Genomic DNA, 211634 nt, shown 5'->3' with positions numbered 1-211634 from the left:
ATTGTCTGGAAGGAACTGTGTCAAAATTGAGTTCATTTCTGACAAACAGCTCCACCCAATGGAGGCTACTAGGCAGTGATAAAGAAAAAGAACATATTCAAGAGGTTACTCCTGTTTCTATTTCTTATGGTCTAAAAACAAGTTGTTCACTGCTCTGAATTAGGCTTGGGTACACCCTGGATGGCAGAGGAACACCAGAGAGATTTGACTGGTGTTAAGTCCAAAGTATCTCCTAGATGCCAGTTATGGTGTCTCTTCCAGGATACATTTTGCATGCTGTGCTGCCAATCCTTGTAGCTGCTGTGAATTACAAAGGTGCAATAAAATGAACATGGCAAGGACCATGAGAGCATGCAGCTTCCCATCTAAGTGTGCCACTTAGCCTGGAAAAGTGATCTGGAACTGGGCGAAAGCAAGCAGCAGGACTGAGGCCCTGGCCCCCAGCTTCACACCAAGAATCAGGGGTAGGACATTAGCCCAACTCCAATCCTAACAAAAAAAGGTAAAAATCTTGTAGAACAGCAAACTTTAAAATTCCTATGCTATGCCGAAATATATCTTCTCCATTACTTGAAAAATGGGCATTCTAAACTTTGCAAGTGATCCAAATAAGTTGTTCTATTTTAATCTGATATCCACACCTGTGACAAGAGCATATGAGCATATAAATTTTCTACACAGACCATGACGTTCTACAAATTATTTGTGGCCAAGTACTTCACACTTACAAATGCATCTTGTTCCCTGAAATTTACAGCAATAAATTTGCATCTATTGAACAATGAAAAGAAAAATACCAAACACTTGGTTGGGATAGGGCAGGAAAAATAATGCAAAACAGCAGAATATATAATCTCTAAGGTAATAAAATGAACTAAATGGCAAGGGTGAATGGGGCTCTTAGTGCAATATATACTAGCATTTTAAGTCTTGACGTTATATGCAATATATTGGGCTGAATCAATCTGAATTTGGCCTGCCAAACACAGTTACCTGGATATGGAGGTCCACAAAAGCTATCTGGGAGCACTTGAACACTTGCAGTTTCCCTCAGATCCAGTAGCGATAGCCAGCTCAATTAGGCACATTATCATCTTGTGTTTCTGATATTATAGCAGCAAGTTCTATACTGTATATAAATATTGATGTAGAAATTAAGTGTAATAAAACTCTAATGATAATATTAACAAAATAAAGCATATAGGTGAATGTTCTTTAACTACTTTATTGCAAAACACACAAGCAGCATTTTCATTGTGTAAAGGAATTTGTTGCCTGAAATACTTGTGTTTCCTGTACACAGTCACCTCAGCAGAACATACAGCTAAATAAATTTATCATTCAGTTTTTGCTGGGTAAAAAGGAATTAAACAATTTGAAAATCAATAAGTATTGTAATGAGAGAAGTTTCATCAGGAAGATAGTATCATATTCGTTTACACAAAGCAACAATACAATTAACTACAAATAACAGTGACAAGCACATAAATTATAAGTTTGTAATCAACACAGTTCTTTTCCTAGACCAGCTAGAATTATTTAGGAGAATAATCCCAAATTATCTTTTACAATTGGTTAAAGATATTGATATAAATAGTTTCCTCATTTCTGAGATCTGTGTAATAATTTCTTATTAAAAAAACTGCCTTTCACATAACTTGTACACATTCAGGGTAATGGAAATAGTTCCCTCTGTAATGAATATAATAATAATTCAGGAAAATATTTATTACACAATGAAGTTTTAAAATGTATTTGAAATACAATATATAACAGTTCATATTAAAAAATACATTATTGCTCTATTTTGATATCTTATACTGAAAAACTATTTTGTCTTGCATATTTAAATTTCACTATTTATATAATTAAATGTTTGTGTCTAGTGCATGTCCATAGCATTAGCTCTTTGAACACAACAACATATTTATACAGTGCCTTTAAAGTATTAGAAGATCCCAAAGTGCTGTGCAGGAATATCATCATCAAAATTTGAAGCTCAGCTAAATTAGGAAATCGGAATCATTGGAACTGATGACCACAGGCTTGATGAAATTGTTAGGTTTTAACAAGTATCTTATATGAGAAAAGTTGAAAGGTGGAAAGAAGCAGAGGTTTAGGGAGGGAAATCCAAAGCTTAAGGCAACTGAAGTTGAATATATGGTTACTAAGGGTGGAGCAAAAATAGTCAGGAATAATCAAGATTTGCTTAAGGGCAGATATTTTGGAAGGGTTTAGAAATGTAGGTTGCAGTGAAAGCAAGAGACTTGAAAGTCAGATTTAGAATTTTGAAATTGAGGCATTGTATACCCATGAACCAGTGAAGGGCAACAAGTACAGGGATGATGGGTGAACAGGGCTTGGTGTGAGCTGGGACAGAGGCATTCAGGTTGTGAAGGGTAGAAGGTAGGAGGCTTTTAAGAAGTGTAGTGGAATAGTTATAATGGCATGGGTGAAGGTTTCAGCAGTAGATGAACTGTGGAAGGGGCTAAGTTAGACGAGGTTGTTTTAGTGATCATGCAGATTTGTGATCCTTATGGGTAATTATGTGGAAATAGGAAGAGAAGCCATTGCAAGTGATACTCTAGCTACAGCTGGATAGACAAGACTGGAAACCAGCTTGGGCAGTCCACCCAGTTACATAACGCTGGGGTGGTGACTTAGGAAGGTAGTATGGTCAACCACATTGAAGGCTGCAGAGATACTATACCATGGCCAAGTTAACATAAGATGTCATGGCACTGTGATAGGGGCAAAACCTGACTGGAGGGGTTCAAACATGAAATACTGGGAAAGATGAGCACAGATTTCAGTGGTGACAGCACAACCTAGGACCTCAGGAAAAAAATGTAAGTTAGGTTTGTAAAGTAATTTGCAATGATATAAGGGTCAAAGGTAGGTCTTTTGGAGGAGAGAAAAGGATGGCAGTTTTAGGGGAAAGTACCTGAGGAGAAAACAATTAATCTCAGCTAACAAGTGTTTAGAGGGAGAAAGGTCAAGGGAGCAAGCTGGGGTCACATGGATGGGGTGAGATCAGAGAGGCCCTGCTCAGAAGTAGGAGGAAAGACCAGAGAAGGTCAAGCTTATAAAAATTTTTGCCTATTGAAAACAGACAACTGATCAAAAGGTATCAATCTTTGTGAGAAGTCCAACGCTATTGAAGGTGAGATGGAAGACACAAAGGAGAAGTCTAAGATGGATTACAGAGGAAAAAAATAGCCAGGGGTCAAAGGTTTCAGAAATGGAAGTGTGGTCTAAGAGGCATTACACTTCTAAGCATCACACATATTTAAGGAATAAATGTAATTGGGTCAAATAATCACTCATCTTATAAATTACTAATCAAGTAAATGTGAATAAATCAAAAATAATACAATACACCACTGGAAAATGAATAGGCAGGAAAAAATGAGGAATAACATTTTTCTTTTTTTTGCGCGAAACTACGATCTTTGAACCGAGTATCACTGTAAGCAGAACAATGATATCACTGAAACAAAGATGAGTCAATTCCTTCATCAGCTACATAGTTGCCTGAATCACAAAGTAAAAAATCTTGAAAATACAACTTATACTCTAAGTATGTTAAAATGGAAAAACACACAAAAAATCTGTCAGCTTTTTCATAACATCATTTATCTCCTGTTGCAAATCTGTGCAGTACCTTTTGCTCAAAGCTCTGATCATTTTCTTACTTCCTGCCTCAAAACAGCTGCATTCTCCTGGGCTTAAGAGCATGATTCCAATTTTCTGGCTTTTAGGAGGCCATATAAAGCCACTTTTTGTGTGTGCTCCGATCTGAATTCTCAAATTTCAGTTTTATATATTTATGACATTTATTAGGTTAATCTCGATTGTGCATGCACCACCAAGTCAATTACCAGCATTGTTTCCATACAAAACAACATCAAATATTCACTCAAATTACGGCTTTAGACTGTCCACATTATTCCAAAGATCATTCCAAAACAGTTGTATTCGCAGCCGATACTGCAATGAATGCACACACCCCCGCCCATCGGCCTCAACCTATATCCTATTTTCTTAAATTCAAAATAACTCTGACATAACACACAATCCCTGTCTCCTGTTCCAGCTACATGACTCAATCCGTGTTTTCCGATATAAGAACAAACATGGGAAATAGGAGGAACGGACCATAAAACCCTCCAACTTGCTTTATCATTCAATAATGTCATGGTTGAACTCCTGAGCTCTCCCACAAGGTCATTGGCAGATATATTTCTCTATGATTGGCCTGTAATGTTTTGACATGTCTGGCTTTTAAAGCAGGAGCCTTTGAAACAACATATTGATCCTCTTAATTTGAAAGAAAGCTAAAATGTATCAGACAGATTCAGATGCTCACACATTTCACTAATATCGTATCCCATCTCCCCACAACTACTACCTGGTCTCTATCTGCACACCACAATCCTATCTTCATTATCTCCCACCACCCACCTGTTAAATTAGCGTTCCCACTCTCTTTCATATCTCACAGCAAGTCATAATATGTGAGGAAAATGTCCTATATAATGACTTGACTTCTTTTTATAGGCCAGGCATCAAAATTTCCTACTAATGGCAAAATGTAAGATTACCACTGCATCCAAGCAAATGAGGCATCCCAGTGACACAAATGTAATGATTAAGCTTCACAATTGAAACACAATAAATAATCCACCACCTTTTTCACCATTAAACTCTTTGTTAGACAATTAGCAATTTGCGTTTATTCATATTTGCATACTTAAAGTTGTTCTTTTTAAAGCAAGAAAGAAGCATTATTCTCAGTGAAGAAGATACCAGAATGCTTTATCATGTTCTCAAAACAAGTTTATGAATGAAATCTTCAATAAATTTCTTAATCCCTTTATAAAACTAATTAAAAATAGCTACATACAGCGTGCACCTATTCATCACTTTTGATGTAGAAAAAAATCCCAAGGTGCTGCACAGAGGCACAAGGGAAAACATAGTGCAAATGGGTTGTGAGAGAGTGAGGGAAAAGGGAGGTGCAAGCATTGAAAGAGAAGGAGGGGTGGGAGGAGTAGAGAGTTAAGCAGGAAAGTATACAATTCGGAATCAAGGTGGCTAAACATGCAACTGTCAATCAATCTTGAAAAGGAATAAATATTTGAAAACTGTTACTACATTAGCTAGACAGAAGTACCTTTGAAACTGCTACTTAATGCTTCAGAAAACTGGAAGAAACACTCTGATTTTTTTGCTGGTAAAGGAACTTGAACAATGCTTGTTGGAGATGTTCTTCCAAGAGACTGGGATGAGGAAGAAATGGAACTTTCACTAGAACTACTCCGAGTCTCTGTACTTGCACTACTTTTCTTCATCTTTCGCCTTTTTGCCAAATGAGCATTTTCAACACTTTGAAGGAAAAAACCTTCCCTCTTGCTCTTATTAAAGGCCTAAATAAGAAAATAACATACAAAATTATTAGGGCATACTGTCAATACAAGAAGTGTAACATACCAGAAGATAATTTTGAACAGGTTGAGTACTTAAAAACTGTTCAGTAATGATGTTATTTTATTAATTGTACTAATTGATAACAATGCAGAAAATGTTCTCATGTCTAACACTGATAGCGTTGTCAAGAACAGACATGATCAGACTGTAGGTCAAAATAGTTCTGCCATTTATGTTTTGTTGAAAACAGGTTCCAATTACAAATTCTTCCTAGATACAAACTTCTCTATAGCTGCATCCCAGTTCTAGAATGACATAGCTGTGAGCCAACAGACCAACTGGGTACATTTTCTTTCATTGCCAGTAAGGCCAGCATTTAAATACCATCCATAATTGCCCCAGGGAAGAGAACTGTTAGCCACCTATTTTATCATCTGTAGTTCATCTGGTGAAGATGTTTGGTATGAATTTTCAGAATTTAGGTCCAGCAGTGATAAAGATACAATATATTTCTGAGTTAGGATAACATGTATCTATGGCAGTGATGTTCTCATACATATCCCTCTTAGTGGCAGAGACTATAAATTTAGAAGGTGCTGTCAAAACAGCTTTGCTGAGTAAATACAATACATTTTGCAGATAGTAGACACTGCAGGCAAGGTGCAGTAGTGGTGAAATGAGCATTGAGGGTTGTGGATAGGGTACCAACCGAGGAAGTTGCTTTTAGGAAGAAGGAGGTGAGTCACTCACCACAGTCTTTTAGCCACAGTATTTATGTGGCAGGTAATTGAGTTTCTGATCAGTGATGATCCCATGATGTTGATTTGTCTGGCATTGTCTGGCATTAGTGGGGCATAAATGGTACTTGCTTATTATTAACCAAAATCTGAATATTATCTGAATATTATGCATACAAATAAAGACTGATGATTTGAAAATGGAATTGAACATTGTGCAACAAAAGCAAACTACTGCAGAAATGATGGAGAGAAGATCACTGATGAACCCACTGAAGATGGTTGGGTCCAGATCACTGCCTTTAGAATCCTTTGGTAATGTCCTGACCTGAGATGGTTGACTTCAACAAACACAATTAACTTCCTTTGTGTGAGGTACAGCTCCAGCCAATATAGCATCCATTTGATCCCCATTGATTTCAGTTTTACTAGGGCCCATTCAAATGCTGTCTTAGTGTCAAGGGCTGCAGGTAAAATGCCATAAGCAATATTTTGCTGTCTCCTAAAGATCTTAAACTGTGCTGGGGTACAGCAAAAGGCATCCTTCTGTTCCTCGTCCAAGTGGCTATTGTTCATGGACACATCTGGATAATAGATATTACTGGTTTATTCAGAGCCAAATCCAATTTGTTTGTACACACATACGTTCCTAACAGACCAATCTTCCTCAACAAAACCAAATTGGCATATTTTCTGTTATCTTAATTAACTGCCACCTCAGTACAGTTTCAGGATAAAATCTTAGGCTTTTCTGAAATCTACTCACTGGATAAATGTGCTGGACATTTATGGTACCTGGTCACATTCTGATATGTGTAGAAAAGATAGAACTGATGTTTAAGGGAGTGGAAATAAAGTTTCTGGTTAATCCTAACATGTGGGTAGGTTTATTACTGTGATGTTTATACTTACTTCACAAACATTAGCATTTGAAATCTTAAGTATTTTCTTTAGAGAGCTTTGCTTTTGACTAAATTGTTAATCTAATGCCTATACATTACTGTAATATAATAACTCAATTAATCTTACAGGTATTTCTGATTTAAGATTCAAGATCCTATCATAAAACTCACCTTGAAATAGCTGTTGGAAGAACATTCAAGAATATTTGGAGATGTCAAAGGATTGGTGGACCAGCAGTAGCTTTTTTGAAACCAGTTGTTGAAACTGGAGCTATTTAACTTCAGACGAGAATCTGGATCAACAGTCAATAAGCCTGCAGAATTTGGGAGTTAAACTTAGCACCATTCTAATGTTTTCTCAAAGCTTTCAAATAAACACATTAAAAATTGTTCATTGGTCTACGTTTATAAGTAAATAATGAATGAACTACTTACAGTTAAAATATGATAATCTGCTATCTGCTATCTGGCCATTCAGAAATCCCAGTAATTTGGCATCTAGCTCCCCAGGCAAGGTTTCCCACACTCCCTTTAAACTTACCAGAGCCCTGTTTCCCACAATCCCTTTAAACCCACCAGGGCCCCATTTCCTGCGCTCTCTCTAAACACCCGGGGCCCTGTTTCCTATGATCCCATTAAACTCACCAGGGCCCTGTTTCTCACATTCTCTTTAAATATACCAGGTTGACTGGAAAATACATTACAGTATTGTGCAACATCTGAAAGTTTATTGGGTATAAATAGGAATAACGTACAATAGTTTGGAAAGTCAGCCAGTCCAGCATCACCATAGGGTACTGTAGGGTACCCTATAATTGTAATTATTAGCAATTTTGAGTAACAATTTATTTGTCCTGAAGAGTAAAATTTCAAGACACATTACCTTGTATGAGTTCCTTAGCTTCTTGTGAGACACTGCTCCAGGTTTCTCCCGTGAGTGTAAAGTGCCTTGTGATTTCATCAATATTTACTGGTTTTGTGATTTCATCAGTACTTAATGTTCTCTGCATACTTAGGAATGGATTCTGTCCTGATAGCATTGTATACTAGAATACAACAAAATATATGTGCACATAAAGAACTATATTTCAAATAGCGGAATGTATATTGAAATAAATCTTGGTGATATAGGTAGAAAGATCAATATTATAGACAGCATTTTAATCAGATCCAGAAGTTATTTTTGACTCCAGCTACCATCAAACAAGTTTTGTTAATGGCTAAAACACAAGCTGGAGGAACTCAGCGGGTCAAGCTGTCTCTGTGGAGGCAAAGGATTAGTCAACCTATCGGACCGAGATCCTGCATCAGTTTTGCTAATACCTGATCTGACTACAGTACCCTATAATAATTTAACTCACAACTTAAAATAGTTTGTCTGACAATTCTTTTCCTTTTTCTGCTTGTAAGCATTCCAGCAAAAAATTAATCCAGATGGCCATGCAATGCAAATTAGCCAATGTGATCACAGTAATCAAAACTCTATTCACCCAAGTTGTGGCAGACTAATCTGCAAGAGTGGATCACTGCCCACTTGTAAGGAGTTGCCTTGTTAAGGTGAGAACGGAAATTGGATTGGGGCAGTTGAAGGAAGGAACATGAGAGAAACATTTAAAAGATATTTGGACAGGTACATGGATAAGAAAGGTTGAGAGGGATATGGGCCAAATGAGGGCAAACGGGACTAGCTCAGATGGGCACCTTGGTCTGCATGGATGGGGTGGGAGAAGGGCCTGTTCCCGTGCTGTATTACTCTATGACTCTATGTTGTTTGCCTTCATCATTCTGTATATGGATTTTATTAGCCAATCACAACTCTGACTACTGAATTTTGCAGCAGTGAGTCCATGAAGAAACTGGCCAATGGCACACTGCTGATGCTAAGTACGCAACCTTTAGGATCCACTGTGTTTCTGGGTCACTGTTGTTTAACTAACTATGTAACTGTCAGATTGTTGTAAAAACTCAAATAGTTCTGTCAAATTCTTTAGGAAAGAACATTCATGTGCTTACCCACTACTGCCTAATTTGACTCCAGATCACATTCACATGGTCTCTTAACCTATCTTCTGTAGTTATCCAGCAAGTCATAATTCTTTGTCAAATATGAAAATCAAGTCCTGAGAATTAATGTAAAGAAGGCACAGACAATGAAGAATGATTTATGCTGGAAAAATGAACAAAAGAAGGAATCTGGGAAATAGTTATATATTAGGATGAAGTATTATGTAAAACCCCTGGATCAACCTCTTCTAAAAGTTCACTGCAATGCATCAGTAAGCTGGCATTAACGTTAATTGAATAAATTGGTTTATCCCATGCTTCTTGATGGAAGGCACACGTAAAATCAGAGCTTCAGTTGGAGATATGGGTACAATATTCAAATGATGCTTCATGTTTTTCACTGTGCTGCATTTGATCACTGTTTCCCATTGGAAGCACGAAGTTGGTGAATTTACCCATTTATCTGTTGGAAATTAAATATAAACTAACTAAATAAGAAAAAATACACTATATTGCTTCACTTGTCATATCATTGTGCCTTTCCAAATATAAACTTGCCATCATGCCTGAAGGAAACTGAAGGAATGCCTCAGGAAACTGGCATCGTGGATATGGAAGGAAGGGAAACAAGCACTAGTGTCATGGAACATATAGAGATTAAAAAGGAGGAGGTACTTGATGCTTTACAGCGAATAAAGGTAGATAAATCCCCAGGGCCTGACAAGATATTTCCTCGGACCTTGAGAGAGACTAGTGTAGAAATTGCAGGGGCCCTGGCAGATATATTTAAAATGTCCTTAGCCACGGGTGCAGTGCCAGAGGACTGGAGGATAGCTCATGTTGTTCCATTGTTTAAGAAAGGCTCGAAGAGTAAACCGGGTAATTACAGGCTAGTGAGCCTGACATCAGTAGTGGGTAAATTATTGGAAGGTGTTGTGAAAGATAGGACATATAGTTATTTGGACAGCCAAGGGTTGATTAAGGATAGTCAGCATGGCTTTGTGCGTGGTAGGTCGTGTTTAACGAATCTTGAGGAGTTTTTTGAGGAGGTCACTAAGAAAGTAGATGAAGGTAAGGCTGTGGATGTTGTCTACATGGACTTTAGTAAGGCCTTTGACAAGGTCCCACATGGGAGATTAGTTCAGAAGGTTCAGTCAATGGGTAGCCATGGAAAGGTTGTAAACTGGATTCGAAATTGGCTGAGTGGGACAAGACAGAGAGTGGTTGTGGATGGTTATTTCTCAAATTGGAGGCCTGTGACCAGTGGTGTGCCTCAGGGATCTGTGTTGGGGCCATTGTTGTTTGTTGTAAATATCAACGATCTAGACGATAATGTGGTAAATTGGATTAGTAAGTTTGCGGATGACACTAAGATTGGAGGTGTAGTGGACAGTGAGGAAGGCTTTCAAAGCTTGCAGAGGGATCTGGAGCAAATGGAAAAAATGATCCAGAAAATGGCAGATGGAATTTAATGCAGACAAGTGTGAGGTGTTGCATTTTGGAAGGACAAATCAAGGGAGGACATACACAGTAAATGGTAGGGCACTGAGGAGTGCAGAGGAACAAAGGGATCTGGGAGTTCAGATACATAATTCCTTGAAAGTAGAGTCACAGGTAGACAGGGTTGTAAAAAAGGCTTTTGGAATCCTGGCATTTATAAATCAAAGTATTGAGTATAGGAGTTGGAATGTTTTGGTGAGGTTGTATAAGTCATTGGTGAGACCAAATTTAGAATATTGTGTGCAGTTCTGGTTGCCGAACTACAGGAAGGATGTCAGTAAGATTGAAAGAGTGCAGAGGAGATTTACAAGAATGTTGCCGGGTCTTCAGGATTTGAGTTATAAGGAAAGATTGAGCATGTTAGGACTTTATTCCTTGGAGCGGAGAAGAATGAGGGGAGATATGATAGTGGTTTATAAAATGATGAGGGGCATAGACAGGGTTAATGCAAGTAGGCTCTCTCCACCTAGATTAGGAGAGATATGTCCTCTCGTACTTAGGGTGAAAGGGGAAAGGTTTAGGGGGAACATTAGAGGGAACTTCTTCACTCAAAGAGTGGTGGCAGTGTGGAATGGGCTGCCATCTGACGTGGTAAATGCGGGCTCGCTCTTAACTTTTAAGAGTAAATCGGATAGATACATGGACGAGAGAGGTCTGGAGGGGTATGGGCTGGGGGCAGGTAAATGGGACTAGCCGAATAATGTTTCGGCACAGACTAGAAGGGCCGAATGGCCTGTTTTCTGTGCTGTAGTTTTTCTATGGTTCTATGGTTCTATAATAAAATATCATTTGCCATGTTCCACTGAACAAATTTCTGTTTATTAGTGTGAGGAAATGAGCACATTTTCCCATTTGTTAATGAGTAAACAATTAGCCAAAAATGGTGCATGGTTCTATCTACCCTTCACTGGCTTGGTTCCTTAACTTTACTTCATAATGCTAGAATAATTTTGACCAATTAGCCATTCTTCATGCAAAACCACAGTTTTGTGTTAATACTTAAAATGGAATTATACCTGGTATAATGAAATGACAATTTCTAAAAACAGTTTACTAAGCACCTTTCTAAGCAAGGAACAGTGAACATTGAATTTCTGTTGCACTCAGAGTGATAAAATCCAAATCCCATATGGTAAAGGACAATCCTTGGACATACTACCATACCAACAGTACTGCAGTGTTTAATTTATACAGAGCTGAGTCCTGATCCCAAAATGTCACCTATCCCTTTGCCTCCACAGATGCTGCTCAACCCGCTGATTTCCTCCAGCTGTTTTTTGTGACATGATTTGTTGCTGTTTTATGAACTTACAAGTATTACTCCTAGGCTCCATAGGTCGCAAGACTCATCATATCCATTTTGCTTGAAAATCTCAGGTGCTGCATATTGTAAAGTGAAGCATGGTGTCCTCAATGGCTGGTTGTCACAAGGCTTAACTCTTGCAAACCCAAAGTCTACTATCTTGATTGGTGCATCAACATTCTGGTCAGCAAACAAAATATTCTGTTTACAAAAGAAAAAAAAAGATGTTATTAATATGTCAATCTTTTAAACATAAGTATGAAAATAAAAGTATAAATATCTTAACCAAAATTCTGAAGCATATCTGATACACTAACATGGATTCGTTTGTCTAATCAGTTATGAATTTTAGCTTCCTTACATTACATTCAAAATATAGTCAAAATATAATCAAAAGAAGTCATATATTGTATGCATTCACATTATATCTAAACTCCTTATGTTAAGGTACTTGGGCAATTAAATTAGATTTTTAAAAATTATTTTAAATGTACAGAAATAAAACTGATGAATCCTTTAATAATTTAGATTTGGACAAAAAAGTAGGTGGGTTAATTAGTACGTTTGCAGATGAGACAAAAATTGGCAGAGATGTGGATAGTGAGGAAGGTTGTCAAAGGATACAGCAGGATATAGACCAGTTGGAAATGTGGGTGGAGAAATTGCAGCTGCGGTTTAATCTGACCAAGTGTGAGATGTTGCGCTTTGGGAGGTCAAATGAAAGAGGAAAGTTCTTAGTAACTGGCAGGACCCTCAGGAGCATTGATGTACAGAGGGATCTTAGGATGCAAGCCTGATTCCTGAAAGTGGCAAAACTGGAAGATAGATGAAATAAGAAAAAGGCTTGTGTGGAAGACAAACAGCAAGATGGCAGAGTGACCTGTCCCTATGCTGCATTGTTACGTAGCATGCCTTTATATCCTTTATTGCAGTAAAAGAGATGTGAACTGTACATAATATACCAAATCAAGTTTCCATGTAAATTTAGCAAAACTTACTTGGGTTTGCATTCTATTGCATTAGAAATAACTCCTGAATCTTGCTTCCTTTCTTAATTGCCTTTCTAGCCCATTTTACTGCTTTTAATAATGCTTCAATCCAAATATTTCATAGCTCCTCTGTCCCATTTTCCAAGCACTCTACTGTGCAAAGCAAACTTGTTTGAAACATTTTACCTATAATTACAAGTTAATTGCCATATAGTTTATTTGGTGAAAACCCTCCACTAATTCCATTTTTCCTCTCACTGGGAAGAATATCCATCAGCAACTCTGAACTTCTGCACATAGTTTTTAATTGCTTAGATCATTTAGAAATCAATTAATTTCTCCGGTTTGTATCAAATGGTAAAGCAAAACTTGGATTGATACTAGTTTCCAAAATTACAACTAGGCAACAGAATTATTTGAATTTTTTTCAAGACTATACATATACCTCTGGTTTTAAATCTCTGTGCACAATTCCACAGTGATGCATAAAACGAACTGCAGACACGAGCATGCTCATAATTCTGCTGGCTTCAGATTCACTAAAGTGCTTCCCTTTTTTAATGCGTTCCAATAGCTCACCTCCTTTCAACAACTCCATAACCAAGTATGTGTGCAACTGGGGGAAGAGCAAAACTGAATCGTCATAAAGTCAGAGATCAAAAATGACATCATCATATATAGTAAACATAAAGGCTTCATATTTAAGTTTTTACTTCTATTATCACTATGGAGTATTTAAACATAGAATTTGCAAAAACAGGAAGTTGATAAGAGTTTGTATCATTTCATACTGGAAAACTTTAAATGTTCATATCAATATGATGAATTGCATACAGCAGAAGAAGTAATGACCACAATTGAAGTCTAAGGCAAAGGTAGTTGACCAATTCGCATATAATTGGCAACATTTACTTCAACCATAAGACCATAATATAGGGGCAGAATTAGGCCATTCGGCCCATCGAGTCTCCTCCACCATTCAATCATGGCTGATTTTTTTTCAACCCCATTCTCCCGCCTTCTCCCCATAACCCTTATCCCTTTTACCAATCAAGAACATATCAATCTCTGCCTAAAATACACCAAATGATTTGGCCTGCACTGCCCTCTGTGGAAACAAATTCCACAGATTCACCACCCTCTGGCTGAAGAAATTCCTCCTCATCTCAGTTTTAAAGGGACATCCCTTTATTCTGAGGCTGTGCCCTCAGATCCTAGGCTCTCCTACTAATGGAAATATCCTCTCCATATCTACTCTATCCAGACCTTTCAGTATTCAGTAAGTTTCAATGAGATCCCCCCTCATCCTTCTGAATTCCAACGAGTACAGGTCCAGAGACATCAAACACTTCTCATACGATATGCTTTTCATTCCTGGGATCATCCTTGTATTGGTATTGGTATTGGTTTTGGTACTGGACCCTCTCCAGGGCCGGCACATCTTTCCTTCAATATGTGGCTCAAAATTGCTCACAATATTCCAAATGCAGTCTGACCAACGCCTTATAAAGCCTCAGCAGTACATCCAATGCTAACATTGCATTTGCCTTTTTTACTACCAACTCTTCCCTTAATTTTAAAAAGCACTTCATTGGAAATTTGTGGCTTGCAAATCAAATTTTCCTGTGTAAATGTTTGTAATTTTGCACATTCAAGTTGGGCAGTTAGCTACTGTTATTTTTTATCAACAGATTTTCTATGACAATCATACTTTAAAAACAGGTCAAAGCATTTTTATTGGAAGCACTATCATGAGAATACATCACGATAACATGGTAGACCAGAAATTTGGAAGAAAATAAATTGCCAGGGGAATCAATGCCAAACCCAAAAAGAGCATAAAACAGGTCATAACCTTGAAAAATAATTTAAGTTTTTAAATATTCAATAAAATGTTAATTGTTAGATTTTGGGGTTTTAGGTTTACTTATAACTGTTCTGTTTTTACTATACCTGGTCATGGTAAACTTCATACAGTTTAACAATGTTGGGATGGGCTCCCAAGTGCTTCAATGCTGCAGTCTCCCTTTGTGTACAGAGTTCCATTCTAAGTGAAACGTGAGATTGTTAGGATTCATATTTTAAAACCATTACAGCCATAATGGACACAAAAACAGTATCACCACAGAATGACAAATCACAGTTGGATTATAAAAGTGTTGTGACTCTTTAACCACAAAGAATTATGAAAAGCTATTGCTATCTCTAATCAACTGAGCAGACGTGTTGCCTTTGGATATCAATCTAAAACTGTAAAAACATAGAAAAATTTGTGCTACTAAACTCCTGGTATGTTGTTCATGTGAACTTTTCTCCTTTTTGTGCTTTTCTCACCTGCTCTTCTTTACTACAGGTATAGAGTCCTTGTCCCAAGTGTTGACTACACAGTTCTGCACATGCTCATCACCTGATTAAACTATTTATCTATGAACTTCAATATTGCATGCCTGGCTTCATAAGGTGAATGGCTTTCAACAGGGGTGAACTAGACAGTAACCTATCCAATGCTTCCTCTCGGATTGAGCCTGCTGAGGCCATTTGATAGGTTGTGTCCACTTCACTACTATGGATGATTCTGGGTAATCTATAGAGTAGGGATCAGTTCTGGAATTGTCCTCAGTTATTCCCAATATATAAACAATGAGCCATCAGATTAGCTTGTTCTGTCACTTTATCTTACTTGTTTTCTAAAAATAAAACATTCTCAAAAAGTTAAAATCATATATGACAATTTAAATTATTTAATTATTGTGAATTATTGTAAACAAAATTTTCTTTTTTTAAATAAACCTATTATTACCGTCTGCTGATGATCTTCACACAGTATTCCTGTCCAGTCCTCTTATGCCGGCATTTCCTACAAACAGAATAGCTTCCTTCACCAAGTGGTTTCTCTTTCAGGTTCATTTCATAGTTTTGGTAAAACATAGAATCCTATGGAAATAGAAAATAAGATTCAATTTTGTCCATGGCTAAAAGGCTTCAGAATGAAACTATGAACTCTTCACTCAGTTAAGATGGTGATCCTAAAAAATCATGCTAATGTTTTTGCAAATAACAATTTCAGAACTCTTCCTATTTTATCAATTCTTTAACCTCTTGTAACACATCTGTTCAAATTGTAATTATTATCAAAGTTGTGTGTTCTATTCCTATACAGAACAGAATATCCTGGAGTAATTGTAAGCACTCCAACCTTTGTCATAGCACTGAGTGCAACCGTACTGTCGCCTGGCCTTTCTGTATTCATCTGTAGATCGTAGATGCAGGTATTATTCATTATAGCATTCCGATTAAAGAGTATTGAAGGTGCCACAAATGAGTAACCCTGCATACAAGAGAAGGAGCAGTAACATGAATATGATATTAATGTATGCTATTCTTTAAGTTTCATTAATAAAACAAGAATCTTAATAAACATTTAAAAATTCCAAGCTTAGAAATGTTTTCCTACTTCCAGCCCCTTCAGAATACAAATCCTTGATTTTGTTTTCCTCTGTGGGACTTCTCTCCAGCAGATACTGGAGTGTGTGGTAAATTATTCAGAGAGCTCTTCCAATACAGTTGTCTGCCCAATGTTATTCCCTGTTAGACTAAACAAAATCATAGATTTGTGTGTAATATGTAAATGGCAAAGTGTTCCTCAAAAACAAATACACCCAGACTGCCTTGAAGGATAAGGAATAAAACAAAACCTCTATTTTAATACCACTGAAATCAGGATTATTTAAAAATAGTAGTTATTTTTGGACTTTTATTTTCAAGATCAATTTTTTTCGCCAAACTAGCTAACAACTTTGAATTAAGTAAGGTGTTGGATGAAGTTTGCAAATAATATTAAACAGGAGAGTTTGGACCTGAGACAGAATACTGAAAGGTCAGAATCAACATCACCTTGTACAAAGCTCTCCCTATCCTCAGCAATTTCATAATTTAATGCTAGCTGAGATCAGCTCACAGCAACCTCAGGAGACTCAGGTGATGAGATTCATGAACTAAGTAAACAGAAACTGAAGACTATCAGCAAGCATCAGTTACTAAAGCTATCCCAAAGTTTGTCACTCAGTTTCAGTTTATTTGAGTCCCAAGCATTCCTCTTCTGTACTAATCACAGTTGCGTGGTGAAAGCACTTCACAATATCGCTCATGGGATCCAGATGCAGAGCTCATTATTGATTACAGCTGAAGTTTCAACATGATATTCTTGGAAGTATGAATAAGTTGTACTTTCATTAGAATACAAATTTCAGGATATTTTAATTATCCATAATGGTACACATGTTCATATCTTTGTTTTGTATGGCGATTGAACATGTTTCTGAAAACATTGCAGTTATAGAACCATAGCATTATAGAGCCACAGGTGAGGTTTCGAACAATTCAATTAAATTGATGAAGGAGAAAACCTCATAGCCAAGTATCCCAGTGCCAGAAGAGTTACTTGTTCCTTGTTCCATTTCCCACTAACACTTCTATTAGCAAAAAAATGTGCAAAACACCAGAGACTTACAGAAAAGACTCACTTCATCGAGATAGTACATCATGTTCCACACTTTTTGGAAGAAGGAATAAACAGGCAGATTATTATCTAGATGGGGAGAAAATTCAAAGTACAGAAGTGCAAAGGGACTTGGGGCTCCTCGTGCAGGATACCCTAAAGGTTAACCACCAGGTTGGATCGGTGGTAAGAAAAGCGAATGCTATGTTGGCATTCATTTCGAGAGGTATAATGTATAAAAATAAGGACGTGTTGATGAGGCTCTGTGGGGCACTGGTGAGACCTCATTTGGAATACTGTGTGCAGTTTTGGGCCCCTTATCTTAGGAAGGATGTACTGATGTTGGAGAGGGTTCAGAGAAGATTTACGAGGATGATTCCCGGAATGAAAGGGCTTACATACAATGAGCGATTGTCGGCTCTTGGACTGTACTCATTGGAGTACAGAAGAATGAGAGGGGACCTCATAGAAACGTTTCGAATGTTAAAAGGAATGGACAGAGTAGATGTGGCTATGTTGTTTCCCTTGGTGGGTGAGTCCAGGACTAGAGGGCACAGTCTTAGAATTAGAGGGTACCCATTTAGAACAGAAATGAGAAGAAATTTCTTTAGCCAGAGGGTCGTAGATTTATGGAATTCGTTGCCCCATACAGCTGTGGAGGCCCGATCATTGGGGGTGTTTAAGGAGGAGATTGATAGGTATCTAATTAGTCAAGGTATCAAGGGATATGGGGAAAAGGCCGGGTATTGGGGCTAGATGGGAATAATTTAGCTCATGGTGAGGTAGCGGAGCAGACTCGATGAGCCAAATAGCCTACTTCTGCTCCTTTGTCTTGTGATCTTGTGACTTGAATAACACAAATCAAGTTAATGAATGACATCATTTTAGGGATCACATTACTAACACTTCCTAAAGTTTACTGATGAGTAATGGCAAAAATGATTTTTATATCATCTGATCCATCTCAAGTTAATATTAGAGTCACGTTATTTTGCAGAATTCACGTTAAACATGAATTCTGCAATTTTAATGCTATTTTTCTGACATTTTGTTTTATTCTGAAATGCTGGGGAGATTTCTATCACGGGCTTCCTCAAAATTAGGATCACTCTGAAATTTCTGCTTCTGATCCATTTTGCTGGAATCCTGAGACATGCAAATTTTATTGATGGTTGCCTGAGGGATACCAGCACTGGTTTAATTTTTGATAACTTAGTCTGTACCTTTTGCTCACAGAAGTGATAATTTTGTACTTGCAGCTTATCTTCAGATCTATAAGCTTGTTTAATTGATTCCATTTTCACTAAAACAGCAGCCACCAAGGGAGATAAACTTATCACTTAAAAATAATCACTCCTCATAAGAAACTCACTCTTCTAAACACATAGAGCAATTAAGAGCAGACAATCATTCAATCAAAATTTGCATTCACAGAATATTTTGAAATGGAGATATACTACACAGTGTTGAGTTACAGAGGAAACTGGGTGTTCTTGTTCATGAAATACAGAAAGTTAGCAGACAGGTCTAGAAAATAATATGGAAGACAATGTGAAGGGGAGTATTAAAGTCCAGTTGCAGCATTGATAAGAACACACATGGAGTGCTGTGTACAGTTTCAGTCACCTTATTTTAAGAGAAATACAAACATACATATGAATATTTAAACTAAGTTGTAGGACTAGGGCACTCAGCTCCTCAAGCATTTCAACTATCCAATAAGATCACGGTTGATCTGACTGTAACCTTAACTTCACATTCCAGTCTACCTGTGGTAACCTTTTACCCCTTGCAATTCAAGATTCTAACAACCTTGACTTGAAAATATTCAAAGAGTTTACTTTGCCTGCCCTTTGGGGAAGGAAGTTCCAAATAGTCTCCATCCTCTGAGAGAAAGAATGTTGTCTCCTCTCTGTCTTAAATGGATGACCACTTATTATTACATCATTCTGCCATAAGAAGAAACAGCTTCTCCACATCCACCTTGTCAAAACCATTTAGAATCTTACGTGTCAATCAAGTACTCTATCATTTTTCTAAACAATGAATGCAAGCCTAGCCTGACCAGCTTTTCCTCATACGATAACCTGCCCATTAGTCCAGTAACTCGTCTCTGAACTGCTACCAAATGCTTCTTTACATGAGATCAATGCTGTACACCAGATGTGATTTCACTTAAAACCAAAGCATAACCTTCCGACCTTTGTATTCAATTCCACCAACTATAAATTATAACATTCCACTAGTCTTCCTAATTACTTACCTAATTATTTGCTATACCTGCGTACTATCCTTCAGCAAATAACATATGAGGGCACTAAGATCATTCTGTGCCTCTGAGCTCTGCAATCTCTCACAAATGAGGTAATATGCATTTTTGTTTTACTTTTCCCACATTATACTCGGCCAGATCGCTGTCTACTCACTTAAACTTTCTGCTCTCCTCAAGTCCTCGTCACAGTTTATTTTCCTACCTTTCTATCTTTGTGTCAGCAGATTTAGCATCCATGGAGAGAGTTCAGAGAATGTTTACTTGGTGGTTTCTGGGATGCAGGGATTGATTTACAAGAAAAAAGTTGAGCATGTTAGGCCTATAATCACTGAAATTTAGAAGAGTGAGAAGTGACCTTATTGAAACATGAAAGATTCTTGACATGGTGGACAGAGTAGGTACCAAAAGAATGTCTTCCCTTTTGAGGGAATATAGAACTAGGGAGCACAGTTCCAGGATAAGAGGTCGTCCATTTAAAATGGAAAAGAGGAGCGATTTCTCCTTTCAGAGGGTTTGTTAATCCTTGGAATTCTCTTTCCCTGAGAGCAGTGAAGATGGAATCACTAAATATATTCAAGGCTGAGGACAGACATATTTGGATAATAGAGGAATCAAGTGTTATGTAGATCAGACAGAAAGTTGATCTTACAGAATGGCAGTGCAAGCTCAAGGAGCCAGGTGGCCTAATCCTACTCCTATTTCTTATGTTTTTAATATGTGGTGAGTTTGCTATTCCAGTGAAGTTCTGCCCTGTAAGTTGACTTAGACATGTAATTTTTGAATACTGTGTGCAACGTTATTAATCCACCTGCTATGATCCTCCTTACAATCTCTCTCTTCCAAATTCCAATATGCAAGTTGTTACTGGCATTTATATTATAATGGTATTCAATAGTGAATCTATCATAAGGAGGAACATTAGACAAATATACTTATGATTTGCTTATGGTAATATCCCTAAGTAAACTCAAGTGTGTAAAAACATACAATCCCACTTGCACATTGGAAAACTTAAAAGCTTTATTGCACAGGGAGGCAAAATCTTCTTGGCATACCTTAAAGAGATCAGTATGTTGAGGAATGGCAGCAGGAGAATAGGCTGGATCCATTCTCGTAAACTCCTCCGCAAAGTTGCTAACATCAAGTTCATTTTGAATGATTGGTTTGATTGGAGGTTTGATTGCCTTGGTTGCTAAATCTGTCCAGTTTAACCCCTGAAGATAAATATGGAAACATTGATTAAAGTATAAAGATAAACATTGTTGGGCACTCTTGGAACAACTAGGTCTAATAATGCAGTGATAGGTTGGGACCCTTGTGTCTTCAGTCCCACACTTAACTCCACACTCCTTTCACTCCAAACAGGGCTCCAATTCCCTCCACATACCTGTTCTTGTTCTGAGCGTCTGCCATTCTGAGGCCTGTTCCCAGACTCTGTGATGTTATTGTGAAATCCCCAAGGCACAGGCCCACATTGGAGTCCTCAACCTACAATTCTCCGCCTCCTCTACTGTGTCTGGTTTCTTGCAAATCCCCTTCTCTGTTCTGAATTTTCTTGCAAACTCACATGTCAGGTTCCAGACCTTTCTCTTCTCCTAACTACCAACCTTGCTTGCTTAGACATCCCCAGGTTCTGATCTACCAGGTCTCTCTCCACCCCCAACTTCATGACCCAACCACTGCCACAACAGTCACTACTGAGCAGCAGGCACAAGACGGAAGCAATTATTTAGCTATGGGACACTATCAAACATTTGAGTGCAGCAGAATTTCTAGGCCACAGTATGTAACATAAAATGTGAAAGATAAATTGGCTTTTAGCAAGTAATATTCATAAATATGGTTTTACAGAACTATATTGAAAACTGTAGTAGTTAATTATTCAAGTTATTTTGGTAGTTTATATAATTACATAGAAACATAGAAAACCTACAGCACAATACAGGCCCTCCAGCCCACAAAGTTGTGCCGAACATGTCCCTACCCTAGAAATTACTAGGCTTACCCATAGCCCTCTATTTTTCTAAGCTTCATGTACCTATCCAAAAGTCTCTTAAAAGACCCTATCATATCCGCCTCCACCACCATTGCCAGCAGCCCATTCCACACACTCACCACTCTGAGTAAAAAATTTACCCCTGACATCTCCTCTATACCTCCTCCCCAGTACCTTAAACCTGTGTCCTCTTGTGGTAGCCATTTCAGCCCTCGGAAAAAGCCTCTTACTATCCACACAATCAATGCCTCTCATCATCTTATACACCTCTATTAGGTTACCTCTCATCCTGCATCGCTCCAAGGAGAAAAGGCCGCGTTCGCTCAACCTGTTTTCATAAGGCATGCTACCCAATCCAAGCAACATCCTTGTAAATCTCCTCTGCACCCTTTCTATAGATTCCACATTCTTCCTGTAGTGAGGCGACCAGAACTGAGCAAAGATTGTGTACTAATCTCTTGATAGGAAATGGAAAGGGGAGCATGTACCCAGCCATATCTTCCAATTGGACATCTACCCATGACTCACAGATGGTTTGATGCTGCAGGCTGGGAATCTGGTGATCGATGTGCATGTCACAAATCACTGGTGTTTTGGCAGGAGGCTGTGTGACAAGCCAACAAATCCATGTGTTACATTTGGTCCTCCCTGGCAACTGTTCTTTTTTGAAGCATCATGTCCACCCATCCCAATTAAGACTACAGATGAAAAACATCACCAAGAAAAATGCAGACTGCTTCTTGTCTTTTAAAGGGCATTAGTATGACCACCATCATTACATGACCAAAGCTCAGTACTGTATTCTTTCCTCGATCCTTGCAGACTCCCTCCCAGATGCCTCACCAAAACATGGACATAAACTTCCCACCTCAATCTCCTCCCACCACAGAGCCAGAGACCAATTCCTTCCTGGGATCTCACTCAGTCAAAGGCCTCTTGCTACTTAGCAATCAAGGTGCACCAAAAGAGGAGGCCATTCAATGACACACAGGCTAGGAGATTCAGCCCCCAATGGCATAGCAAGGGACAAGAGAGCATCAGGGAGCCCACTTGCTTGTAACTTCTGGTTCTTGAGTTGATGACCATTAACACAATGAGAATTTCACTGTTACCTATTCCACAGTTTCTGTGCTGCCTTACACATAAACAACAATGTCAAAATGGAAGGTAGATATGTTCACAATTTACATTAGTGCTAATGCTTCCACACTGTTTGAGAGATAGCTTGCAAGCAAGTAGATAGAATGTTTAATTGTTCATGGCCAGTTACACATTTTTTTTGTAAACGTCATATACTTCATAAAAAAGTTTATTTGTTATCTGCTAAAACATTCCACAGAAACACTGCAAGAGAGAATGATCCCCACTGGATAACAGAAATGAGTGGCTAACAGATCATGCAAATTTTAGTTTATAGGACAGTAATCTTTTAACATAGATGAGAATAACGAAAATAAAAACTTGTAGCTTTTTCATCAAAAAGGATATAAATTTCAAAAAGGAGTTTTGCAATTAAGCCAATGTCTTGCTCAAAGCTTTGTCCTTCAAAAATGTTGGGATGTAACAGTATGTTGACAAAGACATTCTATTTTATTCAACATGTTTCCTTTTTCAGAAACAATTCAACTAATTAACTTAATATGAGGTAAAAGCAAAATTTACTTTGTAAAACAACCAACTATTAGAACTTATGATGTCCATAACTAGCAAATTACGAAGTACCGTACAAACTCAAACATTCCTGGGCACGAACTTCTGATCAGTTACTGCCATAACTGCAGATATTTAGCTGCATTTTGAGTTTGGGGAGGGGGCAGTGTGGTGGAGATACGTGCTGATTGCCAAATTTTCAATACCATTTGCCATTGAAGCCAGACCCTCTCTACACTATTGGGAGTTTAGAATCTCCTGACCTTTGAATAGCAGCCTCCACTAGTAACAATTCTGGAATCTGCTAAGATCTTTCAGTGCATTTGGACTGCTGAATGTTGGGAAGGCTCCAGCTGAGTGAAATTCTCAATAGGAATGGGGCCTTCAGCTTAGACTGGGATCCAGGAGGTGTTAGAGAAATGGTGGAGATGGGTGCGGTGGTAAGGAAGAGAACCATATCACAAGGCTGTTTCGAAAGGGAGAAGAATTTAGTTAGCTTACTTATTCAATATGATCAGATTTACAATTTTTACTGCTTCTGCCTTTATAATTATAGTTTAATTTCCTTTACAATTAAAATTGTAGTAATTGGAGTTTTGATAATTGAAGCACATTGAAGAGATCTGTACTGTGCTGGATTGGCCAGTGGATTGTACTGCAGAACTTCATCTGGGTCAGTAAGGGATTGAAGACTGCTTGTAACTCTAAGGTGAAAGAGTGGTGGGTTGGATTATCCAATTCCATGCTAAATTACCGAACACCTTTCTGGAAGCTAGTCAAAAATAAAACATTACCTTATGTAAAGAAAACATTAGTGAAGTAGAAAGGAAGTCCACATTTAGTTACATGTTTTAAGGTTCAGTTTCACCATTTCATACAATGTGGTTATTTAACAACTGTATGTGTTGAAATGTCCGAAGGAAATGCTTACACAAGAGGGTTCATGTTAAGCAAATGAGATGACAAAATTGCTCTGCACTGTTCTTCTGGATTTGGGCACATCTACTTCTTTGGCATCACCTCAGCAGAAATACCTCTGCCTCAGTCAATAGTTGGTTAAGCCCCACGATTTAGATTGCATACTCATAGAAGAGGATGCCTTGAGAAGCTTTTAGTCAATTCAATTTAGAAGATTTTGTGTGATCTAATCTATTATGACTGTTTTCCTTGATTGGTTCTTACTAAAACAAAGCTTCAGCTTACAAATGCTGTAATTTCACTGTGATACAGCACCTGGAAAAAGGCATGCGATTTTATCTCTTCCGCTCCTGTTACCCCTGAACCAAGCCTTTGTTTGGGATCTTTCACCAGAAGTTTCTGTATTAAATTCTTGGCAGTGGGCCCAATCTCTACAGAGAATGCTGGATCGTTTTTTAAGATTCGCCTAAGAAGGAATACATTCATTATTTATTTTCAAGATCAATAATGAGCATGAACAGAACAATACTTAGAAGTGAAATTTATAGCAAATTTGTAAACTGATTAAAATTAAGCCATTTATATTTAAACATTACCAAAAAAAATACAATATTTTAAGTAAAACTCATGACTGTTGTTCATGAATGCAGACAGTTCCTTCAAGTTTTCTTTCAACTATTTTAGAACTATAAATTGTACAGCACAGAAACAGGCCCTTCGGCCCACCATGTCCATGACAACCCTTTTGCCCACTTACACTAATCCCATCTGCCCACATTAAGTCCACATCCTTCTATGCCTTGTCTATTTAAGTGCCTGTCTTAATGTCTCTTAAATGCAGCAACTGTATATGACTCCCCACTCTCAGTGAGTTCTAGGTATCAACCACTCTGTGTAAAACACTTCACCCCCAAATCCCCGGTATAACTCCTTCCTCTTACATTAAACCTATGTTCTCTTGTTTTTGATACTCCTACCATGAGAAAAAGATTCTAACTATCTACCTTATCTATTCCTCTTATAATACTATCAATGTCTATCAGGTCATCCCCTCAACCTCCTCCACTCCAGGGAAAACAAACCCAGCCTATCCAATCTCTCTCCAATTCAAGAAACATGTCGATGAATCTTCTCTACACTGTCTCCAGTGCAACCATATCCTTCCTCTAGTTTCGTGACCAGACTGCACACAGGTCTCCAAGTGTGGTCCAACAGATATTCTGTAAAGTAGCAACATAACATTCCAACTTTTATATTCTAAGCCAACTTCATCCATAAAGGAAGTCGGGTGGGCCAGTTAGTCACAAGCATTTACAATTAGTTCTTTGAGCCAATATGAGTGATATGAGCACTGCCCAATGACCATAATTTCCAGTGAATTTTTTCCATCTGCTTGACAGTGGGAAGATGCCAGGGCTCTATTCACTACCTCCATATAGAAACTTAAACTAGGAGCCAAAGAAGTGGAGAAAATTGGGGTACCATATAATTTTGCAGCACACATGACTATTTTTAAAAAGAATATTTATTTCATCTAGAAAAAATGAACACAATGTAAATTCAATATTTTTTCTGGTCCTTAGTGATTGACTTATTATAGCTTTTTTAAAGCACAAGTAATTGGTATAATGCAATTCTGAATTTATTTATATACAAGAATAAAGAAAGAATTTGTTATTATTTTGTGTTGTACCCACAATGAATATCTCAATACAAAACTCTACAGAAATATATTCCGGTAAAAAAAAGGATCTTTTTAAATATAGCAAGTAGTGTGCAGTTACATTGGTGGGAATAATTTGATGCTGGAAAATTGCATAATCTCTGAATAGGTTTCAGTAGTTTCCTTGTGCAAAGTTAATGTTCACTGTTTTTTTCTTTTACATACTATTCTGACTTAAATTGCAATTTTTTTCAATATGAAAGCTTGAAATAAATCACTGTTCTTTATTCAGATGTGTACAATCCTGTACAGTCTACTGAGATGTGTACCACAGCAGCAAAGTGGCTTCAGCCAGATTTTGCTTATGAGAAGAGAAGAAATTGCAGATGAAATACTGTAGCGCATTATCATTGCTGCAAACTCAAGCCCTGAGGAAATAAGCACATCCTTTTTCAATCTAATTGCAGCAATCTCACATCATGTGTGAGTAAACCAATCTGCCACATGCTCACATTTTATTTAATAGCTGTTAGCAATAAGGTGTGAAAGGAATCATCTCTGTTTATGGGACACTAGATTTCTGTTGTAGATGTTCACAAGAGTCGTACCCCTAAAGTGATGAATCTGATGTGACTATAATTATCTCTACAAGAATTCTAAAAAATTGTTAGCTAAAATAGTCTGACTTTAAGCAATATAATCATCATCAAATGCTCACCAGATCCTCAACTCCAAATAACAAATGATTTCTTTTAAAATAGAGCATTAGAACCCTGGACTCAAATGCAGAGGAATAGTTTGAAATGCAAACTCAATGACTGGTCTAACTTGATTGTATCTGATTTTTAAGACCTCTGGTTTTTAATGCGGTAGCAACACTCCTGTCTGGCACCTATGGGACCAGCAGAATTTTCAGATTATTAGATGTTATTCCCATTAATACCTATACACACTTCTCTTTCACTTTTTTTACATATTACACAGTGGTATAAAGTTTTCCAGTGAACCTGGTGAACTTAAAGGGAGCAGGAAATATATAAGCACACTGGACCCTGGCTCCAGCATAAACCTAGTCATGTTCCTGACTTCTGGTTTTCCAGACGCCGACCCTGGTTGCACATCTAGCTCACAGTCTAGACCCCAGCTACAGCCACAGCCCAGATTCCTGACTAAGGCTGCACACCTTGTTTGCACTCTGGGCCCCCAACTCACGTTCCAGACTAATGAGTGAGCCAGATGCAAAACCATCTGGATTTCCAAACAATCAGATGCTGGATTATAAGAGTTTATTGTGGTACCAGAACTCGAATTATTACATTAAAAATATTTTGTTAACGTACCAATGAAAGGGGCCATTTAAAGTTATGTAGCTCAGATTGCCCTTTCTTCTCAAATGAATGAAGCTTAAATGTGAAAATTTGGAAAATAGGAACATAACATTAGATGGAGGGATTCATTGCAAACATTCTATAAACAGTACTTTTGTTCTTTATTCTAACTACATCCAACATTACAATTTTTGTAGAAAAGTAAAATGCTGTTAGAATCACCTTGAGATTTCCGATTGAGAATTTTTTGCGCCATCCACAGTGAAAGGAGATGCTCCAGTTAATAGTTCATACACAAGGACTCCAAGACTCCACCAATCAACTGCCTGTTGAGAACCAATGACATAAATTGTGTCAATAGCAGCTCAGTGGTTGCATTGTCACCTCAGGTTCAAGTCCCACTCCAGAGGTGTCTGTACATAAAACCTAAACTCAGCTTCCATTTATTTTATAATTTGCCCATATTATACTGCAATAATTCATACAAAAGAAATTAAGATCACAACACACATATCAAATACAGTTGTACTAATCATTAGTAATATATGTCACATTTAAACCTTAAGGAGATGAGCAGAAGAAACAAATACCACATCATCGTTCCTTAAATTCTTCATAACATCTTCATAAAATTATAGATGAAGTAATGTATCATTATATATGGTACAAAAATAGAGAGAGTGGCTTTTGAGAACTAAATTATCCTGCTCAAGCAAGTCACTATTTGTACAAAATACAAATATATTTTATTTGGGACAATTCATAAATGTACTAATGCATTCATCCTGTAAAATAAATATGGCATCACACTACTTATTAAAGAGCACAATTGAAACTCAGACAAGTTTACTGAAAATACATTTATTTTTTATATATAAAAGTAACCTTTGTAGCTTCCTGACAAATAAACTGGGGAAAGGCTCCCATTTTTACATGACAAAAATACTACCTTTTAATTATATTGATTGTTGGTGATTTTAAAACGCAGTGCACAAATTATTTTTGAACATGGCCCAGAATGGTATGCCCTATTACACATTTCCCTCACTTCTCAGCTCAAATTTTTGTTCCCTTGTGAGTTGCTGGAGACTTCAGAAGATAAACCTATAGTGAGATCACAGAGCATCTAGGTCCTCAAAGACAGGACCAAAGGAAAGAGGGGAATCATAATGATAGAGAATCCAGCTGTCCAGAATAAATTGTGGAGTCCCTAGAATAGAACATAGAACATAGAACACTACAGCACAGTACAGGCCCTTCGGCCCACAATGTTGTGCCAACATTTTGTCCTGCTCTAAGATCCATCTAACGCTTCCCTCCCACATAGCGCTCCATTTCTCTATCATTCATGTGGCTATCTAAGAGTCTCTTAAATGTCCCTAATATATCTGCCTCCACCCTAGCTCACTCAACCTGTCCTCATAAGACATGCTCTCCAATCCAGGCAACATCCTGGTAAATCTCCTCTGCACCCTCTCTAAAGCTACCACATCCTTCCTTTAATGAAGGGACCAGAACTGAACACAATACTCCAACTGTGGTCTGACCAGAGTTCTATAGAGCTGCAACATTACCTCACAGCTCTTGAACTCAATACCCCAACTAATGAAGGCCAACACACCATACACCTCCTTAACAAACCTATGGACCTGCACAGCAACCTTGAGGGATCAATGGACATGGACCTCAAGATCCCTCTGTTCCTCCACACTCTAAGAGCCCTGCCATTAACCTTATATTCTGCCTTCAAATTTGATCTTCCAAAGTGTATCACTTCACACTTTTCCAGGTTGAACTCCATCTGTCACTTCTCAACCCAGCTCTGCATCCTAGCAATGTCCTGTTGTAATCTACAGCAACCCTCTACACTATCCACAACACCACCAACCTTCGTGTCATCAGCAAACTTACAAACCCACCCTTCCACATCCTCATCCAAGTCATTTATAAAAATCACAAAGAGCAGGGGTCCCGGAACAGATCCCTGCGGAACACCACTAGTCACCGACCTCCAGGCAGAATACGCTCCATCTTCCACCACATTTTGTCTTCTATGGGTGATCTGATTCTGAATCCACACAGCCAGGTTTCCCTAGATCCCATGTCTCCTGACTTTCTGAATGGGCCTTCCATGAGGAACCTTATCAAAAGCCTTACTAAAATCCATGTACACCACATCCACTGCTCTACCTTCATCAATATGCTTTGTCACATCCTCAAAGAATTCAGTCAGGCTCATGAGGCACAACCTGCTCCTCACAAAACCATACTGACTGTATCTAATCAGCCTATGCTTCTCCAAATGCTCATAAATCCTGTCTCTAAGAATCTTTTCCAGTAATTTGCCCACCACTGAAGTAAGACTCACTGGTCTGTAATTCCCAGGGTTATCCCTACTCCCTTTAATGAACAAAGGAACAACAGTTGCCACCCTCCAATCATCTGGTACTACTCCTGTGGCCAGTGAGGATGCAAAGATCATTGCCAAAGGTACAGCAATCTCTTCCCTTGCTTCCCGTAATACCCTTGGATCTATCCCATCTGGCCCTGGTGACTTATCTATACTAATGTTTTCAAAAGTTCCAGCACATCCTCTTTCCTCACGTTGACATGCCCTATCATATCAGCCTACTGTACACCATCTTCACAAACATCAAGGTCTCTCTCACTGGTGAATACTGAAGCAAAGTATTCATTAAGGACCTCCCCTACCTCTTCTGATTCTAGGCATGTTTCCTCTTTTATCCCTGATCGGTCCTACCCTCACTCTTAGTCATTCTCCTATTCTTCACATACGTATAGAACACCTTGGGGTTTTCCTCAATCCTACTCGCCAAGGCCTTCTCATGCCCCCTTCTAGCTCTCCTAAGTCCATTCTTAAGCTCCCTCCTGGCTACATCGTAACTCTCCAGAGCCCTGTCTGATCTAGATGGAGCAAGATGCTTAGAAGTTTTTAGAAGACTTTGCTAAGTATTTTTGAGTATTTTAACTTTGTTTTGAATTTGAGTTCTTAAAGATTATTAACATTATACTGGTTTTTTAAACTTTTTAAATATCTGAGAGTATTTCTGAAAGAATCAGAAACATTGACTGTTTTAATGTTTGACAGTTGTAGCTAAGTCATGGGATATGATAAAGCTAGCAGCCAAAGTTTTGATCTCCTTTTTGTGGGCAAGGCCTCACCACTCAGGGTTCCTCACTGCAGTCTCTCCCAGTTCAACCAGCAATGCTCACAGCACATTAAACTCACTGTTATTTTGATCACAAATTCTGGTAAACAGGTGAAAAGAACTTGATCATATTAAAATAAAACAAAGGAATCAGAGAATCCAGTCTACAGGAAAATGTCCAGTGTTTATATTCCACATGAGCCTTCTAATTAACTGTTCTCAGCCTGTTGTCACATACTTTTATTCCCTGTGACTGAATATATGCATGAAACTATTCCTTAAATAAATAAATCAATGCTATCTATTCTAATTATAGCAGGGTTCCAGATTCACACCATTCTGGATAAAAAAATTCCTCAACTTAATGATTCAATCCGTTATTCACAACCATATAGTTATACCTGCTTATTCTACACTTAACCTAGTGTGAAACCAGATGCTCCATATCCACCATTTCAAATTCATATTCATAATTTTCAATTCTTCAATCTGATCTTAATTTTCCATTCTGCTTGAATCTTACTTAAAGTTCCATCTTCTCACTTTTGGTAATAAACTTGTTGATATTTTCTGCAATTTCCTTTCTATAGAACAGAATCCAAATCTGAGCACACTACCGTATGTGTGATCTTACCAAGCTAGCACATGAATTTAACATTCCCTTCCCAACTTATTGGTCATCCCATCTAGAAATAAAACCAAGTATTTTGTTCACACTATTTATAGAATTACCAACTTGTGCTACTATTTTTGTATGTGTTCCAGATCTCAATTCTCTTCTACCCCACAAATGCTTAGAAATTCAATTGTGTAACACTACCTCTTTTCACATTCAAAGCTGAAAACTGACTTTTTCCAGAGTGAAACTACTGCTATTTTTGAGTAATTTCAGATCATTCCTGAAATCCAACTTGCCACTTCCCAGAGTGATTCACCCTTGTGCCTTTGACACACCCTCGTTTGTTGTAGAATTTTCCGGCCAGCACTCTTATTGGAGAATTCTGGTGATACTTAGACTGTTCTCCTGGAAGTGACCATCCCTGGGCATTCTAGGGACCCTTCAATTTATTCAGGACAGCTGGATTCTGACCCCTGTGAGTCAATCTCATCTGTTGATCCCTTGGGCATTCACTCCAGTCCTGCCACATTATGTCATCTCAATCTTCTCGATCCCTTGACTTTCAAACTCCTAAATGGTCCCATCTCTCTCAAAATGAAGCTCAGACCCAACCCTCTGATACCCTGAAGCTACAAGCCATGTACATCCTGAATATCTGATCAATCCAGGTCTCCGATCCAGTGGTTCCACAATTGATGCTCCAATTTCCACCTCTGTCCAATTCAGTCAGCTAACTGATTGCCAGCCCTGAACCTAAGCCTCAATACTTCTTACAGGACCTCATGGCTCTCTCCTGGCAACCTACCTTGATAACTAATGCAACCCTTGGTCACAATTCCCAGTGACTAACTCACAGCCTCTCTTCTCACTGAACTTGTTAACTTTCTTACTTTCCCGTCTGTCCTTTATACGTGCAATGCTTTTTGACAAAAATATATCTGTGTTAAGGTTTATTTTCAATGAAGATCCCAATCTATAACAAATTTGAAGTTAAAACTGTTAAAAAATTAGTTTTATTATCCCATTGCCAATTTTTAAAATGATAACCATCATGGAAACTGATAAAATATGAAAATATGTAGAAATTGGCCAGGATAAATCAGGTATGCTATAGTTTGAACTGAGTACTGTAACAGTATAGCTATCCATACCTTGACTACTTCAATTCTCCTTGTTCTACCTCAGTGATTTTTCACCAAATTAATGTGTCTGCAGTCTTTTCCCTTATCCACCTAAAATTTATGTTAAACTAAAATCAACTTAAAGTGTTTTTATTTGAACCCTACATCTACTTCAATAACACTATTGTGAAATATTCTATTTGATCAGTCTCTATGTCACACAGATCAGGAATTACAAATTGTATATTGGTCTGTGCACACCAGGGCTACACCACAATAAGCTTCAATGCTCATGAGCAAGAAAATTTCCACTTCCCATCATTAAGAGATTTTCAAAGGAAATGAAAGCATGCGAAGATCAGAGTCAACCTCATTGCTAACTGCTGTTTAGTCTGTTGATGAATTGGCCAAGAATGTATTGTATTAATGACATGTGGAAATTAGAAATAGGTAAGGGAAAAATGTCTAAATCAGAGGTTTGATATGTGGTTAACTCCAAAATTATGTTATAACAAAAATATAAAGTCTGTTCATTCAATGGTGTAACAATAATGTTACTAGTCATTTACCTTGTCATGTCCACAACTTCCTCCTTGAATAATCTCTGGTGCCATGTATTCAATGGTACCACAGAATGAATATGCCTTTTCATTCTAAATAAAAAGGAAATGTATATATTTACATTACAAATAAATTTAAAAAATCTACACATAAATGTATTAAGGTTAGAAAACTTATGATCACTACTGGTTCCAATGGACAGAAAATTTAATATCCATACAAAATCTAAGCTTGTTAATCAACCAGCAAAAATTACCTTATCCATGGCAAATTCCTTGCTGAGTCCAAAGTCTGTTAAAACAATATGACCATCACCATCCAATAAAATGTTTTCAAGCTTGATATCTCGATATATGATGCCAAGCTGTCAACAAAAAGGTATTAATGAATTACTTTAGGCAAATATAGAGGAAGAATGTGATTGCACTGGAAAGAGTACAGAGGAGATTCACCAGAATGTTGCCAGGGATAATCATTGAAGCTATGATGAGAGACTGGATCATCCGAGTTTGTTTACTTTTGAGAGAAAGCACAAGAACACAGGAAAATAGGAAAGGGTGTAGGTCACTTAGCTCCTCCAGCCTAGCTAGCCACTCAATATGATCACAGTTGATCTGCCCTAGGCCTCAACCCCTCTTCTGTACCAGTTCCACAAGCCCTCAATTTCCTGATCTTTCAAAAATTGATCTACCTCTTTAAATACCTCAAGTGAGGCAACCTTCACAATCCTCCAGGGAAGAAAATTCCAGAGAGGGTGGACCTATTCAAAATTATGAGGGGCACAAAGAGGGTCAAGTAATTCTCCCCGTTAGCAGAGATGCCTATAACCAGAGGGGTTAATTTTAAAGTTAGAGATGGGACATTCAAAGGGGACAAGGAAGAATTTTTTTTCTTCCAGAGGCTGTTGAAACCTGGAATACACTGCCTGAGGGATTGGTGGAGACAAGTGCTCATCATGATGATCACTTGATGAGCACTTGAAACTTCATGGCATTGAAAGAAATGGGCTGAGTACTGGAAACTGGGCTTGTAAATGATAGACACTTGATGACCAGCATGGATACAATGGGCCAAAGGCCTATTTCCATGTTGTATGACTTTAAAACTCTAATAAATTGATGAACAGGCTAATTATGTCCAACATGGATTTCTACAATATTCAGAGAAAATATATTACTGCATCCTGGACAGAATAATTGGCATTTCACTTTTGCTCTGTATGACTGAAATATTTATGACTTTTACCTTATGGAGGTGCTCCAGAGCTAATACAATCTCCCCTGTATAAATTTGAACCTCCTCTTCTGTAAAGTGCTCTCGTTGGTAAAGATGTGTAAACAATTCACCACCATTCACATAGTCTACAGAAGGAATTCAAACAACAAATAGCTTCAATGTAGGAAAGTGTCCCATGATTCTATAATTCTAAGGTGCCGCTCAGATGGCATAACCAAATGAAATGCAACACTGAGCAACATATGGAGCTGTTACGGTAGATAAATCAAAAGCTTGATCAAAGCCATAGCTTTTCATATACATTTTAAAGGAGGACAATAATGTAGAAGGATGGAGAGTTTAAGGAAGGAATTTCAAGTCTTGGGTCCTTGGCAATTGAAGACAGAGCTACCAGTGGTAGAACAAGTAAAACTGGTGCTACTAAGCCAGAATTAGAAATGTCTCAAGAGGCTTGTAGAAATAGAGACTATATTCTTAAGTAGTGGTATGACCATGGAGAATGAGAATTTATTGGAGAAACAATGAGAATTTAACAATCGACAACCTGCTTAATGTTGACATCAAGCAGAGATACTTTGGATGCTTTGAGCTTGGATATGGGAAACAGGGCTTTAGTAGACATGTACAGAGAAGGAGGCTAGCTAGGAGCCTCTTGAAATTGTCAACTCCAGAGATGGCAAATGCATGGATGAGAAATTCAGCGCTAGGTTATGTGGTCACAATTCAATTCATGATCAGTTTAGATTATTCAGCCATGAAAATCTGAACAAGCAAAGTAACACATCAAACATTTACATGTGTCTAATCAAGACCAAAATCATGTTATCCTTTACTAAACAACTTGTGCATTAACTTGGTACCTGCCTTTGGTATGTCTTTGGTTTCCCTAGTACAGTATTTCTACACAATGCTCCCTCAGAGTCTGCAGCCAAGTCAGTATTTGGTAGCTCAACTTGATGCCATTTGGAGATTTTGAAACTGCTTCCAGAGTCCAAATAGTTAATGTAAAGAGAGGCTTAAGTTACAATCTCAGTATGACAACACCTTCTATCTTCTAAAAGTGTCAGTAGCTCCTTATTTCTATTTTCTACTTTGTAGCCAGTGTGTTTGGGCCAACCTGTGGTGAATGTTTGGAATAACTATAAACATATCACATGCACAAATCTTTGAAGATGTCAGAACAAGTCAACAACACTGTTAAAAGTCAGATGGTATCCTGGGTTTATAAAAATACACGGAGTAAAAAAAAGTTATGACAAACCTTTATAAATCACTGGCTTGCACTCAGCTATAGCAGTGCTCAATTTTGGGCACCTTATTTTAGGAAGGACATTAAGGCCTTTAAAAAGGTTTGTAGGATACTTTACTAGTTATGTGCAAAGAAACTGAGATTGTTCTTAAAGCAAAGAAAGTTAACAGGAAATTTAATCAAGGTATTAAAGATTACAATGGGTTTAAGATAGAATAAATAACAGGAAGCTATTTCGACTGACTTCAGTAACTTCAGAATATAACTTTAAGATAATTATCAAAAGAACTCAATTTTTTTAATACACCGCAAGTTGTTACGATTGGAAATATATTACCTAGGTGGGAAAAGAAATTTAATTGTGGTTTTCAAAAGCAATTCAATAGTAAATTTCAAATGGGAAAAATAGTAATGGGGAAAGAACAACAGTTGGACGAGTGGATATTTATTGTACCGACCCACTACAAGTGGAATGGATTGAATGTATTCCTTTGGTTCTATCCATTTCAGCTTATGGAAGAGAATTCTCCATTCTAACTATAAATTACATTGTAATTTTTAATACTTTGTGTGATTATAGTATTTTTGTGTTCTTATTGCTCACCAGTGGAAATGATTTATATTATACCCTGTAATAATCCTTCCGTACAACCAACATAATATTATAATATTATCCTTTCTTACTCTCAGCTCCTGTGAAACAGACCTTAACGAGATCAATATTGAAAGCTAGTTTGGTTTGGTCTTGGTTCTGGAACAAAAGAATGTTTGTGGCAGTATATACTGGATGACTAATGTATCACTAACAAACAGATCAATCCATACTACTGTGCCACTTCAAAGAGAAATAAACATTGAACTGTTCAAAATGAAAAATTTTGGAATGCCTTAAAAAGAACAGTAACTGTTAAAAGCATTACCTAGAATAAGATGAAGCTTGGTATCCGTCTGGAAGGCATAGTGCAATGTGACCAGAAAAGGAGACTGACGGATGTGTTCTAACACCTGCCGTTCTGTCTTGATGTGTTCAGTGGTTTTAGCTTTTTGTACAATTGAAGCCTTCTTGAGTACCTTCATTGCATAGAGCTTGTTTGTATCATGGCCGCTAATTTTCCTGACGAGGAAAACTTTCCCATATGCTGCATTGGCGAATTACGAAAAAGAAAGAATAATTCATTAATAAAATATCACAGTGCACTCTTAGTCAACTATAATGAATGGCATTGTTTATATTATAGCAGGGTAATAGGTATATATTATTATCTCATAAGTCTCAAAATGGCATGGTGTAGCGGCTAGCAATACACTACAAAATGAAGACACAGAGTCACTGGTTCGAAATCAGAAGTCGAATGAATGACAGGGGCGCGGTGCGCCTTTAATATCCCAAAACTTCCCGCGCTACAGTTCCCGCGCTGACGTCACGCGTGGGTCACCTGACCTTCCCGCGCGCGGGCTTTCCTAGCCTGATGACGGGGAAGAAGAAGGGACCCGTGCCATCTTGGATCGGGGCCTCCGATGACGTTCACGATGTCGGGAGCCAGTTCGGTGCTGGTGCAGTGAGTCGCTACATAACCCACCCACCCCCAGAACCGGCAATACCGTCGTGAAAACCAGAATTAAATAAACTATGACTTGGGTGGCCTGCCCCTGTGCCGCGCTCACTGGACCACCACGGGTTGGTCCAAGTCTAAATGAGCCGGCTTCAGCCGGTCAATCGTAAACACCACCTCGCGCCCCCCAATGTCCAGCACAAACGTAGACCCATTGTTCCTGACCACCCGGAATGGCCCTTCGTACGGCCGTTGCAGCTGTGATCGGTGCGTGCCCCTCCTGACGAAGACAAAATCTTGGAGTGAAGTCAGCATACAGGTCGGGGCCTGTCCGTGTTGTGAGGTGGGAATCGGGGCCGGGTTTCCAAGCCGCTCGCGCAGCCAGTCGAGCGCCGCGGCAGGTTCTTCCTCTGACCCCTGAGGGGCTGGTAGGAACTCGCCTGGGATGACTAAGGGCGTTCTGTAGACCATCTCCGCGGATGAGGCACGCAGGTCCTCTTTTGGTGCAGTGCATATCCCCAGCAGGACCCAGGGAAGTTCGTCTACCCAGTTGGGCCCCTTAAGGCAGGCCATGAGTGCCAACTTCAGGTGGCGATGGAACCGCTCCACCAGCCCATTGGATTGCGGGTGACAGGCGGTGGTGAGGTGGATCCGGGAACCCCACAAGTCGGTGATGGCAGACCAGAGGCCGGAGGTGAATTGAGCTCTCCTGCCTGAGGTGATATGTGCCGGGACACTGAAACGGGCCACCCAAGGTGACAAAAGGGCCCGTGCGCAGGACTGGGTGGAAGTGTCTGCGAGGGGAATGGCTTCAGGCCAGCGGGTAAAACGGTCAACAATCGTGAGGAGGTACCGCGCTCCTCAGGAGACTGGGAGGGGGCCGACCAGGTCGACATGGATGTGATTGAACCTCCGGCGGGTAGGTTGAAAATCCTGCAGGGGGGCCTTGACATGCTGCTGTACTTTCGAGGTCTGGCAGTGAGTGCAGGACCAGGCCCATTCGCAAACCTGTTTACGCAGGCCATGCCAGACGAACTTGTCTGACACCATCCGGACAGTAGTCCAGATGGATGGGTGTGCAAGGCCATGGATGGCATCAAACACCCGTTGGCGCCAGGCAGCAGGGACGATGGGGTGGGGTCTACTTGTGGCGATATCGCAGAGCAGGGTGCGCTCACGGGGCCTACCAGAAGGTCTTGCAGTTGCAGGCCCGAGACTGCGGTGTGATAGCTGGGCACCTCCATGTCCGTTCTCTGTGCCTCCACCAAGGCGCCGAAATCCACCCCCGGGACAAAACTTGGATGGTGAGCCATGACAGTGCATCCACGACCACGTTCTCTTTCCCAGACAGATGGCGGACGTCAGTGGTGAACTCAGAGATGTACGACAAGTGCCGCTGCTGCCGTGTTGACCAGGGATTTGAGACCTTGTTGAAGGCGAAGGTCAACGGCTTGTGGTCGGTGAAAACTGTAAACGGCCTGCCCTCCAAGAAGTATCGGAAGTGTCTGATGGCCAGGTACAACGCCAACAGCTCGCGGTCGAAGGCGCTATATTTGAGCTCTGGTGGTCGAAGGTGCCTGCTGAAGAATGCCAGCGGTTGCCAACGCCCTTCGATAAGCTGTTCTAGAACACCTCCGACCGCTGTGCTGGAGGCGTCGACCGTGAGGGCAGTCGGGACGTCCGTGCAAGGATGCACCAATATGACCGTGTCCGCCAAGGCCTGCTTGGTTTCGATGAAAGTGGTGTGAGCCTCTTCTGACCAAACAATGTCCTTGCTTCCGCCTGACAGGAGAGCAAACAACGGGCGCATGATACAGGCCGCGGATGGTATGAACTGGTGATAAAAGTTTACCATACCGAGGAATTCCTGCAGGCCCTTGATGGAGGTGGGTCTGGTGAAATGGCGGATGGCGTCGACCTTCGCAGGCAGGGGCGTGGCGCCGTGTTTGTCGATCCGATGGCCCAGGAAATCGATCGTCTCCAGCCCGAATTGGCATTTGGCTGGGTTGACAGTCAGGCCGAAATCCCTCAGGCGAGAAAAGAGTTGGCGGAGGTGCGTGAAATGTTCCTGGCGGCTGTTGCTGGCGATCAAGATGTTGTTGAGGTATATGAAGGCGAAGTCAAGGTCGCGCCCGACCGCATCCATCAGTCGTTGGAAGGACTGAGCAGCGTTCTTGAGACCAAAGGGCATCCGGACAAATTCAAAGAGGCCGAAAGGTGTGATCAGCGCCGTCTTCGGAATGCTGTCCGAATGCACCGGGATCTGGTGATACCCGTGGACGAGGTCGACCTTGGAAAAAATGGACCGCCCGTGCAGGTTGGCAGCAAAGTCCTTAATGTGCGGCACGGGGTACCGGTCCGGGGTAGTAATGTTATTGAGGCGTCAGTAATCGCCACAGGGCCGCCAGCCTCCAGCTGCCTTGGGGACCATGTGTAGCGGAGAGGCCCGTGGGCTGTCCGACCTGCTCCTCCATTTTTTTGAATTCCTCTTTCGTGAGGCGGAGCTTGTCTGGGGGTAGCCGCCGGGCGCGGGCGTGGAGGGGAGGGCCCTGGGTGGGGATGTGATGCTAGAGACCGTGCTTGGGCAAGGTGGTGGAGAACTGGGGCGTTAGTACGGACGGGAACTCTGCCAGGACCCTGGCAAACTCATTGGTCGACGTGGTGATGGAGTCGAGGTGTGGGGCCGGTAGCTTGGCCTCACCCAACGTGAATGTTTGGAAGGTCCTGGCATGTACCCAACGCTTACCCCGCAGGTCAACCAGCAGACTGTTGGCGTAAAGGAAGTCTGCCCCGAGGAGTGGTTGTGTGACGGCGCCAGGATGAACCTTCCAAGTCAAGTTGTGGGTGCCGAACTGGAGGTGTACCAAACGGGTGCCAGAGGTCCGAATGGCACTGCCGTTGGCAGCTCTGAGGGCGGGTCCTGGTGTGCAGTTGCGGGTCTCGCGGCTGTTGGGAGGCATGATGCTGACTTTAGCTCTGGTGTCCACTAGGAACCGACGTCCGGAACGCCTGTCCCACACATGCAAGAGGCTATCCAGGTGGCCAGCCGCCGTAGCCATCAGCGGCGGCTGGCTCTGGCGTTTCCCGGACCTGCATGGTGACCAGCATCTGCCGGCACCATTGGTCGGTCGGTGTCTCAGACCTGGTGGCGGGTGGGGTGTGTTTGATTGCCGGGTCTGGCCTGCTGTGCCGCTGGGTACGTGGCATGGCAACGCGCTCGACGGATGCCCTGCTCTCCTTCTTTGCCCGCCAAAGGACATCCGCCCGGGTGGCCACCTTCCGGGGTTCGCTGAAATCGGCATCCGCCAGGAGCAGGTGGATGTCATCGGGTAACTGCTCCAGGAAGATCTGCTCAAACAGCAGGCAGGGTTTATGCCCGTCTGCCAGGGCCAACATCTCATTCATGAGCGCGGAGGGGGGTCTGTCGCCCAACCTATCGAGGCGGAGTAGGCGGGAGGCCCGTTCGCGTCAGGAAAGGCCGAAAGTCTCAAGAAGGAGGGTTTTGAACTTATCGTACTTCTCCTCCTCTAGGGGTGCCTGGATGAAGTCCTCGACCTGGGCTGCGGTGTCTTGGTCGAGGGCACTCACCACATAATAGTACTTGGTGTCGTCCCTGGTGATCTGGAGAATCTGGAACTGGGCCTCGGCCTGGTCGAACCAGACATGGGGCCGGAGGGTCCAGAAGGTGGGCAGTTTAAGGGCTACTGCCTGTACCTCTTGCTGTGCAGACATCGTGGGTCCAAAAACGTTTGGGCCCGTCGGGGTCACAAATGTAGCAGCTAGCTACACACTACAAAATGAAGACACAGAGTTGCTGGTTCGAAATCAGAAGTCGAATGAACGACAGGGGCGCGGTGCACCTTTAATATCCCAAAACTTCCAGCGCTACAGTTCCCGAGCTGACATCACGCGCGGGTCACCTGACCTTCCCACGCGTGGGCTTTCCTAGCCTGACGATGGGGAAGAAGGAGGGCCCCGCGCCATCTTGGATCGGGGCCTCCGATAACGTTCATGATGTCGGGAGCTGGTTCGATGCCAGTGCGGTGAGTCACTACAATGGCATATTTTCAATATGCTACATGCTCATTTGAATTATCTGCAAGGAAGTGTGTGTGTGAGCAACGATTTTCATTTATAGCTATTTTTGAAAAGAACATTCACCACCCGTACTTTTCTTGTTTCAGTGTTGAGATTAGCAACACAGAGACTAGCAAACTCCTACAATGAATCCATGCCCACATGTATTCCATGACACAGTTGTCTAGCAATTGGCACCACATAACCCCAGTGGCCTTGGCAGCCTGAAGAGAAATAAGTCACTGACAGAATTCTGGTCCTGAACCTCAACTAGAAATGCATGTATTGGGACATGATGTGGCTTTTCTGTCATACAGTGGTCAACCAACCTGCAGACATCCACAGATGAATAATGACCAGTTGGGAAAATTATTAGAGGGTTTCTGACCAATGGGAAAACGTTATACCTTTAAGATCTTTTTTCTGAGGCTTCATTTTGAAGTTCTTGTAAAAACAAGTTTTGTCACACCGTTATGGTTGTTATTTGCTGGTTAAGCTGAATTTTGCAGCAGCGCCATGAGGTGCAAGGCGTCCAAAGAAAGTAAGTAAGTACAGGTCACATAGTTGGGGAGGGGATAACATGGGAGAGGAAATTCTCTGGGAGGTGGTCAGGGCATTCATTTTTCAGCAGTGTATGAGAATCTCAGAGGTTGGGTCAGGTCACTGACAGGTTTTGCAATTGCTACTTAGGGGCAGGGTAAGGCTCGGGCAAAAGAGTGATAGAAGACTGTCAGATAGCAGACTGATGGTTAGCTAAAGTGGTAGATAATTATTATACGAGATATATGTTCTGTGAATTATTTAGTTGGATACTGTTTTGCATTAATTGCCATTTGACGACTCAGGAAAGTGACCCCTGCAACACTATGCATTTTCCCTTTTAAAGCAGAAAACCATCACATGTTTTTTTTTAACTGAATGACCAAGAGTTTTGATATGTGCCAAAAATATCTGAATGATCAGTTTAACTTAACCAGCAATGGGTTCAAAACGATCTATCTTATGTTGTGATCATCTCAACAAAAAAAGAGTTTTATTTCATCAGTTTGGGTTGGAAGTGAATCCAGGTTCTACAGGTAAAATGGTAAATTCTTGCCATCCCTTGAATCCCATCTGTTTGAACTTGGAAGGTTGGTTGTACTATTCAAAAGTACACACATATGGGCACACAAATAAAGTTACATGAATAATTTTATATGTAATATAGAATTAATCTTTCATGAATGGATGATGGAATAAGACTCACTATTCAAAAGAACCAATTCTCTTTTTTTTACGTCAATAATTTTCTTTCCAGGTCTTCTCTCCCAAAGATCTTTTGTAAAACTAGAATTCTACAGGCATTGACCTACCTAAGTCAATCCAAGTAGCAAAAACTTTCACTGCAAATTATATGGTCATAGACAAGTCAAATCCAATCTTCATTCATCAATACATACAGTTTCAAAAAGAATCATTGGGAACAGAATGCGCCCATGCAGAACAAGGGTCAACTCAGGCCAGTTAGCTCAGCATAAAACATCGGCTGAATTTTGAATTTTTTGACCTATCTGGTTTAACCAGCTAGGTGTACTGAGTCATTTGTAATGTTTAAAATCTAGTCCCTATCAGAATGGCCAAAAGATCAAAGACTGACACAAAAGTAGTTCTACCAAAAACTCACCTCCTGTTCCCAGAACCTTCAGTAGCTCAAAGTTTTCTAATCCCACTCTTTCTCTGTGTCCAGTGAGGTTAGCTGCCAATTAAAAGTACAAGACAGTAACTTAATGTGCAACAAATGCAATCATTTACCAAAAAAGTTCAGAAACTCAACAGTGTTTAAAACAGAAATTAGTGGAAGCATTTTGCAGGCCATTCAGTGCCTGTGGAGAGAGAGACAAAGTAATATTTCATTTTGATTATGTTTCATGGAAATTGGGAAAGGAAGAAATCCAACAGGATTTATGTAGATGTAGAAGAAGAATAGAAGACAGGAGGAAAAGTCTGTGATATTGTGGAAATCAGGAAAGATTATATGACAAAAGGGGTGATGATGCAAGGCAAAGCTAATGGTGTTAGGACAAGTAAGTAAAGAAAAGATGGATCTGGAGGATTGAGAGTAAATGAAAACTGGAGTGTCATTATCCACAAAGCAAATATGTGTCATTATTGAATTCAGTGTTGAGTCTGGAAGACTGCAAAATGTCTAATAGAAATTGGATAGACACTTTGTACAGGGATGCCAAAATGTGGAACTCCTAAATTCTGGAAGTAAAGAATAATTGTGTGTGGGGAAGGAAGAGAAAACAATTTCAGATATTTTTCTTCATAATCCAAGTACTGATGTTCATTTTTATAAATTCTAACTACATTTAAAGACTTCTAAAATATTTTCATTTCAGGTTACGAATGCTAGAATGTTGAAAAATATCTTAGTTCACTGAAATCTCAGCAGATGGGAAGAAAGGAGAAATAGGGAGGGAGAGAGAGAGAGATTTGAACAAACAAACAACAAAGCAGGAAATAACTGACAGATGGCCAGGAAGGGCATGCCCAATAAATAACATTACAAAATGAGATGTAGCATAGTAGGATCAACTTTGATTATACAGTGGTCAGGAGCTTCCACTGTGTCACAAGAGTTTCCGCTACAGTGCAATCCATCTTCCAGGTGCAAGCTGTGCCCATTTTGAAGTGTATTTATTTCCTTGAGTTTTTGCTCCAACTCATTTGCTTATCAATAAAGCACTCAAATATATTAGGAAATATTTCTGAAGTAACTTTTTTAAAAGAAATTATATTTAAAAACATTACCTTATTTTGTTCAACGGCAAACTTTGTGGTAACTTTATATTTTATGCATGGAATATCGGAATCACTGGAAAAGCCTTCATTTATTGTCTATCCCTAATTGCCCTAGAAATGAACAATACATGATCTCCTTGCCAGCAGCACCAGATCGCCCCTCCAAAAATAAAGAAACTCAAAATTTTCCATGGAGTAACACAATCTGAGAGAGAGAGAAGAGTGCTACTAACTAAGCCTCAGCTGACACCTTTGAGGTACGGAAGGTATACTTGCTGACAGGCCATCCCTGGGTTAAGAAGGCCTGACTGATGGACACCCCCTACTTATGAACAAGCTCCAAAGTATTATTAAATTCAAATGCCCAGCATATGTACATACTTTCATTCCTAGTTTCCTCTCTCCCTCCTCACTTTTAGTTATTGTTCTGTCTTATCAGTCTTGTGTGCTTTTGATGTAATTCATTACAATACTGTGGAGGTATGGTTTTTTTAAGAGATAAGATATCTTTATTAGTCACATGTACATCAAAACACATCTTTTTGCGGAGAGTGTTCTGGGGGCAGCCCACAAGTGTTGCCACTCTTCCGGCGCCAATATAGCATGCCCACAACTTCCTAACCCATACGTCTTTGAAACGTGGGAGGAGACCAGAGCACCCGGAGGAAACCCACACAGACACAGGGAGAACGTACAAACTCCTTACAGACAGTGGCCGGATTTGAATCCGGGTCGCTGGTGCTGTAAAGTGTTACGGTAACCGCTACACTACCATGCCATATCGAGTGACTTTTGTCCATAAGCTGGAAGATACACAAAATCAATTTATGGACGTCTGTAAAAATTGTACTTGTTTGTTACCTAGGGACAGCCTGCTGTAACAAAATAATGGAAGTGCGGGAGATTGATTACTGAATTGAAAGAAGTGTCCTGAGAGGAAAGATGGAGTAGCTTGGGTCTATATTCTCTGGAGTTAAGAAGAATCTGAGGTGAGCTCATTGAAATGCACAAAATTCCGATAAGGTACGATAGGGACCATGCTGAGAAGCTGTTTTTCTTTGCTGGCATGTCTAGAACATGGGGACATTTTCTCCACTTTCTCAGCATAAGGAGTTGATCATGTAGTACTGAGATAAATAGAGGTTTCTTCACTCAGTGACTGTGAATCTTTTGATTTTCAGTGACTTACTACAGTTAAGGATGAAATTGATAAACCACTGGATTCTGGGAAGGTTCAAGCAGAAAGTGGAGATTGTTGATCAGTTATGATCTTATTAATTGGTAAACCAAGCTCAGGGAGCCACATGGCCTAATCTAAGTTATATTTCTCATCCTTTGGTTTTCTGACAGAGCCTGTTTGAAATAGATTGGGGAAGCAACCAAAGAGTAGATTGAAGATATGGCTTTTTGGAAGTGCAGAGGTAGAAGGCCACAGAATACAACAATATTCAAAGACCATCCCAAGGGAGGTTGTGGTGGACTCAATGAGAAGTTTAAAGGCAATAGCCGAGAAATTGTTCTACTAACTTTTAATGGCATTGACACAAACTCTGACATTATTTAGGAAAATTTCACGAAAGTCAAGACTTTCAATTGCAAAATTCACAGGTTTCCTCTGTAACCCTGCTGTATGGGTAAGTTCCAACATGGAGTACTGTATTAAACTGCACCAAGTTCTTCCAGCTACCAGCAGGTTTGATCTCTGATGCCAGCTCTTAATGAATAAATACCTATACTTTGGAGAAGTCTGCAATACAGGCAAATCCCCATGTTTACTTTGCCTGTTCCTGTGGCTTGAATGTAAAGTAGATAAAGTCTTCTTTCCTTTGCCTCCCTAAGTAGCAGTGAGTTGCAAACTATAAGATGTGACAGGGTTCAGCAGATTATCCTGAAGCTAGGAAGCAGAGTTTTAGTGACCTTCACCTCAATGGGAAAAGCAGACAAAGCAAAAGTAAGGCTATATTTGAGGTTGAATCAGAGATTTCAGTGAGAATTAAGAATATAATTCGAGTGTTGCCTCTTTAAACAGCAGGATTCAAGGGTTAACAGGATTAATAAAACCTAGCTGTTCAGAGAGTAAATAAAAACTGATTATTTTCAAGCCAGTGAGATTGAAATATGCTGGAAATGAACTTTGGGCATTGGACTGTTGATGTCATTTGGGGGAATTTTATACTGGAAAACAATGGTAGGGCAAACAAATATGTTAGGAGTTGAATTTCTCACTGAGCACTAAAGTGAGTAAAATATTGCTCAACACGAGTTGAGGCCTTGTGCATTCTTTCTTGTGCAAAGGAATTTCTAAGCCAATGGCTTAATTTTTCTTGATACTGAATTGGAGCAAGTTGTATCATCTGAGGCTTGGTACTAGCCAGGCAGGTCAGCAACACATACAGTCCTTAGTGTTGAGATGGAAATCATTATCATATGTGTTAAAGTTGGCCTGCAAGTAAGGGAATATTAAAGAAGATGAAAGCAGTAAAAAGCATATACATTCATTAAGGTAACAATCTTATATACTTTCCATTCACAGTTTTCAGAACTGTACATGCTGAGGTTTGAGGACAGCTTGTCTACCTGTGCAGATTTTTTTAGATGATGCTTGCCAGGAAACTGAAAAGAAAGGAAGTAAATGTAACTTAGTGAAGAAAGCTTGGCTCCAAGAGAAAAAAATGGTGTGTGTCTAACAACAAATTCAGTAGAATCCTAAGCAAAATGATTGCAGGACTAGTAATCCAAAAGCCTAGACTGCTGAGATGTAAATTCAAATCCACTTGGGCAGCTGAGGAATTTACCTTCAGTCAATTGAATAAATTCTGAAATTAAAAAGATAGTACCACTAATAGTGACCTCTATATTACCATTTTGTTGTAAACATCCCATCTGATTCACCAATACCTTTCAGGGAAGGAAATCTTGCCACTCTCACCGAGACTGATGCATTTTTCAATTTAGAACCATACAATGCATTTGTCTTAACTGCCACCTGGCTGCAAGTTACCCAGTCAAAGGTCACTCAGAGATGGTCAACAGATGAGTGACATCTGCATCCCTTGAATATGAATAAAACTCTTTCAATTCTCTGCAAGATTCTGATGAAAGCTCATCAATGTGAAATATTAATTCAGTTTCTCTCCCTGTCACCTTCTGAAAATCTCCAGCATTTTTGTTTTTTTATTTCTCACTTCAATGTAGATAACAGGAATGCCATATAAAAACAGATTGTACCTCGGGCATTTTGTTTCATCATCTTCAAAATTATTCTCATTCAACTCAAGAACATAGCACCATTGGCCAAAGAAAATAGTAATATTTGTTTGCCAGATCATGATAGTGTTATCTTAGCTCTATGATGAAGGACTTGCAAAATAAAAGAAGGAGAAAAGGGAAGGAAAAGAATGACGAAGCAATATTTTTTTAAAAGGTTCAATGAGGTGTCACAAATGCATTTTACCACTGTTCACTCCAGTTAATTAAATATTATTTATTGGTTAAAACAATATTCCGATGTGCAAATTAAAGTATGCAAATAAAACAGTTTAGCACCACAGTGGCGTGAACATGGAATTGTCCAATTTCAAGTAATCTGTATCCCCTTTGTCCCTTTCCCTCTCTTTCTGATCTACTCCGGTCCTCTCGCACACCGCCTTCTCTCCTATCTTGGTCTCGGTATAAATTGAGGAAACCTGCAATTCCATCATACACTCAGGATGCATCATAGATTGTTGTGGACTAGTTTCATCTGCAAGAAAGTCACACAATGAAGCATTATCAAGACCTCCCATGACATCATACATCTCAAACATCGGCTCAACCTCATGAGTGTGTGATGGAATTGCAGGTTTCCTTAATTTATACTAATCTGACATTGAATTGACCATTATAATTTACACCTCCTGGGTAAGACCATGCCATATTAAGAGATTTTAAAGACAGATTCTTGTCCTATTCATATAGGTTACAGTTCTCTTGTAGCAGTTTCCTGAGCACTATAAATTCCAGTGATAAGGTCCTGAGAAAGTCTAAGTATAAATGGAATTAACAGCTTGCACAATTCATCTACTGCTGTTAAAAAAATCCAGGCCAGTGATCAGTCATCCTGCCCATCTCTTGATACAAATGGGCAGAGATTTAAAGTGAAAGGTGAGTGGAGGCTCAGAAACATCTGTTTCACGAACAGTCAATCTGTTGCATTTGTTCTCCTCAATGTAGAGAACATCGATTCAATTTACTAAATTGAAAGAAGTCCAATAAATCACTTTAGAGCCCAGGATAGTGAGAAGGGAGGAGGTAATGTTGTAGGTATTGAATCCCTTCTGCTGGCACAGGAGATACCATGGGAAGGGGAGTGGGGAATTGTTTGAATGATGGAGGAATGGACGAGGGTGCTGCACAGGAATATTGAAAGGAGAAGGAAAATGTGGTTGGTGGTGGTATCATGCTTGGATGCCTGATGTGGCAGAAGATTATCTATTGAATATGGAGGTTGGTGGGTGACAAATGAGGGCAAAAAGAAATTTATTGAAGGTTCTGGGAAATGGAACAGACAGGGTCAGGAATCATGTTTGTACATGCAGAAGGAATCCAATGTTGAGGAAAAAAAGATATATTACCAGTAGACGGTGTCGTTAGAGCAGATACATTGGAGTAGGGGAAACAGGAAGACGACAATATGGTCTGTACATGCAGTATGGCTGGAAGAAACTAGTCAAGCTAGGTGTCTGGATCAGAGGGCTTAAAAGAGAAATTCAAAGACTGCCCAGCTAAACTGAACACGCCAATTACATTCAGCAAAAAACAAGATGCTGGAAGAACTCAGCAGGTCTGCTAGCATCTGCCTTTTAATGCAGGCAGCATTAAGAGATACTAGGACAGGTACATGGATAGGAAAGGTTTAGAGGGATATGGGCAAATGGGACTAGCTTAGATGGGAACCTTGGTCAGCATGGATCAATTTCCACGCTGTATGACTCCATGACTCTATCTGTGGAGGGAAATGGACAGTCAATGTTTTGGGTCAAGACCCTTCATCTAGACCAAGTACTACCTCCATTTTAATCTGTTTCTTATAAAAAACAATTATGTTGCTGTCTGAAGATCACACATAAAGTCTTCTACTCTGATGAAAATGGACCCTATTTGTAAATGTGTGTTAAATTTAATAAAGACATAAATAAATAAACACGATGACTTCCAATATATAGCACATTCTTGCAAGGACATAAGATACTGGAACCCTTAACTAACTTCCTCACAAAACAAAGGATCTGATTTCCAGCCTGAATGGCAAATAACATTCAAATGGACTCACCTTGTTCGATTAGACTATGTTTTGACATAAAACCATTTCTTCGCAATGGAATAATTAATATACTGGTTTCAAGATAATGCTCATGAAAAAGAGCTACACATGTACAGTATCTTTACTGTGATTTTAATATTAAATCTGATAACAGCTGGTCCCCTTTTGCATTCATTAAATGTTCTCAATCTGCACTGCTTCTATCAGGTTGTTGTATAACTCTCATTAAGCATGGGTTGTTGGTAATGAAGAAATGAGAAATAAGCCAATCATTGTGATTGGACAGAATTATGTTCTTGATAATGACCTACAATAAAACATGAATTTTGGATAAACAGTCTGTAAACTGCTCCATTTAGCAAGACTAAGTATACATGGTGGGCCTTGTCCATAATGTCAGGATCTGGGAACTACCCAGAATAGGTTGGATTAAGCACCAAACTGCTGGGACTTGCTACTTAAGGTCTCACTCGCAGTGTGGGTCATGGGGAGGACACAGAGAGGCTTCGATGAATATGGACTGGCTGAGTGAATGCACAAGGACATGGCAGGTGGCATTCAAGTGGAAAAATGTGAGGTCAACCTCTCTGGTGAGAAAAAAATGACAGATTTCCTAAATGGTGAGAGATTCAAATGTGTTGATGTTCAAAGCGACTTCTGCACCAAATCACTCAAAATTAGCCTACAGATTCAGCAAGCAATTAGGAAGGCAAAAAGTGCATTAGCTTTCACGACATGAGGATTTGAGTACAAGAAATATCTTGCTCCAGTTACACAGGACCCTGGTTAGATCATATCTGGGACGCTGTTCAGGTCTGGTCTCCCAACCCAAGGAAGGATATACTTGAAACGGATGGAGTGAAACAATGGGTCACCAGATTGATTTCTGTTTCAGTTGTTGTATGAGGAGTGATTAAGCAGAGTGGGACTGGGACTGTATTATCAAGTTTAAAGAATGAGAGGGGATCTCATTGAAAAATACAATGTTTTTACAAGGGTTAACAGGGCATTTGCAGAGCTGATGATTCCCCTTGTCCAGAACCAAGGGTCACAATCTCAAAAGAAAGGGTTAGACAAAAATTAGAAGAAATTTCTTCACCTGATTGACACTGAATCTTGAGAATTCTCTTCCCAAGAGAGCTGTTGCTGAGTTATATTCAGGACAGAAATCCATAGAATTTTAAATATTAAGGGAACCTAGAGATCAGTGCAGAAAAGTAACAAAGAGGTAAAAGATCAGCTATGGTCTTATTGAATGGTGCGGTGGGCACAAGGACTGAATAGCCTACTCCTGCTTCTGGTTCATATGGTGTTATGATAATCAGGTCACCTGTGCAAGGCTGAACCTATTGGCCACTTCATTTCACCTGTGCTTTGATGGTGTTAAGCATATTTTTCTGCTTCAGTTATCTCTTGCAGAGAGCCATATTTTCATAATCTCCTATCCATCACTGTTACACTGTCTTAAGTGCCATTCAGTCACTTGACACATAGTTTACAGTCAGCTGCAGGTAACTTTAAGACTGGCCGGAAAATCAGTAAGGTGCCAAAAATTTGCAGAATAACTTTGGATGAGTTATGCTGCCACTTCTACATTTATTATCTGTTTGCCATTGGTGCTACCATTGGATGTGCTGCATCAGCAGGACAGATTTAGGGAGAAAGGTAGGCATGCTCAGGCACAGGGAGGAATGGACTACTCTTAGAGGTCTAAGCCACTGTCACTCTGAACTTCCTGGCCTCTGGGACTAATCCTAGTTGGCTTCACACTGCAACAATAGGAATTGTGTCTTTTCCTTGAGTACAGACTATCAGGCCAAGTAGGCACAAAGACTTATGAGGATTATGTGCTCCATAAAGATTTAGGGAGTGATAGGCTGCATTCATGTGTTTCAGACTTCCTATCAACTTCCTTGAAACTTCCTATCCTTATGAAGGCCTCATAAGTTTCAAGAATCATCACTCTGTAAATGTACGATTTGTGATTGACCAACAGAAAAATAACAAATTCCCATGGTCATTCCCAAGTATCCAGAAAGTTCACATGACTTTTTAATTTAGGCAGTCGAAGTTGCAGCAGTATTTCAGCTACAGCTCCATATGGTGGGCTTGATTTTAGGGAATAATAATTACTCCCTCCTTAGGTTCTCCTGTCCATGCTCCGGCAAGAGCAGCTGAGTGCCTTTATAATATTTGCCACAGAATCATCAAGGGCTTGGTGGAGAATTCCATAGGGATCTTGAAGATGCAATTGCTTCACTCTGTATCACTCCAAAGAGGATTGGATACTTTCTTAACATCTGCAGCATCCTCCACTACCTTGCCATAAGGAAGATACCGCCTTCGTCTGGGACTTCCAACTAGGGTGAGTCTGATATCACATATGGGCCAGATCAGGCAAGGACAGCAGATTTCCTTCCCTGAAGGACACTAGTGATAGAGTTGTACAGCATAGAAAAGGGCCTTCAGCTCACCAAATAGTGAACCAGATGTGATTTTTTGACAATCCAGTAACTTTACATTTACTATTACCATGTCTACCTATAAGTCAAGATTCATGTATTTGTCTCTGTATCAATAATCCAGAACTGTGGCTCGTGCCAGATCAATTCAATTGCTTTGATTCTCTCTTCCAGTTATACTGATTCCCTAGCCATCAAAATATCTTCATGTCAGAATCTCCATTACATTATTGCCTACATTTGATATTCAGAAATAGACTTTCTGTCTGTGCTTCCTCCAGGTGATTTGAAGGATATTTTCCTGAAGGAATAAAGGTCAGGATTAAGTTACATTGACTTAGGGACGGAGACAACATGAGCCACAAGAAATTCTGCAGATGCTGGATGTATCTGGAGCAATACACAAAAAGTGCTGGAGGAACTCAGCAGGTCAGGCAGCATCTATGAAGGGAAATAAACAGTCAATGTTTTGGACCGAGACCCTTCATCAGGACTGGGAAGGAAGAGGGCAGAAGCCAGAATAAGAAGGTGGGGGGAGGGGAGGAGTACATGCAGGCAGGGGATAGGTGAGTCCTTCCAAACAATCCTTCCAGGTGAGGCAGCACTTCACCTGTGAGTCCAAGGGAGTCACTTATTGCATCCGGTGCTCACAGTGAGGCCTCCTTTACATCAGTGAGACCCAACGCAGTTTGGGGGATTGCTTCATCGAGCACCTTCGCTCCATCTGCCACAACAGCCAGGACCTCCCTGTGGCCACCCACTTCAATTCCACATCCCACTCCATACTGATATATCTATCCATGGCCCCCTCTATTGTCACGCTGAGGCCAGGTGCAGGTTGGAGGAACAACACCTCATATTCCATCTTGGGAGTCTCCAACCTGACGGCCTCGACATCGATTTGTCTAACTTCCGGAAACCCCACCCCTTCTCTTTTTCTCCCCCACCCCCCCTCCCAACTCCTTTGTCTTCCCTTATTCCCATGGCTCCCTTCTCCCACCTTGATGACCTGTCCATCTCCTCTCCTCCCCTACCCCATCCTTTATTCCATGGTCCACTGCTTTCTCCAGCTGGATTCCTCCTTCTTCAGCCCTCAGCCTATTACCTATCACCTCTCAGCTTATTACATCTTCTCCCCCTCCCCCACCCGCTACCTTCCCCATCTCACCTATCACCTGAACTCACCTATCCCCTGCCTGTGTGTACTGCTCCCCCTCCCCTGACCTTCTTATTCAGGCTTCTGCCCTCTTCCTCTCCAGTCCTGATGAAGGGTCTCGGACCAAAACGTGGACTGCTTATTTCCCTCCATGGATGCTGCCTGACCTGCTGAGTTCCTCCAGCACTTTTTGTGTATTGCTCCAGAGACAACATGAGTAACTGGTAATGGTAAAGCTCTTTGACACCGATTACTTTGACACAGTCACCAGAAATCTCTCTCTTTACTCCCACAATTTCCACCTGCTTTGTGAAGGGGAATGCTTCGTTCTCTGAGGGTTTTCATACATTGAACCAAACTATGATCTTTATGATATATTTGTTTGTAAAAGTATTCAATTAATAAATGAACAACAGCGAATGTACAAAGATAACTGCACCATCCAGTCCTCTGCCTTTCCAAAGACTCCCTTGTCATTCCATTGGTGAAGCACATTGAAGGGAATGGCTCAAAATGATTTGATTTGTTTACATTTCAATAAAGATAGATTTGAGAGTTTTAACAACAAAAGAAACATACTAACAATACAAAGATATGAACTAATCACCCTTGTGTTTCATTCGCTGCTGCCCTGGGGGAACATCAGTGCTGCCTAGCATCAAGTCCTGGAACAGTTCTAGACTGAGGGTAATGCTTTCCTGACTCTGCATTATGTTCTCCTAGAAGCTGGAGATGAATTCCCTATTACACTTATTGCATTTTGTAATGCAGGCTTCCACATGAAGCACATACTTATAATCTAATGTGTTCAACCCTTGCGGTGCCAGTATTGGTGCTAATGCAGAGTGGTGACAGAGGGTCTTACCCTCCCCCTGCTCTGGTGCTCCTGATGGGGTAGGCTGGTGAACTGGTGGAGGGGGGAAGGTGGAACTGCAATTGTTGTAGCTCCTGAAACTCTACAATGATAAAGACAAATGCATGAAAAGGTTGAGTGCATGGGCCTGTCAGGAGGAGCATCCAGTAGAAAGCAGATAAAAAGGCAGACTAACAAACCAGATGCTGGAGGAACTCAGGCAGCATCTGTGGAGGGAAATGGACAGTCAATGTTTCGGGTCGAGACCCTTCATCTGGACGACGAAGGGTCATGCTCTTCTTTGTCTCTCTCATTGACCTGTGTGAGTTGAGAAGGGATAAGGCAGGGAGAAGTGTCAACGGGCATCTAAATCAATACTTGCCATTGTGGGAGACATGTCCGAGAGCATGAATGAAGTCTGAGTAGTGCAGCTGTATTAATTTCAAGGCAACAAAAATGAGATAAAGTGTCAAAATGATGACTTTGATATATTCAGTAGGATCATAGAATTTCTTCCAGACTGAGCTCAGGTGTGTCATGAACCAGTGTATGAATTTATCTGTGTAGTAATTTACTGTCACCCCCTCTTCATTTGTATACTGGTGCCCTCTTAGCAGTTCCAGTGCATAGCACGTCTTTCTCTGCTTCATCTTATCCACCAAAATGTTCAGAGTGGAACTTGGACAGGAGGAGCCATGCTTCCTCTGCTATCCTTGCTTCTATTTCCAAAGATGGCAGCAATACTGTGATTACTGGAGCCCCAATATTGATCATATTAGGAACAGGAATGGGTTGACAGGTGTGTGACATTGAGGTATTAATATCACCCTCACGTTAACAACTTAAAGGCAATGTTACAGGTTCAAACTGAACATTAATAAATACTGCTTAAAGGCAGTGTTACAGGTTCAAACTGTTCATCAATAAATACTGCTTCTAAGGCATGAGTGGGCTCAGATCAACTGCATAGCAAAAGCTTAACCCTCATACCTAGAACCAATCCAACTTCAAGGCAAACAAACATTGTTTGAAACTTCAAATGGATTTTATATTACATTAGATGAAAAAAACAAGACACTGGAGGAACTCAGCAGGTCAGGCAGCAGCCGTGGAGAAAAACAGTCAACATTTTTCTCCACAGATGCTTCCTGACCTGCTGAGTTTCTCCAGCGTCTTGTTTTTTTTATCCAGGTTCCAGCATCTGCAGTCCTTTGTTTCTCTGATATTTTTCACCTAAAAACCTAATTCCAAATTAGGAATCAAACCTTAAGAGATTTATCCAAAACTGTTAAGTCAACACAATGCACCTTGGAATACATATGTTCTACTTTTACTGATTAAGCCACTCATCAATGAATTAGGCAGCTTCAAGCATAAAAAGCCTCTTTGTGGCTAATCAAACTAGACCACTGTTGGTGCAATTATTTTTCTGGTTAGTTAACCCGACAGAGCATTTTCCAATTAATATACTTCGCAACATTCATGAATGAGGCAGTATTTCTGGCAAATTGAGCAATGCATCAAATATAAAATGTGCTTTTGTAATCCTGGAGCAATGCAGAGTTTGAAGGATAGAAAAACAAGCTATGCTGATAAATATCTGCAAGGAAGAGAATGTCTTCACTGCTGTTACAATCACCAGTTCATATTACTGCTACTGTAGTATATTGTAAACCCTCCTTGTTCATGTTCCTAAGTGTGACTTTACAAGTACAAAAGAAGAAAGAAATAGTTTCAAACAAGACAAAGGTTACATTATCAAAATTTGTTTGGATGCATAAATATTATGAACATGAAATTGGTTACAAAGTATCCATAATTTTAAAATATTATTGATGCAAACAACAACCGGTGGGGAATCACAATTGTTTAGAAAAGGCTGATTAAAATGTGTTATATTAACTAAAAGTATTGAATCAGAGCATTGTTTCTATGCTGTATCTCTCTATGACTCCATTATACCATTTCTTTTGTTAAAAAGTTGAACTGCAAAGGCTACGCTCTAGTTTTTACATAAAATGTTTCCTTTGATATGTGCTCATTATAATGTGCTGGCCACTAACCTTAGCATTCTGTTGTTACATATATTTAATATTATGTGCTCTGAAGCATGGCCTTGTACTAACGAGTTGTTCTCATCAAACTGTCCATGTAAACTAAGAAAAATAGATACTTAACGAAAGAACATTTGCCATTATTCAACAATTTGTTGCACTATGTGACTCATATTGTGTACAATTCCATTAATTTAAAAGTACTTTAGTTCTTTCAAAAGTTTCATTTTCTTTCCTGACTGAAATAAAGATTTCAATGATGAACATCTATCCTACAAATGTTAAGAAGTACTTGAAATGAGCAAGTCATGTCTTACAAACTTGATTGAGCTTTTGAGGAGGTGACAAAGGTGATTGCTGAGAGTAGGGCAGTGGATGTTGTCTACATGGACCTAGTAAGGCATTTCACAAGGACCCTCATGGTAGGCTGATCCAGAGGGTTAAGATACATGTGATCCACAGTGACTTGGTACCTTAGATTCAGACTTGGCTTGCCTGTAGAAGACAGAGGTTAATGGTGGAAGGAGGTTATTCTGGCTGTAAGTCCGTGACCAGTGGTGTTCCACAGGAAACAGTGCTGGTTCCTTTTGTGACATTTATAAATGACTTGGATGAAAATACAGATGGTGGGTTCGTAAGTTCATAGATGACACAAGGATTGTTGTTGTGGACAGTATAGACGGCTGTCAAATGATACAGTAGAAGATAGCTGTTACAGATATGGGTGGAGAAATGGCAGATGGAGTTTAATCCGAGTAAGTGTGAGGTGTTACACTTTGGGAAGTCTAATGTAAGGGGAAAGTATACAGTTAATGGCAAGATCCTTAACATCATTGATGTCAGAGGGACCTTGGAGTCCATAGCTCACTAAAAGTGGCTATGCAATTAGATAGGGTGCTAAAGAAGGCATATAGCATGTTTGCCTTCATTAGTCGGGTATAAAAGCCAGGAAGTCAGATCAGATCAGATTTCTTTATTAGTCACATGTACATTGAAACACAGTGAAATGCATCTTTTTGCGTAGAGTGGTCTGGGGGGCAGCCCGCAAGTGTCGCCACGCTTCTGGCACCAACATAGCATGCCTACAACTTCCTAACCTGTATGTCTTAGGAGTGTGGGAGGAAACCAGAGCACCTGGGGGAAACCCACGCAGACACGGGGAGAACGTACAAACTCCTTACAGGCAGCGGCGGGAATTGAATCCAGGTCGCTGGCGCTGTAATAGCGTTATGCTAACCACTACACTACCGTGCCTGTTGCAGTTATATAAAGCTTTGGTTAGGCAGCACTTGGAGCACTGTGTGCAATTCTGTTCACCCATTACAGGAAGGATGTGGAGGCTTTGGAAAGGGTGCAGAAGAGGTTCACCAAGACGCTTCTTGGATTAGAGGGTATGAGCTCTAAGGATAGGTTGGGCAAACTTGGGTTGTTTTCTTTGGCGTGTTGAAGGCTGAGGGGAGACCTGCTCGAAGTTTATAAGATTATGAGAGGCATAGATAGGGTAGACAGTCAGAATCTTTTTCCTAGGGTAGAGATGTCAAATACTAGAGTGCCTGCATTTAAATTCACAGGGGAAAAGTTTAAAGGAGATGTGTGGGGCAAGTTTTCTTTACAGAGAGAGTGGTGGGTGCCTGGAATGGGTTTCCGGCGGAGTGGTGGAAGCAGATAAAATAGTGGCATTTAATGGGCTGTTAGACACATGAATATGCAGTGAATGGAGGGATACTAATCATGTACAGGCAGAAGAGAATTAGTTCAATCCGGCATCGTGTTCAGCGCAGATATATTGTGGACCAAAGGGCCTGTTCCCGTGTAGTACTGTTCTATGTCCTACGTCCAACTTAATAAAACGCGTATGAAAGTGATTAAAAAACAACGAAAGGATAGGAGCCGATATAAATGTAAGTTGAAAGATGTTTGGCAGTGCAGAAATGGTTATAAAGGATTTTCTAGGAATGATGTAAAATATATTACACAATGTACATTTAATGTATCCCAACAGAAATTTCCAAAACAAAATCCACGCTAACTCGTTTTTTTACACACCACGGATATGCCAAGTATGGTTCAGCTAAGCACAGGTTCCATCCTTAGTTTGCCGATTGTGGTGGGGAAACCACCTTTAGTCAACTTAACATACATTAAAAGGAACATAATTTTGCATCATGCCAACGAGTCGCTCGATAATTTTATATAAAAAGTCAAATATTGATTTCAAATAAGGAACACAATATCGACAATGCCCAAGACAAGTCTCGTCCAAGACAATTTTATGGGAACCAATAAAAATACTTATTAAAGAATGTTGTTGTCAATACATCCAAAGCTTGGCTTTGTTTCATTAGGGATCAGAAAGCATAAATCGTTTCGACAAGCACTCGCATGCTTTAAAAATGTTGTTAGAATCCTTTCGTTCCAGTCTGTTATCACGTCGCTCTGGAATGCGCCGTAATACACCTGCTGCCAAAAGTCTGATTAGCAAACATTCCCTTTTTCTCTCCCTCGCCGGTGTTTGCAGCAACATATACAGTGAAGCATTTTCCCCAGCTTACAACAGCATCCAACCACGTTATAAAAACAATGAGTTACTAGATCCATTGATCCAGACAAGTCCTGCAGTATACAGACAGATTTGCCAACTGACAAGTCAATACAGGAACATTAGGTTCAAAGTGTGTATTTAAAAGTCAGACAATAAACAAACATTTACCAGAGTCCGTACATTGACTTGTTAAATATAAATGTTAATGCAGACGACCTCCTCCAAAATCAAGTGATTACATTAGAACAAAAAATGTTCAGCAGCACAATGTAGAGACAAGGACTTTCAAATGCTTTGATGAAAAAAAACATATATATGATTTAAAACTATTACCATGTGTCAATTCGTGTTTTACAGTACAGCTCCCCTCCTCGGTGTCATCTCCCATACTGAGCGCAAATCCGATCGGAATTTAATGCTAAAGCTAAAGTTTGTTAAACAAACAAAAGGTTTGAACTAGGACAGGCTTTGCGCTGGGTCGCCGGTAGCCGCCGTCTCCCCGAAGTCTCCCTCTTTCCGAAAACTGCTGTCGCTCCGACGTCCCCACGTGCTGCATCACGGGAGTTGTAGTTTGACCGGACTGTTTCTTGTCTATTGATACCCGGAGAGCCGCAAATAAAACGACAATTCCCGGGAGTCCTTGTGTTAGTAATGCAAGCACCGACGAACAGCAGATAAACTCCGCCCCCTATCCTGCTGACAGATCCTCTCCTCTCGTTTACCGAACCGGGAGAGTCCAACACAGTGTCCACTCGGAGGGGAACGGGAGTTATATAAAATTCACACTGCAAGCTAATTGGACCATGACTAATTTTAACTAACATAAAGTATAATAATACATTTGTATACCTTCATAAATCCTATGATATTATTATAACATGATCAGAAATGTTACGGCACGGCCAGAATAAATGGCATGGCGTGATCAGCGAGTATTTGGAGCAACGAGCTGCGCCGGCTCGCTGAGCGCGAGGGATCCGGGAGCCCGGGAGATTCTGAGCGCGAGGGGTCCCGGACCCCGGGAGATTCCAGCTGTCTAAACATTAGCACCTCCAAGAAATAAAGTCTTCACCGATGCTGTCAGTGTTTGAATCACAGAAACACTGGCGCTTTTTCTCTCGATTGAAAGAGGTTTTTGCCGGATGTTGTACTTTGCGGTTGTTTTTGAATCATTGCAGAAACATCAGATTTGCATTCCAAGGTTCTATAATTGTCCCAACTGATGTAATAATACGTTGAATTTAAAATCGTGGGCGTATATTCTCAATAGGACGTCGCCCTGAACATAGTAGAAAACACGATTATTTGTTTTTTTTAAAGGTATAGTATAGAATAAAACTCCCGGATGAGCCCACTATATTGTTCTCAATAACCAGTGAACAAGGTGTGTTAATTATTTAGAGGCAGGAAAAAAGTGAAACTGCTGGAGAACAATATTGTAGAATTGGACTAAAAAAGTAAACGAAGTGTTCCACAATGTTGAGGATACTACAAGTCAGGGAGACAGAAAGAGAAAGACAACAAACCACAATCCCAGTCATGCAGAACAATTCTCAAAATGCTTTATTCGCATAGCAGTTAATGCATTTCACTTTCCGAAATCCACTTTTTGATCTGTTAACACATCTGCTGACTATAAATACATGCTTTTTGTCCTTGACAGAGTGATGCCATTCATTCCACTCCCTGCTCTTTCGTCATAGCCCCAACATTTTTCAGATATCTGTCCAATCCCATTTTGAAAGCTAATGTTGAATTTACTTCCTCTACCAATTCTAACATTTCCTATCACAAGGCATAATATTAAAAAGAATCCTCATGTCACTTCTGCTCCTGTTGCCAATCACCTTAAATTGTGTTGGTACCTCTTATCATATCACCTTTTAATAGTCTCTATTCTCGAGAGAATTTCACAGATCTTTCTATTAGAGGGCAGGGGAGTCTAGAACTAGAGGGGAAAAGTACTGATGCAGGGTCTCCACCAGAAATGTTGACTTTGCCTCCACAGGTGCTGCCTAATCCGTCGAGTTCCTCCCGTAGCTGGTTTTTTGCTCCACATTCCAGCATCTGCAGTCTCTTGTGTCTCCATAGAACTAGAGGGCACAGGTTTAAAGTGAGAGAAGTTCAAAGGAGTCCTGCAGGGGAAGTTTTTCACACAGAAGGTGGTGAATATCTGGAATGAACTGCCACAGGAAGTGGTAGAGGCAGATAGTATTATTGTGTTTAAAAGATGTTTGGACGGGTACTTGGATATAAAAGGCATAGAGGGATATGGGCCTAATGTGGGTAAATGGGATTACATAGGCAGGCTTCACGATCAGTGTGGTCGATAAGGCGAGTTTCTGTGCTCCATGTTTCTATGATTCAACAATACATCAGTCTTCTACAATCCTTTATTATCCCCATTGTTGACCACATCATGTCACCTACCAGTTTTTGAAATTAACCTGTCAAGCTATTCAGTTGGGCAAAGGGAATCTGCTGAAATAAGTGGATATGTTCACATGCTATGAAATTTAACAGGCAAGTATGTGAAGTGACTAATTTTGAAAGAATGGGGAAAGACAAATTAAATCAAATTACTTAATATTAAAAGGAATTAAAATCAAAATGGCTGTGCCTATCATACAAACCCGGTTGGGGGCAGGGGGTGAGGGGGTATACAGTGGTAAACATCTCTTCAGTCTGAAAACAATCTCCATCATCACTGCTCATTTATCATCTGGGCTTCAACTCTGTTAACAAATGCATGACTTAGTCACATACATTAATAAAGTTACATTCAAACAAGGGTTGGCTTTTAATAAATTAATGGTGGCTTTTATTTATCAATTCATACTTTTCCAAGTGCCTATTTCCCTGGATTTTTTTTTGGAGAAAATGATAAACAGGAGAGCCAGTGGAGGAGAGCAGAATCACAGGTGCTTGTGAAAATCCAGACATCATTGTCAAGTGAATAATGATTATAGTCAATGCCGATGATCTTGCTGTTATTATTACACAAAGATCTAACAATTTAAAAAAACTCAAGGAATAATTCAACTATTTTATGAAACAGACAGGTTGACTGACATTGCACAAATGTAAATCTGCCATCGAAAAGGTTATTATGCTGTTGTCAGCTCTAAAAACATCAAGAGTGGAGTAATGGACATCCATGGGACAAAAGTGCTTTTGGTTTTTGTTTCTTAAAACTTTGTTTTCTCTGGAGCATTGGATGCTGAGTGGAGACCTGACAGAAGTTTATAAAATGATGAGAGGCATAGATAGGGTAGACAGTCAGAATCTTCTTCCCAGGGTAGAAATGTCAAGTACTAGAGGACATGCATTTAGGGTGAGAGAGGGAAAGGAGAAATGTGGGTCAAGTTTTTTTAAACTGGTAGTGGTAGATGGCTGAATGTGCTGCCAGGGGTAGTGGTGAAAGCAGATACAATAGTGGTTTTTAAGAGGCTTTCAGACAGGCACATGAATGTCCAGGGAATGATGGGAAATGGAGTATGTGCAGGCAGAATGGATTAGTTTAATTTGGCATCATGTTTGGCACAGACATCAAGGGCCAACGGTCCTGTTCATGTGCCATAGTCTTATGTTAAAAATGGAGACATACTACAGAACTATAATTTTCAGTGCAAAATTTAACATTTTTCTTAGTATCTAAATCTTCTCTAAAATTCTGTAGCCAAATACATGCAATCTTTGCACAGTTACATTCCTTTTTTAAAGTTTAACATTCTGAGGTATGTAATGTCTCTTCATTATCCCAGGAATCCTGATAGCATTCTAGTGTATCTGTGCTGTACTCCTTTTAAGATCAATATGTCCTTTCTCAGGAGTTGTGTTCAGAACTTTATATCCCACCCAATAATTATAAAGACTAGCAATCTATTAGCATTGTCAGAATGTAGTGTCATTACATTTTTTTCTAATATTACACTTTTGCTGTTCACCTTTAAATGCTCCTTGATACCTTTCTCATAAACCAAGCTTTTGGACTCTATGTAACTGTCATAGTTTACCTGATAAGACTTCTGTGAAGATCCATGAGATAGTTCAAATTACAGGTACTATATAAAAGGGCATGAGAAGGCAGGTGCTTTCCCAACTTTGGCATCAGTTCCCAGCTGGTAGAGTTTTACATCATTATTGTCAATACCTAGGCTGCAGTTGGATGATCTATTCTGATTTATTCATATATATTTTACAACAATTTGATACAACTGGCTGATTTATTATATCTTTTAAGAGGGCAGTTAAAAGTCATTCACATTGTTTATACAGCAGTTGAACTTTCCAAAAACTTGACAGTTATTTTTGTTCATACCATCTCTTTAATCTCAAATGTATCACTTTATACTAAATCCAATTCAAATTCATAAATAGAGAAATGGATTAGCCAGGTTACTAGAATATTAGTCGAGTTACAAAATTGTTACACCTCTACATAATCTCCCTTTTGCTTCCTTCTCTGGCAAGAAAGTTATGAAGGTCTATTAAGAAAGCTAATAGAGATAGAGCTAACTGAGTGTTCAGTATTTAGTGCATAAGCAGCAGAAGGGAAAAAAACAAATTGATAGTAGAATAGGTTTTGAGTAGGAAGCAACAACTTGAATATGAATTAGAGGAGTGATTAGAGAAATTGCACGATGTGTAATTGAAAGAAGTGAGAAGGCAGTGAGCAACAGCTGAATGTATGTTCTGTGTAATAATGAGAGGTAGTGCAGTATGCATTTATGGTTGGTATGAAGGAATGTGATACAGTCAAAGCCTGCATTTATTGTCCAGTCATAATTACTCTCCAGACTGCCTTCTTAAACTGTCACACTCTGGGCAGTGAAGATGCAGTCACAATCCATCAGGTAGCAAGTCCCATGATCTTGATGTATGCCCATCACCCTTGCTCTTCCAGATGGTGAACAAATTTAGTCAAACAAGCCACTGCAGATTATTATTGTGTACCTTGCAAATAGTAAGATCTATTAATGGGCTAGGGAGTTAATATTCAAGGTGACGAATTTTTCATTTTCCCATTACCTCTTCTCATCCCCAAATCATTTTTGATTCATATGTGCTTCCAGTCCCATGCTAGTCTGATAGCCCCTACCCCTCATTTGCTTTCCTTTCCATAACCCACCCTTGTGACTCTCAAATGGGATATGCAAGTACTGCAACCAGGTAGGCATTGGTGGAAGAGCAAAAGGTGGGACTTCAAAGATGGTGATTCTGAATACCGTAAATATAAATAGTCCATTGCTATACCAGGATCAGGAATAGCACTGGTTCTTGCTTCCCATAGGCAGGTTACACTGGAATTCAGCTGTTGAGGACTTAAATCAATGCTTTGTTGGGATGGGTTACAGAAAGAAATTGATGGGTATACACAGTGAAAAGTAAAGTTTATTGGCAGCCCTGTCAGAAAGCCCATGTGCAACTGAGGAAACATTTCAATGACTTTACACAAGGCTTTGTGCAAAGTTTATATTTTCCAGTACTGTGTGGGTAATGTACTGTATTAGTATACCTGTGAATTTAACTGTGATGGCCAATGTTGTAGTTCCTATTGTAGCACAGTATATGTTGGATTGCAGCAGAAATTCAAATCTCTCTCATGTGATCTCAGTTTACTGCCATTATGGTCAATAATTTCAGTGTTTAAAAGAGGCTTCACTGCAGTCTGTGTTCCAGTGGATTACCAAGATCACTGAGGCAACACAGGTTCTTCGGAGTACAGATCTGCTGTCCTTTCTCCATATAACATCATTTGTGATTTTACCTCTGCTATTCAGAGTTTTTACATTTTTTATCAGCTCAACCAATTTACTTGGCTCCTATCCATGCCAAAATAATACAGATCAAACCCAAATGTTGTCCTCAGCTCTCCTTCAACAAAAGTACATACTTTTCCACCAGACATGCAAAATGCATGGGGATAGATAAAAGGTCACAAAAGATGGATAAGGAAGGAAATCCTCAAGGTTTTCTTTTGTTACAACATGGTATATTTTGATTTGTACATTGCTCAAAGTGCACTGAATTTTCCAGTCATGGCCAAGTGGATGTTAGGCTGGTCAGTACCACAAGAAAAGGTTGCTAAATGGGAAACTGGGGCTGCATTTTTTTTTTGTTTGCACAGTTGGAGAAATTGTTTACAAGCAGTTCAGATGGGAGTCAGCAATGGAAATGCCATTTAAAGTCAAAGGCAGGTGATCAATCCTCTTGCTGGAAATTTGTCATTGAATGTTACTTGCCAGTTATCAGTCCATACATTAATGTTATCTAGGTCCTGCTGCATGCAGATGTGGTGCTTCATTTGCTGAGAGTTATGGATAGAACTGAACAATATGCAATCAGCCAACATCTCCATTTCTGACTTAATGACAGAAGTAGTCACTAATGAAGCAGCTGAGGATGGTTGTGCCAAGGACACTTTCTGAGAATGTCCTGGGGCTGCAATAATTGGCCTTCAACAACTACAACTATTTTACTCTGTGTGAGCTATGACTCCAACCATTGGATTGTTTTACCCTCGAGGCCCATTGACTTAAGTTTTAACAGGGTTCCTTGGAGCTATGTTCAATCAAATTCTCTATGTCAAGATCAATTACTCTCATCACACCTTTGAAATTCTGCACTTTGATCCATTTTTGGACCAATACTACAATTGATGCCTGGCTATACCCAAGCTGAGTAAATGTTGCAGGTGAGCAAGTGCTTCCTCATTCTACTGTTGATGAGACCTTCCATCATTCTCTTGATGTTTGAGAGCAGACTCATTAGGTGGTGATTAGCAAGATTAGATTTGTAGACACAAGAGTCTGCAGATGCTGGAAATCTGGAGGAACATACAAAGCACCAAAGGAAATCAGCAGGTCAGGCAGCACCTATGGAGGGAAATGGACAATTGATGTTTCGGGTCGAGACCCTTCACTTGGATTAGATTTGTGCTGCCTTTTGTGAACAGGACCACCTGGGCAATTTTCCACACGCCAGTGATGTAAATGCACTGGAACAGTTTGGCTAGAGGCACAGATGGTCCTGGAATACAGGTCTTCAGCACCTCATCTGGGATTTTGTCTGGTCCCATAGCATTTGCCGTATCAAGTGTTCTTAGCCATTCCTTGAAATTACACAAAATGAATCAAATTGGTTGAAGACTGGCTTCTGTGATGTGGGGATCTCTGGAGGAAGATAAGATGAATCATCTATTATCTTTAGTAATCACATGTTGGGCCCCATCATCTTTTGAGAAAGAGGATGTTCTTGGAGTCTTCCCTTCTATTAGTTGTTTCCATTGTCTTGTTAGGCAACACCTTGGGGTCAAAGATGACTTGCTTCCACTCCAGTTCTATGAATTCGGAGGTGAATAGTGAGACGCAGGTGGGGAAGGTTGGGGATTGGGTGGATGGGTTCTTTGGATTGTTGTACATTCCTTCCAATGTTTGCTTTTGTTATCTGCATGCTGATATCAGAGAGACTAGGTGTCCTCCTGGCTGCTTCTCCTTGATCTTGGACTATGAATTGGTGTTGATGTTACATTTTTCCTGATGTGGTCTTACGATGTATTTAAGGTTCTTTCTCCGTCCTCCTGAAAACTGTTTACCCTGACAGAATTTGGAATACTTATTTTGGAGGTTTGCTGTCAAGCATGAGGATGATATGGCCTACTGAGCAGAGTTGGTCAACATGATTAGAGATGGGGATGTTGGTCTGGAAGAAGAAGCTGATATTGGTTCACCTATCCTTCCAGTGTGTTTGGAAAATTTTGCAGAGGCAGCAGTACTAAGATCCTGTGGTGTAGATACTTATGGGTTAACCAAGAGTTATCAGTCATATTGTCCACAGATAACCCTCGCCACCCATTTGATTTCAACTGATGGTTCAAATGCCACAGACAAGTGCTGCAAATGTACATGATTCACAGCCAATGGTTGTTGAGGAACTGGAGTTCCTAAAAATTGCATTAGGTCGGGAATTGCACATAATGCCTGACAAGTTTTGTGGATACTTCAATGACCTTGTATACCAATGAGAAGTCTGCAATCTTTAACAAGTCATCTTGAAGGAGATCCTCTTAAGAGTTCCTCTTAAGAGAGCAACAGCAAGTATTTCCAGCTCATTCTGTGGAATACCAATATATGAACATTAATGGCCATCATGACCTAAAGAACTGTGGACAATATGGTCATCCTCCAGTTTTGAAGTTGCAGTTGTGGCTGCAGTTGCTGGCAAATTTCAATGAAAACATTGTGAGGCAATTACAGACATTTCCACACTACCTCACTAGTTTCAAGTGCGAGAAATGCTTCCCGTACAGAGGTAGAGGTTAGGTCAAGTAAGGCTGAATGGACACGCAGGGCCAGATTAATGAACACAGTGGGGTTGATGGGCTGAAGTGCATTTATTTCATTGCAAGGAGCATTACGGGCAAGATGGATGAATTTAGGGCCTGGATTAGTACATGGAACTATAATGTGGTAGCTATTACAGAATCTTGGTTGAGAGGAGGGCAGGACTGACAGCTCAACACTAAGGATTTGGATGTTTCAGACGAGATAAGGATGTAAAAGAGATGGTGGAGCTGCACTACTGACCAGGGAGAAAGTCACAGCGGCACTTTGAGAGGACATTGTGGAGGGCTCATCCAGTGAGGCAATATGGATAGAGCTCAGGAATAAGAAAGGTGCAAATCACTACAATGGGGTCATACTATTGGCTTCCTAATAGACAGCAGGATAGAGGAACAGGTATGTAGACAGATGATAGAAAGATGGAAAATCAACAGGGTCATTGTAGTGGTTGAGTCTAATTTCCCCAATATTGACTAGGGTTCTCTTAGTGCCAGATGCTTGGATCCAATCAGGAAAGGGGCCTTACTAGACCTTGTATTGGGAAATGAGCCTGGCTAGGAGATTAGTATTTCAGTAGCAGAGCATTTTGTGAACAGTGATCATAAGCCTATAAATTTACAGGTAGGTATGGTAGGTATAAGACTAGACTTTGGGGGGGGGGGGGGAGTGCTAAATTGGGGGAAGGCTAATTACAACAGTATTGGGTCAGAGCTGGGGAGAGTAGTTTGGGAGCAGCTATTATTAGGTACGTCTACATCTGACATGGTTGTTGTTAAAAGGCTAGCAGGTCAGAATTCAGGACCAATATGTTCCTGTGAGGAAGAAAGACAGGAATGGCAAGGTTTAGGAACCTTGGATGATAAGAAAATTTGCATATTTAGTGAAAAATAAAAAGGAAGCATATGCAAGGTTTAGGAAGCTGAAATTGGACAGGGCCTTTGAAGAATATTAAGGAAGCAGGAAAAAACCTAAACGAGGAATCAGGAGGGCTAAAAGGGACCATGAAATGTCTTTGGAGAGTAGGATTAAAGAAAACTCCAAGGCATTTCATACATACATTAAACACAAGAGGGTATATAGGGAGAGGGTAGGACCACTCAAGGACAAAGGAGGGAATTTACACTTGGAACCAGAGGAAGTGAGTGAGTAACTAAATGAGTACTTCACATTGGTATTCACCAAGGAGAAGGACAAGGATGGATGGAGGATAGCAAGATCAGGGATGGGTGTTCTGATATACTAGGGCATGTTGATATCAAGAAGGTGGTGGTGTTGGGGGTCCTGAAGAATATTTAGGCAGATAAGTCGCCAGGGCTTGATAGGATCTATCCCAGGTTATTGAGATGGGTGAGAGATTGTTGGGGTCTTGACAGAGATCTTTGTATCCTCTTTAGTCACAGGTGAGATCCCTGAGGACCAGAGAATTGCCAGTGTTGTTCCTCTACTTAGGAAGGGAAATAGGGATAATCTAGGAAATTATAGACCACTGAGTCTTACATAATTGGGGAGGAAATTATTGAAGATTCTTAGAGCTAAGATCTACTCGCATCTGGGAAAACAGACTTATTCGGGATGGTCAGCATGGCTTTGTGCAGGAGAGGTCGTGTCATACAAACCTGATTGAGATTTTTGAGGAGGTGATGAAGGTGATTTTGATAAGGTAGGGCAGTGGATGTCGTATGCATGGACTTTAGTAAAGCTTTCAAAAAGGTCTCTCATGGTATGCTGATCCAGAAGATGAAGGCAAATGGGGTCAATGGAGACCTGACAGATTGGATTCAAAATTGGCTTGGCCATAGAAGACTGAGGGTAGTGGTGGAGGGGTGTTATTCCGACTGGAGTTCTGTGATCAGTGGTGTTCCACAAGGATTAATGCTGGGTCGTCTGCCGTTCGTGAGATATGATTTGGATGAAAATGTAGGTGGAATGATTATTAAGTTTGCAGAAGGCACAACGAGTGGCAGAGTTGTGGATAGTGAGGAAGGATGTCAAGTTGGAAATGCGGGTAGAGAAATGGCAGATGGAGTTTAATCTGTGCAAGGTGTTGCACTTTGGGAGGTCAAAAACAAAGGGAAAATATACAGTAAATAAGATACCTTTATTAGTCACATGTACATCGAAACACAGTGAAATGCATTCTTTGCATAGAGTGTTCTGGCAGGAAGCCCACAAGTGTCACCACGCTTCTGGCACCAACATAGCATGCCCACAATTTCCTAACCTGTACGTCTTTGGAATGTAGTAACATTGATGTACTGAGGGATCTCGGGGTGCAAATCCATAGCTCCCTAAGAGTGGCAACACAAGCAGATAGGGTGGTAAAGAAGGCATATGGCATGTTTGCCTTCATCACTCAGGTTGTCAAGTATAGAAGTCAGCAAGTAATGTTGCAGTTGTATAAACCTTTGGTTAGACCGCATTTGGAGTATTGTATGCAATTCTAGTCACTGTTTACAGGAAGGATGTGGCAGTGTTGGAGAGCATGTAGAAAAGGTTCACCTGGATGTTGCATGGATTAGAGTATTCAATACAAGGAGACATTGGACAAACTTGGGAGTGTTTTCTCTGGAGTGTCAGAGGCTGAGGGGCAACTTGATCGAAGTATATAAAATTATAAGAGGTATAGGAAGTATAGGGTATAATCTTTTTCCCCAGTGTGGAAATGTCAAATACTAGAGGGCATAGCTTTAAGGTGAGAGGGGTAAGTTTAAAGGAGATTTACAAGGCAAGTTTGTTTTTTGTTAAACAGAATGGTAAGTATCTGGAATGCCGTACTAGGGGAAGTGGTGAAAGCAGATACGATAGCAAGGTTTAAGAGGCATTTACGCAGGCAGGAAATGGAGGGATATAGACCATGTTCAGGCAGATGGAATTAATTTGTATTTGCATCATGGTTGGCCAAAGGGCCTGTACCTGTGCTGTATTGTTCTAGGCAATGTTCAATGCACAGGTTTTCATTTAGAACCTGTTCCATTCCATCGGCTTTCCTGTTTTGCATGTCTTTCATCATTCTCCTGGTAATGCTGAACTCCAAGTGGAGTGCCTATTAATATATCCATTTGTGGTAACAACTGATTCATGCATAAACTTTGAAGTTGATTGAAAGTCCTTCATAATCTGCCATACCATATCCCGTAAACTTTAGAAACTTTAAAACAAAACTAGAAAACATCAAATGCTTGTACAATAATAGCAATTACTAGCAGAAATCAACTGTCACTTAATTTGAAAATAGTTGACACCCTCTTTAAAATGCATTAATTGAGATATTTTTCCTGATACAGAATGTGTGTTTAGCTGTGTGAGGTCGAGAGATGTTAGATGAATCATTGAGCTTCAAAGTGGCCATATTTATGCCAAATCTGCATGATGTCACAATCTGCATACTTTCAGTAATTGTTTATTAATAGCCTCACCAATTTGGCAAGGAGCATGACTCAGACCACAAATATGTTTGCAAGAATCAGATAATACTTCGGAACTGCAACAGTATACAATCACCCAAAAGATGCAAACCACAGAACTGAATTTTGCACCAAGGTAAATTAATTAATGAAAGATGGAAGAGCAAATCATTAATAACGACATTTGCTAATACCACTCAATAATTGGTAATAGATTTGCTCAAAGCTTCAAAACTTCACCTGAATTGTGACATGAATCTTGAGACAACTCGACAGTTAAAACTCAAAGTTACATGCACTTCAGGGAAACTTGCAAGTTGCCTGCCCACTGTTGAGACAAAACTCTGCACATTGCCTTGAGCAGTCACCTGCTTTAAATTGAATATGGTACTGTAGATACATTATAAATTAAAACATATTTCAGCTTACCCAGTTATAACAAAATTTGCCAGTGATTCAGTTGCATAATGTCTTCAAATTTTCTGGCAGTTTTCATAATATCATTACCATTTGCCTCAAAATTACCATTCTTGTAGCTCTTGAAATTTATTGTCTATTTTTTCCGTATTTTTATGGTTTATGACTATCAGGAAAGGCCTATTACCCTTTAAGGTTCCAAAATTGCTTTGTACAGTAAAGAGAGGCCTGAAGCAGGTCCCACCTGCTTCTCACCATTTTATTAGCAAAAGCAGTCAAGACTTAAGTTGATGCTGGAGTGAGTTGTTGTGAAATTCCATACAGTGGTTTGACACTTCATTAAATGCCAAACCAGTACACTACTTTGAAAATTTACTGAACCTTAGTTTCCATTCTCTAAATATTTTGATGTCCAGCTTTGTCCATTTACGCAGAAGAAAAATATGTTAATAGACTGATTGTAATGTAAGCTGCCGTTTCTTCTCCTAGACCTATGCTCCAGTGTGAGTGTTTTATTATTTGTGTGAATTATGTCAGGGACATTGTAATGCAAGTGGCAATATTTGCTTAGTTTCTTGCTTACATTCAAAAGCTGCATTATTGACCTCAATGAATGGCAGTCACAACATCTGCTGTTGACAACAAACAGAATAATTACTTTGAACATTCCCTTCTTTCAGCAGAAAAGTTTGAAATTCTTTTTCTGATTCAAACTCTCATATAAGGATGTGTGTTTAAATATCACTCTCAAACATGACCACCATGAAACCTGATACTTTAGCGAAGTGCTGAGGGAAGACACCATTCTTGAAAATGCTGTCTTTGGATAAAAATTATATTGAACTTGTGATCAATGTTTATAGTCCCGACTATTCAAATTTCATTCAAATTTATCAGATCTTTTATGTATGGCTGTTGAATTTACCTAATTAAATCACTGAACTTTAAAATAATTGGTTATATGTGTAGTGCTTTGAAATTTGACATAATAAGGCACTATACAAGTTAATCATGCACTTGAGTTTGAATGATCTATTGATAATTTAAAATGATGGGAAAGATTTATTCAGATCTTCAATAGTTGCAGTACCAAAACATTTATTCTTATATGTGTATGATGGTCATGATGTGATTTGTATCTACATATCACCAGTCACTCCTATTACTTGATAACACATGTTTCAGAAGAGTTAAGAAAGTACTTTTAATATTTGTTCTGTTAACTGTACACAAATAAACCCAATTTATGAATACTTTAGAGGCTCTTTCAGATTAAAATTTAATCTGGACATCAAAAAAACAATGACACTCTCCCAGTACCTTTAATCTATTACATAAGCATGCTACAAGATTAAAAAAACTGACATTATCATCTATAAATGGTATCCATAAATGGTAATTTAATTGAGTAGTGTAAACAAAAAGATGAAAATGACATACATAAATACTGTTATATTCAAATCTTCTGCTAGATAGACATTTTAAGATACTCTCACAAGTGTACATTTTGTACAAAAGTAACTTGTTAAAAATACTAAACACTAAACACTTGGGGAAAATAAACTAAAATCAGTGCGTGGAGGTTTGTCAACTGATTTCAGGATGCAAAAAAAGCAACTCCTGACTGTTAATTCAACTATTAACAACGGTCAAAATATATGAACAGATTACTTTTTCATTAAAATCTAATTATAATAACAAATATTAATCGCTACAACCTTTGCAAACAGTTTTTTGCCGTAGCTCTTAATTCAGTTTATACATGGTTATTTTTCAGGCAATGTGCACAAAATTTAGTGGAATAACAAAATCTTCTAAAGCTTTAGGATTATAAAAAGTTATGAGAAATGAAAAAAAGCCAGCCACTTTCCAATAAACAGCACTGTAAGTGACTATACATATGCAATGCACCAGACGTTATCAGCAGAAATTCAGTATGACACAGAATCCTGGCCAGCAGTTTAAAAATGCATTCATTTTCCATATGATCTCATCGTTAACTTAAAAAGGCTGTTACAAAATACAAAGTTTGCACATATATAGCAATAAGAATGTAAACATACAAGATTTCAATTCAGTCAGAGGCCTTTTACATTGTTAGGTTTGCATTACATGACACAAATAAATGCCATGGTGTTATAAATCATTACATGACCATATTGCTGATGGAATACAATGTATGGTATGTGATAACCCAAAAGAAGTCAGTGCAAAATACCATAAACTAGTTTATTTGCATATCTGATTTATGCAGAACTTAGTATAGCCAGACGATAACATGGCAGCCTTGCAAATAATTAACTAAAACTAACTGTTTTAAAGCTTTAATATTAAATTAAAACTGAAACAAAATACTGTGACTTTTAGTTGAAAGCCAGATAAAGACTTTGCAAAACTGTTAATGAAACCTAGACTGCATTCAATTTTCTTACAGGGTTAAAATGGCTTCTGGTGAAAAATCTGTGAAATATCACAAAAAATGTTACTTTTACTGAAATACTTTAGTTACAACATCAGAGTCCAATTGTACTCCCTGATTTAAGAGTCAATGTCTCATTGCAGGTCAAGCAAAGGGAGATCCTTGGGTAGGATTCATCATGTAATACTTTAGTGATATTTCTTTATGCAGAGAATCTTGGTGCTTCAGAACTACAGGTTTCAAAATGACAGTTTGAAGGACACTTTTCTTTCTGTTTTGTTGGTCAGAGGAAAGAAGATGAAAACATTTAGAAAGACTTTAGGTAATAGTAATGCTGGATTAAAAACCGAGATGGTGCTAAATGTATAAATGTGATCATGCATGAGAAAAGTTACCAGCAGCTGGAAAAATGGTTAGCAAAGGGCTAATACTCTGTGATAAAGCTTAAACATCTTTTGCCACATGTTATCTCCTGGGAAAGCTGACATTTAACACATTGGTAATATTACAGGATAAACTTTACCTTTGGGCAGAAGTCAAAGGGGAGGGTTGAAATAGTAAACATACTGTCCAACTTAAAACTTCTGGGCCTCCTTTTTATTGTCTTATACTGACTTCTACACTTAATGTGTATGGGAAACAAAAATCAAAAGTAGTGCAATGATATTAGGATGGTAAGTGGGAGGAATTGGCTAGTCCATGAATGGGTGAGGGAAACCAGAAGCAGGAAGCCCAAAGTATTCTTGAAGGACAGGAAGCTTTGTGGCTCTACAAGTATCTTTAAAGATTAACACTGAAAGAAAAATCACTTACCTGATCTTTGAATGACCAGGAGACTTGCAGCCACCAACTTCTGCTAGTGAGTTGGACAGTGTGGGGGCTCTAGTAATGCCCAAGGTTACAATGAATTTGCCATTCCTCTGAGTGGAATTCCCATTACTGAATACAAGTAAAAGTGATGGAACAAGGGAATAAACATATTGGGCAGGCTGCAGGAACTCACTTGATCTGCACAGCTCTTAGCAGTAGGACGGGAATGACAGGCTAGAAGAAAGTTGTAAATCATTGTTTATCAATGGCTGGCATGTCTTGTAAATGTATTTTTATAAAGGGAATTAAATGCCATTTGATTCAAAGTTATACTTGGTGTCCTTCATTAAAAACATGTTTTGCCTGTCTTGCAAGGACAGCACTAATAAGGAAATTGCAGTGCAATCCCTATACAAAATATTTGTTCCTAGGTTGACATGAACAGAGAGCTTTGAAAGATGCCAAAAACAGAATAGGTTCAGGGACACTTAAACTTCCTAACACTTAAAATCAACTGGTTATTCAGAAGAAAATATTTTCCGTTAAAACACTTGGAAGAATTTATTGAACATTTTCATGAGAGAAAATTTTGAAAATAACCATAGCTTGAAAGTGACAAGAATATATCACGAAGGACTGGAATTGATAAGCTGTTATCACAAGCAGTAGTGCTTTGCATAGATGTAATATAAACATTGTTTAAATATTTATTTTTATTAAGTAATACCTGTAGTTCCCTGCCCAGGCATGCAGAATGAAAAATGAATTAATATTGCATAACTCATTAAGAGTTTATAAAAAGCCAATTTAATAGAATAAGCATGCATATTTTTCAATCTATTAAGCCAGCCACAGCAGAATGCATCTGCAATAAAGAGCACTACAGTGATGTTAGCTTGTAAACTGTTAATCCTCCCATTTATACTCTGGGCAGGAAACTCACCACCACATCCCACATCACCAGATGATGGGAATTTACACCTAGGAGCTCTCTTGCTCCCCAGTTTTGCCTTGTGCACTTCTGAGTTCTTGCACAGATGCCATATCTGCAGAAAATAACCAAAGCATTTCATATTGATCAGTTACCCACCAAATATCTTACAATATTTGTAGATTTCTAATTTAACAGGTGCCTTTTATAATACATTAACTTCAGTATGAAGCAGTTTGCTTAACACCAGTGCCAAACGTTCGTCAGGTATTATGCCTCAAACAGAGTAGAAGGGAAACTCATTCTGCTTTCCACCAATATCAAGACTGGATCCTGATTCGGAATCAAGCTGGATTTACAATACAATTTGATCAGTCCGAAGCAAAACGGCTGTGGTTCTGGTGGATAAGTTCACTGTAAAAAATTGTCTGAAAATACCAAATCCAAATCATTCCAAAATTGATTAAATACAATAAAGGAGTCAGAATTTCATAATTCTGTTCATTATTTTTAAACAAATGTTAATTGCCAAGGAAGCATGTTTAAGTTGGATATCAAGACATTTAGACAAAAATAGGGACCTTTAAATTTAAGAAATAATAAAAGCATGCTACTTTGTCTGAAATTCTGTTATTTACCAAACACAAGGGACCCATAAAGTTATATTTCAAATAATGTGAAACAATGGAAGCAGTACCCAAACAGACAGAATTAAATAAATATATTGTTAATAATTGTTGAAACAAACTATTACTGCATTTAAATTTGGAATGTAAAATACCATTTTGTTTTAAAGAGTCATACAGCATGGAAACAGGCCCTTCGGCCCAACTTGTCCATGCTGACAGTGTTGCCCAGTGAGCTAGTCCCATCTGCCCACGTTTGGCCCATAGCCCTCCAAACCACTCATTATCCATGTACTTATCTACATGGCTTTTAAATGTTGCTAATGTGCCCACCTCAACCACTATTTCTGGTAGCTCATTGCAACTCCGCACTACCCCCTATGCGAAGAACCTGCCCCGATGTCTCCATTAAATCTCTCGCCTTTTGATCTTCAACCTATGCCCTTTTGTTTTTAGCACCCACTGCCTGGGAAAAAGACAATGTGCTTTCACCCTATGCCCCTCATGATGTTTATATACTTCTATTACCTCTATCAGGTCACCCATCAATTTCCTACATTCCAAGGAATGAAGTCCTATTCTACACAACCTCTCCTTGTAACTCAGGCCCCTAAGTCCAGGCAACATCCCTGTAAATCTTTTCTGCTAAACTGTAAACTAATGGAATCCATTTACTTTTAACAAATGGGTCCAGCTCCTCACAAACACCATTGTATCTTATGTCAGTGCAAACCATCACAGTATTTGTTACACCCTCAAGATCAGAGTATTTGATCTTCAATTACCTTGCACTTAATATACTTAAACTGTTTACCTTCAGTTATGGATTATGTCTATTAAAAAGTACAATGTACTATTTCCAAAAACATTATGAGACTTTAAGGCTCAGTAACTCATTAGAACCTGAGTCATTGGTTTGGAGGGCCTACATTCAAATTCCAATCTCCAACAACATTTGACAAACCTTTCAGGGAAAAATTCAAGATGCAACATTAAATACCTTGTGATAGTCGTACTTGTAGTGTAAATGTCAGGTAAACCAACCTACTCTGCAATTACATTGCTCTTGCTCTCGACATGGTAAGTCAAAACACATGATAACAATGAAGGAGAATACAATCAGGACTCAGCACTATACAAGGAAATAAAATAACTAGTTTAAATATAAATGTATAATCTTCATTACTTATAATTACAAAAGCATGCAAAAGCAATAAAATATTTACATATCTGTAACTGTTAGTGTGTACTAGACATTTTGATGCAAAATTAAAATACTCAGTTACCAATTACATACTGGAAAAATGCACAGCATGGAATAAATCAGCTATGTGGGGCAGGTTGTCAATGAAGATGGGGGAACATGCACAACATTACACATTCATTTGTTTAAACAAGCAAGATTAATCTTTTATTAAATCAACATTACAAATACATAGATCATATGCAGCCTTCAATGCTAATTTTATTTTTTCCCTACACAAGTACATAACTTTAGTATTAAGTTTACTGAAACAAAAAGAGGCAAAAGCTATGATCTTTTAGAACCAGCTCTGCTCAAAAACAAGCCCTGTGATGGGTGTAATACTTGGAATTCATAGATTGGTTAAATAGAACAAGATTTTCATATTAGATTAATTCAACTGTCTCTGTAGATATGTTGTAATGTTTGAAACATAGGAAAAAACAGGATTACTCATATATTTGGAAACAATACAACTAAATCCCTTTACCGACTTCTCGACAAACTTATTTTGACTGCAATGTTTCAGTGAACATTTGATAAAGTTATTTTATCTTTTTTAACAAAAACTAATGTTTCAGTGAACATTTGATAAAGTTATTTTATTTTTTTTAACAAAAACTATGATGGTCCATGATATGACTCTTATATATTAAATTGGTTGTCTCATTGTAACAAACATCCATTTTAGATGTTGATCTTTGACAGCATTGTTAAACATTAAATAGAAACTGTCCTTTAACTCTCTAAATTAAGAAATTAATCAATCTTTTCAAAAGTATATTCTACAGATCTCATTTACCTAAGGACACGTTGTTTCATTATTTTAACATATCTATTTTGCAATATTCTTTAAAGGAACCCTTCAGGCTTTTTAGTAATTACAGCATAACATTAATAGTGAAATTAAATTTACTGTTATCATATTCATTGTTTTGAAATAATATATACCACAGTATATTTAACTGCTGATCTTAATGTATCAGTTGAGAGACCGGCAGGTGTTTGCTACTGGCTCTCATTTCTCCAACATTTAATAGTTCAATGAATTTTAATTTAATCTGCACACCAATATATTTTTTGGTAAACCAAGTAATTAGTTAATGGCACATGCTTTTATATCCTATGTAACTATCTTAATAACTCTTTCATTTATATTTCCACATTTCTATATAATGCAGCTTGCTCACTGCAAGATTAATTGAATTAAATCAAAGATATTTGAGAAAGATTTATGACCACAAACTTGGATATAGATGCAAGTTAATAACTATTTTGAATGTTCTTTGAACAGAGCAGATTCTAAACATTAAAGGAAATTGTACTAGATAATTGCTTAGTATAAAAGTCATAATTTGTAGTTTGTTGAAAAGCTTGCCTATATTTAGAAATGAGATTCAAACAGTGAAACCAAAGTGAAAAAACTAAAGGTAATTTGGCAAGTAACTAATGTGATCAGTTGCAAATTGGAGTTTATTTCTAGCTTTAAAGTGTAAAGTTGTTGAGGTGAATGATGTTGGGCCAGGTTTGAAGTTACTGAACATCCAAATCAGCATCAAGTACAACACAATGAAACATAAAGGGAAAATGTTGTTTACTCAATTTTCTTCTATTAATCAAACCTTCTGTAATTTGTGGCAAATTGTGAAATTACATAAAACATACTAGCAACTTCACAAACTCATGACTCATTTTAGGTTGGTCCTTTACATCTAAGCTTTTCACATCATTAGTTTTGATAAAAATTCATCCAACCAATTACATCATGTTTCCTGTCTATCCCAAAGCAAACATCTGAAAACTCAGATGCCGAGCAACTTAATAGCCACATGAATATGTTTACCATATTTGTGCTGCAAGGTTCTCTAATAACATGCAATTATCTGCTTTATAGTTATTTAGGATAAAGTAAGGAGAAATGTCTTAATCTTTGGAATTCTCTATCTCAGATGCCCATGGATGCTAAGTAATTCAGTATAATCAATAGATTTTTTTAATAACAAGATGGCCAAAAGGATGAGACACATCAGGCTTATAGGGTTTATATGGCCCACTCCTGGTTTTCTTTTGCATATTTTTATGTCTAATAACATCTGGATTGCAAATACAAAAAAATGCATGCAAAAGGCTGGATTTGCAAGATTCAAAACATGCAAGAGAATATCAATTTTTTTTAATATTAGTAAGTGCGAAACATTTTCTCAATTAAAGTTAACAATAAAGCTTTTCTGCTGTCAAGGTTATTTCTGAATCCCAAAAGTTTTTACTTCCACTGTACAGAAAAGACAGGCAACACGAGTATTTGAAAATGTTGACAGAATATTAAAAGTTTGTAATCTAATTACTTTTATTCATGGAACATCGGTATCACTAGCATTTAACATCTTACGAACTTAAGCTACTATTTGGTCAGTTAAATCTTGCAGTTTTGTTTCCTCCAAGAAGTATTGTGTAATAGCTTGTGTAAATTAGTAAGAAGAAATGTTGAAGTTTCATTGTTCACCATTATATCTGATTTAACAACTATGTGTGAAACATAAAATTTTAAGGAATACAAAAACTGGCTGTTTTTCTGCTTCCACGTTACATGTTTATAAGATTACTCAATTCTCTTCTGTTTGTTTCTCTGGGGTTTCTGTAATTCTCCAACCAAACCATACTTACCCCTTTCCACCCCCCCCCAATTGTTACATTTTTTGTAAAAATCATCAACTTTTCTCTCTATACTACCCTATGCAGCCCAGTTGAAATTAATAACTCATCATGAGGGGAACCATGAATGTGTATCATGTGGCATGGGAAGTTTGTGTATTTTGATTTCTGAAACCATCAAATATACTACAACTTAATAACCATTTTTTGTACGATGTCAGAAAAATAATAAACAAAGAATGTAGAATTCTTTGCAGTAGAGAAATTTTTATAGAGCCAAATTAACTTTAAAACACCCTGTTTCTCCATGCACAACAGGACGTCTTCCTTATCAAAATGCATTTAAATTTGAACTTTGGATCTTTTATACATCTAAGAAATAATTAAGAAAATGCTTAACACCAGCTGTGAGCATTATAGTACGTCGATCTTGTGTTCAGAAGACAGACGAACTTCCTTCAAAAAAAAGTGATACTTTTAAAGTAGATTCTGACTAAAGAGGATCAAGTCCAAATGGTTCAAAATATAAATTAAATTGCTAATGAAAGTATGATTAAGTGCTAAGGTTTCAACAGATGCACTACTAAATGAAATGAACGTACACAATTTTGAACAAAATCCCGAGGTCTAGTTTTTCAATGCATCAACATCAAAAGAGAAGCTAAATACATGACAACAAAAAGTCTAATTTGATCTCTATATTCAACAAAATACCTTGCATTTTATTCCATTTCTGACCAATATTACACAGTAAATGTTGTCATTTTGCCTAGTAGCTCACTGTTCTTTTTTTTCCACTTTTCCGGACCCTACTATTTAAAAATTTTCAAACTGGTAATTGTTTACAGTCCCTTGATAATGTCAGTTAAACACATCCATATTCATACCATACAGTCTGTTTGTCTTCTGACATTACTAAAGGGGAAACAGAGACATTCATACTTTCTTCACCAGAGGGGGATGTATCACTGATAAGAAGAGAATTTAATCCACTACTCTCCTGATTCTCAAATTTAAACAGTTCATCAGTGGATTTTGAAAGAATAACACTTTGATTTTCCTCTGCAGGCTGTTCTGTTTTAATTGGTGACACCAAAGCGATATCAGTTGGGCGTGCTTTGGGTTTCTGAGGCAGCATACTGATAGGATTAGTGGATAAATTGGATGAAGAAAGGTGAACACTAGTAAATGAAACCATTCCAATTGGGTCAGATTCTGCAGCTATGGTTCCAGATACAATACCTAGCCCAAGGGATGAGGCTGATTTTGAAGTGATTTGGTCTTTCACACTATTTGAAGCAGAAAAAACCCTCTTGGTGTTTACTGGATTTAAGTCAAAATCTAGTGACTGACTATTCCCATGTGGTTGGATTAATTGTGATTTCTGCAAATTAGATGCTGTTTGATTATGGTAAGCAACATGGTGAGGAAAATGAGCTGGGTGGTAATGATTTACTTGGTACTCACTGGGTAATGTCTGAGTGCTTGTTATCACTTTCCCTGGAGAAGGATCTATCGACACAGGTGCTCTACTGTCTCTTGACATGAATTCATGGATGCTTGTTCTTCGACTTGAACCTTCTGCTGTAGAAATCACATGACTTGCACGGGGTAGAGTAGAAGTGGTGCAGTCTATTTGGGATGGTTGGTGTGGCACAGTTGGCAATTTGCAAATAGACACACTCTTTCCTTGGTTTAAAGATGTTGTGTCTTCTGAGGTGTCTGTAATGCATATGTGGTCTGGATTTCGAGGACTTGGCTTTACATACTGACCAGGCTTTTGTAACTTGCTACTTAAAGAGTCATTCTCGCTTCCTCTAGGTGATCTGACAGTAGCACTATTATTGATAAGACTGTGATTCAATTTCTCAGTTCCAATTAGTTCTGGCAGATCTGCAGTGTTTGTGAAAACACTATCTAAAAGATTCTCACAACCTTCAGATTGTATCTGCACAAAAAAATAGAATAACTGAATGTTATTAAATATATTCATAGATGTTTAGCACATGCTACTATGATTATCTCTTCAGTTAAAGCAAAACTTTTCCATAATTATAGTCAATGCATTCATGATTCATTTTCCAAATATCAGTGCCAATGTGGGAACTCAAGTTTTCTTCAGCATTTAGCTTGATAAACAGAATGCTACTTCACTGTCAAAATAGGATGGAATAGTTGCAAATGCACCAATATTGACTTAAACTGTTGAAGAGCTGAAATGGCACCTGTATGTTTTTTCAAAAAGAAAGACAAATTTGCTTGGATTTGCTTTGGACCTCTTTATTGCACTTGCTTTCCAGTGAGAGCTGCCCCAATGAAGTTCATACCATGTGCTTTCCTGCATACCCATCACCATCATTAGAATGAAAAGTTGCCAGTATCAACAAATGAATCAATGAAAGGCAGGATGTGACTGTTATAAACAATCAAACAATAACTTTCTTCCAGGTAGTTGTGCACAAACTAAGGCTTTGATTTTGACTTGAGTTAAGCTATTGATTGTATGAACAAAAGGTTTTACAGTAAATTCAGTCAATGACTAATCTGAACATTCTTGACACTATGCATTTATGGATTATAAAGACTGGAAATAACAAAAATGTTGCTAAGTTCTGCAGCATTTAAGAAGTTACACTTAGACATACTGTATGGTTACAGAAACTCAGAGAAAATATAAAGACAGAAAATGCTGGAAATATTTAGCAGATCAGGGGAACATGAAGAGAGAAAACGTTAATGTTAAGTTCATGGCCCAATGAAAGATCACCTCTCTCAGAATCAGGTTTATTATCACGGACTTTTACGTCATGAAATTTGTTGTTTTGCGGCAGTAGTACAGTGCAACAATGTTCTGAAACATTGCCTCTGTCTTTTCCTCTACAGATCATGCCTAACCAGCTGAATATTTCCAGCATTTTTTGTTGTTTTCAATTCAGATTTCCAGCACCTACAGTATTTTGCTTTTGGACTGCCAGGGAAGATCTATTGGCTTCAAGAGGAACACAACTATTTGAGCAATTTTATTCTGTGCTAAATTATAAGAGCAAGTTTGATAAAATTGGCTTGTATCCTCTTGAGTATGAAACGTTGAGGACAGATTCAATAGAGGTGTTTAATTTGGGACATTAGGAAAAAAACTATTTCTGGGTGAGGGAATCCAGAACAAGAGGACATAACTAGAGCCTAGCTTTTCAGAAGTAAAACAAGAAAGTATCTTCTCCACACAAAGCACAGTGCTCAAAATTTGAAATGTCATCAAGATGGCTATGGATGCTTAGCTGAAATTTTCAAAGCAAAACCAAACTGCTGGAACAATGCAGTGGGTCAGGCAGCAGCTGTGGAGGGAAATGGACAGTCGACGTTTTGGCTCAAGAACCTTCATTTAGACTGAAAGAGCAGAGGGGAGATAGCCAGAATATAACGAGGTGAGGAGAAGGGGTGGAGCAAGAGCTGGCAAGCGATAAGTGGATTCAGGTGGGGAGGGGTGATAGGCAGATGGAGGAGGGAAGAGTGGAAATAGTGACAGAGGTTGGGAAGTGATAGGTGATAGGTGGAGGTGACAAAAGGCTACTGCTATTGCAAGTATTAACTTACATATTACTACACGGAAGGAGACCATTTGGATTTTCAGTTCACACCAGCTCCCAGGAGTGCAATCACCTCAGTGCCATTCTTTCTTTTCATTTACTTGTAGTACTGCAACTTATTCTCTCACACATGCTTATCATTTTTGATTTTTTTTTTGCCACTTACCTACAGTAATTTACAGTGGCCAATTAACCTCCCAGCATGTCTTTGGGATGTGGGAGATAATCTGGGGAAAATCCATGTGGTCACAGGGAGAACATACACATTCCATATAAACAGCACCTGAAGTTAGGATTGAACCCAGATTGCTGGAGCTAGGAGGCAGTAGGGCTATCTGTTGTGCCACTGTGTCCCAAGCTCCAGAATTTTGAACTGACAATGGAACAGCATAGATCCTTGGTAGAATGGTGTGCAACTTAGATGGGACTTGAAAATGGTAATATTCCCATACATTTGCTGCCTTTCTCCTTCTTGATGGTAAAGGCCATTGGTTTCAGAGGTGCCATCAAAATCTCCTTGGCGAGCTGCTGCTCAGAATATTAATGATAGAATACATGACCACCACAGTATAGCTGAAGTCGAAGAAATGACACTTAGGACATTGAATGAGGAATCGATCATGCAGATTATTTTGCTTGTTACATTGGTGTCATGGAAACCCAGAAATTCAGACTAACGATCCAGACACGAGGTCAAATGACACCATGGCAGCTGCTGAATTCATTAAATAACCTGGCATTATATGAAAAATATACTCTTGGAATAGATTGTTGTAAAAACACAACAGGTTCACCATTGTTCTTCAGGGGAAGAAAATCACTGCCCTTAGCTGTTTTGGCTTATTTGTGAGGCCAGATCTGCAACAATGTGTTTGACTTTTAATACCCCTCTGAAGTAAACTAATGAACCATTCAGTTGTTTCTCAATGGCTTTTTTTATGCTAGTAGGTAAATTACTGCTGGTAAATAGCAAACAAAAAATCAAAGGGGAGTTGATGAGCATGTGAAAGAGAATAAGTTGCAGCGCTAAGTGGAAATAAGGAGAAGGAATGGGACTCCAAATGGCCTCCTTCTGTGCTGTATTATAAAAGTTAACTCAATACTGAGGGAGTACGAAATTTGCTCCTTTGGCAATCTGGTATTGACATCTAAATTGGGAAACAGTTCTAAAGACCAGTCAAGCAACAACTAGGTGTGCTCACATGATTATGCCTTAAGACAATGTACCATACAGCTCTATCACAATCCTTGGATATGACCAGACCCACCAGTGGTATGCAGGCAGGAGAGAGTAGCTCTCTAAGTTCTAAGCAGAAACTTCAGACCCCATAGAAACTCATGGCATCAGGTCACATATGGACAAAGAAATATTCTGATTACTACCTACCATGTTCCATCAGCTGATGAACCAAAACTCCTTCACTTTGAATAAAACCTGGAGGAAATAATGAACAGAGAAAAAAATGCACTCCAGATGGGGACTTCAATATCTAACATCAAAAGTGGCTTGGTGGCACAACTGCAAACTAAACTAGCTCAGACCTAAAGGACATAGATGCTGAACTAGATTGATGGTAGATGGTGAGCAAATCAACGCAAAAGATCAAAGTTATGCAGTTGTACCACATTTAGTTGTGAATGGTGGTAGTCAAACAACTAACGCAAGGGGGAGACTCCAAGAACAACCCCATCCTAAATGAATGCAGGACCTAATATCAAGAATGATGAAGCCGAGGCTGAGCAGTTGCAACTATAGCCAGAAGAGCTGAGTGGATGACTGATGGTGGTTTTTTCCCCTGAGACTCCCACCATCAGATAATTTGATTCACTACACATGGTATCAAGAAGCAGCAGAGAGCACTGAATATATCAATGGACCAGACAGCATTCTAGCTATAACACTCTGACCTATTTTCCAGAAATGGGCCAACTGTTCTTGTACAATTACAACACTAGCATTGAACCAACAATGTGAAAAATTGTCTGGACATGTACTGTTCAAATCTAACTGGCTAATTATTGACCAGTCCCCTCTCAATTATTAACAGATTTTTGTTTCCATTCAAGGAATGTGGGCTTCACAGGCTGAGCCAGCATTTAATTGCCCAACCCTGGTTGCCCTTGAGAAGACGGTGGTGAGCTGCCTTCCTGAAATAATGGAAGATGTCATTGATGGTGCTTTCAAGTGGTAATTATTCTTCAATTATTTGTTCACCAAAGCTGGACTTGAGTTTCACTAGGCCATTTGATCTAGACCTCATCAGAGCTTTGGTTCAAACATGTGTCAAAGAGCTGAAATCCAGAAGTGAAATGAATATGACTGCTTGTAAGAATAAGACAACATATAACCAAGAATGCCACCAAGGAACCTTGTAAAGTTGAACTCAGTGGGATCAAGAGTTAAGGATGCCAATGATTTTAATTACACCTTGCACAAAGAAAGAGGGTTGTGGTTGTTGGAAGTCAATCATGTCATCTCTGCAGCAGTTCCTCACAGCAGTATCTTAGGCCCAACCATCTTCAGCTGCTTCATCAATTACCTTTCATCAAAAGGTCAGAAGTAGGATATTTGTTTATGACAGCACAACATTCAATTCCATTTTGAATTCTCAGAATATGAATTAGTCCATGCCTGCATGCAGAAGACCTAAACAACATTTAGCATGGGCTGAGAAGTGGCCAGTAATAGTTGTGCTACAGAAGTGCTAACCACCTAGTTTTGACATTCAATGGCATTACCATTGCCAAGTTTCCTACCAGCAACATTGACTAGAAGGGTCACCATTGACTAGAAACCCAGCTGTACTTGCTACATAAATATTGCAGCTGCAAGAGCAATCATGGGTTGAATATCTGCTCACACTTCCAAGCCTTTTCATTATCTACAAAGCACAAAGTCAGGAGTGTGATAGAATATTCTGCACTTGCCTGGATGAATGCAAGTGCGACAGCAATCCAGCAGCCCACTTGATTAACACTTTATCTAACACACTAAATATTCGTTCCCTCCATCACACAGTGTGTGCCAGCTGTAAAATGTACTGCAGTTACTCTCCTAGACTACTCCAAGAGCACCGCTTAACCACCAAGGAGGACAAGGGGAACAGGTGTAAGGGAACACAGCCAAATGCAGATTTCCCTTCATGTCACACATGTCACTACCATCAGCTTGGGGATGGACAATAAATGGCGGCCTTACCAGAGTTACCAACATCTGAAAAAAATATAAAAACATGCAAATGCTTCATGCAGCTGCAGAGGAAAATTGACCACTTGATACTATGATTGTTAGAGAGTGAGAATGAGAATTAAAGAGTGAGCAAGGGAATACAAAAATATCTGTGGCATTTAGGGGAAGAGGAATAAGAGAAAATGGCCCCAAATCTGAGGTCAATACTAAGACACCCATGCTTAACAAACATAACTTGTAAGAAAAACTCCCACTGATTTTGTGGCCATTCCCCAGGAGAAACTTGAGGAATGTAGCTGGCTTGATCTTCAGCTGTGAGTCTAGGACATAAGTGACATCACATGAGTGAAGACAAAGTGGCAGACAAGAATCATCCAGAAAAGTCACTGGAAAAAAAAACTTTGATGGGGCTTCATCTTTGGCCTAGCTGACCTCAAAGTTGTATCTAAAACCATCAAAACTAAGAACAAAATTCTAAACTAAAACATAGAAATGTTTGAACAATTTAAAAATTCAATAAAAAACCTAACATTCACTGTAGTCCTAAGGTATCCTTTACCTCCACTGAATTTGGAGCTACAAGCTACTGCTGATGCTGGAATCTGGAGCAAAACAAAACTGCTGAAAGAACTCAGTGGGTCGAACAGCATCTGTGGAAGCGAAGGGATGGTTGATGTTTCGGGTGGAGAACCTGAATCAGGACTGAGAGTCTAGAGAGAAGAGGGAAGATAGCCAGTGTATAGAAGTGAGAGGAAGGGGTGAGATAGAGGTTGGTAGGCAATAGGTGGAACCAGATTGAGGTGAGGGGTGGGGAATGATGGGCAGGTGGAGCCAGGTGGGGGAGGGGAGAGGAAGGGAAAGTGTTCAGTGGAACCAGATAAGGGAGGGATGATGGGAGTGAATTGGTAGATAGCTTGTCTCCTGAGATTGAGAGATCCAGAAAAGGAAGAGAAGTATCAGAAATAATCCAGGAGAATATGGCAACATGGTGGAAGTTGGAGACAAAGGTGATAAACTGATGAATTCTGCATGAGTGCAGGAAGCAGCACCAATGCAGTCATCAATGTAACGGAGAAAGAACTGGGGAGGGGTGTCAATGAGTAGGTTTGGAACAAGGACCTTTCCATGTTGCCAACAAAAAAGCCAGGTGTGGCTCTGGCCTCTGTGAATGCCCATCATCCCTCCCTTATCTGGTTCCACGCATCACCTACCAGCTTATGGCTCTACCCTTCCCCCTTTCCTCTCCCACCTAGCTCCATGTGCCTATTTTCTTTCTTCTTTTCTGATGTTTCCACATCACCTACCAGTGTCTGTCTCAACACACCCCCTTCCCCACCTGCCTTCATTCATTATCTGCCAGCCTTTGTCTCACCCCTCCCTTATAACCTGGTTATCTCCCCTGTACATTCTCAGTCCTGATGCAGGGTCTCAACCCAAAACATCAACCACCCCCCTTTGCTTCCACAGATGCTGTTTGGCCTGCTGAGTTCTTCCAGCAGTTTGCTTTTTGTAACCTGGTGCAGATTGTTTAACAACACTGGAGTTCAGTATCACAGCATAATCAAAAAAAAACACTAGCCAACAGTTATCAACAAATTCAGGACCTTTGTACTCATCCAAGCATGCACAAATTATCAAACTTATTGGTAATTATGTAGTTTAATTCCAGCTGTTATGTGCAGCACTACGTGTGTTTACCCACTGAATCTGAGCTATCATATCAAATGATTTCAAATCAAGGTAATAAGATACGTGTTTCACTGGTAAGGAATACTGGAAACAATTGATCAAATAAACAAAATAACCGAAATGGACTGAATAAACTTACAGTACACTAACCTGTGATGATTGGTTTATGTTACTTTCCTCCAGAAATTGCTGTAAGGTAACTATTTCACTCCCAGGTGACGTGGCTTTATTCCTTTGCAGAGAACAATTTTGGGTGTCATCAACCCTATGTTCTTTCTTTTGGAAGGAAATGTCTTTTTTCAAATTTTGTGTATGGTGACCAGATGAAAGGCCACTGTTTGATAATAAGTGACTGTCATCAGCTGAACAACATTCTCCGCTGCTATGACTTTGAAACCTACTGTGTCTGCCATAAGCTGCACCTGCTTAGAGGCAAAAGACATCAGTGCATAAAATCTAGCTTGAACATTATTTCATGACTGTTATGCTGGATAATCACAAGGAATAACACTGGCATTTCTAAAATAACTTTGATCAAACTATTAGCAGATTACATTATTTTAAACATAGAATATGGAACAGTACAGCACAGGAACAGGCCCTTCAGCCCACAATGTCTGTGCCGACCATGATGCCAATTTAAACTGTACACCTGCCTGCATGTGGTCTATATCCCTGAATTCTCTGCCTGTTCATGTATCTCTCTTAATACCTCACATTTTACTTGGCATGAAAGCTGCACAAATATAAATACAGAATATTATAGTGGTTGGTACACTTTCCAACAACTTCAAGCTTAATCTGCTCACAGAACATTGTTGTGAGAAGCAATATAATGGCACAGGTTGAAACTCTCAATCCAGCACCCTTGGGACCTGACTGGCACTGAACCACAGAAAATCCAGACAAGAGAAATAGGCCCCATTCATCTTCCCAAGCAGGAGAACTGTTCTTTTTAAGTATAGACATTTCCTGGGTCACGTAAGGGTTCCGAGAATTGTTTGGAACCCAAAGTTTCTGTAAGTCAGAAACACTTGGCAGAGATTGCAAAAGTTGCACTGGTAGGTTAATAGGTTGCAGATTAGTATAGACCTTCATTAATTTTAGATTTTAGTTAGATCTTCGTTAGAATTAGTTAATTAATTCAAATCTGTACTACAGATTCAAAACATATTGGATCCTGGGAGCTGCCAGATCACAGAATGCTGGACCAGAGAATTTCAACTTGTATCTGTAGTTTTCAATCTTTTCGTAAGAGTTTTTCTAAGTTATATTTTTAAAAATGCTGCAGTAGAAAACATAATTGAATATTAACGCTTTCACATTAAATCAGACAGAAAATACAGTACCATTTTCTAGCTATTTCAACTTTTTAAACTTTAAGTGTACATGAAAATGTTCTGTATCATGCAATTAAATGTTCATCCCAATGTTCACTGTATTTCAGCATGTAGCCTGAATGAAAGTCAAAAAGGGAAAACAATACCAGCTTTAAAATGGAAATGGTTTAAAAAAAATCAGCCATGGCATACCTTTTGCATCGTGGGCTGAAGCATTATTATTGTTATTGCTACTGGATGTCCTGCTACTATCAAGGCTGGCTGGTCTGGAAGCTAAATGGAAATTGGGAAATAAAAATGAGCAGAGGCCACTTTACCTTTGACCAGAGAAACAGCTGAAGCATGGATGCATGCAGTGTGCCATAGGCTGAGCATGCCCAAGGTCAGAAAAGAGTTGTGTCTTACAGATCAGAAAGCCAAGAATTTTCGAGGCAGTCCAATTGGACACTTTGGAACACAGCACTACAGGAAAAGCAGATAAACAGAAAAATAAGGGAATAGCAGGAAGAAATAAAACAGTAGTCCTTTCAGGGCAAAAGCTATAGTTAGTGGAAAGTCAGGTTATTTCATGCTAAATATGATACGGAACATGCAAGAAAATGGGTGTGATAGAATGACTTACAACAAATATGACAAGGCACTCTGCACACTGTAGAGCTGCCAAGAACAGGAGCTGATTTGTATCCATAATAATTACTCTGTAACCCTTCTAGCCCAAGAAAAGAAACAAGTGCATATGTTAGTAATTTTAATAAGTGAAAACACTTCATCATAGCAAATATCTGTACTTAGTATTGAATGTATTTTTCAGTTAAGTTGAAAAGCACATGTATAATTTAAAGGATTTACTAATTAAGTACATCAAACAAATATATGGGTCTCATTTCATCTATAAAAATCTATTTTGTAGGTTAGCCATATTTTCTCCTTCATCCTTTCTCATTCCTTTCATCATAGTAGCTTAGATCTAAATGATCACTCACGTCAAAAGAATTAAACCACTCAGCTAATGAATGTTTCCCTTTCATGACTTAACAATACTGCAATAAGTTTCCTCCCTTGAAGCTTTCACGCCACAATTTATTCTTCTGACAAAAACTTTAAAGTGAATGTTGGTTAAGAATAAAATTTATGCTGCTATATCTTAGTTACAATGAAGCATTGGTTTATTAGAAAAGTAAGATTGGCATCACCTAAGTGTATCTTATGTTTCACAGATCTCAATCTATTAGATTAGTTCTATAAGCAACAGGGAAAGTGAAACTTAATTGGAGATCATGATAATTCAAAGGCTCACTTGCAGAAGGGTGAGTGAGTAGGGTAAACAGAAGTTGTAAAAGAATTGGGCTGCATGCTCTGATTGTCTCATTGGTTACTGATATATATTCTTTTCATAGCTGATGGCAACCATGAAGGGGCTGCTAAAGTTGGCAACTGGGAAGAACTGGGCCTGCCTGTAAATGCAATCACATTGTGCACATTTAACTGCTTATAATTGGTTTCTAGTGTAAAAGTGATTTCTAAAATTGATTAAGATATCTTTATTAGTCACATGTACATCAAAACACACAGTGAAATGCATCTTTTGTGTAGAGTGTTCTGGGGGCAGCCCCTAAGTGTCGCCACGCTTCCAGTGCCAACATAGCATACCCACAAATTCCTGACCTGTATGTCTTTGGAATGTGGGAGGAAACCAGAAAACCCGGAGGAAACTCACACAGACACAGGGAGAACGTACAAACTCCTTACAGACAGCGGCCAGAATTGAACCCGGGTTGCTGGTGCTGTAATAGCATTACGCTAACCACTACACTACCGTGCCTGCTCTTATTTAATAGGATCTTATTAGGACCTAATTAATAGGATCTCATTTGGCACATAGTCCATTGAAACTTTCCAATGCACACTTGTGTCTGCCTGAAATGCCAGAGCATGAAGAGCACAGAATGCGCACAGGTGAAATCAATGCACCTTAGCAACATCCTTATGAAACTGAATCATGAGCATGAGAAATAACATACAAATCATGTACAGGAAAGCAGGCCTGAACAGCAGGGACAAGCCCTCAACCTGCATTACTTAACAGTATTGTCAGTTACATGCAAATTTATAGGAATTATTTGAAGATGAGTTCACTATATTCTGTGGGGCTCAAGATTGTAGTGTGGGGCCTTTACGAGAGTCTGAGTGAGCACTCAGGTCATGGTTGCATTTTACTGTGGCATAAATGGTGATCCTGCTAGACATAAAGCGTGACCAAGATTAAGAGAAGAGGGTTTGAAAGTAAGGCCAACTGAAGGGGAAAAAAAAGAGGCTGAAGAAAGAGGGCAGAGATGCTTTTGTTGAATTCCTAGATTCTGGAAACCACATTCTTACTTCCAAATGTCTGAGCAGTGGTTTGGAAGTTATTCTTCATAGCATAGGCTTTGTCACATTTGCAGGCTATGCAGTTCTGCTGACAGTAACAAACTAATAGATCCTAAAGGAATAAACCTGTTGGCACACTGAGCAATTTGGTATTTGGGCAGAGCAGCCAATCACAAAATGGTGTAATAAAAACAATAAGAAAAAAGAAGTGAAAATATTTTTACAATCAAGTTTGTAAGTGAGTCTATCTATTAGTTCAAGGTTCAAAGGTAATTTATTGCTATCATATGGAAAATGGCAGATTTTGGCATTGTTTCTGGGAGAATGAAAGATAAGTGAGATGAGTTCAAATGACAAGAGGTGCTAATGTTTGAGGTAGGTTAGATTTAGGGAGAAAATGGGTGGAGGATTAGTTATTTTGTGATCGATCTTTCCTTGATTTCATATTCTGCCATGGCCAGCATCTGCTTCAAAAGAGTGGAATCTCAATTGACATTGACTAGTTTTGTTCAGCAGTAAGATGAACAACACAATACACCAAAGTTGTCAAATGATCAGCAAAGCAATGTAGCAGGCAGGAACAATGAAGGTATTAAAAAAAACAAAAGAAAACCAGCAACAAAACAGCAAACATCTTCAGTATGTTCATGGCAATTGCAAGCTAGACATATACCCAAGGCACGCATATCACCATGCAGTTAGTGTTTGCACATTATAAATAATACTTACCTCGACTTCTTGATCCAGTTCCAGAATTGTTAAGGTTTGGTTCATTGGATAACAAATCTTCATTGGAAGCAATGCCTGGGAATTAGATTTTTTTAATTGCAATTATTAAAAATAAATAATATTTTTAAAATTATCAAAAGCAGCTTCCATCTTCTTTCTATAACTTGCTATAAAAATACATTTCAACTAAGAGAGAAATACAAACTTGCTGATGTATCTTATGTAGTAAAACATTAGTAAAATACGTCACTGTCAAGTGAGAGAGAGTGGATGTGGTGGAGGAAGAAAGGATATAAAGCTAGGCTTCAATTCTCTGTTTCAGATCTTCATGACTGGAAGCAAATATAATACTGGGAACCCTGTCCCCTCAGTGTTGCAGAGATGGAGTCCAAAATAATGCAGAAAGTGACCTGCCAAATTAAGTGGAGGCGAAGAGGACAATTGATAACATTGTGAATTGCCTCATGTTACTTCAAAAGAATAAGAGTCTGAGTTATACAGTGCAGAAAGAGGCATTTTGGGCCACCATGTCCATTTTAACCATCAATTGGCTAATCAGCACCAGTAATTTCATTTACCAACACTTGATCCATGACTTTCTATGCCTTGGCAATTCAAGTGCTCATCTAGATACTTCACAAATGTTGTAAAAGTACCCACTTCCACCACCTACTCAGGCGGTGCTCTCCAGATTCCAACCGTCTCTGGATGAAAAAAATTCTTCCTCAGATACTTCCTATAATGTACCCTCTCTATACTCTTCATAATTCTGTATACCTCAATCAAATCCCCCTTCAGCACCTTCCATTCTATGGAAAACAAACCCAGCCTATCCAGTCTCTCCTTGTAAACTGAACACTCTATCCCAGGCAACATCCTGGTGAACCTCTTAATGCAATTATGTCCTTCTTAAAATGGTTGCATTAAACTTTTGAAAAAATACTTTAGTGCAATATCTTGCAAAAAAATACTTTATGATCAATAAAAATATTTTTAAACTGGCTTCCTTTGCAAATGTAGAGATTTGTTCAAATTTAGGAATGATTAAAGATAATTCCCTCAAGATTCTGTTGTAATTTTATCACAGATAAAAGACAATAAGGCTGATTGTGACAATACTAATTAAACTATTATCAAGACTTCATTTTGTTGGCTGGAACAAAAGGGCAAATGGATCACTGAATATCATGTAAAACAATTTTGTGAACAGCATTTCAATAAACTCACTGTGTCACTGGTATCTTTTGATGGAATTACAACATTTATGGATGGAATGCACTGATTATGTGGTGAAGGGAACTGTGTGTGTCTTTACAGAATACTGTGTACAATTAAAGATATATATGCTAAATAAATTTTAGAAATGGATGTATGGATAGTAACAAATCATTATTTTCTTCTTCAGAGTTTACCTCAAGAACAATGAATCAATCAGAGAATGGGTAGCAGGTGTACACATAAAGGATAGTGATCCAACTGGTTGTTACAATAATTTAAGAGCTTTAATCATTATTTTATAATAACATCTAAGACTTACTTAATTCAATTTTATAATTTGAAAATGCAGCTTCATAACCCATAGGCTACCAGTCTATATCATATATAATAGACTACTGAAAAGGAAGAAATTAAGTAGGAAAATCAATATTCATTTCTACTATTCTTGGATCTACAAATCAAAAAAACGACATGGTGCCCTCAGGCGGAACAAGAACCATAAGTGTCTTTCAGGGCTATTGGTTAGGACACTCAATCTCTCACATAAATGCATGAAGTGCACACTGCTCTCACTATTTATCTGTACTTTAAAACTGCAATTGTCCACTCATTTAGATTCTTTCCTTAAAACTAACAGCTTGAGTAAAGATCTGAAATTTTATATGCAAGTATGTGGAGTTAAATTTACCAAACTGGAAGACTATCAAGTACCTGCTTCTAGCATGCCAACTTAGAACAACAGAATTTATGGTTCCTAGAGGAGGCTTTTATAGTCCATCTTGTCTACACTTAATTGTAGCATACTAGGCTACATTCTACAACCTTTCAGAGATAGATTGGTTTCCTATTTTAACAGGCTAGAATGTAGAGTCGGTGACAAACTGTATACACTCACCAGTGACCTTTGAAGAAAGTAGATTTGCTGTCTTCATCTATCATAATGAGATCTGCACACTAACAGGGTCTTGTGTGACACAAGATCATCATATGGTGGAAGGCTTCACAATGAAATGAACTAGGAAGCAATAATGGAATTGCTCTGACAATCTCAGCAGTTTGTATACCTGACACACTCAGGAGCTCTGTTCTACCATTTAACATTACACCTCTTTGGATCTCAGATGTAGACTGAGATGAGCAGATTGTTTTAATGATGACTATTAAAGTCATTACTAGTTTCAAATTATTTGTCTATGGATCAACAATTGTGTACAGTACAATTCAGTTTGGCACTATAACAGTAATGTTTTGCTGCTGCTCCAGAAATGTGTAATCAGCAACCACCTACAAGGCAGAGCATTCACAACCAATTGGACAGAACTCGAGCTTCTACCAGTCTTGTGTGGACTTTTTACTCCTGCCCATCTCTCCACCTTCTGCTCTTGCTCAACTCTGACATGCAAGTCAGAAAGTGAAGATCCAGTTTGCATTCTCGGAACCAATGAAACCTACAAGTATGTTTAGATGAGTCATATAATTTTGCACACTCAAAGGGAATGACCTCCATAGGAAAATTGTTATCATCCTCTTATACCACCTCTTGAAGGGCACTTGAAGACTTGTTAGGGGATTAAAAATACAAAGTAAAACTGCACAATAAGAAAGTTTTCAGTCATTATTTTGCACTTCATACTTGATTCCTGCTGACCTTGTCAACATGAATAAATGTTACATGCCATGTCACAGTCTGACAAGGGTACTATGGAAGAAGAATCTGTGGAGTGCATTGGGGATTGTTTCTCAACCTACCTGGGAACAGAGTATTTTTGCCATATTGTCTAATAGCATAGAAGGCCATTCAGCCCAATGAGTCCATGGTGGCTCACAGCACAATCTCATTCCACAATGAATTTTCCCTGTAATCTATTCTTTCCACATTCCCATCTCCCAATTCCACATAGAAGAGGCAATTTTACAGGGACCAATTAACTCACCAACCTATACAGTTTTGGAATGTGAGAGGAAACTGTGAGTACCTACACAGTCACAGGGATAATGGGCATACTCTATCCAGCACCTGAAGTCAGGATTGAACTCAGGTCACTGGAGCTGAGAGGCAGTAGTTATATAAGCTGCGTCATTGTGCCACCCCTAAATTTTGAAAGAAAAATGTATTGATCCTTCCACAGCTTCACTTACAGAAACCATGTTTCAACTTTTACTTCTTCCAAATATTATTTTAGATTTGGTCATGTGTAATGAGGTAACTTTAGTAAGAGATCTTGTAGTAGAGGATCCTCTGGGGAGTAGTGATCACACATGGTAGAATTCCTGATATAACTTGAGGGTGCACACCATGGGTCTGAATTCAATGTCCTCAACTTAAATAAATTGCAAAAGGAATGAAGAAAGAGTTACCTAGAATGGACTGGGAAAGATGTTGGAGCCTATAATCAAGGAAGAAAGAGCTAGTAATTTAGAGAAGCTTAATGCAATCAAAGTCAACAGGGTTTTTTTTGAAGGGAAAACCATGTTTCATAAATGAGAGTTCTTTGAGGGTAAACATAATCAATAGAGAGGAACTTAGTGTATTTGTATTCCCAGAAAGCATTTGATAACATGCCACATAAAAGACTAGTGCACAAGGTAAGAGCTCATGGTATTGGTGGAAGTGGGTTAATATGGATTGAAGACTGGTTATTACATACAAGACAAAGAGTTACAATAAATGGGTCTTTTTTTTTCTTGGCTCTCAGTTATCAACTACCTATGTTAATGACCTGGAGGAAGGGATCTAGTGTAAGGTATTCAAGTTTGCTGAAGTCTATAGGTGCGAGGGCTGCAATGAGGATATTTGAACTTTGCAAAAAGGTATACAAAGGTTATGTGACTGGGCAAACACTTGCCCAAAGAGATTAATGTAGGAAAGTGTAAGGTCATGCACTTTGTTACCAGGAATCAAAAGACAGACTATTACTTAAATGGGGAGACACAGTGCAAATGAGTACAAAAGGACTAGATGTTCTTGTTTTTGAAACACAAGCAGCTAACATGCAGATGCTGAAAACAATTCATAAAGCAAATGGCATATGGGCCCTTATTGCTAGCGGACTGGAGTTTAAAAATAGAAATTGTTACAAAATTAATGCTGATGCTGTTCCTGGAGTTGGTCTCCTTATTTAAGTATATACCAGCTGGAGGCAGATTCACTGAGCTAATTCCTGCATTAAGAAGGTCATCCTATTAGAAATGGTTAAAAAAATTAGATACATATTCTTTGTAGTTTAATGAGAGGCGATATCATTGAAATATGGAAGATTCTTAAGATCAAGGGGGCATAACAAGGCAGATGTTAAAACATTTCCACAAAAGGCAATGTCTCAAATGAGGGGACACAGTTACAAGAAAAGGGAGTGGTCATGTTAAGCTGAGGTGCATGTGGCATTGAATCTCCATAACCTTTGGAATAGAGAATCACCTTTGGAATAGAGAATCACAGATTCTGGGGTGGGGGGGGTGTGGGGAAGAGGGGGAGGCAGGAAAGAGAGCGGGCCTGTAGAGACGGGGGCAGGAGAGAGAGGGAGGAGGAGAGCAGGGGGAGAGGGAGAGGGAGATGGTATTGGTATTGGTTTATTATTGTCACTTGTACCGAGGTACAGTGAAAACTTGTCTTACAAACCGATCTTACAGGTCAATTCATTACACAGTGCAGTTACATTAAGTTAGTACAGAGTGCATTGATGTAGTACAGGTTTAAAAAAAACAATAACAGTACAGAGTAAAGTGTCACAGCTACAGAGAAAGTGCAGTGCAATAAGGTGCAAGGTCACAACAAGGTAGATCGTGAGGTCATAGGTCATAGTCCTTCTCATTGTATAAGGGAACTGTTCAATAGTCTTATCACTGTGGGGTAGAAGCTGTCCTTAAGTCTGGTGGTACGTGCCCTCACGTTCCTGTATCTTCTACCCAATGGAAGAGGAGAGAAGAGAGGGGGTATTTGAATGGGTAGAAATTTCATTCAGGGCTGTTTCCAAATCTAATCTGTGGTTGACTCATGCCCTGTGCATCATCCTGAAACTAAGTTTAATTCATCTTATTCCTATTTAGTTATTAAAATACAAAGTAGGTCAAGAACAATGAATGGTCATACCTGGATGGACCAAGACCCATTTATCCAGCCTCCTCACTCTTTTCTCTCCTTGCAGGATCTCACCCCAAAAATAGAATTAAGTGTGTAAATTTAACACCATGTAACCAAGCTACTTGGTCATCAGTGGGACAAAGGATAGTGATGCCTGGAAGATTGGAACTAGAAAAGAGACCCAAGAGTAGGACCAGAAGGAGGTTACTGAGATGAGAATTTTACACCATTTTCCATTGGATCATTCAAAAATACTGGCATTCTAACACTGCCTAATAATTTAATTTGTAATTAATTTGATTTACATACCACAGCCCTACTTAAGAGAGCAAATCTCTGTGAAACAGAAATTGATTTTACTTATAGTCTACTTCTACTTGCAGACGCTTGAAATATTGTTCAGCGACAGAACAAAATTTCTAGGTTCTAAAATTATGACTAGACCATAAATAGTATGAATAAGCAGCTTAAACTAAAAATAGATTAGAATATTAGTTCCCAGTCCAATCCCTCCTGCATTCTCCATCCCAAATGGGAGCCTGACTGCTGTCCCCTCTTGCATCACTCCATCTCCAAAATCTCCAGACCTAACACTGGCCTCTGACTTGGCATGAGTGATTTTTGCAACAATGTCACTGGGCCAAAACCAATGATTCTACATATCACGAAAGGCTTTTTACAAAGCTAACCTTCAAATGAATGAGTGGATTTAGTAAAGTAGCTGCAAAGTAAATGTTTGACATAACAATTATCTGCTTGAGTGATTGATTGTCATTTGTGAGAAACAAAGATTGTCTGATAATTCACTTCAAGTGGAATCGACCCATACCTTTAGGCTGAAGTCTTTGCTTGGATCTGAAGACAGAAGAGTTTGTAGTGGTGAGATTAATAGCCGTTGTGGAAAATGCCATGGACCCCAATTCTGTCCTCTGCCCTCCAGACTCATTAGACTCCTCCAAATTTTCAGAACTACCTGACCATTGAACTCCTGCTGATATCATAGACTGGAGCAGATCATTCATAGCTGGGATGAAAGGAAGATAAATTAGCACGTACAACAGTCTTTCATGAACACATTAGCTCATTCTTCTAATGAAGTGCACATTGTTCTTTTGTACAGCTAGCCAAAATTTTATTAAACCATGATCAGTTGCAGCCTGATGCTGATACTTGGACCACTTCATGTCCTACAACACTTCCTGGCTGGAGTAGAAATATAGATAAAATAGGCTAATCATATTGGACAATGCCAGGACAATTAATTAACTGGCTGCAAAACTAGTTAACTTTTTAATTTGAAGTATGCTGCACTGTTACACTGTAGGAAACACAGACACTTTGCATACAAGGTCCCACAGACTACAGTGTGATAATAGTTTAATAACATTGTCTGAGGGATAACTAAAAACCAAGACATAGAATTGACATGGTGATTAAGCCTAAATACAGAAGCTCCAAACATTGCAATATTGAAGGAATGCTGCAGTACTTGTCGAGTTTGTGACCAAGTCTCTGGAGGGGGCTTGCACCTACAACTAACGTCTCCAATTAAGGCAGAATCCAGAATCCAGAGAATATGGAACTAGATAGTTTAAATAGTAAGTCAAGGAAATAACAATCGTCATCAGGTCAGTCAATTGTGCACCCATTTGAATTCATTAACAGGAAACATTCAATTGCTGGAGGCAGTGAAAAAACACACCAGCTGATTACACATCAAGATTTGAACTACCTGACAAGTTTGGAGAAATCTGGGCTTCTTAGTCCAATTGAGGGGTGATCCTACAGTAATAGACATTACATAAGAACCAGCAGCAGCAGAAGGCTACTTCAGCCTTCATACCCATTCTACCATTCATCAAGATTACGAATGATCTACCTTAATGCCATTTCCCTCTACTATCCACATGTCCCTCGATTCCCTTAATGCCTAGAAATGTATTGATTTCTGCTTTGAATGAATTCAATAACCCTGCCTCCACAGCACTCTGGAATATTAGATTCCAAAGATCCAACACTCTCTATTTGAAGACATTTTTCTTTATCTCAGACCTAAATGGTCTACCCCTTATTCTGAGACTGTGACCTTCTGGTTTGAGATTCCTCAGCCAAGGAAAACATCCTTCTGGCATCCAGTCTGCTGAGCTGTCAGAATTTCCTTCATTTGTCTAAACTCTAGAGAATGCAGGATTGGTCCACTCAAGCTCTCTTCATATGGCAAACCTGCTGTCACTGGAACCAATTTAGTGAATCTTTGCTGCATTCTCTCTTTGCAATGAAGAGCCTTTCTTTTTGAAAAGAAGACATAATCCCTAAACATTATTCCAGGTGCTTTCACCAGAGCCCCATATGGTTTCAGATTTTTAAGGATATAGAAAAATGTTACCTGTAAAAATTATTAAATGAAAAGACAGGCATAAGAGTTGGGACTATGAGTTTAAACAAGTAAAGAAAATAAATTTAGGAATGATAGAAGGAAGTTTTTCATACAAAGAGTGATCAATACATGGATTAAACTTCCAAGCAGGTTACCAGCTTGCCTGAGAACATTCTGATTACTGGAGCAGCACTTTATGCCCTCTCTTTCAGAACTCTCAGCAATCTTTCCCCTTCCCTTCATGCTTCCCTGCCCTGACAAGCTTCAGCATTTTAATGAACTAAACAGAAGGTTGTGGAAGCCAAGACATTGGATGTACTTAAGGCAGAGATTGATCGGTTCTTGATTGGTATGGGGGTTAATGGTAATGGGGAGAAGGTGGGATAATGGGGTTGAAAAGAAATCATCCATGATTGAATGGTGGAGCAGACTCGTTTGGCTGAATGGCCCAATCCTGCTCCCATATCTTATGGTCTTAAAGTAAAAAATCAAATCTTTGGTCCTGATAATTTAATCCCCTGGATTTTGTGGTAGATGTAATAGTGAAACATGTTTCCTGGTTAAGACAGCAAGGTCCAACTAAAGATTTTTTCATCTGACTGTATAATAAGAGACAATAGCTGTTTGCCTTATTTACACATGTTCTAGATGCAGGCAGGCATGGCATCAGGTTTTTAGCCACGAGTAATTGCTGTGTAATGGACATTCAATGCTGTTAGATTAATACTGGGTACAAAATCTGGCCCACAGTTCCACAAAAAATAACATATCTATAAACTTAGTAAGAGCAAAGTCAGAGGAGGTTAAAGCTTAAAGGTTACTTTGGAAATGGCATCATTTAAATGTTACACAGAATCAATCAAAGCATGATATTATCTTATTGTTCATTCCTAGGATGATTTTTAGAGTCACAGAGTTATACAGCATGGAAACAGACCCTCTGGTTTTAGCCTCCCCTACCCTGGAAAAAAGACCGTGACCATTCACTCTACCTATGCCCCTCATAATTTTATAAACTATAAAGGTCACTCCAGGGAAAACAGCCCCAAGCTATCCAGTCTGCCAGAACTCAAGCTCTCCAGTGCTGATAACATCCTTGGGAATTTTTCCTGCACTCTTTCCAGCTTAATGACAGTCTTCCTATAGCTAGATGACAGGAACTGCACACAACTTTCTAAGTCCCGTCTCACCAACATCTTGTACAGTTGTAACATGATATCCCAACTCTTGTACTGAATACTTTAATTTTATTTAAAGATTCAAACATTACTTAAATACAATCATTTTGTACTATTGGAAATTCTAGTATTTTATGTTGCAGAACATCCTAAATTCTGCATAAATGTGGCAAACTTTAAAATTTTGCAGTGAAAAATGCCTAGATCCAGTTCTTTTAAACTGCTTACATCAGCTTCCTTAAATCTCCTTACAAAAGAACCTCATATATTCCTTTTCATTTCATTAAGATAAGATTTCTTTATTAGTCACATGTACATCGAAACACACAGTGAAATGCACCTTTTGTGTGGAGTGTTCTGGGGGCAGCCCGCAAGTGTCACCACACATCCGGCGTCAACATAGCATGCCCACAACTTCCTAACCTGTATGTCTTTGGAATGTGGGAGGAAACTGGAGCACCCAGAGGAAATCCATGCAGACATGGGGAGAACGTACAAACTCCTTACAGACAGTGGCCAGATATGAACCCGGGTTGCTGGCGCTGTAAAGCGTTACGCTAACCGTTACACCACTGTACCGGCCCATGATGACGATTAATTTAAAATACAAAGAATATTTATGGTATATTTCCTATGTACAAATCCATGCAACATTTTATGACAATGATAGAAATGTGCCTAAAATATGTAGAGTGTTAAATGAAACAATAAACAAAGGACTGTACAAAGGGAAATGCAAGGAACAGTTAATGGTTAAATGGCGAAAATGTAGCCACTTGAGAAGCTTAAGTTTCAGAGGGTCTTACACATGGAGCGACGGTAGAGGGCCTTCATTTTGTCTTTATCCTTCGGTCTGTTCCTCATAAAGGGCAGTCTTTTCAGTGTGGCCACTTTTATTTCAGAGCATGCGATATAGAGGAAATTGGGAAGTGAAAACAAAGAAAGAGGGAAAACAGGTGGAAGTTAACAAATGCTGAAACTGGAGACAGAAACATACATGCTTGCTAAGTTTCAGCTGATTATACTACACACATGTTAAATGAATGGTGTATATTCGATTGAATGGAACTGCTTCTATAATGTATGAGGTTCATTTCTAATCTATTTGAAACCTTACAGATTACAATTAAATGTCTTCAAAATTAAGGTGGTATAAACACAACCTTTTAGAAGAAGTTCAACACTAAAGGCTTACTAAACTTACTGATAACACAAGTGCTTCAAACAAGACTTTAAAAAACAATGAATAATTAACCAATTTACAATCTAATTTCTAACTGTCTTGATCCTGAAACGTTAGTTTTTAAATATTAACCCAAAATAGATACATAGCAAGATGCTAATTTTCAATATATTTTTTGGAATCAACGTACCGTTTTTCTTTGTCAAGGTATACGTGAAATGGATGTTGCTTTAAAGCAAAAGGTAAGTTTAGTGGTACTCACTACTGCTTTTCTTGGCTGAGTGACCTTCATCAAGAGAGTTAGATCCTACAGAAGAGCTATCTTGACTATCATGCTGAGGCAGCTGAAGAAATCCATCACTTGATTCTGACCTAGTTGGGGTGCCAGTGAGAGATTTCATGCGTTCTCTGTTGCCTTCCTTTTTGTGTTTCATTAACTTTTTCATCTTTATGGCAATCCAATTGCCCCTTCTGGAATAAAGGAACAAATCACTACATAAACAGTTGCCATCAACAGAGATCCAAGTTAGAACACAGCTAACTAAATTATTTACAGGACTGTCTCTGCACATGGTAAATTATGACATGAAAAGAAATTACATTTTGGCTATTCTTTCAAACAAATTGTGTGTTTAATTAGAAGTGCAAGACAAAATATTAACAACCTCAAGATGCCACTGAGTAATTTATGCCACTGAATAGTTTTCACATACATAGCTAAAAACTGGATTAACAAGGTAAGATTTAATTTGAATTACACCTTTGTAATACTGTGAATATATTTTGTTTATACCTTCGAGGGGGTGAGGGCTCATAGAACTTGTATTGATCCATAATCTTCTCTTCAAGTTTCTCCTTCTGTCGTCTAAGTTCATTTAGTTTATCACTTAAGGTAAAGAAAGCAACTCAAGGTGAATAAACGCACTTTACACTCTTAAAAAGGGTTTAATACAAATTATTTTATTGGTGCTCCAAATTCTACATTGTACTTACAAAATATACTTTGTTTTATAACTTGAAACTGAATTAATTGTCAATATATGTAATTAGAAATATGAACTAACAGCTATCATCTCTCTCTCATGTTCCGTAATCATACACTGGGTAAAAAGGCTCTCGTGCCATAAAGCCAGCTGTACACAAAGAAAACCCAACAAATAATTAGATTTTAACTTCTGACTGCTAAATCCTGTAAACAAGAAATTAAGTCTAACTTAGACTCTAAAAAATTAATAATACCATACAAAATTATTAACGGCATATCATACAGAAGAATGATATGCAGCAGCATAAACACCCTTATACTACAATGATTGTTCTGGCGAGTTCCTACTAATGCAGCTTGGAATATCTAACAGTGAAGTGTCGCCCATACTACCTGCCATGGGAGTTCACTTCAGCTATCCTGACAGCAGTCCACATCCCACCCCAAATAGACATGAAGTCTGCACTTAATAAACTATACTCATTGAAATTGGATACCTTGAGGCCCTCTTCATCATTGCCAGTGACTTTCAACCAGGATGACTTCAAGAGTGTGTTAACAAAATACTACCAGCATGTCTTCTGCCCCATCAGGGGCCCAAACACCCTTGACCATTGCTATACAACCAGAGATACCGACCAAACCACCTCCCGCCCTCACTTTGGTAAGTCAAACCACCAAGCTGTGCTCCTTCTCCCTGCATAAAAACAGAAGCTGAAACAGGAGGATCCAGTAAAGAAAGTCATACAGTGCTGATCTGAGGAAATAAATGAGCTTCTACGCGACTGCTTTGAGTTGGTAGACTGGCCCATATTCAAAGACTCAGCACCCAGCCTAAATGAGTATGTCACCATCATCAAGGACTTTATCAGCAAGTGTGTTGAGGACTGTGTACCAAAGCGGACAATCCAGGTGTTCCCAAACCGGAAACCATGGATGAAGCGAGAGATCCACTCCCGTATGAAGTCTCGGACTACAGCATTCAAATCAGGTGACCCTGATCTGTAGAAAAAATAGAGATACAACCTCTGAAAAAGCTATGAGAAATGCCAAGAGATAATACTAGTCCAATACCAGGGCATACATGCTATAACAAGCTCCAAAACGAAGCCGGGCAGCATCGCCGACAACAGCATCCCTTCCCACTGAACTTAATGCATTCTATGTATGTTTTGAACAGAAGGGGATTGGTATGTCACCACCCACCCTAACATCCTCCAAGGCACCTGAACCCATAGTCACCATTGAGGATGCAAGATCAATCTTCTGGAGAGTGAACCTGTGGAAAGCATCTGGCCTGGATGGTGTCCCTGGCTGTGTCCTCAGATCGTGTGCAGATCAGCTGGCGGGGGTACTTGCAGACATTTTTAACCTCTCCCTGCTTCAATCTGAGGTTCCCACCTGCTTTAAGAAGACCGCTATCATCCCGGTACCTAATAAAAACAAGGTAATATGCCTTAATGACTACCACCTGGTGGCTCTGACATCCACCATCCTGAAGTGCTTTGAGACGCTGGTCATGGCACGCATTAACTCCAGTCTCCCAGACAACCCTGACGCTCTGTAATTTGCCAAAACAGGTCTTTGGCAGATGCCATCTCCCTGGCCCTACACTCATCACCGGAGCATGTGGACAGTAAAGACACCCAAGTTCGACTATTGTTTATTGACCACCGCTCCATTTTCAATGCTATTATCTCCAACTTCCTAGACCTGGGACTCATTACTGCGTGGCCAGATTCTGCTACAAGTTTGCAGATGATACCACCATAGTAGGCCGTATCTCAAATAACAATGAGTTGGAGTGCAGGAAGTAGATAGAGAGCTTAGTAACATGGTGTCATGACAACAACCTTTCCCTCAATGTCAGCAAAACAAAAGAACTGGTCAGGAGCAGGGCGGTGTACATGCTCCTGTCTCCATCGACTGCTGAGGTTGAGAGGGTTGAGAACTTCAAGTTCCTAGCACTGAACATCACCAATAGCCTGTCCTGGACCAAATGCGTAGACGCCATGGCCAAGAAAGGTCACCAGCGCCTCTGCTTCCTCAGGAGGCTAAAGAAGTTTGGCACATCCCCTTTGAACCTCAGTAATTTTTATTGATGCACCAAAGAAAATATACTATCAGGATGCGTCACGGCTTGGTATGGCAACTGCTCTGCCATGACCACAAGAAACTTCAGAGTTATGGACACAGCTCAGCACATCACGGAAACCAGTCTCCCCTCTATGGATTCTGCCTATACTTCTCGCTGCCATGGTAAAGCAGCCAGCATAATCATTGATCCCACCCACCCCTGACATTCTCTCTTCTCCTCTCTCCCGTCAGGAAGAAGATACAAAAACCTAAAAGCACATACCACCAGACTCAAGGACAGCTTCTATCCCGCTGTTATAAGATTATTGAATGGCTCAATAAGATGACTCTTGGCTTCACAATGTATCTTGTTATGACCTTGCACCTCATTGTTTATTTACACTGCACTTTCTCTGTAGCTTTTACACTTTATTCTGCATTCTGTATTGTTTTACCTTGTACTACCTCAATGCACTGTGTAATTAATTCATCTGTATGAACGGTATTCAAGACAAGTTTTTCATTGTACCTTGGTACAAGTGATAATAAACCAATTCCAATTCTATGCCATACAGTCATTGTGTTATACAGCATGGAAACAGGCCCTTTGGCCCAACTCATCCATGCCAACCAAAGTGCTTATTTGAGGTAGTCCCATTTACCAGTATTTTGCCCAAATCCCTCTAAATCTTTCCTATCCATGTACCTGTTCAAATGTCTTTTAAATGTTGTAACTGTACTCACTTCTAACAGCTTGTTCCATATATCTACCATTCTCTGTATGAAAAAGTTACCTCTTAGGTCTCCTTTAAATCTTTCTCCTCTCACCTTAAGCCTATGCCCTCTAGTGTTAAAGACTCCCCTACCCTGGGGGAAACACTGTGACCACCCACCTTATCTATGACCCTCATGATTTTATACATCTCTATAAGCTTCCTTCACTCCAGGGAAAACAGTCCTAGTCTATCCAGTCTCACCTTATAATCCAAGCCCTCCAGTCCCAGTAATATCCTTGTGAATCTTTTCTGCACCCTCTCTAGCTTAATTACATCCTTCCTTTAGTACTGTGACCATAACTGCACACACTACTCCAGGTGTTGTCTCAGTAATGTACAGCTGTAACATGATGCCCCAACTCTCGTACTCAGTGCCCCGACCGATGAAGGAAAGTGTACCATATGCCTTCTTTACCAATCTGTTTATTTATGTTGCCACTTTCAGGGAACTATGTACTTGTACCCCTGGGTGTCTCTGTTCAAGAACACTCCCCAGGGCCCTGCCATTCCCTTTGTATGTCCTGCCCTGGCTTGATTTCCCAAATTGCATCACTTTGTACTTGTCTGAGTTAAATTTCACCTGCTATTTCTTTGTCCACTTTCCCAGTTGATCTAGATTCTACACTACCAATTTTAGTGTCATCCACAAACTCACTAATCACATCACCGACATTTTCGTTCAAATCATTAACATACATGACAAACAAAAGGGAACCCAGCACTGTGGCACACCACTCATCAGAGGCCTCCAAGCTAAAACACTCCACTACCACCCTCTGACTGTTTCCACCAAGCCAATTTTGTATCCAATTGGCTCACTCACCCTGTATTCCATGTGATCGTACCTTCTGGATCAGCCTATCGTGCTGGACCTTGTCAAAGGCCTTGCTAAGGTCCATTCCCTGCTCTGGTCATTCCTCTTGGTCACCTCTTCAAAAGACTCAATCAAATTAATGAGATACGATTTTCCACGCACAAAGCCATGCTGACAATCCCTAATCGGTTCTTGACTTTCCAAATGCAAATAGATCCTGTCTCTTAGAATCACCTCCAGTAACTTTCCCACTACCTGTTAGGCTCAATGGACTGTAATTCCTTACAGACCACCTTAAAGGCACAACGCTGGCTACCCTCCAGTCTTCTGGTACCTCTTCTGGTGGCTAAGGAAGATACAAAAATCTCGGCCAGGGACCCAGCAATTTCTTCTCGTTTCCCACAATGTCCTAGTATACACATGTCGGGCACCTTTATGTGCCTCAAGACCACCAGCACCTCCTCTTCTGTAATGTTGATATGCTTCAATGTGTTTCAGGACATCACTGTTCTCTCTTCTGAACTCCCTAACTTCCATGACCTTTCCCATTATAAATACAGATGAGAAGTATTCATTTACGATCTCGCCCATCTCCCATTGCTGCACGCTGATCCTTAAGGGAACCTATTCTCTTCCTAGTTACTCTTTTGCTCTTAATATACTTCTCCTTTAGCTTATCTTACAAGTGATTCCATCTTATTTTCCACAAAAGGATGTCCAAATACAGAATGTTGACTTTAAAGCAACTGATATTAATGGCTGTAGTATTGAGTCTTGGTAAGAACGTGATCAAAGAACCACAGTGCAGTGGAAACCACAGAGAAGGAACAGTGAGAAGGAGTCTCATAGAACCCCTGTCAGAAAGAGGAGAACTTCTTCAAAGTTGGCATACCTTGTAGAGCCTTCACAGTGGAGTAGTAGTAGTACAATAGAGACACAAGAGACTACAGATGCTGGAATCTGGAGCAACAAACAATCTGCTGGAGGAACTCAGTGGGTCGAGCAATATCTGTGGGAGGAAAGGAATTGTTGACGTTTCAGGTCAAAACCCTGCATCAGGACTGAGAGTGGAGAGGGGAGATGGCCAGTATAAAGAGAAGGGGAGCAGTGAGACAGGAGTCAGAGGTGATTGGAGGACTGAGGAGGGGGTAATTAGATGAAGGATATGTGGCTGTTGTCACAAGTCTCCAGCTGTCTGACCACAATCTTACCAAGACTTGCTACTACAGCCACATATCCTTCATCTTTCACCCCTCCTCAGTCCAAAAATCACCATGGACCCTTGTCTCATCACTCCCCTTCCCCTCTTTACGCAGGCCATCTCCGTTTTCAATCTTGATGCAGGGTTTTGACCCAAAACATCAACAATTTCCTTCTTATAGGTACTGCTCAACCCCCTGAGTTCCTCCAGCAGATGGTTTGTTGCTCAGATTCCAGCATCTGCAGTCCCGTGTCTCCAACTTAATTAGGTGTTGGTCTTGGTTCCATGGTAGCACTCCCATATCTGAGTCATGAGATTCTGGATTTAAGTTTCACTCAAGATGTTAAAATGTAATGGAAGCTGAGATTCGATGTAGTACTAACAAAATACAGAACATGCCAAAGATTTTATCCTCTATTCAATGAGTGAGAACTTTCTCTCAATGACACAGTCAACATTTGTCCTTGACAGTACTTCATACAGATTATGTAGTCGTTTACTTCATTGCTATTTGTGAAATCTTCTTTGAAGAAAATGAGTAACATTTCCAAAATTAAATTTGTGCCTATCAATCCCTTTGGGAAGTAAGTTTGTTAAAGGCCCTAAATAAATTAAGAAGTGTATAGTCATTTTGCTTCCTCTGCTAAAACAATCAAAAAATAATCCAATTACTCTACCCATTCCCCTCAATCTAGTACCTTCCAACTGATTCAAATATTTCTCTATTTTTCCTTAAAATATACCAATACCTTTACATCACCCATTTACTATGCCAAATCCTTTCATATTCCAACAACTTTTAAAAATACATTTTGTCCAATAGCTTTGACCATTTTCAATGAGCATTATGTCCTTTGATTAACAGGTGAAAATAATCACCAATAGTTGCTTAATTATGAGAATCTGGAGACTCAACAGCTTTTTGACAATTAAAAAAAAAACAAAATATTAATGATCTTGCACTCTGGACTCAGGAAACAAGGCACAGTAAGACCTCAGCGACAAATAAATATCAGACAGTGTACATCCTCACCCCCACCTCCCAAACATGACCCCAGCCTTTGGAACAGCCCAAGCGTGGGTGAAACTTTTTTTCCTGTCAAAACTATTAGATATGATATTTAGAGACATTCAAAAATCATTACAATTGAAGTACCTAAAAATAAAAAAAAAGAGAAATTAAGAATATGTTAAGATACAAACAAATCCGTAAAAATATGAAACTAAGATCAACTAAATTAAAATCATTTACATGGCCCATTCTCCAAGCCAAGAATAGCCAATAAAATGAATGGGATCTCTGCTCCTACTCCAGGTCTGACTGGCCTAGGATTAAAGGCAGAATCCCAAAACGACTGAGTTGGATATACAGTGGGTCTGCTTAAATTTGGATTTTAATTGCATGGCTGAATTTTGGATGTTTCCATCAGAACTGATGGAATTCCATCAGAATTCCAACACAATTCAAGATGATCAATGAGGGCACAGAATCTTTAAATATTGTAATGAATGCACTTTTCATTCTACTTACATATATTGCCTTTGCTCCACATGGAACAAATCCTTACTCTCCATGCTCTGTTCTAATAATGATTTGTTGTGGAGCATTAATGTCTGGATCTGGTCTAGCAAATGCCTGTTTTCTTCCTCAAGATTCCCTTTTAATTGGCTCAGTAGCTGCACAAAAAGGACACGGTGTAATTATTTGCAAATTATAAGAAAACATTTCAGAGACACATCTTTTCAACATATTTAAGAACTATGGTTAAGTGTAAGTTGGCAATTTCTCCACAAGTTAGATTTTGCTCAAAGACAAAAATTCATAAACAGTATACAGATGTAAAAAAACTGTTCTTTATATTTCAAACCTACAGTCATTTTCCCATTGTAATCATCAACTTTGCTGTTGTACTTTTACTGTAATTTAATTTCCACTCAATGCTTATATTGTTATAGAATGAATATTCTAAATAATCTTCTTGAATGGGGAAGGGGGTAATGTGGGGTTCATAGTTTGTTTGACATCAGCTAAAATAACTCATATTTCTCTTCAATGGTTTCAATGGGCAAATGAACAGATTCTGAAGTTTTGGGGAAAAGTCAGACTTGATATCATGCTATGGTATCTTTTTGATTCTTTTCCTTGAGTCCTCTTTTAATGTCAGATTGATTAATGTTCTGAAAGAGTTGTGAGAAAACATGCCAAAATCTTTGAAAGACTGATTGGTTTGATTAGCAATTTACTAGAATATTTTCCACTTGTTTGGATAAAATGTTAAATGACAACTCCACATCCCCTCTTCAATGGATGCTAAAAATCCCAATGACATGGTCAGTATTTGAATCAAATGTAGGTATAAAAAGGAACTAGGCACTGTAGGGTCCCCTGTGGCTATTCCCTTCTCTAACAGGTATACTGCTTCGGATAATGCCAGGGTGGGGGGCATAGCAGCCTTTCAGAGGAAGGCAGCAGCAGCCAAATTGCTGGTACCACAAATGGTTCTGCTGTACACAGGGTAAGACAAAGTGTGGATGAGCAGTAGTGATAGGGGACTCGATAGTCTGGGAGACAGATGTGCATTTCTGTGGCTGCGAGCGAGATTCCAGGATGACGTGTTGCATCCCTTGTGCCAGGATCAAGGATGTCTTGGCACAGTGCAGAAAAAGGGAGGATGAGCAGCCAGAAGCTATAGTCCATATTGGTATTAACAAGATGGGTTAGAAGAGAGATGAGATCCTGCAAAAGGAATTAAGGTGCAAAGTTGAAAAACAGGACCTCTAGGGTTGTAATCTCAGCATTAGTCCTATACTTGTGAGTATAGAAATTGGAAGATAGGACAGATGAATATGTGTGAAAACAGCTGGTGCAGGAGGGAGGCGCTTCAGGTTTTGAGAACACTGGAACCTCTTCTGGGGCAAGGATGACTTATACATGAAGGATTGGTTGCACATGAACGGGGCGGGGGGGGGCGGGTGGGGGGGGGGGTGGCAACATCTTTGCATGGAGGTTTCCACTGCTACTTGGAAGGATTTAAAGTAGTGAGCGAGAGGGTCGGGACCCAGAATGACAGTGCAGCAGGTGGGGAGGCTGACATATGGAGAAAATAGAACAGGCAAGTCCAGTAGGAAGAGTAGGCAAAGACAGGAAGAGAAGTACGAGAGGGCCGGTAGGCTTAATTGCATTTACTTGAATGCTTGGAGCCTCAAAGGTAAGACAGATGAGCTGAGAGTGTGGATCAGCACATGGGATTAAGATATTGTTACAACCATGGAAATTCTCACTGTCCGGGTATAGAATTTTCAGATGCGACGAAGAGAGGGTGCAAAAGGGCACTACTGATCAGGGAAAGCATTACAGCAGTACCTCAGGCAGGATATCCTGGAGGGATTGGTCAATGACGCTATATGGGTAGCATTTGGGAATAAGAAATGGGCAGTTACATTGATGGGGTTATACTATAGGCCTCCCATTTGTCAGCGGGAATCAGAAGAACCGGTCAGTAGGCAGTTCACAGTAGGGCGTAAAAGGAATAGGGTTGTAGAAGTACTGGATTTTAACTTTCAGTATATAGACTGGGATTTGTCTTAGGGCTAGGGGCTTACATGCAGAGGAATTTGTAAAATGCATTCAGGAGGGTTTTCTGAAGCAGTATATGGAGAGTCCTTCGAGGGAGGAGACTGTACTTGAGCTTACCTTTGGGAATGAGGATAGGCAAGTGATTGAAATGTCTGTAGAGGAAGCTTTGGGAACAGTGACCATATTTCCTAAGTTTCAAGGTGGTCATGGAAAATGATGAAGTTGGTCCTTGAGTTAGGGCTCTAAACTGGGGGACAGCAAGTTTCAATAGTTTAAGACAAGACGTGGCAGAAGTAGACTGGGAGCAGCTGCAAGAGGGGAAAACAACATCTGATAAGTAACAGGTGTTTAAAAGCAAGATAGTATGAGTTAACAGTCAGAACATCCCTGTAAGGGTAAGAGGCAAAGATGGCATGTTGAGGGAACCTTGATTAACAAAGGATGTCAAAGGTTTGTTTGTGGACAAAGAGAAAGTGTTCATCAGATACAGGAAATAGTTATCAAACAAGTTACTTGAGATTTATAGGGGATATAGGAGAGAATTTCAGAAAGAAATTAGAACGGCAAAGATGGGCAATGAAATGACTTTGGCAAGTAGGATTAAGGAGAGGGTAGCTAAGGCAGGAATAGATTAACCTCAGAGACCAAAGGAGTAATCTATGGATGGAACTAGGGGATATGATTGAGATGCTAAATGAATTCCTCTCATTGGTATTCATTGGGAGAAGGACATAGAGTCTGGAGAGTTAAGGAAGAGGAACACTGATATTCTGGGACACGTCTGTATCAGGAAGGAGGTAGTGCTTAGAGAAACAAAGGACTGCAGATGCTAGAATCTGGATGAAAAACACTGTGATGCTGGAGGAACTCAGCAGGCCAGGCAGCATCTGTGGACAAAAGCAGGTGGTCAACTTCTTTACTAACTGTGCCTTCCCCCCTCTACTGTGATTGAGAGAGCTTGCACCTGCATCTCTGCCATTCCCTTCACCTTCGCTCTCACCCCCACCACTCCCAGACCCAACAGGGATAGGGTCCCCCTTGTCCTCACAATTGATTCTACCAGCCTACATACCCAACACATCATTCTCCGCCACTTCCGCCATCTCCAATGGGACCCCACCACTAAGCATATCTTCCCCTTCCTACCTCTTTCTGCCTTTTGCAGGGACCACACTCTCTGTGACTCCCTATTTCACTCCTCCCCCCCCCACTCATCCTGCTCCCACCCCGGGAACTTTCCACTGCCCCTGCCATAGGTGCAACACCTGCCCCTACACCACCTCCATCCAGTGACCCAACTGGTCCTTTCAGGTGAGGGAGAGATTCACCTGCACCTCCCTTAAGATCATCTACTGCTTTCCATGCTCCAAGTGTGGCCTCCTCTACATTGGCGAGACCAAACGCAGACCAGGTGGCTGTTTTGCAGAACAACTGCGCTCAGTCCGTAACCACAATTTGCATCTCCCTATTGCCAGTCACTTCAACTCCCTCTCCCACTCCATCACAGATATGCCAGTCCTCGGCCTCCTCCACTGCCAGGAAAATTCCAAGTGCAAAAACAGCACCTGATTTTCTGTCTTGGAACGTTGTAGCCTAACGGCATGAACATTTAATTCTCCCATTTTAAGTAATTCCCCCCGTACCTCCCCAACCCATGTCTTTTCTTTTCCCTTTCCTAGCCTCTCTCTAACCCCCTTTCCCCCCCTACTTTTGACCTACCCCCCCAGTGTATCTGCTCTCCCCTCCTCCCCCATACCTGCTTATCACTATCTCTTACCTGCATCTACCCATCACCACCCCACCTCCCCTCTTTTGTCCACCTATCACTGCTCTGCTTTTCCCTCCATATATTGGGCTCCCCCTTTTCCTACCTTCTGTCCTGAACTGATACGTTGACTGCCTGCTTTTCTCCACGGATGCTGCCTGGCCTGCTGAGTTCCTCCATCACAGTATTTTTCATCAGAAGGAAACGCTTGAAATACTGGAGCACGTTTGGGTGGATAAAGCCCTAGGGCCTGATGAGCTCTTTTCCAGGTTCCAAGAGAAGCAAGGGATGAAATTGCTGAGGTTCTAATGGAGATTTTTGCATCCTCGTTAGCCACGGGTGAGGTAGCAGAAGACGGGAAGAAAGCTAATGTTGTCCCTCATTCAAAAAGGGTAGTAGTGATAGGCCTGAAAACTACAGGTTGGTGCGCATTTCATCAGTGTTAGAGAAGTTATTGAAGATTACGTGGGACAGGATTTACGTTTACTTGAAAAGGTAAGGACTCACTAGGAGGAGTCAACATGGTTTTGTGTAGGGCAGATCATGTCTCAATAATCAACGTCATTTGAGAAGGTAACTAAGGAAATTGAGGAAAGCAGAACAGTAAACGTGGTTTACATGGACTTTAGGAAGGCTTTTGACAAGGTCTTGCATGGTCGGCTGGTCCAGAAGGGTAAGGTACAAATGAATTGAGGCGCGTGGGCAACCCGGATCAAAACTTGGCTTGATGATGAGAGGCAGATGGTAGTGCTGGATGGGTGCTTTTCTGACTGGAAGTTTGTAATAAGTGGTACACTAGGGATCGGTTCTGGGACTGAATGTTATTTGTAATATATTAAAGACATTGATGAGAATGTATGTGGTATGATTAGTAAGTTTGAAGACAACAGAAAAATTGGTGGAGTTGTAGATGGTGAACAAGGTTGTCTAAGATACAGTGGGACATAAATCAGCTAGAAAGTTGGGCGGTGCAGTGGCACATGGAACTTAGTCCAGACAAGTGTGAAGGAATTCCCATCAGGAAATCAAATTCTGGTGGGACATATAGAGCAGATACCTTAGGAGTATTGATGTACAGTGATTTCTTGGGGTGCAAGTCCATAGCTCGCTGAAAGAAGCAACACAGGTAGATGGGTCATGAAAAAGGCATTTGGTGTGCTTGCCTTCATAGGCCAAGGCATTGAGTATAAGAATTGGGATATCATATTGCAGCTGTACAAAAGGTGAGAGGAAATAAATAAAAAGATTTGAGGAGTAGGTTTTTCATGGAGAGAGTAGTGAATATCTAGAGGAGATTCCAGTGGGTTGCCAGAGGAGGTGGTGGAGGTTGGGACAATATTTAAAGGGTGTTTGGATAGGTACATGGATAGGAAAGGCACAGAGGGATATAGGTCTAATGCGGGCAAATGGAATTAATGTAGAAAGGCTTCACAGTTGGCATGGACAAAGTAGGTTGAAAGCGCATACTTTTAATGTTGTATGATTCTCTGAAGGAGGTTAAACAGTTGCAACCCTATGGACATGGTGTCTGGATTATTCCAGTACCATTTATTCATTAGTATAGGTTCCGTAGGGCAAGGCAGATTATTAACTGGAGAAATAGTGAGGAGGGAGGGCTTTAAATTTCTGGGTACTAGAACCAGGTTTGGGGTCAAACACATCTGTACAGGCTGCACTTCAACAGAGATGGGGCTAATGTCCTCAGGTGGCAATCAATTAGCATTGTGGAAGAGAATTTCAATACGAGATGAGGTGGGGAACCGGAATGTAACATTGAAGGAAAAAGGACAGGATCTCTAAATGACAGATGAGCTGTCCAAGTTAAACCATGCTCTTCCTACAAGTGTGGATCAGGATTCAATCTCCTGGGAATCCAACTAAAAGCTGATTAGCAAAGCTCTGTCCAGAACAGGATCTTTCATATAATAAGTGGCAGGTTTGTCCGAAATGGCCTTGATAGGCAATGAGGGTCTATCTTCAGGCTTATCAGCTGTTAAAACCAAACAGTTTATCATAACAATGCAGCTCAGGATCACACTGCATTATCATTAATGTGCCTTAAGAATTCATGTAAGAATGCAGTTTTTCTTTTCCCAGCTTGAAGACCACCAGACAAATTTGTAGTTTTACTATCCAAAACCAGACATGCTGCCAATTTATTTAATCTGCATTAGAATCCAAAATGTGTTTTGCATCATTTGTAACACAACACCCTTTATTAGCATTAATTTTAAAGCTGTCTTACAGTTCAGTAGGTACTAAATAATGTTATTGGGGCACACTTGCGCAAACAGATGGCTTGTTGCACTGAGTCCAGGGTGTACCATGATAAATTGTTCCTTCGTTCAGAACAAACTCTTATTTGGCTCCTCAGCTTTATGCCAGGATAACTGGTATCTCTCATACAGGTGACTTTCATTAACGAGGCAAGTGAAGTTAAGTAGTCTGCCTTTCCCAAGTTATTTTAATTGCTAATAATGTTTTAAATTAATTTACATCAGTTAAATAAATTTTTAGAGATTTTTAATTAAATTATTTGATTATCATCAGGTAGATTTGGAAAGGCTATGTGATGGCATCAACTATCAGGCAAACATAAGGGCCATCTGTGAACAGAGCCCTACTTTCTGACATCCGTAGCCTGGCTCAAGGATTGCTCCACCTTGTGGTACAAATGAGACACCAGGCCAAGTCAAGTATGATCTGGCCCAATATTATTTACCCAGGCTCATACTAGTTCTAATTTGGCCTTAAGTAATCTAATCAATTTCTTAAGTCTGCACTACTCGGTTTGTACTCAAACACAATAACTGTTTTAAACAAAATTGTGCTCTTACTGATGTATAATTTTCAGGCACCAACAATCAAAGAGGAAGGAGATTTGGAGTTAAGCAGGAATAAGAGAGAATTTTCAATGAAAGAGTTAATAAAAAGATGGATTTACTAAGTCATAACAACAGAAGGACTTACAAGGACTTACAATAGCCTTACCTAATATTAGGTTTTATTACTGGACAGTCAATATACAAAATCTTTTGTACTGGCTACATTACATTAATCATGACGATTGTCCAGTATGGGTTTCTTTGGAAGCTAACCCTGTTAAAAAATTTTCTATTATTTCTCTGCTTGGCTCTTCAATTCCTTTATCATTAAACAAACTAACTGATAATCTAGTAGTTAAACATGCTTTGAGGATTTGGTTGCAATTTAGAAAATATTTTGGCTTATTGAAATTTTCTTTGTCTAGTCCCATTTTTTCTAATTGTTTTTTTTAAACCTTCTATGACTGATGCAGTTTTTAAAGAGTGGGACAAATCGGGTATTATGTGTTTTCAGGATCTGTTTGTTGGAGAAAATCTTTCTTCGTTTGAACAATTGTCAACCAAATATAGCTTACCCAAAACTCATTTCTTCCAATATTTACAAATTAGAAACTTTCTCCGATCTCAAATACACTCTTTTCCTATGAGTCCTGATAAGAACTCACTAGATGTAATTTTTAATTTGAAGCCTTTTTATGATGGCTCAATATCTAACATTTATGACAGGTTATTAGAAATGAGTAAGGCTCCTTTAGATAAAATTAAAAATGCTTGGGAACAAGACTTGCAGATTTCAATTTCTGAGGACACTTGGAATGAAATTTTTAAATTGGTCAATACTTCATCATTATGTGCTTGTCACTCTCTCCTTCAATTTAAAGTGGTCCATAGAGCTCACTTGTCTAAAGACAAGCTATCCCGTTTTTATTTGGATGTATCTCCTTATTGTGATAAATGCAATAATGGAGAGGCTTCTTTAATTCACAGGTTTTGGACATGTCAGAGTCTTAAAAAATATTGGACAGAGATGTTTCAAACTTTGTCTGTGCTCTTTAAAGTAAATTTTAAACTTAATCCTTTGACTGCATTATTTATGATTGTTGGAGAAAAAGATATAACTTTGGAGGCTTCTGATCTACACATTCTGGCTTCTATTTCTCTTATAGCCAGGAGGGCTGTGTTGCTTATATGGAAGGAAATCACTCCACCTACTCATGCTCAATGGTTACGGGATGTTACATCATACCTAAATTTAGAGAAGATCTGCTGTTCAATTTCTGAATCTAACTTAGACTTTCAAACGCCGTGGGGATCTTTTTTGAATTATTTTCAAAACCTTTGATTTGGTGGCTAAAATACAGATGTTGGCTGATATTGCCATGTGTCAAGGGTTTTTTCCTTGTTCTTTTTCTTTATTAAACAGCTTCGGTCTTGGTAGTGGGTTTAGATTTTTTTAATAATAAAATTATTCCAATTTATTCATTATTAATTAATTATCATGTGTGATTATTCATACAGAGTATTGTGATTTCAAGTACGATTTAACACAATGTACTTAGTAGTACTTTTACCTTTTTGATTCATGTACTCTGTATTTTCTTTGCTGAATTAATAAAAGTATTGTAAAAAGAACAAGGATTTGTCATTACTATTCTGGCAAACAGGGAATTAACAATATAGGGCAAGTTGATAACTTGGAAAAGGCAGACTACTTAACTTCACTTGCCTTGTTAATGAAAGTCACCTGTACAAGATATACCAGTTATCCTGACATCTCTCAGCCAATGTGCTGTTTTGTTAATCAACATGCCCTATATTGTTAATTCCATTTGCCAGAATAGTAATGACAAATCCTTGTAAGTCACTCTGTTGTTATAACTTAGTCAATGCATCTTTTTATTAACTCTTTCATTGAAAATTCTCTCTCATTCCTGCTTAACTTCAAATCTTCTTCCTCTTTGAAGCAGAACCAAGCTGAAAGGTCACCTGAGAGACATAACAAAGTTCCTGAGCAATAATAATTGTCGGATGAACAAGGGATTCATGGGAAGAAACCAACAAAGCACTTCACCAGGGAGAAAGAGTCTCTGAAACTGGTACAAAGTCCTTTACCAGGCTCCACACCATTCCTACTCTGGTGATTCCAGGATTACCACGAGTGAGCGGGTTTTGAAAAGTGCAAAGGCAGCCTGTTAACATTAAAATGATTTCCCTGGATAGTTCAGTATCACAGCACAGGATTTCCAAGAAGAGTTTGGTGATTGGACATGCATCTTATTTGGAGTACTGATCTTTGAAGCAGAAAAGGCAGGAAGTGCTAGCAGTTATGGATGTAACTGCCAGTACATCTTCAGGAAATCTGCTTCATGATAAGGAGCACAAATTACACTAGAATAAAGAGCTCAAAAATAGGGAGATCAATCAAAGGGAAAAGCGAGGTTGGCAGAGATGTATTAAAGTGCATATACATTTATATCTTTGGTAATTTATTTCAGATGGATGAGCTGCAAGTGGTCTAATCAAATAATAATAAGGTTGCAATAATGTAGACATGCCTTAAACAAGGGGATGAATGAATATATTCCAGGCTGCACTATATTCAAGAAAGATGGAGAAAAAAAGAATGGGAATGTTAGCAATCAAAGATACTATTATCATTTAAAGATAGAATCTATTTGAATGGAGCCATATGTACACAAATAACAATACATGTGCAAATACATTGTTGGGAGTATATGACAAGCTGCAAATAATGGTGGGAAGGAGACAGTTTAATTTGCAGGCAAATGGCATGAATCAGTAAGTACTTATATTAATGACAATAGGAAATTTCAATAAGCCTTAAACCGATGGGTAAATTAACAGTGTAATGGGTACTGAACAATGAGTAAGCACTGTTGTGTTCAATTATAGAGAATATACAGTAATTGACACAGGGAACATGTTTTAGTGGGAGACTATTTTTGAACCAGTGATCAGAGTATTACTAGGTGTACCATAGTTTTGGTAAAGAATTAGAAAAATGAGTATATAGTATGTCTTCATAAAATGATGCTACTATGGCTATGCAGTTACAAAATTGGCTGAAGAACAGAAAGCAAGAAGTGTTGAATAATTCAAAATTAGGGGAAAATGCACAATGGTAGCCCCCAGTGTTCCCTGTTGGCCCCACTGCTCCTTTTGATGTACAGTTTTCAATTTTACAGTCAGCAGCAAAGTAGTAGCATTCGCTGTTCACCACTGAGTTTCCACAAAGATTATATGAGATGCTCTAATCCAGTATGGGGGCTCTCCAGGCTATGGAAGATGTGACTTAAGGAGTCTGACTTTATGCAAATTCTCGCTGGGGCAAAGACTGTGGCTATTCACCTTATCTATGACACTCATGATTTTAAGAACCTCTCTAAAGTCACCCCCCAGCTTCCTAAGCTCTGAGATAAATGTCCTAGCCTGTCCAGCCTCTCATAACTCGAACCCTCCAGTCCCAGTAACATGCTTGCAAATCTTTTTGCACCTTTTCCAGTTTAAGGACATTCGTCATACAGCAGGCAACCAGAACTGTACACAGTACTCCAAATGTGGCCTTGCCAATGTCTTGTACAGTTGTAACATGATACCCCAACTCCTGTACACAATATCCTGCCCGACGAAGACAAGTGTGCTAAACATCTTCATCACAACCCTGTCTATCTGTGTCACCACTTTCAAGGAACATTGTACCTGCACCTCTCAGTCTCTGTTCTACAACTCTCTCAGTATTTGCCATTTCATCTGTAAGTCATCTATCGCCCACATTAACCCATTGATTGGAAGACCTCTACAATTTATATCCATGGTAATTATCACCTCACCCTGTCATAGATGTCCCCTTTCTCCAATTCACCCTCCCCCTTTCTTCCTCTGTGACTTTAACTAACTTGTTTTTACATTGTTCCAGAAGATCTGATGAAAGACCTTTAACCTGAAACATTAAAACTGTTTTTCTTTTCACTGGCACTTCCTGACCATTTCCAGCATTTTTTGACTTCTGATGTCCTACAACAGTGATGTAATCAAACTGGCTGACAGCCAGGCAGGAAGAGAACAATTTCTAAAAATTTAAAATATTTTTACAAAGCACAAGATAATAATTGAACCACACAAAAGATTAAAGTAGAAATTAAGGTATTGTGATCAAATAAAAACCTTAAAATTTTAAACAGTTACAGAATTTTGAAATATTTATGTATCAATCCACATTTTTTAGGGCTAGAAAGCTGTAATTATGACTGAGTGCACCATTAAAGAAGTAATGACATTTCCAAACTATTTTTCTGAAAGCAAAAAAAACCTTACAAATGCCTTGTTCCCATTAACTAACTAATTTCTACAAATTATGCTGGAGAAGTTGCCAAAAGCTCATGCTTTGATGATGCAGGGAAAGACTTAATCTTTATGTTTAAGTGTGAATTTGTACACTTCAGAACTTGCCATCAGATTTCTTATAATAATCACAGCACTTTCTGGGCCAACATACTTAATAGTTTTTCCATTTACACCTTGGAGAACATAGGAGAGTGGTACTGTGTCTAAATTCCTATCACCATCAGTTTATTATGCACTTTTACCAGAAGTTATACCCACCTCACATTGGTTGTTTAGTTTGGTGGAACTGATATCCAGCTGTTGGTACTGTTCCTTTAGTTTTGCAAAGTCTGCTTCCAATCGTGTATGCTCCAGCTTGCCACCATTCAGGATGCTTTTAAGATTTTTGTGGTCCAATTGCAATCCTTCATTCTCCTTTAGCAGATGGCTGTTTATTTGGTTTAATCTTTAAACAGGAAAACAAAACATGTTATTTCTTTTGTGTGTAGAAGGACAGCTCCACAAGGCATAAAATGGATTACAACAAGAAATTTCAAGAAGCATCTTGTCCAAGATAACCTTGCTCCGAATACCAGAACTCCCAACTTTCTTTCAAAATCTTCACACTGGGGCATATTGATTCCTATTTTAACATCTGTTAGGCATCTACAGTCTTTTGTACTAAGGAGTTGGGAACTGGTGAGCAAAAAAAAAATGCAGTTTGCTCAAATTAATAGCCAGGTTCTAGCTTAAAATCTTATTCCTCCTACAATAGAAAATAGTCTATCTGCATCTCCTTGATCAATCCCTTTATCATTTAAATACTTCCTTGTACCAGCATTCAAATTCCTAAAATCAATGAAATTAACCAACTTAGGGAGAATTTACCCATTTAAATGACTGCATTTTTTAATTACATAATCAGCAAAGATGACTAATTCTTGCCTTAAAGTGAAAACAATGCGCCAATGATGCCTATGAAAAGCTCTATATAACTACAGCATCACTTCCACATTTTCATATCAATTATAAAAGTCAATATCCCTTAGTCTTTTCTTAAAGTTCTTCATGTATCTGCGTCCTGTCTTTTAGTGATTTTCATATATGGACACTTTACTTTGATCATAAATAAAACACATTGTGAATGCCCCTCATCTTGCTAAGCAAAAAGAATGTAAATTGGCAATAATACTTACACACATTTAAATAATAGTTGCCAATGAAAGCAGCAAATACAGAAATTGTGAATATTACAGCAATGATACTTAAGTCTGAATTACATAGAGCAAAGTGCAGAAACAGGACATTCAGGCCAACTAGCCTGGGCGGATATTAATGCTCCAAGCCTACTTCACAACCCTATCTACACATGATGGCAAGTACAACATTATAGCCGTTCTTGAAGTCATGTTTCTTCTGAATCCTTTCTTAGTATAAGTAATAACTAACTTTTATTCATCACTCCCAATTTTGGACATACCCATATACACTTCACTTTGTCTACACCATCAAATCCCCATAATTTTATTGGTCCTGATTAAGTCATCCCATTGCCTCTGTTTCCAAAGAAAGCTGCTCAGCCTGTACAGCTTTTCCAGGTAGTTATTAGCCCTCAGAATGGCATCATCCTTCTCCAGCACCTAAATCTCAAATCATTTTAATGTAAGATGGCCAATTAGTGAGAATTCACAAGGAAAACATCAACACATTACATTTCCAGCAATGCCACAAACCTAGCATTTTCGTTACAAAGTTTATGGTATTCAAGCATCATGGTTTCATGTTTCTCAGCATCATGGCGCATTTTCTCCTGCTCCTTTTTCAAAACAGTCTCCAGCTCTTCCAATTGGCCCTTCTGCTTCAGCAGTTCATTGTATCTGCACAGATAATTTAACTGGAATCAATTTTTATCAAAACAGGAAAAGAAAAAAACATAAAATCTAAGTCTTGAATTTTCATTTGCATTTTAAGAGATCTTAAAGAATGTTTTTGTTTAGAAAGTATTTAAAAATCCTTCCATGCATTAACATATATTAGAATGGAAACTGACAGCAAATGCCAGAATAAATAGAAATATCTCAGTGCAACATAAACTGCTTGAACATGCTGACACAGGAAGGGGTAAGGAGAGCAGATGCAGGATTATGGTAGGGAAGGAACAGTGGAGAGATAAAACAGCAAAGGAATAAAGCTGAAGAGAATGAAACGGGGGAGAAGGGAAGGCAAGAAAGACAGGAATAGTTAGGCTGAGCTTCAGTGTGAACAGGAGGAAGTGACAGGGAGAGCAAAGAAGACAAAAGACATATACAGGTAAAGTTTATCGTTCAGGAGTCTACTTCATTTAAAAAAAGGGGCATTCAATAGAAGGGGAATGTTATTTTTCTAATATCTGCTATCATTTTAAAACATTGAGTCACATCAGGTAATGTCCTTTGTGTGACTATAATCTTAAATGGTAACATAATAAAATTAAACTCAAAAAGTCATGTATAATCAAAGCTTTTCAAAAGGTAATTGCCACACAGACCTAGTGACCTGGGGTCAATCCTGACTTCCAGTACTGCCTGAGTGACTTTGTGGGCTTCTTTGGGTGCCCTGGTTTCATCTCACATCATAAAGATGTGATGGTCGGTAGGTCAAAATTGCCCTCAATTTTGTGGTTTCCTCTCACATCATAAAGACATGCTGGTTGGTAGGTCAAAATTGCCCTCAGTGCATGGCTGAATGGCAGAACCTGGGCAAGGGGGGTTGAAGAGAATGTGGGGAAATAAAGTAGGATTAGTGCGTGATGGCTTGGACTTCGTGGCCCAATCTCAGTGCTGTATGACAATCATCGACTTTGAAACAAAACTTTCTTCACAAGTTTGACCTGTAAAACCTGCAATATCCAAATTAGGTTGACAATTAGCAACAGAAAATAAATTAATCTAGACATCTTAAAAAAACAATGAAAGGAGCTGCTGGGAATACAAGGTAAAGAGCTGACACTGGGATTCAGAAGAAATGCAGTGAAATAGCTGATAGGTAATTTATCAAAATGTCAGCATGATAATGCAAATCCCTTGATGCAGTGGCTTTCAAACTTTCTTCAGGTAACCCACTTTAACCAAGTTGTTAACCCATGCAACCCAATAATAATAGTAATAATATTTCCAGTCTGCAGACTAGTACTTAGTTAAAGGAGTAGAGAGAGCAACTCATTCTTTAACATTCCACAACACACTCAAGGGTTAGCCCTTACCCCACCACATTTTGAAAGCCATTGCCTTCAGGGGTCAATATTACAAATAATCACCTTTCTGATGTGCACAAGGTGACACTTCCTTAAGTACTTAATGTCTAAGTAAAAACTTCAAAAATACCTGTCCTCAAGATCTTTGTGTTCAACTTCTAAATTTTTATGAGCAAATTTCAGACTTCCATGTTTATTAATGAGACTCTCATATTCTGTTGCCTGATGCTCATGTAACTTTGCTAGCTTTTCATGATCTTTGACGAGTGAATCATACAATGATTTCAATTCGTCCTTTTCTTTCATCAGTAATTCATTCTCATTCTCCAAAGACAACTGTTGATTCTGAAGCTGAGAATTCTGAGTCATCAAGGATGCACTTTGGGAACCCAGTGTAGAATGCTCCACCTATCAAAGAAAGGTCAATTAACTGTTATCTTAAATAGTCTAATCACCATTAAATTACAAAAACAGTCCAAATGTTGCCGGAGTGGGGCTTTTGTAGCATGCACTGATGATTGTTTCTTGTATAGGCTCAAAAGAATTGCCCTTTTGAGTTACTGAAGTGCAAATGGCATCGGCATTGGGAGCTTGATCCTGTGCACTAAGGACCCATTATTCATCAAATTAACCATTTGGACTTGAGAACTGACAAAGGAACTGAAAATAGAATCAAATCAATACAAAAATAGAAGAAATGGCTGGACTAAGAAGAAAATGAAAGAAAAATGTAGTATATAGATGATTACTTAAAGAAATTTTTTTTTACATTTGAATTTATAACATGCAGCTTCAATAGTTCCTTTTTGGACATAGATATTAACTGGCTTTACTATAACAACTAATTAAAAATCAAAGGAAAAAAACTGCAGATGCTGGAAGTCTGAAATAAAAACAGAAAATTATTACTTTAACAATGATTACATTATTAAGTGCACCTATTATATAAATACTGGTTCCAAGTTAAATGGGGTAAATCCAGCAATTCTTATGAATTATAGGAGGTTATAGTCTTGTTTTCATACATGTAATTGTAGAAAAATGCAAGATGAACAGTGACTTAGGGAAATTCATAGATCACAGGATGTCTTTTTTGTGTTCAGTTGCTGGATGCTTTACACATTATTAACGGAGAGCACCATTAAGGTTATTGTTGTTATATTCTGTGTCAGTGGATCCATAAAGTAAGGAATGATTTGAGACCAAAATGTATTATTGTTAAGAATTGAATTCTGTTGATGGACTAATATTCAAGAGAAAGAGTATTTCCATAATTTTCATCTGAAGATAACTTTCACATGTACAACTTTCTCTTCCCCAGTTTTTCTTTGGTTGTGTATGTCTGCAGCTAAAAAGGGAAAAATAAGCAATCTGTTGCAGCAAGAGTTGACCACAAATTACTTGATAGTACCTTCCTCAGCACTTTTTACAATTTAGTGCTGCAGGTCTGCCCCTCAAAAAGATGCCCATTCAAGGCAATCAAAAGAGCAAATTCAGAAGAATCTAATCATTGATGTGAAAAATCATATCAAACCAAAAAGTGCTACCATTAATGTATGCATTTGACGACAGCACTTGAGGGGTTCAAAACCATTTTGTAAATACAGAAAAACAATTACTATTCTTCAGTAAAATGCTTAATAAGATTACTGGACATAATGAAAAAAGATCATCGATCTGAAAGTCTCTCTCTAAGACCTGCTGAGTATTTGCAGAATTTTTGGTTTAATTTCAGATTTTCAGCATTTGCGGCATTTTAGTTCTCTCTCTCTCTCTGGGAGGTAAGGGAAAAAGGGGTTTCATATGAATTTCAGAATCCCTGAAACTTATGAGGCAAAGGCAATTTCTAAAGCCAGCATACCAAGCCATTCAGAAAAAAAGCATTACAAATTTGTGATTTTTTAAAAAGCTAGCTGCATACACCTTCCTCTCAAGGGGTAAAAAATATCTAACTTCTTCAAGTCAAAAAGCTGGATATATTTCTTATATCCCATAACATCTAAAAATCTTGATATTCATTCCAAGGATCCACTACTATTCCTTCGGGGTGGTGCCTCTGAAATTCCTGATGTTCTGGGACAACGTCTAGAATGCTGCAACTATTCAAAACTCTTTTAATATGGTATTCACCCTTTGATTTTGCATGGCAATAAGCTGAACTTTCAAGATAGAAGTCAGAACTTCATTGCAGCTTTGAAATGTCACATTTTTATCCCCATCCTGGATTGGAAGCCAAGACCTCAGACATTAGGTGCAGCATAACAATTAGATTTTCAAGTTAACAAAGCTATCTCTTTCCAAGATGGAAATGAAGGGCCTAGAGCTTAATGTTAAATTTTGTGCAAGGTAGCAGTTAAACTCCTCCGTGCTTATATCGACTTTTAAGCAGGCCTATCAATGGCCTCTGTATCATGTTATGTATACTCTGTAGCCTTTTTATCATAGAGTCACAGTGTCATAGAAACAGGCCCTTCAGCCCACCACATCTATGCCAACCTTTTTGCCCATCTACACTAATCGCATTTACCCGCAGTAGCATTGTTCAACAAATTGTTTCATCCAAGTCCTCCAGGGAAGAAATTGTGTGCAATTTCTGATAAAGCTGGCACTTAGACTGTTCTTGCCTCTGCTTGGTGGCAAGCTACTTATACCTGGTGACTCACCATGTACAGATCCTGCCTCAACATTATGGTTTCAGTATCTAAATTGGAGGTAGTGTCAGTCTGATTGATGGAATGCTATCTTCTTCTCAACTTTGTGTCTCAGCAATTCAAGACTGGGTAGGTTGAAGGTTTGGTCAGCTGCCACTAATTTCTGCATTCACTGTTTCAACTTTCCTTTTTCTTCCTAACCATACTCTCCCCTCCTTCCATCTCCTTTCTCTTTCCACCATCTGCCTCCTGAACTGGTCCACTTAAGACCCTACCTTCTAATCATGCTTGAACTGGATACAGCCAATTAGCAGTACCTGAGGCTAACATTGACATAAACATGTTTTTTTTTAATTACTGTAGTTGGTTTGAAACTCCATACCGTGACTGGATTCAAAATGGAGAGCGACCAAGTGGAAAACAAATTTCCATTATGTTGTCACAAGGACAACAAATTTTTCTAAATTTGAGTTCAGTCTTGAAAATTAATCTTGAGAGTTTTTTTTATGATATATAAGACTTTTTAGTGGCAGTTGAAAATGAAGTCTGAAATATACAGATTGATCTTAATTAATCTCTAAATGACATAAAATGTTTTGGTCATTTATATAAATTAGGAAAAAATATCCATGAATATGAATGGATAATGAATATTACACAATAAACGGGAAACTGATCTTTACAGGAGTTTCAAATTTGCTAATAACGTTCATCTGATCTTTGTTTAGGCTTTTTCGAGGTACTAGACAAGGTTGCCCGTTAAGCCCTTTATTATTTGATATTGCTTTAGAACCCTTGGCTATTGCACTTTGGGACTCTTCAAATGTATGTGGCATTACTCGCGGACAGATGATTCATAAGATATCTCTCTACGCCGATGACCTGTTACTTTATATTTCTAATCCGGACGAATCTATCCCCACGGTACTATCACTACTAGATCAGTTTAGTGTTTTTTCTAGCTATAGATTAAATCTCAATAAGAGCGAACTTTTTTCGTTGAATATGTAAACCCCAATTTATAGCCAATTACCTTTTAGATTGGTAACTGACTATTTTATGTATTTAGGTGTTAAAATTACCAAGAAACATAAGGACTTATTTAAAGCTAATCTATTGCCTTTAATTGACCATGTTAAACAATTATTTACTAAGTGGTCTCCACTGTCTTAATCATTGGTAGGCCGAATTAATGCGATTAAGATGAATATTTTACCAAAATTTTTATATTTATTTCAAGTGATTCCAACTTTTGTCCCGAAATCTTTTTTTGACACTATAGATTCTAAAATTCTTTCATATATTTGGCAGAATAAAAACCCAAGGTTAAGTAAGAAATATTTACAAAAATTAAAAAAGGATGGTGGTTTGGCCTTGCCTAACTTTAGATTATACTATTGGGCAATTAATATTAGATATTTAATTTTTTGGATACAAGATTCTGATGTAATTCAATGCCCCAAATGGGTATGCCTTGAGCACCAATCAGTTCTTGACTTTTCATTAGCTTCTATTTTAGGTGCTTCAATCCCTTTTGCACTTACCAAGTTAAGTAAACATACGACTAACCCAACTGTTAAACATACAATATGAATATGGTTTCAATTTCGTAAATTTTTTGGATTGAATAAATTTAATTTGTCAAGTCCCATTCAATGTAATTTTTTCTTTCATCCATCTAGAGCTGACTCAGCTTTTTCCATATGGAAAAGGAAGGGAATAGTATGTTTTCAGGATCTATTCATTGATAATTGTTTTTCATCTTTTGAACAATTGTCTAATAAGTATAATTTGCCTAGATCACACTTTTTTCGATATTTGCAGATTAGAAATTTTTTTAAAACTACTATACCCTCTTTTCCGACACCTTACAAAATTGAAACTACGGAAAAAATTTTAGGTCTTAATCCTTATCAGAAGGGCTTGATAGCAATAATTTATGATTTAATTTTGAAAATACGTCTAGAATCATCAGACAAAATTAAGAATGAATGGGAAAGTGAACTCCAGACATCTATACCTATAGAAACTTGGAAGAAAATTCTTCATTTAGTCAATACATCTTCAATGTGTGCCAGACACTCGTTGATACAGTTTAAGGTAGTCCACAGGACCCATATTTCCAAAGATAAGTTAGCTCGTTTTTATAACCATATAAATCCTATACGTTATAGATGTAAATCGAATGTGGCTTCTTTGACACATATGTTTTGGTCCTGTCCTCTTCTGGAAAAATATTGGAAAGACATTTTTAACATTATTTCAAACGTATTGAAGATTGATTTACAACCTCACCCCATTACTGCAATTTTTGGATTACCAAGGATAGAGTCTGGCCATTTATCTGCTTCCGCTAACTGTATGATTGCTTTTGTTACATTAATGGCCAAACGATCCATTTTGCTTAAATGGAAGAATCCAATACCCCCTACTACTTTTCAATGGTTTTCTCAAACTATATCAAGTTTAAACTTGGAAAAAATTAGGAGTGGTACTGTTGTTGATCCTTCGCTTAAATTTGAAGATATTTGGAGTCCATTTATTCAATATTTTCACATGATGTAGATCCCCTTTCAATAACTTTCCAACTTGAAGGAACGGATTTGATGACATAATATTGCCCTGTTTCTACTGAGAAATTTTAGCCCAGTTTTTTTTTCTCTTTTTTTTGTTGTTTGTTTTTTTTAAAAAGTTTTTTTTTGTTTAGTTTATATCGTTTATAATTTTTTTATTGATTTGGGTTTTTAAAAAAATTTATATAATAAATCTTTTTCTTTCCTTTCTTTTATATTATATTCATTTACTAAGAGATCGTTGGATCTACAGATTTTTAAAATATTTTATTGTTCTTTATGATTATATATGCTATGATTGTTATCCTGATCTCTTTGTATTACATGCATAAATATTGATGCTATATATCAATCTGTATTAATTTGAAAACTAATAAAAAGATTGAAAAAGAAAAAAAAAATTTTTTTCTAAATTTGAGTTCAGTCTTGAAAATTAATCTTGAGAGTTTTTTTATGATATAGAAGACTTTTTAGCGGCAGTTGAAAACGAAGTCTGAAATATACAGATTGATCTTAATTAATCTCTAAATGATATAAAATGTTTTGGTCATTTATATAAATTAGGAAAAAATATCCATGAATATGAATGGATAATGAATATTACACAATAAACAGGAAACTGATTTTTACAGGAGTTTCAAATTTGTTAATAACGTTCATCTGAATATACAATGTTTCCTGTGCAATGCAAGAGTGCTTATGAATGTATTGTCCATAGATTTACAGTGGCATGCAAAAGTTTGGGCACCCCTGGTCAAAATTTCTGTTACTGTGAATAGCTAAGCGAATAAAAGATGACCTGATTTCCAAAAGGCATAAAGTTAAAGATGACACATTTCTTTAATATTTTAAGCAAGATTACTTTTTTATTTCCATCTTTACAATTTCAAAATAACAAAAAAGAAAAAGGGCCCGAAGCAAAAGTTTGGGCACCCTGCATGGTCAGTACTTACTAACACCCCCTTTGGCAAGTATCACAGCTTGTAAACACATTCTGTAGCCAGCTAAGAGTCCTTCAATTCTTGTTTGGGGGATTTTTGCCCATTCTTCCTTGTAAAAGTCTTCTAGTTCTGTGAGATTCTTGGGTCATCTTGCATGCACTGCTCTTTTGAGGTCTGTCCACAGATTTTCGATGATGTTTAGGTTGGGGGACTGTGAGGGCCATGGCAAAACCTTCAGCTTGTGCCTCTTGTGGTAGTCCATTGTGGATTTTGAGGTGTGCTTAGGATCGTTATCCTATTGTAGAAGCCATCCTCTTTTCATCTTCAGCTTTTTTACAGACGGTGTGATGTTTGCTTCCAGAATTTGCTGGTATTTAATTGAATTCATTCTTCCCTCTACCAGTGAAACGTTCTCTGTGCCACTGGCTGCAACACAAGCCCAAAGCATGATCCCTGTGCTTAACAGTTTGGAGAGGTGTTCTTTTCATGAAATTCTGCACCCTTTTTTCTCCAAACTTTCCTGCGTCCTCACCACAAAATTCAGCATCAGAAGTTTGCAAAGGAACATCTAAACAAGCCTGATGCATTTTGGAAACAAGTCCTGTGGACTGATGAAGTTAAAATAGAACTTTTTGGCCACAATGAGCAAAGGTACGTTTAGGCCGATCTCAAAAGAGCAGTGCATGCAAGATGGCCCAAGAATCTCACAGAACTAAGTCTTTTGCAAGATACAATGGGCGAAAATCCCTCAAACAAGAATTGAAAGACTCTTAGCTGGCTGCAGAAAGCACTTACAAGCTGTGATACTTGCCAAAGGTGGTGTTACTAAGTACTGACCATGTGGGGTGCCCAAACTTTTGCTTCGGGCCCCTTTCATTTTTTGTTATTTTGAAACTGTAAAAGATGGAAATAAAAAAGTAATCTCACTTAAAATATTAAAGAAATGTGTCATCTTTAACTTTGCCTTTTGGAAATCAGGTCATCTTTTACTCGCTTAGCTATTCACAGTAACAGAAATTTTGACAAAGGTCTAGATTCAGTTTCCATCAAGGAAAACGTCAATTCAAAAATATTGTTAACATACAGAACACAGCTTTAATCAAATCCTTCAAAACTCTAATATAGCAAGGATTTAGTTGATACAATGCATGACTAAAGTACCATTTTTGTTTCTGAATCATGAATATAATCATGACTTTGCAAGGTTGTGACAAATTAAAAAGCATTGATAATAGATTCTGACCTGCAACTTGGCATTCTCTGTCTGCAAGGTGGTATTGTGCACCTGCAATGATGTTGTCTGTTTCTGAAGTGCAAGAATTTGGGATTGCAAGTTGTTATTCTGGGTTTCTAGCTGCTTCAGCTGTGTTTTCAACGCCTGTTTCTCTGCTTGAAGCGTTGCATTCTTTGAAAGGGGAAAAAAATGCTTTAATTAACTTCAGAGAAAAAGAACCTAGCCTCCAGAATTCCTTATTTCAAAACAAATATATTTTATGCAAATTACATTATGTAATAGATTTAGTCATTTCTTTTACTTTCAACAAATATTGTACATTTAATGTAAAGAAAATATTTTGCAATTTTGTCAGATTCAGAGTTGAAAATTATTTTTCGTGCCTGATTTTGTATCTGTGCTCAGAATGATTAAATGAATTTTTTGCTAAAATAACACTTCCTAAATAGCTACCTTTACAACATTTCAAATGAATTTACATTCTCCCCAGTTATTGATTCACTGAAAAAGAAAATATTTGGATAACCTTCAGATGGATGTCAAGGCTAAACTATTCATGCTTGACTGCTATCATGAAGACCTTAACTTACCATCAATTTCAGATGCATTCTCTGTTTGAAACAGAATGTTGTCTTCACATCCTGCTTGATCTGAGCTTCCAAAGTCATGGACTCCCCATCACTTTCAAATCATCTGCCTCCAGGCCATTTGTCCACAAAACTCTTGAGCATGCCTTCACCTCCAGGCTTAACTCTCATACTGTTTTCCTATCGTTGCCTTCTATAAACATCAGCTCATCCAAAACTATTTCACAAGGGTTTCTATTCCTGCCCCTGCACTGTTACCTTTGGAATTCCTAGGCATCAAATTTGGTCCTCTCCAATTAGTTATTAACATGCTACCCTGCAACAGCATCACCCAAAAACAGGACACTTATTCTATGTGCAATAAGTTGATGACCTTCTCCCATGACTCCTCTACTGCTTCCGATGCTTTTTCGACAGATACAGTCTTGATGGCAAAGAATCTCTCAATTCAAGACAGGTGACCCCTGGGGCAGGGGGTGGAGGTGTTCCTAGAAAATGATTTTCCATAACACGAAGCCATGTCAACTGTGCATGCATCAGGAAATGCAAGTAGAAAAAAAAATGTTTATTTACTCTTTTTTCACATAAATTCCATGAAAGCAAATTTTATTTGGTATTTGAAATTTTTAGGTAGTGATTTATGAATTCTGAGAGGGCGAACTACTACCTGAATGGCCATAACGTAGGGGTCACCTGTATTGGAAAGGTTTCACCTTTGTGTTCCTTTCAAAATGTTTATTTATACCCACTGATTCTATCCCCTCAGATTGAATGGGACGTAAGCAACCTTGGCACCAGAACTGATCTTATAGCTCCGTATTCTCACCATCACTGAGACATCCTATATTTAACTTTTGTAACATCACCTGTCAACATCAGTCTCAAGCCACTCCTCTAGTTTTATAATCCCCATGGATCGGCATTCCTCTAATTCCAGCTATTGTGCTTCAGAGATTTTCATTGCTCCATCATTGGTAGTTATATCTACATATATCAAGTCACCTACATCTGGAACTCCCAGCTACTTTGTCCTCCTTAAAAAAATTACTAAAATCTACCTCAACACAGCTTTCAATTATCAATCCCAATATCATCTTCTTCAGCATGAATTCATTCTTTTTGCCTGATCATCAACATAGAGGTTGTTTTAAAGGTTTTATCTGTAGTTCTTGTTATGTAGATATTAAAATTTTAAAGTCATAGGTGACTTTTAATACTCTGTGAGTGAAAATGAACACTGGGGATCAGGGGTGGGTGAGTAAACTAATTTGTTTTTAGAGATATTGGTGGAAGGACAAATATTGATCAGGACATTGCAGGAATTCCATGTTTATCTTCCAATTGTGCCAAGAGATCTTTCAATTCTACTAATCATGAAAAATACACACAAGCTTAACATTATCCAAAATATAGTTACTGACAATGCATCCATCCATCGTCTGTAGCTGATATGCCAGTTTAGAATATATAATCACGTCAAAGGAGTATTGCTTGACCACAACCCGACTGCAATTTGACATTTAAAGTCAATCATCTCCCACATCACTCAAATTGAAGAAAAAAGTGTATTTCAGTATAGTTCTAGAGTCAATGACATCTACAGAACCGAAAAAGAAGGAAAAGTCTTTGCCCAAAGATATAGTTAGTATGAAGTAACATCTTAATGAATAATCTCATCTTTAATTAGTGATGCATAATCATTACAGCGTGGAAGTAGGCCATTTGGGCCAAAGATTTTGTGCTGGCTCTCTATGACAGCAATCCAGTCATCCCCCATTATCCAGCTCGTTCAGCAGAGCACTGTAATTTCTTCCCTCCCTCACATATCCACTCCCTTTCCTTTTAAAAGGAATTAAATATGCTTTCACCATCCTTTCAGGATCATTAATTAATTAATGTAGAAATGGCTTTATTTCATGATCACCTCTTAATCTTCTGTCAATCATCGTACTAAATACATCAGTAAATTGGCTCTTTGCTTGGATGCTTCAGTTGACAGGCTTTATCAGGTAAGGGTGTGGAAGGATGTGAGGAGAATCACATTTCTTCCTCTTCATACTAAACGAAAACCTGCAGGAATTGGATTAAGTTTTGATGCTGCCACTGTCTGACCATACATTACCAAAAGTTATTGAGGAATGGAGAAAGCAGGGGGAACAAATATAATGAATTTCAGTTGAAAGAAAACACATAAAGGGATCTAAAAATTAATCAGTTCAATATAAAACTCAATTAGTTTTAGGCAACGTACAAAGAAATGCAGCAACATTTTGCTCAAACTGCTTGAAAATGGTTTTAGTCAAATAGTAAATAAAACTTACATTTCTCTCAATCTCAATAAGTCTGTCTTTAACCTTTAATAGCTCCCGAGTTACTTCTTGGTTTTCTTGTTCCCATTTATTTGTGGTATGAATTTCTTCAATAGGCTTATGTTGTACATTCTGCACAATTTTTTCCTCTTCTTGTCTCTGTTTGAGCGCTTCGTAATTTTTTTTCACCTTTAACAATAGAGATGAATAAATGCATTGTATAAAGTTTTACTTATTAAGGATCATTCTGATGTGTCCATAAACATTGTAATAATTTTTCTTTAAATCAAATTGTTCTTAACAATTTTGTTGCTATTGTTGGAATAGTAAATTTTTGCCCCCAATTGGTCAAAAAACTCTGAAATGTTCTATTAATTTATTAAATAAATTGACCCAGAAATGGAAGAGTGTAATACCTACATTATTTTGAACTGATGTCATGCAATGACGACTACACATCTTTAGATCCAAAGCTATAAGTAACAATCCTTTTATCCATAACACCCAAGTAGAAAGATAAAGAGATCATAATGGGACTTAAGTAACTGAAGCCACAACAAAACCACACTGGATCTTCAAATCTCACTTTTAAATTAAGGAAAGATGTTTTGGTGTTCTGACAATGCATTATAGCAATCAGGTACTACAAATACTACAGGACTAAACAGTTACTTTTATGTGCAAATTATCCATCTTTATTTTGGGCAGAATTTTAACTTTATTTATGGAAATAATGAATACCAATTCAGACCAGCTGAACAAAGCTGATCACTTTGTAAACTGAATATCTGAATGCACTCTTTTTATACTAAGGTGGATGGGACTTATCATGGGAAGCAGAGAACATTCCACTTGTTAGAAACCATTTTTTGTTCTGCATCTGGGAGGTCAGATTCGTGCAATGAACTTTGTTGCTCGCGTGAAGCTCACAAAGTGAACAGTAGACATAGCAATAATAAATACAACAATAAGTACAGCAACAAGTGCAAAAACAATAGAATGGTGGAAAGTACAGCAATGCAAATTGAGGTAGTGCAAAAAGCAATGTTAAATTGACAATAATGCAAGAGGTAGAATTAAGGGTTCGAGAACGTGGCAGCACCACCAGGAAGGGGATGTGAAAGAGGTGATTCGTTTAGAAGTCTGTTTACAGTGGGGAGGAAGCTGCTCTCGAGTCTGGTTGTCTGGGCTTTCAAGCTCCTGTATCATCTCCTAAAGGTAGGAGAGAGAAAAGGGAATGGCCAGGGTGGCAGGCATCCTTGATGATGCTGTTAGCCTTCCTGATGCAACTCACCATGAAGTTGGACTAGATGGAAGGATGCGATGAGACTGAGATGGTAATGTTTACCATTCTCTGCTGGTTTCGATGGTCCAGAGCAGAGCAGTTGCTCTACCAGACTGAAATACAACCTGTCAGGATGCTTTCTATAGTGGATCTATAGATGTTCGAGAGAATCCTTGTGGACAAGCCGAATCTTCTCAGACACCTAAGAAAGTACATATGCTGATGTGCTTTCTTAATTACCACATCAGTATAAGGAAACAGGAGAGTTTGCTGGTGATTTGGAGAGGTCTTAAAGCTATTTCTAACCTAGTACAATTTGCATAGTTTAATCTTCCATCAGTTGAACAATCCTTCATTGGATTGAAGGACTTCAAAGCTCAGAGGTAATTGTCCACATCAAAACAAAGAACAGCAGAACATGTCAGTACCTCTTTTGGTGTCATAATGGATTGTAACACAAGGTTAAAGAAAAGGAAAAACATTCTGTTCATGGATGGTACCTATAAAATAGTTATCATTATTAACTGATTCACTTCTACTGAAATTACATTTTTAAAAACTATTTTCCCATCTTTCATATTCTTAAATGGGATTCTCTTGGTTGGTGTGAAATGCAAAACCATGCGGTACAGGTCTGTAAATTAGATGGTAGGAATTGTGGAAGGTGTTGGATGTGGTGTTGATGTAGAAACTGCAGAGAGTTGTGGACACAGCCCAGCGCATCGCAGACACCAGCCTCCCCTCCTTGGACTCTGTCTTTACTCTCGCTGTCTTGGTAAAGCAGCCAGCATAATCAAAGACCCCACCCACCTGGGTCATTCTCTCTTCTCTCCTCTTCCATCGGGTAGAAGATACAGGAACCTGAGGACACGTACCACCAGACTTAAGGCCAGCTTCTACCCCACTGTGATAAGACTATTGAACGGTTCCCTTATACGATGAGATGGACTCTGACCTCACGATCTACCTTGTTGTGACCTTGCACCTTATTGCACTGCACTTCCTCTGTAGCGGTGACATTTTACTCTGTACTGTTATTGTTTTTACCTGCACTACCTCAATGCATTCTGTACTAACCCAACGTAACTGCACTGTGTAATGAATTGATCTGTATGATCGGTATGCAAGACAAGTTTTTCACTGTACCTCGGTACAAGTGACAATAGTAAACCAATACCCCAATGTGGTAATGACTTTGATTCAGAGTTAGTAACTAACAGAACCAAAATGCTGCAATATTATCTTTTGCACCAATGTGATTGGGGTGGCCTAACTTCCTCTTCCCCTCCTTGGAACCCTCATTAAATAATGTGCTGAATGGCTTGCTCCTTCAGTATCTCGAGTTCTCAATGCTGAACTACAACGCTCGAGGTCTCAATGCTGAATTCCTGGCATACAAATTGAACACACTAACAATTTGCTTGATACCTCACATTATTAGCTTCTTCATGTTCATTGGCAGAATTCAGTTACAAGGTTTGAAGAGGCTATTCCATTCTCCTTGAAAATCTAGGCTTTGTAGCTGATTTCAGGCCTGTATGTTGCGAGGATATTGGGACTAATGTAGTATAAAAGCAACACTGTAGCTCCTAGAGACTCCAATACAGTCCTAAAGACTTTTTCTTGCAAATACAATGTAATCAAATAAAAGCTTTCCAGATCTTGCAAACAATACATCTAATACCTGCCATCTTCATTTGAATTTTACTCAAAAACCTTACTGTGCTCTGAAAGAAATAAGGGGTAGGAAACTGAAGTATGTGGTAAAAGTCATTAGTAATCTACAACAGCTAAGCTCAGTACGAAGTAGGACATTTTCAAAAAATGTTACAAGTAGGTAGCTGTGACAATCTGAGATGAATATCTCAGCCTGTGGACAAAGAAACCAGTCTCTACAGACCGTGATAGAAAGTGCAGGATGAAATTACAGCAGCTTTCACAGGGCCAGCCAAGAACAAAGATCAGAGGTCTTGGCCTCCATATTACTCCCTTCTCCATTGGTCACATGTATGTTGTTTCAAACCCAATGTTTGCCACTGCTGTTGCAGAATGGAATTCAGATAAGGATAATATTCAAAGCTGCCATGATGCCATCTCTCTTGATTTTCTTGGTGTTAACACTTCCAAACCGTACAATTAAGTGTTGCACATCATGTGGTCTTTCTAGTTTTAAATAGGGATCTGATAAACTAACTGTGAGCAGTGAAATTATCATAAGATCAGGTGTCCCTATATCTAGCCACTCAAATAAAATACTTTAATCTCATCTTGGTTTTAACACTGAGCTTCCCGAACTGAAGGAAGCCCATGCAGCAGGCACGCATTCCAAACTACTGTCAACAAATTCACACAATGGGAGCTTGCCTAATCATATCAAAGTCAGACCCATCTCTCCAGAGCATTTTTATCTGCCACCCTGGTAAGAGCCATTATAAAAACAGATACTGGAGTGCTTGTACGTGTTAAGGAGACGTTCTGCAAATTGGATTATTTAATCCTCTTACCCTCCCATACCAATCTTGATGTAGTTGAGTGTTAATATTAAGACAATTTTTTCTAAAAAATGGGCAAGATAGTTCAGCAACACTAGTTTACTTGCAAGGCTATGCTCTCTCTCTGCTGAGGGCTTTTGCTGTTACATTTGCACCTTGTGTTGGGTAGAAGAATCAGCCATAATATACATGAAACTACTGGGCGTTATCACAGTGGTGATGAATGAAGAGAGGCATTAATAATTTATCAAAGGCATGGTCATGCATTCATTGTTTCCATTCAACCCACTGAATTATCTTTTGATTAGATGGAGTTGATACTTGTAAAATGTTTCAGGGTTCACTGCCATTGCATTTGCTGAGGAGGAGCAGGATGTAATTTCTCCTTTAGGACCACTAGTTTGTAGATTTTAGAGGCATAGTCCACAGCATTATATTTGCAGAATGGGTCCATTGCTCTGCAGGATCCACACACTCACTGGTTAACCTCCTGTTGCAGATTGGTCAACTTAAGTGGAAAACCATTCTCCTCACCAATCAGGAGGTGGCTCTGATAATGTAAAACATCATTGCCCAGAACTTGGCCTGCCTCAGAGGCACTTCAGGGTTCTGGTGCCCACTTTATTAATGTTTGACTGGGCTAGTCAAATACTGAGTCCTTCTCTTGATTAGTGCTTCTGCAAAAAGAACATGGAAAGATTTGGTGGGAAAAACTGGTGGAGTTGCCTTAGCAGGATCTGGTATTGTATTAATAATTAAGATTCTGTTTATTTTGTAAAAATGCAACCAGCTATTACTGATGTTTAACAAACTGTGGCATTTGTGTCCTTATAAAACTGATTATAATATTATTAGTTTTTGCATAACAAGTTTCTTGTGAGTGGTTTTTCAAAGCATTTTGGAGTGTCTGATTATCAATTAGCCCTCCCAACAAAAAAAAAGAATGCACCATTGTTATAGACTCCGATAAATCCAGACTGTTATTGATCAACTTTGCAGCAGTCTTTATTGCAGACATATCAAAATACACAAGTGGACAAACATCTGATTAACATAGCAACTGGAGATGTCTGAACACTGTCTGAATTATTATGGCAATAGTTGTTGTTCAAGGAATAGAAATTGTGCTGGTAAGTTGGCCATTCACTAAATGTATATTTAGTCTGTATCTATGAAATTAATAGTTGGATGTGCTTTAGTGGTTAACATTTTGAAAACAGGTTTAGTTATTGTCTAATAAGCTTGAGAAAACTATAATTTGTCGGCATCTTACCGTCTTTAGTTCCTGACGTAGTTGCTGGTTTAAATTTGTTGATTCTTCTAACCGTGCTTCAAGACTGGCAATTTTTTCTTCTTTAATTTCTAGAGATTTTTTTAGTGTGCTTTCAAGTTTCGACTCCAAAAGTTTATATCTACTGGAAAGTGGAAATTGATATGGAAAAATGTTATGCTTTATAACAGTCGGATGAATCAATTTACTTCAGCATTTTCTATATTCATGCATTAAATTGTTTCAGGTGTATTTGAAGCCAAGCTCGTATTACAGAGATTTTATCACTTTCCTTGGCATGTAGATGTATAACTACTCTCTTAATGATTCTACTTGCATGCAAATACAAAACAAAACATTTAAGTGATTCAAGAGCAATAGCATCCATTCAAATAGTACCTTCAGGTAAATTAATTTGTCATTTTGTGTTCCCAAAATTGGGTTAATATCTATCCATGAGGATAAATTCATTAACTGGGCAGTTAACCTAATTTACTGGACAGTAATTTACCATTACATTCTTTTGGTTCATGAATAGACGCCAGTTGAATGTTCTGAATCTGCACTGAAAAAATTGAAAACCAATCTCAATATCTTTAATTAAGTTACTAGGGGTCCATGATTGCAGGTGTTACATGGAATAAATTTCAGACTTGGTCAGAACCTCTTCCATCTATTCACTCAGTTTCTGCATCTTTCAACTCAAGTCCACTGCAGTTTTCAGGACCCAAATTCCTGACTATAACTGGTCACGCAAGGATTTTGGTATGCAATAGGACTGAACAGTAGATAATAATAGGTCCATAATTTCCATAGTAATGGAAAATACAATAAATGATTTGCTTAAAATGAATGCAGTTTTACTTTGTTCCAACTCCCACGCCCAGCTAAAATTAATTGCTTTTCTTAATAAAATACCTGCTTTTTCATCATGGTCACATTACTGAGAAAAAAAATAGTACAAATGTATCAGCACTTTATTTCAAAATAAAAAATTATTTCAAAATAAAGACAAATTATTTTCATTACTGTTTACTTGCATTTTTATTTGAGGTATTGGGATTTAACATAAAAACTATTACAGTTTTCAAAAGTCTTACCTATCATCAGTGGTTTGTTCATCATGAAGGAGGCGTTCCTTGTTCAGTCCAATCTTCTCCAGTTCATGAGTGAGTTTTTCCAAGTCATTGCTCATTTGCTGAGTATGTAATTTCTCATTTACAAGTTCCTGCAAACATCATATCATTCAGCAAATCTTCTCAGGTCCACCAACTATTAAAGCTCTTTCTTTAGGAATGATCATAATGTAAGAAATAACTAAATAAAATTTATAAGGCTGGTTTATATATTTAAATACAGTTCTTGGCAATTTGAGTTATTTATTAAATCAGTAGCTAAACTTAAAATACTTGATGTCTGAATAGTGACTCATGACACAAAAGAATTACACTAAGTCCTCATTATGCGTAGGGGATTGGGGCACAGACTTCTTGCAGATAACAAAATCCATAGATACTACTAACGCCCTCCGCATCCAATATACCCATCAGTAAACATAATTATGCCCTATAATATTCTAAAAGTATTAACATGCACTAATAAACATTAAAATGTTTAAATATTGACTTAAATCCCTCCATGGACATGCCCCTACTCATCTGTTCTTATGCACTCAAATATCTTCCAGATTGCAGAATTCCTAACCTAACTTTCTGCTTTCCCTTAAAGTCTATGACTTGGGATGTGTTTTTAACCAACAGCTGGTTAGAGTTTTTTCTCATGCAAGTTGGTGTAATATTTGTCTGCTATGAACACTATTGCACCAATGCAAGTCGTCAGTGTTCTTATAATAACAAAATATCATATTTGACTAGTCTATTACAGTGCCAGTGATCGGGGTTCAATTCCCACCACTGTCTGTAAGGAGTTTGTACGTTCTCCCTGTGACTGCATGGGTTTCCTTTGGGCGCTCCAGTTTTCTCCCACATTCCAAAGATGCACGGGTTAGTAGGTTAACATGGGTATAATTGGGCGGCGCAGGTTTGTTGGGCCAGAAGGGCCTGTTACCATGCTGTATAAAATAAGTTTAACAAGAAAGTTTATTATTACCCAATATTTGCTTCTTCAGTTTACCAGTATTTAAGCTATTCAACTGAGGGAAGCAGATTCCACACTCCTTTCTTCTCTTTATAACTTCAGTATTTCCATTTCTGAATGCAGTCTGATATTTACCAGGACTTCTCTGACTCTCGCAAAAATATAATACATCTTACCTCTCGCAATGTCACTAGAGTCTTTTTATCAATAGTTGCTTGTTTAACTAACTCTTTATTGTCTTTTTCTAAATCTTTCAGTCGTCCATAGAAGTCTTTGAATTTGTTGATTTCTTTCATTAGTAATTTATTCTCTTTCTCAAGGTTAGAAATTGTCATATTGTTTTCATCCAGTGTGGAATCCTTGATTTCAGTCTGTTGACGCAATCTCCTATTTTCCTTCTCAAGCTGCTTTTTGTCTTTCTCCAGTTGAATGGTCTCCTGCTCCAGGAGTTTGTTTTCTTTCTCTAGTTGTTGTAACCGTTTGCTGGAGATCTTTAGCTCTTCCAGATTTCTTTGCAAGCTCTGGTTTTCTGTTTCTAAGTCTTGTAGTTCATTTTCCAATTGATTAATTTTTTTGTTGCTATTTTCTAGGGCCTTTTGGAGTCTGTGATTTTCTAAATCAAGTCCCTGATAACTAACCTCTAATCGTTCAGTTTTCTTGTTACAAGCCTTCACAAGTTCCAGGCTCTTTTTTAACTGCTCTTTTTCATTTTCCAGTTCTTTGTTTTCCAACTCAAGTTGTGCCAACTTGACACCATTAGACTTCAGGTTCTCCAGTGTCCTCCTTAACTGCAAATTTTCATCCTCAAGTTGGTTGTTTTCTTTTTCTAAAATATCCAATTGCACAGTAAGGTTTTTCAGGCCATCCAATGTCTTTCTCAGCTTATTATTTTCCACTTCCAAATCAGAGATCTCTTGCTCCAAGATATCTATTTTTTCACATGTGATCATTAGGCCAGTAATCTTCTTCTGCAACTGTTCATTTTCTTTTTCCAAGCGACTCATAAAGACTTCTAGCTCTTCTGCTCTTTCTCCTTTTTCTTTATAGTGTTCTAACTCCTTTTGGATTTGTTTTTTCTCAAATTCTACTTTGTTCAGTTTACTGCTGGTTTCCTTAATAGATTCATGGAGGATTTTATTTTCTTTCTCAATGTCTTTCACTCCAGCTTCTACACTTATTTGTGCACGTTGCCGTAAGGATGCAATGGTATGATTCAAGTGCTCATTCTCCTGTTCCAATACTTTGATCTAGAACATAAAAGTGAAATGGGGAAATTCATTTTAAACATATAAATTATCAGATAACTATCACAAATAGAAAATGCAAAATCATGCAGGATACTTTATACTTATAGAAATGGCAGCCGAAACAGCAATGAAAAAATCTGGCAGAAAAAAAACCGGGAAGGCAAACTTTCCCCAATTTATTTCAATCTTGGAAATTAGCTCGGAAGTCAAAAGGATGGATGATATATAATGTGGAAATGGGAGAGTATGCATTAACATTGCCAGAGCTACCTCTCTACTGTTTAGACTTGCTCTTGGCAATGGTCATTTTGTCATGCAAGAATGAGAAATGATGAAATTCTTCACCATCATGTGAGGGAAAGAACCTCAAATCTGGCTCCAGACTCATGGTGTATTAATGCACCGGTGATTGCCACAGTCCTGTATGTTTCAGTGTTAAGGACAACGTACAAGTAAATAACCCAATGGTCTGAAGAAATACAACTTTCACTGCCTCCAAATCAATTGGAGGGATGGGCCAATGTCAGCATCCTCTCCAAGGCAAATGTTCCAAAGACTAGGCTCTGAGCACACTCAAACAGCTCCAGTATGCACATCATATTGCCCACATGCCTGACAACAAACTCTTGGAACAAGCACAGAGCTTTGAACTCGGTTATGGACAGAGGTTTTTTAGGAGGACAGAAAACTCATCTAGAATATTCTCAAGGTCTCCTTGATAAAAATACAACATTTTCATCAACTTGTATGAGCAGTCAAAATGGAGAAAGAGCATCCAGCAAGGTATTGATAATTTCAAGAGTCTATGATAGGAATATACCAAGACCATTGAAAAACCAAAGAAATACCCAACATCTCAAACTGACAACCCATCAAGAACCACCTTACTCATGTAGCAGAGCCTGCTGATCCTGCACGTAACTCTTCAACCACATCAAGACTCAGAATTTAGAAATCGCCCAAAATGTAGATAGCCTGTGTGGGGTCCTTTCAAGCATTTGAAATAAGAGGATGGTGGTTAGAGGCTGAGCCCCAAGACAGCAGTGCTGGTATCAAATCAGCATTGTACACTCACATCAAGATCTGCCTGTTGTGTACACTGCCGATAGACATTTACTCCGTGCACATTAGTGCCCTCACCAATATTGCATTGCCATTAAGCAGGTTGATCAATATAATTTTTGCAAACACATATCAGGAAGCAAAAGGCACAATCTTAAATGATTTTTTAAAAAAACACCACACAGAGTACTACATAAAGATTGGAATATATGCCCATGATTAAATTTGAAGCTAGAATATCAAAAACTTTGTTTTAAACTATGTATGCTTCAAAATCCCAAAGTTGTATCAGTTCCACAAGGTAATGATATCAAGCACCAGTAGTTTTGCTATCATTGCCACCTCAAAGTCTGCATCATCTAAAAGGAAATGGGATTATTATTTGTAGAACAGTACAACAAGATTTGAGGAAATATTCATCACAGCTTCTTTTTCACTCATGGGATTGTCCATTGCTTTCCTCTGCACTCATAGACTTACATATATCACATTCATAAATTTCCAACTATATCTCAAGTTGGTCACAATAGCATTGAACCTGGTTGCATGACCCAAGCTTAAAAGGACCCAATTATGTATTGGTTCAGGTGTACAGCCAAAACAAAAAATGAGTTCACTACTTTATCCAGGTTAGGATGATTTGCCGAGTGTTATTGCATGTATTCTCTATTCTTGATAAATACAGGGTGCTTCATCCTCAAACAAATCAATAGCATATAAGTAATTATTTCATTTACAGGTCAGGTCAACTCTGGGAAAAATAAGCATTTGGCCTGGGATGGGTATGGGTATGGATGTGGTTGGGTTGGGTTGGCTTTTAATTCCACACTTGAGAAAGTTACTGTTCAACACTATGTTATAGCAGCACAATTTATATCTGTTATGCATTAATATAAACAATAAGTGCCCATTTGTAGTAGCCATCTGTCATAATGAACACCCTTAGCTTTAAATATTCCAAGAATTCTGTTTTGAGCCTAGCATTGAAAAATAGTCAAGTTATAAAGATGTGTGTTTGATGTTATGAAGATTACAACTTGGAAGTAACCTCTGCAGCACCCAGTCAGTTATCCAATTTACACCAACTACATTCGAACCAGCCAAGATATGGTCATGAAATATAAAATTGTACAAATTAAATTTACTAATTCATTTTTTTATCCTTTCATCAGTCATTGATTTCATGTTGATAAAGACACATATTCATTCTTCATGTTACATTTTCTTATTAAGAACAAAAGGTACCCAACAGGGTCCCTATCATTATCTGCAACTGTAAAACCAGGCTAAAAGACCAATTATTTATAAGCCTAATAGATAGTTCTACAAATTCATCAATTCAAAATGAGGTTATGGTAATGCAACATGATTTAGATATGGAAGATGTGTACTTAAATATGCCCCTTTACCTGTCGCTCAGCATTTTGTTGAATGCTTTCAATAGATTTTTCAAGCTGGGACTTCTCTTTTATAAGGTCATCAGTGAGAGTCTCAACATTTTGCATACTTTCTTTTTCACTGCTGATTTCTCCCTGGAGCCTCTCCACCTAAAACAGATAAACACAACTCTTCAAAAAAAAATTACTAACTGCAACTCCACAGTATACCAGCCTACAAAAAAATACCAATGCCGAAATACATTTTCACACCAAAACAAAATCCATAAGGGAATCTGAGAACTGCCTCAGCTGTTAAGTAATGGATAACTCAAAATCAACAAGATCACACAGAACACAAAGTTGCACATGCTGGAAATGCAGATGCAGGGAGTCCTGATGAAGCGTCTCGACCTGAAACGGCTACTGTTCCTTTCCCTCCAGAGATGCTGCCTGACCGGCTGAGTTCCTCCAGCTTTTTGTGTGCTGCTTAAGATCACACAGAAGGCAAGACTACTGCATAATTTTATATAGTCAACGTTAATAACTAAAGGTTTATCCAATAAGTGTTACAACCTATCCTATGACTATCTTGGGAGCCAGTTTGTTGGAAAAAATTAACTTGAACATGTGGTTCACTTTACTATGCTATACGTATTTATGTACCGGTTTGACCTTTAAATATGCAAAGAGATCCCTTTTTAAAATTTATTCATACACAGTAAGTGGGTGCCATTGTCAAGGCCAACATTTGTTGTTCATCCTAATTGTATTTGAATTGAATAGTCTGTATACTTCCTGCCTTCCAAAATTGCTCACAGACCAGAAGGAGCAGGCATGCTTTCTTAAGCACCAACAAACTAAACTGATCGCTTTCCTAAGATCAGATGTACCTGACACATTCACCATAACCTGGGTTGACCCATTTCCTTCAAATTTTCAACAAACTATTTGAGCTCTCCCTGTTATCACCACATTCCTCTTTCTTCCATCTTGCTGCAATTACCAATCCAGGTCTTCTTCTCAATCTGGGATTTAAGCATTTTAAATATTCAATTAAGAGATTCTTTGGGTTACCTGCATTTCCTAGTTTTGCAGTCTCAAAAGTTAGCTCCACCTTATCTCCTGCATATGTCAAGGCCACTCAATTCATTTCATAATTGATATACCAGATCAAACCAATAGCAGCAGCTAATTGAGCCACTTATTTTAGACTACAAAGAACTGTATTCTGAATGAAATATGTCATGATTGAGATTACATAGTCAGGACTAGTTTAACATGGGCACATTAATAAGCATCTTAATGCAAATTAGATTAACCAGGTTTAATCTATGGAAAGCTAAGGTGTACAAAACTAAATTATTTCAATTCACATTGGTTCTGCAGAATCAATCAGATGTCTGAATGTCAAAAAGAATAACTGAAATATCACATTGGTGCAGGGAGCAATATGCTTCTGACATCAAGGTTATGTATTGCAAAGTAGAAGGAACATTAGAGCAAATAGAAATATGGCACGGAAAAAAGGCTGTTCAGCCGACTGAATTCATGCCAACCATTAACCACGCATTTAGACTAATCACACATTAATTCCAGTATTATTCTCCTTTCATTACTATAAACTCCACTCCACCCCCCCCCCCACCAATCCTACCACTCACCTTCACACTGGGGGCAATTTACAGTGGCAAATTAACCTACTAATCTGTATGTCTTTGGGGTATGGGAGGAAACCAGAGCACCCAGAGGAAACCCATTTTATTAATGGCTGGTAGATATAAATACCATTTAGGTTAAACTTTAAAAAAAATGATTGGTGCTGCACAACATTATTTGGTATTACAATTGAACACCTTGTTAATCAGTTAGAAGAGGAGATAGTGGAAGAAGTGAAAGTTGATGACAAGATATTAAAACGCCAACTGCACTTAAAGGAAACTGGTCACTTGGTCCATTGTATAGCATCCTTGGTTGCTGAGGGAGGTGTGATGGAAGTTGCAGAAGGTTTTTCCATTATCTTCCAGCCCATCATAAATAGAGGGAAGGTGACAGAGTACTAAGTAATGGCAACACCCCAAAAAGTGGCGCAAGGATATTCTAGGAAACATCAAATCTGTAGGCTAGTCATTTAGCATCTGTTGTAGGAAAGCACATAGAAACATTAATAAACATTAATAAAAAAGTTAAAAAAAGTAATGGGTACTTGGAGAAATATGTTTTAATAAAGAACAGATAGCATGTATTAAAGCCAGACTGCCTAATGTTGATGAGGTAATGCAATAAATTGACATAGATTTTAAATATTAATTTGTTGAATTCTTACACAAAGGGCAGTTATCAACTTTGAGGCCCATGGAATTAAAGGATCAGCAGCAGCACCAATAACAAATTGGTGTAAAGACAGAGGGCAATGGTGAACATTTGTTTTTCAGACTGGAGGATGGTGGACAATGTTTCCCAGAAGCACTGCCTTTGTAGTCCTCCACATCTTAAATTCTGGCACTGTGGTCTTTGGTAAAAAAAAAATGAAAAGACCCACACCTGAAATGCACCTGACAACCAGCAAAGCTTGGGTTATGTCTATGCATAACATAAAGGCTATAAGTGAGTTTTAATATCTGTTCCCTGTCAGGTTGCACACCAGCCTGGCTTGGAAGTACATTGCTATTCCTTCATCACTGTTGGATCTAAATCCTGAAGCTGCATACCCAGAAGCATTATACTGTAGGGTATCTTCATTGAAAGGATGGCAGCAATTCAAGACTAGCTCACTACCAAAGAGCAGTTGGGGATAGGATACAAATGCTGACCTTGCCAGCAATGCCCAAATTAGACAAATGAATTAAAAAGCTTTTGCAGTTCAAAGACATTTAAACTGCTAAAATTGAAATTGGTTAAGATTATTTAAATAATTTAGCAAGGACAACAAAAAATGTTAAAGTAAGCAAAGTAATTAATGTTTAAGTTGTCTTCCCCTTTGCCATCTAATCGTTTGTTCTCTAATTCCCAAGGACATCCACTGGACTTCTGATCCTGCACTGTCTAACATGGCGCAGGATCCCAGATGTTATTTTTTTTACTTCCAACTGTAAAACTAGGGAAGCTGATTGGACTCAGCTTAGGATCCTGGTAGCTGCCAGTGTGATTAGCGTTTGATCCAATGCAGTAATGTAAATATGTGGAGTACTATAGGGCTAGAGGAAACTACAGATAGAGAGGGATTTGAAAACATTGACTCCATTTAAGCAGGAGTCAATGTGAGTCAGCAAGTGCAGGGATGGAGGGTTAACAAGAAGTGGTGCAAGTGAGGACAGGTAATAGTTTTGGATGACCTCAAGTTAACAGAAGATAGAATGCAAAAGGTCAGCTAAGAGCATACAAAGATTCAGCAGATGCAGGTAATGATGTCAGATGTCAGCAGATGATTCAGCAGGGTTTCAACAGACGAGTAATGCAAGTTATCATCAGGCAATGTTATGGCAGGAGAAACAAGCAGTCTTAGCGACAGCAGCTTAGGCATATGATCTGAAACACACCTCAGGGTCAAATATAACACCAATTTGGAAAACAAAATTCGGTTTCAGGTCATATCTCAAGCTCGATTAAATGACAAGAAACATCTCTTTAATAAAGAGTCTTCAATTTCTGGAACACAATATAAGTAGCAATTTGGTGCAAGTACTGAGTCACTCGATATCAGCAAATGACAAAATCTTAATTTGCAAAAGATAGATCAAAACAGACTGTATCACCAGCTTTTACAATCTCCTGGATTGTCTTTTAGAGGAAGAATTTTTCATTTCATCGTTCTGGCCACCCACTCCTAGCTTGTGGATTTCCCTTTTTAGCTCTTTCAAGAAGAAAGAATGAAAGGTGGTAATTGGGCAGCAGAAATGGAAGTAATAGTATCAATTAGATTGTGTTGGATTGGACTGGCTCAGAAGGCTAGCTGGATCTTTAATTTTCATTTGTTCATTGGGCACCTTAAAATTTTTAACACTTCTGGCAAAGAATTACTGACACCTTTTTCTTTAGTCTCTGGTTTTCCTTTTCAAGCTCCAAAAACTTAAAATTACTGCCATCTGTAGAATCCACAGCAATGCGAAGTTCCTCCACAGTTTTCAGCAGAGCTTGGTTTTCTTTCTCCATCTTAAGTAAACGACTTGCAGTCAACTCATTCACTTCCTGACCCAGAGACTTGTGTGGCACTGCAAGTATTTTAAGAAAAAGACTAAGTGAATAACATATCAATGGATTTTTAATAAATTTCACAGTCATAGAAAAGTACTTTTCTGATTTAGTAGTTTAACCCAATCAAATTCAGTGGAGTAGAAATCTGTTTCAGTTATATCAACTAAAAAAACAATCTCATCATTAATTAAATGTTGGAGAATAAACATATAGTAAAATATCAGTTTGTTCTCTTTAATTACAATGTCTGCTTATATTTTTATCATTTTCAGAAAATTTTAACATTAGTGGAGTAATACACAACTAAACTAAGGAATTTTAGCAATGGTATGAAAAATATTATGAAAGTGGCATGAAACAATAACAAAAAATTGTCTAAAATTATTAAATTATATAGTAAGTTCAAAATAACTTTAACTACCCTCAGAGAATTCAGTGGTTTTGGATAACTGTTCTAACTCCCAGCCTAAGTGCAATGATTCATCCATGCTTTGTTTCTGAGCCATTTCAAGAGACAAATTTTCTTCCATTAACTCCTCAATACGTTTCCTGTCTGTGTCACGTTCCTTTAATGAAAAGAGTACAGCTCAAATGAGCAGAAACATCACTCGAAATGAAGGTGAAAAACTGTGTCCTAAATTAGAATACAAAAGATATTAAACCAAAAATACGTATCTGTAAATTTATGAAATATCAGTAAATAGCATGCAACAGTCCATTTCACAAAACTTCATGTGCCTAATATTTGAATGTTATTTTTGTAATATTGGGATATCATTTTACCCTTATCCTACTGTAAGCTGTGTATAACTACCACTTATAGTTAACTTTAATCCCACAGTTCTGGACGGAAGTGCTGATCCACATTACATACTTTCACATTCTTTTGGTGGTATTAAATGCATCTTTAAGCCTCAAATGTTCCACTTTATTTATTTAACATATTTTCAATGTTCATCAGTTTTACTACTTTAATCTTAACACACCATTGCTTCTTTCTGCTTTTAGTTTCCGTGCTCACTTTCCTTCTAGAGCCTTGCCTACTTTCCACTGTTGCCAATCTCTCTTCAGTAGTGGCTGGACAGTCAACTTTACCCTTCAACCACTGCTAGAACTTCGGCCTTCTGAATGAAGTCAGACTTTGTGCCTGATGCTGCTCTTCGTGATTCATAGCATAAGCAGCAGTAAAAAAAACTAACTTCACCACTTACTTCTCAAAAAAAAAATCACCAAATAGGGGAGGAAAAAGGGAAGGGAGTGAATCAAAAAGCAGCAAGGAAATAGTGAGAAAAATCAATGAAAACAAGGAGAACAGAATGGTGCAGTTGAAGAAAATTACAGAGGCAAGGGAAAAAGAACAAAGAAATTACTTGCATTAATATAGCAACTTTCTCAACCTCAATACAACTTCGATGCACCTTATAAGCCAATCAAGTACTTCTGTAATAGAATCATCATTATAACGTACATAATATAGAGGAGGAAAATGCATGGGAGAATAGATGTGCGACAGAGTCCAACTTGCACGATGAAACTCTGGACATGTCCCACCCAGTGTAGTCCTTTCAAAATCCTTCCTCTTTCCTTTCACACTCACCCCCACCTCTAACTCTGTCAGATTGCCATCCAAATACATGGCTCCCACAAGAACACAACCAAATAGTAGGAGTAAGCCAATGAATTGGAAAACTGCAGCTACTGGAAATCTTAACTAAAAATAGAAAACGAGTAGGTCAGGCAGCATCTGTGGAAAGAGAAACAGCCAATGTTTCTGTTCCAGGACCCTATATCTGTACTGGGGTAAAGAGAAATAGAGTTAATTTTAACTAGCAGAGAAGTTGGGGGAGGGATGTGTCAAACAAAAGGAATATCTCTAATAGGACGAGACCAGATGATTTAATGTGGCAGTTAAGCAGCAGTTAAAACCAAACCAGACTCTCAAAAAGGAAAAATTGAGCCAACATGATGACAGGCAGATATGGCCAATTCTGATAATTACAGAAGGAGAGCAGGAGTTATCTAAAGTTGGCGAATTTGATATTGAGTCCTGAAGGTTGCAACATGGCCAGATGGGAGATGTTGCTCCTCAGGTTTGTATTGGGCCTTGTTGCAGGAGGCCACAGACAGAAAGAACACAGTGGCAGTGGAATGGTGAAATGGTAGGCAACCAGAAACTCAGGGTCCCTCCTGAAGACTGAATACAAGTTTTCTGCAAAGTGATCAGCAAGCCAGTGACCTGTCCCCTCAAGACTGCCCACCATTCAATTTGATAACGATCCCAAGCCTCACATCAGCAAAATGTGGTTTCTGTGTGCCTAATCACCAGTCAAATGCCACTAGTCGACCCAAACCCACTACCCCTCAAAGCCATGAAAATGAAACTGAAACCTACCATCTCCATATCATGTACTTTAGCCATTAATTGTAGGTTCTCTTTCTCGAATTCATGCAATTTGTCACAACGGGCTCGGGCTCCCTCAAGTTGGTCTTCCAACATTATTTTTGTCTCTAACAAGATTTTGTTATCTTCTTTTAATTCCTAAAATTTTAATTATGAGGAACATTAACAAGGAATATTTCATATAAATGAAATAATAAATGCTTGGATTCGGTTACTCAATATACCTCAGTTCTTGCTTTATAAAATTCAATGTCATGAAGCCGATCTTTGTATCGGATAACTGCACTTTCAAGCTTATCAACTTTAAATGCTTTTTCACGTAAAGAATCAAGCTCATCGCGATATGTTCTAGCAGAGCGAGCATCAGACAGAAGTTGTAGGTTCTGGCAAATAAATACAAAAAAACATTTCAAAACACTTTGGAAAAGGGGAAGTAGTTCTTGCACTTCTTTTATTAAGTTTTTTTTAATGAATAAATATTTAAAAACAAAATAAACTTGGCCACAAATATTTTGCAACCAGACTATTTAAATCTGACATGCTATTTCGAATAAAACCAGATTTATCTTTTTTGCTCTTAAGATTGCTATACAGCAAAAGTACATTTGGATGCAATTATAAGATTTACTCCCAGACTATAATACCCATAATAAAAACACTTGTTTTTATAGATGCATGACCAGTAATCTTAAGTTTAAACTAAATTTCATACACACCTCTTGTTGTAGTCTTTTTAATTCAACTTCCATCTGCTCCAGTTCTTGCTTACTGTCCAACAATTGCTCAGTTTTCTCTTCCCTTGAAATAAATGGAACAATCACAATTCCAAAGAAAAACTGAAGGATTCATTATGTATAATTGGTACTATATGTATTAATACATAATTCCTGATACATATCCCACAAATCCCTACACTATATAAATGGACAATGAGCAAATTAAAAAGTTAACCTTTAGAATTGTTTCTTCGAACTTGCGGTATAAAATTTCCTCACACTATCCCGAGTTCTTTATATATTTTTCTTTCTGTTCATAAGAGACACTACTGGCAATGCAGTAGATAAGGAACCTCAGGGTGCTGCAGCAGATAGTGGGAGACCTGCTCAATAGTACACCTGCTGGCCATTATTACAAACTTCTGTCAAAATCATCTCGAGCCCCAATTTTTGCCTTAAGTACTTTCAGGGCTTTGCCAAAGATGTATAATTCCCCAACTTCTGCTCTGCCTACAAATAACTAGAGGATGCCACCATTTCTTGTTCGAGGAAAGCTCCTCTTCCATGTCAGTTGACACAAAAAGACAGAAAAAAATGAAAGACCTTTTAGCCACATGTAAAAAAGATTATGTTTTGACACCATAAAATGAAAACACATTACTATTAGCCAGGGCAGCTGCAAAATTCTTAATCTCTGGTTATTGCTAACTTGGTGTAGCGTACCAGCTCCTCCTGACCCTACTTCCCTTTGGCTAGTTCAAAAACTTAGCCTTGTGCCTCTCTGGCTTCCATAGTGGATGGTTCTCATTCATTAAGCAAGCCATGTGCGGGCTCATTGCTTTTAACCAGTCCTGGAAATCTTGGACTTCTGGATCTGCACAGCTCAATTTCACTTTTTGCAATTATGCATCAGACCCTAGAATCAGATGAATAACTCCCCTTCTCCTCACCCTAGCTGGATCTAAAGCGATGTCTCCTTGTGCTCATGTTTTCACATACCACATCAACATTATCGTCTTCTTCACTTGTTTCTGCTTCCAAACCATGAGGAGCTTAACGTTACAGGGGAGCATACTGCAGGTGGATTCACAAAAGGTATATTTCCACAACCTCATTTATTTGTTGCTGTGCACAACACTAGTATATTGGTGCCCACTTCAGCATTAATTCTTTGAATTACTGATGTGACTGTGACTCAATTAACTTAATAGTGTACTACTGCTGCTTCTTTAATATATTAAAACTGTACAGAGTTTTTTAATTATTCACTTGTTGCCAGTTTTCCATCATGTTGGTGGTTGTTACTGTAAGAATTTATTGATTATGGTATGCATTATTTGCTACATTGGTTCTCTATTGATTCATTAATTCATTAACATCCATTACTCTGATAATGCACGAACTCAGTGAATTTTATCAATTGGCTCATTCATCTGCTGCATTAATTCATCAATGCTTGCTTGTGATGAAGTGCAAAGACAATGCCAACAGAAGGGGACAAAGGAACTGACAGTTGGTTTTGCTCTTGCACTACAACTTTAAAAGCTCTACTTATTAACCCTATGCCCATTAAGAATATACCTTAAATTATCTGATGACCTGAAAACAGCTTTACAGAAAGTAATTTTTAAAAAAAAACTTTTAATAGTTTAATCTATATATTTTTTTCCATTTCTTAGGTGCTTTGGTTAGACTAATGATGTGCTGCCCAGAGCTGAGAGAGCAGGCCTGGTATCCAAGATTTCTAACAAATCTGCTCCAGTGGCCATCCTGAGGAACATAGAAACTCGCACTTGCTTTCTGACATCACGACAACACAATTTTTAAGACTCTGCATTCATGTACAGATTTGTGCTTGTGGATTGTAAAAATATTACACAATGAAGTAACGTCAAATACATTTGGCTTATTCTTTTTGTATCAATTACTATTCTGTATTGCATCAGATAAGGGAAATCATTTGGCTTATACACTTAACAATTGGAGGAACTTCTTAATTTTGTATTTTACATGTACAGTTATCCTCACTGGTAAACTTCATTCCCCACTGACCATAACATTTCTGGAAGTTAGTGTAATTTCAACATATTTAATCTCTCGTGCCCTTAATCTTCAAAACCAGTCCATGTACTTACATCTCTTGCCTAATCCTTCTGAGTTTTGCTTTAGTGTCTGCCAGTTCAACTGACAGATGTTGTCGGCTCTCAGTTCGCTGCATTCCTGGTGAACCAGTAGGTGACTGAGCTATTCCATGAACTGGAGACTGGGTGCAGTCACGCTCCTGTGCAAGATGCAAAATTATCTGGAAACAAATAATAAACTTAATTTCAATATGCATACATTTTTTCATATATTACCAAAAGTGAATGTTCATTTTACCAGAATCAAAATTCAACAAAAATGTTTTGAATGTCACCAATACTTGCAAAAAGTATTGAAAACTCAATGTGTTTCAAATTTGGCACTGCACTCCAGAATACCCTCTTTAAATATTTCTTGCTCCCTCTCTCTCGTCCTTCATGAGCTATTTCCAGACTTGCTTTTTTGATCATAATTTTGAGATTGTCACAAACAAATTGATTAGAGTACATGTCAACACAAGCTTGTTGTCATTCTTTGAGCCTTTCGATGAACCAGCTGGAAGTCCTGCATCACAACATCCTTCATGATCAAGGTTGCAATGCCAGGAAAATTTGACAAATAGAATGTCATCAGACCTCAAGCAATTCCTTGCTATGAACTTTAACGTGTTCAGTGACCAGGTTTGTCATACTGTCAGTGAGCCCTTCTCAACTGATTTTAGACCAGCAAAACTAGTTGTGTGGTCAAACAGCACTGCTTGGTTCTCAGAGATAATCCACCCTACAGCTTTTCATGCAGACCAAACCATGGTTGACAAATGTCTACGTAACAAATTTAAAATGAGCTTCTTGAATGGGGAATAATGGTTGAGAATGTTTACACTGTGCAGGTAATGTATGTTCCATATAAATAATCAGACCTGCATACATCCTCAAAGTTCTGTCATCACACTAGTCTTCCCAACAACGTGCATAGTGATAACACAAAATTTAGAGGAAGAAAAAGTCAGAAATATAGATGTCAGACAAAATGCAAAATCAAAAATGATTATGTTCTGACCCAAGCAAAAATCTAACCTACCTTTAAGAAACTAATAGTGGAAAGTTCGTTGAAAGGTCTCCTGATTGGTCACTGTGCCTTTGATAAATCATTTACACAGGATTTCTGCAAAGCTTTCACCAAATGTTTAAAATAACCAATAGAGCAAGGAAATCCCCTGCCAAACTATATAAAACAGGCAATAAATTTATCTACTAATCTAGTTACATGAGACCAAAAAGATTGCCACATCACCTCTACACTTGATCAGAAAAGTACACCACAGAGGCTAAGGAGCTTCATGTCTACAAGTAGGTATAAAGCACACTACAGCCTTTTCAATACCCACACCATCCAATTTATATCCAAATCAACCAGTACTACCAAAAAGACATAATGGGATTTCAATCCTTGAATGAAGAATATGGCAAGCACCAGAAGTTCAATTTTTTCCACTAATTTAGCTCCGATTTGTATTGCTTTTAACTCATAGTAACTATTACTCCATTAAAAAAACTCTAATCCATTGCTGACAAACACATGTATGGAAAAGCTATTGAAAATAAATGAAAAATTGAAAATATGTGATTTTAAAATCATGTTTACTATGCAAAATTTAGTCAGATTAATTATAACAATGTTTCTAGAATCATGATCTATTTTGTACCTCACATTTTTCGTCTCTTTCATCCACAAGCCTTTTCAGGTGACTTGCCATTCTTCTGAAGGAGGAATGAAGATCCTCACGGGAGATATCGGCTATTTCCATCCATTGCATATCAAAGATGTTCTCTTGATTATGTGTCACCTTCATAACAGAAAATGTGGAGTATGATTTTCACAGTGATCCAATTGTATATTGCTGCATTTTATGAATATCAGATCACAAAAGAACCCTGAGTAGACAGGGACACAACTCAACTCCTGTGTTATGTATGTTGTGACACTATTTGAAAGTTTTTTTTTACTGACTGAAAATTTGTTTTGAGCATTGAGCTTTTCCTCACTTTTTGATGCTGTTCTACACTGGAATTCACCTAAATACTATTAGATCAAGTTGCCTTTCACATACAATTATTGTATTAACAGGGTGGGGGACAGAATTGAGAAATGTAAGGTAACTTCACTTAAGGAATATGCACTCCTAAGCTATCAATTACTACCTCTCAACTATTGGCTGCTATGCCTTTACATCCTTGTCAGGACTCCAAAATTACCATCAAACAGCACTGAAAACAAAAAAGAACTGCAAGTTACACCGTGTTAGAAAAAGAAAGTGTAATTATTTTCAAAATTTAAAAGCAGCTTTAGCCAAGGGAGGTCATTCATAAGTAATCTAACAATAACTTCTATCTGTCTTACATCCACTCACTGTAAATATTCCAAGTGAGTAGACAAATTGGTTGTTGGTTTCAAAGGATTATATTAGCAAGTTACACTGCAGCGCACCAATGTCAAAATACTCAATTTGCCTGTTAAGGAAGGCAGTAAAGCAGTGGTTGACAACAATCATTTTGCACTCCACTCTTCATCCCTACCTGTGAAATTCCTAATTCTTCAAAACTTCCAGACACAAACACGTTATAGTTTCCACATTGCTATAAAAATATTATTCTGTAGTTCTGGAACATACCTCTTGAATGTGAATTGCAACAGCAGCTTTTGTATCAAAATCAAGATTTTTGATCCTCTCAATAAATTCTTCTTTTCTTTCACACTGGAATAAATAAAATTGCAGTGTAAATTAGTTCTTTATGAGACAAGTAGTATCTGTCACAAAATGTTGAAATTAACCTTTCTGTGATTTTGAGGAAACATAGTCCACCCAGGTCTAGGATGATTATAGTGGCCTCATTTAAATTATTCAACAGATTGGAAAGAAGACATTCATGAAGTACAAATCTTTAAGTGAAGCAGTGTCTAGTTCCCTCACATCTGCTGTATCTAAATGTTTCCAGCTATTATTCGGAGTGAATCAAATTGGCTGAAGGCTGGTTTCTTTGATAGTGAGGATCTGGGGAGAAAGTAGAAATGGATTATTTACTCGGCACTTCTGGCTGGACATGGTTGCAAATAGTTCAACATTACTTCTATCACTTGCATGGTGTGCCCTGCCAGCACAAAGGACAAGTGTTAGTTGGGTTTATTCTCATTCTTGATGCTGATTCACCGCACCTTGTAGATCCCAGCTAAGTAAAGCAAGATTATAGTGCTACACAACACGACAAAGGATATCTTTGGTGTGAAGGCACAATTTTAACTCCACAAATAATATGCAGATTTCATAGACAGAGGCACTCGCCACCGGTAGAATTAGTGAGGAAGAGGTCAAGAAGGTTTATATTTCATGTTTATTCACTATTTACTACAGTCCCAGGCTGGCATTGGTCATTCAGAATTCATCTCGGTTGATCAGTGATAGTGCTACCAAGACATTCTTGGTAAAGGGCATTGAAGATCACAGCTCACCCAGAGTGCATTCTGTACCTTTTTTTACTTCAAGTGGTTCATCCAAGCAGTGTCTGTCATGGAGAAGCACAGATTAATCAATTGTAAGGGTAAAGTCAGCAGGAGTCAGGAGACGGATTCCTTGGCCATGTTTGACCTGATGCCACGAGACTTTGAGAGGTGTAGAATTAATATAGAATAGCACAGCTACTTCCTGCTGACTGATGCCACACTGCTGCCATCTCTGCTAGGTTTGTCTTGACCCAGAGATTATGATGGAAGATGCAAATTTTTTGAGTATGACCAAGCCTGTTTGTTAAGCAGTCTAGTCTGTTTTACAGCTCACCCAGTGTAGACACCGGAACCCAGACATCTGAGAGCAAGATTTAACGGACTGGAAGCAACTTCATATCTAAATTCATTGCTCTGGTCAGCTAGTTTTATCCTTTCTGTTTTAACTTTAGTGGTTACAGTACAACTGAGTAGCTTGCTAGGCACTTTCAGTGAGCAGTTAAGAATCAACCACATTGCTACATTTCTGAAATAGCACAGCAACAGAAAATGCTGGAGAAACTCAGCAGGTCAGGCAACATCTATGGAGGGAAAATCTTAATTTGGGAAAGCAGCAGCCCAGTTGTTCAAAAGTAGGAGCACGGTCTAAGTCATGAAATTTTCTTTCCCAGCTATAAAACAATTATGCATGCAGAAAAAGGTATATCCACCAGAAACAAATGGTTTAGAATTCAGAAGACTTTATAGAATGGACACTTTGAGGAAGGCTGTTCTGATGTTTAAGTGCTGAGCTTGAGGTCTAAGTGCAGAGGCTTTGACGAGAAAGGCTTACATGAGAAGACTGAGACTCCAGGATGGTGTGTTGCCTCCCTAGTGTCAGGGTCAAAGATGTCTTACAGCAGATACAGAACATTTTGAAAAGGGAATGTGAGCAGCCGGAGGTTGTCATCCATATTGATACTAAAGACATAGGTAAGAAGAGAGATGGGGTTTTGCAAAGGGAATTTTGGAGTTAGGTAGAATTTTGAAAAGCAAGACCTCTAGAGTTATAATCTCAGGATTACTCCCTGTGCCACATGCTAGCGAGTATAGCAATAGGAAGAGAGGACAGATTAATGTGTGGCTAAAAAGCAGGAGGGAGGGCTTCAGGTTTAGACCATTGCAGTCTTTGCTGGGGCAGGGGTGACCTGTACATGGAGGACGGAGTGGGATTAATATCCTTGCAGGGAGGTTTCTTAGTGCTACTCAGGGAGATGGGTTTAAACTAGTGAGGCAGGGGATGAGACCCAGAATGACAGCGCAGCAGGTAGAGTGGCTGATTTATATGTAGAAAAAGAACAGGCAAATCCAGTGGAAAGAAGAGGCAGAGACAGGAAGGGAGGTATGAGAAGGGTGGTAGGCTTAACTACATTTACATTAATGCAGAGAGTCTCATAGATAAGGTAGATGAGCTGAGAGCATGGGTCAGCACATGGGATTGAGATATTATTGCAATATGGAAACATGGTTAAAGAAACAGCAGGACTGGCAGCTTAATGTTATAAAGTTTTCAGCCAAAGGGGGTGCAAAAGAGAGGGTACTGCACTGCTGCTCAGGGACAACAAAGCAGTTCACAGCAGGGTGTAAAAGGAATAGGACAGTAGAAGCAGGGGATTTTAACTTTCCCAATATAGACTGGGATCATCTTAGTGCAAGGGGCTTACAGGGGGAGGAATTCATAAAGTGCATTCAAGAGGGTTTTCTGAAGCACTATGTCAAGAGACCTATCAGGGAGGAGGCTGTACTTGATGGAATGAGGTTAGAGAAGTGATTGAAGCGTCTGTGGAGGAACCCTTTGTGAACAGTGGTCACATTTTGTAAAGCTTCCAGGTAGTCATGGATAAAGATAAAATTGGTCCTCAAGTTAGTGCCCTAAACTGGGAAAGGTGACCAAGGTGAGATAAATAAGGAGCAGGTGCTGGGAGGAAAACAACATCTGGTAAGTGGGAGGCATTTAAAAATGAGATAGTAAGAGTTCAAAGTCAGCATGTCCCTGTAATGGTAAGAGGCAAAGATGATAAGTTTAGGGAATTGTGGTTAACATAGGATATTGAAGTTTTGATCAGGGAAAATGAAGCATATTTCAGATACAGGAAATTGGTCTCAAATAACTCACTTGTGATTTGTAGGGGACATAGGAGAGAACTCAAGAAAGAAAGAAATTAAGAGGGAAAACAAAACAGGTGATTAAATGACCTTGGCAAGTAGTATTGAGGAGAATCCCAAAATATTTTACAAGTATATTAGAAGAAAGAGGGTGCTCTACTTCCTCAGAAGGCTACAGAAATTTGGCATGTCCTGATGACCCTCACTAATTTTTACAGATACACCACAGAAAGAATCTTATCCGGATGCATCACAGCTTGGTATAACAACTGCCCTGCCCAAAACCACAAGAAATTGCAGGGAGTTATGAACGCAGCCCAGTCCACCACATAAACCAGTCTCCCTCCTGCTGCCTCGGGAGAGTAGCCAACGTACTCAAGAACCCCTCCCATCCTGGTCATTGTCTCTTCACCCCTCTCCAGTTGGGCAGAAGATGCAAAAGCTTGTGTACATACCAAAAGGCTCAGGGACAGCTTCCATCCTGCTGTTATCTGACTCTTGAATGGACCTCTCATATGCTAAGATATGAACTCTTGATCTCTCAATCTGCCTCGTTATAGCCCTTGCACTTTATTTGCATTGTACTTTCTCTGTAACTATAACACTAGATTCTGTATTCTGTTTTCCTTTTTACTACCTCGATGTACTTGTGTACGGAATGATCTATCTGGATATACACAAACAAAAGCTTTTCACTGTATAGAACATAGAACAGTATAGCACAGGAAATGTGCTTTGGCCCACAATGTCTGTCCTGAACACGATGCTAAATTAAACCAAATCACTTCTGCCTGTACACAATCCATATCTCTTCACTCCCTGCATATTCATGTGTCTATCAAACAGCCACTTAAATGTCACTATTGTACCTGCTTCAATCACTTCCCCTGGCAGCCCATTCCAGGCACCTACCACTCTCTGTGTAAAAAACTTGTCCCACATATCTCCTTTAAACTTTTGCCCTTTTATCTGAAATGCATTTCCTCCAGTAATGGACATTTCTACCCCAGAAAAAAGATTCTAACTCTCCTATCTATGCCTCCTGTAATTTTATAAACTTCTATCAGGTCTCTCCTCAGCCTCTGCACTCCAGAGAAAACAACCCAAGTTTGTCCAACCTCTCCTTATAGCTCATACCCTCTAATCCAGGCAACATCCTGGTAAACTTCTTCTGCATCCTTACCAAATTCTTGCTGTATCTGGGCAACCAGAATTGCACATAACACTCCAAGTGCAACCCAACCGAAGCTTTATGTAGCTGCAGCATGACTTCCTGACCAATGAAGGCAAATGTGCCATATCCCTTCTTTAGCAGCGTAGCTACTTGCAAGGCCACTTTCAGTGAGCTATGGACTTGGAATCCAAGATCCCTCTGTACATCGATGCTTTAAGAGTCCTGTTATTACCTGTATACTTTCTCCTTACATTAGACCTCCCAAAGTGCAACACCTCACACTTGCTTGGATTAAACTTCATCTGCCATTTCTTCTCCCATATCTGTAACTGATCTATATTCTGCTGTATGCTTTGACAGTCATCCACACTGTCCGCAACTCCACCAATCTTTGCGTCGTCTGGAAATTTACCAACACATCTACATTTTCATTCAAGTCATTTTTATATATATCACAAACAACTGAGGCCCCAGTACTGACCCCTGCAAAACACCACTGGTCACAGACCTCCAGCCAAAATAACACTCTTCCACGACTATCCTTTGTCTTCTTATGTACAAGCCAATTCTGAATCTAAGCATCCCAATGCATCTTAATCTTCTGGATCAGCCTACCATGAGGGACCTTGTCAAATGCCTTACTAAAATCCATGCAGACAACATCCACTATCTTATCCTCTTCAACTACCTTCATCATCTCCTCAAAAAATTTGATCAAGTTTATAAGACCTTGACTCTGCACAAAGCCATTCTGACTGTCCCTAATCAGGCCATGGTTTTCCAAATGCATGCAAATCCTATCTCTAAGAATCCTCTCCAAAGCTTCCCTACCACTCATGTAAGCCTCACTGCCTGATAATTTCCTAGATTATTTCTATTTCCCTTCTTGAACAAAAGAACAATACTGGCTACTCTCCAGTCCTCTGGGGTCTTGTCTGTTGCTAGTGAGGATACAAAATTCTTTGTCAAGGCCCCAGTAATCTTCTCTCTTGCCTCTTTCAATAACCTGAGATATATACCATCAGGCCCTGGGGACATCCACCTTGATGCACTTCAAAAGACCCAGTACCACCTCCTTCCTGATCTCAAAATACCCAAGCACACTGGCACAAAGTACTCCTTTCATACCTTGCCCATATCCTTGGGCTCCAAGCATCAATCCCCTCATTTATCCTTGAGTGGTCCTACCCTCTCCCTAATTATCCACTTATTTATAATGCAAGTAAAACATGCCTTGGGATTCTCTTTAGTTCTACTTGGACACTTCATGGCTCCTTTTGATCTTCCTAATCCCCTACTTGAGCTCTTTCCTGCTATCTTTATATTCCTCAAGAGCCCTGTCTGATTTCAGCTTCCTAAACCATAGATTTGCTTCCTTTTTCTTTTTGACTAAATTCATAATCTCTTTCATCATCCAAGGTTCCCTTACCCTACCATCCTTGTCCTTATTGCAACATGCTGATCCTGAACTCTAATCAGCTGGTCTTTAAACAACTCCCACAACAGATGTGGACTTGCCCGATAACAGCTGCTCCCAATTAACTCCCCTAGCTCCTGCCTAATAATGTCATAATTTGCCCTCCCCCAATTTAGTACTTTCCCACAAGGTCCAGACTTATCCTTATTCATAACTATCTTAAAACTTAAGGTGTTGTGATCACTATTCCTAAAATGCTGTCCCACTGAAATGCCAGTCACCTGTCAAGACTCATTTCCCAAAACAAGGTCCAGGGTGGTCCCTTCTCGAGTTGGACCATCAACATACTGTTTCAAGAAACCCTCAAGAATGCCCTGAAGAAATTCTGCCTCATCTAAGCATCTTGCACTAAGGAAATCCCCGTCAATATTGGGGAAATTAAAGTCACCCCTATGACAACCCTGTTGCTTTTATATCTTTCCATAATCTGTCTACATATCTATTGCCTGGTGGCTACTGGGAGGCCTATAGTATAACCCCATTAGACCTTTCTTATTTTTGAGCTCCACCCATATTGCCTCAGTGGATAAGCACTCCAGTATGTCCCCAAGTGCAGCTGTGATATTCTCTCTGATTAGTAATACAACTCCAGCACTCTTTTACTTCCCTCTTTATCTTGTTGAAAACATCGAAACCCAGGAACTTTGAGCTGCTAGTCCTACAACCAAGTCTCCGTAATAGCCACAACTTTATAATTCCATCTCAGTACATGTGACAATAACAATTCCAATAGAAAGGAAGGAATAGGTCAACTCAGAGACCAGAGCTGTAATCTACATATGGAGCCAGGGGAATACAAGTGAAATCCTATACAAATGGTTCTCACCAGCATTCACAAAGGAAAAGGACATGGAAGCTGGAGAATTAAGGTAAGTGTTAAGAGCACTGACATTCTGGAGCATTTGTGTCTCAGGAAGGAAGCTAGAAATATTGGCACACATTAGGGTGGATAAGTTCCCAGGACAGGATCTATCCCAGGATGCCACAAGAAGGAAGAAAATTGCTGGGGCTCTGATGGAGATTTTTGCATTTTCATTAGCCCCATATGAGGTACCAGAAGACTGAATGATGGCTAATGTTGTTTCCTTGTTCAAAAAGGGTAGTAGAGATAAGCCTAAAAATTTACAGGCCAGTGAGCCTTACATCAGGAGGTAGGGAAGCCGTTGGAGAACATTCCAAGGACAGGATTAACGTTCACTTGGAAAGGTAGGGACTGATTAGGAGTCAGCACTGTTTTGTGCACAGGAGATCACGTCTCATAAATCTCAGTGAGTTTGTTGAAGAGGTAACCGAAGAGGTAACCAAAGAGCTTGAAGAAGGCAAGGCAGTAAATGTCATCTATTCAGACTTTAGTAAGGCTTTTACAAGGTCTTGGGTGGCAAGTTGGTCCAGAAGGTTAAGGCACCAGGGATCTGAAACATGTTGGTGAACTGGACCAAAATTTGATTGGGCAATAGGAGGTAGAGGGTAGTAGTGGATGGTTGTATTTTTAACTGGAAATCTATAACAAATGGTGTACTGCAGGGATTGGTGCCGGGACCCTTGTTTAAATGCTTTGGTTGAGAACGTAGGGATCTGATTCGTAAGTCTGCAGCCAACACAAAAATTGGGGTAGTTGCTTGGAATGAAGGACTGTAGTCATAAGGAGATTGGATAGGCTGGGTTCATTCTCACTGAAATGTAGAAGGTTGAGGGGTAACTATATACATGCTTACAAAATTATAAAGGGACAGGATAGAAAGTCAATCTTTTTCCCAGGGCTGGGGAGTCTAAAACTAGAGGGCACAGGTTTAAAATGAGGAGAGAAATTTAAAGGAGACCTGAGGGGTAATTTTTTTTTATTACACAGAGAGTAGTGAATATTTCGAGCAAACTGCTAGAGGTGGTAGTGGAGGCCGATACCATTACAACATTTAGAAAGGCTTCTAGATAGGTATATGGCTAGGAAAGAAGTGGAGGGATACAGGGCTAATGCAGGCAAATGGGATTAGCGTAAATATACATCACAGTCAGCATGGACGAAGTGGACCATAAGGACCTGTTTCTGTGCTGCAAGTTCCTCTGATTTAGGATTCAAATATGTACTGTGACACCCAAATAGAGTCATTAAAGGAACATAACGCAGATACATCAAATGGGTTTATTTAGACCTTCTCAGGAAATTCCATTTACAAGAAAGATTTTATGGAATTTTAGAATAGTTGTTGAAATGCAAAAATCATTTATTAAAGCAAACAGAGGAAAAAAAGAACAGCTCATTTATACAGAATACATTTAGACTCAGACTACCTAACAAAATGTACAGTATGATGCCTGCTGCATACCTATGGTCAGGAATTATTGTGCAATATGACTGAGGAACCAGTAAACCAGTAGATAGTGGAGAACCTTTCTAAAAATAGACATGGATTAGAAGAACCAGGGTAATATGTTGTAGCTATGGGTAGTGGAGATGCAGTGTTTTTTTTCTTATCCAGAGGCCTGAAGACTAATAAGTCTGCAGATGCTGGAATATGGAACAAAAAAAAGAATGCTGAAAGAACTGAACCAGTCAAGTAGCATATGTGGAGGCAAAAGGTATATGTTGATGATTCCGATCGGGACCCTGCAACAGGTCTGAGCAGCAAGGGGAAAGATTGCCAGGAATAGCAGTACAAGGTTGGGGCAGGGGTTGTGATAGAGAGGTAGGTGATAGGTGGAATCAAATGGGGAGGGGATGATGGGCAGATGGAGGGAGGGGAAATGGGAGAGGTGAACAAAGGAAATTAAAACTAGGTGGACAGATGAGTTTGCATGGGAAGAGAAAACAAGGGTGCGGGTTACTTGCAATTGGAGAATTCAATGTTTATGCCATTGATTTGTAAGTTATCTAAGCAGAATAGGAGATGTTGTTCTTACAATTTGCATTTGGCCTCTTTGTAGCAATGGAAAAGATAGACAGGTCAGTGTTGGAGTGGGACATGACAAGCAATGGAAGCTCAAGAAGGCAGTTGCAAACACAGTGCAGGTGCTCCGCAAAACAGTCACTTAGTCTATGCTTGGTTTCACAAATGTAGAGGCCACTTCGTGAGCATTAAATGCAGTAGACCAGGTTGGAAGAGGTGCAGGTGAACCTTTGCCTCACCCTGGATGATGTTGGGGGAGGAGGCAAAGGGACAAGTGTACACCCACTGCAGGGTGAAAGTGCCAAGGGACAGGGAGGTGTGGGTGGGGAGGGATGAGAAGAGAAGACCAAAGAGTCATAAAGAGAGTGGTTCCTGTGGAAAACAGAAAGGAGGAGGAGGGATGAAGGGTGGTGAATCTGTGGAATTCATTGTCGTAGATGGCTGTGGAAGCAAGTCAATGGGTATATTTAAAGTGGAGCTTGATAGGTTTTTGATTAGTAAGGACACCAAAAGGTTATGGGGAGAAGGCAGGAAAATGGGGTTGAGAGGGAAAAATAAATCAGCCATGATCAAATGGCAGAGGAGACTTGATGAGCTGAATGGCCTAATTCTGCCCCTGTCTTATGGGATGATGTGGCTGGTGGTGGGATCATGTTGGAGCTGGCAGAAATGGCATGATATGTTGGATGTGGAGGCTGGTTGGATGAGGCACGAGGATCAAAGGAACCTGCCTGCTGTTCTGTCTGGAGAGAGGGTGGTTGAAAGCAGGTGCAGAATATGGAGGAAATATGTACAAGGATTCCATCAACTATGGCAGAGGAGAAGCCAAGTTTCTAGATGGAGGAGGACATTTTAGAAGCCCTGGAGTAGAAGGCATCATCTTGCAAACAGTTCTGCCTATCATCCCCTCCACATCTGGTTTCATTTATCACCTACGAGCCTCTGTCCAACCACCACATCCACCTGCCCTCATTATCTCCCCATTTCGTTCTACCTATCAGTCTCTGATCCACTCTCCCACCCCCACCTAGCTCCATCTGCTCATCATCCCCTCCCCATCTGGTTCCACCTTTCACCTGCCAGCCTCTATCCCACTCCCCCTGTGGCAATCTTCCCTCTTCCTTTAAGAGGCTTTTTAGATAGGGCCATGAATATGCAGGAAATAGAGGGATATGGATCATGTGCAGGCAGATGGGATTAGATTAAATTGGCATCATGCTCAACTGTACTGTTCTCTGTTCTTTTGTTCCAGTCCTGATGCAGGGTTTTGACCTGAAACATTGATTTACACCTTTTGCCTCCACAGATGCTGCATAACCTGTTCAGTTCTTCCAGTGTTATGTTTTTTTGCCAATCCAGAGGCCTGGACTGACAGTTGTACTTCAACCACTATATTGCAACAGTGAAAGAACAAAACCAACCGAATCATCGAATCCAGAAGCAGCAAAGTCCCTTCCAGTTGATTTGACCATGCAAAGTTCTCATTTAAGACAGATGAGGTGAGATAAAACAAGGGATTTAAAGGTTATCACAGACTGGAATGCTGAACTGTGGTTACAATCAGATCATCCATCATCTTATTAAGTGGTGCAGCAGGTCCATGGGGCCAAGCAGCCTGCTCGTAATTCTAATGTACACGTTCGTATGCATATCCCCAAGGATGGGAAAGCGATATAATTGACTATTCAAGCAACAGTCACCCTCACAGATCCATACCTTTGAGATATGTCTGATGCCTTTGTCATAATCCCTGGGTTTGTCCCATCCTATCAATGTGACAACTCCGTCAGAGGTATACGAGTAGGAAGATGCAGCCACGTGAGCCCTCAACATTGATTCTAGACCTCAACAGGACAAACACAGGCAAGGAAATTTATTCTTCAATACCACCTACCATCTGCTGTTAACTTGATGCATCATTCACATGGATGAGCCACTAAATGTAACAAAGGTATTGAATATACTTTGGGATGGGGACATAATTGAATTGCAGAATTGTTAAGGTACAGAAATGGGCCATTTGGCCCACAGAATCAATGCTAGATCCTTCAAAGCAATCCTGTCAGTCCTATTTCCCCATTATATCTGCTGCAAATTATTTTTGTTGATACTTATTCAATTCTTTGTTGAGAACCATGACTGCTTCCACCAAAGACAGTAAGTTCTTTGGTTTCTGCATAAAAGAATGCTTATCCTTCTATCCCCCTATACATCTTTTCCCAGAATTTTAAATAATGTCTAACATCTCTATTTAGCCTAAGTGGTTATTCACTGGTGCACATCCTTCGAATTCAACATCCATTAGCTCACGAAGCAGCAAGACAGGACTGTATGCCAAACAGAAGAAAGAAACAGTAAGCAAAGAAGAGCTAAGCAATCTAAATGGATCTGGTCAAAGCTCTGCTGTCCTGCCATTCAAGGACATGAATGATGGACAATTGTACAACTAAAAAGGATGGCTGCAAGACCTCCCTTCCCTCAGAATGGTGGGGCTCAGTGCATGAGAGCCAAATACAAGGCTGAAGCATTCATAGCTAAGTCCAGCCAAAAGCGCAAGTACCATCTTGGTTTATTCCTGAGATTCCATCATCACAGAGGTCAGACAATCTGATTCATTCCACATAATATCAAGAAATGACTGAGAGCACTAATGGGTAACAAATGAGTTTTGTGTTTCAGACATGGATGTCTGATTTGCCCTCAAGTCATCAAAACAAAAATCACTCAATACGGTAACCATAACTCCAGAGTATTGTTATGAATAGCATCAAAAGCATACAAGACTGATGATAAAAAACAATTACTAAAAATGGGGAGAGAGCACGAGAAATGAACGCATGTACATACATTGGATTCTTGAAGTTAATATTAAGGGAGCTTGATCATATGTGGAGGTGTCTGTAAGTCAGGTGTTCATAACCCAGGGATGGCCTGTATACAGGAAGAGCTAGGCAACAATAAAGTTGTGCTCAATATGCAAAATGTAGAGCAAACCTACTTCAGCTAATTACCACCGAATCAGTCTACTCTCAACTGCATGGGTTTCACCACAACCACTTGGCTCTAGATCTTTTCAGAGCCTTGGCTCAAACTTGGATGAAAGATGCATTCAAGAGGCAAGGCGAGACTGACAGGCCTTGACAATGAGGCAGCATTTAACCAAGTATGACATCGAGAAGCTCTGCTTAAACTGAAGTCAATAGGCAAAGAGAAAACACTCCAATGATTGAAGTCATACATCACACAAAGGCAGATGGTTGATTGTTGGAGGTCAATAATCACTTCAGGAGTTCCTTAGGATAGTGTCATATGTTCATTCCTCTTTAGCTGCTTCATCAGTGACCTTCTTTCTAGAATAAGGTCAAAGTGGTAAAATTGACTTGTGATTCCACTCCTCACCAGATAAAGTAGTCCATATTTGAACGCAGCAAGACCTAGACCTTTGGCCATGCGATAATAAATGGCAAACAAGATTACAATTTTTATGCATTGGCCAGTGAACTTAATAGTGGTGGAAGTAATCAGGGCTTTCAAAAGGGAATTGTGCAAAAATAAGTTGCAGCGGATAATTGGGGGAATAGAACTGACTGGATTGCCTTACAAGGAGCCAGCATTGACTCAGTGGGCTCCTTTTGATATATCTCTGAAACTGCCAGGCAATGACCAGCTCCAACAAAAGAGTTTAACTAAATCTCCTAGCCTCAAAATTACCATTGCCAAGTCCTCAACATTGACATCCTGATTGCCACCACAAATCTGGAATTGGAATATTATTGTCACGTGCCGAGGTACGGTGAAAAAATTCTTGCATATCATTCATACAGATCAATTAATTACATAGTGCATTGAGGTAGTACAAGGTAGAACAATATAGAATGCAGAATAAAGTGCAACAGTTTACAGAGAAAGTGCAGTGCAGATAGACAGTAAGGTGCAAGGTCATAACAAGGTTGATTGTGAGGTCAAGAGTCCATCTTATGATACTAGGGAACCGTTCAATCTTAACAGCAGGATAGAAGCTGTCCTTGAGTCTCATGGAACGTGCTTTCAGGCTCTTGTATCTTCCGTCCGATGGGAGGGGAGGAGAGAGAATGTACAGAGTGAGTGGGGTCTTTGATTATCCTGGCTGCTTTACTGAGGCAGTGAGAAGTGTAGACAGAACCCATGGAGAGGAGGCTGGTTTCTGTGATGTACTGAGCTGTGTCCACAAGTCTCTGCAGTTTGTGGTCACAGGCAGAGCAGTTGCCATACCAAGCTGTGATGTACCAGCTTTCTACGGTGCATCAATAAAAATTGGTGAGTGTCGAAGGGGACATGCCAAACTTCTTTAGTCTCCTGAGGAAGTAGAGGAGCTGATGAATTTTCTTGGCCATGGTGTCTATGTGATTTGACCAAGACAGGCTATCAGTGATGTTCACTCCATGGAACTTGAAGCTCTCAACCTCAGCACTATTGATGTATACAGGAGCAGGTGCACCACTCCACTTCCTGAAATCAATGACCAGCTCTTCTGTTTTTCTGACATTGAGGGAAATGTTGTTATGACACCATGTTACTAAATTCTCTATCTCCTTCTTGTAATCCGACTCATTGTTATTTGAGATTCGGCCTACTATGGTGGTATTATCTGCCAACTTGTAAATGGAGTTAGAGCAGAATCTGGCCATGCAGTGATGAGTGTATAGAGAGTAGAATGGGGGCTGAGGATGTCATCTTGTGGGGCACCAGTGTTGAGAACAGAATAGTCATGCCGGAGGTGTTGCCACCTATCCCTACTGATAGCGGTCTGTTGGTCAGGAAGTCAAGGATCCAGTTGCAAAGGGAGGTGTTGAGTCCTTGGTCATGGAGTTTCATAATGAGTTTGCTTGGAATTATGGTATTGAAGGCGGAGCTGTAATCAATAAACAATAGTCTAACGTTGGTGTCTTTACTGTCCAGCTGTTCCATAGATGAGTGTAGGGCCAGGGAGATGGACCATTGTAGATCTGTTTCGGAAGTAGGTGAATTGCAGCGCGGTGGAAACATTCGGGGCTTTCAACAGGGTTCACGTGCATTGGAGGCTGTCGGGGTGGGTGGTGACATACCAATCCCCTTCTGTTCATAACGTGCATTGAATGCATTAAGCTCATTGGGAAGGGATACGCTGTTGTCAGTGATGCTGCCTGACTTTGTTTTGTAGCCTGTTATAGCATGCAAGCCCTGCCATAACTGACCACAGGTCTGGGACTCTTTTGGACTGGTATCGTCTCTTGGCATCTCTGATGGCTTTACAGAGGTCGTATCTCGATTTCTTGTGCAGGTCAGGGTCATCTGATTTGAATGCTGCAGTCCTAGACTTCAGTAGGAAGTGGATCTCTGAGGTCATCCATGGTTTCTAGTTTGGGTTACCCGGATTATCCTCTTTTGTGCACAGTTCTCAACATATTTGCTGACAAAGTCTGTGATGGTGGTGACATACTCATCTAAGCTGGCAGCCAAGCCTTTGAACAAGGGCCAATCTACCGACTCAAATCAGTTGAGTAGAAGCTCATCTATTTCCTCAGACCAGCACTGCTGCTTTCTATACTGGATCCACTTGTTTCAGCTTTTCTATATGCAGAGAGAAGGAGCACAGCCTGGTGATCTGAAAGTCAATTGGATTAGCCACATAAATACTGTGGTGACAAGAGGAGATCAGGAGCTGGGTATCCTTCACGTGCGACTTACCTCTCGACTCTCCAAGGACTATCCACCATCTACAAGGCAGAATTAGAAGGATGATGGACTACACAAATTACTTGGATAAGTGCAGCTCCAACAACTTTCAAGAAACGTTACTTACCTAGCAGCCTACTTGGTAGTACAGCATTTATAATCCGAATATTCATTCCCTCCATAAAATGTTCTGTAATTATTTGAAGTCACTTCACCAGCAGCTCCCAAACCTGCAACCTCTACCACTAAGGAGGGAAGGAGCTCAGGCAGATGGGAAAACCACCACTCTGCAGTTCCCCTCTTTGTCATCCACCATCCTGATGTATTCCTATTCCTCCACTTTTGGAATTCCCACTCTAACAATATTATGGCAGTATCTTCACATGAAGGACTGCAAAGATTCAAGGAAGCAGTGCACCAGCATTTTCTCAAGGGCCATTTGAAATGGCCTTGCCAGCAGTGCCAGGTTCTGAAAAAACTCAAGGGAAATGGGCACATTCCTGCCAGCAATATGTTCTGAATGGATTTATTAAGCTTGTACCAGCTTGGATCATGTATCAAGTGTGTGTTATGCAACTGCCATTATAAAATGGTTCAAAACCTTTTCATAGCAGCTTGGCTTCCATTACAGGTCATTTTAAAATAGAAAATACCCAAAAGGCTGTATAAAGAAAATTGGGCAGCAGGCAGCTGTGCTGAAATTGAGAGATAACCAAATGGAGTTCACAAAATTATTATTCATAAACTGAGGAAGAAATAATCTTGGGGAAAAAAGGAATGGGAGAAGAAGTGCGTCCTTGGTCACCAACGCACAATATTGTTATATATCTGCATTGAACTTGTCCTGAAGTTCAATCTTATTGAACATCAAAGTAAAAGTTCTAATACACGAGCAACTACATTGTAAATTTAACATATATAATAGAAGACGAATGTCTATCCTGTGAAATTTTGGCAGGAGCTGAAGGAGGTCGACTTGCAGTTTCCTTATATTTAGCTGCAGGTGATCCACATCTGGCTCATCTTTGCCAGAGGAGAGGAGAGATGAAAAAGCCACGGGCAACATCAGTACATAAACAACCAGTGATGATAGCTTTAGGTCCAGAATTTGACTTGTTAAATGGCAGAATGGGCAACTACTCTGGTTCACTTAGTATCAGTAAGTGATGATAGTTAGCCATCTTTTAAGTTTCACTGGACAAAACTGCTTGACATGGCCAACAAAAAAAGTGAGATAACATGGATACATTTGCTAGAGAAGCAATGGTCATAATCATCCATCACAAAATCTATTATATTTTTCTGAAGATATGGAAGTAGGAAAGACAGAAATAATTTGGCCATGTGAATGAAAAAATAATTGATAGAACAACAAAAGGGGGATATCCAAGTTTTCATCTTGTATAACTTGCTGTAAAATATAATGGAATATTCATTCTGGTGTCACACCAATACATACTAAAAAGGATCTTGCCCTTTTCACATTTTTTCATGGTAGAACAGACAAGGAATATAAGAACAATACTTGAGGGCAGAAAATAACAAGGATATTAACTTTTAAACTAATTTCAAAACCACCCAAAAAGCTGCTGTTTTCTATTCCTAAATAGAAGATCAAAGATCACTGACCTGAACTGTGCAACCTAGCAGCAGCAGCAGAAGCTTCTTCATCTCGTTAATTCCACACTCTGAAATAGATCAACCACCACTGTAAACCACTTGTATTAAACTTTGTGGGATAAGTTCAAATAACTGTCTACAAACGAGTCAAATTGTTGAAAAATCTGCTGCTGTTAATCACAATACAATAGGTCTGATGGAAAAGTAATCAGAGGTACCTCTACAAATATGCAATGATTAAATCACAATTATTAAGGCTTTAGCAAGAACATGACAAATCAACTGAATAAACTGCCATAACCATTATTTGACCTGCAAACTTCAACTGTAAAAGAGAAAAAAATTCATATTTTGGCAAAAAAAGCATCCTATCTTAAAATACAGAATATCATTGTAAACCAAACAAAATTTCAATCTTGTGACATTGGGAAGTATTCTCAAATTTCCATGGTCTGTCATGCAATCAACTCCCGTTATTTATTGCCCTTCATATTCTGAATAGGAACACTTCAACTCTTTAGAAATAAGTATTTGTAAAATCCAAGCAATCATCTTCTTGACAAAGGCTATTAACCTGGGCAGTTACATTTTGCTGCACATTTTGAAATAAATTTCCAATTTCAACTTAAGATCTGCAACAACCCAAAATTATTGGTATTGAATGGTCAAAAGACCATGGACCAAAATTGCTGCTCACAGTTCTTTATGTGGAACACTCTAGCCCACACAAGCTACTTGGCATGCAGTGATATCAGATTGCATACAACCCTCATTTGATGTTATATCCACAACACTATACCATGCACAAAGCCCTTTCCTTGACAACTGGTCACCCTGCCCACTTCACTGGCAAAGTCCTTACTGTCATCACATTCTTCTCCCACCTTCCTCCCCATCAATTGACAAATCATTGTCAGTAAATGAAACCAATATGAATACACGTTTGTGATCACAGAATTCAAGTTGTACAGTTTAACTTCTGAAAAGGAGTTCTGCTATATTTTATAAGGGGACTGGCAAACAGAATATTTAAATACTTTTCCATAGACTAAATATGCATAAATCCTCAGCAATGCAATTCCACTATTAAGTATCAATAAAAAAAATGAATTAGTCAGTAGAAACTTCAGTTGTTCAATACCTACTTTCCCCATGACCTCTCAAGCTACCAACCCATATTAGCAAGGAAGAGTGAATAAGAACTCTTACACTTTTGTTTGCTGAGCCTGGGTCTCATGTTAAGGTATTTGGCTGTAACTCAATGTTTAACTTAGAACATAAAACGTTACAGCACTTCCCTCCCACATAGCCCTCCATTTTTCTATCATTCATGTGGCTAAGAGTCTCTTAAACGTCCCTAATGTATCTGCCCCTACAACCTCTGCCGGCAGTGCATTCCATGCACCGACCACTCGCTGTGTAAAAAAAAAACTTACCTCTGACATACCCCTCATATCTTCCTCCAATCACTTTAAAATTATGCACCCTCATGTTAGCTATTGTCACCCTGGGAAAAAGTCTGACTGTCCACTCGATCTATGCCTCTTGTCATCTTGTACACCTCTATTAAGTCACCTCTCGTCCTCCTTCGCTCCAAAGAGAAAAGCCCTATTCACTCAACTTATCCTCATAAGACATGCTATCAAATCCAGGCAGCATCCTGGTAAACCTCCTCTGCACCTTCTCTAAAGCTTCTGCATCTTTCCTTTAATGAAGTGACCAGAACTGAACACAATACTCCAAGTGTGGTCTGACCAGAGTTCTATAGAGCTGCAACATCACCTCGTGGCTCTTGAACTCAATACCCCCACCAATGAAGGCCAACATACCATACGCCTTCTTAACAACCCTATCGACCTGCGTGGCAACGTTGAGAGATCTATGGACGTGGACCCCAAGATCCCTCTGTTCCTCCACACCGCTAAGAGCCCTGCCATTAACCTTGTATTCTGCCTTCAAATTCAATCTTCCAAAGTGTATCACTTCACATTTTTCTGGGTTGAACTCCATCTCAGCCCAGCTCTGCATCCTATTAATGTCCTGTTGTAATCTACAGCAACCTTCTGTGCTTAAGAGTTTTGGTTCTGCAACAGATCTTTTTTTTTTAAAAAAAAATGGAGTCAAACTCAGTAGAATTCCTCCCTACTAGTCTATTTTAACCCTAGCAAACAGGAATCTGAAACAACAGGTGGACCTCCATTTATCAAAATGTTGCTGAACTCCTGATGTCAGGGACCCCACTTTACCCCAGGTGTTCAAGCAGAAATGCAAATTAGAGTGTTACACCCAAATAAACTGTTTAGATAAACTGACAACAAGAATCAAATTCAGGTACAATCAACCTGAAAATATGATGAGGCAGCCATTTCTGAAACAAGGCCTAGAGGCCATTTCAACTGAGAATTAATCAGAACAAAGTTAAAGTCTACAGCAAGAAAAAAAATTGTACACTGGCTTGATTTCACTGTTAAAATCACCAAATGATGTGAGAGGGTATAATGGTAGGTAAGCAGTCAATGGATACTGAATGGATAGAATCAAGAATGGGAAAAAATTAAAGAGTCTAATGGGATTTATGCAAAGGCCTCTAGTGACATTTATGAAGTGGGAGAAAGGCAAACAATCAATTTGAAAAGGGAAAAATATAAAAGCTGAAAACACTCAGCAGGTAAGGCAGCACTTGTAGAGGGAGAAAAAGGGCTAACTTTTTTTGCAGTTGGACTTCAGCATGATGATCCATGATAATCAAGGAATACCTGCTAATGGGTAACATGATAATGGTTGGTGTTCAAAGATGGTGGTGATGGAGCTTGTGAAGTTGCTGGCAGGGGTTCTTTCTGTGACTATTCTTGGTTGCTGATGAACAAGGCTTAAAGAATATAACAAGAAACATGCAAACCTGATTAACATTCATCTCATAGCAGAGAAAGCAAGTACAGATAAAATGGCACAAAAAAAAAAACCCTTCCCAAAAGAGCCAAAAAATAATCAACAAACAAGGTTATATTCATAACCTGGATAAGGTGAAGCTTTTTGTTTTAAAGAGAATGCTTATCTCAAGGGGTGTGAAAATTGCTCCAGAATTCTTGGCAGTCAAAGATTACCTTATTTCTCTCCTTGGAGAAAACACAAAGGGTGATTTCATGCTCAATACCACTCAAGAGAACTAAAGGGGTCAAATGGGATATTTGAAGGCCAATCTTCCAGTGGTGCGATGATCAAACAAAAGCCTGGATGATGACTTCCAAGAATATATCACTTTGTTTCTCCTCCCCTTCATAGAACCATATTGTGCAAGGAACAAGTTGTACAACATCGACAATGTCCATGGATATCCAGTTAACATCGAGGACATGGCTGACAACATACAAACATAAAACACAAATCTCCCTCATTCTTGCCTTTTTACAAAATCCTTTCTCTGTAAAGATATGTTATTTCCTTTGAATATATTCATTGTGCAATTATTCATTGTAGGGTTCACACACGAGCACAACACCTTTGCTTTAGCACATGGAAAATAGGCAACTTTCACTTTGACTCTAATGGCCTTTACTTCAGGATAGCTAGTTTGCATGGGGGCTGCAATGTTTCACTTGTATAAAGTCTTGGTCAGACTGAAGCTTTTCTACTGTGTTCAATTTTCTGCACCACACCTCAGTAGAATGCATGATGTTTAGATGGATTCAGTGTAGATTCACCAGAATAAGGGATAATTTCACAAAGGATATTAAAAATCTGGAACCCTCTTAAAAGGCTATGAATGCTGATAGCATTGGTGCTTTGAAAACAGAGTGGTATGTTTTATAAGGCAATGAAGATAGATCTATCTTTATAGATGAGACACGGATAAGTCGAAATTTAACTGAACTGCAGAGCACACCTTTGGAGAATTGTCCATTCCAACTACTATGCTCCTAATTGTGGAATACAATGCAGTAATGATTAACAAGAATATCGCAAGTATATACCTCCCTAAAAATAAATTACTACACAAAATGCAAGCTGAAAACTAAATAACTTATCTATATGGACAATATTACATAACAATATAAAGAAAGCTTTAAAGTCCTATATTTAGAAAACAATGATGGACTCGTGCAGTCAAAAATAATACCTTTTGAAAAAGTTTTACATATTCCAACAACTAGTTGGAATTTGGCATTACTGTTTTGTTGTAAACCTTCATAATGCAACGTTATGTTGATGACACAAATTTCTAATCCATAGATTTTAACACAGTAATAGAAAAGTGCAGCACAGGAACAGGCCCTTCAGCCCATGTCAATGCCAGACATGATGCCAAATTAAACAAATCCCTTCTGCCTACACATGATTCATATCCCTCCATTCCCTGTATATTCATGTGTCTATCTAAAAGCCTCTTAAACGCCACCATCACCCCTGCCTGAACGTTCCAGGCACCTACCACTTACTGTGTAAAAAAAATTGCCTTGCACATTTCCTTTAAACTTTCCCCATCACCTTAAAGCTTTGCCCTCTTGTATTTAATATTTCTACCCAGGTAAAAGATTCTGACTGTCTAACCCATCTATGTCCCTTATAATCTTATAAACTTCTATCAGGTCTCCCCTTAGCCTCCGATGCTGCAAAGAAAACAATCCAAGTTTGTCCAACCTCTTCTTATAGTTAATAGCCTCTTCTGCACCATTTCCAAAGCCTCCACATCCTTCCTGTAATGGGGCAACCCTCCATCAATGCTGTTAAGGGTCCTGCCATTAACTGTAATATTTCCCCTTACGTATGACCTTCCAAAATTTAACACCTCACACTTGTTTGGATTAAACTCCGTCTATCATCTCTGCGCAGGTATCTATAAGTGATTTACATCTTGCTACATCACTTGACAACCTTCTTCACTGTCCGCATCTCCACCAATCTTTGTGTCGTCTGCAAAGTTAATAACCAACCCCTTTACATTTTCGTCCAAGTAATATATTGTAGCGACTCACCGCACCGGCATCGAACCGGCTCCCGACATCGCGACATTGTCGGAGGCCCCGATCCAAGATGGGGCGGGGCCCTCCTCCTTCCCCAGCATTGGGCTGGGAAAGCCCGCATGCGGGAAGGTCAGATGACCCACGCGTGACGTCAGCGCGGGAAGTTTCAGCTATTAAAGGCCCACCGCACCCCGGGTCTGCATTCGACCTCTGATTTTGAAACCAGCGACTCTGTCTTCATTTCGTGGTGTGTAGCTAGCCGCCACATTGGTGACCCTGACGGGCCCAAACGTTTTTGGACCTACGATGTCTGCACAGCAAGAGGTACAGACAGTAGCCCTTAAACTGCCCACCTTCTGGACCCTCTGGCCCAGTGTCTGGTTCGACCAGGCCGAGGCCCAGTTCCAGGTTCGCCACATCACCAGGGACGACACCAAGTACTATTACATGGTGGGCGCCCTCGACCAAGACACCGCCACCCAGGTTGAGGATTTCATCCAGGCGCCCCCAGACGAGAAGTATGATAAGTTCAAGACTCTCCTTCAAGACTTACGGCCTTTCCTGACGTGAATGAGCCTCCCGCCTACTCCACCGCGATGGGTTGGGCGACAGACCCCCCTCTGCGCTCATGAATGAGATGTTGGCCCTGGCAGACGGGCATAAACCCTGCCTGTTGTTTGAGCAGATCTTCCCGGAGCAGTTACCCGACGACATCCACCTGCTCCTGGCGGATGCCGATTTCAGCGAACCCCGGAAGGTGGCCGCCCGGGCGGATGTCCTTTGGCGGGTGAAAAAGGAGAGTGGGGCGTCCGTCGAGTGCGTTGCCACGCCACGTACCCAGCAAGCCGGCCACCATGCAGGTTTCCGGGAAACGCCAGAACCAGCCGCCGCTGACGGCTATGGCGGCTGGCCACCTGGATAGCCTCTTGCATCTGTGGGACAGGCGTTCCAGACGTCGGTTCCTAGTGGACACTGGAGCCGAAGTCAGCGTCGTGCCTCCCAACGGCCGCGAGACTCGCAACTGCACACCAGGACCCGCCCTCAGAGCCGCCAATGGCAGCGCCATTCGGACCTTTGGCACCCGGTTGGTACACCTCCAGTTCGGCACCTGCAACTTTACTTGGAGGTTCATCCTGGCCGCTGTCACGCAACCACTCCTTGGGGCAGACTTCCTTCGTGCCAACAGTCTGCTGGTTGACCTGTGGGGTAAGCGTTTGGTACATGCCAGGACCTTCCAAACGTTCTCGCTGGGTGAGGCCAAGCTGCTGGCTCCACACCTCGACTCCGTCACCACGTCAACCAACGAGTTCGCCAGGGTCCTGGCAGAGTTCCCGTCCGTACTAACACCCCAGTTCTCCACCACCTTGCCCAAGCACGGGGTCCAGCATCACATCCCCACCCAGGGCCCTCCACTCCACGCCCGCGCCTGGCGGCTACCCCCAGACAAGCTCCGCCTTGCAAAGGAGGAATTCAAAAAAAATGGAGGAGCTGGGGATCATCTGCAGGTTGGACAGCCCATGGGCCTCTCCGCTACACATGGTCCTCTCCGCCACACATGGTCCCCAAGGCAGCCGGAGGCTGGCGGCCCTGTGGCGATTACTGACGCCTCAACGACATTACTACCCCGGACCGGTACCCCGTGCCGCACATTCAGGACTTTGCTGCCAACCTACGTGGGCGGTCCATTTTTTCCCTCAAGGTCGACCTCGTCCGCGGGTATCACCAGATCCCGGTGCATCCGGACGACATTCCGAAGACGGCGCTGATCACACCTTTCGGCCTCTTTGAATTCGTCCGGATGCCCTTTGGACTCAAGAATGCTGCTCAGTCCTTCCAACGACTGATGGACGCGGTCAGGCACGACCTTGACTTCGCCTTCATATACCTCAATGACATCTTGATCACCAGCAACAGCCGCCAGGAACGTTTCACGCACCTCCGCCAACTCTTTTCTCGCCTGAGGGATTTCGGCCTGACCGTCAACCCAGCCAAATGCTAATTCGGGCTGGAGACGATCGATTTCCTGGGCCATCGGATCGACAAACACGGCGCCACGCCCCTGCCTGCGAAGGTCGACGCCATCCGCCATTTCGCCAGACCCACCTCCAAGGGCCTGCAGGAATTCTTTGGTATGGTAAACTTTTATCACTGGTTCATACCATCCGTGGCCCGCATCATGCGCCCGTTGTTTGCTCTCCTATCAGGCGGAAGCAAGGACATTGTTTGGTCAGAAGAGGCTCACACCGCGTTTGTCAAAAGCAAGCAGGCCTTGGCGGACGCAGTCACGTTGGTGCATCCGCGCACAGGTGTCCCGACTGCCCTCACAGTCAACATCTCCAGCACAGCGGTCGGAGGCATGCTAGGATAACTTATCGAAGGGCGTTGGCAACTGCTGGCGTTCTTCAGCAGGCACCTCCGACCACCAGAGCTCAAATATAGCGCCTTTGACCACGAGCTGTTGGCGTTGTACCTGGCCATCAGACACTTCCGATACTTCTTGGAGGGCGGGCCGTTTACTGCTTTTACCGACCACAAGCCATTGACCTTCGCCTTCAACAAGGTCTCAGATCCCTGGTCAGCACGGCAACAGTGGCGCTTGTCGTACATCTCTGAGTTCACCACTGACGTCTGCCATCTGTCGGGGAAAGAGAACGTGGTCGCGGATGCACTGTCACGGCTCACCATCCAGATTTTGTCTCAGGGGGTGTATTTCGGCACCTTAGCGGAGGCACAGCGAACGGACATGGAGATGCCCAGCTATCGCACTGCAGTCTCGGGCCTGCAACTGCAAGACCTTCTGGTAGGCCCCGGTGAGCTCACCCTGCGATATCTCCACGGGTAGACCCCACCCCATCATCCCAGCTGCCTGGCGCAGACGGGTGTTTGATGCCACCCACGGCCTTACACACCCATCCATCTGGACTACTGTCTGGATGGTGTCAGACAAGTTCGTCTGGCACGGCCTGCGTAAACAGGTTTCCGAATGGGCCCGGTCCTGCACTCACTGCCAGACCTCGAAAGTACAGCAGCACATCAAGGCCCCCCTGCAAGATTTTCAGCCTACCTGCCGGAGGTTCAACCATATCCATGTCGACCTGGTTGGCCCCCTTCCAGTCTCCCGAGGAGCGCGGTACCTCCTCACGATTGTCGACCGTTTTACCCGCTGGCCTGAAGCCATTCCCCTCGCAGACACCTTCGCCCAGTCCTGCGCACGGGCCCTTTTGTCAGCTTGGGTGGCCCATTTCAGTGTCCCGGCACATATCACTTCAGACAGGGGAGCTCAATTTACCTCCGGCCTGTGGTCTGCCGTCGCCGACTTGTGGGGTTCCCGGATCCACCTCACCACCGCCTATCACCCGCAATCCAATGGGCTGGTGGAGAGGTTCCATCGCCACCTGAAGTCGGCACTCATGGCCCGCCTTAAGGGGCCCAACTGGGTAGACCAACTCCCCTGGGTCCTGCTGGGGATACGCACCGTGCCAAAAGAGGACCTGCATGCCTCGCCTGCGGAGATGGTCTACGGAACGCCCTTAGTCGTCCCTGGCGATTTCCTACCAGCCCCTCGGGGGCCAGAGGAAGGACCTGCCGCGGCACTCGACCGGCTGCGCGAGCGGCTTGGAAACCTGGCCCCGATTCCCACCTTGCTACACGGACAGGTCCCGACCCGTATGCCGACTTTCCTCCAAGACTGTAAGTTTGTCTTCGTCAGGAGGGGCGCGCACCGATCACCGCTGCAACGGCTGTATGAAGGGCCATTCCAGGTCATCAGGAACAATGGGTCTACATTTGTGCTGGACATTGGGGGGTGCGAGGAGGTGTTTACGGTTGACTGGCTGAAGCCGGCTCATTTAGACTCAGGTACAGCAAGCGCGGCGCAGGGGAGGCCACCAAGCCATAGATTATTTAATTCTGGTTTTCGCGACGGTATTGCCGGTTCGGGGGGGGGGGGGGGGGGGAAGTGAGGGGTGAGGTTATGTAGCAACTCACTGCACCAGCATCGAACCGGCTCCCGACATCGTCGGAGGTCCCGATCCAAGATGGTGCAGGGCCCTCCTCCTTCCCCAGCGTTGGGCTGGGAAAGCCCACGTGCAGGAAGGTCGGGTGACCCACGCGTGATGTCAGCGCTGGAAGTTTCAGCTATTAAAGGTGAACCGCGCCCTGGGTCTGCATTCGACCTCTGATTTTGAAACCAGTGACTCTGTGTCTTCACTTCATGGTGTGTAGCTAGCTGCCACAATATACTGTATATTTCAAACAGAGGTCCCAGCACTGATCCCTGCAGAACACTACTGGTCACAGATTTCCAGCCAGAATAACACTCATCCACCACTATCCTCTGTCTTCTATGGGCAAGCCAATTCCGAATCCAATCTACCAAGTCACCATGGATCCCATGCATCTTGAGCTATTGGATCAGCCTACCATGAGGGACCTTGTTAATAAATACCTCACTGGAGTGGATGTTGACAAGATCCACTGCTTTACTCTCAATTACTTTTGTCATCTCCTCAAAAAAAGTCCACCAAGTTTGTAAAACATGACCTGTCCCACACAAAGCTGTGCTGACTGCCCCTAATTAGCCCATGCTTTTCCAAATGTGCGCAAATCATATCCCTAAGAATCCTCTCCAATAGCTTCCCCACCACTGATGTGAGGCTCACTGGTGTACAATTCCCTGGATTATCCTCCTCTCCCTTTCAATCAAAAGCTATCCTCCAGTCCTCCGAGACCTAACCCATGGCTACAGAGGATACGAAGATCTTCATCAAAGCCCCTGCAATCTTCTGCCTTGCCTCTCAGTAACAAGGGATAGATCCCATTAGGCCTGAGGACTTAACCACCTTAACACCCTTCATGCAGAAACAAATTTGGTAAGTCTGATTTACCTTTATGCCATAGGAATTCACTGAAGTTTCAGTTATGCTCTGCAAATCTGTAACTAGCTTGAAAGCACACCAGAACTTGCACTTCATAGGGGAAATAAACCGGAGTATTGAACTGGAAGAGTATTATTAGTTCAGCCAGATTTAACATGTTTGACAGAGTTAATTTGAGTGGAACTGTTAATTCAAATAAAGAATTGATTGTAATCATTTCTGTAACCTGTTGCACGTATTTACTAAATTTGCTGAAATGCTGTTTGCTCACCAGAAATCTAATAGTATAAAGTATCATTTAGAAAGGTAAAATTTACTGTTTCAAAGAATCAATTTCAAGTAAAATCATTGTTACACAAATGTTTAATTGAGTAACTCACCTGAGAGAGGGGTCCGGCCCAGGACAAGGACATTTGGAAGAGACATCATAATTAGCTGCTGAAGTGTCTCCTGTAGATTTCAATAGATGTTAATCAATATACACAGTAAGTAAACTGAAATGCAATGAAAACAAAACTCTCAGGAATCCCGAGTAATGTTTTGCATTCTTTTCTCCCCCCAATGTTCAAAAACCAGTTGATTTTCTAAACAGCAAATATGGAGAACTCGATTGAGAAATTGTAACAAAAATATTCGGCACAGTGGAGCATTCAAACTGAAGACAACCATAAAGATTACCATTCTAATTAAATTGCAAAAAAATACAGATACTTTAATGCAACTTTTCAACGAATTTCTTTGAAACGAATAGGGCTTGTCTTTTTCCTGCCTAAAAAGGTACTCTAACTTCAAATCTAAAAACAATGTTCAGACATAATAGTCTGTCTGGAAACGTGACCGCAAGTAAAAATACACGTTCCACTATTAAACTGCAAGGAATGGTGTGCTCTGATGAATATAACTATTAAGTGACATACAACTGGAAAAACATGGTACAGATTTTATAGAAACCAATGCCAACTGATTGGAAAAAAATCACCAAACTGCACTATTCATGTGGCATTTTAAAACATGTTCGCTGCCAACCATGTTACTTGACTGATCAGAGTAATGTGGACTGAACCCAAGGAAAAATCTCAGCTGAAAATTATGGCGTCAATTAAGCTGCAGTGGAGAAACTTGAAGGAATATTAAAAAATATTATAAAGTCCAACATAAAATATTGTAGTAGCTTAATTACTTTTGGATGAGACATTGAACCAGAGCCATTCTCATCACTTTTTGAATGAAAAAGTTTCCCAGTTTTCTGGATATCTTTTACCTTTTTATCCAATCTTTCATATTGTTACTCTTTTGGTGAAAATCTCTGTGCTCAGATTGGGCCCAGCATCTCTCTACAACAGGGACAAAACTTCAAATGTGTATCTATGCACATATAGCCATCAAGAAAGCTAACATCAGTTATTAATGTCAGCTTTAATTACTACCAAATTAGTTATAATGTAAACAAACCAGTGCTGCAATGAAAAATGTGTGGAACTGGCCCAGAAGAGAGATGAGGTCTGGGGTAGATCTGCTATGATCATACTGAATGCTGGGACAAACTTTAGTGGTCAAGAGGCCTCCATCCTATGCCTGTTTTTCGTACAATGTTTTATGTGAAATTTATTTCAGATAAACGATAACTTACTTTGTTGAGATTTCAAAAAAAATTTGTTTTACTGTGAAAGTATATTCTCATTATCTATAACTTACAGCTATGCTTTAACAGTGGTTGGAGAGCCATCTGAATATATTACAAATTTGATCATAAATTTGTATGAGCAACTAATTGTTTAATGAAATGACACTGCCAATGTACATCAAATAAAACTTAAAAATTCCACAAAGCCTATTTACAAACGCAAGCGCACACACAAATACAGACACTTTCTCAGCATTTCTGATGGCCATCTTTAGGCCTCATGATACATGGTAGAGTTTTTGCTGAAGACAAATTGAAATGAACATTGGTGAAAGATGCCATTCTTCACCATTTGTATCACAACCTCCAGCAAAGAAAGGAGGGGTATTTAAATTGTCCATAAATCTGTGTAGTTTACTATTCAAGCTTGAGGACATATTTAATACCAGTTTCATTATATATTTACTTGATGTGCTCACAAGTAACCAGCCAACCACCTCCCTCGTATTAATTCCCTCCATTAAATTATTTCATAAAATTTGAATTGGAAAATCCATCATGGCTCTTAAACCTAGCACGTTCCAACATGTCCTGATTCGTACTAAGTTCTGAACACACATGGGTAAGTTATTTATGGATAGTTACAAATTTAGAATGGTGCACTAATGGTTCACATTTCAGCATTAATTGTTCAATAGCAAATAACTGTTAATGAGTAAAAGTTCCCAATTAAGGCAATGGTCTTGTACAAAGTGTTCAAATAGCTAGTTGTTATCTTTTATGCTTATACCTCAAGTCCCTTATTGGCCCTACAAGATAGCACAATTTTTTGAGAGCTTAACAACAATGTGCATGTTCTTGGTCTCTATAATAAACAAAAACTTCTTACCAATAATGTCTGAAATCTATTAACACTACAAATGATAAACCATCCACAATAAAATTTAACTAAAATATATCTCCTAACTGATACGCACTCAGTAAATAACAGATATTTGTCAATTTAGGTTAACCACACCATGATTGCTGAGAAACATTTTGGGATAGCATGTGATATTTGGAAAGTGGTGATATTATGTTCTAAATCTGGATCCCCAACAAGCATTATGTTGGCTGAGGGAAATGACAATCTATTCCTATTAATCTCCGTTGACCCCCTTGTGGAAGTATATTTTTAGCCCTGTGAAAAGATCCTCATCAACAAATAATCCATTCATATTCAATTTCTAACCTTCAACATGCAAGTTCGTCAGTTTGACAAGTTAATAGAAAGTCATCAGTTTTTATGGAAGTTTTTATAGGGTGCAGAGGAAATTTACAAGGATGCTGCCTGGAATGCGGAGCGTGCCTTATGAAAGCAGGTTGAGGGAACTCGGCCTTTTCTCCTTGGAGAGACGGAGGATGAGGGGGGACCTGATAGAGGTGCATAAGATGAGAGGTATTGATAGGGTAGATAGTCAGAGGCTTTTCCCCAGGGCTGAATTGGTGGCCACAAGAGGACACCTGGGGAGGAGGTATAGAGGAGATGTCAGAGGTAAGTTTTTTTTTAAACTCAGAGTGGTGAGTGCGTGGAATGGGCTGCCAGAAACGGTGGTGGAGGCTGATACGATAGAGTCTTTCAAGAGACTGTTAGATAGGTACATGGAGCTGAGTAAAATAGAGGGCTATGGGTAAGCCTAGTAATTTCTAGGGTAGGGACATGTTCGGCACAGCTTTGTGGGCCGAAGGGCCTGAATTGTGCTGTAGTTTTTCTATGTTTATTCCAAAGGCGTACAGGTTAAGATCTGTGGGCATGCTATGCTGGTGCCAGAAGAGTGGCGACACATGCGGGCTGCCCCCAGCACATTCTCAATGCAAAAAATTTATTTCACTGTGTTTTGATGTAAATGTGACTAATAAATACCTAATATCTATATTAAGACCTAAGAGGAGACCAACAGTAAATAATTGGTTACTTCAGGCTAGGTTTCCAAGGGCAATAAAATACCATCATATATAAAAATGTATTAAATATTCAGAATTTCATTTTTGTCACTTTTAAGCATATGGAAAAAATATTCTGAATTTCTGCTTCAATTTTACCATTGTTGTGCAGGAAGATAAAAGCGTATAAATAATGCCTCAACCTCTCACTAGTTCCAGCTTGTGTTTTTTTTAAGCAGCAAATTATATACCCATCATCATTCAACAAACATCTTTCACCCCATAATCTCCCTGTCTGATATCACTAATTGTATGAGCTTCTCCCTACTCATTCCTCTTCCAACAGTTTCAATCTGATGGAATAGCCATTGTTCATTTAACATCAGGTTGCCAGCATCATTCAACAAGCAAAATAACAAAGCCTATAATAGTCAGCTAAAATGCCATCTTCTGAGGTTTAGAAACAGCTGCAAGAAAAGAAATGTATGATACATAAGATCCACAGATACAATGAAGTAGAAAAGTCAGATTGAAATTTTGTTTAACATCAAAGAAATGGTGCCATTGCACCATTTTCAATATCAGAGGACCCAGCCCCCTACTTTCATGCACCAAAATTGTGCTGTGCACTTCTGTAGCTTTTTATTTTAAAGAACTTAACCAGTCTCCTTCATGGCTTTTCCAGAATAGATTTTGAACTATTCAGTGAATGGAATTATCTGGAAATAATAAATTTGAAATTGAGTCAGCTGAAAGAACAAATGCAAAATATATCCTGCAGGATTAATTATAGGCTTGAAACATTTTAACTCCTAGATTCAATTTGCATTCTACCAGTCAGCTCCTGTGCAGAAACCAGGTGATGGCTAGTAGGTAAGAGAGCAAGTTTAGGTGGGATGGAGATAGCCCTCTGGCACTGAGGGAAGGGCACTGGCACAATTAAGTTGCAGGGGGCACAATTAAGTTGTGGGGCAGTTAGTGAAGTTTTGAGGAAGAGGCCATTCCAGTGTGTCTACAGTAACAGTGCTTCTCCTGGATTAACTGAAAGCTAACTATTTCTTACTTAGGAGGACCTTTGCTGAAATCAGATCAGATGTTTATTGAACAGAGTAGCAGCCCATTCAAACCAAAATTAAAATATTAAACTCTGATTCAATTTTATGCTACAAGATCTCACCTATGTCTGGTACAGCCTCAACCTCATACACAAAATAAAACATGTGCACCAAGACTGGAAGTTATGCAGGAAATGTAACTTCTCCATTGTAACCACTCGCTGGCTCCATTCCTACTATAATGTACTCCTCTATTTAGGCCACTTTATTGTTAGCCAATTGAAAAACATGATGGGGAAGGAAAACACACAGGTTTTGGGCTGTAACAAAAAAGGAAGATCCGAGTTAGAATACTGTATGTAGTTCTTGGCTCCTCAACATTGAACAGATACCAAAGCCATTAAGAGTATGGCTTTACAAATAATCCTGAATTGGGATATATTGACACAAAAGATTTGAAATACTGGAGGCAACTAAAGGGCTATCAATGAGGCAATGCAACCCAAATGCTGCCCAATAGATTTAGGCCAAGGCTTGATCAATTTTAATGATTAGGTTCCACTTCCATACATTTAACAAACTAGTCATGAATTTTGAGCTGCTTCCCGATTTAAACGTTTTGATAGGGTGCATAATTTGGGAAACTAGAGATGAGGAAACATCAATCTAAAAGGTGCCAGCAAAGAATTAGGAGGTCAGTAGAAATTCTTTCTACAAAAGAAACTAATCTTTAAATGGAAAAATATGATAAATACTTGAAACAGAGAATAGGGAAAGCCCAGATCCATGGCAATAGTTTTGAGCTTTACAAAAGTATAATGAAATGAATGGTTTCCACTAAACAGAATGAAACATTTAAAGAGAACATGAATTTTATTATGAGACATGAGAGACTGCAGATGCTGGAATCTGGAGCAAAACACAAACTGCTGGAAGAACTCAATGGGTCACGCAGAAGCTGTGGAGGGAAATAGTCAATGATTCGAGTTGAGACCCTTCATCTGGACAGAAAGATATAGGGTACACGTCAGACAGACAAGTTGGTGTTGCGTCCATCAGATCTGTGACAGACAGGTCAGTGTGCTCATTCCCAGCCCCACACCAACCTGTTTATCTGACATTTTCACCAGCTACGATGTGATCCCTATTGGCCACATCTTCCCCTCCCCATCTCTTTCTGCATGGACCACTCTGAGAGTCCATTTCACTCATCCTTCCCCCTCCCTAGGTACTTCCCCCTGCAGCTGAAGGAAGTATAACACCTATCCTTGCATCTCCTCCCTCACCACCATCCAGGACCCTAAACAGCCCTTCACAGGCACCTCCTCCAGCCTTGCTATTGCATTTGGTGTTCTCGACACGGCCTCCTCTACATTGGCGAGACCAAGCACAGACTAAGCAACTGCTTTGCCAAACACCTGTGCTATGTCTGCCATGACTATCTGGAAATCCTGGTTGTGAGCCATCTTAATTCACCTCCTATTCTCACAATGACCTGTCTGTTCTTGGACTCCTCCACTACCAGAGTGAGGCTAAATGTAAACTAAAGGAACAGCACCTCGTATTCCCCCTGGGCAGTCTACAACCCAATGGCATGAACATAGTTTTCTCCAATTTCAAGTAATGTGTTCCTCTTCTGTCCCCTTTCTCTCTCCTCCTGATCCTCCCAGCTCCTCCTACAATGCCCCCCCCCAACCTTGTTTCTTTCCCCTCCTCCACCCATTCCATCTGTCCAATGCCCACACACTCCTCCCACTGGGGCTCAGAACCCACACACTCCTCCCACTGGGGCTCCTCCCCTTACTGTTACCATCTGCCCACCCACCTCCTTTACTTGGTTCTATGTTTTTTTCCTTTCCCCATTAGATTCCATCATCTACAGCCCCTTGTTGCCTCCACCTATCACCTCCCATCTTTGTCACTATTTTCACTCTTCCTTCCTCTATCTGCCTATCACCCCCCTCACCTGGTTTGTTTACCAGCTCTTGCTCCACTTCTTCCCCTCAACTCTTTATACTGGCCATCTCCCCTCTACCTTTCATTCCAGATGAAGGGTCTCAACCTGAAATGTCAAAAGTCCATTTCCCTCCATGAATTTTACTTAAAGGATATTTTATCAACTACATGATAAGCTATGCAAGTTCTCAAAGATGCCATGAGCAATCTTCCTGTACTGCTACAGACAATGCAAATAGGGTTTCCAACTTTGGATATACCTAGGTTTCATGAAATGACAGCCCATGTCCATCCTCCAATAGGTCAAATAATAGCACAGTGGCACAACTAGTAAAGCAGTTGCCTCACAGCTCCAGTGACCTGGATTCGATCGTGTCCACCAATGCTGCCTGTGTGGAGATTGCACATTCTCTCTTTGCCCGGAGGAAACTCACATGGCTTGATGATTAGCAAGGACTTGGTGGGCCAAAGAGCCAGTTTCAGTGCTGTCTCTCTCTCTCTCTCCATCTACCTACACATATTCACTTGGTGCACCATCTTGTTGCCAGGCCTGAAGAAGTATAGTTATGAGGAGACTAACTAGGCTGGAGTTGTTTTCTTTGAACAAAAAAATAGAGGGGACAATTGATTGAAGTGCATCAAATTTTCAGAGGCCTTGACATGAGTGAACAGGAATTACCCATCTTCCTCAACCGAGGAACTAGCAGAGGGACATATATTAAAGTAAGTACTTAAAAAAGATGAAAAGGCAGTTGAGGTAACCATTATTTACTCAGTGAGTAATGGGAGCCAAAGACTCACTGCCTTAAAGAGGAGTAGAGGCAGAACTCCTTACCACACTTAGGTACTTAGATGACTACTTGAAGAGCCAGAGCCTACATAAACTAAGTGTTGGGAAGGGGATTCACCCATTTTTGAACAGCATAGACACAAAAAGTCCAAAAAGCCATCTATTGTACTGTAATTATTTCTGATTTGAACCATATTTTGAAAGTGAAAAGATCATACAAATCCATACTATTTTTGTAAAATTGGCAAATTTACTTGGAAGTGAAAGAGAATAGAAAACAAGGCTAGTTGATGTGCTATTTTTCATGACTATAATTGCTTATAAATGTTGTTGTATTCATGGGAACATTAAGTGATGGAGAACAGGAAGCACTTCAAGCCCATTACAAAATTAGAAACTTACCAGAGATATTTACCAACACTATTTATTCACATACAGTGACATGCAAAAGGTTGGGCACCCCTGGTCAAAATTTCTGTTACTGTGACTAGCTAAGCGAGTAAAAGATGACCTGATTTCCAAAAGGCATAAAGTTAGAGTTGACACATTTCTTTAATATTTTAAGCAAGATTACTTTTTTATTTCCATCTTTTACAGTTTCAAAATAACAAAAAAGGAAAAGGGCCCAAAGCAAAAGTTTGGGCACCCTGCATGGTCAGTACTTACTAACACCCCCTTTGGCAAGTATCACAGCTTGTAAACACTTTCTGTAGCCAACTAAGAGTCTTTTCAATTCTTGTTTGGGGAATTTTTGCCCATTCTTCCTTGCAAAAGGCTTCTAGTTCTATGAGATTCTTGGGCCGTCTTGCATGCACTGCTCTTTGGAGGTCTATCCACAGATTTTCGATGATGTTTAGGTCGGGGGACAGTGAGGGCCATGGCAAAACCTTCAGCTTGTGCCTCTTGAGGTAGTCCATTGTGGATTTTGAGGTGTTTAGGATCATTATCCTGTTGTAGAAGCCATCGTCTTCAGCTTTGTTTTTTAAACAGACATTGTGATGTTTGCTTCCAGAATTTACTGGTATTTAATTGAATTCATTCTTCCCTCTACCAGTGAAATATTCCCTGTGCCACTGGCTGCACCACAAGCCCATAGCACGATCGATCCACCCCCGTGCTTAACAGTTGGAGAGGTGTCCTTTTCATGAAATTCTGCACCCTTTTTTCTCCAAACATACCTTTGCTGATTGCGGCCAAAAAGTTCTATTTTAACTTCATCAGTCCACAGGACTTATTTCCAAAAAGCATCAGGCTTGTTTAGATGTTCTTTTGCAAACTTCTGACACTGAATTTTGTGGTGAGATGCAGGAAAGGTTTTCTTCTGATGACTCTTCCATGAAGGTCATATTTGTGCAGGTGTGACTGCACAGTAGAACAATGCACCACCACTCCAGAGTCTGCTAGATCTTCATGAAGGTCTTTTGCAGTCAAATGGGGGTTTTGATTTGCCTTTCTAGCAATCCTACGAGCAGTTCTCTTGGAAAGTTTTCTTGGTCTTCCAGACCTCAACTTGACCTCCACCGTTCCTGTTAACTGCCATTTCTTAATTACATTACGAACTGAGGAAACGGCTACCTGAAAACGCTTTGCTATCTTCTTATAGCCTTCTCCTGCTTTGTGGGCATCTTTATTTTAATTTTCAGTGTGCTAGGCAGCTGCTTAGAGGAGCCCATGGCTGTTGATTGTTGGGACAAGGTTTGAGGAGTCAGGGTATTTATAAAGCTTTGAAATTTGCATCACCTGGCCTTTCCTAACGATTACTATGAACGAGCCATAGCCCTAACAAGCCAATGAAGGTCTGAGACCTTGGTAAAAGTTATCTGGGTGCTCCTTTCCTTTTTTCACTAATTGTACAAAACAAAAATAATACACTAATCTTGCTTAAAGTGTTGAAAAGAATGTTTCATCTTTAACTTTATGATTTTTGGAGATCAGTTCATCTTCTACTCAATTAACTATTCACAGTAACAGAAATTTTGACCGGGGTGCCCAAACTTTCGCATGCCACTGTACGTCTTGTATCAGTGGTACGCAATACTTATTGCAGGGAGAGCCAATCGGACTCATTTACATGTCTTCATCCAGGTCATTTATGTATATCACAAACAGCAGAGGTCCCAGTACGGACCACTGCGGAACACCACTAGTCATAGATCCCCAGCCAGAATAAGTCCCATCAACCACTACCCTCTGTCTTCTACGGGCAAATAATACCAAATCCAAATGGCCAATTCACCATGGATCTCATGCATCTTAATCTTCTGGATGAGCCTACCATGAGGGACCCTGTCAACAGCCTTACTAAAATCCATGTAGACAACATGCATGGCTCTACCTTCATAGTTAGTTAGTAAGACATGACTTTCCTCACACAAAGCTATGCTGACTGTCTCTAATTAAGCCATCGTTTTCCAAATACTCATAAATCCTATCCCTAAGAATCTCTCCAATTGCTTCCCTACTACTGACTCATCGATTTATAGTTTCCAGGATTATCGTCATCTCCTTTCTTGAACAACAGAACACTGGCTACCCACCAGTCCTCTGGGACTTCACCTGTGGCTAGAGAGGACAGAAAGATCTTGGTTGAGGCCTTAGCAATTTCATCTCTCGCCTCTCTCAATAATCTGGGGTATATCCCACCAGACTCTGGGGACATCAAGTCATTCTTTAAGAGACTCAACACTACCTCTTTATTCATCTCAAAATGCCCTAGCATATAGTACTCTCCATACCGATCTCACTATCTTCCATGTCCTTCTCCTTGATAAATGCCAATGCAAAGTACTCATTTAGGATCTTGCCCACATCCTCCACCTCCAAGTGAATGATCCCTCCTTTATCATTGTATGGTCCTACCCTTTCTCTAGTTATCCTCTTATCCTTTATGTATAGAATGCCTTGGGAGTCTCTTTAATCCTACTTGCCAAGGACTTTTCATGGCCCCTCCTGTTCTCCTAATTCCCCTCAAGTTCTTTTCTAGCTTCTTTATAATCCTCAAGGGCTCCATTTGATTTTAGCTTCCTAAGCCTTACATACGCTTCCTTTTCCTTCTTGACTAAATTCACCACCTCTCTCGACATCCAAGGTTCCCTTACCCTGCCATCCTTGTTCTTCCTTCTTACTGGAACATACCTGTCCTAACTCTGTACAGTTAGTCTTTAAACACTCTCCACGTCAGATGTGGGCTTGCCCAAAAACAGCTGTTCCAAATTAACTCTCCCTAGTTGCTGCCCAATACTCTCGTAATTTGCCCTGCTCTAATTTAATACTCTCCAGCAAGGACCATACTTATCCTAGTCTATTGCTATCTTAAAACTTAAGGAGTTGTGGTCACTGTTACCCAAATGTTCTCCTACTGAACTCATGGGCACTTAACCTACATTGGCAGTTTAGTGCAAGTAGATGGCTCACCAAGACTGAAGAACTACTGCACAAGTCTGGGCTTGCTTGCATGGCACATGCTGTGCACCAGAGACTTAAGGGTTTCATCATCATTTATTGAACGTGGCTAAATGCCTTAGTCAAGCTCTGCCTGCATGAGCCACACGGTCTGCGTGGTGAAAGTACTCCCACAGTAGTATCAGTACGTTAGTTTCTAGGATGTTGTTCCAGCATTGATGAAGGAACATCAAAACATTACCAAGCTTGAGACCAAGCATGGAAGGAAATTGAGTGGCATTCTAATCTCTTGATGTCCTTACTCATCTACAGAGTGTTGACCACGGGATTTTATGCTGTCCAAAAAAAAACCGTTGTGGGTTCCTGTGTTGCATCGTGTAAATTCCTATGCTTCAATCTGATATTGAAGAAAGGAGTGAATTTTAAGGAGAAGGATGTGGAACCAATGAAGTGTGTTTCTTTGCCCTTACTTATTAAGCTTTGAGTGTTCTTAAAATGACAGGCCAGCAGAGATTATTGCAATACACTTCTAAATTGACCTTTGTTGATTTTTATGTATGGAGGAGTGTTGCTCACCACAGAATATCCAGCATTGTTTACAGTATTTACTTGACTTGTTCAGGTTAGTTTTTAGATCAATCCACAGATAGTAAGATTGAACATAGAACAGTACACACCCTTTGGCCGACATTATTACGCCGACCTGTCAAAGTTTCATAGAGACGAGGGTTGGAGGAACCCAGTGGGTCAGGTAGCATTTGTGGAGGAAAATGGACAGTCGACGTTTCAGGTTGAGACCCTTCACCTGGAGCATTTGCGTCTCTCATGTCTCCATTTCATTGAGACGCTATTCCTCTCCCTTTGCCTCTGCGTCAAGGAGCTTCTCAGCTTCAATAATTTCAAACATTGATGGGAGAGCTTAACCAGCTTCTGTCCTCATGCCTAGAGTTAATTAACGACAGAAGTATGTTGTTAAGCTCTCCCATCTGTGGCTAGCCTGTTGACCCCTCTTCTCCTATTACCTCTGATCGGTTCCTTGAACCCCCCCCCCCCAAACACTCAAATCCCCTCATCCCCTCACTCAACTTCTTTCTTTTGAAGCCACCTCTGGAATAATCACCATCTCAAGTTGTGGTACTGAAACATTTAGGGGAGGCAGAACAACCACGTTAGAGAGAAATGAAAATGTGCCTTAAACTAAAAGATTATGATAAGGAAAGATGGGAGCAGTCTCAAAGAGAGCACAAAACCCAACACTGACTCATTGGGCCATTTGTCTGTCATTTAAAATAGCATTTTGAAAATCCTAACTCTAAAGCCTTTGGTCATTTGTTCACCAATGGAAGAGGTAGAGATGAATGGGGAAGTAATGCAAATCAGGCAACAGAAAAAGTGTCTGCTTTACAATCCACTTAATCTTTTCCCACAATGTTTTAATTCAAGTAATCACTGAAGCAAATGCTTTAATTAAAAAAAGTTCTACAGAGTTCAAACCACACTTTCAATTCAAGTCTTCAGTAGCTTCAAACAACATATTCATTGAAGATATCAAAATTGGAATGAAGAAATACAAGGAAGTTCTAAGAAAACAGATTAGAAGCATCAGATTTTTGATCTGATCACTTACCTGATAATACGACTTAATACTGTGCACCAAACAGGATAAATTTTGGATTCGGAGTGACACATCATTGTTTATTTTCTTGTTCAGTCTTTGATTTATTGATTTAGGATTGCTGAAAGACAACCAGCAGAAAAATTAAAATTAAATATTTTGTTTAGAAGACACAAAGTTCTAAATCTGAAAGAATCTCATGAACGTTGTTGGAAATTAAATCACTTGGAGCTAAATTACTCAATGATTGTCACAGAGCCCAAAGGTGGAGAGGGTAGACAGTTGTAACTTGGTCCTTAAAAGCATTTCAAAAAGAAACTTAAGATGTATTTGAAAATGAAAAAAATTAAATTAGCTACTAAAGCAAAACATTTTCTATAGGTCTATACAAAATTAAAAGGCAAAACGTTTTCTTACTGATCCTTGAAAAATATTTATATTCCATTATTATTTAAATATTCATGTGTGTTCATAAATTTTCAATTTCAGCCATATATATTTTCAATGATCAAGCATCCATAGCCAGCTGAGGTAAAGAATTCCAAAGATTTCAAAAACTTTGTATACAGTGGTTATTCCTCATCTCTAATATTGATGGTCAGGTCCTTTTAATTTGACTTTGCTCTGGGCTAAAACAAAAGTCTCTCAGAATCTAACTTATCAATCACCCTCAAAATAGTGTCTTGATATGATTCAACTCTTGTTCTTTCAAATTACAGTGACTATAGGCCTATCTTATTTATGGTCACCCCACAAGACAAGTTCATCCATTGCAGGAATCCAATGTACCCAAACATCATTGAACCACTTGATACACTGTCAGTTTATTATTTTGCTCATAAAAAAGTACCCCTTTAAATGGTTCCCCATGGTAGGCTCCTCCAGAAAGTCATGAGGCATAGGATCCATGAAAATTGGCTTGCCCACAGAAGGCAGAGAGTGGTAGTAGATGGAGAATATTCAGCCTGGAGGTCAGTGACTAGTGTGTTCCACAGGGATGTGTTCTGGGACCCCTGCTCTTTGTGATTGGATGAGGAAGTGGAAGGGTGAGTTAGTAAGTTTGCAGATGACACGAGGGTTGGAGGTGTTGTGGATACTGTGGAAGGTTGTGATTACAATAGGATGTAGACAGGATGCAGAGTTGGGCAGAGAAGTGACAGATGGAGTTCAATCGGGAAAAGTGTGAAGTGATACACTTTGAAAGATCAAACTCAAAGGCAGAACACAAGGTTAATGGCAGGATTCTTAGCAGTGTGGAGGAACAAGGGGATCTTGGGGTCCAAGTCCATAGATCCCTCCATCTTTGCCGCTCAAGTTAATAGCTGGTTAAGGCTCCGTATGGTGTGCTGGCCTTCATTAGTCGGGGGATTGAATTCAAGAGCCGTGAGGTAAATGTTGCAGTTCTATAAAACTCTGGTTAGACCACACTTGGAGTACTGTGTTCAGTTCTGGTTGCCTCATTATAGGAAGGATGTGGAAGCTTTAGAGAGGTTGCAGAGGAGATTTACCAGGACACTGCCTGGATTAGAGGGTGCCTTAACCACCCTATCAACTTGAGTGGCAACTATGGAGGGATCGATGGACTTGGACCCCAAGATCTCCCTGTCTTGAGGAAAGGTTGAGTGAGTTAGGGCTTTTCCCTTTTGAGTGACAGAGGGTGAGAGGCGACTTGATAGAAGTGTATAAGATTATGAGAGGCATACATAGAGTGGATAGCCAGCAACTTTTTGCTAGGGCGACAATGGCCAATAGCAGAGGACATCTGTTTAAGGTGAGTGGAGGAAAGTTTAGGAGAGATGTCAAGAGATAGGTTCTTTGGTGGGTACCTGGAAGGCACTGCCATAGGTGGTGGTAGAGGCTGATACAATGGACTTTTAAAAGACTCTTAGATAGGCACATGGACGTAAGAAAAATGGAGGGTTATGGGCTGTGTAGGAGGGAAGGGTTAGATTGATCATGGAGTAGGTTTATATAGGTTGGCGCAACTTCGTGGGCCGAAGGTCCCATACTGTGCTGCGCTGTTCAATGTTCTTAAATCTAAGATTCTAATTTTAAAATAAACAGATATGTGGGTTAATCAAAAGTTTAATAACTTGAAGGAAACAAAGGGTGAGATTGTAGTTTCATTGTTTTTCACCCATGGTCAAAAGCCAAAAGGCCTCCTCCCAAGGTGCCCACAATCACAGAAACCAAGTTTTAGTTAATTAAATTCACCCCCATATTAAGAGCATTGGATACATAAAAAGCTATGGGAAAACAGATTGGAAGAGCTTCTACAGATATAAAAAGGAGTAACTTAATCACTGTTACTTGAGAAAAAGTTCCTTAGATCTGTATGATCTGTATCGTTGGGTCTTCAAGGAAGTGGCTGCAGAGATGATATCCACCAACATTTTCTAGAATTTGGAGGCCTCGGAGAATTGTAAAAATTGCAAATGTAACACCACTATTTAAGAAAGGAGGGAGGTAGAAAGCATTAAACTATAGGCCGTCAGCCCAACATCTGTCATTGGGAAAACTCTGAATCCATTACTAAGACAGCAACAGCAAGATATTTAGAAAATCATAAGACAAACAAACTAAATCAATATTGTTTTATTAACAAATTTGCTAGAGTTCCTCGACAATGTAACAATTAATGTTAATAGGGAACCAGTAGAGCATTTGGATTTCTAGAAACATTTACTGGAGTACCACATAAGGGGTTACTTAATACAATGCAGAATGAGGCTACTTAGTTTATCAGGTCTGTGCCAACCTACCTAAAGCATTCCCATTAATCCTATTCTTCCCCTCCTTACCGCACAAGAGCACATGGGGATGCGAGGAATATATTGGCATGGATGAAACATTGGCCAACTAACAGGAAATGGGTCATTTTTGGATTGTCGATCAGTAACAAGTTTGATGCCAGGATCAGTGCTGGAGCCTCAACTATTCATAATCTATTATTAATGACCTGGCTGAAGGGGCCACATACACTGCAGCCAAATTTGATGATACAAAGATAGGTGGGTTAGCAAGTTATGAAGAGGACAAGAAAGAGCTTACAAAGAGATATAGATAGTGGACGAGTCGTTAACAAATGCAGTGTGAGGTTATCTACTTTGGAAGGAAAAGTGAACAAAAATGCATATTTATATGGAGAAGACAACAGTTATGCCATAAAAGAGATCTAAAGGTACAAGTACATGAAACTCAAAGGGTTAGCATGCAGGTACAGCAAATAATTAGAAAGGCCAATTGCAAGGGGTATAGAGTTTTAGTCTTCACGTTTAAGAAATGATCTACTTTCACTGGAGGCAGTGCAGAAAATTTTCACTATGTTGATTCCTGGGATTAAGAGGTTGACGCAAAAAAGGTGGCTGAGCCAGTTGGATCAATAATCACTTGAATTTAGAAGAATGAGAAGTGATTGCATTTGAATAAATTAGATGTGTGTTCAAATACATCTGAGGGAAATTGACAGGGTGGGTAGATGTTGAGAGGATGTTTCCCCTATTGGAAATATCTAGAACTAGGAGGCAGTGTTTCCAGAATAAGGGGTCAGGAATTTTATCCCTCAGGGAATCATGAATCTTTGGAATTCTCAGTGTGCTGTGGATGTGGAGTCATGGAACATATTCAAGGTGGAGCTAGGCAGACATTTGAACAACAAGGAAGTTGAGAGGTATGTGGGAATGTGGCGTTGAGCCCAATATCGAATCAGCCATTATTTTATTAAATGGTGAAGCAGGCTCAAGGAACGAATGGTCTAACCCTCCTTGCTCCTGTTTAAGTTCTTATCAAACTGCGCTGCGACTCTAGTGCTGAAGACTTGTATGCCTCTTGAACAGCTGTTCCTGCTTATCTGCAACACTGATATTTGCAACAAAGCTGAAAATATCTATCCTGATAAAGACTAGTCCAAATTTAATCAATGAGTTACCACAACATCAGACCAGTATCAGCAATGAAGGGTGGCCTTAACAGTGCTATCAAATGATGCTTAGTCACCAATAACCTCATTAATCCATGTTTAGATTTCATCCAGATCATTGCAGCTTTGTCCAAACATGGACTAAAGAGCAGAATTTCAAAAAGGCAAGGCAAGAGTGAAAGTCAAAAATAATTCATATGCTAGAAATCTGAAACAAAAACAGAAAATGCTAGCTACACAGCAGATCAGGCTGCATCTGTGAAAAGAGATAGTTTAACATTTCAGGTCAAAGACCCTTCATCAGAACTAGGGAAAAAGTCTTTGACCCAAAATGTTAAATAGTGCTTCTCCTTCCACAGAGGCACAGGGTGAAAGTGACTGCCCTTGATACCACAGTATTTGGCCAAGTGTGACATCAAGGAGCTCTGGTAAAGTCAACGAGCATCAAAAGGAAAACATCACTGGATTGTCAAGCATCACACAATGTGACTGGTGAAGGACAATCACTTCAAATCCAGGAGACGTGTCTGTTGCCCAACTAACTTCAAGTCAAGACGACAAGGTTACATGTGGGATGATACAAGGTAGATGACATTCATAAGTACCAGGCAATGACATCTCCAACAAAAGTGCATCTGATCACCTAGCATTAATACTCAACAGCATTATCATTACTATCCCTCCATTATTGATGTCCTGGGGATTACCATGGACGAATCATATAAATACTGTGCGTATAAGAACAGGAATGAAATGACTTATCCTGTGGTTTGCCCAACAGCCCTCCCCCCTCCACCCCATCTTTCTATATCTTCAAGGCACAACTAGGAGTGTGATGGGGCGCTATTTACCCTCAGCATCCACCACAGCCACACCATTGCCACAGGATTTACCATTTACAAAATACATTGCATCAACTCAATTTCTTCAATAACACATATCAAATTCTCACCCTCCAGTACTTCAAAAGATAATGACACACAATGCATGAAAACTCCACAACCTGCTAGTTCTTCTCCAAGTGACATAAACAACCAAATAGAGAGTGTCTGGCTTCTACTACTACAAATGAAAAAGTTATGATTGTTATGACTCACATCAATTTATTCTGCAAGTTGCAGAGTATGACTTTGGTTTTCAAATGATTGGTCTCCAGCTTTCAAAAACAAAATGTTAAAATTAGATGTGCCACTGGCTGCAAAAACATTTGTCCTTAACAAATTTTCCTGAAAGGTGCTAATGCACTGTAACAGGACAAACTGAACATGCATGCCTATATTCCATTACCTTTTAGAACTGTTTGTGTGTTCTTCATTTCAATTTTTCTACGTTTATCCGAAGTTTAGCATTTATATCTACTATTCATCTCAACAACCACCATTATGAATGAAAATTAAACAGGTGAAATTTCTTCAGTCTTTGGAAATCTCTTCCTCAAAGACTGGTGAAAGCAGAATTTTTTTTGAGGCAGATTCTTGAAAAATGAGGTCAAAGGTTACAAGTAGGTAGGCATGTGGACTTGAGGTATCAGCCAGCTAGGGTTTGTTCTGTGACTGTGCTTGGGTGAGTGATGAATGTGTCTTAAAGGTGTCAATGGTTATCTGGATAGTTTTCCTCTTCACCTGAAAAAGCTCCATTTTGCAAAGTACAGCATTTTCCATCATACCATCACATCCAATTCTAGCTCCATTTTGGAATCATCATCTCTAAAGACGGTTATTGCTTTCTCAATATGGCAGAGCCCTTCCAACAGCTTTTCATAATATATCGTTTCGATGGTGGTGACAGCAATGGAGGTCAAAGTCAAGTTTATTGTCATATGCACAAGTGTAATGAAAAACTTACTTGCAGCACTATCACAGGCACATAGCATCATACAAACAACATTCACAAGAAAAACTCAAATTATACACAATTTTTACAAGAAAGAACCCAATTAGAACAAATAAAAACCCCCAAGTGATCAAAGTGTTGCTAAACTGTAGTGATCAGGGTTTTGCCAGTTGGTTCAAGAACCGAATGGTTGAAGGGAAGTAGCTGTTCTTGAACCTGGTAGTAGTGGTTCAGCTATGTTGGTCGTTTCTTGCTCTTTCTGTGACCTATTTTCATAGCTTTAATACCTCGTTTGAGAGCTCCTCCTCATGTGATTCTATTGCCTCTTCCATGAAATCCTGGTCTACTTCATCAAACCCAACCTCATTTGCCATCTTGATAATGCCTTCTTGGAGATTTTTTGTATTTATGGATTCATACATGCACACTGGCCATAATTACTTCCATACAGTTTACATTGCTGCTTGGGCCACATTATCCCAGGAGGCACCTGGGACAATGTGGCCCATGATATTACATCTCTTCCACGCTTCCTGAATGGTGGGTTTGTCATTGTCAATTGACTCAGTAATGTCTCATTACAAACCGCAGGTAGTAAGCCACACACATAGCAATTTCACCTTGATCTATGGGAATGGTGTCAGGGGTCAAAAGTACCACCTGGTCATTGTTAATCAAGTCATCAATGTTAACTAGATGTCCACGGGCATTGTTAACTGTTAGCAAGGCTCTGTGGTCCAATTTATTCCTCACAATGAGGAAAACAAAAAAAAGTGATATTGTGTATCATTATCCAGACTTTTTTGTTAGCTCACACCACTGGATGGTTGGTCTGTGAGTGTCCCTTTACAGCTTTCAGGTCATAGAGTGCTGTTATAAGATAAATTTAGAATCATTTTCTGCTTTACCACAGAGAGAAGACCAAGGTGATCTTTGGTTTTCTTGAAGCCTGGAGTAGTTTTCTCATCTCTTAAGATGAACATACACGAGGGCATCTTCTTCCAAAAGAGCCCCTCTCACCCATGCAAAAGATTTGTTCAGGAAAGTTGCCTCCTTCCTCAGAGATTTATTTCACCTCCTTTGGAATATACTCTGCTGCCAAACGTCCTGCATTTGCTTCCTCCTTTGCAAGGTGAATATTGTGCAGGTTTGCACACATTGTGAAACATTTAATCCAGTCTTAACTGATCTTGAGTAAATCTTACTCACTTTTACCTGGATCATCCATCAAATAGGGGCATGTGCCATTAATTCAAATCCCCTAACCACATACTTAAACATTTTTTCTATTCTCTCCATTTTCTCATCACAGTCTTTCTTAATGCATGATGGTCTGGTCTTCTAGTCTGCTATAATTGATAGAGGACTTCAATAAAATACAACTCCAATAATCAATTGTGTAAATAGTCAGTTGGTTGTGATTTATACCACTGAGCACTTATGTCAATGGTCTGCATAAACAGCAGTGAGTTTCAGAGCAGTTGTCAGTTGAGTAGATAGTAATCTTTGTGGATGCAACTGTGCAGTCTGGGATTTCAATTGCTGCTCATTGCTAATACTCGTATACTCTGTCTGGCCCCTAACATTAAGGATTGTTCATTATAACACAAGTCTGTGTAAACCGAGGATACGTACTCTAAAAGTCAACTGCATTGTACAAACATTTTGTTTTTTAAATTTGCACTTTAATCAAACGATACCAATACTTAATCAAGCGATTCTTTTTCCAAGAATGCATCAATGCAATGACCTAAAATGACATTTTAGGCTTCTTAGCAGTTTCTGCTGAAATGTTTTCCCAAAGTCATTTGAAGGGTAGAGAACACATTTCAAAAGCTTTATGGAGGCAAAATATACACTGAACGTTCTTTAAAAAAAAAGTCTGCATATGTGGGAGAGAAAAAAAAACTAGACTGTTCTGTGTCACAGCCATCACTTCATGTTACGTAAAAGGAAACCAGATAAGAATCGGAAAAGAATTTGCAATGGTTATAGAGGAGGGAGGACAGGAGAGTGGGACTTGCTGGATTGAAAGAGTCAGTGTGGACATAATGGGCCAAATGATCTCCTCCTGTGTTACAAGCATTTTGTAACTTTGAGAGAATAGGTGGATAGAGGACTTGACAGGGAAGAGCACCCAAGAGCAAGACAAAGCATATACGAGATGAAAACAGTTTTACGTGATTGGATGGCAACTTCATGCTGGTATGTTTTTAAAAGGTAGAAATGGTATACCTGGTTTGGAAACAATTCAAACTTTCATAGAAAAAATAATGGCTGGATTTTGCTTGAATCAACCCATGCCATGCTATCCTTGAGGCCACAGTAACCTTCTGCAGTCACATATCTCCAATCAATTTTGGGACCTTGCTGCCTCAGCCATCAAGTTGCATTCATGAACAGCAACTGGGCCTCAAGCAGCAAATGCCAAGTCCCTGTCCCCTTACCACCTCAACAGCCTTTGGAAGGCTTGTGTTGTCAAAGGCATTTTCAGCTATTTCTAAAATGTCTCTAATGGAAAATTTAAATAAGTTCAATTATAAATGTAATTATAATCACATAGCAAACTATAGAATTCCTTATTTTAATTAAAATATGGGTAAGACCCATCCAGGTCAGCTGCTCCATTCAATTATTCCATTGCTGGCATAAAGCCGAGGAACGAAGTACAAAATGCCTCAGCCCCCAAATATCTGGACGATTTGGAATCACCCCTGGACTCCATGAGCCCCCAAATTCTGACAACATTTCGGAGTGTTAAGTCTGTTCTCCCCCCCGCCCCACCCCACCCCCCCCAACAGATACTGCCTGACCTGCTGAGTACCTCCAGCATTTTCTGCTTTTGCTTTGTTAGAAATCACTTCAGAAAGGTTGCACTTAAAATGATAATGATCATGCTGGATAAATTATTTTATTTACTCTTGAGGACTCAATAAAAAGGTCAGAGCCTAAATAAGTCACTGTTAGTCAATAGCTCACTGACATCCAAGTTGGTCTTAACAAATTTTGGGCAATCTAAGTGGCACTATTCAGGAGAGAACGAATAATTGAAAGGAAATTATGGATCATAAGTTTGGAGATGGCACTGATAATGTTGTTGAGGAAACATTAAATAGTTAACTTCAAACCAGCAAATAATATAGCAATTTTTTGAGAGAACAGAACAATTTGTGGGGTTGAACAATGCTGCTGAATTTCAATTATAATGAGTCATCATCATCAGATGGAATGCAAAGAGGAATTTCTTAAATTTTATCCAAATTGCTGAAGAGATATTTACCACTCATTTGTATTTTTAAACAGATGGAGCAGTCATGGTGGATATAATAGATTTTTCTCACCCCTTTTTTTTATTTTGTGTTCAAAGTCATCGTAGGAGCCACCAAAATTGCAGCACTTCTTTGAATTTTATTAGAAACCTCCATGCTATAGCAGATCAAAATTTCATGCAATGATTGTCAAGTTCATTGGAAAACACTGGATAGTTTGCTTAGCTAGACATCAAACATGACAACTTTGTGCCTCATCAAATTATGATACAAGATTCAAATTTTGTATTGTTCTGTTCATGAGGCAAACATTTCATATTAATAAAAGTTTCCACCGCTATTGCTTTAACTATTTCTTTATAGGAGTAATGAAAATTTTACTTAAGGAGAAAAATAGTATAAGATTTAAGGACTGCATTGTGTTAGCTCTACTATGTGATTTTCACATAACTATTCAGTTATTTTCCAAAGTCACTTTTGATTTCTACTTCTGCGAAACAAAAAACACTTGGAAAAAAGTGTTTCCTAACATGCACAATGCAGTCAACAAAATTAAAACCTGAATGAACCAACTTTAATGTTGTGAAAACTTAGATTCAACTTTTCTAACTTTCAAGTCACATTTTAATGTATCACACTGGCTGTGGTCAGTGGTTCCAAAGGGATCCATTAGCATTCAGTTGCACCCATTGCAAGTCCAGTATTTGCTGAGTGACAGATGTTGGTGCATCTGTTACTCTGCTCTGTCACTTCACTCCACATGGGAGTCCAATGTTGGAGCCCTGTCTTGCTGGAAATCCACCTCTCTGATACTGCATCAGTCACACACAGTGGAAGACTAGAATCCCCATTCATTTCATAAGAGATTCCTGGAGATGAGGGAAATACATTATTTTAATATTTATAATTTGTTTTTAAATCATTTACATTTATTTTGTTTGTCTCCTATCAAAGACTAAAAATTCCACACCTAGCTTTGCTTCTGGTCAAAGGCCATTGGGGCACTCTGAGGGCAAACTGCAGCAATACATTGCCCAAGGCCAACTCACTGCTGAGGCCTCATTACACCTTGCCAGACACCCTTTGGCGTCTGGCCAGCTAACAGCTGGCAGGCATGGACTAAAAGACAGATCCAGCTCAATACAGCCCAATGATCAAAATTCACTGTAAGCCTCCCAACATTATTAACATTTACTGATTTTAAACCTTAAGCTGTATTACTTGCATAGTCAGGCATATCAAATAAATACATTATCCTTGTGTTATTTGTTTGGGTTTATCCAAGTGATTTAAATGTAATGAATAGGTCTCACGTATATGAAAATGAACATGTAATTAAAGACAGTTATACAAACCTGCTTTAAAAAACTACTGCAAAGCTAAAAAGGGACAAGTGATAAATACTCAAACTGAATATTTTGAAATAAGATAACTGACAACACCAGAAAATATTACAGGAATGATGTGCCATCATATCCCATTGCTCAATTCCCCTACCTACTAGAATATAGGTACAATAACATTTGGGATAACATTTCCCTGCACAACTGTGACAAAGTTGAAATGTTTCCAGCATCTTCTGTTTCAGCTTTTTCCTCATGCAGTTTCTTAAGATTCCATTTCTTCCCAATACTAAATATTACAAAGTTTTCCCAAATATTAAATACAGCAAATCTACAGCATACTGCTAATACAAATTAACTATGTCCTGTAACATAGGTCTCAAAACTGGATCAACTTGATGAGTACCTCTGAATGGCTGAAATACAAGAGCTTCTATTAAAATATAAATCAATATTTCATAATATTTGCAGTAATTAAGAAAGATTTGGAAGACAGAACATTTTTAAGCATTAAATTTACACAACAGACTAGTCCAGTGCCAAAGGCTAACTTAATTGTCAATATCTGGATCTTTTCCAAGACAACAAGCATACTACAGATGAATGGATTTCTTTGTAAACGAGGAAATTAGAATGCTTCACTGACAAGTAGCCTGGTGAAATAGGCCAGTTCTGCAGAGTCAATAGGCAGCACAGTGCAGAGAATGACCTTCAGCTATTTGCATTTGAGTAACCTACTTATGACAACTGACATCAATTTCATTTGAAGTTGAAGAAACCAGCAAAGCAATCCTTACCAGCAGAATGTAGAATTCATTGGCTAGAATAGAACTTGTTGACCAATGAAGAGCATGAAAAACATTATGATTAACCTCACTTCTGAGGACTCCTAAAGAGTCAATCTTTCATAAAGGAACCATTGGGAATCACTGACACACTGACCAAAATCCATCAGATCTGAAATTTGATAACATAATGGGAGTGCTAGCTTATATCCAGACACCAATCTGACAACAACTATCCGGCCATCTGTTGATATTTGGATTTGAAATATTAGCATACCAAAAACCAAAGCCAAGTTTCGTGTACACCTTTGACATTAAAGAATCCAACAATGAAGTATTCACTGTACAATTACAAATGGAATATAGAAGAATTAACCTTAACCATTTACCAGTTTGAAAACTTAACATATTTAAAAACAAATATGCCTACTTCAAAAAAGGGTATACCAAACTGGATAATATTAAATAGGCACATTTTCAAATAAGCTAACAGCTACTGTTAGATTTACCCCATTTAATATTTGGGAAAAGTTTGTAATATTTAGTATTGGGAAGAAATGAAATCTTAAGAAATTGCATCAGAAAAAATTGATATGAATATGAAATGGATATTTGCAAAAATGTGATGGTCAAAATTTATATGATGCCATGTAGAAAAACAATTGTCCCTGTTCTAAGCACTTTATAATTAATAGTGGCAACATTTATTAAGGCCAAATCATTTTAAGGTTTTCTCTTATTGTGCCAATTTAAGCAGGGACTTGTTAAATTATTTGGAGAGATGGTAAAAGAACAGAGTTAATATTTTTTTAACCTAAGCAATGTAATGCAGTCAAAGATCAGTAGCTAAAAAACATGCAGAAAACACTTAACAGGCATTGCACAAACAATCAGTTCATCAACTGGTTGAGAATGGAATGTTGGCCAGGACTTTTTAAACAATTTTTGAAAAATGCCATTAAATTAACACCAAGATACAAGACACTAATGGGTTACATTTTATAATGAGGCCATAAAACAACACTGAGATTTTGTACATTGATAAATGATTCTGCATCACACCTTTGCAGAGGATTGTCAGCTTTTTTTATATACTCAGGATCCTGTAGTGCAATTTCAGACACCCTCACACACCCACCCTCCACCTCCCACCCCACCAACCCAAAGGCAAAGGAGCTACCAACTTATCCAGTGACATACATTCTGTTCTGCTTGTACACAGTGAAGGACAGAAACATTTTTAGTATTCCAACTAAAGGAAAACAAAGATTCAAATCCTTGAGCTGCTATTGTCTGCCAAGAAAATAGTTTATTTCATCAATTTTGTAGTTATATCAGGATGTTGATGCTTGTTTTATCTAAACAGATGCTTGATTTTCAATTAAACTAATAGAAACTGGAAGAAAAAAAAAAGTTGAGTATTATCAACTTTGCCATCACGAAGACAGTGTGTTGAAGTGCATGACATAATATCCTTCAAAATGTTTACTTTTATATTGATTGATTCCATCATACATTACTGACAGAGCCAAAATTGAAGCCTTTAAAATTTTTGCCAAATCCAACTACAGTCAAGCAACAAAGATCAGATATTATACTCTTTCTTTTTCAAATAAATTTATCATCCAAATATCCTTGCCTTTGGCTGTTCATGAGAAACTAGATGCATTTCTAGTCAACTTTATTATTTCATAACTACTAAGGGGTATTTGCAATTATGATCCTCAATCATCCACTTCACTTTCTCTACAGAATACTATGAAGGTCCAAGCTGCTCCAAATTGCAGCTTCAACTAAGGCTGAGGAAGTTTTCTGTAGCCAGATTTAAGAAACATTATTAGTTCAAAAGCAAAATATGGCCAAAGCTAGAAATCTGCAATAAAAACTGAAAAAATTTTCAGTCGATGAAAGATCAACCTGAAAATTTTCTCTCTCCACAGATCCTGTCTAACCAGCTGAGTATTTCCAGAATTCTGACAGCAAGTAGTATGCAATTGTGATCTTAAAGCCATTTCATCTTAAAATTCAAACACCAAAACTAGTTGATCTTAATATTTTTGACAGAATGACATTACAGAATATAAACAAACCATCTGCCCCAATATTTTTCTTCTGCTTAAATTACTTATTTTAAATATCCTTTCCCATTTGATCCTCATATTTCTCCCTGTTTTTCTTGCAATTATAAAACGTTGGCAACAAAAGAAATGTGGTGGAAGTTATACATTCTTTCTCGTTCTGGGTACATCGATGTTTAAAGGAAAAGCATTTTAAATTAATCTGCCATCACCTGCATGAAGGTATTTTTGTCAATAAAAGTGCGCGAAACTAAGTTAAGAGAAACACGCAATTCCAAAAATTTAAACATAATTATAAATGTTACAACAAATACGATACATTTAAAAACAAGTAAGTTTTATCGTACGACTTAAAACACATTCTGCAAAGTTCCCCTTTAGCAACTTTAAGGCTATTGTAGAAAAGTTTAAGGCTACAAGAATGCCAAAGTTTAAAATATAAAGCCGGCAAAAGTTCTAAAAAACCATCCAAAAATCGATTTGTATACTTTGAGTACCTATATATATAAAAAAACAGAAAGCGGCATAACAGAGTAAAGCATATGTACTATCAAATTATTACGTGTGGAGAAATGCTGCATCAGCTTGATCGGATTTTTTTTACTCATCATGAACCATAATTGCCTTAGAAATCATACCACTCTACAGAATAAGGGAGGAACTGGAGCACGGAAAACAACAGTACAATGTACCAAATGATTCCCTGATCCCTTGAGGATATCTTTCCTTAAAAAGGATGATGAATGAATTATCGAGGGAATACCAGTCTCGCCGTGGGGCGTCAAAAGGCTACTGTAAAGGGATTTCATTTCTGTGGAATATATACATTTTTATCTTTTCATTTTACTATACACTTTAATGTGCAATATGGAAAATAAAAACATTAAAATGAATTTTCCAAACGCATGTGTTTACTTACATTTGAACCATTATGTTACTGAGAAAGATGCCATCAACCAACTCCATGTATTCCAAAAGTGCTCCACCATTTGCCGGAGCTAACGCCCCGAAAGTCTTTACCTATAAAGGAGTAGGGATTGAAAATATCGAAAACATTACCGTATTTAAGCGGTTCAAAATAGAGACTTTAATTATAATTGTTGAATTAAATATTTGAAATCAGTTAAAAAGTACTTACCCAAGTTACTAAAGGATCAGACATAAACTGCTCAACAAGCGTGGTAAAATCGTTCTCCATTTTCAATCAACAAAAAAAAACAATTTTAAAATGTAAAATCCACCGCTGTTTCCTGCCTTCGTATTCCGACTTTTAGCATCCTATGCAGAGGCGAAAGCTGGTTTCACAAAGCATCCGTTTAAACAGCTTGTTTTAATGTTGATCGTTTGCAACGCAATCGAGACAATACCAAATTCATTTTTATATGTTATTGCGTCTACATCCCTTCAAGAAAATCGCCTTCTTCCCGCAGGAGAAACGAATTCCAACGGAAAGCCGTCAGACTCCAATCATTTGCAACGCTGCGGGTTCTCTTTTGACAAATTTCAACACAAATAATGGATTTGAACAACCAAATTAATTCCCCGACAAAAGCAATTCAGCGTTCATTAACCGTCCATCCTTTACTGTAGCAAAGCATAATTAAGACGAATGGCTGATGTTTCACAAATAAACGGCAGCATCTCTAACGGTATTTTGATGGCCACCACACGCCTCTCCTCAGCTGCACTGAACTCCAGCACGAGCCGACTAACGGCCGTCCGGCGTCACTCACTGAGCCGTGTCACAACCCTGCACGAGCTCTCCTCTCCCATTCAACGATCCTTTGGTCCGGCGACATGAAATCCATCCGCCTCACCCCTCCCAAGACGTATCATTCCGTCATCTTGCTCTGCGGGAGAGCCGCAGAGAAAAGAGGCCCGCCAAGATTGGGCTTCTCTCTTAAATCAGAAGATGAAGTGATTCGTTGTAATTTGAAATTATGATTCGTTGAGATCATATAATAGCTTGTAGGTAATGTTGGTCGAACATACTGAAAGCCACAAAAACAAAGGATCAACAGTGACGCCTAACGGCGCGGAAACTGTAACCGCACCAGAGAAACTTCCCATGTAAATTTCATGGTATTCATGTGAGAACACATCCAAATGCAGCTTTAAAATGTTTTTCCCCCTCCGTTTTCATTAATAACGATCAGTTAAGATGAGATAACTTTACCATCCCGATTTGTAATGGCGCGGGAGAGGGACGAAATGCTGAGATGGAAAAGTACCGCTACGGTTCCCTTCCGCTGGAGCGGAAATGCTAAGCGTGTTTATTAGAAAGAGGCATTTGCAGCCAAGGAGACGAACTACTGCCAAAACCACTCATATCATCAACGTGAACACGATACCTTCATCTAGTAGTATAGAATATGTACATACAGACGCAAGTCTGCAGCATTGTAATGCATAGGGAATGAACAATGGTGCATTGAATCAGAGATACTTCAGTCCCAACTAAAGCAATTCGACTCATCGATACTGCGCCGAATCGACTGACGAGTACGCCAGTGAATGCCAGCTCTCCGCTCTTTCCTCCTATCCCCGCATTATTTTTCCAAGTATTTGTCTACTCCATCAAGAAGTATTTTCAAAATATAAAACAATTATAGCATTTTGTCTCTGATTTATTTTGCCAATCAATGTATATCCGTGCCCTCTAGTTAACAGCTTTTCAGCTACTGGAACTACTCTTTATTTACGGAGACACAAGAGATTCTGCAGATGCTGTATTCTGGAGCAACACACAAAATGCTGGAGGAACTCAGCAGGTCAGGCAGCATCTATGGAGGGAAATAAACAGTCCACGTTTCGAGTCGAGACCCTTCACCAGGACTGGAAGGAAGAGGGCAGAAGCCAGAATAAGAAGGTCGGGGGACGGGGAGGAGCACAGGCTGGAAGGTGATAGATGGGTCCAGGTGAGAGGGGGAAGGTAGGTGAGTGGGGGAGGGGGGATGAAAAGGAGTGATGTAAGAAGCTGAAAGATAGAAGAGGCAAAGGGCTGAAAAGGAGGAATCCAGTAGGAGTGGACAGTAGACCATGGAATAAAAGGAAAGGGGTGGGGAATAGATGGGCAGGTCATAAAGACGGAGGAGGGGAAAGAGGAGGGGTGAAGTGGCCACAGGAATGAGGGAAAACAAAGGGAAGGGGAGAAAACAAAGGAGGGGGAAGAGGGGAGGGGTTACCGTAAGTTAGAGAAATCGATACTGAGGCCGTCAGGTTGGAGACTACCAAGGTGGAATATGAGGTGTTGTTCCTCCAACCTGCGTCTGGCCTCAATGTGACAGTAGAGGAGGCCGTGGATAGATATGTCAATATGGGAGTGGGATGTGGAATTGAAGTGGCTGGCCACCGGGAGATCCTTGCTTTTGCAGCAGACGGAGCAAAGGTGCTTGATGAAGCGATCACCCAATCTGTGTCGGGTCTTACCGATGTAGAGGAGGCCACACCGGGAACAACAGATGCAATAAATGTCACCCTCAGATTCATAGGTGAAACGGTCCCTCACCTGGAAGGACTGCCTAGTCCTCACTTATTTACTCCACCTAAACAGTTAGTGATTAACCAATCTTTCGTTGGAATGCAAGTGGATAAGATCCCTAACTACTTAAGTCCTATCCTATTATATTATTATGGACCAATAACCAAGCTTGGAATTTAAAAACGATAACATTTATTGAAACAATATATCACATCTGGAAGGAGACAAAAATGTTATCCGAATTAATGACTCTGAACAAAATGCTGGAGGAACTCAGTATCTTTCGAGGCAAAGGGATAGTCGATGCTTTGGCTTGAGACCCTGCCTCAGTCCTGATGCATAGTCTCATGCCAAAACATTGAATATCTCTTTACCTCCACAGATGCTGTCTGACCCACTGAGT

General features: G+C 39.4%; 2 protein-coding genes across 9 annotated transcripts; both read right to left on the bottom strand.

Annotated features, from left to right (window-relative positions):
- Window positions 1-1319: 1319 nt before the first annotated feature.
- On the bottom strand, window positions 1320-58572 carry LOC127567783 (ribosomal protein S6 kinase alpha-5-like). 2 transcript variants are annotated; one of them, XM_052010824.1, is made up of 17 exons: window positions 58263-58572; window positions 42440-42511; window positions 36067-36285; window positions 33907-34022; window positions 32918-33025; window positions 32670-32753; window positions 27413-27516; window positions 24515-24665; window positions 20691-20849; window positions 16062-16193; window positions 15666-15799; window positions 14819-14912; window positions 13311-13481; window positions 11886-12077; window positions 7953-8115; window positions 7241-7383; window positions 1320-5429 (listed from the first exon to the last, which is right to left on the bottom strand). In XM_052010824.1, exons 1-17 carry the CDS (start codon window positions 58315-58317, stop codon window positions 5163-5165), a joined length of 2364 nt encoding a protein of 787 aa, XP_051866784.1. In that variant the 5' UTR covers window positions 58318-58572; the 3' UTR covers window positions 1320-5162. The 2 variants fall into 2 exon arrangements, with proteins under 2 accessions (XP_051866784.1, XP_051866785.1); XM_052010825.1 differs by lacking the exon at window positions 58263-58572 and adding an exon at window positions 46138-46168.
- A 12757-nt stretch (window positions 58573-71329) lies between these two features.
- LOC127568157 (girdin-like) lies at window positions 71330-209525 on the bottom strand. 7 transcript variants are annotated; one of them, XM_052011579.1, is made up of 33 exons: window positions 208889-209464; window positions 208670-208770; window positions 194536-194644; window positions 182539-182608; window positions 172330-172388; window positions 156499-156582; window positions 155533-155673; window positions 153881-154047; window positions 151746-151827; window positions 151254-151412; window positions 151021-151167; window positions 149050-149194; window positions 148461-148645; window positions 144468-144605; window positions 140926-141996; window positions 139753-139880; window positions 138656-138797; window positions 133618-133794; window positions 130719-130880; window positions 123441-123718; window positions 121812-121955; window positions 120358-120544; window positions 109099-109244; window positions 102509-102601; window positions 101978-102186; window positions 101339-101422; window positions 97807-98001; window positions 91679-91753; window positions 88775-88855; window positions 87393-87667; window positions 80244-80724; window positions 74268-74370; window positions 71330-72785 (listed from the first exon to the last, which is right to left on the bottom strand). In XM_052011579.1, the coding sequence occupies exons 1-32, from the start codon at window positions 208946-208948 to the stop codon at window positions 74306-74308; spliced, it is 5640 nt and encodes a 1879-aa protein (XP_051867539.1). In that variant the 5' UTR covers window positions 208949-209464; the 3' UTR covers window positions 71330-72785; window positions 74268-74305. The 7 variants fall into 7 exon arrangements, with proteins under 7 accessions (XP_051867539.1, XP_051867535.1, XP_051867536.1 ...); XM_052011580.1 differs by lacking the exons at window positions 71330-72785; window positions 74268-74370 and adding an exon at window positions 83751-83798 and having other exon boundaries at window positions 80638-80724; XM_052011575.1 differs by lacking the exons at window positions 71330-72785; window positions 74268-74370 and having other exon boundaries at window positions 76296-80724; window positions 208889-209525.
- Between the last annotated feature and the right edge of the window lie 2109 nt (window positions 209526-211634).

The sequence above is a fragment of the Pristis pectinata genome, chromosome 3, assembly GCF_009764475.1.
Source record: "Pristis pectinata isolate sPriPec2 chromosome 3, sPriPec2.1.pri, whole genome shotgun sequence".
NCBI lineage: Eukaryota > Metazoa > Chordata > Chondrichthyes > Rhinopristiformes > Pristidae > Pristis > Pristis pectinata.
The sequence above is the reverse complement of the archived record's forward strand: the minus strand, read 5'-3'. Positions and strand labels throughout refer to the sequence as shown.

What these genes read in the sequence shown, in the direction of transcription:
- LOC127568157 (XM_052011575.1), bottom strand. Translation starts at nt 208,948, where the DNA reads ATGGAGAACGATTTTACCACGCTTGTTGAGCAGTTTATGTCTGATCCT. An exon ending in AGAAGGATTAGGCAAGAGAT is followed by an intron (nt 151,828 to 153,880) that starts GTAAGTACATGG and finishes ATTTATTTCAAG; the next exon opens with GGAAGAGAAAACTGAGCAAT. An exon ending in CAGAGAATGCCAAGTTGCAG is followed by an intron (nt 123,719 to 130,718) that starts GTCAGAATCTAT and finishes TTTCTTTGATAG; the next exon opens with GTGGAGCATTCTACACTGGG.
- LOC127567783 (XM_052010824.1), bottom strand. Translation starts at nt 58,317, where the DNA reads ATGGGAGATGACACCGAGGAGGGGAGCTGTACTGTAAAACACGAATTG. An exon ending in CAAGCTTCATCTTATTCTAG is followed by an intron (nt 34,023 to 36,066) that starts GTAATGCTTTTA and finishes TTCCTTCTGTAG; the next exon opens with ACTATGTGAATGGTGGTGAA. An exon ending in CTCTGGAGCACCTCCATAAG is followed by an intron (nt 33,026 to 33,906) that starts GTAAAAGTCATA and finishes TTTTGTTGACAG; the next exon opens with CTTGGCATCATATATCGAGA.